Source organism: Melanotaenia boesemani, chromosome 17 (assembly GCF_017639745.1).
Source record: "Melanotaenia boesemani isolate fMelBoe1 chromosome 17, fMelBoe1.pri, whole genome shotgun sequence".
In the NCBI taxonomy this organism is placed as follows: Eukaryota; Metazoa; Chordata; class Actinopteri; order Atheriniformes; family Melanotaeniidae; genus Melanotaenia; species Melanotaenia boesemani.
The window spans coordinates 26191057-26455006 of record NC_055698.1 but is presented as its reverse complement, the minus strand read 5'-3'; the positions used below and the strand labels follow the sequence as shown (position 1 = coordinate 26455006).

At 37.0% G+C, this 263950-nt stretch overlaps 6 protein-coding genes and 1 long non-coding RNA gene across 15 annotated transcripts; 3 read left to right on the top strand and 4 right to left on the bottom strand.

Moving 5' to 3' along the window:
* The first annotated feature begins 13198 nt into the window (after positions 1-13198).
* On the top strand, positions 13199-17016 carry LOC121656701 (DEP domain-containing mTOR-interacting protein-like). Its single transcript, XM_042011826.1, has 5 exons — positions 13199-13431; positions 15151-15312; positions 16104-16174; positions 16390-16494; positions 16602-17016. Exons 1-5 carry the CDS (start codon positions 13413-13415, stop codon positions 16728-16730), a joined length of 486 nt encoding a protein of 161 aa, XP_041867760.1. The 5' UTR covers positions 13199-13412; the 3' UTR covers positions 16731-17016.
* Positions 17017-30416: 13400 nt separating this feature from the next.
* Positions 30417-257970, top strand: LOC121656678 (collagen alpha-1(XIV) chain). 7 transcript variants are annotated; one of them, XM_042011794.1, is made up of 49 exons: positions 30417-30512; positions 32243-32357; positions 39295-39411; positions 50685-50828; positions 52821-52901; positions 82990-83148; positions 83263-83382; positions 86991-87155; positions 88070-88231; positions 88417-88586; positions 91745-91871; positions 93312-93457; positions 96804-96933; positions 102391-102530; positions 102663-102789; positions 102887-103026; positions 105317-105449; positions 105706-105750; positions 106253-106398; positions 116008-116137; positions 120425-120547; positions 121344-121493; positions 125638-125754; positions 138431-138580; positions 140812-140886; positions 144698-144837; positions 147661-147784; positions 150269-150412; positions 150648-150812; positions 150923-150961; positions 151664-151802; positions 152056-152198; positions 154199-154308; positions 158468-158626; positions 160519-160596; positions 160904-160990; positions 161719-161772; positions 236590-236685; positions 236771-236824; positions 237402-237455; positions 237785-237838; positions 238396-238467; positions 246489-246524; positions 247582-247648; positions 251024-251212; positions 252133-252210; positions 252367-252522; positions 255023-255073; positions 256318-256452. In XM_042011794.1, the coding sequence occupies exons 2-48, from the start codon at positions 32276-32278 to the stop codon at positions 255040-255042; spliced, it is 5337 nt and encodes a 1778-aa protein (XP_041867728.1). In that variant the 5' UTR covers positions 30417-30512; positions 32243-32275; the 3' UTR covers positions 255043-255073; positions 256318-256452. The 7 variants fall into 7 exon arrangements, with proteins under 7 accessions (XP_041867728.1, XP_041867726.1, XP_041867727.1 ...); XM_042011792.1 differs by having other exon boundaries at positions 255725-256416; XM_042011793.1 differs by having other exon boundaries at positions 256279-256407.
* Positions 169205-174278, bottom strand: LOC121656696 (C-type lectin domain family 2 member B-like). Of its 2 annotated transcripts, none has more exons than XM_042011820.1 (6): positions 174119-174278; positions 173717-173830; positions 172049-172126; positions 170896-171038; positions 170155-170255; positions 169205-169563 (listed from the first exon to the last, which is right to left on the bottom strand). In XM_042011820.1, the coding sequence occupies exons 1-6, from the start codon at positions 174261-174263 to the stop codon at positions 169452-169454; spliced, it is 693 nt and encodes a 230-aa protein (XP_041867754.1). In that variant the 5' UTR covers positions 174264-174278; the 3' UTR covers positions 169205-169451. The 2 variants fall into 2 exon arrangements, with proteins under 2 accessions (XP_041867754.1, XP_041867755.1); XM_042011821.1 differs by having other exon boundaries at positions 173717-173821.
* LOC121656693 (C-type lectin domain family 2 member B-like) lies at positions 178098-182967 on the bottom strand. The gene is made up of 6 exons (XM_042011815.1): positions 182743-182967; positions 182513-182626; positions 181222-181299; positions 179994-180136; positions 179308-179411; positions 178098-178654 (listed from the first exon to the last, which is right to left on the bottom strand). Exons 1-6 carry the CDS (start codon positions 182900-182902, stop codon positions 178543-178545), a joined length of 711 nt encoding a protein of 236 aa, XP_041867749.1. The 5' UTR covers positions 182903-182967; the 3' UTR covers positions 178098-178542.
* Positions 196183-225236, bottom strand: LOC121656695 (CD209 antigen-like protein E). 2 transcript variants are annotated; one of them, XM_042011818.1, is made up of 6 exons: positions 224924-225236; positions 224722-224823; positions 219991-220050; positions 218023-218165; positions 216557-216651; positions 196183-196738 (listed from the first exon to the last, which is right to left on the bottom strand). In XM_042011818.1, exons 1-6 carry the CDS (start codon positions 225081-225083, stop codon positions 196600-196602), a joined length of 699 nt encoding a protein of 232 aa, XP_041867752.1. In that variant the 5' UTR covers positions 225084-225236; the 3' UTR covers positions 196183-196599. The 2 variants fall into 2 exon arrangements, with proteins under 2 accessions (XP_041867752.1, XP_041867753.1); XM_042011819.1 differs by lacking the exon at positions 196183-196738 and adding an exon at positions 215786-215959.
* LOC121656738 lies at positions 214558-230602 on the top strand. The gene is made up of 3 exons (XR_006013458.1): positions 214558-214567; positions 217842-217849; positions 230440-230602. It is a non-coding gene; the product is annotated as an uncharacterized LOC121656738 (long non-coding RNA).
* Positions 231094-234473, bottom strand: LOC121656691 (killer cell lectin-like receptor subfamily B member 1B allele A). Its single transcript, XM_042011813.1, has 6 exons — positions 234330-234473; positions 233238-233356; positions 233019-233150; positions 232821-232945; positions 232391-232515; positions 231094-231708 (listed from the first exon to the last, which is right to left on the bottom strand). The coding sequence occupies exons 1-6, from the start codon at positions 234470-234472 to the stop codon at positions 231570-231572; spliced, it is 783 nt and encodes a 260-aa protein (XP_041867747.1). The 5' UTR covers position 234473; the 3' UTR covers positions 231094-231569.
* Positions 257971-263950: the final 5980 nt, after the last annotated feature.

Genomic DNA, 263950 nt, shown 5'->3' with positions numbered 1-263950 from the left:
CATCACAATGTACCATTTAGTAACTGCAACTTTATTTATAACGCACTTAAAAAGCAACAAAGTGCTACAATGTGCACATAACATTAAATCTAAATAACAGAGGAACAACATAAAAAAATTAAATATAGTTAACTAAAATAAAACAATTAAAATAATCTAAAATCACATAAAAATAAAATCAGATCAAACCAAAATCTGATCCAGATGTCAACATGTCATTCAGTGCTAAAGGCCAAGGTGAACAGATGGGTTTTAAAAAGAAATTTAAAACGGATAATGTATAAAGGCAGCTCATTCCACAGTGTAGGTGCTGCCACTGTCCCCTCTGAGCACACACCCAGGAGGAGTTGATCAGCCGACCTGAGATCCCGAGAAGGTGTAATAGGATAGAGGAGCTCAGAAAGGTACAACGAGGCAGCACCATTCAAACACTTAAAAACAAACAAAAGCTATTTAAAATGGATCTTTAAGTGCATGGGCAGCCAGTGAAGAGAAGATGAAACTGAGGTGATGTGCTCATATTTGCTTTTGCCAGTTAAAAGATGTGCAGCTTCATTTTGTACAAACTGCAGTCGAGAAATAAAGGACGAACTCACCCCAGTAATCAGTAGCAGTAATCTATCCAGGTGGTTACAAAGGATCACTGTTTCAAAGTGTGGTGGTGCTAAAAAGTGCTTGGGTTGTCCAGCTGCCTCAGGTGAAAGAAACTTGCTCTAACAGCTGACTAAATCTGGCTTTCAAGCTTTAGATAAGAATCCATTTTAAAACCCAGATTTACTATCTCTGGCTTGCAAAATTCTTTCAAATTATCCTGATCTACAGGAGGAACACCGACAGAACTGGGTCCAAACATTATTGGAATAATTAAAATAAAGAAAGTTCAGTGCTATCCAAGATTTAATGTCTTTCAAACATGTTTGCATTGAATTCACAAAAAGCCCATCATCCGTTTTAAGTAGAAGATACATCTGGCAGTCATCTGCATAACAATGAAAGGAGATGCCATGTCTTCTGAATTGAGCCCAGGGGGAGCAAATATAAGGAAAATAGAATTGGGCCCAAAATGGATCCCTGAGGGACTCCATATGAAAGTGGAGCACAAGAGGACTCATAATCCCAGTTGATCCACGCTCCTTACCAGTTGGTACCAAAGAAGAAGAAGAAGAAGCTGCATCAAGCCCAGATGTGCTCAGAGAAAAATGACCATTCTGCGAAGATTGGCATCAGTCTTGAAAGTTTTCCTATAATCTCTTTTTATTTTTATTTATTTATTTATTTTTTTTCTTTGCTGTAGAATTATACACATTATACACGTATGTACATTTGATTAGCTGCTCCCAGTTTCTAATTTCCCTATTAGGATAGTTCATTTACACACATTGCTTCTGCATAGTGCTTAATTTTTGTTAAATTAATAACTACACAAAGTAATGTGTGTGTTGTTAATTTCATTTGAAGAATATAGCAATATACTGATCGTTTGAGTTTTTTGTTTTGTTTTGTTTTTTGTTTTTTTGTTTTGTTTTGTTTTGTTTTTTTGTTTGTTTGTTTTCTTTTTGTGGAACCAACTAATGATAATTCAGAGGAAAGAACATTTTATGTAAAAGTTCAGGACCCTCAATTGTGGTCTGTGGCAGAATTAACTAAAAAATAAATAGATTCTAAAACGTTCTTAGAACTTCAAACAAATGCACTGGCATTTTGTACCTGTCTAGTTTGCTAAAAGCCACCTGTTTCTCTCTAATCTTCTCTCCATGTTCACTTGAGCCTTATCTGTAACACAACAGCAGTCCATTCTAAGCTATCAGGAGGCTGTGTGTGTTCAAACCACCCACCTAGCCCACCCTGTTGAATGCACCCCAACACTGATAAAAATCTACAGTGTTATGTATTCATTCAGGTTCCTGATCGTCAAGATATGGCACAGCTTTGCATAATGGCTCATTACTGAAAAGTTTTACTATGAATGTGTATTATTTCTATGACTTACCATTGAGACACATATATTTTTAATTCCAGCAGAAGGGGTCAGATGTCATGTGCTGGAGGTCAGGTTTGATGTCCTAGTCAAGCAAATTTTTTTCTTTTTCATAAATTCATCAATTAAATCAATCACAAAACTGTATAAAATCACATCACAAAGAGAAAATGCCACTGTAAATGTTTATTATAATAAACTACAAACCTTTCATGAGGGGAAATGAGGGCGGGGGACTGCGTTGGCAGGCAGATGGCATATCCAGGAATTTTTTAATAGGGTGGTGAAGATAAGACATAACTTAGTGTGGGGTGGCCAATAAACAGCAATTGCTAACTGCTGATTTAAACTTTGGCTGAAATCAGTGTGTAGAAATACAAGGATTCTTGGGTGTCTGGAAACAACAGCTTTGAGCCTTGTTCAAGGCCAAAATCAAAATTTTGTTTAAGGATATGAAAAAATATTATGATATGAACTTTGAAAAAAAAAAAGATCTAACTGATATTAAAAAACACACAAAAAATCCTTTATCTCACAAAGGAAAGAAACACTTTAAACATTACTCATATTGCACAGTAAACAGACAAATGATCAACCAGTCAATACAAGTGCAGCTGTTCTTGTAGCGGCTGAAATCTACCGTTTTTAAGGATAACAGAGGGCTACCCACTAAACCCTAAAATCCCACTACCCTCCTCCCTTTCTACCCATAATTCACACACTGTTTATCCGTGTGAATAATGTTGGCTTTACTGAAAAAATACATCTCTAACATTTGTTGTCACCTTTTGTTGTTAATTCAGAAAACAGATTTATATTTTGTGATAACATCCAACTCTACCCAACTTTACTGTCTATAACACTTTATAGAAACCAAAAGCATAACCAAAGTACTTTATGGAGCAAAAACCAACATGAACACAACAATTCGATAAACTAAAGAAATAAAATAAAAAATAAAAAACAATAAAGGTTGAAAATGGATCCAGTGTCAGGGGTTAGGGTTAGGGGACACCAATCAGCAGTTGCAGCTTAGTTCTTTAATTATACACAATTCCTTTGTAAGAAAAAGTAATTGCTTAGATTGTTTTTATACAAAATATATACAGTGAAGTAGTGTAGATTTTTAAGGACATTGATCTAACAAGCTCCCACATTATGTTAATACACGGTGATGTTTTCGCAAAAACAGGTGTTCAAACAAATTAAAAAGCGGGAAAGAGATGTATTTAGCTTACACAACAATGTACATTAGAAAAAGATAGTCACACATTTTTTGTTTTTATTTCAATATCTGATACAATAACATCAGGTCCTATGTAACAGAAAAAGTTGGTGTACCACATGAGGTCAAAACCTAGTCTTGTTTTCTGTGAGATGACTAAAGATTGCAGATACCTGTAACAAGTGGAGAGCAAACAGCATGCTGTTAAATCTCTTAGAGAGACATGAATATTTTCTTTTCCCCTGCAAGTAATGAGACAAAGACATCATGCTATGAGGAAAGCTCTCTTCTTCAAAGTCTCTGCACTCTTAGTCTGTGTAAGACAAATACCACAGCAGGCACACAGATGGGTATCAGCCTTCATAAGATGCTTATCTGCTCTGTGGTTTTGAAAGGGTACCACAGAAAGCTGCAGCATTATGCTTCTTTTCACTGCACTGCTTGTAAAACACATCAGGGCTTTTGAAAACTCTGCTCTCACTGACAGCTTGCATTCTGCTGGGAACATTTTGTTCGTGGGGGGAACAAATCTCTCGGCTTTGAAAGTGATCTGTACATCCATCACCTCAGGGAAAACATCCTCATCTTACAAAGACCACACACATGCATAAACAGTCACATATGCATGGGCAGGCACACATACAGAGGCACGGCTGCATGCCAAAAACACACACACCAGGACTTCCACACACATGAATACATAATAAAAAACATTTTAAAGTATTTAAAAAAGGTTTTTCTGAGGCTTGCAAAGGTGTGGATTTGTGATGAGGACAAATATCAAAGCACAAAGGCAAAGAATACGATCCACAAGCTGGAAAACAATCTGACTGGCCAGCGTGTCCTGATCACCTGAGGCCATGCTTAGTGGAAGGAAGTCAGTCTGCAGCTTGAGTTTCAGTGCACCTGGACTCTGAGTGCATGGGGGTCAAGTTGTGAGCAAAGATTTAAAAACATACAACAGGATTAAATTTATTTTTTTGTTTGGTTATGGACACAAGTATTTTGCATGCATTTGCAGTTTTGTTAAATATTTTTGGTATATTTTAACTACAAATTCAATTTAAAATCTATGTCAGTGGCCCATGGTAGTTGAAACAGTTAATCAGCTGTCGTGTGTACGAAGTCCACATTGCATCAGTCCAGTTTGACCTCCACACACAGTCCTTTCTGCATGTTAGTGAAGGTTTTCTGTCTCTCACTCACATTAAGTAAAGCATCTGGAGAACTTTGAAAAACAAATACATCTATTGACGTGTATTTTCTTTTTGAATTAAATAATTAAACATTTTATTTGACAATTAAAATACTAAATGAGAACATAGATTAATTATGTTTAAAAATATATATGCTCACACTTAATATGTTTTCACTTTTCTTCATTTAGCTGTACTGTGTATTTTGCCAGAAGTACATAAGGGAAATATGTTGCTTTGTCTACACCAACAGGATCTTATGATAAGCTCTGAAATTCCATTTTTGGGACATGATCAATACGCTGCGATTTCTCAAAAAAGCCTACAATCTTTTTACATTTGCTAATTTTCTAATGGTAATGACGTCATTACCATTAACATGAATACATTTACATGTTAAGATAAAAAAATAAAAATAATAATTTGTCACTTATAGTGGTCACGTAACGCAATGCTGCTTTGAACAAACAATGACACATTTCATCTAGAAATGACTTAATTAAGCTTTTTGACATGTGGACACATGCTGAAAGGCTGCCTACATGCATGATGACTTCATGCCATCCTGCACCAGCGTACCAACAGAGAGAAGATCCTATTTTCATTATCTGGTGTGGGTTTCAGACAAATCTCTAATTTCTGTCTTCTGGGACAGAAAAGATTTCATACATAAAAACATGTTGACAGTAAATTTGTAGAGAACTTCAAAGGTAGAATGAGACAAGTTTGGTAACAAGATTTTTTTTTTTACTTTTTTTTTTTTTTTTTATTCTGAAACTGACTTATCAGTGGTACTTGCAAAATGACTCTTTGAAAAGAACACCCTTCATTGGTTAACACCATTAAGTAATACCATTTCATGGTATTTGGAAACTGTAACTATGTGAGGGTTTTCAAGTTTAAAAAGGCATTGAAATAAGCACAGAGTCCAGTCCGTTACTATAACCCAGGACACCTGAGTCCATCTCCTGTCCAACTCATTAATTTCTACTCTATTTCTTTTTCAGTTTCATCCTCTGGCATTAACGTGTAATAAGGATCTGGAACTGGTGTAGATGTACTGCTGAGTGTATTGGCTATTTGAGAGCAATAATTTTTAGCTCTGACTTTAAAACCTGTTCATGTATAAGAATATAAATAAAGGATCTTAAACTTTATTCAACAACATCTGGTTAAATAATGATCATAAAACAAATCTAAAATCATTAAATTGTGATGTTAATGTCACCCACTGAGCCTCTATAGGCGAAGCGACATACATGCTCCAGTACAGAGTCTGAAGTTCAGGACAGAAAACACTCAAATACATTGACTGCTAACATTTGTTCATTGCAATTCAGGAACAGTAATGTACTTTGGACAAAGTTAATATTTGCTGTACTATTATCAAACACATACACACACACATGCACACAGTCCAATGATCACATCTCATTTAACATAATAAACTTATATCACACTATATTATTTGTCCCCATTAAGCTCATCAAAGTAGTTTTTATTAACTTTTTTTATAAACTATTTTCCCTACTAAGGAAAAATAGTTTTTTTTTTCATCCAAAAGACACAAAATGAGTAAAGTTGTTTTTTGTTTTCCCAGTGAGAATGTTTAAGACAAAATGTTAAGATCAAACTTTAAAAAAAAAACACTGTAAAGGTAAAAAGTTGTCAGACTTGAGCTCGATGGCATTCTTACACAGAAATAAGTAGCAAATAGATTTTTCCAAGTGTATTCTCATGAATACACACACAGAGAAAATACAGTAAAACAGACTAAATACTTCATAACACTAATATATTTTGCAAGTATGCAATTAGAAATAATCTTTCACTACTTTGACCATGGTGCCCTCTGATGGTAACCAGTGGTGTAAAACTTTGAGCTAAAACTCACTCTTATCACTGATCTTTTCATTTCTTACCTTTAAGTTTTTTTCCATCGTTTTCTCTGTTAGTTTGTATTCATCTCACTCTGAGGTGCTGTCCTGCAAAGCTGGGTACTCTCAGAAATTCAAGATTCAAAGCGTTGACTGTCGTGTGTACAGTAAAGAATTAGGTTTTTCTGTACAAGTGAAATCTTTCTTTGGATTCCACACTATATAACACAAGAATTTAAAATGAGTAGAAAAGTACAAGTACATAAATTTAAATAAAATGGTTTACTAAATTACAACAGCCATAATGAAATCGTAATATATATAATATAAATTTTAAAATGCATATGTTCTGGAAAAAATAAACTGGTCTTGTGACTTTTTCCTAGTGTGTGTTTTTTGTTTGTTTCTTTGTCCTTCACCTTCTTCAGATATGTTAATATGCACATACTAACAATACACATGCAAACGATAACATGAAAAATTTGACTCATGTGAATGAAAGATATTAACAAAAAGTAAAAAGAGGGTTAACAAATATAATTTTTCTAGATTTAATTATTTGGTTTCTATTTCCACTTTATCTTGTTAGGGTCACAACTGGGTCTGGAATTTGATATCCCAGACACCAGGTGAGAAAGGAACACCACACCCTGTACAGGTTGCCAGTTCAACACAGAACCAAGCCCAATGAGACACACTCATGTCCAACATTAGTTTTTAGCTGCTGTTCCTGGAGAGAACCCATGCAAACATGGGGATTTATCCACTCAAAAGAGATTCCAGCCAAGATTAACCACTTTTCCTCTGTGGTGAAAGTGCAAGATTAAGTTGAATTGAGTAAAAATGCAACCGTGACTGTGGGCAAAGCTGTCCACCAGCAGAGAGCAGCATTACCTCTGAAATAAGAACTTAAAACAAAAGGTCTCCACCTTGTTTTAAGTTCTCCAGTCCTCCAGAGCAGATTCATATACACATGAACCCCTGCTTTGTGGTGACACGCTGATTCAAAATGTTTAAAAAGCCTAAAAATATAGAAATTATTTAGGTGCTTAAAAAAGTGCACAACTGTGCAATCAGCTCCAATCATATCTCAAGGTTGAAAAGACTACATCACCATTAATTACAGGTTTATGTCTTTATGTGCTAGCTCACTGTGATAAGATGTTTATATTTCATTGCACGACCTTTTCAATTGTCTGAAATTTTCTGCTTGGAATCACTGAGAAAATTGCTATTTGTATTCAAACACACAGTTAATCAATGCTGAAGCACTGTGACAAGTCTCTATAACACTCTTTATATTGATTGTGCTGTTCTCAGCCCTGAACTCTATGAGACTATTGATTCATGAAATCAATGGAGCACAGCAGCATTAGGTCATCAAGCTGCTGAGTTAATGAGGACAGTTCTGGGGAGGGAAGCATCACAGCAAGCTGTTTAAAATTAAAATTCACACCAAAAACCTACTTTAAACTCATTGTTACAACAAGCAAAGACTGAATGGTGATGCAGTGAATATCTGAAAACTTAGATTTAAGTTTTAATCTAGATATAAGCATATATGGGCTATTTTTACAGCTCAGTTTGTATTGGGAGTTAGAGTCTGCCCCTTTTGTACGATATAAAGTGCTTATCCTCCCTATGGGATAAGCTCTCTCAATGTTACATACTGCAGATAAACTTCCTTCAGTCATGTCAGAAACTGGTCTCTAATATTCTCATAATTCTTACACAATGTAAATAACACCTGACATCAGAGATATCGCTTCTATTCCCATTTTCAAATCCAGACTCAAAACTTATCTGTTCAAGATTGCCTTTTCTTCATATAACTTCATTCACTCTTCAACACTTTATTTAATTGTAGATCTTTGATTTGATTTTCTTCTTTTTTTTGTGCTTCTGCATTTCAATTTATTCTCGTTTTATATATATCTATATATATATATATATATAGATATATATGCACAAGACCATGGTTATTTAGATAATTGGTTTGGTTTAATGATAGAGGACAAACAATATTCAGTGTGAATATAGTTCTATAACACCAATAAGCAGTGATAGGCTGCACTAATTTCACATTTTTGAAAAAATGAAAATTATAGCAAATCTCCAGTAGGAAAGGTGTGAGTTCTGCAAGTAGAATATTTTCTTTATGGAAGGCAGTTATCTCAGGATGTCTGTTCTGAAGTCATATGCTACATCATAGCTGCTATTTGCAGAAATTAATTGTGTCCTAGAGGCAAGTAAACAGGTAAGTCAGCAGATACAGACATGCTCTGGGTGTGTGATCACAGGATTTTTGGAGCTCTGGGGTCACTGTGTCAAAGATCAAGAGCTTATTTTGGTTGGCTGAGTCTACAGGTTAGATAGAGGAGGAATTCTCAACTTATTGCAACACTGGATATCATGGATGCCAAGATATCCCATCAAATGATCTGATTGTCTTTGCTTTCTGAAGAGACTCTAACTGTTGTGCACAAGCTAAACTAATGAAGCTACTAATAGGAAGTGTGTAAACTAAAATGTAAATTACACAGTGAGAAGAAAACAACCTCTATGATAAAACTCAATCATTGACTTCCAGCAATAATCCAGAGCTTTAAGAAATTCCAATAAATGAGATCAGTTTTGGTGCAGAACCACTCATTTTTTTTCTAATACAGGAAAAAGAAGTAAACAAATTAAGAAGACAATATTCCAACTTGACTTTGATATTGAGTGATTACTGTCTAGCAGACAGTAGAGCTGGATCAATAAGACGAAGGGCTTTATTGAATATTTTCACTCAAACAGTATTGATTTCTTTATTATGACTTTAATACTACTACCTACATCACATTTGTTCCTTAACGGCTAAGTCTGAAGGCATTGGAGGTCAAAATGGAACATGAGCACAACTATTTTATCTTCGATGCAAAAAGACTGAACATCATAGTTTTCATGCTGTGACTGGCAGGAATCTGTCTCAGAGAGCAAATGCAGTGTGATGGATTTTCAGCCAACATGTTGGTAATGTTGGTGCTCTCCATCCTTCCAGCACTTTATTTGTCCTTACAGTAGACTCCCAGAGACATGGGAAATGTCTTGGTCTCTGGTTTTGTCTGTCCTGTCTGGTTTCCTGTTTTATTTTGTAGTTTATTCCCTTTGTGTATTTACTTCCTGTTCAATAGCACACCTGGTTTAATTCGCTTCACCTGCTCCTTGTTAGCTGTCTTTAGTGTATACATACCCCTTGGTTTCAGTTACTCTTTGCCAGGTCATCTTTGTTTCTCTGTGTTGTTTGTGTTTCTGTTTTCCAGCCTTTTTTGCTGAAGTTATCTGCATTAAAACCTTGTTTCCTTCACCCGCCTGCCTCTTGTGTCCCTGCCTGCATTGGGGACCTGCTTCCTTTTTACCCCATGACAGAAAAGAAAGACAGTGTGTGCTGAATATGTTCTCTCAGCTCATGGTGACCCAAAATTATCAAAGGACTTGTTTCCATCTGTTAAAGAAAACGTTATCAAGGGTTTGCACATGAACCATCTAGACTGCACCTCAGATATTAAAAATTGAGAAATGTTTTAGGTTTTGTGCTCATCTTTAATTTGATGCTAGAAATGATGAAATAGTTGGGGTGGGCCAACAAACGCAGAAATATGCAATGTTGTGAAAAAATGAAAAACTAAACACTAAAACCCCAGGGGGAATATCTCATAAATGATAGAGAGAAGATACATTAAAACCAGAGAATTCAATGGTGGAAATTACAGTAAAGGGCTCCAAAGCGTTTTTGGAAAGCTGTCGTTAGTGAAAATATTTCAGGTTGGATTTACAAATAAACGTTAGATTCCATTATTTAAAAAAAGGAAAATCAATAAAGACACAATCAAAAAAAACATTTTGAGAATATTGTTAAGTCTATATAGAAATCTTAGATGATGATTTCTTTGGGATGATGAGGAGATGGACCACTCAGCTCGTTATGAGCATGCAGTTCAAGCACTGGTGGTCGGTGTGGGGATTTATAGGTAACTTACGCATTGATGAAGGCAGCATTTACTCTTAATTATATACATATTTAAGCCAGTAGCTAGTATTTACTATCACTTAGAATATGGTGCAAACCATTTTTTTGCACCGCATGTTCTGGACAAGCAGTGATCATTTTGCACAAGGAAGAACACATTCTAACTGCTATGACAATGTAACAGAGACTAATTTGCCAGGTTTAGTAAATCTATCATTAACATGATCGACCATACGGACAATGTCTTTGTGAAATGAGATTTACCTTATTTCTGCAAGTGCGTCCAGGCTAATGAGTTAGATGTAAATCAAAGCTGACTTGTTACTATAATACTGAGACATTAGAAAGTTTATTCATTCTAGGAAAAAAAAAAGCCTGGAAATTTGTTCTATAATTGCCCCACCCAGCATCCCATGGATTTACACACTTTTTCTTGTTTGTTTTTGTTTTGTTGTGTCGGAGTTTGTCCTTGTATCTCTGTGTCGTTATCTTCAATTTGAGAAGCCATGTTGCTTGTTTAGCTTGTAATCAGCTAATGAAACAGCAACATTGATTGAATACAAATTTAAAGAGTGAGGAATGTTCTTGCAGACAGAAGAGAATGCGGATCTATCACAGGCATGTTTACTCTGTCTGCATGTTGTTGTTGGTGGTGACAACAGTTGCATATTTCCTCATTGCTGAAATTCTCAGCCACGTTGTCCAAATGTCTCAGCTGTAAGCTTTAGACTTGGGATCAAGGGCTTAAAAGATGTGTTTATTTACTTATAATTTCCCCTTTTTACTGAAATAAAAACAAGTTAAAGCAATGTATATGTGACCAAACACATTTACATGTGAATTTCACTTTTCAAGATTTTTTTTTTCTTTTCTTAGCAAAGTTATAAAGTTTTTCGCTTTAATCTTGAAAGATGTTTTTAATTATGGGCTGTTCTAAGATGTAACAAGCATATGTTCTAGTTTGGATCCAGATAAAGACTTTATTTCAAAATAGTTGAAAAAAATCTGTGTTTTGAGTTAAAATACATTGTTGTGAATACATTGTGAAAAGTGCAGTTGCTTTTATGACCACTAGAGGCCACTTAACCTAATACTTATTGCCTGCATGCACATGCCACATGAGCACACTTTTCAGAGCAACAAACTCAAATGTAATCATATATAAATGTTTCTTATATTATAATCATATACTGTGTGTTAGAGGTTTTAGCATATTTAGTATACATGGCAAATACTTCATGAAATTCTCTGCTTTCAAGTTGATTGAACAGTATGCACAACCAGATTTAAGGCACTGTATTGACTGATGGAAATGTCCACTGCCTTTTGCCTTGGTCCTAATCTTCCTTCATCCATCAGAGCAGAAATAATTTTCGTGTTTCCTTTCCTCTCCAGCTGTAGCCTCCCATAGTCTGCATGGCAACTGGGCTGGTTTATGTACATTCTCAATTAGCAAATTTCTTACTACCTGTACATATCAACCTGGTCACGTCATTGCTGCAGAACTGCAAAACAAAAACAACCAAAAAAAAGATTTTTGTCATACAATGTGAGATTTTATGCACAGATTTGTGATTTTCATCAATAGAAAAAGTCTGCAAAGACCTGTGGTCCAAACATTTTGACAGAAATATATTTCAGATAAGTGCATCATGTCAAGGAGAGTCAGTTCTTGTTGAGTTAAATAATTAATGTATACACCATAAAAAATCTAGCTTATTTAAAGTATAAAGTATTAGTCCCACACTCGTACTGTAATAAAACTTTACAGTATGTTGCTGTAGCAAAAGAAGTATTTCAATTACAGTATGTTGCCGTTTTTTTCCCATATTTAGCATAAACTACTGGCCGCTGGGTTTCTGGCCTATTACCAACTTACTACATGCTGTTAACCATATTACTACTGTTGCAGTGCAAACAAACAGTTATAAAAGTTGAACCAGACATTGGCCATCTTCTGTGTGGAAATTAAATGAACCCGTTGAGACTGCTGAACGCTAGCTTCCAATCAGCTCCAGTTCGTTTACAAATGACCGCAGTAAAAGAACACTGTCAAACAGATAAAGTGAATACAAATTGATATTCCTGGTAAAGTCCAGAGTTTTCTTCCACATCTCACAACATGTGTCCTTGAGAAATACACTGTTACAGCACAGAGCTTCAATCTAACAAAATTCCCATAATGCAATAGTATATTCACAGCTTTTTGTTTTTGTTTTCCTTTTATTTATCTTTGTATTTTATAGAATATTAACATCTTAATGGGAGACAGTCTGACACTGTTCAATTTTGGCTGTTATCTTGCATTATTTTGTTGCAGTGCGTGTTTGATGTCTTACTCAGCACTGGCTCCTGGGACAATACTTTTGCAAATTTTGAGTGGATTCAGAACAAAAAGCTAGAAGAGACTGTGGCTGCACACACTAACATTCATTCAAAAACTCTGAAGCTATATTTTGATCTTGGGCTCTGATCATTATTTGTTTTGTTGTCCCAGATGACACATTTTGTTTTGTTTTGGGTTTTTTTTCCTAAAGGAAACGATGCAAAAATACTTTCTTTACTTTTACTGGATTCATCATCTTATTGAAAAAGGTTAAAAGAATATCCATTCCATTAAGTAAACTCATGAAATTTCCAGACTTTATTAAAGATTAAACAAACTTAAAAGGCACTTTATGCCTGGAAAAAATATACGCATGAATTAAATTGTGTAATATAGCTCCAAATGTTGTTTTACAAAGTAAAACATATATGATGGTGTGTCATTAATGTAGTTATTTCATAAAAAATTCTACCTAAGACAGGTCTCCTCCTCCTTCCGGCTCACAGTCACTTTGTTTGTTCAAGGGTTTAATATTTAGCCCACTCTCAAGCATTTTTTCACCCAGTTGACTACCCTTGCTTTCAGATCTGTAAACACACAGAGCTTTAACTGACAGCAGAACCTGATGAGGAAAACTTTGGTAGCTGTTGTGAAGCCTGTGCAAAGAGCTGCTAGAAACTAAGGATCTATCATCACTGTTTTCAGTCTGTGCATATGAGCTGGTGAAGGTCTACCTCTTCTGGATTCCTCCTCAATAACTTAATTTCTCTGAGCAGTTGAATGATCGACTGAACAGAGATGGGACCTCGTACAACAGGTAAGAACAGTCAACTTAATAAATACTGTATATGTGGGGATTAACTGGACAATCATGACACCTTCGTTCATTTCTCATCAACTCATCAAGACAGAAGTTTGAGCATTAAGTGACCTTTTGTGTTTTAGTTTTTAATTATTTAATTTTGGTTGTGGAGTTTTTTCATCTCTGTGGTCTCACTTCTCTTTCATCATATTATTCTAACTAATGGGAGTTGCCTGTTTTGTCTGTTACTTCTGCATGTGTGAGCCGAACAGGGTTCAGCTGCAGCATATCTGACCTCTGACTCAATGAGACTGACTTGCTTGTATAAATATAATTACAGCCAGCTGGTGAGATTATTTTTTTCTTACATAAACCAATGAAAACTTAAAAAAAAAATTATTTTCACCCAAAAGTGTGTGAACAGAATTGCTTATTTGTTTTGTACTGAACTACTTTTCAAATTGGAAAGTTACAATTCTCATGTATATGCAGAACCATTGACATACAAATACTAGAGATACCCTAAAATCCAAATCACAACCATATTAATTTACTGTCATTAAAACTGAACAAATATAAAACTATTTTAAACTTTTATCAATTTTAGATAAAACAGTTATAAATATGAACAACAATACATTTCAAATTTTCACAGAACAAACAAACAAACTCACATCTATTGGAAATAATGACTCAGCCAGAGATGAGGATATTAAACAGATTATATGTACCCTATTACATTAAGTATATTAACTTAATTTACTAAGGGTTGAGTAAATTATTGTCCCAATCAGGAAGTGTTGTTCTAATGATTACACATTTCATCAAGCTTTAAACAAACAAACTTTATCATTTTATTAACATTTTACTGTCTGGCTGCATCTTGTCACGTCTGTGAATCACTGTTTCTGTCTTTTTGTGCGTCCAGTGTGCCATAAAGATTCAGGTTCAGTATGTTGTGTCTCATGTAGTCTTTAGAAATATGCAAATATTTAACTTGAAAACATAAAACAATGTAAGAGTTTCTTCATGAGTAGTCAGTTGCAAGATTTTGATGAAACTTGGGTTAACTGGGCTTACCTGATGGAACTGGAAAATGATGGGAGAGAGGTGGGAATAATATCCATATCAGTTTCAAGCTTGATTTGAACTGTGGCAACACCAAAATACACAAAATCAGAATAAAAAAAACTTCACATAGCACATTGTAAGTAGCAGAGCTGCTACAAGTTCAGTTTTTCTTCCAACATGAAACAGGGACACAGTTTTTTTCTGTCATGATGTTTTGGAGATTTTTGCTCATCTATTTGAATCCAAATGTCACCTTACATAAATCTGTAATACGTGAATTATATAGACTGAGGAAAGAAAGATTTTTTCAGTGATTAATGAAACACAGCAACTTTTAACCTCACAAGAATACACAGACCAATCAGAGGGCCAGCACCCTTCCACCCTAACGCTGAACCAGTTGCTGCCATCGCTGTTTGTCTTTCATATCTATTCCTATTCATCCTGTTCAGTCAAAATGAACTGAAACAGGGTTGCTTGAAGATGACAAAAATTAATCAGTTTTAACCGTACTGTATTTCTACTATATGTTTTATTTTTCTTCATATAAGGATATAGGAATAAAAGTAAAATAAGACTTACCAATTCATTTGTAAATCAAAACTGTTTATTCAAAATGTATGTAGAAGATATATATTTAATATCATCTCTGTCTCCAATCAGACAGTACGTCCAAGGATGAGAAAAGAGCCTCAGGTGGAAGTTGTGGTGGTCCAGCAAGACCCCGACTGAGAAGCAGCAGTGATGGAAACATATACACCAGGAGAATGTTTGGTGCCTACAGCTCCTCCTCTTCCTCCTCAGTACTCTCCAACCCCAAATCAGGTAAAATAATTCTTAACAAAAGTTTAAGTTTATTACATATAAAGCTATAGATAGATAGGTTGATACTGGGAGAAATGAATGTGATGTAAGAAGGGGACAAGCTACTTTGTGTAGTTGAAATTACACAACCACTGATTGATGCTCCTCCAGTGACACAACTAAAGTCTTATTTATACTCCCATTATAAACATAAATTAGTATATCAGTGTCAAACATTGTCAAACATCACTGTCCACATACTCCATGTGTGCTTTATGTTGGCATAATTGTTAGGAAATACATCCACTAGAGGGCAGTGCGGAGTTCAGAGTTCACCTCTGTGTTCTGACAGCAGTTACAGATAACAGCTAACATAGTGATGGTGGTGGAGATAATTAAAACACAGAAAGAGACATAAATAGAGGTGGGACTGTAAACGGCATAGTAACACGGCCCGTGCTGTTTGTGGTGGTACTGTTCTGTGCGTCATATCAAAGAGAGCATAAATTAGTTTTAAGACTGACAAATCAGACCGATTACTGTTAGTCTGACTAACTGCTGTTAGTCTGATTTGTTTGCAGTAATCATATAAAATCTAAAAATAGATCTTAGGGTCAGTTTAGATTTAAAGGTGACAGTCAAATGATGTTATCTTTCAAAAACCTTGCATGAAATCTGCAAGTTTTTAGTAAATGACAAACTGCACATTTCCTGCTTTGTTAAACTGACTTTCGTTATAAAAAAAAAAAGATTACTAAACAGAACTACTCTTTATTTTTACTCTGACATATTTACATTTGCCTTGTGTTTAGTCCTGAAGAGACCGGTGAGCACAGAGGAGCTCCAAAAACCCGGAGGCCCCTACATCAAGAAAACATTTACAGTGAGTCAGCAGTTTAACGTTGTGTAGGCAGAAACTCTTTTAGGCTGAAAATAGACAACAAAAATATTTTGAAAATGTTTCTCTTAATACATAATATGGTTATATAGGGTGATTCTTCATAAAGTTTATAAGATCTTTACGAGAAGAATCTCTGACAAAGGAGCTGTCTTCTTCTGAGCAACCTTATAAATCTTACAACATCTGTATGTGTACAGATTGTGGGTGATGCAGTGGGCTGGGGTTTTGTGGTCAGAGGAAAACAGCCATGTCATATCCAGGCTGTGGAGCCCTTCGGTCCAGCAGCTGATGCGGGGATGAAGGTTGGTACCGCGGTACATAAACAAAAACAAAACAAAAAAACAAAAAAAGAACATATATGGGAAAGTTTCAGCTCATTTTATTGCTTCTCTGTCTTCCTCGTCTACAGGTTCGTCAGTTTGTGGTTTCAGTCAATGGTCTCAACGTTCTTGATCTGGACTACCGGACTGTCAGCCACCTGATTCTAACAGGACCCAGAACTGTAGTGATGGAGGTGATGGAGGAGACTGACCACTGAGAAATGGAAGAAATGTGGGCGGCTTGAGAGTCAAATCTCAAAGTGCCATTTACAGGGTATAGCTTTTTAAGAAACAGTTACTGTTACACATCCGGTGCAGTTGAAATGATGACAAAGTGGGAAAAAAACAGTATGAGGAGTCACATAGGAGGGCTGAATTATTTCACTGCATGATAATATGTGTTGAGTGGTAGCTGCATACAATGCTCTGAAGATATTTGCAAGTCTTAATCCCTTAATGCCTGAATTTATTGACAATAAAATAAAAATAAATAAATAAATACAGGATAAAAAATTGGAATAAAAATAAAACACTATTAAATTTAAAAGTAAATTATAAATAATTAAATAAATAATATGAAAATGAAAACAGAAATAGGAGTAAATAAAAGCTATTTAAATACAATCAATTACCAGATCCAATCCACTTTATTTATAAAGCACATTTTAAAAACATAGAAATATGTCAATTTAGATAGAAAGAAATAAAATAAACAAAGGCCAGAAGTAGTTTGACGTAAATTTGCAACAACGGGCATTAAAGGGTTGAGAGCCACAGCTGTTTCTCAGAAATTCAATCCAATGGCATTATCACCTGTTAGAATAAAATATCTCCTATGAGAAGAAGAACATCAGCTTATTGGATATTTCAAACCTTGGTGAAAGCAAAAAATGTTTAGTTTAATGAAAAGAAATTGTATTTTCTACACTCTTGTCCCTTTACACAGAAAAACAGCTGACATGATGACATTTGCATACACCATTCACCACATCCTCGCTCCATTATGACGGCCATCTGTCACTTGGTGCTCCACAATGATGCCATCCATGGCCATGACAATATACAAGATGCATTAGTTCCTTATTAAAGCTAAAGAGGCTGGAAGGATTTTCTGTTTGAAAATCTGAACTTCAGTAAAACTATACCAATTTTTTAACATTTATTTATTCCATATAAGCATTCAAACTTTTCTTTTTTTTTTTTTTTCTTTTGATTTTTTTTTTTTTTTTAGATATTATAGGACACACCTCCTTTGTGTTGTCTTGGAAACTAACCCTGAAAGTAAGTGTGTTGTGAACAGCTGTTTAACATTTGCACTGAGGCTGTTTGGACTTTTAACCTTGTGCCACCTTAATTTCTCATTTACTCACAAACACAGAACTTGCAGTGATGTCACGTGCATTTCCACACACTTGCACACATGCAGACAACACACAGCCCTCCAGGTCCTCCTTCGACCTTGTTTACCTTTCCATCCACTTTGTCTGATTCCCAGAAAGGAAATGAGAAGTGTGAAGGGGTGTAGGGAAGATCAACAACTTAGCGAGGAGACAGATTGTAAATGAAGTGCTTTGTTTTTTAAGTCTTTAATTGGTGTCCTTTATTCCTTTACATTTTTATACCTTTTTATCTGTTTTTGTAATATCATTATGTGTTTCTTTGTGGGAATTTTCCTTATTAGTTTGTATAGTCTCTCAGCAGGCAGCATTTTATCCCCTACAGGGGGATTCTCAGTGAGACTCGGGCTCCTTTTGCATCTTTAATGCTGGTTTTCACAGATGCATTAAAGAATATATCACTGCAATCTGTTTGAAAAACAACAAAATATTAAATATGTTTTATTTTGCTTGAAGTGCAATACATAATTAAAAAGATAATCAGTGTATTAAGCTTATCATGAATATTTAAAACGTGAATTTTCTGTTTTATGTGTATAAACCTTTGTGTATAACCATTTAAAAAAGTTATCTCTTTCTTTTATCTTTTTCCCTGAGACTGTGTGAATTTGATTGTAAACCTACGTAAAGCTGCATTTCTACTATTAAATACATATACATTTTAACTACAGGCTCATTTGATTAATTAATGACAAACAATCTCTTCTGGTAATACAGGTAACCACCTGGATTAACAGGTATTGATGAGTTTGTGATAGATTTTGTGCTGTGAAGTCACAAGTACTTAAAATCAAGTGGGAAAAACTACAATTTTCCACAACATGGAAGAAAACAAGAAGTGCTCCAACAGAAAAAAAAGGCAATTTTCTGTTTAACCAGGTGATGGCAGCACATGTGTGTCTTTATAGCATCCTGTATATAATGACATTAATGCTGCTCCTTTTAATTTATCATGTCATTGTCTCTCCTCTATTTGAACAGTTTTATCTTCTCTTTTTCTATATCTACATGAAATTAATAAAACAAGATACACAGATCAGGAAGCAAAGAAAAATAAAGTTGCGTTATTATATAAAAAGAGCATTCAACGATTAAATACAGAATAGAAATTAAAATCGTCTCCTCACATATAAAGTTCTTATTGACCAGGCTCCATTGTGAATCAAAGATCTCATAGTTCCATATTTTCCCTGCAGAGTACCGTGCTCTCAGACTGCAGGTTTACTTGTGGTTCCCAGAGTCTCTAAGAGTACAAGGGGAGGCACAGCCTTTGGTTATCAGGGCCCTCTCTTATAAAACCAGATCCCAGTTTGGATTCAGGGGGCAAACACCCTCTCTGCCTTTAGGATTAGGCTTAAAATCTTCCTTTTTGGTAACACTTATAGTTAGAGGGGGTTAGCCATCCTTTAGTTATCACACCATAGGCTTAGACAGCGAGGGACGTCCCATGATGCATTGAGCACTTCTTTCCGTCATTAACGTATAAAACGTATTTCTCTTCTCTCAGCAGGTCTAACTGGCTAAAAGCTGCAGTACCTGTTGACCCCCCTTTCCCGTCCTTTCCACCTCCTACCAGGCGAGGCAGATGGCCGCCCTCTCTGAGCTGGGTTCTGCTGGAGATTTTTCCTTCCTTTTAAAAGTGAGTTTTTCCCGTGCATGCCCAGGATGAGGGATTGAAATGATTAGATGCAATCTGTTGGTTCCCCTTAGACTGGTATTATTTTTTATGAATTGACTTGTATGAACGCTGTCATTATAAACTGGACTAATGTGGAGTTGTTTCAATATGTTACAGATAATAATAATATCTGTAAAGTGCCCTGGGATGACTCTGTTGTGAATTGGCCCTTTGCAAACAAAGCAGGATTTTAATTAATTGAAGTCACTTCTGCTGATGTCCTCAAGACAAGTTAGAAAATTTCAAAAATTCATTTCTTTTCAATTCAAATTTTATTTAAACCTGACGCGCAATTTAGATTTGCAGTCTATTAGTTTAAAAATATATAAAAACCACAACAGCATTTAGACATCCAGGACGAATAAGTACAACAGATCAGGTCACAGGAACAGATTAAGGGACATCAGTAATAAATAAGAACAAGAAGACAACTGTGGCAATTATTGATAAAAATTAAAAAGGAGATAATAATTAGATAATAATATTGAAATAGTAACAGTGTTCAGAATCTAAAAAATCATCAAATGCTATCCACATAGTTTAAAAGCCAGATGACATAGAGAATAAAACAGTTGGAGTTTCCGTTTGTAAAAAATTCCAGGTGAGTTGTTTTGTCTCTCAATTTGTAGACATTCAATGGCCACAGAGCCCAACGGTGGAAAAGATGGGGATTTCCTGCAGATATCCAGACCCCTTCTCTGTCATAACATAGCTTGCTCACATGTTTGTGCCTCTTCACAAACTAAAAGAAAAAACTGAAGACTGTGGAAAGAAACCCAAACAATCAGTCTGCAACTGTATCTGTTAGATCAGAGCAGATTTTATTACAGAAAACTGCTGCACTCATCACCATCCACAGAATGCAAATAACCCTTTCACCAGTAACCATATCACCATTACAAGTTGATTTAACAGTCCACTCTCACAAGAGCATGTGCATTTTTCCACATGTCCAAAGTGTACTTCTGTAAGTGATGGTTTTTATTGCATTTTGTTCTGCATAAGGAAGCATCAGGCAATGCAAGACAAATGAAGAATATTTAAAAGTGCATATTTTCTCCTTTTGTTTTTCTTTCTTTTTTGTCAATGTTTTTATCCATCACTTACAAAAAATCTTACAAAATCTTGGCTGTTGCTAGCTGTTAAATTAACAGTTGTATGGTTTTCTATCAGCTCACTACACTCTAGTCCATTGTGGCTCATTTCATTGTTGCACTATTTATCTGTGGAGTAAATAAAGTTGAATTAAGTTGAGCACTAGCATAAGTTCCTAAAAGCCCACTCTTAAAAGAGCAATGAGGAGTGTGTCATATATCATAAATCTTGTGATCTTGTTGATGACATTTTTCTTTGTAACAGGAGCCTGCGGTGACTCATGGTGCTCAGTGCTGACTCATTTAGATTGGTGGAAAGCTAGCAGGTGAGTATGTTGTTGCTGTGAATTTGTTTGCCTTTGTGTCATACTTTACCAAAAATGTTGTAAAAGACAAAATACTTTCAAGGCCACCTCTCCGAATATATAGTGTAATGATTTTTCTCTTGAAAGATTTAACTTGACAGTTTTCTCCATTTTTGGTGCAAAGTAAAAAAATAGAACATTAGCAACATTAGCTTCTTTGACTATGATACTATGGAATACATTAGGCCATAGGACAGGGGTGCCCAAGTTCGGTTCTCGAGATTTACCAACGTGCAACTTTTAGATGCAACCCTTCTCCAACATGCTTGAATCAGGTCATCTGCATGTCACTCAGCTCTGCAGAGGCCTGGTAACGAGCCAGTCATTGTATTCAGGTGTGTTGGAGAAGGGTTGCATCTAAAAGTTGCAGGATAGTAGATTTCAAGGACCGGACTTGGGCACCCCTGCCATAGGATCATACTAGAGCGCTCTCTACTGGATCACAAAACACACTACTTCTATCTGTCTGATGCATCAGGCCTTTAGCGTTTTATTTTTATGTGTAAACTGGGTTTTCCACAGTATTTTCAAGGATGTTCAACCTTAAGAAAAAGGTTACAGTCCTTGTTTATGGTGTAACGTAAACGTTAATCTTCTTGGAAGATTTTGCAGTTGTCGAAAACCACATTTGTGACAATGATATAGATATGTTATGAAAAGCAATGTTTTCTGGAGCCTTGAAAATGTAGAATGCTGCGATAGACTGGTGACCTGTCCAGGCCATACACTGCCTCTCACCTGCTAAATCCCGGGTTAGGCTCCAGCTGCCCTGAGACCCTTCACTGGATGAAGCGCTATAGATAATAAATTGATGAAAAATGTAATATGTTCATCTTGATCATTTTTGAGCATGAATGACTGTTTCAGTACAAAGAATATAATTTTATGATTTTGAAAGGCAAATGTCATTATATAACAAAACTGTCGTCAAAAAACTGTTGTAATTTTACCGTTTTTAACCTGTTTCACATGTGGACCCATGTAGCTGTTTCACATTCTGCATGAGACCGCACAGGATAAATCCATTTTATATCATTTCATTCCAGCACTTTTTCTCATTTCCCTCTCTAGCTTCTTTGTGTGTATGCATGTCTTTCTCTATCTATGTTTGTGTCCTTCAGTGTAGACTCTCCTGGGCTCCTGCAGCTGGCACATCCACACTCCATTCCCTAATCAGTGTGTGCACACTTATCCATGTCTTCCTCCCAAACTCTACTGAATCATTTAGTCACCCCAGTTTTGGTACATTCTCAGTCCAACCTGTATTCCGGACTTTTGCTTTGAGGTTTTCTCGTATTGACATAAGTCTCTCACTGTGCTCCAATTCCATACTTGCCTGCATACCAAAGTGCCATGTGACAGATCCACTGTCAACACTGAACCTAGCTTTGCCTTTCTTTGCCACTCTCTATGTTAAATTCTCTCCAGTTTCCTGCAAACATCATCAACTACCTTCATTCCAGTAATTCTCACCTCAGCTTTAGTTTATTATTAAGCCTTATGAAACTTATTTTCATTGGTAAAAGAGGGTAAAACTTGCAACATGAAGCCTCAGAAAAAAGACAAAAATTAGCTATTGCATTAGTGACATCAGTCTGCAGTTTAAGCCAATGTAGTCATGGACCATTACACAAATGTAAAAGTTTAAAAGAAAATGGCACAAAAAGCTTCCTGACGACAGCACAAGCTTTTTTTTTTAAATAAAAAGGAATCTAACACTGGGAAAATATATATATAAAAACACTGTTAATAAAAATACAAACCAGTGGAAACAAATTTATCTTAAAAAATTCCTGTGATCGGCATAATGTGCTACGATGATTTGTGATGCTTTTTAATCTAATGGAAATCATGTGGGTTCTTAACATGCTTTCTAAGGTCCAGCTTTGATCTATTATTGATTTTGCTCAATAAATTCACTGTTATAATGAAGAGGAAATGCACATGAAAGGACAGTGGAAGGTGAACAGAGGGTTTTTAAGCCTTGACAAAGCTGAGACATCATCATGCAAATCAGGTGAAGAGTCATTTTGCAAGACTGCTTTCACCTGTGGTCATAAAGGTCAAAGTATGCTGTTATTTTAAACCAGATATTATAAAGAATACACCAAAGTACTAATTTTTCAAATTATTAGTTTTTTTAAAATTACAAAAAATGTAAAAGTAATGCCTTAAAGAAATAAGCATTCAAATTAAAGACAGTGAAAACGACAGCCTTTGAAGCCCATTATTCAGATCATGGCAGAAATGTTGACAGCTCATCATGACAGCAACAAAGTCCTGCATAGCACTGCAGTCACAGTTGTATAACAGCATTTCAAGAACAATTTTGGTAGCTGTGGAATCAGTGCCAAAATCAGCTCATCATGTTGTGATTGTGGTGGACGGCTGGATAAATAGAATGTAAACAAGTGGCTGCTGTGGCAAGTGTGTTGAATCCAAAAAAGCTGAGCTTCATTTGAAGCATAAGAACAAAAACCCACAGAAAACAACTCTAAGGTGAAACAAGAAGCAAGGCTGTGTTTCACCTTGTCTGCTTCTAGTTTGGTTTTTGACTAGATGTGTGCAAGCTATTAAACTGTCTGACTAATCCAAAATGCCTGCATGGTGTACAAAGCCAACTAATTTATAGATCCTGCTATGTGGTTTAACTAAACTGTTAAGACCATAGCAAAAAATTACCAACATGCCTTAAAAACTCAGTCTGAAACCAAAATGAGCTCAGAAACAGAACTAAGGATTGGATCTTAAATTGCATCCCTTAATATTTGTTATAGATATATGTGTGTAATTTAGCATGAGTAAACATTGAAACAAACCCATTTGAAATTTGCGGAATTAAACTTTGGAGGAGCTAAGAAAAGAAATGAGGTAAAACTAACAACTATTTTACTAGTTAACTCTATTCAGAGTTTGTTACTAAAATTGTGTGTGTAAATACTTCAGCTGAAGCATGTTTGGGCTACATGTACAATCAGAGAATCAAGGGGAGAGCCTGAAAGCATTCTTCATGAGATTAGAAGTATGAGATGGCATAGAAACCTGGGCTGGGCATTCATGAACACTAAAGCTGCTCTGCCAGAGATGTAGAAGATATTTTGTATGGAAAATATTTTCAGATTTTACACTAAATGATGAACCATATATTTAAAGGTACAGTGTGTAAGAATTGAAATGGATGGTGGCCTTCAGGGGCCAAAATTCTTTCAGACGTGTTTTCATCTGAGAGTGGTTCCACTTGCCTTGGGTGCAGCTATGATAGCAATACAGGTAACTTTTAACTTTGTGCCCTCTCAGGCATTATTTACACCAGATGGTGCTCTAGCACCTATCAAACAAAGCTGTTACTGCAGTTTTGTGAGGATTCTCACTTCAAGACATTTGTTTGTTCATTCAAACAACTTTGTACCAAACAAAAATGGTGGAACATGGCAGCTGAAATGTATGTGGGCCCAAAAGCAGATATAAATGGCTTCTTAAAGAGTAAAAACATTACAGTGTATTAGTGAGGTGATTAGAAACTAACAGAAACACAGTTTTTATGACGTTTTTTTGTCACTGATCTTTGATTTTGTTACACACTGTACCTTTAACTAGATAACATTTTAGACAAAACGAGTTATTCATTTAGTATCTGTTTGCTGCTTATTTGAAAGGAAAACAAACAAAAAACAAAAAAGAAAAGAAAGCTCATTGACAGTTGGCTTAGATTTTCCAGCTTTACTGTCAGTCGCTGCGTTTTTATTACAGTTTTTTTGCAAAATATTGCAATTGCTATTTGCAGGTGTTTCCGTTGAATGGTGCTTAGCGCATCAGACATTATTCTTGTAAAATCTTGTCCCGTGAAACTCCACTTTGAGGAGGATGGAAATTTTTAGTTCTTTGTAAGCTTTTGCGTTTCACTGTTGTTTGCAATCAAGGATGGCAGTTATATTTTTTTCTTTAATAATTTGTAAAAAGATTTCTTTCTCCTCAGCTGTCAACTCATACCACGCCATCTTTATTTGAAATGAACTGGTCAAATGACCCCCAACGGCATATCCAGGGACGTTTAAATTTGAAAAAAGAAATGTTTCCATTACACTTTTCAGATTTACTTCTACATCAACTGAAATCTGAAAAACCACCTTATGAGAGCGTAAAAACTTTTAAGCGATACTTGAGAGGTTTTTCCAAATGTAGCTGTTTCCATTACCAGTTTTTTATTGCGTTATTTAGCTTTTGCGCAATTGTTTGGGTAATGGAAATGCAGCTAGTGTTATACTGTTCCTTGCACTCTTTGTTGAAGGAATAAACACCATTCCAGTTGAAGATTTCCCACACTGATTCAGTGGTGAGATGATAATGGTGATGATGTTTTAAATGGTACATTTGAATGCAACACAAATGGAGGAGGACTTGTGAACAATCATTAAAATAAATCATAAGCTTTGTCTTTGTCATTAATGCATCATTTACTGCACGGAAAACGCAATAAAGAGGAAAAATAAAATAAAGCAATATTTGTCACCAGTTAATTTTTTATCTGTTTAAATAAATAAATATATTAAGAAATTTGTGGAAATCTTTCTTTCATATTGCTTACTTCAGTATTTGAACATAACGACTAAAATGACTGAACATCAACAACAAACTGCTGCTTTCATACAATAAAATAAATACAAAATAACCAAATAAACCTGGATGAAACGGTTAGAATAACTGCACTAAAAAGTGAAAAACAGTATGATTTAAAGAATGCATTACACTGATACTGCATAAAAAGTGGCTGATTGCTTCGCAGCTTTTGACATTTGTTGTGTTTTGTGATAAAAACATTTCTAATGGTCTCAGACAGCTCTCTATCACTGCTGTGAGACAGCAAACGAGAACAATCATCCTGCTGATAAATTACGGCCTGTCATTTTGTTCTGTTAGCCAGAAGATTCATAGACGCTTCCAGAAAGTAGGAGGATAAAACACATTTCATTTGCTAGATTTCCATAGCTGTTGTTGATTTGTATGTAAATGGTTTGGCAAGGCAAGCCAAGTTTATTTGTAAAGCACAATTCATCGACAGGATGATTCAAAGTGCTTTACAGAATATAAGAAGCTTAATTTAACAATAAAAACAAAAGATAATGGAATAAGACAGAACATTGGATTAAAATTATATTAAAACATGATCAAGTTTAAAAATTCAAGCTTAAGAGAAACAGAGGCAGATTTGGACTTATTTGGCCATATTTGTTCCAATTTCCATGGTGTAGTTTACAGTGGAATCACTTACAAGCTTTGCTAGCCTCCTGTTTAAATTAAACTGGATGTAGCTCTAGCTGAGATAGTGCTAAGCAACTTGGATACTGAGTTTGTCTTTGAGCATCTTTATAGTTTATTTTCAGCTCTAATGTGAACATCTTGTTCTGTAGTCTTTAAAATCACTGACTGGAAACTAAATATGACATAGTTTCCCCTCATTATCTTAAAACTAATCTAGTGTTACCACATACTATAATGATTAGCATTGCTATCTAGCTTCATGCTAACATCAGGCTAATAGCCTTACATAAACTTAGTTGTACTTGCACAAAATCATTCATGATGTGCAGGAAAATGTTAATATTTTTAAAGGATGAATAATTAGAAAACCGCTTTAAAATTAACTTCAAACTGGTGTAATGAGAGGTGATCTATGCATGTCTGGGACAACATTTCTGTCCTCCTCCAGTGACATGTGAACGTGTCAGAAGTCATACTTTGTGTTTGGCTTTTATTTTGTTATGTCTCTGTGTTTTGCTTCCTTTGTGGCTCAGGGACTTCCTGTTGGGTGTGGTGGTTGTGATAATGGGATATTCGACTCACCTGCTGCAGAGCACCTCAGTCTGCCTTCTTAAGCTCCAGTCTGCTCATTGCCACATCATTGCTTTACCAAGTGGGCACAACACCAGCCAAGCACAGTTTTTGTTCCATTTCTGAAGTATTGTTTTTGGAATCCAACATTCTCATTTTTGGGAATTTTTTTCAGAAAAATCTGTGTCTAGATTGTTGTTAACCATCTACAAGCCTATTTTTCTCTCTGGTGCACCAGCATCCACCTCTGCTTCAGTTATTATTATTTTTTTTTTACTTGGTTTCTTCATTATTTAATTCTAACTAAAATAAACATTTATTTTTCTTTATTTACCTGCTGTCTGCTCTTTCCTGGGACTGGCTTGTCTTTCCACTAGCTTTAACACTGGGGCGTCCAGCCAGATTTCAGAGGCCATCTAGAGCCTCCTGCCTAAATGTGTGTGGGAGAAATGAGTGGAACATCTTGAATCTTTTAACATGATCCCAAGTATACATCCAAGAACACAAAATGTTGTTAGAAAAAGAAAAGCTGCACTGTTTCTAACTGTTCAGCAATAAGTACTGACCTTAATGACATTGCAAGAGCTCAGGCCCGACATTGCTACAGTGAGCTTTACAAGAAACTAACAGCAGGCAGGTAAGAAAAGCTTGTAGCTGCTGATGTTTAGATTTAAGGAGGATGTCTTGTTATTTTTAGGTTTTTCATTCCACTTCATGTAAACATATCGCGCTTCAGTGAGCACTCACCATCATTATCTTACTTTCAGTCACAGTCAAAACATATTGTGCGGCTTCTATCTGTGATTTTGCAGGTGAGTAGGGTCATATTATCAGTTTCAGCAGGAACAGAAATATAATTACAGTTTATTTGTATCTTGGTTCTCCTATTTGCTGGCAGTGGAGTTGTGTTCCATTACAAAATAAAAGCCCCAGCTCTGTTGGTTGTCATTGCATATGAGGAGCATTCACTAAAATTCTTGTGCAATGCAAGTCGACTGTCAGGAATGAAAAAGTTTTTCCTGAAGCACAGTCACTCTTAAAAAAAAAAAAAGAAAAAGAAAAAGAAAAAAAAAACAGAATTTGAGATGTGTCGTGACTTAATAACAAAGCGTTATAAGGTTATTTGATTCAATATCAGCTGCTGCAAAGCATGCCAAATTGTGTTTTTTTCATTTTGTACATGTTTTAATCAAAAAATAATTTTGATTAATTAAATGAAAGAATTTTAATTTAAAATGTGGAAAAAATACATAAACAAACCCTTGCAAGGTCTATGGTCTTAAACACCACATATAAAAAAAAAAGTTTTCCTTGCTTATACACCCCAAAAACTTTAAATAATCTGTCCTTGCAGTGATGGCAGGGGGATTAAATTGACCTCTTGTCAGATCTGAGACACAACAACCCTTAAAAATATACAGTTTGGACACGATCTTCAGGTGAAAAAAAAAAAAAGCTCAGAAAGATACTATTTATTCACGCTGCAGTTTGGCGAGCCGTGAAACGCAACGTCTGAAGGGAACACTCAGGATTTTACTGTTTAATAATTATGATTATGATAATACGAGAGACTAGAGAGACCTCAATTTCTCCTGTTAAAGACTACATGCTCAGCAAACAAACTCATAATGACCAAGGCAACAGAGAGACTTAGCCCTCACCCTCTGTGGACAGAGGCCCATTATTCATTCAAGACTGTGCTATCTCAAAGATAAGGACACCTGCACATCCAGAGCTGCAGCTATGTGTGGTCGTTACTCTGTTGCTGTAAAATATCTGAAGGAATTCAGGCCCTGTAACAACTGTGAATGACAGACTATAATGAAGTGCAAGCTGGTGAACCTCACCTAAAAAAAACTTTGACCTCTACACTGTATTTTTGCTCAAGTTAATGTGTAAAAAGGAAAACTCACAAAACTATAAATTAAAAATTTGATTTGACAGCTTTAATCCACTGGCAATGTGTTTCCAGTCTGCCCCAGCCCTTTCAATTCTTTAGATGAAACTTGAAATCAAGCTAACAATTATATGTTAGTGATTCCGTTCTTCTTCTATAATCCTTAAATGTTAGATTTACAACAAGCCACCTGCTCAGAACTGACAGAAACACATTAACCAGAGTCTCAGAAGAGTCTAACAGCACATATAGCCAGGGGTCACAGGAATACACATTATGTCCCTGCAGCCGCTTAAACGCATTTTTCTGCTGCCTCGCCTTGCATTAAACAGAGGAAAAGGAATGAATAGCTGCAGGGGTGGATGGTGAATGAAGCGGGAAACACCCATCAGTCTGCTGCAAGTCTCAACTGAGAGAAGAGCGCTCAGCCCTGTTAAGCTGGCTGGAATGAGCACAAGCATAACCGGAAGTGGACGTCTTTAACTTTCAAATTTAGAGAAAGAATATTTTCAATGGTAAAAAAAATAAAATAGAGGAGACCAATAAAAAAGTTAAACATAGTGTTGAACATTAATTTAATTTAATTTGGATTTTAGAATATTAATGTTTTTGCACATGATCTCTGACGAAATTACACCTTTAAATGTTTACCATAACAACACATATTGCTATATCACCATAATAAGAGCAACCACAACCTTTTAAGCAATTGAAGGTAACTAAAATACATCCCAGCATTTAGAGATTAATAAAAACTTAATTAAATAGGAATAGGAAATACCTCATCATCTTCAAAAGTAAATATGATAAATAATTGCCAGTATTCATCCTCTAAGCAATAATTGTTACCTAATTGGGACAAATAATAAAACTTCACAGACAGACAGAAGAAATCTTCTGTTTGTCTGTGAAGTTCCATAAATAGATAAGTATTTACATATTTACCAGTAGATATTCATTTATAAATTTTTAAATAAAGAAATAAATAGATAAGATTGTATAAATTAATGAAGAGTATATATATATATATATATATATATATATATATATATATATATATATATGTATAGAAAACAATGTAGAAATGAATAAATAAGCACATAGTTCAATAATATTTTACTGAAACCCAAAAAATCTAAATAAATTAATCAATTTCAATGATAAGAATATTACATGAAAGTATAAATGTTGAAATATACACATATGTATGTAATATATCCATAAATCAATAAATAATCATATATTTCTTTTTAAATTATTTTTGTGTATGGTATGGTCATCACGAATACATCTATGTATGTATGTATCTCTCTCTCTCTCTCTCTCTCTCTCTCTCTCTCTCTCTCTCTCTCTCTCTCTCTATCTATCTATCTATCTCTCTCCTCTCTCTCTCTCTCTCTCTCTCTCTCTCTATATATATATATATATATATATATAAATTAAATACCACAAGATGCAAACTATTTTCATGAGCCTGTTCTCAGAGTTCTGCATCACTCTTTTGTTTTAAATAAGCTGGATGGAATATAATATTTTGGAGCAGAAGGAGCCACAAATGATGTAACTTTGATTTTATTTGGAAAATTTCAACCGGAACTGGTATGTTTAACTCGGTCCAACTTTCCATCTCGACCACAGGAGAGAGTTGGAGAGCGGAGGGTCGCTTTGGGACTAACAAGACTGTCATTCAGCGGTTCGGGGGAAAGCTGCAGGATCTGGAAACATATGATCTGAGAAGGTAAAGCAGCTTTTTATTTACACTGTGCATAAATCCGCAAACGCGGTCTTTAAACGCGGAAACATTTATTATTATTATCATTTATTTTTCGGTCCACCTCACAGTTCTGTTGTGCTGCTGGTGGCGCGTGCGGAAATCACCTGTGCTTCTTTCAATTAAAGAAAACTTCCGCTCTTTCCATTTACCTGAAAAAAAAACGAAAAAAGAAAAAAAAAGGTTTGATAGCGATGTAATATCTGCAACGATACATCTTAGCTTTGAGAGTCCATGATAAGAAATAATATGTTTACAATGCACCTTGTAAAGACAGTGATTGATCCGGTAGATTCAAGAACACCCCGTAAATATCGATGCTGCCCGCCTGTTGGAAGCGGGTACACAGCAGGCTGAGAATACAGTACAAGTTCAGGACATGAGTCAGTAATTCAGTTGTCATTTTCTCAGCTGAAGCAGGGCTGCTCTGGTGAGATAACCTGACTGTGTTTCCATTAACACATGCACAGCTTGTCTTAATGCTGATATGGTAAAAACAGCCAGATGTAGGATAATAGTCAGCTCATCAATTCTTGAAAATTGCCTGGCAATAAAAGTTGGCTGCAGCAGCAGCAGCTGTTAACGATGCAAAGTCCTCTGGCTGAGGTCAGGTGCTCATTTTAAAAGGAACGTCTCTCTTTTTTATTGCTATCTCGTTAGTCTGATGAATAAAAGTAAAAACAGATAATTTACACATGAAAAGTGTATTTATTGCTGCATGTTTACCCTTCTGCAGTAACCTGTTTCCTGCTTGATGGGGCTTGAAAGACTTGGTATGGCTCACACCGTGCCAACTCACCCTCACAGTTCATGTCATGGATTTTCTTAAAAGAAAATTCATTTGAAAACTTAAATTCACAGGACCCTGGAAAATCCCAAAGCTCTTTTGCTTTATCACTTTGAGGATTGGATCCCGTCCTTGGAGCAATATTTCATATTTTTTGCTTTTATGCTTTTTTTTCCCCACTTAGTTTGGTTGAAAGTTGTACAAGAAACCCAAGAAGGAATGCAGACTGAATACTTATTTTAACTATGATTTCCATAAATTGACATATCTATGCTAAACTAAACTAAACTTTGACTACTGTCATAAAAAAGGCATTTAAATTAAATACTGACAGCTAAATAGGCCACAGCTTTGATGGGCGGAGGAATTTTGAATCAACATTTACCCAAGAAGGATTATTTTAAGTGGCTTTAAACATATTAAAAAAGAAAACCTCATTATTCATGACATATTCTGTTATCATAAAGAGTTAAATATCATTACTCTACTTGTTAAGTTTTATTTTTTAAGTGCCTATTACTTTTCATACCCAGTCATTTTATTTCATGGGTAGGTATTTATGTGATATTGATGCCAAGGTTCTCTGTCTCTGAGTGATGCTGACACTCAATGTTTCCTCTTGAGTGCTTCTGTGAAATCCAATGCAACAGCTCCACCACAAATGTAACTTTTATGAAGCTTGTACTGTCATATTTTCTGTAATTTATGTATTATTTAGGTGGTATTGGGTGTTGCATTACACTGAAAAATGTCTACCCCTTATAAATTGTGTTATTTTAACATGATCTATAATAAGAAGCTTAGAGGATACCGCATGGAGAGTTAAAGTTCATCTTCACAAATCTTTTCATAACTTTTTCCCTCCTGTTTTTCTCTTTGGTCTTCTACCCTGTCCTTCTGTCCTTCCACTCAGGTCTGTTGGTCCTCCGGTCTGCTGGTGTCAGGATGCAGTTCTCAGTCAGACTGTGTCTCTGCCTGCTGGGCTTTGTTCTCATCACTGTGTTCCCTCACTCAGCACAAGGTCAAGGTAAGTATCTCAGTTGGCCTGCTCACCACTCGAGGGTCAGCAAGGCGAGGCCAAAAGGGGGTTTTACCACAAAGGACTGAATGTGGCAGAGCTGGGCTTTTAATGAAAGAACCAGTAGAAAAAAACCAAAACAAACAGAAGGCAAGCCAGAACTTCCAAACCTGGTTCTAAACTGTGAGGATGGCACAGTGTTGTAGTAGAAAGTAATTAAGTGAGGATCAGTATGGTTTTACTTTATTTGCATGGTTTTTTTGTGTTGAAACGGTTTCCACATTGAGCCCAGGGTAAAGTTCTACTACATGATTTTATTAAGGAAGGGCATCTGGGGGCCTGGACAAGGCCTAGTGCTGCAACGACGAAACGTTTTCGAGGGTTTCCAGTTATGCTTCCAACATAGATGTTGTAGGGTCTCTCATTTGTAGGATCAAACAATGTTAACCAGGGGTTTGCTTGCACGTATCAGCACTAAACACGACTTAAACAGTCCAATGACTTTTGAAAAAAATAAGTGTGCCAAGCAGGTTTAGAGACCCTTTAATTAGTAATAAGATAAAGATTTAAATGAATTAAATTCTGGCTTTCTAAACCTCAGGGCGGCCCTGCTGTGAGAGGCATGAATCATCCTCTGCATTCACCTCTTTTCGCTCTGCAGGTTACATGTCTGAATATTACTGTGACATATTTGATGTGCAGCTTTGCTCCAATGAAACAGACTTGTCTTGAAGTATTTATTCCTATTTAATTTGCCCTTTCAGTGAGCTTTATCCTCATTTTTCTATCAAAGGGAAAAGCCGTGATGCCAACGTTGTTATGAAAACATGTTTGTTAGACACAACAGTTTGCTGTGGCGCATTCTTGCACCTCTGTAATTAATCTTTACAAGTTCTAAACCTGTTGATTTATTATGAGAGAGTGTGAAAGGTGACTTCTAATTACTGATGTGTGTAACTCAGGTTTAAAATGTGAATCTTTAGTGTTTTAATAACATTATATGAGTCACCTTCAAAGCATTGGTGTGATTTGTTATCACTTCACTCTTTGCAACATAAGATAATTATGCTTTTCTCCATTTTTGCTTTAAATGTCTTTCACCTTCTTCAACTCATTTAGCTTTTTTAGCTATTACATAACCTCACTTATTATCAGATTAGGCTGACATGCGTCTCCTTAGTATCATTATCATATTGAACTATCTTAAACCTTTTCCCCTGGAATGCAAATGATGGATCGGTATTCCAGATGCATCTTTAATTAGCTATGCGTGCTTTGCCTCTTTATTCAGAACCATGGATTTCAGATAAAGTTTTGTGTGCGTTTCAGTATTAACGTAAAAAAGAAAAAACAAAAGAATTGGATTTATTCTGCACCCAAACACTTCTCATGTTTGATATCGCTCAAAGGTTGTTTGAGGGACTGAACCTGCTCAAAGCCGAAGCTGAAACGTTTCCACAACTTTGCGTTAAACACGTGTGTAAAAGCAAATCAGGGGTGTGAGAGGTTTTTTGTGGGATATAATTGGCTAGTCTGGACAACTTCTGTGCCACTAGCTGTTTTCAGACTATGAGGTTACTGCTTTGTCCGTGTCCGTCGGCTGACCCTTGTGTGCTGTGTTCTGATTGGTTGGCAGCGGGCTGCGATGCTGCTGCTGCAGTATCCTCACAGACTCAGCTTTTATAATGCAAGCTCTAATCTCATTGCATCATATTTCAAATATGGAGGAATCTTAATGGCAAAGTTGCCTGTAAAGATGACATGATCAATGGAAATTCAGAAAAAATATAACAGTTTCAGTGTTTTTTTTTTTTTTTTTTTTTTTTTTTTTTTTTGGCTCATGGATATTTTTGGACAATGCAGTTACGTTAAATGTATAACAAACATGACCTCCTTATTACTAAAAGTAGACAGTTATCTGTTTTTTTTTTATAAATTATACCAAAATTGCCTTTGATAAATTGATTGATTTTTCAATTGATCTTTCAATCTTTATCTTTGTCCATCATCAATTTATGTCCAATCAGTCCAATCAATTTAGTTTATTACATAAGACAAAAGGAAAAACTTAAATTCCTCAAAATTTAGAAGAATCTGAATCATGCTAAATTGTGTACATAAAATCAAAGCTTTAAATCAGATGTATAGAATGAAGCCTGTTCCTGTTACTCTGTTGATAAAGTCATATAGTAAGATCTAAATGAGAGCATTTTTACCACCAAATAATGTGCACTAGCCTGCACAGATTATTGGCCCAGTAAGGTTTAGCATTAGAATAAGTCTGTCACAACACAGGCAGTTGCTATACTTTGGCCTGAAAGGTGAAAGCAACCAGAGCATTCCTAACCTCGGCTACAGCGTTGACCCGGGAGGAGCAGAAGACTTATGAGCAACTTGGAGAGTTTCTACAGGAAAACTCCTCACTCCTGTGGCTCTTTGTTTTCAGAGGAGTCAGATAGGCTGCGAGGTTTTTCAGCAAAATGAAGGGAAATATAGTAAACTAAGAAAATAGAAATATGAAATAAACATCACTATTACAATCTGCAGGCATTCACTCAGTTTTTTTTTTGTGCCATAAGTGAGTAAAGGCTGTTAAGTAATTACTTAGTCTATCTTAAATCACTCAAAAACACAAGACCTGTCAGAAAATTCCTTTTTCAAAGGTGAAAGGTGAAAGAGTGATTTCAGCAGCTCAGTGCAGGCTTTGTGGAGGCTTCTCATGTTTGCCTTGCCTGTAGAAATAAGGGAGGAAGTATCTACAGCTATTGGCACCTGGAGGGGAAAACTGAAGGGAATGTGGTCAAATGTCAGCACTGTTCTGTGGCTCCTCTCCTAGTAACATTTGACTTTTTGTATCAAATATGACATTTTGATTGAAGTATCTGAAAATCCCACATAATGCTAACATGATCTTTAAATTTTCAGTCCCCCACCAAAAGAATTGCACAGTGTAGTTTGATCAGGAAGAAAGCAGAGCCCCCTATTCATCTCCCTCTTCTGTTGTGTTGTTTAGCTCTAAAAGAGACTTTTCTGTTTTCTGTGGCATCAGGTGTGCAGGGGGCAAAAACAAGGTGCAGTGAGGTAATTTCTGTGGTAGTTATTTATCTTTAAAAGACTCTGCTCTTTCTCATAACTACATAGATCTTGGAGTCATCATAGAACATGTTAGCAGTTTTCTCTCACAGATGTGTTTTCTTGTTTTCTCAGCTCAGCTCAGTATTGTCATCCTTCTTATACTGCCTCCCCACCTGCATCCATCTGCTTCGCACTTAATTTACAATGTTCTCAAAACCGTGCACTTCTGCACAGCTCTCGTTGGGTGTGACGGACACATTGGCCCCTCTATTTGCACAAGATCCTCCATGAAAAATAGATGAGAATTAAGTTCCCATCTCTGCCGGCAAGACCTTTTGTCTTTATGAGTCTATTTGCACACCATTCAATACTTGTCTTTGTGTGTGAATACAATTTCGAAGCTACCAATCTCAAAATGTGTTTGTGTGTATATGTTTGTGTGTGTGTGGTGCTGCAAAGGAACTGGCAGGTGTCTAAGATTGCAAGAAGGGGAAAAACAAAACAAAAAAAAAGTCACCAAAGATTGAGATTTTTCTTTTTTTTTTATCTGTAAACATCAGAACATGCTTGCTTCCAGCTGTGGACACACATGCATAATTTATGTACATACATGGAAATATGTATGCACTCGCACCGGGGGAAAAAAAAAAAAAAAAAGAACACTACGCAGTTCAGATGCACTACAAACAGAGAGGTGCAAAAATCTGCATCTCAAATCTTTTGGGATTTAAGCAGCTCTCTTCAGATGAGAGTGTCCTTTGTTTTCCGAGACAGAGAGCTAAACCCTGAGCCGAAATCCCATGCAGCCCTCATTCTCATCCCAAGGTTGGTGAGATAATCGGTACAGTATTCCTTATGTGTATTTGTATTGTATATAAATATATTTGCCTGCTGTTGAATGTGCCAGCTTTACGTTCTTTTCATTAAAAACAGGTTTATCCTCTCTGTGCTGAACTTGAGTTTCTTTGCATACCTACACATGAGCTTTTCTGAACCAAAAGAGGCGGTTCAGTCAAAACGCTGCAGAAGTTTGTGGTATTGGTATTATTAACTTAACGCAATCATTTGTTGTAGAGAAGGATGCAGGGAAAGTTGAAAACCTAAAAGACACCACTTACTTTTCTTCAGACTTGTGTCAGTAAAACTGTCTATGAAAGCCTTGAAAGGAAAGTGCGGGAAAACATTTTTTTATGCAAGTCCTCCAACAAAAATGGTCATATCTTAGATACAGCTCATCCCGTATGAATCCAGGTGCCTCTGCTCCTATGAGAAAAGATGTTTAAACAATTATTAGTGGCTTTGCAAATCTCTGGATTATTCCCATATGTTTGATATTTTACAAAACACTTCCTGTTAGCTAAGCTAAGCTAAGCTCAGCAGAAGCTTTGCTTCCACAGAGGAAATTCAACTCATATGTTGTTTCCAATTGGAGCGGACATCACTGTCAAATCTATTATTAAGATTCCCCAAAATCCTCATAGAGAGAAAGGACGAGTGGTTGGAAGGTGCAGTTAGATGCAGCACTTTAAACCAAAGGCCTTTGTGAGATATAAGATCAAAACGAACAAATGACATGAAACCAGCACTCTGAAAGCCATTTTGAGTTTACATAAAAACTGTATTCAGGTAGAATTAAAAAGATAGTAGTTTTGGGGTAAAATTAATTGTTTTTGCAACACAGCTGTCGTTTACATTGGCACTATTTGACTGGTTGCCATGGTTATGTTGTTACAAAAAAATAAGCAATTGTTTGGTTTTAGGCAGTAATTTCACTTTCTTATGCTTCAAACTGGATCATGATAAAGGGTAAAATACATTCTTTTTGCAATGTAATTATCATCGATTTCATTCTTCCGATTAAATGCAGTTGTTTTAATGAACACTAGAGGGCATATATTTTTTAAAGCGAATACACCTTCGGATATATGCCATATCCGTCAACATCAGCATGTTTTTTGGTAGGAGGACAATCCTGTTTCTTTTTAATTTTATCAGTTTAGAGAAAGACAAGTTAATCTGATTAATATTTCTTTCAGTAAATTAAATTAGTTATATTTTTAATCTGTTTGATCTGTTGTCCTTGGCGAGATCTCAAAAAGTTTTACCAATTAAACATCATTCAAAAGATGTAATTTTCCTTTCAAGGCTTCTGTAGCTGTCTGTTTACCTTTACAAGAGAAACCAGTTAATGTTCAAGCCTTTAGCTTTTTGTTTACATGTTCTATATGGAGAGAACATGTGCACATTTTGATCCAAACAGATACACAGCCCTCAAAAATACTTCCAAAAGGTGTATTTTACCATCCTTGTTTGGTTTTTTTGGGTGAACCATTCTTGTAAGCCTCTTGTGTGTCTCGCTCTAGAGCGTCGGAGCTACTGTGTAGGTATTTAAAGAAGCTGGCAGCAGCAGCAGACTGTTTACCTCATAATGAAGACACAAACACAGAAGCGAGTTTGTGGATTTCATATCTTATTTTCCACCACTTGGCATTTCTTTTTTTTTTTTTTTTTTTTTTTTTTCAAATGATTTTTCTTCAGAGTTAATCTGGGGAATGTGTTGCGTCTAGATACATATTTATTATGTGGGATTTGGCTCTGCTGGTGTGGAAATGATAGGGTGGTTGTTGACGCTGGAAATGTGGTTCCTGCCATTGTGGTGCTTTTACAATCGCGCCGTTCCAGAGTTTTAACCTGTTTCTTTATGAAAACTCAGCAGCACTGTGTACAAACTAATTTTTACTAGAAAAAAAATTACTTTCTGCCACAGTGTTGTTGACTTTTCAGTAGGTTTCTACTCAGGTGGAGGCCATTGTAAAGTGAATTGGTAATTGTGCTGCTCATTGGATTGCGTCACTCTGTGACGTACATTTAAGTATTCCTGCTTCGGGCAGGAGTGGAATAGCACTGGGGTGCTATTCCAGTGCCTTTCCCTTTGGTGTACGCTTTGTTCTTTTTTTCCCTAAAAGTTTAAAGGAAGTCACATTTTCTCCTTTTCTTTGTCTTCACAATTACAAATTTCAAGGCTCAGAGGCAGGAAAGAAAATAAGATCAGGACAGGGAGGGATCATATATGAAGAAAGAGACAGGGACAGGTGAGGAGATGGAGAGTGATAGAGTGTACGCCAGAGAAAACAAATGAATTTTGGGGAAAGATAGAGTGAAGAGTGGTAGGGTAGGCCTCCAGGCAGCCAATTGCTAATCAGGATGAGAAGCTGGAGTGTTGCTTTGATGCAAGCGGTAGGTTGAGCACAGACTGAGCCCTGTCGTACTCCAGAGACAAATACACTGCACACCTCTCCGTAGATTGGAAGACAAAGAAAAGGAGGAGAATGGGACTTTGGGGCTTTTTAATGTGACATCTGTGCAAGCTCAACTCTCTGTGTATCCTCCACTTGGATCAGATACAATGTTTCTCTGTTTGTTTCCCTTTCCTTACTGTTTAAAAACGGATGGAAGGACTGCCTCTATGCTACCGTAACTCTGGGGGGAGTTCAATCCAACTTTCACTGCTGTTTTCTGCTCAGTGATTGAGCGGCCCCAATGAAATAAAATCCAGAGGAGAGCAGATTCTCTGACAACACCCTGTGAGATGATGCAGTCTGATTTGTTCAGGCTCAAGACTTGTTGGAAAGTGCATGTCTTCATTCAAAATTTTAAATTAAGATGAACCACAAAACTTGAACTCCACCCACTGTTATGGTCTGATTGACTAGTTAACGACAACTGCAGTTTTTCCACCTTTAACCAGATATGGATGATGCATGATGTGTTTTTTTTTTTTTTCTTTTATTGTTTGATTGCAAATGTTTACCTATTTTGTAAACAAATGCCAATAGCGTAACGCAGGTTATTTGGCTTCTTCTCTGTCTAGTTTCGTCACCACGGAGATTTCGTACAAAAATCCTGAACCCCAACAAGCTGGATGTGTCATGGAAAGAGCCAAAAGGAGAGTTTGATAGCTACAAGGTCACTTACACCATACAGCCAGGTAAGCTCAAGCACTGATCTGGAGAGAAGTTGTGTACGTTCTATATTCTATATTTTGGAAGTGGAGCTTTCATAGTAGTTTAATCACAAATCTACTTGTGTCTTTTTCCACCATTAATACCGTCTCCTTGAAACTGAGAAAAAATGTTCTCATGCATGCTGTTTATTTTTGTTGTGAGAGTAGTTGAGTAGTACTTTAGGCTGATTAGCTCCAGCACAAAGTGCTCTCCCTGGTTCATCAGCTGAGTTTTTTTTTTTTTTTTGCAACCGTGTGATTGGAACTTATGTTGCACTATCACTCTTTTCAAGAAGTAACCATAATAAACAGATGGTGATTGCTGCACATTTATATCAATTATTTTTTTACACTTCGCTTCATATTTGTCAAGCTTGGAAAGTGTGATTGACACTGGTTTTCCTATTGGTTGAATGCATTTTACAACAGATTTGGCAAAAGTGAACATGCTCCATCATATCAAATAAAAAATCTAATCAACTTTGTTAGTAATCCTATTAAATCAAATTTATAATGTAATTCACATTAGTCCAATTTAATATAAACCAGAAACAGTGGAGAAGAAAAACTCAGTTTTAAGAGGACGTAAAATTTTCAGGAGAACCAGACTAAGGTAGGGCAGCAATCTGCCTTGACCAGAGATTTGGTCGTAATAATTTGTCATCATAAGTAAGATAAGAAAATAATAATCATCAACCCAAACATCAAAGTTAAACCTTTTCTGAAGCTTCTCTTTTCAGAGGGAAGCCTTCTAGTTTAAACTTGATTAGCTTAAGGAAATTTGACAAGGAATTCACACTCTCCTCCTGTACAGTCCTGTCTGATGTTAACACAGCTGCCCTCATTTATACCAGGTAGCTGAGCAGTGACAGGTTAGTTGTCTATTGCCTTGCTAAAGGGCCCCTCAGTTCTAGCTGGCGAACAGTATCTGTGTGCAGAATTAAGATATTGTATGCAGACAACACAGTGATGTATTCTTTCAGTTGCAATACAGATCAGTGCAACTAATCTCTCTTTTATCGAATCAGACCAAGTCATTCACAAATCAGATTATTAAGTCATCGTCTTTTTTTTCTTTTTACTGGTAGAAAAAATCCTAGTTATGCACAAAGAACGGCAACATTTTAACCTCTTTCCCTGAGGGAGAGCAAATCCACTTTTTTATGTGTGGTTTTGACTTGCATGCTGGTTCATAATTCACTTTGCAGTAAAAGAGACATGTAAGAACACAGGATCTGATACAACTGATCCTCTGGTCGCTCCTTTTTCCCACTTAGGATTTCTGTGGTTGTCTGCTCCAAGGATGTACTGATGAGTTTGTTTTCCTCTAATTAATAAAATACTTGTCAAATAGCAGCCCATTGATTGTTAGTATGAATGTATGTTTTGAATCAAAAGTGACTGGATCCAGTATAGATTACAATAAATGAGTAAAAATAGTTTTTTATTAAGTATTTTTTGATAATATAAACTGTCTCATGTTGTGGTTATCTATGTATTCATGCCAGACATGTACTAGAGGAAATGTTTTACATAACATGATAATGTAACATTGTAGAAGCTCTCAGTAAGCTCTGTAAGGCTTCGTTAGCTCTCTCTGTTAACCTTTTACCCCTATGCTTGACAGTTGGTATGAGTTCTTTGTCCCAATATGGTGTGTTTGATGCTTGATGAATGTGGGACTGTGCATCATGTGCTTTATCTGCACTTTGGGACATTATTTCATGAGATTTGTGGTTTGTTGAAATGCTGCTTTGCAAACTTTGGAAGCTTTATCCTGCAACCTATAAGACATACTTGTTCTGTCTTTTTTATTTGTAAAGTTCATGACTTAACATGACTTTACAGACTCTTGTAGAGTCAGAGATGCAGCTCCTAGGTCTTTTGGAATTTCTATGAGAGTTTTGTGGTCTGCTCTTGAAGTGAACCTACAGGGGTGTTCACTCCAGTGAAGATTGGCAACTGTTTTGAATGTATTCCACTCATGAATAGATATGATCATTTCTAACAGAGGTTAGCAAACAGTAGCATTGAAAATGGATAAAACTGATGAGTGACATGAAACAAATAGAAGGTATTTAAATCGGTTAATCTCTTAATAGTGAAGAATACTCATCTTTGTAAGTTTACCAATTTTGTTGTATCAGAAACAATTTTTCATGAGAGCCGCTGGCATGAATATTTTATTATACTATCATTACTTCATTCAGAGGCATTGCTCTAATTTATCAGTTTGTCATCAAGCTGCAGAAACCTGCTAATGATTCAATGTTTTCCCCCAAAATTCTGAGTAAAAGCTGAATTATTGATCAAGCTACAGCACAAATTGGAACATTTCATTTGGATCTTTTGCATGCTGGTTCCACCATCAGTTGTTAAACATAAACCTGCTTGGTAGAGCTGTGATGGGCTGTGAGAAGCAAAGCGGTTCTGTTTTATTTTTATCTGTTAAATCTTCCCTTTTCAAAGCTGAGCCCCTAGAAATAAATGGATTAAAAGATTACAAATGGAAGGGATAAAGTCTAAATTACTTTATATTATGTATATGTATATTAAGGACAGTCTTGTTATAACCCCAGGATGCTCTGGTTCTTATGGTGGTTAGAGAAAGCATGTAGAGTTTTTGTAAAATTGCAACACAGATCTTTTTACTATGATGAAGCTGTTCCAAACATCTTGTACTGCAACTTAATTTATCAGTTTGCCTGTCGGGAATATTTTCACTCTCCTTTATTGCTTGATTTCTTTTGTTTCTGGTTGTATGACAAGGTATCCGATGGCTGACAGACATTTTTTTTGGAAATAGGAAAAGGTGGGACTATTAAAACTGAATTATGCTTCAAAAATTTATGGTGTTGAGTTATAGCACTATTGACACGGTTCCCAAGGTAAGGGCTTCCATACCAAGCCATTACTATGATAAAGAGTTTGTATAAAACATATGAATCTATGGTCTAAAAGAAGTGGGATGTCTGTACATTCTCACCTGAAATTCTTTCCTTTTAAGTGGCAGTTTTTGTGCAGGAAAAGGTGTGATCATGGGTTTTGTGTGTAAACATCATTTATGCATGTGGTCCGTGGCCTCTCAAATCATGATTATCAGTTATCAGCTTCTTCATTCAAGCATGTCCTTGATGTTGTATGAAGTGTTATCAGTTTTAGAGTGAACTGAAGGTATTTAATGAGAAGCATTTGTGTGTGGCATGTTAAACTGCTGTTTGCTTTGTGTCACCAGTGCTGCCTCACTATGTTTGCTGAGCAGCCAATGGATCAGACACTTTCTGATTGATTTGAATCAATCTTTTTAAAAAGCCATCCTTGAATTGTTACCTAACTAATTAGGAACCAAATCATAGTCATGTTTGCTATATTTGTTATGTGTTGGCAATAGTGGTAGCTCCTTTTTAAAAGTAAGTGTGAAAGTGCCATTAATGACCTCTAAATTAAAACTTCGCACTGTGTAAATAAAAGTCCATGTGAGTGATTTTTCTTACAAAAACTAATGTTTACCAAGGTATAGCCTTTTCACAGAAATCGCACCCCTCCTTGTGTCTTATTGGTGTTATATTCTTCAACAGTGTGGCACAAATTACACTGAAAAGGAGAACAGACCATTTCTTTGAAGGCAATAAGTCCTATATGTTTCCTTGACTGCTGTTTGTTTCTGGTGTTTTTATCCCTGCTTGCTGCCACTGCCAAACCCTCAGTCTGAAACCACAGTGAAATATGAGTATGAGTTAAGCTTCCAGCAATGTGTGGTGTCTTTGCATTTTTCCTCATACCTCTCACCTGATTGATGCAAAACTGTTTCTAGACCTTTGCAGCTAACAGATCTGAACACTCTTGATTTCAGAGCTGGTTTAAATTGGAAGAAAATATCTACAATACAACCAAGTATCAAGTGTGTGGAATATCAACATGAAAATTTATGTATGAATTATTTATTACCATAGTGACATTTGCATTTCTTGAAAAAAACATGATCTTATCGTGGAGGAGCTGTAGGAGACAACTTAGTCTATTTATGCAAACTTAACGTCTGCGTATTGATGTTTGTATGTAATGGGGAAAAATCTTTATTCAAATTGCAATTAGACTCTTGAATACAGCAGTTTCACTTATATCTATTATCATATATATATATATATTTTTTCAATATACCTTTTCTCTCTATTCTTATAATTATTCTTAAAATTTTATTATTATTTCTGTTATTATTATTATTATTATTACTCTTATTATTATTATTATTATTACTATTATTATTATTATTATTATTGTGATTATTATTATTGTTACTATTATCAACTAGTTGTGTAATGACCTACTGGCTAGGATAATCTTAAATATATATGTTGTAAGTAGTATGGTTTACATGGTCTTTTGTATGATGTCGGAAGTCCCCACCTGCACTCCCCACACCCTTTCTGTCCCTCTCCCTCCCCTCCCTCTTCTCTCTCCCTTCTTTTCTCTCTCTCTCTCTCTGTCCCCTCCGGTCGAGTCCAGCATTAAGAGTTTGATTTAATAAAGTTTTTCATATCATCAAGAGGGACTTTATACATGTAGTATAAATCCCTGCTTGATAGAGTAAAATTGCCCGGCACCAGACGGCAGCCAGACATTCATTCTGTTTGCAACGATGCTGGACAAGACAGGTGAAAAAAATAAATAAATAATTGCAATTAGACGATTTTTGTAATGTTTCAAACAAAGGCACTATTTGAAACAGCCTTTTAACACTAGAGAAGTTTATGAAAAACAGGACTTGACATTTTTGATTGTTGGCATTCACTAACACCATTATGTTTTATCCTCTCAAGAAACTGGAAAGATGAAATATAAAAACCACCAGCCACATTGCTAGTACCAGGTTGAACCCAGTTTGTCTTCAGAACTGCATGAATTTCTGGTGGCATACATTCAACAAGGTGTTGGAAACATTCCTCTGGGATTTTGCTCCATATTGATATGATGGCATAACACAGGTCACAAACACTAACATATGCTATCTTGGGGGTTTTAGCTCAAAAGGTTTGGGAACCACTTTCCTGTTGGATTAAGAATTGGTGACTGTGGAGGCCACTTGAGTGCAGTGAACTCATTATCATGTTCAAGAAACCAATTTGAAATGATTTTAGCTTGGTGACATGGTACATTATCCTTCTGGAAGTAGCTATAAGATGATGGCTACACTGTGGTCATAAAGTGCAGGGATGTCAAACTCTGGTCTTCAAGGGCCACTATCCTGCAGGTTTCTGTTGTTTCAACACATCTGATCCACATCAAATGGATCCAACATCTTTTTGTCAACTTCTTCACAATGACCCTATAAGTTAAGTCAGGTGTGTTGGAACACGGAAACAACAAAAACCTGCAGGATAGTGGCCTTCAAGGACCGGAGTTTGACACCTGTGTCATAAAAGGATGGACATGGACAGCAACAATATGCAGGTAGGCTGTGGTGTTAAAACAATACTGAGTTGGTACTAAGGAGGCTAAAGTGTGCCAAGAAAATATTGCCACACTATTACACCACTGTTGGTCTGAACTGGTAATACAAGGCAGGACATGGAACCATGATTTCATGGATCAAATTCTAAATTTAACATCTGAATTTCACAGCTCAAATTAAGAATGATCAGACCAGGCACATTTTTCATTAATTTATTTTTGAATCTTAAATCTGTGTGAATTGTGGCCTCATTTTGCTGTTCTTAGCTGACAGGAGTGACACCCACTGTGGTGCTCTGTTGCTGTAGCCCATCTGCATCGAGGTTTGACGTGTTCTCTGGTTGTATGATAAGGTATCAGATTGCCGTTTATTTGGTTGTATTCTGCATACATTGATTGTAACAAATGGTCATTACTTAATGTTCAGTTTGAACTTTAGAAAGTCGTCTTAACCATGTCTGCATGCCTAAATGAAATAAGTTGCTGCCATGTGATTGGACAGTTAGCTATATGTGTTAACAAGCAATTAAACATGGGTACCTGTTAAGGTGGTCGGTGATGTATATATCAAATTTGCTTTTGATGACATGTATACATCTGGATTCAATGGATTACTTAACTCGATGTGGAAGCTACACCCAGCTTAAATATAGTGATGCTTATCCCTGACTTCCTTGTCAACCCACTGAATATGGTCAAATAGAAATACCTATGGAAAATGCTTTATTTTTTTCTTGATAAGTAATGTCCTTTCACTATTTTTCCACCTCAGTCCCTTTAGACTGTCTGATGGCAACTATACAGTCTTGCAGGATTTCTCTAGCTTTATTTTCTTTAACAGCACTGCTAGAGGTAATCTACTATAGCCTGAAGTTTTAGGGCGCATGTCAACCTCTTCTATTGGGGCGGCTGTCAGCCATCGGCGCAGTATATCTGGAGCTTCTGGTTTTTCTTGGTCGGTCTGCTTGATCACAGTAATGGAGAAAATGTCAGATAAGGTGCAGTAAGCACAGGCAGCCATCCTATGAGGCCACAGGGGAGAGTCAATGGATCGAGGAAATGACAGGAATATAAAAAGAGAGAGATACTAGAAGGCAGGATGAAGGATGAAGCTATGGAGCCATAAAAGGAGATAAAATGTACAAAAAAATAGAAGGAAAAAGGGAGAGATCTCGACATGGAAAGAAAAAAAAAATGAATAAGCACGACACCATCTCTCTGTTTAGCATAACTTAGTTATTTCTCTGGTTTTATTTCGTGGGACTAATTTAAAGGCTTGTTCCAATTTTAGACATATTGTCTTTTGTTTTGTTTCTGTTTGGAGCAAATGCTTGGAGCTCAATGTAACCACTGAGTCTTTTCTAGTTTGTCGCATGTTGCTCATCAAAGGCTGTTTGTTCAGTATAATGAGCACTGCAGCCGCATATGTGCTGAAACCTTTACTTCCTTTCTTACAATCTTATGTGTAGTCAAATAGGATTGACATCTCCTAAACAAAACGGCCTCATTTCTTAGACATGCCAGCACAGGTCACTTTGCAGCCTGTTGCCATTGGGAAGTTCTCAGTTTAGAAGAAAAGAAGGGGAAAAAAAGTCAGATTTAAAAAGTATCTGGGAAAGTGGGGCTGGCTGTACACCTCACGGGCAAAGTAAAGGAAGTGAATGACAGGGCCGATTTTCTTCTCTCTGCAGGCTGCTGGTATTAGTGCAAGTATGATAAAAGTGGAAGTGGAGACAGACCAGTGGTTTGCTTTTTTTTTAGTTTTTTATTTGTCAAATTCAACCTGACTGTTTGATTAAGCTTTTTTTTCCTGCTTAAGTGAATGTGACTGAAATTATGTCATAAATCAGAAAACAAAAGATACAGATGCATCATACAGAACATAGAGATTAAGTGTGCACTTCCAGAATATGAAGTCAAAGCAGTTGTCATTTAATCTAGTTGAAAGCATTTCAGTTTTAAGGAAATGCTGTTTTTGTCGTTCAAAAGTTGAATGAAACCTGTTCAGGTTCTGCTGTCAGTCATTTTGTTGGAGCAGCTGCTGGAAATCTGGATTAAATAATAAATTGGCTTTGGTAGCTGACAATTCAAGAAGATTTATCAATACCAACTAGGGTGTTTGTTTTGCAGCAACAGAATCAAGCAGGAGCTTAAATAAAAAAATCTAATTTTGTCACAAACACAAAAAAAAGCAGATGGAATAAGCACTTTTTCTTACTTGATCTCAAACTTCTCGGTTAATGTGTTTCGGATACAATCTTTTAAAGTCAGGCAGAAACCTCTGCTTCATTCAATTTGCAAACTGCTGACTTCTACAGGTGCCATAATAGCAAAGCACATTTAACAGGATTACATGCCGAATGCACATTTCTTTTATTTGATCTTTATTTATAGTCCCCGTTACTGTTATGCTCATAATGTTTGTACATGTTTGTGTTTTGTTCTTTGCTTCTGTGATGAGCTGTCATTCCCTCAGGTGTTAATAAAACCAACCTTTCCTCAGTGTCAGAGATCACATCACTGTCAAATTCATCCAAAGACATTTTTACATATGTGGTTTGAAAGAATTCGAGAATGCAGTTGTTAGTGGGTGTGTACACTCAACACTTTTAATGGTAGTGTGGTGTGATTGTTTGAGACAGATTCTTATCTAATTGCAGACATTAATGGCTGTTTGTACCACACCCAGCATCTTGATTAGAAAACATCTGAAGCATTTTTAGAACAATAAAACAAGGCCAACTTGCTCATACATGTGAATCAATTATTTCTCAAGGATTTAGTAAAGGACGTACACCCTTTTAATATTAGTTTGATTTAAAGTAAGCTCTTTCATTTTAAAATTCAGAGGAAATTTTCAAGAATGAGTAGCAGATTTTGAAATATTGGGGGTAACTTAAAGTATTTTCCATTCTAGCAATACTTTTTCATGTTCTTAAATACCTTTTAGTGGTTTGTTGCAGACACTTAAAGTAGACAATGATTCATGCATTTGGGCATGAATGTCTGCCCTCATTGTGAGTCAGAAGATAAACTGACTTTATGACCCAAAACAGTTCCAGGTTTTAAAAGAGACTAAAGCTGTATTCATATGACATCCATGGAACACGTCTGTAGTCATACAGGAAAGAAAAATGTTATTTTGAGGTTACTTCTTTACTATATTGTGTGCATGAAACATTTTACCTTTTTTTTTTAACCTATTTTATTTTTGTTTCAATAATTTTACTAATTGCAGTTTTTAGTAAACTTTTGCTTATTAAAAGTGGATTTTGTTACTTTGGTCTTCAAACATAATCACAGCTAGAGGGCATAGTTTTACCAGACAAGGCTTTTCCTTTGTGACAAAAACTTGCATCCTGTCTCTTCTCTGAGACCTCTCCAGCCAGTGAAATTCAATCCAACGTTGACTTTTGTTTTATTTCTTGCTCTGTCACTTTCTCGCTTTTTTTTTTCTGTCTTCCTCCAATAATGTCCCCTTGTGTTTCTTTGCTGAATCAGCCATGGTGTGTGTTCAGAACTGCCAGTGTGTTGCTGGCTTTTGGCATGGTGCTGAAAAAGCAAAAGGCAGTTGTAACATGATGCTACGGGCCAGATTAAAAAAGGTTGTGAAGTGCTGTTTCTTAGCCTTGGGACGCTGCAGGGCAGTGACTGCTTCAGAAAAGTTTATTATAAATGTCTTTATGAAATCAAAAGTCAGAAGCACAGAATTTTAAGATTAGAAAACTATGTGTTGCTTTAATAGCCCACAAGAATTTTTTGAACAACCTGCATGATGCAACCATTCTTTTGTGCTTTTGCAATCCAATTTGAGCTAAGACACATAAGACATTGGCCTTATTGTGCATGCTATGCTAACAAATCAATCACTGCTGTACTAATTCACAAACATCTGTTTTTTAGAAATGATGTTTTCATTGTGTTAGGAATGATTTTGATAGTTAAGCAAATGCAATAGTTTTTTTTTATTATATTTTTCTAATTCAACCCTATGTGCTCCTTGGCGGTCTTGATTTGGTTTACTGGTAGGGGCACATATTTTATAGATTTTACCAAAATGGGGGTGAGTAAAACACTCCTCCGAACCCCCCCCAAACAGACACTCCTCATCTATCCCCAGTCCATCAACGTCTGTGTGACTTTATTTATACTGTTCATCAAGTCGCCTTTACAGGCCAGCAAATTTCAAGTACAGGTCAGGTGTTAAAATGACTTGTGCTCAAAAAAGTCAACATTTCTCATTTTAAATGTCTTTAAGAACGATATCTCCCTTTACATAACCAAAGCACGAAACACTTGCCACGCAGTGGGTGAAGGACTCTCCTGTTGAAAGATGTACTGAGTTCAATCTGCAGCTTTAATTACTCCTTGAAGGATACAAAGTTTTACTGAAGGAGTTTAAAGTTCTTTACCAGAACACTTTAGATGATGTAACAAAAAACAGGTGTTTTCAGCTCCTGCTCTGCATTTGTCTACATAATTACATGGAGATTAACTGAAACTGAGAGATTTATGTGAAAGGGTGTCTGACAATAAACTGTTCTGAAATGCCCATTGTAATAGGAAGGCGATATATGAATGTCTTTTAATGGAATTACTCTCAAATATTTCAAGCTGCCGATGCACAAACTTTAAATCTTGTCAGAGACTTTTGCTTTTGAGTGATGATGTATTGATATCCTCCACCCATTCCTTTCATTGAAACTTTCCTAAAGTTGCAGAATTCAGTTTGTTTTGTTGTCAAAAGACCAGGTCATGTTGGGATTTTAGAACCTGGAAACCGGAATATGGATCTTCATGAATATTGTTGGCATGAAATACTACATCTAGTTAAAAAAAGAACTAATGTATGTTGTTTTTGTCAAATTTTGACATTAGACAGAGAAAATAGATTTAAAGGGTCTCCATATATAGTAATCTCGACATTATTCATTCACCTTTCAATTTCTATACTGCTTAGTCCAAGTCGGGTCGTGGAGAAGCTCACCAGTCCATCGGAGGGCCAACACAGCGAGACAACCAAACACTTAAGCTCACACTCATCACTAGGCAGAATTTAGAGTGACCAATTAACCTAACATGTATGTCTTTGGATTGTGGGAGGGAGTCGGAGTATCTGGAAAGAACCCATACATACACAGGGAGAACATGCAAACTCCACAAAGAAAGGCCATTGTTCAAACCTCCCACCAGCCAAGGCTCGAACCAGCGACATTCTTGTGAGGCTGTGGTGCTGGCCACCACACCACTGTGCATGACTTGTCGACTAATGGATTAGTCAAAATAGGCAAAGTGGACAGCTTTTTTAAGAGTCAACGTTTTGTTTGGAGGAATTATGTTTCAGTTGTGCAGACATATTGCTGTTAACTGCCTGTTTAGTGTTGAATGTTTTGCTACAAGCTTTAGCAATAAATGCCTCACAGCTCTGCTAGTTCTAACAGAGGGCCATGTTTGCTTCACCACTGCTGGGTAAAGTGTGGGGTGCTAAGCCTGAAGCTAGCTTCTACTTTTCCTCTGCCTCCCGACATTGGTGTGGAGGCGGAAAGTTTAGCAAAAACTATAAGTTTATATATATATATAGCTTGCTTAATAAAACAAATATAAAATGGACTGTAATTTCTAATTTTATGTATTTGGTACTTCTAAGTTGCCAAAAACTTAGCTTCCACTTAGCTGTGGTGGCCACAGAAATGGCTAAATAATTAAAAGAAGCCTCTAAAAGGTTCCTGCATGGAGCCAGGAATCAAGCCAGCAGCAGTTTTTCCTCTCTGATCATTAATATTTGTGCCTTTCTTGCCCTGGAACAGGTGGAAGACAGAAAGTGGTTCAGCTCACAAAGCAGGAGACAAAGCTGCTCATCAAAGATTTTGACTCCTCTAAAGAGTACAGCTTTAAGATCACTGCAGTAAAAGGTGGACAGGAGAGCAAACCTCTTCAGGGTAAATTTGAAGGTAAGAGACTTCAACAGTGTTTAGTGATTCTTCAGACTATCAATGCTCAGGCTGATTTTAAAGACGATGTCAGCAATACATTACAGTTAAAATTGGGTGTTGGCAAACTGTAAAATAGACCTAAATGATTGAGTGGTTGTCGTTTCTAGTTGATCATTGTGTGACACCAAATTGCTCTTCTGGCTCCAATCATTAGTGTCACAGCTGGTGTTTCCCATCAACTATGATTGGTACAGTACCTGCAGTCTGACTGAAGTATGGCCACAAAGGTTGTATTCTTGAAAGTTTGAAGCTATACAGGGTTCCTATGCAGTCTCGCAAATATTTATTTTATTTTGAGTATTTTCCAGGGGGGAAAAAAAATGTGTTTTGAAGTATGTTGGTACATCCAACTATTTTGTTTTCTAAAAGAAGAACATCCACATATAAAGATGAATTGATCATATTAGGGTTGTTTTGATAGATACAAAAAAAAAATCCACAAAACAAAACAATAAAACAATTATTGAATCTCTGTGTATTTATAGTTTTATTCCATTCGTAGGGCTGCGTTTAAAAAAAATTAACAATTTGAATTGATGCAAATTAAATAGATTCAATATCAATTCATAAAATCTGAAGATTGATTTTTTTTTTATATGTCCTCTTTTCCAGCAATGACCCTATTTTTGCATGACTTGCAAGGACTCAGAGAGATCTTAGCATGTATACATACAGCTGTTTACCTGTGATGCCTCTGTCCAAATTCAGGTTCTCTTGCCCAGATAATGTCAAATTCAGATGTTTTCATTCACCAGCGTGAATTACATTCACCTGTGAAGTATTTTGCAGTGTGCACGCTAACACTAAAACCGCAGGCTTTCAAATTAGCAGCCAATGCTAAGACTGCCGGTGCTGCGACAAGAAGTGATGTTACCATCTACGTATGTACTTAGAAATAAATACAACACTCATACAGCTGTATGAACACTATGGAGAGCTGTCAGAGATAAAAGAAAAGGTTGCCCATGAATTTCAACCTGCACCCAAGCACTTTAGTCTGCAGCCTCTCTGTATGCTCACCTATCCTTGGCCCAATGGCTGTTCCTTAAAGTAATTAGGAAGACAGTAACCTATTAAGTGAGATGTAGTATAATTCCTTGAGAGAATACAGTTTGCCTTTTTTTTTAAGCATCACCCTCTGTTGGCCATTAAAACAGTTGCAGGTTAAAAGTACTTTAATATGAGAAAACAATAGGTAGCACCAGCTAATTTACTCACTCTCTGCAGAAAGATTTTGCTTTTCGGTGTAAACCCATTTCATGTCATTTAGGTCTGAACAAACTGCTTTACTTCAGACTAGTGGTAATAGATTTGGTAAAAGTGGTAAATAGTGGTAATGATGCAGATAAACTTTTTAACAGGTTTTCAATGCAAAAAAATTGCAAGTGTTTCCTGTATAAATGAATGTCAGGACAGAAAAAAATATGACTTGACACTGTGAATATAATGTTTTGTGTAGTCCTGTTTTTTTATTTTTATTGCTGATTGAACACTGCATGCCAAATATATCTTACAACCAGTTGTACCATGGTGTAATATAGACTTGTAAACGTTTTCTTCTTCAACAAGCATTCAGATGTTAACAAGGAAATATTAAAGTTCGGAATTGTAAGATTCAACTTGCTCTGAAATATTTTTTAACTTAAATTTACATCACATTTAGAGGAGCTGTCAAAATTCCAGATTTTAATATATAATAAAGTTTTAATTTTTATAAGCTGAGATCAAATCATGATGTTAGACGTGTAAGATCAACACAATATTGATATTTTATGTTTTTATTATGATAAAAACCTAAGGTTTTACTGTCAATTATTACCAGTTACTGGTATAACAACCCAAATCATGATGGGCTAAAAAAAAGTAATATTACTTAAAAGTTTTTAAAGGATTTAAAGGATCCATTATATTGATGTAGATTTTTGTTTTTGCATGATGTATTTCTTCCAGCTCAGCGATCAGGTGTTGAAATGGTTCAATCCCAAAGCAGACAGAACGGCGACATCAGACAGGAGAATGAGATTTCAGAAGGTAAGACCTTCAGCAGAGAAACGGGGGGCAAATCCCATGAAAGGCCACACTGAAACGAAAAAAAGATTGAAACATCAGTCTGTTGGAAGTCTCCGATCATTTGAATCCAAGACATTCCCTGTGAAATAAGCAAAGCGGAAGGTTTGAAATGTCACCTCTGAAAGACAAGCTGCCATTCCAAAGGAATAAATAGTAAAAGAAAGTTAAAGAACAACTGAAGCGTGAAGACATTTTGTCTCTTACAGCTTATGTTTCAAAATAAGTGCACAATCTTTTTGCTTTTTTTTTTATTTAACTTCCTTTACTTTTATGACAAGGCCTAAGTAGGAAAGTGGAAGATGAAGAGGCCAGTAATTTTTGCCATTAATGTGCTCTCTGTTGGTGGGTAATGATTTCAGTTCACCCTGTGAATCCCCTGTTCTGTCTGCACTTTTTTGAAAACAGCCATTTCGTGGTAGCTTACCATTACGGTTCTCACACATTTGAACACAAAAAGCCTCTGAATACAGTGTTCCTGCACATGCAGTTATTGTCACTGAGCTTCATTCTCAAGAAAATGGAGGGAAAGGAAATGTAATGATGTAGAAAAAAGAATTTAAGCGACAGGCTTCAGTTATCAGGAAACGGAGATGAGCGTAAACAAGCCAATTATGGTTTTGAAAGTGATTGTAAGGGCTTCATGCTGGGCGGAACAATCTGATGGCAAAAGCAGACAGCAGGGAACAAAGAAATAACCTGGAGAGCCTGAATTTCAAAACTGTGTGCCATAGTACAAACTACAATAGAAATGGGTTGTATAATCCATTGTGTCCTTGTTCTTATTCAAATTCGTGCCTTAACAACCTGCTGGGCATTATACATTTTTGTAAAGCTCATTAAGTTTGTGAATTTTGCTTTTGAGTTTGCATGATTTCCATGTTTTTTTTTACACTCATTTGAATGTATATAACTGCATAAAATAATCATGGTTATTCAATAAATATTTCATTAAAAAAAAAAAAACAACAATCCAGCAGCATAAATGCAGGATGTTTGTCTCGCCGTGTTTTGTTGACAGAAATGTGATGTTTTGCCGTGTTCCTTTGCAGCTTTGTTTGTGTGAGTGGTTGCGTTTGAAGCCTTGAAACGCCAGAGTTGTGTTGGTGAAGGTGCAGAAAGTCTGGCAGACTGCGAGTCACTAACTTAAACCAAAATTACAGCCTGTGCTTTGAAAATTGTCACAATGGGATAAATATATGACATTTCACATTTTTGTGTCTTTGTAACTCTAAGTGCAGCTCAGGCAGCTTAACGCTTTTGGTTGTTTTAATGTAGAAATAGTTTATATACTTCATCACCTTCCACTTTATAAAACCTTCAAAATTTTATATTTTTTATTTATTCTTTATTTTCTACTTTTAGTTTTAGGCATACCCATCATATTTTCCATTGATCTCTCAGGGTCAATTTAATCCTGTTTTAGGTCAAATTAAATTATATATTAGTTGACACAGTAACCAGCGTTTCAATGAGCGCCTCTCACAAGAACTTAATTACTCTCATGGGGAATTTATGTGTCTGCAAAGACAACTTGGTGACTCAAAGTGCAAGAGTAATCTTCTCTTGGTTTGACATTTGGTGCATGAAGATTTGACAGAGTCTGACATGAGTTGCCACAGAATAAAATGCACTGTGTTATTAATGTTTTATGAATAAAGCTGGTTTTATTAGTTGTGCCTGTGTTCTTAAGGATTTTAATCTATTGGCTTCACTTGATGGATTTAGTTGTCCTTTAGAACAGAACCAATTCAGTAGCGTTTGTTTTTTCCAGAGCCTGTTTTCTGTGATCATGAAAGAATATCCTAATTAAACATCCTTCTTCTTCTGCGACTTGTACAGAGAGAGGAAAATGTTTTAACTAGCGTAACACTTTGAAGGAAGAACAATTAAACGAACAGAGAACAGCTGCAGCTGAACATCATTGGCTGGCTGTTTTACAACTTGTTACATGAATATGGTTGACATCGGATCTGCCTTTTTGCTTTGAGATCATTTATAACGTGACAGATGTTACAGATGTTTTAAAATAGGTGCAGAATATTTGAAATTGTGCAGCACAAGACAAGTTAAAGCAAAATGATGGCAAACTGATGGGAGGGAAGGAAGAAGCGAGGAGAGACTCCAGAGGGACCTGATCCAAAATGCTGAGTAATTACAGCTTGGACTCCCCATAAATGTTCTTTTTCTGTCTCACTACTTCCTCTTGGGCACTGCAAGATTACAAATCTGTGTCAGTCCTCTTTGGTTTCTTCTCCTGCATCTGTCACTTTGCAAGTCTAGCAGTTGTGATACTTTTATATATATACAAATGTTTATTAACACTAAAATAAGCCCATGCAACATTTAAATTACACACTTTATATAAATTATATATAAAAACTAGAAAATTTATCATTTGTTGTTTTATTGTAGAAGTCATGTTCTTATAATTTTATAGAGAGGACAAAAATAAAAAACAGTAATCATCTGTGGACAAATACTGAGGAAAAGTTGATGTTGATGCAAGTCTTACATGTAAATCCAGCAGTAAATTAGTTTTACTGATTTCAGCCTTGACAAGAATATAGCCTAACTATTCTGTATGTACTGTGTTTGCATAAACTAGTGACAAATTTGTTACTCATAACTAGTGTAGAGTGACACGAGTTATGTAGCTTACATGAAATGTTTGATTAAACACAATGTTGTCATAATTTTTAATTAGGAAAATAGAAGTGAAATTAAAGAGAAATTAAAAAGAGAAAAATTACTTTAATAACCATTAATGGGAATTAGATTTTATTTATATATATATATAAATTGTCTAGATAATACTATTTATTATTTATAACAATGTAAACATCCAGATTTTGTGATCTTCCAAAATATCCCGCTAGTCAGACATGAAAGTTGAGTATATCTGAAGGCTAATTTCCGGCTGTGCTTTTTTTCTTTCGTCATGGATGATTAAACTTTGATCCTGAAAGTGGAGAATCACAAGATTCTCTACTTCTCCTGTGATTTCGTGATCTTGTGGATCCAGCTAGGCGAACTGCACTCATGGTCGCTCTGCATCTCCCGGTGTAAACTGACCCACCGCAGAGGTCGGAACGAATTCACAGCGCAGCCAGAACGTGGTGCACACACACCCAGTGGAAATTGGTGGTTAGTGTTATTACACCAACTGTTTCTGTCCTGTGGACAATTATGTAGAATACCTTTCCTGACAGATGACGCCACTACACTACAGCTCTGGTAATAAAATGTGGGCATTTCATCCAGTATCATCTCTTCATACCTTAAAATGTTTTCCTTGGTATGTTAAAGACATATAACAGGGCAATTTAGTTTCATTCTCTTTCTCAACCCACTTCTCTGCCATTTGCCTAAGGCCAAAACCTGTCTCTCAATTTTGTTCAAATATTGTTGCCTGAAAGTGTTAACCTGTCTTGTCAAACAGCTAGATTCTCATGGATTTGGATGATAATTAATCTTGCCAAACACAAATGTATGTTTTTGTGGCACAGTTATGCACAGGCTAGGAAACAACAAGTGATGTAGGTAGGTCAACAATGGTGACTTCCAATGAAAGTTAATGAGTTACCACTGAAACACAACTGTCATAAAGCAGAAAGTTGAGTGGTTGGTGAATATACTTTTCTGTCCTTTTCTAACCAGCTTTTATCTGATTTAAGCGTTTTCATTCACTCACCTGCCAGGTATTTTTTGGAAGCTCTTTTCCAGTGGCATCATCTGGCACATAAAGTTAACTAAGCTTCCCTACAACATCCATTGGCATGTTTTGATATTGTAGTCATTTATTTACATGTTTAAAGTGTAGACCGAACATTGGCCTTTGACTTGAAAAATTAATAAGAAATGTAGTAACATTTTCGGATGTTTATTTCACTCCGACTAAGTAATTCTTTTTAAAGTAATCTCCTCCAGATCCAGCAGCAGAATCTCTTACTGGAGGAGGTCATTAGTGGAAATGTGAGATCGTAACTGGGACCAACATATTGACAGCTGAAGGTGTTTGTCAAAGGTGTGGTGTGTTGTTTGGCATGGTTTTTTTGCCTCAGCTGTAGCAAGAGAAGTAGTGATTTGTCCAGCATGTCATAGATTGTCTGAAATATTTAAGAGGATATTTAGGGGGAAAGAAAGTAAAAGAAAGTCTGAAACTGGCATGTCATAGTGCAAAAGAGTAAACTGAGGATCAATTTTTATAAAGGCTGTATTATAGGAAATGAAACAGGCACATTTACATTTTGGGATGGGTAGCAAAATATGAAGAATAACAAAAATACAGAGAATCCAGACAGATTAAAAAGACCAATTAAAGAACCCAGATAGATCACATACAATTTTCCAGTCACACATCTCTTGCATTCTCATTTATTTCCTTAAATTTGCTTCAGATGGTTGCACCAGTTGTTTTTTTTTTTCACGGAGTAAATTGATGTCTTTGAAGCACTAATCCAACATTGCTGGTTTATTCGTTCATGTGAGGATGTTGTTACCTGACATCTGCACCCATACAACAGACTTAAACTAATCCCGATGCTCTGTGGTGGAAATGAAACATTAGTGAATTTTGTTTAATCCAGGAAATTGGGTAACAGAGATTATGTTAAACATGTTGGCTTTTTATGACTTAGTTGAGATGATTACATATTTACTGAAATCCTGAGAAGGAATTTAAATAATGCTCATATGTGTGCTGGTGGAAAGCCGTTTGTTTAACCTAGAAATGAGTTCTAGCATGACTGAAATCTGCCCTTAAGTCACCTCCAGCACTGTGTAAAGACTACAGACTTTATCTTTTCTAGTATTTGTGAAATTTCCAGCATTATTAATGAATGAAAATAATTATGATGACCATCTTCATTTTGGTACACTTCACTGCTCTCGTGTCATGTAAAGGTAGTTAAGTGACACAACTTTAACACTGTATTGCTGATATTTTGAATATGATCTCTGCTCTTCCTGTTAGGACACGAGTCTGTGTCAGTTGAGGTATTTGTTTTGTATGGCATGTAGTTTTATACTCACTATTATTTTTAGCCGCCCGTCTTCTCGTTGTAATGACATTGGCTTGCTGCATGAGATCTTTGTTTGTGGAAGTTCCTCCGGTGCTGCAGGGTTGGATTACTAACATGTACACAAATAACATAACTCTTTTACAATAAATAATTTGAAATTACAGTACATGACAAAACCTGGAACCCATTTATATAATTGCAAGTGTTCTTGCTTGGTATTTTTTCAGGCCCTGCTTTTAGATGCTGCTTCTTTGATGCTCTGTCTTCAGGTTTGCCTTTAATGAGTGATAAACAAGCTTTAGAGATAAAAAGTTGAGGTCAGCTGACTGCCTTGGCCATTGAATAACATCAGTTTTCTTTGCCTGACAGCATCAAAAACAAAGTATTATGTCATTGTTTGTAGCTGCCACCCTCATAGGGAAAGCATTTAAAACAAAGCAAAGAGATTGTTTAGCCATATTTTTTTTAAGTTGCAGGCAATATTTGTATAGATGAGCAAACTCGATATAAGTACAGAAATAATAATATATTTTTTTCATATCAGCCAGATCTGTCTTTGTTGTATCAGAATTGTTGAGCAAATAAAGAAAATGTTTGGCTGAATTATTAAAAAGTACAATAAATGTAAATGTAAAAAGAAATCATCCACAGGTGTGTTTGAATTCAATGTCATTTCATGTAATTGTGTCCACCTTTAAGTCATTTTTAAGGATTAACTGAACACCATAATACCTGAACATCCATTCATTTCGCTGAAGTAACCATGCGTATGTGCCTGAGGTTTAGTGTGTGTGCATTAGTGTGTGAGTCATCTTGTATTTCTCCAAACTGGCCTAACCGGCTGCAGGCTGGAGAGGGCAGATGTGGGGGGTCAGAGGAGGCCTTGCTTTTTGTATGACTTCACATCCCCCCTTTACCAAGCTCACAAAGACACACACTCTTCCACATCAACAGCCCCCCAGAATTTCCTCCAGCTCTCCATTTTCATCAACTACCTGGTCTTCTTTCTTCCATTTTTTTTCTTTTTTCGTTTTTTTTTTTTTCTTTTGTCCAACAGTTTTTTCTGTGTATCATGTTACTCTTTGAACACTATCTGAGCTCATTCTACCAACCCATTTTTTAAATTTGATGTGTTTCTTTCTTTTTATTTTGCTTTGTATTCTAAATGAAACACGTGTTAAGTTTCATATTTAGAAATTGATTTTAAAGGGAAACACTGTTGTTCTTTTTCAGGCTGTTTCGTCCAGATCTTGTGCTGAACAGTTTGGGAGACTTGTTTCTTGTCTTCTACTTCCTAACAATACCGTACATGTTGTTAGCTTTAACTGCTGATCACATTCAGTAAATGTTTTGACTTTGTTTCAATTACAGCATAAAATCCAAAATCATACTAAAATGGATTTTCTTTTTTCCTCTTCGGTTTTTCCTTCCAACTTCTATTTGCACTGTTTAGTACTTTCCATCCTCTCCGTCTGTTCCTACACTTTAACCTGTTTCTCTCTCCTCTCTATTTTTTCATGCTCAAAACTGACAGTTTGTCCTTTGCCCACACTTGCTGAATACCACAGCTACAGCCGTACAGGCCTGTTCTTGGGCTGCTGCCCTCCTGCTGATCAGACTTTTGACAGCTGCCTGGATGAGAGGCTGTCACTCAAAAGAAGTGGCTGCTATAGTGTTTCTCTATAGGCCTGATTTTCTTCACACTTCGGGACAATAGATGCTCACAGGACACACTTACTCTGCAAAAATGCCTTTTTTTTTTTTCTTTCAGTTTACAGTATGGCCTGGCATAACACCCCAATTTTAAATGTAATACTTAGAATGCAGCCTTAGACAGTGCAGAGCTTGTTTCTTGAAGGTGGCAGATGGCAATTGTAATTAACCTCACAGCAGTTACACTGGATCCAACTAGTGGCTCACACTTGTGCTGTTACAAAATATTTCCTGGACTTGTCTGTAGGCCACCCATACACCTCCTATCACTTTGAATAATGATATAAGGTGAGCAACTACTAAACTTGGTATAAACATGTGGAACATAAACATCAGGTAAGATGAAAAACAAAAACCTGCTGGCAAATGCCAAACTGAAACCTTTTAATTTTATTGTTAATCTACATTCAGTAGATTTTCTTCTGTTTGGCTTTACATTCCTCAGTAAATATTCAGATTGAATGAGCAGTGTATCTGTTATGTTTTCTGACTTTATTTGCATCCTAATTTGTCTGTTCTGCATCTTTTTCTGATAATCCAATTAGACCTTAGGCACCTCTGTGAACAGACACTCTGAGCTGAATTGATTCCTAATGAGTTGTGTAAAGTCTACCTAATAGGTTCTCCCCAGTATCTTAGCTGTTCCAGATAGAGTTATCTGTCGTAGCCACTTTTCCGGCAAGGGAATCACAGCCTCAAGTGCTCCAATGTTGCCTTAACTTCTTAAATCTGTTCTCTTCTTTTTGTCCTTGGTATTTTTTGTGAGTCTCTTGTTCCTTGTTCTTGCTGTTGCTTGGATTTTTTTCTACATATATTGCTACTGCCTTTTGTTGTTTGTCAGTGTCTGGTTAGTTAGCAATCTTTAGTATCAGTCTGGATGTTAAAATCTCACAGGATCTTGTGCCACGTCTATAATCTCCACCTTCTGCATTTCAAACCTTGGGCTGTCTCAGAGGCCTCTTTGCACAGCCTGCACCTGGTGTCCCATCGTGGTGGACTGTGGCCTTTATTGCTCATGTGCTGCCATGATTAATGCCTCTGTGCTGTCTTTCAGATCAGTCTTTCAGAGGCAATACACTAAAATCTGTGGAGTTTCTACATCTTTGAGAGGTCTTAATGGACATTATGTTCTTTACTAATAGTTTTAGAGCATAAAATACTAGTAGAATGTACAAATTTTGCTGGTTTTGCGACATGACCTGCTAACCCTTTTGGCATGCTAAGCTCAAATCGAACGTGGGCTAATGCAGCTTATTAAGTAGCTCAATGAGGTTCTTGCACCTTCAAGTCTTAGCCTTCATCTCTCAAACTATTTGTGTGTTGAATTATCTTGGTGGCTGTCCTCTGTAGTGTGATGGATTAGGATTGTAAACTGACACGAGAGCACTATAACTCATTAATCTGTCTCTTTGCAATTGGAGCACCCATGTGGAATCTGCAGGTGTCCCTGTGGGTCGGCACATAGAGTACACCTGTCTGCTCACTTATCTGGTCTTCTCTTAATTGTTTGGATTTTAGCATTGATAAATAAACCATAACTTTAAAATCTGAACATATCTATCCATTCATATCCAAACTGTTGATTTATACTGTGTATTTCTGAACCCCTTAGCCACTAGCTGCTTTTGTGGACGTGAAGTTCTGCTTGCTGTGTAACTGTTAAGTCCATCTTGGACTAAACCAGTGGTTCTTATTCTTGTTGGAGATACTGAACCCCACCAGTTTCATATGCACATTAACCAAACCCTTCTTTATTGAAAAATAAAATATGATTTTTTTCAGGTATTTATTCTTAAGTATATGTTTTACAGGTGCACAAAATGTAGTGTGATTACCTGCAGCCAATGATGGCCAAGCGGGGCGTGTCATCACGAATCATACAGTATGAGTCAGGTGTGTGTCTTGACCTTCGCCGAACCCCTGAGACTGACTTACTGAACCCCTGGGGTTTGATTGAACCCAAGTTAAGAACCACTGGACCAAACATAAGCACTGACAAGCACTAAGTCCCCATATCTCTTTTACAGGAAAAGAATATTGTGAAGGAAAATAAAAACCAAACCAAAAATCAACATTTTTTTTTTTTGGCTAATCAAAGCTAATAGAGTACAAATTACAGCCTCATAATAAGTGATATTATTGAGCCTCACGTCCATTTTGCTGATAGTAACTATGTCTGACTTCTTAATGCTGAATATAAAGTGCTTGGCAACCTTTAAAAAATGTTCTTGGTGATATTTTGACAAATAGACTTGGTGAGGGGGACTAAGGGGAGGACGATGCACATTAACTTCTTTTTTTTCTTGCTGTAAAAGGGAAAAGCCTTTTGCTCATAGATGTAAGCTTTGAAGAGCACATTCCCTTTTATTTTATCTCTGAACTGAATTGATTTCATCCATTAATGTGGCTATTTTCAGAAGTGGATGAAATCTCAAAGTGACATGATCTATATTAGAAATATGCTGTAGCAGACTTTATTAAACAAATATCTTCATTCGTAGCATTTAATTTGTGGCTGCAGAAAGACTGTAGAATGTAAAGTTTTTGTTTCACTTAAGTAGTTATAGCTCCATGCTCATAGTCTGGCATGCGTTACTTCCGGTTATTTCACAGTGTAATCGCATGTGCAACAAGTTCACATGTTTGCTATGCAGATGAGCGTTAATGTTAATAAAGGAGAGGTCACAGTGTCACATCAGACAATTTAAATAATAAAATGACCGCTGCTATGCCATGTGCATAAATTTGCAGACACCATCCAAGCTCTATCTAGTGACACTGTCCAACTAAATTAGACTGATTATTTACCTGTGAGGCAAGTAATTATGCCTTCTTTCTGAAGATCTTTCTTATTCAACAGCAGTTTCCATCTTGGAAAACACTAAACCACAGTCTTTTGACCATCCCAAAATTGTTTTAACTCTTAATGGCTATTTTTAAAAGCATGATTGTTGTACTACTGTTTATGGGGCAGATATGATCGTCCATTTCTTAAAGCTGTATTCTCAAACTTCTACCTGAACAGCTTCCCCAACCACCATATTTTTTCCACTCTTAATTCTTTTTCACATTGTTTTTTTTTTTTTTTTTTTTTTGGTCATTTCATGAAAATGTGTAGCTTTTAAACTGATTTAGAGGAGAAAACATCCACTTCACTTACAGCTGGAGGGTGGAGGTTTTGTGCACTCCCCTACACACACAATGGCTATTTAACTGTCACCAGTCCACCAGCATAGTAGTTGTTTCTGTCAGAGCCCTCCTTTTGACTCTTCAGGCTGTGTTTTAGCTGTTAAATACCTGTAATGGGTTGTTCTGATGACACACCACACCTCAAAGTCACCTGTAAGAGTTTTGTGTTGAGGAGCTCGGGTTACTGTGCGACAGTTAAAATTCTCCTTTCATCTGGCTTTGGCATTCTGTTGAATGAGGCAGCACTCACAGCATTCAGTACAATGCTTCTTAAACGTACATTTAATATCCTTTCTTACAGTAAAGACTTTCCATTTGTGAGCTTTGGCCTTCATTGCACTGGGATTTGAGCGCTAGTTTAGTATACAGTTTTATACTTACCAAGCACTTTTATTTTGCTGAAATTCATCTTTACAGAAACCCAACAAGTATCCATATTAATGTTGTTGCAGTAATTTAAAAATGTATTTTTCTGCATAAAGCTAAATAGCAACTTGACACACACCTAATAATTTATATTAGAGTGGAAAAATTCATTTAGTGTCAAGCTAGTTTTCATGGTAGCATACAGTATGTTGTTTTGAACAACTAAGAGTTGGATGATGGTTGTTTGAGTTTGACTAAAGCTGAGTCATTCAACACTATCAGATAGAGTCACATAAACGCTTTTATGCTTTGATTTATGGGCGATATCTTTTGTTAATCTCCTAACTGCTTGATGTGAAACTGTGCTTTTAGATATTTGGAGGACATGCTTGGGCTTGCTTGCATTACAGATGCCTGAAAATGTATTGAACTTATAACTCAACTGGAATCCAAAATATTCCATGTTTCAATGATCCATGACAATGAGTGTTCACTGTTTGTATCAGTCTTAAGAATGTCAGTCTAAGTTACATCACTGTCTTGTTTTAGTCGGCTCATCTGTGTGCAGACCAGACTGGAAGGTGTGTGTGTGTTTGTGTTCATACATTCCTGAACCTGGTGTATAAGAAGCACATCTGCTTATTAGGATAGAAAAAATCAGGTGAGCTAAAGGTGAAGCCAATCATTTGTTATTTTTTCACTCAGAAACTATAAATCACATACTTGCCAGAAAGCTATGGAACCTTCAGAAGGGTGTTTTTGTGTGCGTAACCATAGCTTAGTAAACCTGCCCATTAATTTATGTTTCTGTAAATATGATTTTAGAACCGTTTTTTTGTGTATATAAGTTTAGTTGTGTGAAGCTGTACATGTTATGTGTTTAACCATGGTTTTGTAAACTTTATGCACTTAAGTTTCAATTCATTAGTTCAGTTTTTTGGACTTGCATGTTTTAAGTACAATGTCAAAAGACTTTATTGGTTATTATAAGATAGGTATTGGTATTTAGATATTCAGTAACAACACCACAAACACTTGAAAACACTGCTTAGGAGAACCCCATTTTCCTGAAACACATATAATATGTTCAACATGGTTTTGGGTATATGCTCATTTGTTTTGACTCTCCAGTGTTGGTTTTGTATGTTTAACACACATACAGCTTAATAAACATGATCTAAATATCCACAGCTTAAAAATCAGCACTGCTGAATCATGTCTTCATGAACTCTGAAGCTGTAACAGGTAGCCTACCGGTTGTCTGTTTGATACAGTTTCTCCTTATGTGATGATGTAGCTGTTTGACACTATTGGTGTCTTAAATAATTTTATAAGTAAGGAGGTATATTATAATGTACAATACTAGTTTGCTGACTCTTTTGCTAGAAAAAATGTTTGAGACCAAGTCATCTACAGTATTTATATTTCATTGTATTAATTTATTTATTTATTTTTTTTATATCTTCGGGATGGTTCCAATGGCACATGGAAACTTCCATCTAAGGATTAAGAGACTTCACTGCCATGAAATGCAAGAAATTACCAAATTAACATAACTTAATGTGTAACGAGAATCTGTTCTCTTCATCATCAGGCTAAACACTCAAGCTGATACCTGCAGACAACTTTTGTTTTGCTTTAAGGATTGTTGATGCCAGTGTATTGTGTGAGCTTCTCTGATTGGTAATAAATATAGAGATCAGGGGGCCAACTGATATTAGTCTTTTAAAACAGGCATGCGGTTAGCTGTAAGTGTTAGCCATGTGGTTTAGTTTGTATTTTACCACAGTTTTGCAAACCAGTCTTGCATGTTAAACTTATTGTTTGAATTTATCTTTGAAAGTTCACTTTGGCAGAAAGATTTGGGTCAAAGATGAAGCAGACTTGAACAAGCCACTGACAGGCCTTATAGTTTAGCTAATGTCTGTTGCTCCAGCCTCACCATTTTGTGCACCTGTGCAGATAATTTAATGTGTCTTTTCTGTTTCTCTTTACAGAAGAGGGGGTTTATACTGTGTCTTTAAATAGATACTTGCATTACTATACCTGTATAAAGACCAAATGATGCCACAATACATGAAACACCAATAATCTAGTGCTGTTAGCTAGTTAGGGTTAGCATATGACTAGGCTGCACTAGGCTGAAACTTGTGTTGCACTGTAGATGTATTTCGAAAGATAATTCACTTATTGTCACAAAATGGAAAGGAGGACAGTGGAGCATGCAACTACTAGGTTATTTTTTAAGAAGGTTTGTTTTAAATATTTAAAAAATAATAATTACATGCCTTTTTCTATAAAGGGGCTACAAGGTCAAAGCTGATCATGTTTCCAAAATAAGGTGAAAGGAAGTAAAATCCTATGCCTGTTTTTGTCCTCTGACTGAACATTGAATGCCAATGTTAAATGTTTTTCAGAGCTCAAGCTTGTGACATTTCAATTACTATACATATAAACTCATTTTTAGTTCAGGACTGTTGCATGTACCCAACATGACCCATATACTGAGATCTGACTCCTGGTCCATTCATTCAGGCTACAGTAATTAGGCCATGTCTGGAGAAGACAGGCAGGAATAATGAAATCCCAGCATGGGCCACATCTTTCACTCATCAGGGGTGTGTGTTGGGAAAGGGACTAAATAAACTGTGTGACATAAAAGTCAAACAGCTGATTTAGGTTTTCCCATAAGTATCTGGGGAATGAGCAGAGTGCTAACCCACATTTATCCTGCAGTAGTTTGCTGAGGACTAAATGTCCACCGTTCAATCAGGATAATCCATTCTTGACTTGACAAAAGACCTGCAGAATATGAAAGATTTTTCTAGTCCATTTGAATAATGTGGCTTCAAGTATAAAAATGTTTCTAAAAATTTCATAAAAGAGACACTGATCCTGAATTACTGCACAAAATCCCTCTTTACAGTTATTCTACTAATACATATATATATATATATATATATATATATATATTAAAAAAAACTAATTTGGATAAAAGTGATAACAAAAAATATTGATAAATTGTGTTGGGCTTGAAACGTAAAGGTATGAAGACATTACTGGTCACATTTCTCTGGGGGGCATTTTTCTGTTTCTTTTTTCTTTCTTTTTCTTCTTTTCATTGCTTTATGTTATGATATTTGAGGGTCAACCTAAATCCAAACATTACTAGTCATTTATTGCAAATAAAAGACTGTATCATAAGAGGAAAGGTGTTTACACACTGCAGTCTGATCAATATTAAAGGAATGAGTCAGGAATCTTCTCAGGTATTTGTCAAAGACTCAATCCTTTATTTTTAGATGTTATGGATATGTTTGTGATTTTGAGGGTAAAATGTTATACCAGACAAGAAAAAATACAGCTCTATATGAAAACTTTTAAGGGGTTTTATAATTTAATGTGCATTTTCAAAGTGGGGTGTTTTCAAGTAAACAGTTGAGACATGTTTTCATTATGATTGAGAAATAAAAAAATACCACGTCATGGCAAGTTCTTAGATTATACACTCGCTCTTTTTTCTTTTTAATTGAACAGTTGACTGCAGAAGATGAATGAAGCCTGACAAATGTGGATGTGCAAGGACGCTTTAATTGTTGCTTGTGTGAGCTTGTCAGCATGAGCAGTGCATCAGCTGGGCCATGAGCCCAGTCTACATACTGTTTTGCACTACTGCATATGGAAATACTCGGGCCATATGGATGATTTGTTGCTTTACGTTTTTATGTGCACCATAATTTGCAATATATATGATAGAATGATATGAAACGCATTTGCTTTCTTGTTATCCTGTTAATTGTTGTGATGCTGGGTGAAAAGACATTTGTTTTGTGGGAATTGCATTTTTATGAGGATAGTGTTATGTGCAATTGTGTGCTCTGCTTATAGTTTAATAATTGATTGTCTTTAATATACCTTTAATATTCTTTAATATACCACCATATACTGTACAATTATCTGAATATGAAGCAGGAGGGTTTTTAATGTCAACTTTCTTTTTCAATTAAAGGTCTCCTTTGGGAGAATTTTCTGAACTGAATCAAATATATGTATATATATATGTATATATATATATATATATATATATATATATATATATGCCAAATTTATGTGATTGGTTATGTATTATACTGACTTGAACTAAATATGATAAAATACACAAGCTGCAACTTAGGGCTTTCCAGTTAATTAGGCCACAGGGGTAAAGTAATAATGAATGCACAGACATAGACACGGCTGGAAATGACTGGAAACATGGAGCCATGCTTCTTTTCAACAGGCCACACATGAGGAAGATAAACTCAGCAGAATTTACCAACAGCAGCTTGAAGAAATGTGTATCTGCTTTGCCACAAATAAAGATGGATGATGAAGCAGTAAATCATCTGTGCAGGGTGCTTGGAAGGCCAAATAGGAGACGAGATGTTGATTTAGTGAAACTGGAAAGAGAAAGAGGCAGAATGGGTGGGGGGTGGCAATAATGCTGGCAAGGCAAAGAGGCTCCAGTGAAGCTCCATCACCTTCTATTTGACACTGTGACAACCTCATTTAGATCTGAAAGAGAAATTGAGAAGCACAGATGGGAGGAATGGGGAAATAGACCAGGGTGGTGTGATATCTGTTGCATGATACTCAATGTGTGGTTTGACATCTGGTTGTCTGATTGGAAATGGGGAACATTTCTGTATGACCTTTCTGTGAGAATTGTTGATGCTAGTGTGTATTTGTGGTATGGAACACCAGTCATTTTAATCAGCTGTTAGTAAGCTCAGAGACACTGAAGAGATTTGTTTAATATGTGGCCACAGGGAAATAAAATCAACGTGAACGTGCATGTGTAAATATGTAAAAGGCTTGTATGGTGGCTGCTGTATATGCAAAGCTGAATTTGACCTGCTCCACTTGTTTTCAATAAAATAGATGCACTTTTCATTTTTATATTCAGAAGCTCTGTTTTACTGGGCAAAAAATTGGACGAAGGAGTGCAGATAAAAAAATAAACATGTTTTCAATATCCCAGTATATATGCTAATAAGATGCTAAAACCTTGCAGAGAAATTTCCCAAGGTTTGCAATCATGCTCCTAAAATTTGCCTTCACCAACATTTTTACTTGTTTTTCTTCCTAGGAATAAAAAAGTAATTGGGTAAACTGGCACACATATCTTGTTAGTTGTAGCTGTAAATGTTTTTTTTGTAAATGTAAATTTTAAATGTTTGCCAGTGATTTCCTTCCCTACAATCTGCACAACCAGTCATTTATTTTTCCAGATAAGCCATAAATCCCAGTTAACAATACAATAATTATTTTCTTTTTTTTTTTTTTTTACTTTTTTGTACTAAATTCCATTTAATACATTTTGTCAGAATATTCTTCTACATTATTTGCCTACACTATTAAACTTTAATGAATAAGCAACAAGTTAGTTAGTTATTTATTTATTTCTCACATGGCTATGCACAAGCAACACAGAATTTTACGAAAACAAATCAAAAACACATCTTAAGGCACAACCATGCTTGAAAAGGAGCAGGAAGAAGAAAACTTATAATGCCTGCCCCTTTTTAAAACACAATACACCAGTAAATAATTTATCAGTTACCTATCAGCCCTCAATGGAATTACTCATATATGTTACATAATAGCTGTCATTCAGCAGATTCATACTCTCCAATTATGTTTATAATATACACATATATATTCACACACATACACACATATATACATATACTTATATGTACATACTCATATACACATGTATATACACATGTATATATTTATAAATATACACAGATACATACATGCATAGGCATGCACGTACATATACATACACATACTAGCACTCAGGCATACATACATCAAAATGCTTCTGTCCTATATTTATGTAGTATATGATTTTTCAAAGTACTTTTAAGTTTATTAAGAGTTTGACATGATTTCATTTCATCACTTAAAGTGTTCCATAGCTTAACTCCTTTAGTTGTAATACAATGATATTTTGTTTTTCGTTCGTACCATAAATGTTTTTAGCATACTTGTACCTCGTAGAGCATATGTACTTTCCCTTATCTGAAACAACCCCTGGATACTTTGTGGAACTTTTTGATGAATTACTAAATACATAAATTGTATTATTTTAAAGTCAACTAGATCTCTGAATTTGAGCGCTTTCAGATTGACAAAGAGTTGGTTTGTGGGTTGTCTGTATGGAGCATTACAAACGATTCTTATTGCTTTTTTCTGAATAATATATATGAGTTCTGTATTTGTTTTGTAGGTGTTACCCCAAAGTTCCACACAATAAGTCAGGTATGGGAGTATGAAGGAGCAGTACAAAGTATATAGCGAATTTGAATTTATGAGATTTTTGGCTCCAAGTAATATTGCAATTGATTTGGATATCTTTGACTTGATGTAGCTTATATGTGATTTCCAATTTAATTTATCATCAATTATTACTCCAAGAAACTTGATAGCTGTTACTCTTTCTATTTCTATTTTGTTTATTCTTAGTTTCTTGTTTGAGTTAATTTGATGATTTCCAAAAATGACATATTTTGTTTTATTTAAATTCAATGTCAATTTATTGTTGTCAAACCATCTCTTCAATATTGAGACTTCTCTTTCCACTGTATCCAGGAGCAGTTGCAGATTCTCCCCGCTACAAAATTAATTTGTGTCGTCTGCAAATAATATTGGTTTCAGGTTTTTACAGGATTCTTTTAGATTATTTATATACAAAATAAACAGAAAAGGGCCCAGTACTGACCCCTGGGGGACCCCACAGGTAAGATTCTGTATTTCAGACTTGACTTCTTGTAGTTGTACATATTGTTTTCTGCCCTGTAAATAACTTCTAATCCAGTTTTGTGCTGTCCCTCTAATTCCATATTTTTGTAATTTTTTAAGTAGTAGTTCATGGTCAACAGTATCGAAAGCTTTTTTCAAATCTAAAAATACCCCTATTGCATATTCCTTCTTTTCTATAGCTGCGGCTATCTTCTCTGTAAAGTCTACAAGTGCATGTGTAGTTGTCCTGTCTGCTCTGAATCCATATTGCTGATCACACAGTATGTTGTGCTTTGTAATAAAGTTCTCCAGTGTAGTGAGGAATATTTTCTCCAGTATTTTTGACAGTTGTGGCAACAATGAAATGGGCCTGTAATTTGATAGTTCTCCAACTAAAACAACCACATGTATCTATGTTTATCTATAGATGGAACCTTTTAGCTACTGCCCCTAAAGACAGCAGAGGGAAAATACAAATCATGTGTCCACATAAGAGTAAATAGAATTCTCTGGTCTTCATTTATCATGGCAGAAAGTCATCAAAGGTCGGAGGTGGGTGGTGTAATTATATGCAGTATGTTGGAATGCAAGTTTGATACCGAAACATTACTAAGACGGGACTTTGGTTGCTTCCTGTTTAGGTTTAGGAAAAAAAAAGCATCCCTCTCTTGGTTAAAATCCAAACTGCTTAGTTCAGAAACTTTATTAAATGAAATTCATTTACAGAGCACATTGAAAAACAACTGCTTTGGCCAAGGTGCTGTACATAAAAAGTAACCACATAACAAGAATAAAAGTAACGTTAGTAAAACCAATAAAACCTTTAAGCTACTGACCCCTACAGACAGCAGAAGGAAAATAGGAATCATGTGTCCACCTAAGTCAGTGGTTCCCAACCGTTTTTCTCAGCGACCCCCTTCATGCATATACTTACCACAAATAATGTGTTCTGTCCTGTTCTTTGATAAAGCCAAAGTTAAATGACCTTACTTTTATTAATTAAAATAGGGACAATTTGTGGACATTAATTAGCTCTAATGTTCAATGCCTCAGGGACCCCCTGTGCTCTTCGGACCCCAGGTTGGGAACCGCTGACCCAGTCATGTAAGTCATGGTAACGCTAAAATACATTCTTTTTACTTGTGTATTGTCATGTTGCTATTCAGACACTTTCATTCTAACTTACAAACACCAGGGGAAGATAATTTGAAGGTCATTATAATGATTATTTGCTTGACCATTTTATGAGGAGGAGCACGATCTCGTGGAACAGCTTGGGTTTGTGTTTCAGGTTTTTTTTTTATTTTAATACTTGCACTTTAGTTGCTATTCCTCAAAGCTTTGACTGTCAGTTTGTTCTTCAGCAGAGTTCTCTCGTTGCTTCCACTTTTGAGTATTTCCCACTTTGTTTTCATCCCTTTTTAATTTTCCCTTTTACCTCCTTTTCTCCTCTTTTCCCCCTTCTGATGATCACATCTTGCTGCACTCATATCTTATTGTCTCTGGCATTAATCGTTCAGTTCCTTTTATCCTTTGCCACCTATTATTTTCTTCTGTTCTTTCTTTCACTTATCCTTACTTCTCTTCCCTCTAATTTCCCTCTCATTCCATCTTTTCTTGATCTTTTTTAACTGACTATTCCTATCCTTTTTAAACAAACCTCTTGTCTTTTTTCTTGTCAGTTCACTTTCTACCTTGTTTAACAGGCAGATGAATCATATTTGAATGATAACACATTATCTTTGCCAAAATTCCACATTTACTTGCTTTCCATCGTGTTTTCTCTTCCTGTAACAAGGCACTCAATTCTGTTCTTTTGCTTGTGCTAAGGACACCATCAACAATACTTAACTGGTACTTATTAAAGTAGATGTAATAAGATTATTAAGTGTTAACTGTCTCCATGGCACTGTAGGCAGAAAGCTCTTTTGCTGCTAAGGTGAACATAAAAACATTAACACATAACATCATCGTGTTTCTGTACCATGCAGCTGTACTGCAGTGACTCAAAGGAAATATTGGTTTAGACAATAGAATGCAATAGATTTTTTTCCTTTAAAAACTACCATGTGATAAAAAAACAAATACAAAATGACTACGTTTCTGTGTCTGGTAGATATAGTTATAAATTAGACTCAAGTAATTACTGCACAGAGTTTATTTGAACCTAATTAAAAGATGGAAAGCTCTCACTGCTTTACAATCAAAATCCTGACTTGAAGTCTAAATTCGGACCCTGTTCCTGTGCCCTTCATCAGATTTAATGGTAACACATGAAAGAGTCCTGTTTGATGTATAAACATTTAGCACTTTGGTTTTCTATGTTTCTTATTTTTTAATTTAAGAAAGTTCCTAATCCTGTGGAAACTTATTTGAGAATGCATATCTCATGATTTGGAGCTATATTTATATCAAAAGTCTTCAAGTGAAGAACAATAAGATTATCTCTGCTTTGTAGAGACATTTATTTTTAATTCAATCATAAGGACATTTGTGTAAATTGTGCCTTCAGTATTTCTCCAGACGAGATTGAATGACGAAGTAAAGAAACCCTTTATGGAGCTAAACAAAAAGTTTCCATCAGTGTTTCCATCTATTGTATTTACAATATATGTGTTTTTTTTCATGGCATTAAAATTACTTGATTGTTTTTGCTTTTTGTCTAAATTTAGAGCTTTTTATTTAGTACAGTTAATGTCACAGTGACTTAAGACTGTTTTCCTCCTGACTTTTTCCTTCCTTGTTTTGGTATCACAAACACACATCATGCATATATACAAGTGTCACTGTAGTTTTTAGCTTTGTTCTCTGCTGCTACTGGGTGTGTAACATTTGTGTGTGTGTGTGTGTGTAAACCCAAAAGGATTCCCAGTGGCTTAGTTTTTTTCAGTCCTGCGAGAGTGCTCATTAAAGAATGTCAAAATCTTCTTTTCTTTTTTCTTCTCTTTGATCACTTACACACACATACACCATTTTTAATCTGCACCTCTTTGCAGTTTTGTGTGAAGAACGCTGTAAATTTATTCCCCAGAGGTTCTTATATTCCCTAAAGATCATCTTAAGACCTTGCAGGAAACACGTTGGTGACAGACTTGTAATCAAATGCATGGCTGACTTAGCGAGGACTAATAATACTGTCTGACAAATCACACTTCAGCAATACTGTACTCAATGTAATTAATCTGGATCGACTCAGAAGGACTCAAAGTAGGTCGAAACTCAGCACAAACTGCAGGATGGACAAGTTGAGTACCTAAGCATTACCTCCGAATTTTCTTTATGGTATACCTTTTATGAAAAGGGGGATTTTATAAGTTTGAGTATTTCCTCTCATTATCCATTCATCTGAAGTTCAAAGGTCATCTTCCGTAGTTTGGAATCAGCCTTGTGCAATGTCTGCTAAAGCATCAGCCTTGACATGTTGGTACCAGAAATGCTTATAGATGGTCTTGGTCATAATTCTGTTAAGAGAGGAGTACATTTGTTGCAGAAGGTCTTATTGAGTCTTGGCAAGTGCTGAAAATCATAGGAAGATAATGATCTCAAACATCTGTCCAAAGTGGTCAAGAAAGCCAAAGAACAATAGTAATCTAACGGATTGTGTTAGATTTGAAGCCTTTTAGTCTCTGAAGAGAACTAAAGACCAGACCTGTAAATAACCTCAAGAGGAGTTTGTACAAAAGTCAAATGCCGACATGCAGAAAATATCTTTGTCTGATGTTTTATGTCATTTGTCACTTGTTTAACTCATTTCCAGCCAAAGAAAAACTACCAGTCATTTGAACCTTTACTGTAAAACAGTTATCATGCTTATATTAGATAAAAGAGTGAGGGGACACATTTGTGACAGCCAATCAGAGCTTTTAGACTTTTTGATTTATTTTATACTGGTTCCTCTTTTAGAGTTGGGTCTTGCTGGAGCTTTCTTCCTGTTAAAAGGCAGAATTCCTCTGCAGTGCTGCTTTGAGCATGCTTTAGGATGGGGGACTGAAAAGAAAAATGTTTGCAAGTTTACTTGTAGGCTTCTTTTTAAAGAACTGGCCCTGTATAAACAACATTTGACTAGTTATAATGAATTTGATTTAATTGTGGTAAACTTGTATTGCATTTAATCAGATTTAATTGTACTGCATTTTTAAATTCATTAAGATGCCTTTTGTTTTTTAATTAGAACTACACAAATTCACTGAGTTGAATCGATTTTACTTCACAGAATCAGTTCTGTGAAGTTTGAAAGAAATCTTTTTCACAGAGGAGATTTTGTGGTAGCAATATACCTATCAATAAAAAAATAAAATGGAAACATAAATATATGGAGTTATGTTAACACTTTAAATCACACGACTGTGATTTTAAATAAATTAAATACCAGAACATGCATCCTTTCATGGTATAATGACCTGCTATTTTTATTTCTCCTCAGCTGGAGCCAATTTTCCCAGCTGCACAGGTCAGATTTTTATCTTTAGACGTGTCACAACCACTGCTCATCCGATTGGTCGTAACCCTGCTGTTCAGGCATCATTTTCACTGCTTAATTGGAGCAATCGCATAGCTTTGATGTCAAGCTGAGCCATTTTTGTGTCATTATGGATTAAGTTATAGCATCTTTTTGTTTAAAAAATAGTCTGTGGATAATTGTTTCATTGGAGCAGAGAGATGTCCTAATTTGATTTCTTATACACACTGATTACTTCAACTGCCCATGAGTGTGTGATATATCGTTTGGAGGCTGGAGCACAAGCTGCACTGAATTTTGACCAACTGAGGTACTGAGCTCTGCACTCTCCAGAAGACACATTACACCTTTCTCGTAACAGCTTCTAAAAGTCATAGCTATTTAAAGTTACACAGAGTTAGATTTGCAAGGTGAAAAATGGCATCTTTGAAGAAAATTGCATCAAATTGGCGTGCAGTTACCCCAGACATTGGATTATAGCTTACTGGATGCAACCAGGTGTCCTGCTTTTCAGGCATTTACATAAGAAATATTTACTTCCATGTAAGTTTCTGCAGACTGTAACTTAAAAGCAAACTTTTCCAATTACTTTCCCTGGTCTGAGGCTTGATGGAAATAAGTGGGAAATAGAAGTGGGGATGCAAGACTGTTGAAACTATGTCACTGAGACATGATGTAAACATGAAGCACAAATTAGACTTCAAAGGAATATGGCACTAAACAGCTTTTACACTGGATGCAGACTCAATTTTTCTTAATCTTGAAGTGCTTCCACTACCAAGACAGGGCTAAAAGGAGCCTCAATTTATGAGGTATATTTTACATGTTCAGATATATTTTGTACCATGCTAAGATGCATTAATATGATTTTACCTGTGAGCTTGTCCTGTAGGTCCATCTAGTTTGGTATTTCCTCCATACTGCAATTGCAGCTACTCAACATCCTGAAAGACTGAATTTACTAAACAAAGAAACAAACAATGCATGATTCATTGTACCACATCAAATTTTCTATGTTTTTTGGAAATACATTCACCAATCACTTCATTAGGTACACATGCTCAATTGTTGTTAACACAAATGGCTAATCAGCCAATCATATAGCAGCAACTCAATGCATTTAGACATGCAGACATGGTCAAGAGGACTTGCTCAAGTTCAGACCGATCATCAGAATGGGGAAGATAGGGGATTTAACCCTTTGGTATCAGATGTCCTGCGGGGTGGGGCGTGACATATAAATATGTATTTTACTCCATTTCCCTTCCAAGTACTTGCACATGTTACACATCATTGGAAAGTTAAGACTGTTGAGATTGGAATGTATTTATAACATTCCAGGCTACAATCATGACTAGGATTCAGTAAACACTTATTTTGGACTGATGGCCAATGTAGTGTCTCTTTAAAGCCATATCATACTCCAGTAGCAGGTCCTGTTACATCAGCAAGGGTTCAGTAAAAGTAGTCCAGTGAAATAGCTGGTCTACAACAATTCTTTTACCCATTAAAAAACCTGTTTCACATTAAAATTGCAGAATTTTAAGGGGTTAAGTGACTTTGAATTTGGCATGGTTGTTGGTACAAGATGGGCTGGTCTGAATATTTCAGTATCTGCTGATCTAGTGGGATTTTCAATATTTCTGGGGTTTAAAGAGAATGGTCTGAGAGAAAATATACAGAGAGTAGAAGTTGTCTGGACCAAAATGTCTTGTTGATGTCAGAGGAGAATGCACAGACTGGTTGGAGATGATAGTTACTCAAGAGTTACTGAAATAACCGCTGGTTACAAGCAGAGTATGCAGAACACCTTCTCTGAACCCACAATGCATCCATTCTTGAAGCAGATGTGCTACAGCAGCAGAAGACCGCATCTGGTGCCACTTCTGTCAGCTGACAACAGTAAACCAGGGCTGCAATTCACACAGACTCAACAAAATTGGACAATAGATGATGGGAAATGTGTTAATAGAATTAAGAACAAATCAGAATTTTCTCAAACCTGTCTTTTATATGAAAATAATAATTAGGTAAGGTAAATAATTAATTAATGCAAATATAAAGTGAAACAAGCAAGACTTTGAAGTACCTTAAAATCACTAGATTTTTAATATTTCACCTGAAGACATTTGGACTGGTGGCACTTAATCGTACAGCTACTATAGAAATGTAGCTTAGTGAAATAAGATTATTTTTTCTACCCGAGAGGCACTTTTCAGACATTCTGTACCTGTTTTAATCTCACTGCAATACGCTATGCTAATTGTGCTATTATACACTATCAACATAGTGTATTACAATGAGAATAGTTACATTTGTAATGTCGAGACCAAGTTAAATTATTTAATTGAAATAGTCTAAATCCTTAATTATATTGACAGATGATCCTATAAACTTTATTTATGGTTTTCTGATTTGTGATGTTTTGACTATGGCAGGTTTTCTGGGAAATATATATAAATTTTAATTATGTTTAATGTATTTAAAGGTGAAACTAAAAAAGAAAAATATCATGCAATACTTAATTTATTTCAGCAATGGTTAATTAAATAATTAATTAAAAAGCTAAACTAATTCATAGACTTATTATATGCAAAGTGAGATATTTCAAGCTTTTTTCGTTATAATTTTGATGATTATGGCTTAAAGCACTTAAAGCTTATGAAAACCCCAAAATTAAAATCTATATTTTCATTTTTGGGTTTAAAAATTAAATTTCTCAATAGTGTGAAAAGGTTCAATGTTGTAGCCTCTACTTTGACCAAAACAATCTTAAAGCATTTTAAAGACACAATCCTTATCAGTCCAAGTATAATCTAATTCGATCCAATCCACTGTAATTTCTTATAATCCAGTTAATCCAGTCAAGTCAAATGTTATGATTTAGTCATATATTGAGCAACAAATTGTTATATTTCCAAAGTATATTGGGTTTTACAGGTGAATAACTTCAAATACACTCTTTTAAACCTAAATAATTTATTTATTTCACTTAGACAGCGTATGAATATGTTTGGGTTCAGTCCAAATATTTTAGGCTGTTATTTTAGGATTTCAAAAACACTTGACTTTCTTCACAATTTTCTAAAACATAAAAGATGATGTGACATTGAAAATGATACTTGCGGTCTTTTTCTCCACATCAATGACTGAGTGGAATTCATATGAGCTGGAGATTAACAAATTTTCCACAAGCTTTTGTGCCACAGTTGGAAGATGGAATCAGAGGGACCTGACCTCTGACTTCATGCCATGAAAATTAGTATGAGTGTTCATAGATATATTGCAAACAGCCCTAAGGTGGTATAGTTCACCTTTGACTTGGCAGTTATTGGCTCTGCAGTTGCAGCTCTTCTCTTGTCGCCTTAAGCTTTTGGCTTGGAACCATATATTTCCCTTTAAGCACAAAACTGCTTAAAGTTTAAACCCGTGACATAAGCTTTTGGGATCATGGCTTTTATGCATAAATAGTAGCAGCTATGACATACAGTTATAAATGGAAAATAAAGGGTAATGAAGCATGAACACTGAGGAAAGAATCTGACGTCTCTGTAAATTGTTTTCTTCATGTCCAGTGGAGGTAATTGAACTCTTAACCCTAACATGTTTAATTGCTTTTGGAGTTTCAGTATCCCGGCTGAGGCTGTACCTACCTGTTAGCCCTGCACACAGCCATGAATATGAATGAGAAAACCTGCAAAAAGAAAAGACTGATTATAATATTGTTTGCTCTTATTCAACGTAGGTCACGCTCTCTGCTTCATACCTCTGACATTCACTGGCTGAGGATGTGACTTAGACTTGTGCCACTTTGACTCTTAAACCTGCATAGAAGCAGCCCGCGGAACCATTTTGCTAATGGCTATGCAGTTGAAGAATCTGTCTTGAACTGCATAACTTTTAGTTTTTCCTTCCTTCATCTGTCCACATTTCCCTGATTTCTGCAAAACCAATTCTTTTCCAAAGGGCTTTTTTGTCTTTGCCAATTTAGAGAAGTTATCTCCTTATTTTTAATTACCAGAGAGGCAGACTTTTCGGTCTGTGCTTTCCTCATGTTCATGTCAGACAGTTTCTAAAATGGATTTAACAATGACAGAAACGTGACTGCAAGTGGCATTATATTGCAAATCTACCAACAAATGGCTCCTATTAAGAAATAAAGCTTTCCTCTTCACTTCAGGTTTAAGCTGCTAAAAAATGTGACAGATTATCTACAGCTTGACTGTATGCAGATTTATTGACTAAAGACCTAATAAACAAAAATGACAATGCTGTCAAACTTTGACAGTGTCATTTGTAAGAAAACTGAGTGAAAAAAAATGCAATAGTTCAAAGTTACTGTTTGACTTTTAGATTAATCTTTACTGTTTATTCTTTTTACAAATTCTGTAAAAAAGATATATGTCTTTCTCCCTCGAAGGACGGTTTTTGTTTTTGAATCATACATCATTTATAATGCTTCATAATTGTCTCAAATTGTGAATTTAATCATAATTCTGTGTCACAAATTCCTGCTTGTACTGCGATAGCTCCCCTGCTTGTGAGTCAGTTATGTCATTAAATACATGGACTGAATGTTGAAAAGAAGTTATGAATTTATATGTCTTTAAATTTTTTTAATTTTTTTTTATGTTTTCAGTCAATATGTAATAGATTTTAAGGACAAAGGTCGAGGGTTATGTCATAGGTTATCATGACAGTAGAAACAGTTTAGGTGGATCTGAATGAATTCAAGGCATTCCCAGCCAGTCAAAAGACATAATGTCTGCAGGATACACTGCACCACCTTCAGGTGTTCCTTCCTGCCTGAAACACTTTACCTCAGCGATACTGGAAGGCATCATAGCTGGAAGCCTTGATCAACTCCATTCTTAATGCGGAGGAGCAGTAACTCGACTGTCCTTCCTTGAACAATAATCCCAGACAGCCTAGAGGGTCACAATTTGGTGTAAACAACATGAAAGCATAGATGCAATTTGCTCTGTATCAATGGTTCAGGTTGGTGGTGGTGTTGTAATTGTCTGGAGAGTTCCTTTCTACACTTTCAGTCCTTTAGTATCACCTGAGCATCATTTTAACACCACAGCCTCCCTGAGTATTGTTGCTGGCCTTGTCCTTCCCTACAGCACATCCATCTTTTGATGGCAAGGATTTGCTGCATTTCTCTATTTTACATTACAGATAAATTATTCTTTTTTTAATTTGAGTTCACTGCTGGATGTTTCTGAAATGTCACTCTAGCCTGTTACAGAGAGACTCATTCTATTCCAATTTCTATAGTGCCCAGAGATTTTCAATTTGATCTTATAGTTGTTGCTGGCTGAATTTGGAGGTGTTTTGCTTGATAGAAATGTGGTAAAGGAAAGGAAGAAGAAAGAGGCCTACTTGCTAAAGGATCCAATTTTACTTGAGTCTGGTCTGATTTTTTTTTTGACGTATTTTTGTCAGTTGCTATGTCATTGTTTTGTTGCAGTTATATAATAAAAACACACGGCTGCATTGCTTTTATTCTTGTGTTCATTCTCTGCTGAGAAGACTACAGAATGTATACAGAAATATGTAAACTAGCACACAGTAAAATGACATTTTTCTGAATGAAGTTGATCCTGAAATAGGTTTAATTTTCTGCATTACTCACCATACAAAGCAACAAATCTTCAATGTCAAGCATTAGGTCCCATTCTTTGTAGCTGAGTGGAATATTTACATACCTCATGTTTAACTTCTTTCACCTGCACACTCAAGTTGTGTTTGAAAGCAGTTCACAAGTTTGTCATATACACTGAGGACGGTTCAAATTCCAACACTGTATAGACTTGTAAGAAGTGATACCCCACTTAGTTCTTGTCAATGATGAATGAAATGACTGCCGAAGAATGGCCTTGCCACCCCGCCAAACACTCACTCACATGAAAACACACAAGGCACTGAAATGTTTAAACATGCTGCAGCCTGAAAAAAATCCTCTCTTATATATGTAGGATAAAAAATTGTGCAAGTAACTGCAGTAAACACAGAAAAAGGCTCATATATACAACTTATAGTAGCAGCTTTGTCAAGTATTTGTCAAATTAACAGTTTATTTGTGAGGGAAACATAACCCTCATACACATAAGTGGCTTTTAGTTTAGGTAAAAGTGTTGTAGGCACAATCACCAAGGTTGGTGGTAACATTTAGATGAACATTTTCTTAATGTATTTACTGCCTTGCTACATTTTTTGTGTTTTTGTAAGCATTATGTATTCAAGGGAAACTATTAGGTGCACAGGGTTTAGTGCTATGACACCACAGTGGTGGTTTACACATTGGTAACAGGAAAAATTGTAATAACTGTTTAGCACAGCTGATGGAAGTAAAGATTATTGTATACGTTATTGTTTTCTGCCATTTCAGAAGGAACATTGTGAATAGAAGGTGCACTGGCTGTCAAGTCTGGACACACCTTCCTTTTCGTTTTCAATGACTTTATGTGTCTGGACTTCCTTAAATGGGACATTTAGTCATAGTGCTGAACAATATGGCCTAAGGATAATATTGTGCTTTTTTATCCCCAGTAAACACAATTGTTTTGAATTTTTTTCTTGTTGTTTGTTTGTTTACAAAAGTAAAGAAATAAATGATAAACAAGTAGAGAAAAAGATGTTTTTTGTTTTTCATTACACTCTACTAAGTATGAATGAACTTTTTTTTAATATGTATAGTTGTGAGGTAAGAATTAATAGAATTTCATTTTACTTACCACAAAAGGAAAAAAGAAAGAAAAAAAACAACAGAATTGATTTTTGTAATCAGTTTATCACTCTTGAAAGCTTTCCAACATATGGCTAACATTTTGAAATGGCTGAACTCAAGCTAGTTCTGTTCCCCATACAAGAACTAAAACTAAACTAAATCTAAGATAATGTACTGTCTTCAGCAATAACTAGTAACTGGATTTGGTTTGTGAGTAAGAGAAATAATTCTGGAACAACTTCTGGCTCAAATATGTGATGCTGCCTGGTTTTTATCTTGCAACTGGTCACAACGGAACCCGGCAACTCTGTTTCTACCCAGACATTAAGAGTGTATTCTCCAATCTCAGCTGTAGCACGCTTGAAATTTTGAATGAGAAACTGTGCAGTTTTGTGTGGCCCTTCCTGCCAGCACGGTGTGGTTACTGCCGCTCAGTTTTAGTTGCAAACAACACACACTTCACAAACAGACATTAGCGGGAAAGGTGAGGGCAATGGGGACCTCTCACACCCCTGTTTTCTAGGCGCCACCAGGGGCGGCTAGAGGGAGGTGGTTGCCTCAGGGGCTGGGATCCAGGCTGGCTACGCTGATGGGGGTGCTGCTGACCCTGGTGGGGTGCCCAGTCTGCTGCATCTGGGTGGGGTGTTTTGAGGGGTGGCCGGATTCGGTTATTTTTATTTATTTATTCATTTTTTTAGGAACTCCTGATGATTGTCAGCTTAGTTTAGCTGTAAAAGCTGTAAGTTTCTCTGTTGTATTTCTGTACAGGTGTAGCTGTTGGTTGTCTGGTGTTAGGTTGGATTGAACTTTCACTTCTACTTTCCTTTTACTTTCTTCATTATTCTTCTTTTTTGTCTGTCCCCTCTGGTCAGGTCCAGCAAGATTCCATAAATTTAATAATTAAAAAAAAAAAAAATAAAATAAACAAGATAAAAAATAATAAATAAATAAATCATAATTAGATTATCAAGAGGAGCCTTATACCTATAAAGCTCCTTATGGCAAAGCAAACTTGTTTGGAACAACACAGCAGTCAGACCATCATTCTGCTGCCACAATGCTGGACAGTTTAAAAAACAAAACTAAGCAGTTAAACATGTTTTCACATGGGTTACTGAATCAGTGCTTTTTGGTTATATTAATAGTTTAGTATCGGAGGGACTACTACGATTAAAGATGAACTGCCCTAAAGACTGCAGTGTTTTGTTCTGTGGCCCAAGTATAGAGAGTTTCCTGTGCTGCGTATGAACGATAATTGGCTGGTGGAAATATGGCCACTTCCTAATTTGGCTGGCCTTTGGCTCACTGTGAGCTGGACTTGCTTTTGTAAATGAACTTCTGTTTCCTCATTAGAGTCTGCTCTGTTTTATCACCCAGTAAACTGTAGAGACAAACACAGTAGTGTGTTATTTTTCATCTGCTAAAAGTTAGTGCCTTGCTCCTCTAGGGTTTAATTATACTGTGTTGAACAGAATTAGAATTAATGAAACACTTTGTAATACTTTTGGACAGAAGCTGCACACCCAATGTCCTACTTTTACCTCTGCAGATTTATCACATGTGCGCTGTGGGCTGCTATCTGCAAGTTTTATATCTTTTCCAGCCTGATTCATGAACTTTCAGATATTCTTTTTCCCCTTTTGGATATTCATTACTAATTATCCTTTTATTCTTGTTCTTGAAAATATAAGTTGTGCTAAAACCATCTAGGCAGGAGGCATTGTTTTTATTTTATTAAAACTAAATGTTTTCTTGTATTTTTTTCCATTATATTTAAAGGTGAAGAGGGATTCCTGTGTAAGACTCCAGCTGTAGCAGACATTGTGATTCTGGTGGACGGCTCCTGGAGTATCGGTCGCATCAACTTCAGGCTGGTTCGGACCTTTCTGGAAAACCTTGTCAAGGCCTTCTCTGTGGAGTTTGACAAGACGCGGATTGGTGAGGATATTTTGGAGCAAATTGTGCAATGTTTCTAGATGAAATTGAATGAAATAACTTTATTAAAAATTCCTGTGAAGTAGTAGCTAAGCGTGCTTTCATTTATGCTCCCAGGCCTGGCTCAGTACAGTGGAGACCCCAGGATCGAGTGGCATCTGAATACTCACACCACAAAAGAGGCTGTGATAGATGCTGTGAAAAACCTGCCGTATAAAGGAGGAAACACATTGACAGGTAGGCCGTCTAACAAAATCCCAAACCCCTTTCTATTTATTGTAGTTCAGACATATCAGATGTAGAATTATGCAAGTAGATTTTATTTCTATTTTCGAGTTGCAGATGCATCCGTTTTGATTTAGCCACGTTATTTTTCCAGACTTTTGATAATGCTAATGCATTACCAGTTTAATTTGTAAATCATAACACAATTTAAACAGGAAATCATTTGCATATAACATTTTTGAAACATCAAAAATTTAGTAATTAGACTTTTTATTCTTTTACATTAATAGTATTGAACCAGAGTAGCTATTATATTACTTTTTTGACACTTGGCTGATTTGTCACAATTTCTTTTTAATGTACTTATTTATTTTGTTTTTTTTTTTAAGCAAAATTTGTAAAATTCATTGGTCAGAAAGCTGCAGAGTATTTATTTATTCATTTTTACTTTAAGTAACCAGTGTGAGCTTTTCAGTTTAATGAATTAAGATTTTACAAATAAGCTAAAAGCTACTCAGAAAGGAGAACAGCAAATTTTTCACCAGCTAAAACATTTAAAACATTAAAGATCACAGCAGTTTAAATGAGAACTTTGTGGTGGATTTTTACACTTGATCTCTGTTGCATCAGTCAGTTAACTTTTGTGTAGAACATCCTTATGGTGTGAATCCAGTCTGTGTAACCGACTCATGTAAGAGTGACACACTTGTGACACACACACATGTTTGATGTTTGAGTTGTTTAAGGTACTAAAATCTTCATTCTTCTTAGCTTTTTCTCACCTTTGGAAACCTGATTCTCCAAACTTGAGACAGCTGCCTACTGCAGACGAGACTCTGGCTATTCCCATAATAACAAACACAACCCAGCTTAGAAATCCAAGTATGATAATCTTCCTTTAGGCAGTTTCTGTCTGTCGGTTGGAAAATCCCTGCTGTGATTACTGGGTACAGCTTAATTCAGCTGCTAATTACATGATCAAACTCTGGAGACAAAAACTTGCTCCTATTATGGTCAAGTCATTGTGACACTTGAGGAGCTGTCTTAGCTCTACTTTTTTTTCTGCTCTCGCTGCACCTCAGAAAGGGACTGCGAGGTCCAATCAAACTGTCATCCAGGATTTTACTTACCTGTACAGCATTTCTCCAGAAATTACTAAGTGGTTCTAACTTTTTCTCCGTAATTGTAGATGTCACTTTGTTGAGCCGAAAGACAAAAAATGTGTTTTCTTCTGGCCACTGGGTTGATTTAAAGTAATTGCTTAGTTTTTTCTTTTTTTTTTTATCATAGCTTAGGTCTGCTTCCCATCAGAAGTGTTGTTGGGATCTTTTAACACTTTTGTTTTAGACCAGCACAAGAATCGTCACCGTTAAGTTCACCAATTTTGAGGTATTTTAGTGTAAAATTTATTTAGAGTTCAGTTTTCCAGTCAGGTCTATTAGTTGATTTTCAAAGCATTAAAATAAAATGAATCAAAATTTACTTGCTTACTTTTGCATTATTGTGGTTTAATTCAGCTTCAGAAGTAAAAAGATGGGACAAAATTATATTTATACATTGATGAAGAAGTCATTGACCTGACTGATTACAGCTAACATGTTTCTTGATTTACCGTCCCTCAGCTCTCAAACTTTCTGACATGATTTTAAAACGTGTCACACTGTTAACTTTGTTCATTATACGTCCAATGCCATCCTCTTCTTCACCTCTCCAACTCTTCTGTCATCAGAATATACCATTCTTTTCTTCTTTACTCATCCTGTTTACTCATAAAAAGAATGTCATCTTACACTAACCAAATATTCATTTATTGATAATTTGATAATTGAAAATCAAAAAACAACACATAAAATCTACTAACGATTTCAGCAACTTCACGTGTTTACTTACAACTGATCTTTGTTTAGATTTTTAAGCCTACAACTTTAGTCATAGACTAAAAGAATTGGCAATTGTTTATATAATTATATATATAAAAAAAAATATATATAATTTGTCCCCTCGCCCTCCGTGGGCGGTCTCTCATCCATCCAAGCTCGGGTCCTCTACCAGAGGCCTGGGAGCTTGAGGGTTCTCTGCAGTATCTTTGCTGTTCCTAGGACTGCACTCTTCTGGACCAAAATGTCTGAGCTTTGTCTTGGGATCTGCTGTAGCCACTCTTCCAGTTGGGGTGTTACTGCCCTGAGTGCTCAGATGACCACGGGCACCACTGCTGCTTCTCAAGTTCTTCTTTCAGGCCTTGGTAATTCTCCAGTTGCTCATGTTCCCCATTGCCCTCACCTTTCCCGCTACTGTTTCCTGATGTCGCTTGGTATTGCGATGTCAACCACAACGGCTTTCCTCTGCTGTTTGTCCATCACCACAATGTCCGGCTGGTTTGCCATTACCATTTTGTCAGTCTGGATCTGGAAGTCCCACAGGATCTTAGCTCGGTTATTCTCTACCACCTTCGGAGGTGTTTCACACCTTGACCTCGGGGCTTCCAGTCTATACTCCGCACAGATGTTCCTGTACACTATATCAGCCACTTGGTTATGACGCTCCTTGTAAGCTTTCCCTGCCAGCATCTTACACCCTGCAGTTATGTGCTGAATTGTCTCAGGGGCCTCTTTGCACAGTCTGCACCTGGGGTCTTGTCTTGTATGGTAGATCTGGGCCTCTAGTGCTCTGGTGCTCAAGGCCTGCTCCTGTGCAGCTATAATCAGTGACTCTGTGCTGTCTTTCAGTCCAGCCCTCTCTTGCCATTGGTAGGATTTTTGATATCAGCCACTTCAGTGTGTGTGTATATATATATATATATATATATATATATATATATATATATATATATATATATATATATATATATAAAATGGCAAATTGAGGGTGTACTAGGAGATGCAACAAACTTTTCACCTGGTGACAAAACATACCCACAAGCTAGTCTAGTGCAGCAAGACTCCCGTGTCCTGACACATCTGCTGCCAGTGTTGCTACTGTAACAGAAAAGGACTCCTCAGCTTTAGCCTCAGCTTCACCTTGTATCCATATTCTTCCTTTTTATCTCAGGTAAAAGCTAATTATATTTTTGATTTTTTTAGCTACATTCAACACATCCAAAATCATATACTATAAACTTTACATGTGTTTTTTTACATTGTTTAAATGTTTAAATTGTCTTACCCTTTTTTTTCATTATCCAAATCCACCCCTTACTGCTTTCTTTTCTTGTACTTAGTCTACCTTTTCTACACCACTCAACCACTGCCTCATTTTTATTTCTCCTTTATTTCATCACCTTCTTTCAAATTTCACTCCTCATTCAGCTGCACTTTTTTCAGGCATTACACAAACCACACCATACATGCTAAAGTAAACATTCAACCAATGGGTGTATGATGACATTGAATAGTGTTGAGGGGAAATGTAGTGAAATATATATATATATATATATATATATATATATATATATATATATATATATATATATATATATATATAGATAGATATATATATATATATATATATAGATAGATATATATATGTATATATATATATATATATATATATATATGTATATAAACAAAAAATAAAAAATTGAAATAAAGTTACCCATACCTCACTGTATCCTATTTTTCCAGGTTTGGCTCTGACCTTCATCATGGAGAACAGCTTCAAAGTAGAGTCTGGCTCCAGGCCTGGTGTTCCAAAGATAGGAATCCTCATCACAGATGGGAAGTCCCAGGATGACGTGATCCCCCCTGCACAGAGCCTGAAGGATGCTGGGATAGAACTGTTTGCAATTGGTATGACTTACCGCTATTAACAGTAATTGTGAAGTGGAAAGACACAAAAAGTAATATTAACTAGTGGTGTAAAGAAGATGCACAGATATTGGTTCAAAACGTTTTCAGAACTCTTCCATACTTAAAAAGCCAGACCCCTGTATTTTATTTATTTAGAATCATCCTAAGGACATCACAAACTGATTCAAGAGGAACATTAAAATAAGAAAACATCTTTCTTTATGTTTAGAGAATTTAAGTTTTTGTTTTTTTTATTTACTAGTCATTTGACAGAAAATGTTAACAGCTTTAATTATTGATGATCAATTCACATCTTCATAGAGCAAAAGTACCAAAGGTCTCAGGATATGTAGATTTGTTGCTATTTTTCTGCTTTTACATTATTGTGAGCTGAATACATTTTGATTTGGGAGATTTGATAACTTAAAAGGTGAGAGCCTGGTCCCTGGGAAGATGTAATAGAAAAGCTTTCTCTTTAATGAAATCTCAGTTGGCTTTGAAAATATGGATTTACATATTATAAGTTACAATCTCAAACAGGAATTTAAAAAAATATTTTTTGTGTTGGATTGATCGAGTTAATTTAGGTGAGTGGAAATGAAATGAATTATCTGAAAGGAAACTAAATACTGTACAACTTTGTGTTATGCAACCGATGTGTTGAATTATGGTTTTATAAGCTTTGTTTTTAAGCAGACCATGCTATCTGGACAAAGAAATAATAAAAAAAAGGTTGGGTTTTATGCAAATGTTGGTTCTTCAATCAGAAATATGACAAATATGTCTGCCTTTTAGCTAAGTTAAAAACTGCCTGTATTTGTCTGTGTTGCATCATGAGAGACACCTTTCATGCTTCCTCTCCCTGCAGTCTGATCACTGCGTTCTCTCCTCTTCGTCTCTTCGTCACTCCTCAGGTGTTAAAAACGCCGATGAGAACGAGCTGAAGGTCATCGCTTCTCCTCCTGAGGAAACTCACGTTTACAACGTGGCAGACTTCAGTGTGATGAGTGACATTGTGGAAAGTCTGACTAAAATCATCTGTGATCGCGTGGATCAGCTTGACAAACAGATCAAAGGTTGGAAATTGGATCTCAAGTGTTATCTGCAAAATGACAAACCTATGAGCTTTTGGTAAAATCTGTAAAGATCAATGCCCTTTAAGATTTGAGATAAAGATGTAAAGTCTACACATTGAGCTGTTTTTCCTCATTTATATTCACAGTGATAGAGGGAATACTTTTGTCTGATTAATCACCTGCAGGTGGTGGAGATCCAGCCCCTATTCCCACCTCTGTGGCTCCACCTCGTGACCTTGTGACATCTGAGATAACGGCTCGCAGCTTCCGAGTGACTTGGACCCATGCGCCAGGCCAGGTGGAGAAATACCGTGTGGTTTACTATCCCGCCAGCGGAGGACAACCAGAAGAAAAAGTATCTGGGATTTTCTTCCATTTAAATTTTAAATGCAAATTTTACTTTACTCCTCTTCTGTCTTCTCACTGGTTGCTCAGAACAGTTTTGAAGCTTCCTTTTAATTATTCTGCCACAGTGAGGAATGATGCTCTATTTTGGGCCTCTAGTTCAGCTAGAATCCAAGCTTTTATGAAAGTTTTCTAACGAAGTGTAAATGAATCCAGCTGAATGATTATTTAGGTGGCTCATCCGGTTCTTTTGCTTCTTATCAATGACCGAGTATTTAATTTTTCACCTTAATTGGTGGAATTTTGCTGCTAAATTCCAAGCACAGTGTAAACGAAATGCTGAGGTACTGATGTAATGGTAGCGTTTTAATTAAGGCTGCTGGGCTAATCCTTTTAGGGTCACCTCACCAAGTTCATTTCTCAAAGTGATCTGCATGATTAATGGGAACCATTCTGCAGAATTTGCTGTTTGGATCATAAAACCAAGAACACACCATTGTACTGTGGAGTTATATGGAATACCTAAAACATGAACATAAATTTTCTCTACTTTGCAAAAAGTCTTGAGCTCACCCTGTTTTCTTTGTAGGTTTCTATGTACAATCTAGAATCATTGCCATGAATTTGTTATTGAAACATTTAAACAGAAATGTATATATATATATATATATATATATGAAAAAATATATATATGAAAAAAAAGGTTTGCTGGGTTTAGGTATTCTAAATTCTAAAGTCAGTATTTGGTAAATTCCAAAACATTTTTTTGGATGCTGCTGTTTGTTTGTTTATTGTCAATATGATCCCACACTGCTTCACTAATGTTGAGGTCTGGGCTCTGGGGACGATTCATCACTCCATCACACCTATTTCTTTTACAGCTCTGAAAAAAAAAGAAAGCACTGCTAGTGGTATTCATTCTTATATCAGCATCTTTAAATAACTACCAAAAAATAAATTTCTACACAATCACACCTCATTCTGCTTTGTTAGGACAACAAAGCTCCAGTCTGCCAAAAGGGGAAAAACAGCTTTGAACTGAAAGGGATGACCACAGTGGAAACAGCCTCCTACAGGCAGGACCGGAGTCATATAAAACTCACCTTAATCTGTGAGAACCAAAGATCTCTGGCCTGAGGTTTAAAAAGACCACAACAACTGGACAGTAGAAGACGGGAGTAAGGTCATCTTGTCTGAGCCCAGTTTTCACGTTTGCCCAACACCTAGTTTTATGGTTAGATGGAGACCTGGAGAGACCTACAAGCTAGTTTCTCACACTAACTGTTAAATATAGTGGAGGATTTGATTATCAGGGGGTGCTTCAGCAAGGCTGGAATTGTGTCTTGTGTGTCAGATGTGTCTTGGTGAAGGATTCGTTAATAAAGACACATTCTAAAAAAAAAACATTTACTTCCTTATGCTAACACTGTGCTCCCCATCTTACCACATCAAGAGCCTGTCATGGCCAGCTCGGTCTCCAGATCTGAACCCTGTTTAAAACCTCAGGAATGACATCAAAAGGAAAACGGATGGTCATAAACCATCAAGCAAAACTGAGCAGTTAGATTATTTTGTAGACAGAGTGGTAGAAAGTTAGCCAGCAGCAGTTTTAGCAGGCTCTCATTTGTTTCCAACGCTGTCTTTTGTCATCACTTAAGTCTTTCGTCTTCTTTAAAAACACATTCTTAACAGTGAATCTTCCATAAACACTATTTCTGATGAAGCTTCTGCAAACGTTAATGGACGAACTAGAGGTCCAGGTCCATTTCTCTCAGGTTCTGTGTCAAGTCTTTGCTGGATTTTCTTCTGTTTTCTAAATGACATCATTTTTTAGATACTGCACATCCCTTTTATGCATGTCAGACTGTGTTATTATGGCATTTTTTTGTAAATACATTATGGGAACTGATGACTATATGTCTTTGCAACAGGTTGGTAACAAAGGGCCTAAGATACTATTTCATATGTGATCTTTGTCAGTTGTGTAGACACAACACTGGTTTGTCTCTTGAGTAATGTGTCTTTGTCGTGCGTGAAAGACTCAGGTCAGTGTCGAATGACCTAACCAAAGAAAAAAGAGAAATAAATTGTCAGGTATGACAACTGGACTGAAAGTGCTCAACATTTTGCATTTGAGCAAGGAGTTTGGAAAAATTGGAGATCAAATAACCAATTGACTGAAGAACAAACACCCTTAGGTGAAAATATACTTGCTTTTAGTTACACATATGTTATTTTCTCATGGCTGCTCTGCATATTTTCCATTTGTTTGAAGCACTTTTTGTTAAAATCCCCAGAAATGAATTATACATGTTTAAAAGCTACAACATGTGAAGAAGCGGCACGACCAGTTTGACCAAAATTAACCAAACGCTAACCTTCTCTGTTGTCACCATGTTCATTGTTTTTTTTACCCTCTACAGATTCTAGAAATCTATCCTAAGTTTTTTAACGTGCCTCCTGGTGGAATCCTCTGGTAACAAGTTTAGTACATAAACAAGTATGTGAGCAACATTTACGCTCTCAACGGAGCTGGTTGCAGTGATTCCCCCAGGTTCACTAATAATAATTAGTCTGTTTGGACTCTTCGGTTTCATATGTGTAGTTTGCATACAGGTCTAATAATCAGAATGTAAATCTCAGCAACATTTAAAACTCTAGCTGCAACAGGTAACCTGTTCGTTACAGAGTGAATATGACACTTGTGATAATAATATATGCAAACTATATGCATACAGAAGCTTAAAAAGCTATTTCATTCTCAACCTAACTTGTGAGCCACCCTAAAGTTTATCAAATCCTTAAATATGCAAAACGACGCTTTTGCATATTTAAATGTCTTTTCAACAATCATAAAGAATAAATCAAGAACCAATTAAAAATGTATTTAACCAAGACTTTTGTAGAATTTAATAGTTAATCTACAAATCAAGGTACCGTCTTATGTTATTACATAGGATCTGTTCTGTAGTGAGGACATGTTTTAGATGGTGATTGTCTCTGAACACCACCCTAGTCCCGATGAGCTCATCAGTGTGTGACTGTAAAAAAAAAAAATGGGTTGAATGGGATAAATGTGACAAACGATGCTGAGCAACAACATGAAATATTCTGTTTGAGTGTAAAACCACATCACAAAGCTAACATTCAGTGGAATCTGTCTCTCAGATGGTCCAGGGGACAGAAAACACTGTGGAGCTGAACTACCTAAACTCTCTGACCGAGTACCAGGTGGCTGTTTTCGCCGTCTACCGCAGCTCCGCCAGCGAGGCCCTGAGAGGAAGTGCCACCACATGTAAGATTCTATTTTTACTATGTTTTGTTTAAGGCTTTGAATGCAAATGGTGTTTGAAGAACAAATGAAGTTTAGATTTGTTCTTAAAAATTATGATAGGAAAAGGGGGAGTGCCCTTATCACCCGTTAGCTGCAAAATACTAAGAACAAGCCCCTCCCTCATAAATTACTGCAGCAATTGTCATTGGCTGAGAACTATCAGCTTTCCTCTTCTTACTTTCTATCAGTCAGTGGTGGACGGGGGCATAATGCGTGGGGAATTATTCCCAATCAGCCAAGTTTCTAGATGATGCATTTATCAGAGGATCTTGAGAAACTCATTAGTGCAAGTACAGAACATTACAAAATGAACCATATACACATATTTTTAACTTGTCTAGCCTCTTTTTGGGTAAATTATCACCTCATCTGAGCTCTTGAGCAGAATGAATAAATAACAGAGCACATAGGAGCATTAGTGGTGGTGTGATTTAAATATAAATAGATTATTGATCCAATAAAAGTTGTTGCATTCTTTTAGGGATCAGCTGTAAACAACAAATTCACAAAAACTACACAGAAATAGAAATATAGAAATGTGTTGTTTTTTTTTATTCCAGCTGGTCTCCTAAACGTCTTTTGTTTAAATTTCCCTTTCCCTGAAGAAGGTGAGAGGATTAAAAAGAACAATATATCTAGCTGTGTTTCTCAAGAGGAGAGCCGCATGCTCTGTTCATTACTGTGGAACTCCAGCATCAGTTACAGAAACGATGGTTGACGGTTGATACAACGGCAGAAGACATTAAATTTAGGCCACTAGAGCTGTGCAGGTATCCATTAGGTATTCATCCCAGATCCTACACCTCTGGCAGTATTCCTGTGCTGGGCTCTAATTCTGGATGTGTTGCCTGAGGCCCTGTCCTGATGTTCGTTGACTAAGCCAGAGCCCAGCAGGATCTTCTGTCTTTTTTTAGCTCGCTGCTCACTGATGAATGTTGGGGAACTCCTCCCCAATGGTCCAGGATAAACATCAAGTCACAAGGTGACCTTGTAGCAAAGTTAATGGAGTTTGTCTGTAGATACAAGCTGCCACCACTGCTGTTGCTGGCAGAAAATAAAATGGGATGTTAAGTGCTGATTGATTTTTGGCTGTGTGTCTAACAGTTACCGGGCAGAGGAGGAAAATATTTGAGCTGGGAGCTTTGCTAATATTTCTAAAGAAGATTCACATTCACACCTGCAAAGATTGGTGTGTGATTATAAAAAGGCTGTAAAAGAGTCATCATTTGGATTTGCTAAAGCCTGAATGAAATTTAAGCTTCATGTATTGATAAATTCTAACTTCAGTCTAAAAATATTATTGTAAATGTCCCAAAATCATATTAAGATTGAACTTGATGTTTATTTTCTAATATGTTAGGAATAATTTTACATCTAAAGAAATGTGTATGTGTCCTGCAGTGGTTCTGCCCACAGTCAACAACCTGGAGTTGTTTGATATCACTCACAGTACCATGAGGGTCCGCTGGAGGGCCGCCGCCGGTGCTTCGGGGTACATGATCCTGTACGCCCCGCTGACAGAGGAGAACCTCGCTGATGAGAAGGAGGTGAGGCGACTGTGTTGAAGTAAGGAGAATAAAGCTTTAGGAATTTATGGAAAGATTAAGGAAAGCATCATTACAAGGGCAGAGTTGTTCCCTGCTAAGACGCTGCAGCTTGTTTTTGTTTTTATAATAATCTGTCCACATTATATATGCATGTCCGAGTCATTTATGTCCATACAAGTCAGGGTCTGCAAAACATCCTACTTTAGTTTAACAGATCCTAACTGGACAAAATGATCTAGATGTTGTGTTTCGGGAGATTTTTTGTCCTCTTTGGTAATATATGTTGTATACAAATATTTTATATAAAGAAAAATGTGAATGTGTCATTTTCTCATCGACTTTCTTATGATGTCATGGTCCTGTGAACTTGTGTACACCATCTGGTTTCTTCTGCTTATACAAGGTCAGGTCATGGAGGCAACATGTTTTTAAAGAAATATTGCTTACTGTATATAACATTGTGTAAACCTGTATAAAACCAGATCATTGTTGTAAATGAGAACTGGTTCCTACCTGGTAAAATAAAGGTTAAAAACAAAAAAACAGGTCCAGGAGTGACACACTCCAGCTCCTATGGGGCTTCCTTAAACAATCCCAGGCCAGAGGGGATAAATAATCCCACCATTGTGGTCTTGGTCTGCAGTCGGAATGTAGGCAACTGGGAGGCATCCTTACCAGATCAGATACCACCTCAGCTGACTCCTATGTATGGAAGGAAGAACTGGAATAACTGCTCCCCCTCCCCCCAGATGCAGGACTTCCTCCCACAATCTGTAAATGGAGCTCAGCTACTCTCACATCCATAATTTAATTCTTTTACTCATTAACCAAATCTCATGGCCAAAGGTGAAGGTTGGAACAAAAATGGACCTGTAAACCCAGTAGAGGTTAATAAAAAGTACAATTTTATAACAAAATATGTCCGTAGAAATGATGGATTTACTACTTCTACGTCCTGAATAAAAAAGAATAAGAATGACATGAATTATAATATTGTTTCTGCAGCAAAGCAGAACTGAAGCCTTGAACATTACTGGATCTGGTTTTTTTCCTGCTACTAAAAATTTGTTACAAAAAATTAATTGCTTCAAATTTAAGAATCTGCCTCAATATCACGTACTGAAGCATTAATCCACTGAACCCCAACTAAGAAGACTGACACAGAGATAAGAACGTGTAATGAAATGGAGGAAAAAAATCCAATCTTATGGTCAGTTTTAGCTAGAAGAACAAATTTATTTATTTTAACCAGAAAATCATATGGCTCAGAAGTCTCCATGCCCTCACAGCTTTCCGGCTTTTATTTATAAATTTGTGACAGATTACAGCAAAAAATATTAATAAAAAAATAAACTTATTAATATCAAATAGGATTGTTAGGACAAACAAAATAAATTTGTGGACAATCATACATTAAGGCAAGTATCAGGCAGTCTGTACTGAAAACCAAACTGCACAGTGATAAAAACATGGAGACCCTCGCCAGTCCTGGAAGATCAGACTACACAGACGTGGAGGAGAGGTGTAAAAAGCCTGGCCAGTCTACTATATCCTCTCCCATTAGACCTCATTACACCTGCTTTCATGTTACCCTGCAGGTAGAAGGCAATAAAAACAATTGAGTGAGGCATTCACATTCAGAGTGGATGTTTTCTAGTGGTGAGGATAATCTTGGCTCTGAGGCGGTGCTGTCGTAGCCAGAGCTTGGCTGGCTTCTGTTTGTGTGGCTTCCACACAGACCATTTGGGGAGCTGAAAACTTGATGAGCTTCAGTTTGATTTGAAAAATTCTTTCATCCAGAGCAAAAATGGAATCCAGTGCCGACTGAGCCTAAAAGAAAATACAAGATTTTATGTTAGGGTTAGACTAGGAAGACATCTGATGGCCATAAAACTGATTTTCATGCCATCTAAAAGAGGAAAAAAAAAAAAAAGGAAAAAACTTTGTGTTGCAGGAAGATTTTTCTGTCAATCAGTCCTGATGGTTCTTTTTTTCCACAGAAAAGGCACGTTAAATTACTTTTTCCGTCATGCTATCAGTGCAGTTGATGACATTTTGACTGACTTATACCACACATTTCCCCCAAAATAAACTCTTGGTCGATCTATAAATAGACAAAGATATGGGCATGTAGTGTACCAATAACTCACACATAAAGAAAAGATGGTTTTCTTTAAAGTTTTTAAGGAAACTTAAACATGTAGTAAAACATGTTCTCACACAAATGCATGAATTGACTTCTATAAATGTGTATTGCATAGTGCTTTGACATGAATTTATGTGCCAGCATAGCAAAACCAATGTCAGCGGAAGGTTACTGAGCTGCTTTGCTAAGGTGGATGCACAGATTTCCAATTTGTGGTCCCCAAATGACTTTCTTTCTCATGCTGGAGCACAAAAATTAAGGTTGTACTTTGAAAAAAAGGAATCTTTTTTTGCATGTTAGCTTTAGGTATGTAGTCTTTACTTTATGGTTAAGCCTCAGTTTTGAAAAAAAAAAATGTGATTTACTTAGAAATAAAAGAAGAAAAAAAAACTATGTTGAACATTAATGATAATGCCATGTGTTTATCTGTCAGCATGATTTTTTAAAACTATCTGATGAGTTGAGTATTAAACAACCTTGGTGGGTTTTCATCTTGTGCAGTAAAATAATGAAAAAAATAAGGCTGAATGTTATAATTCACTTAATGTAGGATTAATCAACCGTAAAGTAGATGTTGAACTTGAATGAGTGACTTTTAATTAGTGCTGACCTCTGTCTGAATTCGTCCGTTTGTTGTGAAGTGTGTCTTGTGTCTTGGCCGTACATCTTAACTCTGATGTGCCAAAATGAAAGCAATTTATTTTTGGGAGAGGCAGAAAAGAGCAGATGGACAAACATTTGTCATCCGCTCAGGGCTTGTAGCCACCGTGTGAAAGCAGCCTCTGACAAACAGAGAAGCCTCTGTCGTACCTAACAGTGTAGTCATCTGATGGAAATTGCACTAAACTGATGATGGAAGTTTGCCATCTACCTGGAGCTTTCTAAGCTCCTTCACCTGTCCGAACTTAGCTACGCGTCGCAGATCAGAATATAAAATGCTTAGATTACAGTAGACTGTTTTATCCCAACTGCTGAAATCCATGGCTTCCTTCAGAAATGATCTTACACAATCAAATCAAAGGCGGATTCTCTGCTTGTCTGGGCAAGACTGTTGGTGATAGATATAGAGATATGATACAAGACAGATGGATAAGATATGGCAACAAGATGGTGTAAGGAGATATAAAGAGATGTAAGATGTTGTATTTATTTCTAGTAAAGTTACATATCTTCCCTGCTTGTATGTATGTTTGTTTACAGGTGAAAGTGGCAGCCTCCGTGAATGAGGTGGAGCTTGAGGGATTGACTCCCGCCACCGAGTACACAGTGACAGTTTATGCCATGTACGGCGAGGAGGCCAGTGACCCCATGACCGGCCAGCAGACTACATGTGAGCCTTAACTCTGCAGCAACCTACAGCTCTAAATGGCTTTTACAAACTAAAGGCCCTTTAGTCACCCTCCCTTTCTCTGAGTTATCAGCAGGCTTGTAGATGTTTAATAGCTGCTGTCTTATTGGTGCCCTTTTTAAATGTTATGAAAAATTGGGCTGATTTTCAGTACATGGATTTATTTCAGATTAATCTTGTTACAGTAACAGTGTCAACAACTTTTAGCAAGACTTTTGAACATAAAAACAGAGCAAATGTTATATAGAAATTCATTGTAGGAGATGACACATCATGCTACCAAGATGATTTAATGATGGCATACTTTCTATCCAGGTCATTAGAAATCACAGAGCTGAAAATGCAGAGAACACGAGATATAGTGCTATATTAACTGTAATGTAGTTTTAAAGTGCAGTCGACTCATATCATTGTTTTTGTATTTTTGCTGCTGTCGTGTTAAGAAAAATTTAAATCAAAAGACCACAAATGGCAACTGTTGATTGAAGTTTTCATAGATTTTATAAACCTCTGACCGTTTAAATTTGCACTCGGATACCTTCTGCTCAGTTGGAAGAATCTCCCTAAAGACATGCCACTCTGTAAGAATATTTGCTTTAGGATTTTTTTAAGCTGCTTGTAAACATCTGGAAGGTAGGACACAAACACTAAAGAAGCGAATTTCTCTGATTAACTTTTACGCTGCTTGAAATATTTGTGATCAGTAGCATCAGCTGCTGCAGTTCTGTTTGCTTTTCATTTGCAGTGCTTGATTTTAGTTCAGTGGCCTCTCTGCGACAGCTGTGGCAGGTTGAAGTCACGTCTTGGCACGTTTTCTGCTCACAACAAAACTAGCTGCATGGCGCCAGCTTCCAATTTCTTCTCTTCCAGCTATTTTCTGCAACTCACTTTCATTTTTGAGAGTTTTTTAAACCTTGATGCAAGTACCTCCCAGCTCAGCCGCCACGAAATCCCTACCGTGCTCACTAATTAACGTTTTATGAAGTCTCCTTTAAGGATTGAGGCCTGCGGCTTTAAGTCAGGGCATGTTTATGTCTTTACGATGTGTGTTAAGCTTTAAATGCAGGTTGGATAAGGACGCAAGCAAATTCTGGAAGGAGACAGTGGTAGTTTTTGGGAGGCAATGAATAGAGAACTCACTCAAATGAGGGTTCCTCTGATACAGAGATGGCTTTGCTTTCATTTCTGAATTCTTTCATTACTTGTGCATATACAAAGTGTACCATTCGCATGCTTATCCAGGTAATCATTTCTGTTAGTTTCTTATTCATGCATTAAATGCAAGGTCGCATCCATGCAAACTCCCTCTAATAAAACCACATTTTATTCATGCTAATGTCTATCATGCAGTGAATTTATCTAGAGCTAATATAAGGTATATGGTGTTTCAGTCTATTTGTATTATATCTTATTGTATCTTATTTGTAAGATATTTCATCAGAGTGATCAAAACCAGTTTTTCTATCAGCAGCTACATCACATGATGCTTTTGGACGAAGCAGGAAGTGGATTTAGCGTGTTTTTCCCTCACGCCTGTTTTGATTCATTCAGCTTCCATCTCTCTGATCTCACAAGCCTCTCATCCCTCATTTCATTAAGTCATTTCACTGTTACTTCTTCCATTGTTAAGACAAAATGTGCTTTGATGTGAAGAGAGGCCACTGCAGATGCAAATGGCCTTGATGAAAAATGCAGCATGATGGAGATTAAAGAAAATGGCACTTTTTTTTTTTTTACCAAGATGAGACTTCATGTTGACAGTGATAAATATAAGAGGTTTATGGATCTTTGCATTTTGAGATTTAGAGTTAAATTACCATCTTAAAGACACACTGAATGCATATTGTTACTTTTGTTTTAAATATATTGAATATGTTTTTGGTTATCAAGTTAAATCGATCATTTCGTGTCTCCAGTATCATTTACTTTGTTTGTCTAGTTTACAACTTGGACAATTCATAGAAGCAGTTAACAAACAGTAATTTAATTTAATTTAATTTAATTTTTTTGTGTGTTATTTAAATAAGAAAACATTCAGTCCTTTTTGAAGGAGTGCCTTTACATGAAAGTGTTGCACTTAATAAAACTATTTTTTCCAAACTTTTATACAGACATTAACAGATTTTAAAGGTAACTGAGCTCCGAAACTTCACTCTAATCCCAGATTAGTTGAGTTTATCAGAAATTTGTGTGGAAACTCGTTGCCTTAAACCACTTTAGTTTTTACAAATGCTGAAACTAAACATGTTTTACCCCCTAGTTGTCTGAAGTCTCTTAAGTCAGATTTATGCAAATTGTTTAGTTCTTTCAAATAAATACTAAATCACACTGACTCAGTTTCATGGAAAGTCAACTTAAAAAACTTCACTTTTTCCAAATTAAATGTCTGATTAATCTAAAATTTACTTAGAATTTTATTGAAATTTTGTCATACACATATTAATTATATTAATTTCTAGGTGCATCTTAGCATATATTTGCAACAGATTAGAAGTACAGAACTGCAATCTCCAGAACTGAGAAGACAATAAAAGGTTATGTTACTAACCATCATCATTTTATCCCGATGCAACATATTAAGGTTGCAGTGATGATGGGTTTCCTTTCCTGTAGTGTACGTCTCACTCATGGTACCGACTTTAAAATTCAAACAGGGCAGAACTTTAAGGAACTTTAGTTAATATGGAATATATATTTTTATTCTAGTGATGATATGACTAGTGTTATATAAACAACTACATCAGTATGTAGTGCTTGTTTACTGACAACACATCCTTTGCATTGCACCTCTGTGCTTGTTAGTTGTGTAGAAAATGCAGAAAAGCTGAATTTTCTCTTACAGCCCTCGTAAATATAACCCTGATTTTTCTATTTTTAGTCCAAATGACTTTGCAAAATTGATATTTCATATGTTCATATTTCAGTGATGATCAGTTGTAGCCTTTGTTTCTTGGGATCTTTTTTTAAACATGCAAATGAGGGATAGTAGACATTAACTGATAATTACTTAATTCTTATTTGTATCTAACCTGAAATTCCTAAATTTTACTTTATATTATTAGAAGATGTTACAGTAGAGATGTACGCTATAAATGACATTTGTTTGTTAGTTTGGTTGTTAATTTCATGTTTGGATCAGGAACATTAATTAATAAGCATTTCATCCACCAATTTTTCTTTTTCTGGCATTAAGAATCAACAAAGTTCTTACAAATGGCTTTATTTTCATTCTAAAGTCCAAGTAAAACCAATTCAGAGGTTAACATTGACATATGAAATATATAATAAATTATAATAATTGTCAGGTTTCTATGGTGCATGCCATTAGTATTTAAAGGAAAGAAAAGCCAACCTTACTTGTAATACCCTAAAGTTACAAATAAGTCTGTTACAATTCGCCAGACTCTAGGTGGCCTACCAGAACATCTACACATGTCTGAGAGCTAGCTAGCTAAGTATTCTGAAATGCACCTTCCCTAAATACCACAACTTGGACTTCCTACTTAAACATTTAAGAATTAAAGAGATGAAGTTGTATTGGATGAATTTAGTGAATAGTGGAGATTAGACAGATTAGCTGCAGCCAGCTCAGAGTATCAGACTTGCATGTGGTGGATTGATGGGACAGTTAAGTTTCACACAGCTGAAGTTACAGACTGTTTTCACTTAGGGAGTAAAATTAATAAAGTAATTTTGTGAAGAGTCAACACCTCACTGCAGAGGTTAGAGGGCTACTTGAGTAAGTGGATGCTCGGGGGGATTAATTTTGTGCAGAGTCACGGTGATAGAAAGCTGAGGATTACTGCCGACAGCCGCCTCATTTGTCAACTGGTCACTTTCACTGGAAACAGATGGCATGATATAATAAGATGAAAAGCTGTATCGACTCACTCCGTCTCTCGCTGCTGTCAGCTCAGCTTCATCGCTGGCAGAAGAGGCCAACTCATGAAAGTTCAAGCTGAATGCCGTTGGTCAGTGTTGCACTTTTCTGAAAGTTTGGAAGTCTGGAAGATGAGTGGGATATTTCACATTTTCGGGGAGTGGTGGTCTAGTGGTTACAGAGGTGGACTTGCATGCGGAGGACCTGGGTTTGAGGCCCTGGAGTGTCAACAAGGGTGAACCCCTGTGGGCCCCTGAGCAAGGCCCTTAACCTCCCCAGCTGATCCTTTGGCACTAAAACAGGGCAACTTCCTGCTTTCTGGTCAGTCTCCTAGAGATGGTCGAATGCAGAGCCAAATTTCCTGATCAGGATTAGTAAAATATTATTATTTATTATTATTATTATTATTATCAGTGATAATGTATAATGTCACATATAAGGTGTTTGGTTCATACAAAATCCACTCCAAATTTATTTTATTTATGATTATTTTTAATCATCCACATTTGGCTTATTGGCTAATGACATATTTTGCAACATGATAAGCTTATAACTGTCATTTATTCCTGCTCTTTTCTGACTTCAAAGACATTCGGATTAAAAAGAAGGTAACACTGAATGCTTTTAAATCACAAAAAAAGTAGTGTGTTTCAGGGATTTGAAAACATTGATGAAAGAACAATAACAAATGGTTTCTTAGAAACAATTTTGTGGGGAAACTGCCAGCAGCAGTGGCGTTTAAAGCAACCATATTGTCTTGCAGCTTAATGAATTGAGTCAATTAATGAAGTACGTATCTTTATAAAGACGTATGTTGAGGAAATTTGGAGACTTTTCTCTCCCTAAACTCGTTAATATCCTTTCCCGCTGATTTCCTCACTGATCTTGGCTAAACCTACACTGAAAGCAGCCATATTTCTTCTCCTTCTCTTCAGAGCTTTCTCTTTCTTTTGACCCTTGGTGTAATTGAGGTGAAGAAACGACTGGTACAATCAGGACTCTTTTTTTTTTTTTTTTTCCTTTTTTCTTAAGAAGAAAACATATTTGGTATTCTAAGCAAAAAAAAGACTGAGTACCAGGATAAATCAGATTCCTTGACTGAATTTTAAAACAGTGAGGGTGAGAGGGAATTTTAGACCTTTGTAGTACCTATGAGACAGCCTGCAGGAATTAAAGCAAGAGAAGTACTTGAGGCAGAGTCTAAGGGAACGAGAATGATGTAATGAGGTTCTGTCTACTTGATAATTAAGATAGTAGAGTCCAATAACTCTTGTTCAAATCCCCAAGAGTGTGTATGTATGTGTGGAAGACAGAGTGGGAATTTATGAGCCCTGATAACATCAAACATGTTTCAGTAAGTTATGAACTTGATTTGGGCAACATTATACTGTACACAATTACATGACATCAACATGCTTTAACAAAGAGGTTTTTGTTTTTTTAACTTTTTTTAGTTGCTCACATGCTGTTTTTAGTGGTAGAAATATTGATTTAATGTTTTCTTGTATCAAAACTATGCAGATAAAATGACAATATTTGATTTTCCTTCACTCTCTCAGTACCGCTGCTCCCTGCAAAGAACCTCCGTTTCTCAGATGTGGACCACAGTTCAGCCCGGATCACGTGGGACACCCCCTCCAGGTTGGTCAAAGGCTACCGCGTCATGTATGTGAAGACCAACGGAGTCCAAACCACTGAGGTAAGCAGAACCTGCAGGTTACAGCCACATAGTGGCAGAAGTCACAAAATGTGTTAATGCATTTAGCATGTAAACCGAACCACTGAGGAGTGATCTGAAATCTGAAATGGGTGTTTGGTTCTGTGTGTACAGGTGGATGTTGGCATGGTGACATCCTACATGCTTAAAAACCTGACTTCCCTGACTGAGTACACAGTTGGTGTCTTTGCTCTTTACAATGAAGGACAAGCTGAAGCCGTGACGGAGAGCTTTGCAACAAGTAGGACCAAACACCTGTCATTTCTGTAATATAGACTTAGTAAAGGGTTCAGTTCAGTGTCTTCTGACCTTAACGATAACTGTTGGTGGGTTTTCAGAGACAGTCCCGGACCCGCTGAATCTGAAGAGCAGCAACGTCTCCACAAACAGCTTCAGGGTGTCATGGCAACACCCGGCCTCTGATGTGGTGATGTATCGGATCATCTGGATGCCGACAGATGGAGTAGACAGCGAGGAGGTTTGTCCACATGCTGATATTTTTCCATTTTTACAAGGCACATTCTGGTTAATGCCTTGAGGTTTTGGATAAGAATTTAAAAAATCACAGGGAAAATTTGTCATTAGATAAACTTTAATGCTGTAATAGCTCAAATATGATAAAAGTGTCAACGTTCTGATATGTATGTAGTTTTGAGCTTTTCATTAACCAACTATCTTGAAAAATAAGTGAAGTATTTTGTGTTTAATTGAAATATTCTGAGGTCAAAGGGGGTGGTATGTAGTCTTTACTCTGCAGAGATTGTGCAAATTTGCACAGTACAAAATATCATCACATTTACTGGGTTATCAAAAATCTATGTGTGGAAAAAGCACAACAAACCACCACCATCAGTGCTTTTGTGTCTCGTGGGATTGCTATAAATAAAATAATTCTTAAAAGAGTGCATTTAAAAGAACAGCTGACTTCTGCATTCTACTTTAAACAGTGTACCTCACACACATATTCTACAATGAGACCAGCAAGCAGGTGCTGGATCCTGAATCAGACAATATGCAAAGATGCTCATTTGCAAACTGAAGTACAGAGTTGGGAAAATGTCAAACGGGTAGCCAACGATATTTTCCACAACAGATGAATCAGTCTCGTGACAAAGTGCATGCTTATTTATGCACGCATGTGTGCACCCATTTACTCTGCATATCATCATGCTTCAAGAGGGAATTAAGTTCTGTTTATCAATGATGACACAAAGACACAAAGCGAGCTCAAGGTGGTTGTTTATTTTTAGATTTTAATGACAGGAAAAGTTTGATTATTATTTTAAAGCAGAGCTACTAAACCTTTGGCAGATTTTGCACTTTGGCACCTCCTAGTGACGGCTAATTCGGCATCCGTCTTGCATCCTGTCTCATTTCTGAGCTTTCTCCAGCCAGTAAAACCCAGTCAGAAGTTAACTTTCATATGTCTTGCTCTCTCACTTTGTTTTTCTTTTCTTTGCTCCTACCAATAATGTCCTCAAGTTTCTTTGCTCAATCAGCCATGGTGCAGGTTCAAAACACCCAGTGCTGATATCCAGTTGCAGAAATGTGCATCATACAGGCCACTGTGCCATCAAACTGGTCCGGAACGTGGAGTTTTAAGGTCTGAAAAGTTACATGTGCAAGCCAGTTCTGGCTTGTAGTGATGAAGGGGCTTCTATGTATATGTACAGTAAATATAGTCTATGTGATTATATAAAAAATGGAAACAAATTTAATTTACAGAATGTATAATAGATTTATATAAGCATTTTTGAACATCCCAAGCCGGAGAGAGAATATTAAAGCTGTAATGTTAATGGATTCATGAAGCCTTGACCACTTCAGCTCTCCACTCTGAGTCCATCAGTGTAAAGGGAAACTGCAACTTTGCTTACATTCATGCTTACCATTTCTTATTATAAACACAACTGTATGTAGATTCTAAGTTTTGAGCTCATGCTTATTTCACTCATGTACATAAAGTTGCTGCTACTAGAAAGTGGTCACATTGCTTAGAAATGGGCCTCAGTTTAACTGGGGCTCCAAAAGAGAGAAGTTTCATAGAACTCAGTGTTTTGTCACTCAGCTGTTAAATCCGATTACTTTTACTGTCCAGGCTGCTTTGGGACATGGCTTCTCTCACCCAAACACAATTTTTTAGACAGTCAGTGCTAGTTGTCTTACCTCTTCAGTCTCAGAGAAAGACGACTTGAAGCTTTGTGATGTTAAATGTATGAAATATTCAGTTTCACCATCACCTCATTAGAAATCCTTATATTTAGCTACTGATAGTTTCCTTATTTGTGTCATCTTCCGTCACTAATAAAGCAACAGCAGAAATACAGAAGAGAAAATACTCAGCCGAAGCTGTAAATGTCCTCACAACTATATGAATACAAACATGTGTGCTGCCTGTCTCGCCCAATTTTTCTTCTAGTTGATTAAAACACACTCAGTTTTATCTCGGACGATTCCATTAAGATATAAAACGAAACAGAGTTGAGGACGAGATAAAAAGTCAACTCTCTCTTATCTTACTTGCCATGTCTTACTAATGAGTCTCTCTCTGGGAGATAATCAGGAAGATGGTAATCTGTGTTTCCAGTGTTTTCATCAGTTGATCCTTAATTCTCTGAACTCTCTTTTCTCTCAATCTAAAATTTATCTTCACTGCAAATAGATAAATCTTACAATTGGTTGCTTTCTCAGGATCCAGCTCACCTGTGACATTTCCCTTCTAACTTCCTTGCATCAGATGTGTAACACGGCTTATTCCTCTGCTTCAGGTCCTGGTGAACGGGAATGTCAACACCTACCTGATAAAAGGACTAAATCCCAACTCAGAGTATGAAGTCCTCCTGGCCGCCATCTACCCGAATGAGTTTGAAAGTGATGAAGTGGTCCTTGTTGAAACTACTGGTGAGTAAAATCTTCCCTCGTTTTGAGAATTTCTGCTGTTCCAGTTGTTTCTTAAAGTGGACAATAAAGACTTTGACTTATTTCGTGTTCATTATTGAGCCAAATATGATTCACATTTGATATTACAGTATGTCTTTAAACTATTTAGAAGAAGCCAATTTTCTCAAAATTTGAATATATATATATATATATTAATTACATTTAATTCACTGCTTTACTGGGCAGATCAAGTAAATCTTTTTTATTGAACTTGCAGCAAAGAGAACAACTACTGTCGCTACAACAACCACAACAACCGCAAGTAAGTATTTCCGCTGTTGCTGCTTTCATCTTCTCCTGACGTTTGGATTGCAGATAATATCTGAATAATTTTGATAGTAATAAAAAAAAAATCTGTTTTGGAAGTTAATGTATTTCCATCTCATGTTGGAAATGCAAATTGAAATCTAATCTGATGGCATAGAAAACATTTTTGACAAATGTGTTTGCAAGAATTTCTCACTTATCAGACAGAAAATATCTGATTACAAGTTCTTACGTGTGGTTTCACCAATTTGGTTTCTACATCTTTTCCCACGTTATCAAACAGGAACTCTATCTTCCACCATATATTCTCCAGGGAAAGGTTTTAAAATTGACAAAAGATTGATATGAATATGTAGACCTGAATACTTGAAATATCAGAATGATGACATTTTCACATATCATTTTTCTTTTTGGTACATCTTTATATTTCAAAGAGTTGTTTGACTCACTGATGCACACAGATTTTATTTATTTTTTCTCCTTTTCTGATCCTCCAGCTCCTCGTTACATGGTGAAGAATATGAGGATCGATGAAGAAACCACTTTTAGTATGCGGGTGTCCTGGCAGGCTGTCGACTCCAGAAACATCAGACATTATCGACTGAACTATGTCAGTGCCAGGGGGGACCGTGCAGAGGAGACGGTAGGACAGCCAGCTTTTACTTCATGTAGCTCCTGACTTTATAAGAATCAGCTATAAATTTGCAATTTGTAGAAAGTTTGTTTTAGAGGAACATGTTGCTGGTGTTTCTATGAAATGATTCTGAAACGATGAGATGCAGAGTGTATAAGTGATTGCAGTGGTTCATGCACTCTGAAATATATACATATATATATATATATATATATATATACAAACAGCAGAGGAAAGCCGTTGTGTTTGACATCGCAATACCAAATGACTGCAACATCAGGAAAAAGGAACATGAGAAACTGGAGAAATACCAAGGCCCGTGGTCATCGGAGCACTCGGGGCAGTAACCCACAAACTGGAAGAGTGGCTACAGCAGATCCCAGGACAAAGCTCAGACATCTCAGTCCAGAAGAGTGCAGTCCTAGGTACAGCCAAGATACTGCGCAGAACCCTCAAGCTCCCAGGCCTCTGGTAGAGGACCCGAGCTTGGATGGATGAGACTGCCCATGGAGGGCTAGGGGATATATATATATATATATATATATATGGAAAGAGAGAGAGAGAGAGATAAATATAGATATATATATATACAGAAGCGCCTTGGCTGGGGGGCGGTGGCCTTTCTGTGTGGAGTTGCATATTCTCTCTCTGTATGTGTGTGTGAATGGTTGTTTGTCTCTATCTGTGTTGACCTTGCAATGGACTGGTGATCTGTCCAGGGTGTACCCTGCCTCTCCATGACCATTCCACAGTGTCTTGACCTCCGCGTAGCTACAAGCAGTTCTTTTGTTTTTATTACGTTGAGCTGCAGATGGTTCTGCTTGCACCATGTGACAAAGTTGGCCACCATAGTTCTGTACCCCTTCTCATCATCTTCTGCGATGCAACCGCAACCACTGCAGAGTCATCAGAAAATGTCTGAAGGTGGCAGGTCACTGAGCTGTAGTTGTAGCTGTAGCTGTAGTCACTGGTGTAGAGGGTGAAGAGGAAGTGAGAGAGGACCATCCCCAGTGGAGCTCTGGTGTTGCTGACCACTGTCTGACACACAGTGCTGCAGGCGTGCAGGCAGACAGAAAGATGGACAGACTGACAGCCAGCCAGACATGCATAAAAAAAAATTAAAATTAAAATTAAACGTCTCTCCAGCTTCCATAGGCAAAATTACCCAAACCATCTCATTTAGAGTTGTTTTAGCATCATCTTCATCTTTTGTTTCCCAAATATTACAAATTTAACCTATGGCATATGAAATAAAATATTAATTATTAAAATAATTATGTGTGATATTTTTTAATCACCAAAAGAGAAATTAATCCTTTTCAATTCAATTCAGCTTTATTTCTATTGCGCCAGTTCACAACATCATCAATTTGATCCAATCCATTGCCATTAAATCAGTAGTCATACAAGCCAATTCATAATAATAATAACCTAATTAAGAAACTAAACAAACTGCACTGAAACTAAACTCTGATTCAGTCCCTCATGCTGAGCATGCATGTTGCGACGGTGGAAAAAATCTCCCTTTTAACAGGAAAGAAAAACCTCCAGCAGAACCTGGCTCAGGGAGGACGGCCATCTGCCTCGACCAGTTGGGGTGCTTTGTTGGGAATATATGGCTCTATGAAGCCTTTGATATACAATGGAGGTCTTTATATGTGTGAAAAAGAATTATACATTCTAGTTTAGCTTTAACAGGAAGCCAGTGAAGAGAAACTAAAACAGGAGAAACATGATGTCTCCTGCTTGTTCTCATCACAACCCTCACTGCAGCATTTTTTCTAAGCTGGACATTTTCAGGCCATATTTGGGACAGAACAATAAAGAATTGCAGTAGCCCAATCTGAAAGTAACAAAAGTATGGGGTAGTTTTTCTGCATCACTCTGAGAGAGGATGTCCCTAGTTTTTGCAACATTATGTACATAGTGGAATGAGGTTCTAGAAACCAGTTTCTAGTGGGACCCAAAGGACAAATCCTGGTAAAAAAAATACTTATAGGTTCCTCACTGTAGTACAGTAAGCAAAAATGCCATCCAGATTAATGACATAGACAATTTTGACCTGAGTTTTTCAGATCCAAAGACAACAACCTCAGTCTTCTCTGAATTTTGAAGAAAATTCAGTCATCCAGGTCTTAAAGTCTTTAAGATATATTTATAATCTAACAAGCTTTTTGGTTTCATCAGGCTTCATGAATAAGTGAATATGAGTAGTGAAAGTTCATACCAAGCTGTCTAATGGTATTGCCCAAGGGAAGCATGAAAATGAAAAGTATTGGTCCAAGTACAGAACCCTGAGGAACTCCATCACTTACTCTGGTGTGTGAGGAAGACTCAACATTTACATTAACAAACTGAAATCTATCAGATAAATATGACTTAAACCAGCCTAATGCTGTTCCTTTAATCCAAATAATATGTTTAAGTCTCTGTAGCAGAATGTTTTGATCAATGGTGTCAAATGCAGCACTGAGATGAGCACATGAGCAACAAGATGAGTACATACAGGAGTTCTTTACCTGAGGCTATTAAAAGATCATTGTCAACTTTCACCAGTGCTGTCTGGTGAACTACTACATTGTTATTGTAATTATTTTGATAAAATTACCAAATGTGACCTCTAGCATGTTTAATATTTGAAAAAAATAGATGTCACTAGACTTTTAAATGGGCTGAAGTCTGACTCCCCGATGATCGACATAACTGCTCCACATCAACTCTTTTACCAAACAAACATGTTTCCTTCTAGTTAAGCTTAATGATTCTTGTTATCTCACACTGTAATACTCACAGCAGGTCTTACATACTGCTGTAATTATTTCTTTATTTCTGGTCTTTGGAACAATGACTGAGCATCTGGTGAGTACATGAATCAAGTGAAGAGCTACATTAAGCAGAGGTTACAGCTGTAGTCTGTGGAACATTTAGAGTTTGACATTGACTGTTACTGTACACCTGTCATCTGAGCAGTAAAAGGTGTTCAAGGTGCTTGGTGGCTGATGAAATAGATAAAAATTGTCAACCTCCAACAGAGGGAGGGAGGCTATTGATGAAGACGATGGCAGGCTTCAGATTAAGCCCTTCTTGGAGAGAAAGAAGCAGGGGAGACAGAGTTACTAAAGCTGATGGCAGGCCTTGTGACAGGGAAGAAAAGAGATGGAGAAGAGGATAATAATGATGATGAAAACTTTGTTAGATCTTCAAAGACTTTGTTTCTTGAGATGGAGAAAGAGAGAGAGAATGACAGGTTTCACACTAATGAGCCTCAACAGAAAGAGAGAGTGTGCAGACTGACATAAAAACAAACCTCAATCCCAAAACAAAGTTCCTGCCTGGTGGATGTTTTCTCTATACTTGTTTTTTTGTTTTTGTTTTTCTCTGAGTGAGAGCATGTTTAAGAAGCATTAAAATGCCAAAGAAAATGTTAATAACAAGTAAACATCAGAAATCCAGTATCAGTTTCCATGTTTGTGGAATTTATTGAGCTAAAATTACTCTAAGTCTTTAACAAGGATAATAAAATCTTGTCGTGTCACAGTCCTTAAAACATTACACTGTAAAAAGTCAAATGAAAAGACAGACGTGGTTCCAAATGAATGATTTAATTTATCCAAAAGTAACTTCATATTACAGTTGATAATATAGGGTATTTTTCTCATTTTATTTTAGTTTGTAAAATAGTTGTATACTACTGCAACGAGAAGTACTGAGACAAAATATCAACTATAGATGTTCTTCAACAGCTTTATTTCTGCTGCTAGAATAACACAAGCATCACCTTTAGGTGGTGGGTTTCTTTCCGTGTACTGTCCTTCACACACATGGTGCCAACTTTAAAGATGCACTACTTAACTTTTGCCATTTTCTCAGTGACGTGCCCCCTATCGACAGCTAATTCTACATCCATCTTGCATCCTACCTGCACTGTGAGCTCTTTCCAAACAGTAAAAGGCAGTTTTATGTTGACTCTTGTCTTATCTCTTGATCTTTCTCCGGCTCTTTTTTGTTTTCTCTCTTCCTCCTATAATGTCTTCTAATGTTCTATGCTGAATCAGCCACGGGTTGTTTACATCTGCTTGCTAACGTCTGACATGTGCACAAAGCAGAACTCAGCTGCAGCATCCCAGATGAAAAAGATGCATAGTGATTTTAAGTTAATTTAACCAGTAAAGTATTACTAACCAAAATAATTAAGCGAGATTCATATCATAAAGTACTCTAGATCAGCTACAGCTCAAATACTCTTTTAGTTTATCTGAATTCTTTTTGTTTTTACAGTTTTTTTTGTAAGCCAACATGTTTCCATGATAAATAAATTGTTACACCGTGTCTGGCATGTGTACATTATATCAGGTTAACATCTTTTCAATGTTTCATAAACCCCCTATATTTTAGTAACTGAGTTGTCAGTTGTGTATCTTTGCATGTTAATTAGCAGCATCACCCCACCAGAGGCTCCCCGTCTTTCTTTGGTTGACTCCGGACGCGGGTACCACCTCCACCTTTTCATCCTCACAATAAAGAGCTGCCAGCTGCTCGCACCAGCAGCTTGTTAAATGAGATCTCTTATCAAAGTGCGAACAGCTGTGAGCTCTGTTTGGCAGTACGGTCAGGTTATGAATCACCAAGTGGTGTACTCAATAGCTACCTTCTAAATAGGACAGGAATAAAAGAAAATGGCATCCTTCCTCTGGTTCTCTGCAAGTTTAACTCCTTGGTTCTATGGCTAGCTACCATAAACTAAATAAAAGTCTGTGTATAGACTGTCAAAATCTGCTTCAGCAAACAGTTCAGCATCTTTAAGAAAATTTTAAATGAGTTGAAGCAAAACTAGAAGATGTAAAAAAAAAGAGAGAAACATCTTTGACTATTAAGCAGGAGAAAACTTCATGATTACAGTAATTGGTTTATATTCTTGATCTGGGTATTTTGGGTTTTATAAGGCTCTAAATCATTCAAAGTATTCTCTTCTATTGGTTAAAATTTTAATTCACATTGGCTCCAAGTTTCCTGTTATTAAAAAAAAAATCAAAGTACTTTTGTCTCAGTTTTAAGTCTTTCTGACTGCTTGTCTGAGCCGTCTCTATAATGATTATTTTCATTGGTAGTGTCAACTTTGAAGCAGTAGTTGTTAATTTTTTTGTCTTCCTGCTGATTTTATGCATTAAAACTGCCTCATTTGTGTCATCTACATGCTTAAATTACAATTACCTGAAAAACTGACTAAAAAATTATTGAAAATGGTTTGACCAAATTTATTTTTCTACACAGTCTGAACTCTCTTAGTTACATTTTATTGTAATTTATTTAAAAAGTCTTCAGGAAAAGTTCTTCAGGCTTTTTAAAAACCTTTCTAAAACTTTTCTTTAGATGTTGGCTTCCTTTTGTTCTGATCTCTGTTAAGATGATCCCACAATGCTTCAGTGATTTTGAGGTCCAGGCTCTGGGGAGGATTCATCCCTCCATACGACCTGTTGCTTGTCAGTTCTTGTGTCGTTTGGCATAGCTCAGCCTTTTCTCTCTGTTTCCCCTCCATAGGAATGTCTTCTTGACAGCCACCCTTCCATGGAGACCATTTTTCATTAGGTTTCAGCCAACAGTAGATGGTTGAGCTGAAGGTCCAAATTCATCTCTCAGGTCCTGTTTCATGTCTTTGCTGGATTTCTTTTTTCATTTTTTAAGGACATCGCCTTTACATTTCATTCATCTGCTGTAGATAGTTTTTCTAGGCCTGACACTTACTTTGTCTTCCACTGGTCCAGTTTTCTCCCACTTTTAAAGGCACTTTCTACATCACAGTGATAGTTTATGGCACTTTTTGAATTAGCTAAAGAAATGTAAACTAAAAATGTCTCATCGTGACAGGTGGTATTTAACAAAGCAACTAAATATGTTATTTAAAATAGTTTTTACTAAGCTGTCTGTAATTTGTCAACACAACACTGGTTCATTTCCGAGTTAAGAGTCTGTTTGAGTTTGAGTGATATAACAGTCAGAGTCGTGTAACTTAACAAACAAAAATCAAATTTATTTTAAAATTATTGAAGTGAAAAAGCAGCCAGTGTCCAAAGAAAAACTTTGAGACTTTTACAGGGCCTGGAGAAGCCTGGAGCTTGTAAAACTGGAAACTTGGAGGCTGAAGAACCATTGCTCAACACTGGTTTAAACCAGTATTACTAAACTTTGGCAGATTTCCCACTCTGGTTCCCCCTAATGAAGGCTAACTCGACATCTGTCATGCATCCTGTCTCTTCTCTGAGCTCTCTTCAGGCAGTAAAAGTCAGTCTAATGTTGACATTTTCTCTGTCTCTCTTTCTATTACTTGCTTCTTCCGATAATGTCCCTATGTGTCTCTTTGCTGAATCAGCCACAACATGTATCTTAAACAGCGAGTGTGTTGATATCCATTTGCTGGTATGTAATAAAGCAAAACGCAGCTGTCACATGATGCCCCCCCCCCCCCCCCCCCCAAAAAAAAAAAAAAAACTGTTTCTCAGGCCTACTGGGCAATGGCTACTCCTGGAATCTATATAATGAATGTCAGAAGCACAGAGTTTTAAAGTTGAAAACTTATGCAGACCATAGACTACAAAAGACTACAAAAAAGTCTGGATGTTTGGAAGCAAATTGTCAAGAAATAAGAGATGGTTCAAAATCTTCTCACATCACTGTCTATGATTTTTTTTTCAAAGCTCACATCTAAAGCACATTTCTGCTGGTTTTGAGAAACAAGATCAGATTTCTACTGATGTGGTTTGGTGCTTTTTGTTCTGGCCGATTCGATGCTGAGCAGAATCTTGGTGACATAGGGCTGTGCAGAGCTGCAGTCTGATAGATATTAAAATAACTACTGCTAGGCTATTGTTACCTGGATGGGTCTTTTCTCTCCAGGCAAATCTGTAAGTACTATTGCAAAGCTACCAGTGAACCTATTTATGCAGATATTTTAAAAATTTATACCAACAAATCTTACAGGATGATATTCACATAGCACTGTGAATACTGTCCTTAAGATCAGATTTTAGAAAGAAACCTGATTATCCTCTGTAAACACATTGACAGCCCATAGTTTTCATTGCGTACTTGTAGTTATATGTAAGTAACTGTGAAGAAAATCAAAAGTTCAAAGACTCTAATAAATTATTTAGGATTTAATAAAGACTATACCAGAGACTGCATTATTCAGGTGGATGAAAACGCTCCCAAGTGGCATTTTTATGATACAGTGTGTCTTCTTGATGTGTTCATAGATTGTCTTTATAACATCTCTAGACTGTCAGAAGCTCATTCTACCACCCGACTTGTTACCACATTTGCTAAAGTACTTATTATTCCACTCAAACTACATTTTGTCAAGACTGTTTTGTGAATAGTGAGCGCTCAGAGCTCTTTGCAAGCTTATAAATATCAAACTTAATGATTATGTCCATTCAGATGGCTCTGCCACTGTTTTACCAGATGTCAGTGTCTGCAGAGTAGCCATGGGGTAACCCAAGTCTGCAGCCATCTGTCCACAGGCAGCTGTGATCCTGAACTCACTGAAGCTTCATTATCTCCCTGTGCTGCCTCATTAAGAGTCCAATAAACCAAAGCTGCCGGGCATCAAACGCAATTGCACTGTGTGTAAACAAAGTTCTGGTTATTACTGCTCAGCAACCAAATTAAGTTTCAGGAGGAAAACAACTAAGTCAAGGTAGAACTTTGGAGTATTATTTTACATGTTTATATAAATACTTTTGGAGAACCCAACTCAGAGTCCATCCAGAAGGAATGACCACAGAGTCTGAGCTTTACAATCCCTAAGTTGTTTTTAGTTGTCACAAATTGACTTCATCTCTTCGTGGTTCACTTTGAAATGTTCCTGAGGGTAAAAAGCTGCTTTCCTTTTAGAATTGAGTTTTGTTGGGCCACGATTCGCTGCAGTCTAACAGATATATTGCCTTTCTGTAATCATATACTCCTATGAAATTGATTTCTATCACCTATGTGACGACAATGCTCCCTGCCACTTGCCTTCAAGCCTGCAGCGCAAGCAAAAAAAAAAAAGTGAATGAATCCTGTCATTCTGAGTCTGTCTGAGTCTCAGTCTTTTTTTCAAAACAGCATTGGGTTTTATGAATTCTGAAAGTTCTTGATAAAATATATTTGCATTTACAAGTCTGAGTGAAAAGCAGGGGTGCAGCTGAAGGTATTTTATTCAAACTTTGTGACTCTTTGAAAGTTTTAGACTCACTGACTTTTTCATCAGAGCAGGCTGAAATTGATTTGTCAGAGCCCACAGTGTCTGACATGTCAGAGAGAGTTTTCAGTAGAAAGTATAAAGGTTTGTGGATGGAACCAGGCTAGACTGTGCATGCTCAGAATGCAAACTGGCCCGATGGAGAGACAGAGCCAGAGTAACGATGTTGTTGTCGTGGGATGCTATTACTGGATTCTGAAAACTGATTCTTATCTACTTGCAGAACTCAGTCTTTATTTGACATAGACTTAACTATACTAACCAAAAGTTAATGTAATTTATTTGGTTGTATGCAAACTACTTTGTGATGGGAACTGTTGTGATAGTACAGAATGGATATTGCTGATATGCCATGTAAAGACAAAAAGAGAAGATAAAAGCAAATAGAGAGAAGTCCTGTGGGTTTTGGTCAAAAGAGGGAAAGGAAAATATAATAAATACCCTAAAGCAATAGTAATTAATGATGAAGAGATGTGGAAAGAGAATCAAAGACAAACAAATAGTGGTAGAAGAAGCATTAGAGGAGCAGAAGAAAAAAAGAAGCAGATATGACGAGGGAAAAGGAGCCTTCAGGGTACAAAAACGCATTAGCATGTCTGCAGCATGTGATGCTTCACTGAGACGGATGACTCATTTATGGATCAGTTTTAACAAAAGGCCGACTTTGCTGACATCTGAGACAGAAACTTGGACACAATTAACCTCTGCAGCGCCTGAAAGCTCAAACTCATCTGCAGAAACTCGCACTACCTCACCTCCATTAAAAGGCTAATGCAGTTTTGTTTGTTTGTTCAGCACAAAGTTCTGAAAATAACTTAATTGCCCCTTTTTTTTATTTCATTCTTGAATTCATCCCTATAAAGAATTCCTGTCATATAACTAGGAGGGTTGGAAATTCCAAGCCATCTTTTCATTGTGTGTTTGGAATGTTAGCCTTAAAACTTACAAAGGTCTTCTCTGAATGAAGCCGAGGTTCTGCTGAAACTATCGGCATGTGTTCCCCTATACCAAGTCCTGCTTTGTCTGCTATCAGCACATCTTTTCTGATGTCTTATAATACTGTAGGAAATGAACCCATATAATCTGACAGTAATAATATAACTAATGGGAAACAATAATTAGTTTCAGGAAATGAGGGAATGTCAGAACTAATTGAAAACTTTTACATGAATTAATGCTATGTGATTATGTAAATATAAAAAAGAATGGTATCACAGCCTTTTCAGTTTTTTGATTGGCAGGTGAACTTTGGGAAATGAAATATCACATCAATGCAGAGAGACTGAAGACAGAGAAATGTCCACATTTTTAAGACTTTGAAGAACATCAGTAGCTTTATTTGCCCTTTAAACCTGTTTTAATATTTATTTTTCTCACAGAGGACTGTTCCCACTGGTCAGAACAGTCTGGTTCTGCAGCCTCTTCTGTCAGATACTGAGTACAAAATCACCATCACTCCAGTTTATACTGAAGGAGACGGGCCGACAGCCTCAGAAACGGGACGGACACGTAAGTTACGTTGTTATACTGCCTACTTTAAATGTGCTTACTCCGACCAAGTATTCTTTGTTCATATTTTTTACATCTTGATCTAAACAGTGAAAACAGGTACATAAAAGTATAGAAAATACACACTGGAACAACCATCTACATAGAGCCTTACTCTGCTGTTCAACTCATTGCAGTTGTACTACACTTGTATATATTTTTCTTTGCCAGGGGTGCTTTGTAGCAATACCCTGAGGAGAGTAATTCAGACATGTTATTTATTTTAATAATAATAATAATAATAATAATAATAATAATAATAATAATACGTTTTATTTAAAAGCACCTTTCATAAAACCAAAGGACACTATACAAAAAATACATATAGCAATAATGGATAAAATCAGAGGACGGCATAGCTGGGCTTAAAATGAGTAGGGAATCTTAAACAGATGAGCTTATGGGGTCTTCAGTTAAAACATTCTGTTTAAAAGCAACCATGGCATTTTTTTTCTTAGAAAGTCTCATGTTCTTCAAACACTGTGTAATTGTATCATTTTAATAGAAGATATACTCTTAAGAGCATTAGTTTGAATTGGAAAGTAAAAGTATAATCGTCAACAATCACACTGATAGTTCCTCATCTCCCTCTTTGGGTTGCAGCTGCCTGAGACATTCACTTAGCAGTTCATCACCAGAGGCCATCTTCCTGTTGTTTTCCTAGATCTTGGTTGTTTTTGCCTGGACAGTGGCTCTGTTGCTCATTAGCCCCCGTTAGTCTCAGCATGCTGGACTTATACAGTACACTAGTAAAGCACTCAGTGGCCTCTATCTCCTCCATTGTAGGGGTTATTATTCTAGCAGGGTATTTAATAATAAGTAAAAATGTGTTGATGGCTTAGATTTTGTTCTTCCCATTCAGCTGAATCTTCAGGACCTACCTGACTTTTGTATGCCCTTGCTTGTGTGGTTGACTTTGTTCATTCCCTTCAGTTGTGATCATCTTGCCTCTCTTTGATACAATTCATTTGCATTTATAGTGTCCAAATGGAATAGAAAAGACAATGACTTTTGCTAAATAAAGCAAATGTAGGTCAAAATTATAGAAAAAGTTCAGGACCATTACATTTAAATTCCCCCTACATAAGTAGTTCCTTACTCTCAAGAAAATTTGAGGGAATGAAAAAGAAATTACAATCTGTCTCAGTCGCTCTGTGCACAACTGTAACTTTTATTTTAACCATGTAGCTAAACACACAATTGTGTGAATAATAGTTTTTTTTTCTCTTTAGATGTAACTGGATGCCATAAATGCTAAAGAAGGAACTAATTATTTTCTGGGCTGCCAATGGATTACAGCAATATTCTTGACATTCAGCAAGAGAGAGACTTAAAATTTAAGTCATTTATCTTTCTACTCCCCTCTGCGTCATGTCTCCCTGCATGTGCAGAACATTACACACATTAGTAGGCGCTAACGATGCTCCCTGCTTTTTAAACGACGGGTCTTCAACACCTGGTGATGATGAATTGATCCTGTTGGCAAGTGAGGGATGAGATGATCACCCAGGGAAAAATGACAAGGAATGCAGAAGAAGGTGGGGGGTGGGTGTCTGAGCTTTTTAAGAGTGAAGATGGATGGTGTGACGACGGGAGCTGGTGTAATCTGGAGGTTTGGACCTGTGAAAGATGGGAAGATCACTGAGGGAGGCATGACAGGGAATGCAGAGGGGGTGATTGAGTTTTTCTGCCCCAAACTGAAGACAGATAATATGAGAGAAGAGGCAGACTAATCGGAGGGTCTGATCCACTGAGGGATGGGGTGATTAGTAAAAGATGTGTGGAAGGAATATAGAGAGGGTGACAAGCTTTTTAGTAGTCCAAGAAAGAGAAAGAATACATATAAAATACATAAAGTGACAGAACGTTGTGGGCAAACTAGACAGTTGAACTAAAACACGATGAGTCGATCATTAATAATGCATGTCTGCAGGGTCGCTCGTAGTCTTTAAATAATTCTACTAGGGCTGCGTCACATTTGAAGAAAAGGAGCATTCTTCTTATTTTGTGTAAAGCTTAGTACTTCAAGCAAATCAGAGGCATCCAGTTTTGCTTTCTGCCCTTTGAAAACTCTTTTAATTAATTGAATTCTGGATAGAAAATAAGTTAAAACAGATTCAGCAACCAAAGGCTCATTCCCTGCCTCAAGTGTTTTCAAAAACTCATGTTGGTGTTTTGTTCAGTGTGTTACAAGAGAGATTTTCTAGGTGAGCTGCCATGTTGGCAAGGTCTGCAGTTCAGGACCAGACAGGCTAATAGTGAGTGTTCGCACAGTCAAGTGCAGCTTGCACTGATTTTCCTGTCGTACTGATGGAGAGCACCTGTCAATCACCAGTAAGTCAGTAAGTCAGTAACACTGACTGGAGGTACAGTACACCCATCAAATGTTAAATACTCTGAAGTGAGTTTCTCAAGTCCCACAATGTTCCCTTATACTCTACCAAAGAGAGGTGTGATGGAAATTGCAAATAAAGCTGCCAAGAGAAAAATGAAAGAGTGTCATGGTAATCATCATTTAACCCTAGTTTATTTTGTCTAACAAGATTTGTTTTATTTTATTTAGGATGTTGGTTGAGCGTTTTCAATCTTAACATCCAGTGTATGATCTTTAAAATTCTGTCTTTCATTGTCACAGGCATGAATGGGAGAAAAAGCTGATAAAAATTTAGACATGAAATGGGATCAAAGAAAACTGATTACAGAAAAAAAAAACAAAAGCAATGTTTAAAAAATAATAAGAAACTAAAAAATAGACCACCTTGGAATACTAAATTATTCATAGAATAGAAAAATCAAGTTGCCTTCCTGACTGTGGCTTGTCATATCATTTGGTTGACTGCACCATGCATGTAATGAAACCTTAAAAATCAAGCCATGACTTTTTTTTCTTTTGTTTGTTTTACCATAAGAATTGGACGACTTGGTGACATTCAAAGAAGCATTAGGTAACAGTTGCATGCACCAAAACTGAGTCTTCTTGCAGAAATATTACCCATGCTTTGAGGGAAAAAAAAAAAAAAAAAATGGTCGTTGACCTATGAAAAAGCATTTGTGCCCGAAAGTTTAATTAAATCTCCACTTTCTCAAACTGGGTGAACACATCACAGGAAGGATGGCAGGGAGAGCACCGACGATGATGGGCCTTTTCTCAGGTGCAGAAAGGGTTAAGGTGGATAATACAACAGAGTAGGAGGTTATGACATGGGGAGTTTAACACAGCAGCCAGTGATGGCGGAGTACAGCGCAGAAAGTATGATTGGTTTTTTAATGGCGAACGACCACGGAGGGTGAAGAGGGAAAATGAGGCAGAAGAGCCGGTGTAATTTAAAGGTTTCAGCTCATGAGAAGCCCTGATACTCGGCTCAGGGAGGAATGATGGAACATGGAGAGAATAATGGGAGGTTTTCAGCACTTTAAATGCACATCTGAACAGCCAGTAGAATCATATGGGGATTTAGACCTGAGAAGTCTTTCCATTAACCAAAAGGATCTACTGCAGATCGGAATCTATCAGAAAGAGCAGCAGAGAGATTACAAATGGACAGAATGTGAATGTACCGGTTGCTTGAAAATTACATGTTCCTTAAAGAATGAAAGCACTTAATATTAAAATATTGTATTAATAGACAGCTCTGCTTCTAAAATCTCTGTCCCACTTGTCATCTAGTAATAAATCCTCTGGTTTAATTTGTTTCTGATATATTCATTTAATTGTGCACAATGTAAAAGTTGAGGGACTTCAAACTTTTAACTGAGAAAAAAATTAAACCATTATTAGGTTTTTATCAAACTTTTTATTTCTTTGTTTCTTGCCATCTTTGTTCTTGTATTTTTAGTTTCTTCCTGTACTTTCCTCTTCTGCTGCATGAAGACATTGTCTGTTATTAAAGCAATTTTTAATTAATCAGCCTTGTTGAGGATTATATTTATATAAATTATTAGCAGATTTAGTTTTAATGAAGTAGATTTTTTTCAACTTTTCTGTAAAGATTGTCTTCCCCCCCTCCAACAAACTCCTTTAATTGTTTTAATTAAAATTTTATTTATCACCTTTTCTCTGAACATGTAAACAGATGAATGTGCAGAATGATGCTCAAAGCTGAAAATACCCAAATGAATGATCTCTGCACATTTACAGTAGGCCTGCTGTACGGAGAATTATATTAATCATGTATTATTTGACCACATTTGCAGCATTTCATGAGAAAACAAATAATCTTTCCTTTCTTTCTTCTCCTGCTTCATCAGTTCCTCTTACAGCACCGAAGAACCTGCGAGTGTCAGAGGAATGGTACAACCGCTTCAGGATCAGCTGGGACGTACCACCTTCACCCACCATGGGGTACCGAGTCGTCTACCAACCTCTTTCGGGTAATTTACACACAATAATAAACTACTCAACACATTCAACAAACAAAAAGAAGTTATTACTTCCAAATTCGGCTATTTACAAATCACAGTATTAAAAACGTTGAACCCTTTACAGAAACTGAACTAACTATAATTCAGCTGTTAAGATCATTATGTTCAGAAAAAAGCTAGAAGTATCTGTTAGATGGAACACTGATGTTGTGGATTTTCTTGCTCTCCTTGAGTGAACAGAAAATATCTGTGCAGAGTTTCAGACACTAATTTCCTCTGGGAACCGTACATTTATACACATAGTTTATTCAGTAAATTATTCTGTAAATACTTGGGGAGTATTTTTATCTTTATTTATTCATCAGGTAATGATCCTTGCATGTCTGTCTGCAGCAGACATAAACATTATGTAACAATAATATAATATTAAGTCTTTTGTAAGACACTTATCCAGACATCTAAAGCCTTAAGCTACTAGCTTGTAGCATCTCTGCCTACGGCTAATGGTTCAAGGCTATGTTAACATATTCCAGTAACAGATACACTCAAAATAAATATTGAAAATTAAATAAAATTTTATTACACTCATTTAAAGTCTCTTTCAAGAATCCATTTGAACTCTGCTGGCTTTTTTAAGGAAGAATGATCAGGTGCATGTACTGCAGATGATATGGTTTCATCCTCTCCTCCTTGAGAGATATGAACCTAATGATTACCTCTGAATCTGCTGCTCTCTGCTCCGTCCCTTCACGGGTCATCTGTTCTTCCTTGACTTGCTTTCCTCAATTGTTCGGCCTCTTTGCAGCTCCTGGACAAGCTCTGGAGACTTTTGTCGGGGAGGATGTGAACACCATGCTGATCGTCAACCTGCTGAGTGGGACAGAGTACAGTGTCAAGGTTATAGCATCCTATACCACTGGATCCAGCGAGGCCCTGTCAGGAAAGGCAAAGACCCGTAAGTCCATCGCCCTTTCCTTTAAATCGAAGCAACAGCTTTAGACTGTTGAGTTAAAAGTTTAATCTGCAGACAGTTGAAATATTTGTTTTAATCAGACTTTGGATAGTTGAGTAATTGTACAAGTCAACTGTACTTACAAGTTATAAATGGCACAGCTACATATAAAATAAACCAAAGATTTAATTAAATTTAAATAAAATAAAATACAGTAAATCCATTTGATAAAAAAATGTGTTACTGTCATCTTTAAACATTTAAGTAACTTTGTGCAGTTTGTCTTGAGTTGTAAAGTAATAAAGGTAAAAAAAATATATATTCCCCACTTGAAAATAAACTTTCATCTAAAAAAATAAATTTTCCCCTGGGATGAGGAATAAAAAAAATAAGGGACACAAGTTTGTGATAGAAATCAGAATAGTGACATAGAATTGCAATTTTTTTACATCAAGGGTTTTTCATCCTTTATTAAAAAGCTTTCACATTGAAACCAGTATTTCTCCATGTTCAGACAGCTCTTTCTGTTCCAGTTACTCAAGTGTTTCATCATTTATATGTGTTCTTTGTCCATGCCACCTTTCTGAATGTTATGGAATACAACATTATCCTTTCATCTAATTAGAGGAGCAGAGAGTCACGCACAGATATCACCATCCTGATATACAACTAACACTTGTAATGGCACATCCACAGCCTTGGAATGACCTGCAGAATTATTGGATTATTTACTGGCTGAAGTTATCTCACTGGTGACATGAAGCCTTCTTTTGAGTGCCTGGCCTCATTCTCAAGTTAAATCCTAGATTTCCCTCTCCTGCATAATAATTAACTCTCTAACAGGAGGCTGAACCACTGGTGAAATCATCCTTTTTGAACCTAAAAAGTTGTCAGTTTGATCTTCATGACAGTTCAAAAGCAGCCAACAAAAAGCATTCCTCTTTAAAGTGTCCTTGAATTGGGTTGGCAAACCCCCACCCTATCATCCATTTTCATTCCGCTGTGGGTGGGGATTCTAAATACAAGTGTCAGCTAAATACACAAACATGTACCTTTTAAATGGAGAATGTCACTTTGCACTGAAGGCTGCTCTCACCACCTGCATGACAATTAAACATGTCTTGGTTGAATTAAAGGGCAAGTTTGAAAAGACAAAGAGGACAGAAGAAGGGAACAAACTGAATAAAAAGATGGTGAGAATGGTCTATTTGAAAAAAGGGACAAGACGATAAGGCCAGTGTGATCCCAGGAGGGGAATGGAGTGTCTGTCATGTTATGCGACAGCATGTTAATGAAGCCGCTGGACCAGAAGTGATGAGTGGGCTGATATGTCAATGTCAGCCACCGGTATAAGTAGCACACTTGTTGAAAACAAGAAGAAAAGTGGCATTTAAGGGTTTCCTTTTAAACCTGTTAACTGCAGATATGTTAGTGGTGGTGTTTAAAAAGCTATAGTTTAATCTGATGAACTGATAATTTGCGAGGCTTTATAAATTCTACACGATCAACAGCACAGGGTTTAGTGTTGAGAAAAACAAGCACACATCTTAGAAAGTAAGTAATACAAAACAGTAACCATATTTTGGAACTGAAAGCTACCTTCAAGTGATGGAAAGTGATGTAAAGGCAAGCGAAATACTTTTACAGTAGCAACTAATATCAGCACCCATCACTTGATGTGAAAACTGGTGATTTATATGCTCGATTTACACATATTCAAATGTTTTCCAGATTATAAGGCTAGTCTTTTTAAGTGTATAATAAGTTTTAAGTATAATAAGTATCATAAATGTTGGGAAGAAAATTGTGTTGAGCATAAAAAAAAGTATCCTTTCACTTTGTAGGGCAAATGACCTTTAATCTATTCTGCACTGTCTAGTTGCACAAACAACAACTCAAACATAAAAGAAAGCCATTTTTACAAATCAAAATAAGATCTCAATGCCTAATTATCACTGTTAAACTGAATGTATATATTCTCAAATCATGAGCTCCTTGATAACAAAAGACCGACTACCTTCTAAAGGGAACAATCCACCTAAAATAAGACATGATTAGGTTTAGAAAAGCTAACTGGTAAAGCATAACTGCTGATGGAGATCTGACTAGGTTAAGCTGTTTGGCTAATCTTAAAAGGAAATAGAAGTCACTTCCGTCTTGTGTCTTTCTTTAAAATGTAAAACTCTTGAAAGGCTCAAAGAGTAAATTAGGAGTTACAATAAAAGCTATATTAGTTCTGGGCCGGGAATGAGATCCTGCCCCAAATGGAGGATTTCAAGTATCTCGGGGTCATGTTCACAAGTGTGGGGAGAATGGAGCATTAGATCGATATGCAGGTAACTGCGGCATGCATAGTGATGCAGGCTCTGCATAGTGAAGAAGGAGCTGAGTAAAATGGTGAAGCTCTTGTTTTACAGGTTGATTTTTATTTCTACTCTCATCTTTGGTCATGAGCTGTGGCTAGTGACCTAAAGAACAAGATCATATCATGAAAGAGCAGAAATAAGTTTCCTCCGCAGTGTCTGGGCTCTCCCTTTAGAGATGGTGTGAAAAGCTTGGTCATCCAAGAGGGGCACAAAGTAGATCTACTGCTACCTTGCATCAAGAAGAGCCACATGAGATGACTCGGGCATCTGGTTAGTACAGTACCTCCTAGATGCCTTCCTGGTGAGCTTGTCCCACCAGGGGAGACCCTGGGGAAGACCCAGGACACACTGGAGGCTCTACGTAAGTCTCTCAGCTTGCCTGGGAGGATTGGAAGAAGTGGCAGAGGAGAGGAAAATCTGGGCTTTCCTGCTTAAACTGTTGCCCCTTCAACCAAACCTCAGATATAAGCTGTGGAAAATTGATGGTTGGATGGATGGAAGTGGTCATGTCCAGCCTCCACATGCTAATGCCCAGTCAAATAAATATCTATAGGGTTACGTATAGCTACCTATTATAAGGACAGTGTCTTCTATGTGCCCACTAACCTTAATTTTGTCCTTTTTATTGCACCACATGTTCTTCTCCTAGTCATAACTGCTAAAAGTCTCACCAAGCATCTCTTTGAGATGACAGAGAAACAACTGATTACACCTTACAGCCCAAATTATCAGCTGTAGCAGCATCTGTCAGGGACTCTGATGGTCCATACACATTTTGAGATTTATTAGCCAAAGATGAAGTGAAATATGAGATTGAGACTGCGTTAAAAAGATGCATTTCTCATTTAAGTTAGAGGGTTTTCACCTGGAAGTGTCACATTATCAAGTGTGTTTATTCAACACAATAACTGGAAAGCTACTCTCTACCTGTTGAATCAGGTGTTTTTATGCAAATTTCTAGAGTAGGTGGACCAATGATTTATTTTAAATATAAGCACAAACATGAACAGCAGATCCATGCCTTAGTGATGTTTTGTCTCCTGTTGTCTGCACAAAATTAGAAAGATATTGCATATGCAGAGATAAATTATGCATTTTTATGGAGGTCAAAATCATGTATATTATGTACTTAGCTCAACTTGAAAACACTGTTTTGTTGGAGGCGAGTCAAGGCCATTACCAGCTCACAGAAACATGCATCCTAATGTCTTTCAAACAAGTGATGCTTAGAAAAGCCAGACACCAAAAGTGCATATGTTCCATTTGCATAAATAGACTGTGTGGGTTTGTTTGGGAATACATGCATAAGCTAAACTTCTTTAGCAAAGACTATAGCAGCTATATTTCTCCCTATGTCTGTAAATAACTTTATGGAAATGTGCTTTGGTGTCCTTGAAACCAACCAGCCATCTGCTTTTAGGACTATAATCTGGAAACATGATTGTATGTGGTTTCTCTGATGAGAGCTGAATGTAGTTATATGTGGAAGTGTGGCGAGAGGAATGCTTACAGCTCTATAATGCACATTTTTAAAGTTCCAGAAAAGTTTTTTTTAAAATGTCACGATGCTAATTCTGTTAACACTCCAGTGGCACGATGTAAAAAGAAAATGGGAAGTTTAGCTAAATCTGCCACATGTGACTCCTATGGAACAAGTTATGTTGACGAATGAGCATAAATAAAAAGTTCCTCTGTAACATGTAAATCTTTTTAATCATCCATTAATTGCAAAACTAACTGAAAAGCTGAAACAGTCACAATTTCTTTCTCTCTTTTTATAGTGTATCTCGGGGTGACCAACCTGAATGCATATCAGGTGAGGATGACCAGTGTGTGTACCCAGTGGCAGCCTCACCGACACGCCAGCTCCTACAGACTGGCTCTTCACTCGCTGGTTGGTGAGTACAGCCACAGCTGCACGGTCCATAACAGCTTAAATTGTCCTTTTCATTAGTTTTGCTGGCACCCTTAACACTATTCTGCACTTGAACTGTAGATGAGAAATGGCAGGATAATTAGCATTTCATCACACTTTTAATGCTAGCTGGATTTCACTTAAGGATATTTATTGCCCCAAGCAGTTGTAATGCATCTTCTTCCAAAATGCTGTACCTACTAACCTGTGAGATTTTCCAGATGAGAAAATCCTCAGAACAAGATGTAACATCAGTTTCAGTGAGGATCACAGAGTACTTGAAGCGTGCATGACATGAGCCTGCAAAGCCGGAGTGACATATCACAAGCTTTGATTTTATTTCCTTACCACTCGCATGTATGCATATTTGCAAGTTCATGGTTTAGTTTTGCAGCTTCTATTCATATTTTTGCTTTGATATTCAAATGACACAATGATTTCTTGTCCAGTACATAAATGCAGAACTTACTGTCTGAGCAACTCCATCTCTGTAAGTCATTCCTGCCAGGGAGACTTCACAAAGCTAGATGAAGTTGAATAAGTTAAGAGGAATCCCTTATGACATGCAGGCAGCAGGAGGGTGAGTGTATCTAACACAGGATAATCAGTCAAACGTTTGGGGTTTGAATAATATAAAAATGATCTGTCATGTTATGTTTAAGAAACATAATTATTTTTGGTTTAAAATTGGCCATTTTAAAGCTAGTATTTGTCTGAGAAGGGCTTTTAGGACAACTTCTCCCATGTGCATGTTGCTCTGTTTTGCTGGCATGATTCAGAAAACAGTGAATGGAGCAGAATAAACATTTGGCATTGCAATGCTTTAGAGTAACAGTAACACGTGCATCTTAGCCAGTGATTCTTTTTTTTAAACAGAAATCCTTCCTTTTATCCAGCTCGTTCACCCCAAGTAAACAGTTAAACAACAAATTTATTTAGTTTAGGGTTTCTGCTTTATTTTTCTGTTTAAACCAACTATAGTTTCTAAAAAGCTGTCCAGTATGAGCAGCAGGAGAAGCAGCATGTTGATGTGACATCAACATGCTCTCCATCAGTTTCTCTGTTTGGATCCCTGGATGGTCTCTTTACTTTGGTTTTGAGACTAAGCAAAGCGCAGCAGAGACCCCAGGTTTTTAAGCAGACCAGAGTTAGTTTCTTCGGTCTGCACTAGAGTGCAAATGTTTGTTCTACTATTGGTGGAAGTGGTTTGTACTTTTTTAAAGTGGACCAAACCGAACCGGTGTAAATTTATTTAAGGAAAAGACATCACACATAAGCTTATTTCCCAGGAATTTTTAGGTTTCCTCTTAGAATTGACAATTGTTGTGTTTTTCCCTTAGTTTATTTGTTATTAATTTTTTTGCAACAGTCTGAGCTACAGGACATTTTTATCCCTATAGGGAAGTAAAAAAAAAACATTATCAGACCTTAAAGAGGAGGGAGAATTCTTTTCTATTCCACCACCATATTGCTCTCTGGTTTATCTAGTGTGTTATAAAACAAGGCTCACATTTATTTACCATGACTGCCCATAACTGCATCTACATAACAGTGTAAGTAAAGCTCTAGTTCTCCTCAGCTTTCCATGTAGCTCCTACACTGCATATCTGAGCCCGTGGGGAAGAGATTCATTCAAACTTGCATACTTTCATGAGGAGGAGTTGAATTCCCATGCAGCTAGAGACCACAAAGATTTAGTTGTATCCCATTAGAGGTGCTGACAGTCTTAAAGGTTTAGCTGTACAATCGAACACTGAGCCTTTCTGTGGAAACAGAACTGCTTATGAATCACAGCTATGGTGACATTTACATTTGCTGCGTGAGGTAAAATACAGGAGAATAAAGACAAAAAGGTTGGTATTATAGCTATAAAGAGATTAAATCTTCTTGTTTCAAGTAATTGCATTTATTTCAGCTGGTGCTTGGAGGTAAACGTGAAGAGAAAAACATAATCAAACTCTTTTCATAAGAGCTTCTCTGGGGTTTTTGATTGCACCTGCAGCCTGTTCACCGATACTAAGATGGAAACAATAAAAACCAAACAACTGCTTCAATTTGAAATTCTCTGTGGGGTTGAGGAAAAGAGGAGAAAGCTGCTGCTTACTAAAGTCACAACAGACTCACAACAATTAAGCCCAAACATCATGGTACACTGAAATCCTTTCTTTTAAACTTATTTTTCCCTTTTTTTTAGTAAACAAATGAAAAATCTCCTTTAAAGAATTTGTATTTCTACTCGTTCTCTTCATACACTTCATAAACTGTAATGTAATCATAAAGCTAGCTGTCAAAAATAAAAACAAGTCACCTCTTTTAAGCAACTTTGGTATTATTAAAATGATTGTCTTGCTTCTGATTCTGTAAGCGCCAGCATACATAATTGTGTATTTTCCCGTATGTCTAAAAGGGATAGAACACTCCACCACACCAAAATAACATCAAACAGCAGATGGTGTGTCCCTGATTCAATTTCACAGGTATACTATTCAGTCACCATCTCAAAGGTAAGATCGACTTTTAATACAAGCGTCAACCAGCAAATAGGAGAGTAATGGCTGTTATTCATCACCTTTAGGCCTCAAGCAATAACACTGCCATCATTAACGTCACATAAAAAAGCACATTTTCCCCAGTGTTTCCTCAGGGAGTGCCCATGCAGTGGTTCCCTCAACACACAATACAGATAAATGAGGATTTATGTCAGCACAGCTGGTATTTAATTACCCTGGAGATATGTCCGCTACAGGAGAAAGAGGGGAATGATGTGAGGTTATCCTGCTGTTTTTGGTATGGGATGTTATAAAATAAAGGGGATTTGAGGGAGGCTAAATTGAGAGTAATAGAGACTGTCTAAATCTTTTAAAGGAGAGATGGGTATTATTGAATTAATATATGCAGAAATAAGCCAGTTTTTCTCTCAGATAATTCACTTCTCTTTACTTTATTCATGTTTAAATGTAATAAAACATACTGTGAGAATATATTGCATTACAATTCAGTTATATGATTGGCAGCAATCGAGAAAAATAGCACTTAGGCCATAAAGGTTGCCTAAGTCACCATATCCTCACAACTTGAGCTTCAACCATGCGATTAAATCATTTTGAAATGTCTGAAAATATCAGATTATCTTGTCCTCAAAGAGCTTTTCATGACTCATAGACTCAAGCATGGAAAATCAATAACTTGGTAAGCTTTTTTTTCTTAAAGAGATGCTAAGAAATTGCTGTTAGGGATAATAGGATTTGCACAGATCTTTTAATACATTCATTTAAATCTGCACCAAATATGCATTTGCTCACTCACGCATATACAATGTTGAAGTTGGTTTTCATATATTTATGCTGAGTTTTATCAAAGCTTCCACTACAGCGTTTTGTTTGTTTTCAGCGCTGTAGCTTTTTACCTCATTAAAATGTTCCACATGTACAGTGAGACAGTTGCACAAGTGAATGTCAAGTGTTTTATAGATGAAAAGCTTTTTTCTTAGAAAATTATTTGTCACTTTGCTAGTAGACTCTACCCATCAGCTGTGGGTGAACAGACAAGACAAACAGTAATTAGATTTGGTCTGTCGGTTATTCTTGATTATTAGGTTTTATTTAGTTTACTTATATGTGGATGGGGATATAGATGATTTAAAATAAAAGTGAAACCAAATAAGTTTTGCAGCAAAAATGTGTAAACAACCAACAGGAATTTAATGAATATTTTAATTTTTAAAGCTGACAGTTTTTGCCTCCTCTCTTAGAGTATACAGAAAGAAATTTAAACAGCTTTCTCTCACCAGTCCTTTTTCTCAGGACAGAACTGTGTGAATGGCTCATAGTTGCTAGTTCAAAGCAAGCATTTGACACATAATGCAGCATGGACCTGACCGAGAAAAGTGTGAAGAATTTACAAGGTTAAGCAATATATCGTAAAAATCATTCACAGTTACTGGGTTGCAATATTCAATTTAAAATCAGTGAGTGGCACAGCAAATCTCTTTCTATCAAACAATTCTATAAGGTGAAGCTGATGATACAGTAAACACAAACAACATACCATACAGTCAAACAGCCCAGTGATGCAACACTTCTTTGGTTTGTTATGTTACTGTCGTATTTCTTTAAACAAACACTGGTTGGTTGGTGGGTTTAGTTGTTTCTAACACATATACAGTATATATGTATATATAATATACACAGTATAAATTGTGACCAGTAACCTTGAAAAACACAATATTTTTAGTAGTAAATTAATGATTACTCATTGTCAAATTTCCAAAACACAATTTTTTTTTTTTTTGTCATGGACAATTAAACGGACCTTTCTCATTAAATTATGCCTTTATGGAAGCAGCCGTATCCACCAATAATTAAGCATCTTTAAACATCCGTTAATTACCTATTGTTTTTGTATTTGCACAAATAATAGAAAACATGGGTTCTCAAGAAGAGAAGATTTGGTTAAAAATGTGTCTATTTATAGTTTATTAAACTATTTACAATATAACAACCCACTACTACATGCTATAGTAGGTTGTTTTTCTTTTGTTCCACTTGGGTTGTGATTGTGCCACTTTTGTCTTTTAACCTTTTCCATCAAAGAATCCTTTCACACATGATCACATGTAAAAAATGGGGTAATATGGATTTACATGCATGAAGACATGGGAGTTTTGGGGAGAAATCTATGTGTGTAAATCGAATTTCTCATAATCTAAAAATGGAAGTTATCTGATAATGGATATTAGATTTTGCTGTTTACGTGATAACATAAATTATCTAATATAACTCTAGGAATCACGTAATGATCAGATTTTTGGTGTGCATGTAAATGGTTTCAATGACTTCAGTTCTTTATTTTACTTAAAATTCTGGCACATCCAAGTACTGATTTTACTGAGGCCCACATTAAACTTTGCATGGGACCAGAGTCCCTGTGGAGGTAGTAATATAGCTGAGTGTTGTCAGCTATGATATAATATTTGGTTTGTTTCTATGATAAAAGCTAGTGGAAGCATACAGATGCTGAACATTTGGAGCCCAAAATGGCACCTTAGGGAACTCAACTTGTGGTTACCAATTGACACAAGGATTCAAACCAATTCAAAACTGGATGAGACTCTCAGTATTAGAGTATTGTCAGTTTGGAAAAGTTGGGAGGATGTGTGAGAGGTCACCCATGCAAAACAGGGACAGGAGAAAAGAGAATTTATTAATTGAATCAGCTCCAAGCACACGCTATATTGTTCATTTTAAAATGGTTTAAGCGTGTTGACAAATATTCTTAAATCTGATTGAAAAGCTTCTGGTTTGAGATTTAAACAAATTATGAGGCGTATGAAACCCCCAAATTAAACAAATTATACAGAAACCATACGGAAAGTACAGAAGTTTGAAAAGATCAGTGTTTTAAAAACAAGCAGTTTAAGTGGTCAGTTCACTGAGACCCCTTATGATTCCCTCACTGAATGTACTGCAGCAATGTAAAAATGTTAGAAAGTTATGAATTATTGAAGATTTTATTCTAACATCAACAACATAAAATGTCCATCAAACATGTAAAAGTTTACACCACCCCTCTCAGTTTAATCTGATGATGATTCACTGAAGCATTTTAATCTGACTGAAAACTTAATCTGATTAAAAGTGGTCCTTTTTAACACAGGTATTGATGCCTTGACACAGATATAATACAATATGATGTCTAAATTAACTTACACGTGACATCAACTTCACATTCTCTACTGCAGGTGGACTGACAGCAAATTAAAATGAGTTGGTCCATAAATTCAGTCGACCAGTTAGCATATTACTATTATCATTTCATTATCATTATCATTTGTGTTCACCAGTAAAATCTATTCAACTTCTGTTCAACTAAATGGGGAAAGCCATTTACAAATATGTAATTCATATCACAAGAGGGCAGAAAGTTTCTATTTTTACCACGTGTCAAAAGAAAACAGTGCATCTCAAATCAATGGCTGTCTGGAAATTAAAGTTTCTCAGACCCTGGTCCTCTGTCACATCTTTTAAGAGACCATGCTGAATCATGTTAAAATATTATGTTTTATTTATTTTAGAAAAAAATCTAATTGCTGTATGTACAACTGTAACTATAGGCAACATGAGACAGTGTTTCAGACCAGAGTCAGTCCAAGTGGTTTTATAAAGAAACTTAACACACACACATAAACATCCACATCCATCCCAGGATGTACAGGTGAAGCTAAATAAAATTAGAACCTCAGGCAAAACCTAATTTGTTTTAGCAATTCAACTTAAAAGGGAAAACTAACATGTTATATAGACTTATTACATGCAAAGTGAGATATTTCAAGCATTTATTCATTAAAATTTTGATGATTATGACTTATGACTTCATTATGTCCTAATTAAGTAGATAAAATAGATTTGAATTGATCATTTTCAATTCGATGTAATGTTACATGCATTCAGAAGGGCACTGCAGGGAATTGAACCCCATCTCATTTCTGAGAGTACCATTACCAGTGCCTTTTGCTTTTTTTCTTGTTTCTTTTTTATGGGGGTGGGGTGTGGGGTAGGGGGGTCGTTTTTTTTGGGGGGGGGGTTGTTAAGGGTTTTTTTCGTTTTTTTTTTTTTTTTTTTTTTTTTCGTTTGGTTTTTTTTTTGTTTTTATTTTTATTTCTTTTTTATTTGTTTGTTTTTGTCTCTTTTGGGCTAAAACACTAGCTTAAATACCCTGTCACAGGCATGTTAGCATCAGCAAAGAAGGTACGGTCAGTTTTAGAACACTGACATCAAAGAAAGTTCTAGAATCGTCTTTCATTCTAATTTTTAGACACCTTGTTTTGTGATAGACTTGTATCTTCAAAATGAATACTTGTAAAATACTGAAAATATTTCAATATTTCATTAGATTTTGCCTCAGTTCTCTTCAGATGACAGGTATAAATAAATGTATTCTCATTTTTTAACTTATTAACCAATTACTATAGAGGTTGTTTTTTAGTTAATACTTATTAACTACTCTTTTATCAAAAAGATGCATTACTTAAAATAGTTTTGTGTATTGTTAACAGCTAATGCTTAATAGAAGCTTGATCGTAGCATTATAATTTATTTAATTATATTTAATTTTATATTGGTATTTTGCATTGCATTTTTGTTATTGTTATTACCTACTTCTTATTATAGTTTCCTTTTGCATTTTTACTATAACTTGCAGTTATTTTTCAAGATAGCGCAACTCAGAGAAGGAGGAGAGATTCTACCAAGAAACACTCATTTTAGATGTAGCAACCAATCCCTGTATAGCTTAGAGGTGGTTTATAAACTGGGTTCAGGAAGTTAGCGGAGTTCTGATCTGGACGCAGACAGCAGAATTCCTTTCTCTGTAACCAGGGAAAGGGTTTATCTTAGCCTGAAACACAGCTCTGTTCGCACATTTCCAAGTATATAAATATATAAATATATAAGTATCTCAACTTGAGAGAAGTTGTTTGCCATCCATGGGCCAAATCAACGAGCATTAGAAGAAAACTTTGAAGGATAAAAGATGTAATTGTGTGTGGGAATAGCACTTGCAACATATTACAAGGCTTTTTCTCCTTCTCCTATTTGATATTAGAACATTCCCGGTCCTGAAGGAATGCAAAAGTTGTCCAGAGTCTATTTTCTTTGATAAAAATAAATGCCAATTAGAGCCGATGCAGACAGTGCTAACACACATTTTGCACCGGACCACCATCTTGTCTGAGATGTACCATCATCTAAAGGCTTCACGGCATTTCTGCATCAGCAATCTGCAGTTTAGATTTGCAAGTATTTTCCTGCAGAGTCCTGTATTTTTCTCTTTGACACTGATCATTGTATAATGCCAGCTCTTCTTCCTTTTCATCAAGTTGTTTCTTTGAATCTTTTTTCATCTTGGCTATATCGCAGTTTGCTTTATTAAGCCCAGTAGCAAGATTCTGTTTTTCCATAAGCATTAACTTGTTATGGGTCTTATGAATTTCAGTGTTATTTTTAAACAAATTCATTTGTTCTGCAGTTGCTCTAATCATTCTTGGTGTACGAAGGTTCAGTTCTGTCACGATTTTCCGATTTTCTGTTAATTTATTTAATCGTGACAATAGGTCTTTGTTTTGGGAGTTAAGTTCTGCTATCTTTTCTGTTTTCTCTATTTCACACTTTTGTAGCAGATCCTTGTATAATGCCAGCTGTTCTTCCTTTTCGTCAAGTTGTTTCTTTAAATCTTTATTTGATTGTTGTACACTGTCCCTGACGGAATTCAGCCCATTTATCGTCGTGTTCAAAGAAAGAACTTTCTCTTCTCTTTCTAAAATCTTTTCTGCTGCGTCTTTCAGTTCATGCTCTTGCTGTTTCATAACTTTTTTCATCTCGATCATATCGCAGTTTGCTTCATTAAGCTCAGTAGCAAGATTTTGTTTTTCCGTAAGCTTTAACTTGTCATTGGTTTTTTGAAGTTCTATGTTTTTTTTACACAAATTCCTCATTTCTTCACTAGCTTTCATCAGTGTTGATGTAGTAAGCTTCAGTTCTGTCACGTTTTTCACATTTTCTGTTAATTTATTTAATCGTGACAATAGGTCTTTGTTTTGTGAGTTAAGTTCTGCTATCTTTTCTTTGTCTTCGTTCTCTTTTATATTGTGATTTTGAGGATTTTGTAGTTCCATCTGAATTTCAGAAAGAATTTTCCTCAACTCGTAACTTTCTTCTTCTCCTTCATGGTATAATTTTTTAAGTTGAGCTATCGCAGTAGATAACTTTTCCCGTGCCAGTGTTTCCTCATTTTTGTGAAACTTCTGCACTGTTTCTGTTTGATTGCTGTTCTCTGCCATTTCTGCTACTTTTCAGTTTTAACCAAGAAAATACTTTGGGAAGCTGTATCCTTAAATAGATATGCACAAGTGCAACTGAGACTTTACACTGACAGAATTCTATTAATATTCTCTGGGTAAACTTATGATGCAAAAATGGGTGTGTCTTGTTTTATTACATCACAAATGGGCGGGGCTTATGATTTTAATACTTCAGAATGGGCATGTCATTTTTTTGTTTAATTGTTTAATATTCCCATTAGGGGCGTGGCTTCATCAACCTCTCAGAAACTCTGATACTTGAGCTGATGGGGTGGTTAGGTTTGGTTGTGTTTAAGGTAGCCTCCACAATGGTTTACCTGTTACCATGTGCTGACTTTAACATGAATGACAACACCTCACAATATTACCCGAATATATAATAAGAATGACTAACTGAAACTGTATTGTGTGTTTACAAAACGAACTAAAACTAACTAAAATTAAAGCAAAAATGTTATTCGTTTTCGTTTTTTGTAAATTTATTTCATACATAAGGCTTTGGGATTGATATGAAATCTATTTACTTCGCTCTGCCGGATTTACGCCACGTGTCTGCGTCGTACGGCCGTGACGTCACGTGTCAACAGCGTGTCCGCCCGCGCCGGCTAGAGTGATGCTACGGAGAAAGTTAGGAGAAAGCGAGGAGAGTCCTATTTGGGATTTCTTTCGTTATGACCATGTCAAAGATGAAGTGTCTTGTAGAAGAAGCAGGTGGTACAATATGTGGAAGGAAAAACCACGAATCTGAAAATCCATTTGAAAAGCTGCACATGAAGGTTAACCAGGAGCACCTGGACCAGGTAGCCTTTCTGCCTCCCTCCACGGATTGATAAGCTTCAGCCAGGCCAAGCAGCATGGGGAGGGAACGTGAGTTACAGACACACTCTCAGTTACACACACACAGAGTCTCGCACATGCACACACATACGCAAACAGACCTACACATACAGTCACACACAAAATCTTGAAAAGCTGAATTTGAGAGGCTTAAATTAGTTTTTGTTTACAGTGTTGGACAGTAGGTTATGTATGTTTAGCATAGAAGGAAAGGCAGTTTATTTGTACAGCACATTTCATATACAGGACAATTCAAAGTGCTTTACATAAAACAAAAGCATTAAAGATATTAAGAAATAGTAAAAGGCAGCAGCACATAGCAAGAATCACAATAAAATGATAAATTACATTAAAATGATTAAAAGCAAGATAAGTTAAAAAGCTAACATGCAGATTTCATGCATAGGTGCATGAGAAAAGAAATGTTTTTAACCTGGATTTAAAAATGTCTACATTTGGTGAAAGTTTAATCTCCACTGGCAGTTTGTTCCATTTGTTTGCAGCATAACAGTTAAATGCTGCTTCTCCATGTTTAGTCTGGACTCTGGTCTGGACTCTGGTCTGAACTAGTTGACCAGAGTCTTTGGATCTAAGAGCTCTGCTAGGTTTATATTCTCTGAACATATCACAGATGTATTCTGGGCCTAAACCATTCTGGGATTTGTAAACAATCAGAAGGGTTTTAAAATCTATTCTGTGACTGACTGGAAGCCAGTGTAAAGATTTCAAAACTGGTGTGATGTGTTCAGATCTCTTAGTCCTGGTTAAAACTCTAGCAGCAGCGTTTTGGATGAGCTGCAGATGTTTAATGCTCTTTTTAGGAAGTCCTGCTAAAAGAACATTACAGTAATCCAGCCTACTGGAGATGGATTCATGGATGATTTTCTCCTGGTCTTTCTGGGAAACTAAACTTTTAATTCTGAAAAGAAAAGAAAAGCACATCAGCATCCAGCTTAGATACATCAGTATCTTAACCAGATGCTGGTTACGTTCACTTTCAGTGTGTAAAATATTCACTGCTTTATCATGTCCAGTATAACATGTGAGGTCCTACTGTTAAACAGATGCAGTGATTTGTACTAAAGTTGCTGCAGCTCTAGTTCAATTCTTTATGTAGTTAATTGTGAATTGTTTCATCTGAATGAATTAAAGCTCTGGTCTAGAGTTTGTTTGATTGTTGAGGTTGTTCATGATTAGTCAGATTTATCTCCTTTAGACTCCTGGCTGCCAAGGACTGTGAATTGTCTCTTGAATAGATTCATGTTATGTTGATGTGTGTCTTTAGTATGTTGGTTATGTTGATTTTTTAGCACACTATCTCAGAAGCAGCATTGCACACATTTTTTTATTTTTTTTTTTACTTAAGGCTACTGTCTTATGATTGTCTTGTCTTTGATTTGTCGTTGGCTGTTCATGTTTCCTCCTGATACAGTTTTTAAAAAGTGTATCTTAAGTTTTTATTTTACAGTGCTTATTCTGATTATTTTGAATTTTGCACCTGGCAAATACTCTAATTTAGAAAAAATAAAATAAAATAAAAACTAAACTAAAACTAAGCATTTTTAAAAAACGAAAACTAATAAAAACTAGAAAATATGTTCTAAAAACTAATTAAAACTAACTGAATTTGAAAATAAAAAGTCAAAACTAAATAAAAACTAAAACTAATAAAAAATCCAAAACTATTATAACCTTGATTGTAACATGTGAAATATGTGCACCACCTTGTGCAAAACCAGCAAGGCTATGTGAATTTTTGGTTTTGCTTGTGATTTTTCTGTAAGTGCATCAGTGCTTCTTGCTGTGAATTTCCACAGAAAAAAGAAAAAAAATGCTAATGACAAAAATCAGAACTATGATACATTATCCTATAAAAACCTATAAAGTTTGATAAGTTGTATGAATTTAATGATTCCTTCACACTTATTGTGTTGTGTTAACAGTTTGGGTTCACAGAAGTCAGTCAACAGTGACACATTTTGTGTCGTTATAGAAACAACCAATACAAAATTGAAGATTAAAAATTGAATCACTGTAATTTATTGAAGAAATACTGTATAAGTTATTGAGTTTTGATAATTTTATGAAGACTTCATATAAAAGTGTTTTTAAATGCATCAATGGCTTTGATTACAACTTTTTTGTCAATTTTGAAATTGAAGTGTAACAATGAACAAAAATAGGAAATACAAATACTTAAAAAAATGAATATTAACCAGTTTTGTTTGTTTGTTTTTCTACATGTATATTATTTGTATGTGTTTTTGTCCTTTCCAATGTATGTATGTATTTCAGACTAACCAGGGTGGAGGACTGCAAACTAGCCATGGCTAGAAGTCCTACATACGTGACTAAAAGTCCTACATACGTTGCTAGAAGTCCTAGATACATGGCTAGAAGTCCTACATACATAACTAGAAGTCCTACATACATGGCTAGAAGTCCTACATACATAGTAACAGTTAGATATTTTGGTAACATTGTTTTCATTTATTCTCTAATAATTTTGAAATCCTGTTGAGAACTGCATATTCATGGTGGTGTGGTGGTTAAGACCATTAACTCGCAGCAAAAAGGTTCCTGGTTTGAGCCTCAGCAGAGTGGAAGAGGTTTGAGATGGTAGCCTGGCTCCCTCCCAACCTTCAAAAACATGTCAGGGCAATTGGTCACTCTTAAATTCTCCCTGGCAATAGCATTAGTGGTTGTTTCTATGTTTTGGCCCTGTGATGGACTGTGACCTGTCCAGGGTATACCTGGCCTCTCGCCTCGTATTTACCGGGATGGGCTCAAGCCCTCTCCTGCGACCCTGCATTACAATAAGTTGGTATAGAAAATGGATGGATCTGCAATTAATATGCACATGCAATGTTTCAGTGCTTTGATTTGTTCAAAATAACATCCTTTTCCACAAAAAGATGACATTTTCAGAAGTACTAACAAGGTGATCTTTGTATTTTTAATGCAGGTAGTCAGAAACAGGAGACCAAGCTTAGCGGAGGATCAAGCAGACATTGTTTCAATAATCTGAAGCCCAACACAGAGTACAAGATCAGTGTGTACGCTCAGCTGCAGGATGGGACCGAAGGACCTCCAGTCACTGCAACTGTGAAGACGTGTAAGGACACAGACACAGAAATTCACATTCAACATCTCAGACACAACAAAAGTCTTTTTATTTCAATATCTAAATATAAAATATAACATTTTTCTGAGGATCTTTGATGATTTAGAAATGATTTGCTTTAATAAAGCTAATACAGCTTTTTTTTTTTTATTAACATTTTAGCATAAACCTATTCATGCACACCCAATGGTACATTTGTAGATACATTACCTCATCCATAAAAAACTCCCATGTAATTACACACCTACGTGTCATAACAACAGAGCACAAACACAGTCGCTTCCACACACACACACACACACACCCACACACACACACACACACACACACACACCCACACACACACAGACACACACACACACACACACACAGACACACTGCTGTCAGCTGTCATTGTTTTAAAAAAGTCCAATTCAGGCTGGGAGGACGATCACGTCAATTTCAACATAACATGTCTTTTATCCCTGTGGGAGTGACAAGAGCTGAATCCTCATCCTTCTTTCAGAGTGAGCCTTTTGTTCTGCAGCAGCTCCAAACACTAATCAAGACCCACTGTCTGGAAACCAGGCGGGAGGGGGAGGGGTGGTAGGATGGGTGGGCTGCTTTATTTTATAGTCAAGAGCGCCATATGCAGTAAATTCATAGTTTTTTCAGTTTAGTTTTGTCGTCACTTTAAAGTTGCAAATTAGCCAAGTTTCACTGGAGGATTTCAGTTAGCATCCTTGTTCCTGAATACTTTAGTCAGTTAGATTAATTATGGTATGAGATTTCCTTTTAGTAAAAAAAAAAAAAAAGAAAAATATTTTAAAACAATTACAATACAAACAAAAGATAAATGGGTGGCAAATCACCAGTCATGAAATGTCACTTTGCATTATTAACAGAAGCCATAAAAGTATGTACTGTTAGGGAAATCCCCGGACAAAACTTAATGGTTAAAAAAAGGAGATAAAATGTTAAAATATTTTGGGATATTCAATCATACTTTGTGCATAAAAACTGCACAAATGCACAATACCCTAGTTATTCCCTTTAGGCAGATATTGGGCAGGTAAAATCATGTTTTTTTCTTGTTTTAATCACATTTTTATATATAAATAATGCATGACTTACAGTACAAAGACCTTGTTTTAATGATTTAGAAAGTTTCTGAGCAGAATGCATTCTGGAGTATTATATTATCATTCTGAATTTATTAGTATGTTGTGCAAATTTATTTGCAAATTTGTAAGCTGATTATACGCAGCCACAATTTAGGTCAAGTTAAAGTTGTACTGTTGTATGTGAATATGATTTGTATAGAAATATGACAAAAATCTTTCCAGACGTATTGTTTCTGGAGATGACTTAACTGTCATCACATAAATTCAGAGCCTTTTTCAGTTCATGTCTGTGGAGTGCTAAAACTCCTGAAGTGAGAGGAGTAGCTGAAGGGAAGAAGCTGGATTGCAGAAAATAAAAGAAGACAGAAAGAAATTGGTCTTTCTGGAGACATACAGTGAAGACAAGAGGTTGAAGAGATGTTGAGCTGAAGAAGTTGAAGTAAGACTAAGAAAAATCCGCAGGGACACAAGAAAGGAAGGCATAAAGATAGAAACTTCTATCCCTAAAGCAGATGTGTTTGCTTGAAGTTGCTCCCTGCTGTACTGTAGCTCTACAGAGACTCTCTTGGATGATTTATGGCTTTGTTTTGATGCAAATGAAAGCCAGAGCCTTTTCTCCAAATGACTATCCCCATCGCTGCAGGCAACCACTACCGAACGCTCCCTACCTGCCATCACTAGTAATTCCCAGCCTCAGGTAGCTGATTTACTGCCTAAACACCACTGAATGCATAAAATCTATACATGTTCGTGTCTTTTGGAGAGTGTGAGCACCAAACACACACACACACACAGAATCCAGTCAAGAGGTTGAAAGCAGTGACAGCAGGCATTTGGTTTTAACTTCAACTGACACTGTGATCCATCTAGCAAATTATACTGGAGCTGAAATCACACAGCTGCATGTAGCCGATTTACACATTGTGTGTGATGGATGTAGGTGTGGGCTGTCTCTGGTTTGGCCCTCTCCTCAGTTGTCTGTGTGGTTTCCTTTAGAGGAAGAATTTATTTATGGGGTCAATTAGTCTATGGCGTTTGCTTTGTGATGATTGTGGTCATAATTGTGGGTTTTCATGGGTTTGTGTGTCTGTGGTTGTTTTGTTTATTCTTTCCATGCAGTACCAGTCCCAACACCAGCACCGACCAAGCCTCCCACCACCACCCCACTACCCACAATCCCTGCTGCCAAAGAAGGTTAGAAAAATGACTTCTTATTTTATCTATTATTTTTATCTCTGACTGTGCCCTTATTATATTCCTGTTGTATGTATGTTTTGCTTTCTGCATCTTTCTCTGCTCATTTGAGGATATGTGGGAGGTGTTCAGTCTGTGCAGAGACTTGCTTTATGAGGACACTTTGTTTCACTCTTGTTGTCATATGTCAGGAATAAAATGGAATCACAGCCACTGACAGAAGACACTGAAGTGTATTTACTCAGCACTAAACCTACAGTTTGATGCCTGAACTGATGCTTTACGCTGTTTAAACTTTCTAAACGTTTTTAAGGGAACCATCAGAAAGCTTTATGTACAAATGACCTTGTTTACTTTACCATACCTTGTTTTAAATTCAGGACTTTCACTTGTAATGAAACGATTTTTTGGGCTGCACAGCACAAGTTTTAAAGTATTAGATTTTCATAAGAATGAATGGTCGGGGAGGGACTTTTGGGTCAGATGTTTTAATACCATACATTATTACAGCTTTTCTGCTGTTTTTAATACTGAACAAGCATATAAGTGCACAAATTGCTATTTATACTAACTTCTAAACGACCCTCCAACCCATTCCATCTTCATTGTGATGCTGCAGATGTTTTACAGGAATTTCATGTGACATAGTGAAAATATATCTCTATATGTTGTTATTAATCACTAATCAATAGGTTAAGTTCATGGCTATTTCACATTTTAAAGTGAAACAGGGTTAAAAATGTGAGGTTTTAACTCATTAAGACCTGATATAACCCATGCATAGTGTAGTTCTCGTACGTTTAGGGTTTCCAAAGGTCTAAATGTGCTGATTGGGCAGGTTCTCATAATTCTGGGGAATTTAAGCAACGCTGCAGAAAAGACTTCTGTGTATTTGCAACACAAAATGCAGCAGTCTGCTCGTTGATGCCTCTCGATACTGCTTACTGTTGTCACCCAACTGTCTATCACTTAAAAACAACTGGTTTACCCAGGAGTATGTGTTTATTTTTAGTTGATGCACATATCGTTATGAAGCATATAAATCAAAATGCAATGATTACTTTTGACATAAAATGTTGGAGATTTTTGGACGAGTGAGGAACGTTTAATGATAAAACTCAAAAGTCAAATGCACAGTTGCCTCTGACAGATAAATACAGGTTCATGCATTTATGTATGTAGGGCATAGAAAGAAGTCATAATTTTCAGTTGGAGTAATTGCACACATGCTTCATGTAACACATAAATGCAACACAAGATAAAAACCCCAAATGCTATGAAGGTTGGATCAGTTACAGGTTATTGCTTTAAATATGTTATTAAAATTCTTCACATTATTATAAAATTAACAGTTTGGTTATAAGTACAAGCTGTTTTTACCAGTTGTATCTGTGCAGAAGACTCCATGTTCAGCTTCTTACTTGCATGTTAATGATGCATCCTACTTGCCTTTAGAAAAAGAAAAAAAACAATCTGTCACTCAGAGGAGTATCTTTTTACTTATTTTTCTGAGGAAATCAGCAGTTTTATGAATGAGGACAAAGGTTTCAATTAAACGGCCCCCAAGAGAGGCACTGCTCCCGCACTTATATGAATTAATTCAAGCTACTTACATATTAACTGTAAAGCTTGAGGAAGTGGTTATAAAAATAGAAACAGTGCAAATGAAGTCTCTAAAAATTAATTTTATGGATTCATTTAATGAGGCTTTTGATTTCAAAATGAGTATCTACACACAAAATTTTGACTGACATTTTGTTGTGCAGCTGTTCAAGTTTTTATTACTAAAACTTCGGAGTGATGACCGGATGCTCTCTGAACGGTGCAAGTTGCTGAAATGAATACTTAGAAACTTAACTGTATTTTTGTTCAGCATCTCCTCATTAATCACAAATGACACCTACGCCAGCTTTTATACATTTTTATACATTAAGGTGCTTATAAGACATTCCCAAATGAAGGCAGCCAGCCTAAGGTGAAACCTAATTGCAGACCCTGTTGTTATACAACAGTGTACTCTTAATGCAACATAAATCCACAAAAACCTTCCTGAACCAGAGCTCCTTGATTAATTTTCACAAGAGTGAGATGCCGTCCGAAGGGAATCCAAGCACAACCAGACCTGACCTGAATAAACCAGATTAATTAGTCCCCATCCAAAATGCATCGACTCTGAGAGGAACACAAACACTGGCGGCTGCATGAGCTATCAATTAATTCAATCAATTATTAAGCAGCCATGGTGAGAAAGAGCAGCAACTGAACAATAATGAGTCAATATAAAGTCACAGGAAGGTGTTTTTTTATGTTTCAGGGACACATTTATGACTTACAAATGTCTACTTCCACCTCCTGCAGCAACAACGAATGCTGATGAAGTTATTCCAGTGAACATGTTAACACACAAACCTGTAAAATTACAACTAATTTCACCTGATTATGTGAAAAGAATGAGAGACCTAATCTCTGATAGGAGGCCTGATTCATCAAAACTAATGAGACCCTAAATTTTCTAATAAGTGGATGGTGCAGAAAACAAGAATTAATTACTTTTTCAGCATAATAAAGAAAAAAAAAACAAGACTGTATAGCTGGTAAACCTTTCCATTTAGTGTTCATTCATAAATACTTTTTTCTTATTAGAGTCAGACATAAGCAATTCAAGTGTCTATAAAATCACTGTTTGCAGGATTGTACACACACATTTTTAGCTGTTGCCTAAACTAAGTTTGCATCTGAAGAAAAGCTTTTTGAATTATTTTAGCATTGCAGATGAGGAGAGGTAGGAAGTACCTGCTCGGGCCAGAGGCCATAATTTTGATGTTCGTTTTGTATTAAAACAACTAAATAGACAGCAGTACATTAAAATTTGCTTTGATGCTATGTAGGTCTTGTGTCTTTAAGATATGTTTCAGGTGGTTTAACAGCAGCTTTTACATGTTAAAGGACCCCATCACCACCAATATGACCAAAATCTGATTATTATCTGATTTTGGGAGTTATCATATTAGTCAAGTGATCATGTAGACAGCATGGATTTTGCTGAAATTTTCAGCAAATTTCAGAAATGGAAAGACAAACAAGTGATTAGATTTTGGAGGTGATCCGTATCACCACCCGGATCCAGGAATTTTTTAAAGGATTCTTTACTATGGGGAGATAGGGATAAATTTGCTGTTAGAGCCTCCAACTCAAAAATTATACCCACAATCACTGGCAAAATCACTACTTTGATTTGGTGGAGGTCTGCACTCTCTGAGTGCTTCTAGTTTCTAAATTGTACTCTGCTTTTAGTAGTACTATTTCTGTTCTAATTTAAAAAGTGTGATAATCCTTTCTGGCTGAAGTAAACAGTACATATCCACAATTTAGTCTTCTTTTACAATTCTAAAATGAATCTATCTGAATCCCTGTCCCCTTACGAAAGTGGATTTATGATATTTGTAGGCTGCTGTCTGTGTGCTTTATTCAGTAAATGAAGCTGTCTGCTGATCAATGCAGCACCGACTGACCCATGAATGTGATTTCATGGGAGGAAAGGAAGTCAGTGGAATGACTGACGAGCAACGAGGGGTACTCTGTGTTCTGCATTTAATGAGTTTAACACAGTTTCAAGAAGTCGGGACTTCTTTGAGAGTAATCAATCAAATAATCTTTCACTCCCGAACTCATCCATCACAATGAAATCAGAAGATTTTTTTAAACATCAACAATGAGCCAAAGAAATCAGAGGCATGAGAACAATAGTAAGAAAGAAAATAATGTTTTGTTTCTGAATATATTTCCCTTTTCTGTTGTCATAACTGCCCAGTTTGCAAGGCGGCCAAAGCAGACCTGGTCTTCCTGGTTGATGGGTCCTGGAGTATCGGTGATGACAACTTCCTGAAGATCATCCGTTTCTTGTATAGTACCATTGGAGCTCTAGACCGGATCGGACCAGATGGTACACAGGTAACATGGAAGGGAACACATCATTACTCAGCATTAATTTAACAAAGAGGTGTATGTTTTTAATGAAGACTGAATCTGTTACTTTAAACTTTGTGTCTCATTATCTGGTCTTAAGCTGCACTGCTGAAGAGTTAACACATAAACTCGCTCTGTATTGTACTGGTGGAACTGTTAAAGACTCTTTCACTCTTTTCAAAGTGTCACAGCATGTTTGACATGAAAAAACAGGATTAGTTTGGTTTCTGTTAATGTTTATTTAAGGAAATATACACATACTGAACATGTTCAGAGAAAGGATTTATACAGAAGGCACCAAAACTATTAAATGAAACATTTTAGGTTATTCGAAAAAGAAGTGGACAAAGTCACATATACTTCAGCCCTTTAATGCTTAATGTATCATATTTGATTCAAAATGTTTCTGAGTGAAAAGTTAAACACTTTATGGTAAAAAGTTTGCTCAAAACTCTGTTGCATACATCAGGTTTTTGTCTTCTGCCCTCTAGTGGATAGCTTTTGCTCTACAATAATTCTGACATATCACACAGTAATGAATAGCACATTTTTATTTTTTGTTAAAGGACCAAATAAAGCATGAGAAATATTTTCATTCTGATCCAGCAGCTGATGTAACTTGGTACAGTTTCTTAGCATTTCAATTTCTTCTGTCTTAGCCCTTAAAACTCCTCTAGATCACTGGCACCCATGAGCGCCATTGCTTATTGTCAGCAATGTGATGGATAGCTTATTGTTAAAAGTGATCTATGGAAGTTTTACAGGTATTAATATCCAAGAGGTTTACAATCCAGCTGCAAACTGTAGTGTTTATTCAGAGACTCTATGGTGAATGCACAATGGGTCATCCATGATAAATTTGTATGAATTTTTGTAATAAATCAGAATATTGCCATGTTGCTAAGAGACCTCTATTTTTACCCAGAAATTATGATGAGGCCACTTCCTGTCAAAATTTTGACGTATTAGATAGCTTAGATCAATGTCTGTCTGAAAATATCAAAAAAGGGACTTACAGTCTGGAATAAGGCCAAGAAGATGTTTTGATGCAAAGTGGCAGCAAAAACAAGCTGAGTCAGAGTTGGTTTTGTGGGGATATTAGGGAAATAGCAATGTGAAAACTGTAGATGGCACAAAACACCTGGAGGAAAATGTGTAAATATATAAATATGTTGTTGTGTGTTTGTTGCCAATATTTTTTTCATCCAGAAGCTAAGACTGCAAATAATGATATGTAGATGAGAAAAGGCTTGGCCACTGTTGATCTGTGTGTTTTATATAGAAAGTACTGGTAGTAATAAATTCAGTTCGGTTGTTTTGGTTGGCCTTTATGGTGCTACATGTATTATATATATATATATATATATATATATATATATATATATATATATATATGCGTGTGTGTGTGTGTGTAAGGGATAATGACCGACCAGGTGGCCATTATCATAAATTAATGGACGACGCGGAGGCGTGAATCACCTTGGAGGGCATTATCCCGCTTATACCATGGTCGATTAAGAAAGAAAAAAATTTAAAATAAATTATTAATGCGTTAATGTTGTTTTTTACCAGTAAAATGGTAAGTTTTTCACAAGAAGCGGCTGAGTGGACAATTTCGTTGTGACGCGTTGTCAAGGTAACAGGCTCTGACACAGAACCTGCAGCTCGGTGGGTAGTTATGTTACACAAACATTTCAGAGGGCGGGTACAGCTCTTACAGCTTGTGTGTGTCCAGAGGATGATGCGACATGTTATTTCAAACAGTCAAAGTCCACAGATAGTTTCCTACATCGTTAAATAAGTCTGCAGGCTGCTTTAACAGCGACGCCCCGTCACAGACGTGATCTGGCATGTCTCCAGCGGCGACTCTTAACCGGCTCTGACACAGAACCTGCAGCTCGGTCGGCCGCAGCTGTTATATTAGATCAGAACAGTGGAGAGAAGGGAGGTGATTACTTAATGTTATGTTATGTGACACAAAAGTGTCATTTCAGAGGGCGGGTGCAGCTCTTACAGCTTGTGTGTGTCCAGAGGATGATGCAACATTTTGTTTCAAACGGTCAACTTCCTCAGATAGTTTCCTACATCGTTCAATAAGTCTGCAGGCTGCTCTGATCTGGTGTCTGCTGCCTGGCATCTGAGTTTCTGTTGCCATGGTTACCAACTACCGTTTAGTCAGCGCAATAATTTACAACAATAAGTCTATTTGACTGGAACTTCTTTCATAGGGGTCCATTATCACTTTTTAATGGACACCTTTCAGCCAATCAGAATCGAGTATTCACCCAGACCATGGTATAAATATATATATATACATATATATATATATATATATATATATATATATATATATTTACATTATCCAGGATAAATTTGTATCCACTACAACATTTGCTCGAAATAACAATCATTGAACACAGAATTATAGTGCCTAATTAAATCATTTAGGTTATTATTTATGTTCCCAAACTGTAGAATCATCTTCCTCAAACCTTTATCTGTCCAACTCGCTCGTCACTCCTCCCTTTGTTAACAAAGTTGTATTCCACAGCTGTGTTTTCTACCCTGATGGTTTTTATTCAAAGCTCCAGCGAAATATACCTTCTCAATTTTTAAAGATATTTATTGTAATGATAAGTGATCTATGGTGAAATAATAAAAGGATAAAGTTGTGATTTTTTAATCAGGTTTTTATCAAGTAAAAACATTAGCTTTGGATTTAATAGACTTTAGCTGAACTTAAGTGTTTTCAAGCTTCATAATTCTCTGAATATTTCCATTAAAGAGATGATGTTTCTGTCCTAACAGGTGGCTATTGCTCAGTTCAGTGATGATGCCCGGACTGAGTTCAAACTGAACTCATACACTGACAAGCAGCGTCTGCTGGACGGCATCAACAAGATTTCCTACAAGGGAGGAAACACCAAGACCGGTGAGTGCTGTGCACACATCATGGGAAGGCTGCCGAGACAGTGTGTAACTATACGGTCAACAACATAAGTTAAACATGTAAAACCTATTTGACTACAGCAGATAAAACCCAACTTTTCCAAATTAAATCTGCTTACAAGTGTTTTTTTTTATCGCCGTGTGCCTCTAAGTCTCAAGTAAATATCTTCTCACCGTTTTGTGTGAACGTGTCTTCATGTATGAGGTGATGCAGACCACAGCCATAAGAAAAGCTGTGCACATGTATGTTACAAGAAGATACTCTGTATTGTTTAAAAGTTTACAGTGATAGGCAGTCTGTGGAGAAGCAGTGTGTGGTCGTCATTAATCAGTGTTTACAAAGCAGACAGTTTTTCTACAGGGATGAGATAGCAGACAGAAGATTTGTTGGAGCATCTTTGCTGTGGAGAAATTCTCCCACTGCTCATGTCACACTATAAAACGCTAATGCTCCGTTTCTACCAGGATACATCACATTACAGTGTTATAAAGCACTCAGACACCATACATGCTGCAGAGTTTTAGTTTCCATGTATTCTCAGAGGCAGGGAGAATATTTGATGACTGCGTTATTTGACAGCATGATGCTACCTTGGAGGGATTTTTCAAGGAAAATCATCAGGTCATTATATAATATTGTGTTTTAAAAAGAGACACTAACTGTTCTAAGTTAACAGTAAGTGTTCCGGTAGTTTCTTGCTGCACATGTGTGTGTATAGCAGAATATTAAAGGGAAATAAAGAAAGTAATATATGCTTTAATAAACCTTTGATACCAAAGTAGTTTCAGTATTTGTTCAGATTTTCCAGCAAACTGATGGCATAGCCTAATTTAGAATTAGTTTTTTCTAGTTTTGGCCACACAAGCGCCGGCTTTAGCACGGAAAACAAACCTTTTCTGGTACAGAGCAAAAAAGACGGTCCAGCCGGCTAAAGGTTTAGACCACTAAAGCCAGCATATTTTGTTCTGTCTAATTCAAGAGAGAACAATAAAAAAACTGAGCCACAGCAGTGATGTGAAGTCAAAGCTGCAAAGAAAGAACATGAGCTCAGTGTTCCTCTCATTTTTCTGCCTTTCAGTGTTTACATAACCAGTCACAATCTCTCTGTGCAGCTGAATTTTGAACAGTGTTTGCAGCCATGTTTATTTATGTTGTTGGGTAATTATATTAAGACATATAAGCTTCTTTAAATCAGGTTTGTATTCACAAATACAGAATTCTAAGCACTGAGTTTTAAAAACTGTTTTAGAACTATATTTTATACGTTAAGACACCAATTTGCCCGAAAAAATCTGAGAAACAAATCTTTTATATTTGTGAAGATAAACTGTCTCCCTGCAATGTGGCCATTTAGAGAAATTCAGGATATCCTGGTGGGAGGAACAAAAGTGTATTGGACATGTACAATGGCATAATGATGTAGCTGTGGAAAAGCAAACCAGTTTTTAGCTGAAATCCACTTAGAATTGGCTCCAGCACCGGCCCTGAACCAGAAATGGAAAAAAAAACACCCAAAACAACCACTTAACACCCAGAGATCTTGATTTATTAAATTCTATATGATTTTTTTTTGTCTCAGCATTAGAGGCATTAAGTGCAAAGCTAAAAGATATCTATCTCACCTGGTCTCATAAGTCCAGCTGCTGCTTGTGGATTCCTTGCTGGGCTGCTCTGATGTTCATTCACATGAACATTCACTCAATCAAAGTTATCTGTCATCACCTTAAATGTGATATTATCTGGGAGAAAACTCCTAATTATTCTGCCACTTGTGTCTTTGCTCTAATGTAAACTTATGCAGTGGCTCTGATCTCATGGCATCTTCCTGTTAAAGGGAAACTCAGAAACAGAAAAGGGAAAATGTAAAGTTTAGCTGCTGATTAGAGAGTTGCTGCCACAAAAACCAAGACATAGCAATTTAACTGGCGCCAAACTGAAGTCCTGCAGCCTCAGAGAAATGTTGGAATATAAGGAAGGCTTTTTTTTTCTCTGGTAGGAACTGAATAGGACTTAACTCTTTAAGGCAGAAGCAGTTTTTTCAGCAGCACATGTAAACATGTCCTCTTAAACATGGTAAAATCTTTAATCACATTCACCAAATTAATCTAAATTTGTTGTGAAGATTTTGTTTTCTAATTTAAAATTTCTTTACATTTGTATTATTTAGATTATTTCAAAAAGCTTTCTTTAAAACTTCTTCAGCCATTTAGAATTTGATTTTATACCAAAACACATAAATGCGGCTCTTCTATTTAAACCCTATGAAGTACTTTTTTTTTCTCCTCTAAACCCTTTACATAAATTTTGTTTATCTATATGTCACTGTAAAGTTGCTCTTTTTCTCCTACATTAATTTCAAGGACCTTGTGATTACATAAATAATCATTATAAAAACCGAGGAAAAGATATTGTAGGATCTAAATCAAAATATGAATTGTTTCTGGTTTGGTTGATGTGTCTTATCAGGTCGAGCCATCCAGCATGTGAAGGAGAACATCTTCACCGCTGAGGGAGGAGTCAGGAGGGGGATCCCTAACGTCCTTGTGGTTCTCACCGATGGTCGATCCCAGGATGACGTCAACAAGGTTTCCAAAGAGATGCAGATGGAAGGTCTGGGCTGTGGTGTTTGTGGTTTTACGAGTTTTATTTTATTTTTACATTTTTTTTAACTAACCTAGAAATTCAGTTTGGTCCTAAAAAGTTTGGAATAATTCATTTGGTTCATTCACTCTGATTTCATCTTATTTTAGGTTATTATATTTGAAGCAACAGCTATAAACATAGTTTTTTGCAAGGAAAACAATACCTTAAAACATTTTTATTTCATCTGTATCCTCCTGTAAAGGTTACATCGTATTTGCTATTGGTTTTGCTGACGCTGATTACGGGGAGTTGGTGAGCATCGCCAGCAAACCCAGCGACAGGCATGTCTTCTTCGTGGACGACCTGGATGCCTTCCAGAAGATCGAAGAGAAGCTGGTGACCTTTGTGTGCGAGGCCGCCACCGCCAGTGAGTAACTATTAAAATATCATTTCAACTCTTCAATAATAAAGACAGATGTAATACGTCATATGACTTGACTTAGATGCACTATTGAAACATGCATTTGTCTTCACCAGCCTGTCCATCTGTACCGATGAGTGGCAGCACAACACCAGGTAAAAGTGAAGCTTCTAGTTTTCCTCCAGCCAGTGTCCCAGGCTTTTAAAAATTAATGCATACAAAATAAATCCTGAGCATGAATCTAAATAAGGAGTAAAGTCTATATAACTATAAGAAATAATTTGAAAATGTACATTCTCCATCCCGTTTTCAGCTTTTTGTCCTAATTTTCAAAACCTTTTAGGTTTACAGAATCCTGTTTTGCACATAATAGAGAAATGAAATAACCTTTGATAATATAGAGAAGCACAATGCAACAGCTCTGAATAACATTAGTTGGCTCTTCTCTTTTCCTTTGATGTGTGGCATCACAAACAGGACTGAATATTAGTGTTAATAATGCAAACTGTGCAGTCAGGTGGAAAAACACTAACATGAGGCTCTGCTTCAAAACTGCCCTTTTAAGATACAACGCACCTCTCTGGGACATTTTGTTTTCTATAATTGGTTCTGAGGTAAATTCTATGTTTAGAGCAGAGCTGTCATGCTCACGTGGACTCATGGCAGGGTTGGAGTTATCGCAGCCAGACTTCCCTCAGAGAAATAATGTCAGAAAGATGGTCATTTGCATTTTGGCTGAATTTTGATTTTATATTGTGGTAATCTGTCTGCTACAGAATACCATTACATTACCACATGGTTCCAGATAGGATTTTATATTTTACTAACATTGTGTCACTGATACCGTTTGTGTTCAGGTTTCCGGATGATGGAGCTTTTTGGGCTTGTTGAGGAACGGTACAACAGCCTCTCTGGTGTTTCCATGGTTCCTGGCACCTTTAATGCTTTTCCCTGTTTCCACCTGCACAATAATGCATTGCTGGCACAGCCAACCAGGTATGCAACTTACACACACACACACACACATATATATATATATATATATATATATATATATATATATATATATATATATGCTCCTTGGACCTCTCAGGTGAGATACTGTAGTATTTTTTGAGATGATGTTATCTGGATTTCTTTAGCAGAGGTTTGACTTTATCCAGGAACTGTATTCCATATTGTTTGACATATGAAGATCTTACTACCGAAGTGGCTTACCCAGGTCTGGTGTTTCCATGCTGACTTGCAGGTACATCCATCCTGAAGGACTTCCTTCTGACTACACCATCACCCTGCTGTTCAGACTGCTGCCCGATACTCCAGAGGAGCCCTTTGCCCTCTGGGAGATCCTCAACAAGAACAATGAGCCACTGGCTGGAGTCATCCTGGACAGTGAGAAATCCCTGATTTATTTATCAAGTTGCTTGTTTTTCTTTCTTTTTTTTCTTTCTCAAGTTTGTCTGTGAAGTTCTAAATGAAAACTAGTAGAAACTCAGTGGTTTTATGGCAACCTGAAGACCTATGGGGCAGCGAAATTCATTTTTAGCTTTATTGGCACGAATATCAGCACAATTTGTGTTGTGGGACTTTCACTCTGTTGGCAGTACAAGCTTATATAGGAGCCACAACAGAGAAAACACTGTCTGGTTGAGGAAAAATTAGACTTCAGAAAAACAATCTCATTTTTGGTCCTCCATGAGCTGACAACATGATCTACCTCATCTGGGGACAGTTAGGAATATATTAAAGGTTCAATATCAATGAAAGCGATCACCTATGACAAGTTCACTAGAGAAAACCATAAGACAGAACACAGTCTTAACAAATCTTTTTTAAAGTTTAAAGCTGTCAGAAAACTCAACATATTACAACAGTGCTTTTCTGTGGAGTCTATAGGTATCTTATAAACTTGTTAAACTTTGAGTGTGTCTCAAACCGCGCACTTACATGAGTGCACTGGAAGGTAGTGCGTAGTGCGCACTAAGCACTACCTTCTGTAGTGCACACTATCGTGGGTAAGTCCTGATCCAAATTGAGCACTAACGTTTTGCACTTACCGGTAGTGACGTACCAGCTTAGCAGCGCCGCTCTGTTAATATACTTTTTTTTTCTTCCAAAATCCAAAATCACGTCAACATACCTGTTTGCATGTCATACTTTTATGCTAAAACAGCTTTTAAATAAGCAAAGATATCTTAACTTAATTAAAGTACTTTACATTATACATTTGTTTTTATTGGTGTTTACACTGATACGTTCACGTCTGGCAACAGGAAACCGATTTTACTAGAAATCATCATTTAAAATATGAAATGCAGTAATGAAGACGCTAAAACAGGGATGCAGAAAACATTTTATTTAAAATTTTTATTAAAACATTTCTCTCTTGCCACCTCCTCTTCTCCACAGCAGCGTCCTAGCCCGCAGGTGGTAAATGCCTCAGTGCCACTGCTGGCTCGGTAGTTTGATGCCACAGTGACCTACGGTGAACACAGAATGGAAGTTTATATAAAAGCAAACATTATTATGTACTTTATGGGTACTTTGTACATCACTTTAGATAAGCGTCTGCAATCGGCGACGGCTTCGTCAGCGGTACCATGGAAACGGGCCGGTTCTCTAACCAGCTGTGTTTCCTAATCAGTTTTCAGATCAAAGACCATTTCGTTTACGCCAGAGACCCCGCAGTGCTTAATTTGGAGGTTCAGCAATCATGAATAAACATACAGAACCTATAGCATTAATAATTTTTAACACTTATAGCCCATCTAGATCCGCGAAATCGGCTTTAAAACTGCTAACATTTACGTTGCTAACTCTACTGCAGCCTCCAACAAATGATCAGATCCATAACTGTCATCAGGGATAGAAGAGATAAGAAGCATGCTGCAGTTTATATTAGAATTATGATCAAATAACTTCATACTTACAACAGTAGAAAACAGCCTCCGCCTGCATCGGTACCGCTGAGTCGGTGGCTGCCAGCTCTGAAAAACTGGTTGAAAGTCCCTCCCCTTCCGCTACGTCAGCAAGATGGCGTCCGTTTAGTGCGTGTAGTGTCCATCGTTTCGCACTAGATTTTTGGCTGAGTTTAGGGCAGCATCCGGGTACTTTCAGTGCACCGAGTTTTTACTGAAATTTCTGTGTCAGCGCACTAAGCACTTAAATGTAGTGTTCGAAGTATAGAAGTGCGCGGTTTGGGACACACCCGTTGTGTTATGCGAGTTAGTGCTGCTTTTTTCCTTCACCATTTCTACAGTTTAACCCTGTTATATTTTAAATCTGCACTCTTCTTAACTTTGAGAACTATTTGCTATAACAAATGTATTTAATTATTGCATATACTTCTTTTTATTGACCTTTTTACATTAGGTTTGCATGTCTTTCTGCAGATGGAGGAAAAACTCTAACGTTCTTCAACAACGACTACAGAGGAGAGTTTCAGACTGTCACTTTCGAAGGGCCAGAAGTCAAAAAGCTCTTCTACGGCAGTTTCCATAAGGTATTAAAGCTGCACTGACTGGTTCCCCATGGACTGGCTGATTCATACTCTGTCAGACTCCTGGATTCATATAATTTTGGACTTTAAAATCAATGACCTTTACCTGGATACCTGGAAGTTTTTGAAGCAAGCAGCTCTTGCAGCTCTGTTTCCTGTTTTTGTTCTCTACAATCATAAAAGCTACACCTGTGATTAAGTGTGAGGTTGTTCACTTATGAAAGTGTGTCCAGTGTAAATGGGGGGGATGATGTCATTCTGAGTTCTTTAGTCTTAGTAAAAGCTTCTCCAAGGTAGTTGTTAGGATGATAATTACGGTACATGCCGCAGCAGTTAAACACAGTATTTACAGAACTTGCTGTAGTTTGAGAACAACTTTTTCCTGTCAACACACAAACATAACACTTCTTGACAATGACTAACAGACATGGCATGTTTTATATGACTTAACAAGTGGTTGGTTGATTAACTAATATGAGAAAAAAATTACTTATTATCTCACTGATGTTTAAATTGATTGTTGTTGTTTTAGCCCAGTACTTTCCTTAGTTAAGTTGCTTTTTCTTCTTAAGTCTTCTTTACTTGCACCCTCTCCCCTGTTGTCAAAAACCTTGTCGGGCAGAGAGACAGTGGTCTGAGTGCTGACAGGCTGATTGTAGCTGGGTTGTACCCGAAACCTGAACCTGCTCGCCGTCGTGTTGCGTTATTGTCAGTGGTTAAGTGCTGACTGATCTGCTGTTGCTTCTGTCTGCTCACTGCCAGCAGACCATATCCTGCTTACCTTTTGTACCTTTTGATCCACTAGGTGTGTGTATATGTGTGTGTCTTTCACTGAATACACAGTGGATTATATAATCTTAAAGGACCAGCTCCTCTTGTGCTTTCCTGATAAGTCTGTGTGACATCTGTGCAGGTCCATACAATTCAGGATGAGAAGACATAATGTCATAGTCAGCTAATTCTGACAGGCGTCCTGTCCTAACTCATTTTGAAGATGAACCATACTCCTTCAAGTTTCAGAAGTTCACTTCAGCTTTTCAAACTCTTATCAGATCTAACAGATATGATTGTATTTCAGTTCCTGAAAAGGTGACATTTTGAAATACTTTGAGAGCTAGGAACTATCGCCTACAGCAAGCTGTATGCTCTGATAAGTTAGTTTTGCTTCACACTTCACACTCTTAGCAGGATTTAATGTAGGGCAGAGACTTTTTCACTGTCTATGTGTGTGTATATAAATATGGATTTACGTACATGTGCACCCACAAGTGAGCATGCAGCAGAGCAGGTTTGAAGCACAGATTTGCATTTTATGTTAAAAAGAAAGGCTTTTAATATAATAACATGTAAATATGACTTTTAAAGTTTATCAAGCAGGTTGCAAATGCAGCATTCAAGCTTGGCCACATCCCATCGGCAAAACAGAATTTGCACTTTTCTCCACAACAGTTAGCTTTTAAACACTTCCACAACTGGTGGGAAGATTCTACATCTTCAGACCACCCTTGTGCTAGCGTTACCTTGATGCTGCACGCCCTCCGTTTACAGGATTCATACATGCTCAAAAATAAGATCAAATGAGGCAAATGCAGCAGCTGAGTGTTTTGTATAGAAAAACACCACCACACACTTTTAATGGGTCAGAAGCCTGATTGAGAGGCATTTATGATTCTAGGTTTGTTTGTTTTGGAAATTTTTTGCTTAAAAATGAACTTTAACTTTTTAATCCTTGTAGTTTTTGCTCACTTTTAACACTATACAGGAAAACCTAAAAGTACACATATGTTCCATCTGATCGTAATGGGTAACAACCCTGCATACCTAAACATTTAAACTCTGTTGAACACCAACAGTTTATTAATAGCATTTAATAGTTCTTAGATTATCTCAGTATACATTGCAGCTTGCCTTTAAAATAAGTTTAAATCACTAAGTGTGCCAGCATTAGTTTGTTTGCCTGCTGAGTACATTGATCTGAGTTTGCCGGAGAATTGGCTCTGACATTTATAGCTAATTTCACAGCAGCAGCACACTCAAATTAACGGGGCGAAAGAATAAATGAATAAATAAATAAACACACAATCCATCCCGCAGTAAATAACAAGTCCCTTCATAAAAGCTGTTCCCGTTTTATCTGCTGCTTCTCGGCTCTTATGCTGCATATTACCGCCACAACTTCACTACTAATCCTGCTCAAACTGTTGGTCTACATACGGTTTGAATGGGATAACAAGCTCTGTGTTGTCACCATATTGTCATAAGTGTTGCCTGGTAACTGTTTATTTTGGAGACAGTAAAGTGAATACGTTGTCTTAGATTTGAGGTAAATAATTCCCTCTGCTCTTACACGGGCTATAAAGGCTCCTAAAAAAGTTAAAATTTCCTTTTTTCTAGAAGAAAATACATACATTTCTATTGCAACTTAAATCAACATTTATTTACAACTTCACCATCAAAATTACAGCCATCTTTTCATTAGAAACTTAAGATTTTAATTTATAGAGAAACAGACAGCAAATTAAAGTTCAAACATGAACTCACACAGTTTTATTTCCCCTTTATTTGTACGTAAATATATAAATTCTACTAATATTCTGCAGCATTTAATCTTTGTCAAAATCCTCTCCGTTTTATAATGTGGCCGAGTGCAGGACGTAGAAGAGGGTCAAAAGTTTAAATGTGTGTGTGACACCAGTATGCAGTCGCTGGCAGCAGCTCAGTGGTGTGTCACATTTATACAAGAGGAGGGTTAATGGTTTGCAGGAACCACTCAGCTCTGACAGGCAGTTTTTCATCTGCTTCACAGTTTAGCACTCGACTGTCCGTGATGCTGACAGTAATACCTGGACTTGTAATTATAAATAGTAGTGCCACTCATGGGGATAATTTTAGTTTTAGTGCCTTGTGCTTCCCTGATTTATGTCCCAGCTCCAGATCCAGTGTCATACTGGAGATATAAATGAGCTGTGTTATAAATCTTAAAGTATATATATAAATTGTAGTATGTAGGCATCATCTCCTACACACTGCTTTTTTATAAATAAGGTCTGAATTATTTTACATAAATAGAAGTTATACTTTAAAATGTCTTTTGTTGCAATCATTTCCCCGTCACTGTGTGGTTAAGACAGGAATTACTTTTGAAGAGTTACTGTACAAAATTATTTAAACCAAAAAATTTAAATTTAAAGTTTAACCCAGTAAGACCTGATACATCATATGAGTATGCCTGGACTCATGTTTAAAAGACCTTTTGGGACTTGATGAGATGTTTAAAAATTCTAACTGCAAGAAACAGATGAGATTAAAATATTAGTGGATACGTGGAATGTTTCTCTTTAGATTTGTGTTCCTCTTTATTGACTTCACTGTCATTCTGGATTAGAGGACACTGGATTTGGTTTTCAGAATCTCTGTAGCACCTCAAAAATAGAAACTTGTTTTTCCCGCCTTAACATGGATATGAAGAATGTGCAGAAATTTCTGAATAAATGCAGAAGAAATGTACTTTTAAGTGGTTCAGACCAGATCTGAGTGTGTCCATATAGCTTATCAACTTGCACAGTTTTGCATCTGCACTTCATAAACATCTATTATCTTTATTATGTTGACACATTTTATAACCACTCACTTAGTTGTGAAACTTCATTGTGTCTCACAGACGTTTCCTGTGAATTACCCTCCCTCTGCTTATATCTCAATCTGATCAATGTGCAGTTTAGCATCCACCGACTCAGGGACTACAAAAACTCCCCCCTGAGAAAGGCTGAGACATTAAAATAATCTTGAATATGATCTAAATGGAGCTATAATTCTTCTTCTCTGACTGTGAACCTCTGGCAAGTTGTCAGATATGAAGGAAAATGAGTTGACTGCTTCACACAGGCAGAGGGAGCTGTTCTCCCACATATGGAGCTGAAACCCTGCAGAGATTCCAACTATGTCATACCTAACACTACCCCATAGCTTCATACTCATTATAACTTGCATTGTGTCTAGCTGTTGCTGAAAAATATGAAACAAACTCATTTCTAAAGTGAATACATCTAATCTGTTACCTGCTATTAAATCAACAGGATAATTAGTAATGACTTAACACTAAAATCAAATGCATGAAAAGCAGCTTTAAAGACTTTTTAAAGACTTTTTTACCTTCTTCCAGCTTCACATTGCAATCAGCAAAACGAGTGCCAAAGTGTTTATCGACTGCAAAATGGTGACAGAGAAAATCATCAATGCAGCAGGAAACATCACAACTAATGGCATGGAAGTTCTGGGAAGGATGGTGCGCTCCAGAGAGAACAAGGACAGCTCGGCATCGGTGAGGAAAACACACACACACACACACACACACACACACACAGGCTTCCGTGCACGCCACCTGTGGTATCAAACATTCACCTACAGACCATCTCTGATGCAGAAAGTCTAATTAAGTGCTGAAAAAGCTTCCTTAATTTAAACAAAAACTATCATTGGATATTAAAATTGCATTGCTAGAGTTCAGAAAACCAGAAATTTTTTTTAAATTTTAAAGAGTAAGTGATTGGCAAGGCAACTAAATGTTCATTTGTGAATTCAAGCAGCACACGAGCAAAGTCCATGACTTGGCTCCCTGCAGGCAGGTCTTCTTCACCATCACCAGCACTGCTTCTGAGTGGTTTGATCACATTAATATTCTCCATATTCTCTGTCTTACATGAATTATAGTTTCCAATTATGTGTCACTGCTGTGGTCTCATATATTAATTTCTAATCAAAACTGAGCAATTTCTTTAATCGGTTTTATTAATCCAGATAAATCAGATTGTAAAAAGATTTAATGATATTAATATTGTTTGGCAGGAGGTACAAAAAACTATTTACACAAAAAGGGTTCAACGGGTTAAAAGGTCCTTTTTTTATTATGCATATTTCATTGTTTTCTGTGTTAAGAAAAAATAAATTGAAGCTGCTCTCAGTTTTCGCCCAGAGGTTACATCAAGGATCTCTAAACGCTGTTTCTCGAGGCCCACTGTCAATTCAGTTCAATCCAGCTTTATTTGTCTTTATTTCTAAAGCACCATTTCACAACAGTCATCTCAGACAGTTCATTGTGATACAATCCATGTTCTTACAAGCAAAAATTCACAAAAAAATTAAAAGCCTACTAAGAAAAAAAAAACAACGTATTGCATCTAATCTACAGCATTCTTTGATTCAGTCCACCATCCTGAGCCTGCACGGGGAACAGGTGACAGTGGATGACAGTGGTTGTCTTTGAATGAGAAGAACTCGTCTAGCTATGTAATTAATCAGGCTGGCATCAACTTGGCTTCCAGTACTACAGCGATAACCTTGGAGTTATTTCTGACCAGGATGTATTTCTTGTATAAAACAAGTTTCTAGGACCTCCTTCTTTCACCTATGTAATATAGATTAAATAAGGGGCATCCTACACAGAAAAAAACAAACAAAAACTAGTCTATGCTTATGCTACCTCCTGATTGGACTACTGCAATTCCTTATTATTGGGCAGTCCTAAATATGTCCTGTAAAGTCCACAGCTCATCCAAAATGCTGCATCGAGGGTTCTGATAAAAACTACCAGCAGATATTATATTTTTCCAGTTTCCTTTGGCTCCTTTTTAAATCTAGAAATTTTTTTTTAATTTTCTCCTCACATATAAAGCTCTCCATGACCAAGCTCCATTGTATATCAAAGATCTAATTTTCCAACTCTCCTTAAGGTTTGAGATGTTTCCCTGCTGCAACACATCTGATTCACATGAAATGGATCTTCTTTAACAGGCTCTGCACATGCCTGTTAATGACTCATTCATTAGAGTAAAGTGTTTTGTAGCAGGGAGACAGCTAAAACCTGCAGGACAGTGGTCCTCGAGAACTGGGATTGGTGATCCCTGGGTTACATTCATTTCCTTAACATCGGTATCAACCAAGAATCTCACAATCAGTGCATCCTTACTGCTGATTATTAGCAGGTATTTAACTGCTGGAAGGAAAAATGAAACAACACTTGTTATGATGTTCGCCCACATCTTGTCTTTAATTATGGAAATATTTTAAATACTTTAATGATTAAAACCAAGGCTTTTTATTCCTGCTGAAACTGAATCTTTATTTTTAAATATTAGTTGTTTCAGTATTTTAAATTTATTTTATTTTTTTTTACTTTTTATAAAAACTTTATTCCATTTCTTATTCTTCTTACAGTTCCAGCTGCAGAACTTTGACATTGTCTGCAGCACTTCATGGGCCAACAGGGACAAGTGCTGTGAGCTTCCTGGTCTGGTGAGGTCCCAGTTCATTCCCTGCCTGCATACAGAATCCGTTTTTACAGAATAAGAACTGTCCAGAGCAGGAGAGTTAATTTACATGGTGATGCCTTAAACCATGTTTGCTTCAAAGCTTCTTGCAAAATCTGTTTATAGAACAAAACAAAATCTCAGGATTTTGTTAGCTTTTGTTTTTCTCCATAATTAATGGACTGTTACGTCACATTTTCACTTTGTTTCCTTCACTGTATCACATTTTATGCCATTTCATTCCCACATCATGCTTCTTTATTCGTCATCTGCACCATGCTGGGGTCATCCAGAGGAAGGAGGTCGACTGCCCAGCCTTGCCCAAAGCCTGCACCTGCACACAGGACAGCAAGGGCCTGCCTGGCCCTCCTGGACAACCAGTGAGCCACACACACACAAAAACACACACATAGTCACTAGCCCTGTTTAGAATTTGGATTAAAAACCTGTCAAGAATAAAAATGCTTCATATAAACACAACGTTCACCCTAATTAGAATGACTATTTAATTCTGACTGAGAAGGGCGGGTTATGCTGATCTTTGTTCCGATCAGCGTGCATGAAAACACATATTCCAAATATCAGGAAGAAAATGTCCTTACTGCGTGTGCCCGTTACATCTCCCGTACAGTTTGTATTGCCAGTGACACAAGTAGCTGAAGACATAAGATCATAGCACATCTCATGTTGTACAGTTTGACTAACTTTTGTTCAGTCAAATAATTTATTTTTTCATGTTTGCCATTATTTATTTATTTATTTTGGCAAATGAAGATCCATTGTTACCATAAGTGTTGAAGTACTTACCCAATACTGTATCTGGTACTGGAGGATTTAACAAGGAAGCAGTGAAGACAGAAACCATAAGTAATGTCAGTGCTTGATTGTTGTTGTGATCACAGCACAAAAGGAAGCAGCTGCATGTTTTTGTATGTGCACAACCAAAGCTCCTGATAAACCCAGTGAATATACTGTTAAAAGCAAGCATAGAATCTTAATTCATGTTTCATAGTTTATCAGTCAGTTTTCTGGGTTGTAAGGTCATCTGGCTATAGTAGTACTACTTGTTGATGTTGTGTTTCTAATTACTGTTTTGTATTTTGAACAGGGAGGCCCTGGAATCCGAGGAGCCAGAGGTGATCGTGGCGAGCCGGGCCCAGTAGTAAGTTGTGTTAATTTACACTTTAAAAAGTCACTGCTGGTAAAACAGGATTCATCTATATCTTTCTGGATACTTTCCAAAGCTGATGAAGCTGTTGGATATTTTGCCTTCTGAGCCTGTGGCCCCATCTTCCACAAATATTGTGTTTGTGTTTGAGAATTTTTTCTAGTTTTATGTGTTATTGTTCATGATGATTGTTTCCAGTTTATTCATTCAGGTAAGTTCTGCTGGCAGCCTTCTTTAGGCATGTCTTGTTCACACCGACTACACATCCACATCTTTAAAAAAACAAAGTTATTTTTGGCCTTTTTTGTGAATATTAGTAATTCTCCTGCATATATTGCAGCCCAGCTACTGGCACTCACACTTTAAAATTCAATACACTTACATATATATAAAATTAAGGGCAATAAAGGGATTCTGCCATAGATCTAATATTTTACATATTAATTTCTTATGGTTTGTGAGAAGACCAACAACGTATTTACCATCAAACACATGCTCAGTGTCACAGTAAAACTAGCACAGAAAACGGTGCAGAGTTGCGTAAAATATTCAGGAAACTAAACAAAACACTTAACCAGAAAAACAAAAATAAAAAATACAAACTTAAAAAGAAGCACTTGTAGAAAACTTGTTCTAAGAAACACCTCTAACGGGATGATGAGACAGTGTAAGACAAACACACCGCTGGAGTAACAGAAACAGAACAAATATCACAGAATTTATACACAACCAACAAACAGAGATTAAAGCAACAAAAACCCAGACTTTGTATAAACTACACAGCTTTTCTTTCTCTTCAGTTCTTTTCACAGCAACTAAACAGACACTAAAAACCTGCGTTTTTACTCAAACATACTCACTGTAAAGTTGACTATTAATTATTCTGTGTGAAAGGCAGAAACCCCCCCACATGGGATATCCCCCTTACATCCCTCATCAACACAGCTGAACAAATGAATGTTTCCTCACTTGCTTCTCATTCAAGCTTCCACGTCATACAGGACCAGACAGAAGGTAAACGTACCAGTACAAAATACCATCCTCTGCAAGGAGGATGTATCATGATGTAATGTTCCTGGTGTTGGATACTTTTACTCTCCTAAAAAAGTGGTTTAACGATACTGGTCTTCCTCAGAAACCACAACCTTTTTTTACAGGAGTCTTTGTTTCATTAACATTCTTTTTTCAGTCATAATTAACAAAGCTTGATGTGACGATCTTTTAATCTTCATGAAGATTTTTCATTCAGTCATAATTTGACCCAGAGAAAGATCTTTGCTCAGAATAACAATCCTTCTTCTGAAACTGTGAGCCAGTTCGGTTTCCATGTTTGTGAAAATGCTCCCTAAACAATGATCTGCTTATAAAGCTTGAGGCACAGTGCTAATCATAGCATATAAACAGCTGTAACATGTTGAATGATTTTAATTTAAACATAAAAATGTGCTGCATTAATTGAGGCTTCCTGAGTGTCACCTGAATGTTGTTTTAATGAAAGGTCACAACTTGAGGAAATCTAACCCCTTGTACAAAGGTGCTCACGTCTTCAGCTCATTTTCTTTATGTTCATATTTTTTCTCTTCTTTAGCTTAAGATCTGTAATGTGAATTTAATGCTTTTTCCACACTGTCATGACAATATAATATAAGATGATCTCTGTATATCACTTCCTATGATGAATGATGCAGCTCCGGCTGCTACTGAGAGGACATTTTCCAGCTAAAGTTAAAGCTCCATTTTCACCACAAGCAGTGTTTTCATAGTGGAGCAACCAAACGGTCTCATATTTGCATGGCTGTGTTTTTAAAACAAACAATATTTTTAATTAAGACGCTTTTTGTTTGGTCTCCTTCTGCAGAAGCAGTTTTGATTGTTTTGTATCTGGTGATGTTGCTGGGTGCAGAATTACTGTTTCTTTATATATTGCCAGGAAAACAGGTGATTATTGGATATTGAAAGTAAGTGTTCGGTATAAGCATATTTTTTAACATGGCCTGAACTTTCTTAGACAGTCTTCATGTATTTCTAGTAGTTTTTGGGGATACTTTTCAAGACTCTGTACAAAGTTTGTAAAACAATCCCCAAAGAAAAGAAGTGTAAAATTAGTCCAAACCTCTTTCCTTCCTTTTGTTCCAGGGGTAATTTGTCACTCCTTTATTAATGTTTTCACTTCTTTTCAGTCCAGTTCTAGTGTCATTTGGCATACCTCAGCCTTTTCTAGCCATATCCTTTCTTTATGGCTTCTTCACATGGCCAGGTTTAAGGACTTTACTGGAAATGTGTGAAAGAGCGTCCCATGTCCAAAAGGAAAACATTGATCCTTTAGGACCCAGCTGCATATGTTTTTTAGTTGGATGTCGATATAAAATATGCAAGTAAGTTCCTTCTGTTTTGAAATGTTGATATCCCCCCCCCTTTAAATGGAACAATCCCCAACACATTTCTGGCTCGAGGAAAGGCTTTCTGAATGGCTTCTAAATAAATGTTGTGTTCCTTAGTTCTTCCAAAGTAAAAGGTGCATGAGTGGCTTTGTCTCTGTGTTTAGTGAGTCTGGAGAAACTGTGATTTTGGTGCATGATGATGAAATTTTAAGCTGCTGTATAAATTCCAGCTCCTGGAGGGAAAGTATGAGAAGAATGAAGCAGAATGAGGGCAGTTTTGGGAACAGTGTAGATGTATTTGGCAGGTTCAGCTCATTAAAAAGTTTGTGTGAGAAGAAAACATCGTAAAAATAAAAGTTCTGTCTCATTGACGTACTGAGCTCCTTTTCTCTTAGCTCCACAGGAACATAAAACTAGAATTTTTATTTACTTATGGCAGTATTAATTACATCATGGTCCTACAGAGTGATCAACGGCAGGAGCAGAAAGAGAAATGTAAAACCATTTTAGGTAAATACTGTTAAATGAAATGACATTTGTTTTGGGATTAGATACATTTATGCTGCCCTCCCACTTCTTTTGAATGAGGAAATTTTGTCATGTTGATTTTTTTTTGTTTTATTTCCTTTTTGTTTATATATTTTTTCTGCTATGTTTAAAGTATGCTTCTTAATAATGAAAATCTTGTCATTAATTTTATTTTAATAATATGGGAATGTGCGATAATAAAACAAGTAGAAATGTTAATGTACTTGGTGGTATGAAATAATTGAGTTGGCGAAACAGTTTGGTGTTCCTTCATGCTCATTCATAGTATTAATAAGGTATTTTATGTTTCTTTTTTTTCACCTTAAATGATTAAGTTATTTTCTCGTTTTAATGGTAAATGGTCTGTACTTATATAGCGCTTTTATCCAAAGCGCTTTACATGTACGTCACATTCACCCATTCACACACACATTCACACACTGATGGCAGAAGCTACCATGCAAGGCGCTCAACCATGACCCATCAGGAGCAATTAAGGGTTTGTTGTCTTGCTCAGGGACACCTCGTCATGAGCTCTCCGGGCCGGGCTCAAACCGGCAACTCTTGGGCTGCAGGACGACCACTCTACCCACTGAGCCATGCCTCTTGGCAATGGGAAGAACAAAATACTATCAATGTAATTAGAGAACAGATATTTTTTTACCCTTTGAGCTTTGCACACATTGCATAAGGAAACATGATGCAGGTAATGTTATCTTCTTTTTAAAAAATAAAACCTCTTAAATTATTATCAGTGGGGATCCATCCACTCATTCTCATCATGGTTCCCATCATGTTGAACTAAGTCTTTAGTTTAGACCACTTCAAGACTCCCTGCTTATTCTAGTATCTGGCAGTTTTTTGAAAATGTAACTAAAAAAAAGATTTTTTTCTCTCCCCATTGATCACTATTTTGCATCATTAGTTTTAGTTATGCAAAAGGTTAAGCATAACAAGATGAAAACAGATGCTTATATACAGTTTGTTCCGGCTGGCAGAGAAAAAGAAAAAAGAAATAATCCACCATCTGGTCTAAATGAGTAAATATGTAACAGTCTCTTAGTAGAAAAAGTTGTTTTTAGGAATATAATAACAGTTCAGCCTTTAACTAATGTAGTGCCTAGCATGTTTGAAGACGAAGTCTGTAAGAGTGGAAAAAAAAAGGATAAAAGAAGATTTTAAACTACCTTTTTTTCCCCATTTCATCTGTTATTTAAAAACCTTTTTTATTGCTTGGAACATTCACCTGCTAATTTGTGGCAATGTACTTTGTTAAGCAGTGTTTATTATTATTTATTTAGTTTTTTACATGTTTGTTTTTGCTGTTCCCATGATTTAAATTTAATTAAATAAGGGGAGCTCAGCTCCTCTAAAAAGCATATGAATTCTCCTGAAAACTGAAAACCCACACAAGCCGGTGAAGAGAAACTTTAAAAATAATCCACTTTCAGGTTATTTTTTATTTCCCACAAGGCATCTGATGTTTCTTAAACTGAGAGAATGAATTTGTCAGTGTTGTGTCAGGGCTTAATGATAAATTAATAAATTAATTAATAATCATTATTCATCATTAATTATGCATGTTTTTACTGTATTATAGCAACAGAAAGAGCAAGCCAGTGTTTACAGATATTTAGTGCTAACTGACTTTTATTTGTTTTTATACATTAGATGATCACTTTGGTTGTAATAATCTGTTCAATATTAAATAACATCAAGACCTTAAACAAAAATCTCATATGTGCCCCCCTTTTCCAGGTCAGAGCCCCCCAGCAAAACTTTTCTGCACCTGCCCCTGCATATCTGAAGTATAAATCCTTTCTTCCACCTGTCAGCTACTTTCTTAGAGAATAGTTCTGTTCTTATTTCAGAACATGTTCATAATTTTTCTCACCACATTCATGGTCCCTAAATGATCAGCCCTGAGTCTCCATCATCTGCACAGCACCAATGATCTAGAGAAGACACCCCCTTGCTTCCTTTTGATGTTTCACCCTCATATCTAAATCTGATCTGTCTTCATAGATGTGCACAGCTGTCTGATGACTAATAGATTTAAATCTGTTTCACTAGCAAACCTCATTAATACTGAAAAGTGAACCCTGTTTTATTTTCAAAACGAGAACTAATCAACACGAGAGCGCATGGAGGCAGAACAACAGAGAGACAGAGGAACGTGGTGCTGGTAGCCGACTGATGGACTCGGAAAAAAGAGTAAACGGGGGAGCAGAAAGAAAACTTATAAAAAAAAAAAAAAAAAAAGAAGGTGCTTGAAGAAGTGCCGGGAAATGCCGGAAATTTTCTGATATTTTCAGATCCTCTACCGGCAGTGGTGTCCAATAACCTGTGACATCATGTAAGTTAACCGTTTAATAAATGACAGATGCGGGGGGCGTGTTGTTTGTTGACAAACTTTTATTTGAAGATAACATGATGATCGCTGGTTGAGATTCCCCATGGGCCCTTTTATGTAGATGTAATAATAAGCTGGTAGCTACTAGCTCCTATCTAAACTTCATTCTCTTGGAATGTTGCACTGGTTTGTTGTTTTATTATTAAACCACATCAGCCCAAACACAGAACTACAAATGGACATGCTGTTTATAAACACTAGCTCATATTTGGGGTTTCCTGATATAATCTGGATAAAATAAAATAATTTGTTAATTATTTCTGTTGTATTAAACTGACAGGCGGATATTTTAATTCTCTGGCTATTTGACTATAACAGTCTGTCCACAGATACTGTCCACATCTGTCCCTATCCAACACACAAGTAGTTGCACAGCTGTGAGAGTGAAGAACGTTTCATTAGTCCAGGTTAAATGCTGATAAGGGGACTTTTGATTTAATCAGTTTATTAGTGTGTTTATCTGGTTTTACTATAAATGATTTATCATTGCTGTTGGATGACTGAGGTTTATACTCACAAATCCATGTGAATTATGTGTGTGTGTCTGCTGCAAACCTAGATATAATGCAGGTGCTTCAGAGGGAGGAGACTCCACTAGTAGTAAAGAGGAACTGGCAGCAGGTACAGAGCAACAGCAGGGCCAGTAGTTGTTACAAGAATGAGTAATGAATGTGTAAGATTTACAGTAACCTAAACAGTTAAACATGAACAAAACACAAATATTTGGTGGTGCTGAACCATACGATTACTTACCCATATGTGGGTGCATGGATTGTGCACACATAAGTGTGAGCATATGTGTGCAGTATATGAGTAGGTGTGGCCTGAGTGAGTGAAAGTCTCCCTGTCTGACTTTTTGTCCCAGTCCTGCCCTGATTGTCTTTTTTTTGCCAGCTCATTCTTACCTATGAAAGTTAATTTAAGTCTGCCATATTTCTACTAAGAGTCTAAATCACAAGTTTGATTAGAATAAACCTGATTTTCAATTGACAATGGTAAAATGTTTGCTGATATAAAAAAATATGCCACAATACTGGAAATTTGATGGCTGCTGCATTCTGATTTACTGTATGTTTTCTTTAAAATCGACATAATATAAAACTTTGTCTGTGTTTGGTTAACATCAAAAACACACAACAAGGCAGGTTAATTTGTGAAGAACATTTCAAGTACAAGACAAGTGTTAGGATAATATTCTCTTATAAGATTCAACAACACATCCTCATTAGCTCAGAGCATGTTAACTGTTTACATCACAGAATTAGAAACTCAATACTTGTATTTGAACTTCATGTTAGAAATGGATATTATGGTTGACAGAAACACAATGAAGTTATTTTCCTACATTGTGTTGTCTCATGCAAACTAGTCATGGATGTAAATTTTTATATTTTTTATTTACACGTTTTTGTTTTTGTCAAGGTTATAGTGCTGTTTCCATTATTTAAATTTGAGGAAACTAAGGGGAGCTCAGCTTCATTAAAATGCATAAGAATCACCCTGAAAACTCACCCAAGCCACTATGGGGGAACTTTAAAAATAATCCACTTTCAGGTTATTTTTTTTTTTTATTTTCCATAAGGACTCTGGTGTTTCTTAAACTGAGAAAATTGCATTAATTTGTCAGTTTTGTATTTAAATTAAGGATGTCAAATGATTAATAGTTTTAATCAGATTAATCACAGCTGATGTGAGATGCACCTTGTCAGATGAAAGGCATAAAATGTAAACTTATGGATCAGATTCACAAGTTGGCACATAGGAAGTAATTCATTCACTGGTTCAGCTGTTAGTTTACTAATCAGTAGAAGTGTGATTGTAAGTTTATTTATTGTCAGCTCATTCTCACCTCTGGAATTTAAATAATTTATATCTGATGTATTTCTATTAGAGGTCTAAATCACAAGTTATGATAAATCTGGTTTTAAATTGACAAAGGTTAAATGTTTGCTGATATAACAAATTATGCCACAATAATAGAAATTTGATGACTGTTGCATTCAGATGTATTTCTTATATCAACATAAAATGAAGCTTTTTCTGTGTTTGGTTAACATCAAGAACTGATGGATGGAAACACTGATGAACAATCCTGTTCGAGGCAAGGCAGGTTTATTTGTAGAGCACATTTCAACTACAAGACACGTGTTAGGGTAATAGTAAATGGTCTGTACTTATATAGGGCTTTTATCCAAAGCGCTGATCAGTCTTCATCTGATCAGGCTGCAGTTTGACTTGTTTTAGTCAGTTTGTGGAACCAGTTGTTGCCAGATGTATTTCTAATAGTAAAAATAGATTTGACAGTTGAATCATGGCACAACATGAACTTTATATTAATAAAAGCAGGAATCTTATTTCTCACAGATCCAGTTCCTGCCATAATTGGAATATATTGCTCCCCATTCCCCTTTATCATCACAGCACACTGCACATTCACCATGTTGTGGCTCCTTTCCCCAGAACCTGCAGGACAAATAAAATGTCACATTCAACTTGACTGATAATCAGGATTATTCCCAAACTTCCTCTGCATAAGTTTCACATGTATTCTTTGTTATTTTCATTTACAGGTTGAATTTACACACATCTGATAACACGAGTGATTGTTGATAAAATATATATTTTTAACCTCTTGATCAAGTCTAACAAACATTTCCTCTTGCTGATCTGCTTCCTGGTTTTAAGCTAGTTAGTGTCTTTTTCTATTCACTCTCCTCTCCTGCTGGAAGCCTCACGGTAAACCATCACATATATTAGAAGAACTTTTTCAGCTGCTTAATGTTCATGTTTTATTAATTAATACAAATTAAAAGAGCTTCTGCTTTTAAATGATAAAAACAGCAGTTATACAGACATCAGTTTTAAGAAAAATACTTGTTTTGTTGCAGTTTTTCAGTTGGTCTGCAGGAAAAGTTTGCAGTAAAATTCCTTTTTTAACTCATCCAACACAAGAATTATGGTAACGTAAACTTGGGACATAATTTACACAATATTTTATATTCTATAGTTCCAAACAATGATGTTTACAAGACTGTAAAGGAAAGAATTTCTTACTTTGTCAGTGTTGATCCATCCACCCATTTCCATTCACTGCCCTCCGTCTTTCCAAGACCAATCCAGAAAAACTCCTTCATAGTGAGTTTCTTGAGAAATTCCTAGTTAATCAGACAAAAATATTTATTTTAGTTACTGTTTCGTGTATCTGTTGTAGTAATATAACTTTGTGAGCATGTCTGAAAGAAAAACTTTTTAATTCTTCCATCAACAAAAATCAGAAAAACAAAATGAATGAAAACCTTTAAGTCTTTGTTAGAACACGGTTTAATTGTCATTAAATGTTTTAAATTAGCATCCTGTGTTTCCTTTCATGAGAATATTGTTTTCATTCACTTTATTGTTTAAAATAACTTTCAGTCTGAATTTTTTATTCAGTATTAATTATTTTTATTACACATACTAACCTCAAATTTGTTCCAGCAAATCAAAAGTTTTTCTACATTTCAAACAAAGTTACGGAAACGGAAACAAAGCTATAGAGAACTGAAATGTGGGCAATTATTTTTATTACTTTTATTTACTTATTTATTTATTTTTTTTAACATGAATGGGAGTTTATGAGCTAAATCAAGTAAATGGCTCTAATTCATCGGGTCCATGATTTTAGGATCTGAAAAGCATTTAAACTGAAATCCATCAGGATCATTACAGGAGGCAGCTCACTGACAGCAGATCAAACACACAAGTAACAGATCAGTTACACCAAAGATCACACAAGCATTAAATAAACACACCCACCTGTTCATCTTTGCTGTTTATGATCACCAGATCAGCTCCTCTTTCCTGACAGTCTTTCCTGCTTTCTGACCAGGTTTTCCTCTCGGTGGATTTAAAGTAACAACTGCTTTCAAATCTTTTCCATCCATCAGGACACATTTTCTCTGTAATGCAAAACAAATGTTTCAAAATAGACTTTTTTATATATAATTATCTTTCAACTTGATAAGACATTGAGGATTTTTTCTCATTTTTTGTCTCATTTATACAAACTGTATCTGTTCCTGGCAGAAATATTCACACAGGAAAAAATAAGTGTGAGAAAAAGTAAAAACAAAGTTAGGTTCTAGTTTATGATAAATTTCAATCTATATTCAGCTTAAATCTTGTACTTTTGCTGCTTCACTTTATTCTTTAACTGCTTGTGATTTTACTCAGTGTTTTCATCACCGCTTATTAGTTGAATTTGTGTCCGCTAGACTCATGCAACATTATTCTTGGCCTGAGTTTGTTTTCATATTGCACGTACTCCAATGAACCAAACCTTTTAAATAAAGTATTCCTGTCCTCACCAGAAGCAGTGATGCATCAATAATTATTGATCTATTAGTTAATGCAGGACAACTTGTGTTTCCACCACATAAGAACAAAATACGGAGCTCCATCAAATCCTAGTGATCATGGTTTGACCATATTTTTATTAGAACTTTCTCCAGCCTTAGTCACCTACTGTCCTACAAGCACATATGTTTTGGTAGTGTTTACCCACAATGCTCTTTGCATTGTAGTGTGCTGCATGTATTTGGTTCACTTGAAACAAACCCGGACCTACATTTTAGTCGGGCCAAAGTTTGCTTCTTTGATCCACATCATAGTTTGCTTTCACATTCACACCACCTCAAAAGTACCACTTTCCAAGTAAACAAATTAGGATTCAAATCAGAAGGGCTGGCGTAAATGTGCCTTAAGTCTAATTTTTACCAACTCACACAGTAGCATGAACTGTATGAAGATAGGTGAAGAAAATAAAGCAGCTATTGGGCTGGCATTACTGTCAATTGGCCTGATTTGTCTGTGATATTTGGTATAGCTAAGCAATCCTAGATGGAAGTATCATCAGTGCCTATGCAGCAGTTCCTCCAATCTGTCACCAGTTACATGGAAACTTGCTTACCTGTAGGGGGGGGCAAACCTACAGGTTTGGTCTCCAGCTGACTGTAACAGCTGTTCAGTTCGTTCATCTTCAAGGTTACTAAAAGAACAACAAAACAGAACCAGTTTGGTTTAATGAACTTAAATAAATATTATCAGAAGTTGCTATTTCACTTAACTTTGTCTTCCTATATTTTTAGCTCTTTCATTAACAGCTGTTTTTACAAGTCATGTGAAACGCAAATAAAGGTGTTAAAATAAAGCTGTCCCCATCAGACGTTTACAGTTAAACTATTTAAGAATACTTGTTATTAATGAAGAAGTGTGTTGTTCATTATAGTTGACAGTAAACATGAGTGTTTCACACCTTTAAATTAAGCTGTGAGAAGAACACAGTTGTGGTGTTTCTGTACTGAGCCGTGATGAAATGTGTGAATTACTCTTTAAAATGGATGTCTCACATTCAGCTTCTATCTCTTGCCGCTCGTAAACTAGCCGCTAGCTAGCTAGCTGCATACTCCAGCATACTTCTCCATCCATGCCACCTAACTCTCTCCTGAAACAACAAATCTCATGCGCACAGGAGAGTTTGCTAGATGGGCGGGGGAGTGAGCTATCTGCTGAGACTGAGAGAAGCTAAACTGTGAAGAAAATCACATGTAGAAGCTTAAAACGCCGCTGTCACAGTTTGAACTTGATGTTCGCAATCCATTTATTGTGACATTTGTATCTCCTAACCATTTAAACATGTTGAACATTTACCATGTATTTTACACATCTAATAATAACTAAATATATTAATTTTACCCAAACCTCACAGTTTCCATCTCTGTGTCCAACCATTCAGGAGTAAATGTAAAGTAGAAAAGTGGAATGAAGGTAGAAAATATTGAGGTGGTCCTAGTGGCCCCTAACATGGGAGTCAGTGGACTAACACCTCTTTTCACACTTGTCCTTTCTTCTATTTATTTTTTGTTCCAACTCAATACTGTCAAAGATTTCCATTGTCCCTTGCAACATGTGACACATTCATATCACATGGTGATTTGAAGCCTTTTTTGTGTGACTGCAAAGTTCTGTGCTTTGTATGTTTAACACATTGTGCTGTGAACATGGAAGTTTGAGCTGCTAAAGATCAAGCTGCACTATTATTGAGGCCATTTAAACAAAATGACTTGAGTTGATCATTGACTACATTATTACTAATGTATTTATGTCTATTGTGTAAAGTTGTTTTTTATGAGAAAGGCCTTTTTTAATCTAAATGTTTAACTGTTCTCCAAAATTATTGCAATGTCTAGTTTTTGATCCTCACTGAATGACGCAGCACTGTGGAAATATGAAAGTCTTTTTTTTTATCTTCTGCAGGAATAAATTTCACCATCACACATGTAAACTTGTCTTTACATGCTGTACTTTTAACATCTGGTTGTCTAGAAGTGTGCTCCATTATTTAACTAAAACTTGAGAACAGGAACTAAACAAAAGCACAATGAAAACATAAATATACATAAATATACTGTAGTTTTTGTAACTGCGTTGTGCATGGGTCATTCACCTACATGGATGATTCACTGTCCAACCATATGAGATCAGACACTCCCATTGGCTGTAGTGATTGGCTCAGAGAGGCAATCCTAAATGACTCTATAAATCTATACATTTAAAACATAAAAATATAAGTCCTCACAGCGTATTATGACTGTAGCCAGGGCCAGAAGGTACATCACTCCCAGGGACACCTTGAAAACTGTAAAATCGCTTCTCCTCACAAGGTTCTTCTGGTTGTTTCTGTCTGCAAAGTCTAAAAAATAAACAGAGAAAACATCACCAATAACTTTTTTAAGGGATTGTTTTTTATTTTAAACAAATTATTAAATACAGAACATCAAATGATACCAACTTTCATCATGAAGTTATCTGATAAAAAACAGTTGACCTTTTTTGAGCTGAAGTTACAGGAAATAAAATGGCTGTTAAATTAAGATATTTCAAATAAAGGAGTTGATCTTAAAAGGCGAGTTGCTTAAAGTCGAAACCATGAAACATATTGTTTAACTTTGTTCGGCCATTCTAAATATTTCCTGCTTACCAGTTTTTTGTAAGCCATCATCAGCATTCTGCTCTCCATCGTCTAACATCTTCACCTTGCTTTGTTCTCTGCCTCCTCCATCTTCATGGATCCTTGTCCTGTAATTTATTGTCAGATCTGGCTCAGCTTTAATTCCTGCAAACATCTTGCAATGCAAACACAAATGATCAAACTTAAGTGTGTCCGTTTCTTTCTGTTGGGCAAGTGAGCAGATCAAGAAAGCAGAAGTAAAAACCACAATGTGATTCTTAAAATAGTCATGTATGAACTGTCACAGTAAATGCATGTGTATGTCCTCACTGGAACCTTATAAATACAAAGAACCAACAAAGTTGGTTTTAATTTGATATATTAGTGGTTGGTGCAATGCAAAATTTAGACATTAATTAACAGCATAAAATGCACATAAGATGTGTTTATTAGATTAGATTAGATTTATTAGATTTAACAAATTATTTTTAAACAGGAAACACTGTAGGCGAGCTGCTGAAACATTTTTTTTGTATAGTGGTTAACAGGAACATCTAAAGTCAAAGTCAGCTTTATTATCAGTTCTGCAGCATGTACAGGACAAACAGAAATGTGATATTACGTTTCTCTCAAACTGTGGTGAGATTAATATAAGAATGTACGCCAGTAAACAAAAGAAACAAAACAAGTACTATCACTAAGTAAATAAAACACAATGATAAATAGACGTGGCAAATTACAGTCAGTGCCATATATGTTTATGGTTATAGTGCATATAGATTATAGATTATAGACTGAGTTAGCTTATAGCCTGGTTAAAGTGGTAAAAGTGGCTGTGTGCTTGTTGCTGAGGGTGTCAACTTGAGGGTGTAAAAAGTTCAAGTGTTGATGGGTGGTGTCAGGTGTTGTGTTGCCAGGGTGTGTGTGTGTGTGTGTGTGTGTGTGTGTGTGTGTGTGTGTAAGGGGGGCAGAGCAAGGAGACAGTTCAGCATCCTGACAGCCTGGTGGACGAAGCTGTCCCTCAGTCTGCTGGTCCTGGCTCGCAGGCTCCGCTGTCTCCTTCCTGATGATAGAAGGCTGAAGAAGCTGTGTGACCAGTGGGTGGGGTCTCTCGTGATGCACAGGGCTTTATGGGTGAAGTGAGAGGTGTAGATGTTTTGCAGGGAGAGGAGAGGCGAACCGACGACCTTCTCAGCTACTCTCATGATGCGTTGGAGGTTCTTCCTGCAGGACGTGGAGCAGACGCTGTACCACATGCTCGTCAGGACGCTGTTGATGGTGCCTCTGTAGAAGGTGCACATGATGGCCACCGGGGCTCTGCCTTTCCTCAGTTTGTGGAGGTAGTAGATGTGCTGATTGGCCCACTTGACCAATAAAGTGGTAGTGATGGTCCAGGAGAGGTCCTGTGTGACTTGCACACTGTTGAGCTGTTAGGGGAAGATTGTGTTGAATTCCTGAACTGAAGTCTATGAACAGCATTCTGATGTAAGAGTCTTTTGTGTCCAGATGTGTGAGTGCTGTGTGGAGGGATGTGGAGATGGTATCGTTGATTGAGCGTTTGGACTGATTTGCAAACTGGAAGGGGTCCAGGGAGGGTGGGAGAACAGACTGCTATTCGAAGCACTTGAAAGTCATGGTGGTTTTGAGGCACGTAGGGACAACGGCCTGGCTAAGTGAGATGTTGAAGATGTCTGAGAAGACATCTGAGAGCTCCCTGGTCCCTCAGCACATGACCTGGTATGTTATCAGGACCAGAAGCTTTGCGAGAATTAATCCTGCTGAGTGTCGTCCTCACACTGTCACACAGGAGTGGGTGGAGAATTCTGTGCAGGTGTGCTGTTGTGTGCCTCAAAACGAGTGAAGACATCATTTAGCTAATTTAGCAGAGAGGTGGAGCTGTATCAGGTCTGCAGTGGGGCCTTGTAGTCCGTGATGGTCTGTATTCTTCGCCACAGGCTCTGTGTGTCTGCTGTCGCTGAAGTGATGAGCTATCCTCCTGGAGTACTGCTTCTTTGCCTCTTTGATGCCGCATGACAGGATGGCACTCGCTGTCCTCAGGCCCTCCTCATCTCCTGCTCTGAAGGCAGAGTTCTGAGCCTTCAGCAGCCTGTGGACCTTCCCTGTCAGCCATGGCTTTTGATTGGCCTGAACAGTAATGGTCTTGAGTACTGTTACAACATCAGTGGTCTTGGTTATGTAGACAGTGTCACTGTGAATTTGCAGTGTTAAAGCAGTCCTAAAGTACCTCCAGGGACCCTTCTGGCCACACACGTACCTCTTTGAGAACCATTTTGGTGATTTTAACCAGTGATTTGTATGCTGACATTAGCATGACAGTGATGTGGTCAGAGACACCGAGGTGTGGGAGGGGAAGGGCCTTGAAAGCTTATTTCTGGGTTGTATAAACCTCATCCAGTGTGTTGTTTCCACATGTTGTGATTTGCACCTAACATGTGAAGAGCAGGGGTGCCCAAGTCCAGTCCTCAAGAGCTAATATAATGCAACTTTTAATGTCTCCCTTCTCCAACATACCTAAATCAAAAGGCTGATTTCCCTCATCTGGATGTTATTGAGCTCAGCAGAGGCCTGGTAACAAGCCATTCATTTAATTCAGGTGTTTTGGAGAAGGGATGCATCTAAGACAGGGCTACTCAATTCGGTTCTACGAGGGCCGCAATGCAGCAGGTTTTCCATGTATCCCTGTACCAACACACCTGAGCCAAATTAATGTGTCATTTTGCAGAACCTGATTGGCTGTTAGATCCACCTATTTTGACTCAGGTGTGTTGGTGCAGGGATACATAGAAAACCTGCCAGATTGCAGCCCTCTTCAGACCAAATTGAGTCCTCCTCTCGAGGACTGGACTTGGATGACCCTGATCTGAAGTTTAGTTGTGAAGCTGAAATGTTGAGAGTCATTGTCACAGTTTTCTGGTATCTAAATAAGTAATGAAATTAGTAAAAATGATCTCATTACAAATGCACTCCAGAAAACTGTGGCAAATGTTATATTAGTAAAAACCAGTTTCTGAGGTTTGTGGCTGTCTGTGTTAATAAAATATTTTTATTTACATGATTTTGTTTGTTTTTGTTTTTGTCAAGATTAGAGTGCTGTTTCCATTATTTACATTTGAGGAAACTAAGGGGAGCTCAGCTTCATTAAAAAGCATAAGAATTACCCTGAAAACTCACCTAAGCCACTATGGGGGAACTTTAAAAATAATCCACTTTCAGGTTATTTTTTTTATTTTCCATAAGGACTCGGATGTTTCTTAAACTGAGAGGATTGCATTAATTTGTCAGTTTTGTATTTAAATTAAGGACATCAAATGATTAATAGTTTTAATCAGATTAATCACAGCTGATGTGAGATGCACCTTGTCAGATGAAAGGCATAAAATGTAAACTTATGGATCAGATTCACAAGTTGGCACATAGGAAGTAATTCATTCACTGGTTCAGCTGTTAGTTTACTAATCAGTAGAAGTGTGATTGTAAGTCTGTTTTTTGTCAGCTCATTCTCACCTCTGGAATTTAAATAATTTATATCTGATGTATTTCTACTAGAGGTCTAAATCACAAGTTTCATTACGATAAATGTTGCATTCAATTGACAAAGTTTAAAGGTTTGCTGATATAACAAATTATGCCACAATAATAGAAATTTGATGACTGTTGCATTCAGAATTATTTCTTATATCAACATAAAATGAAGCTTTTTCTGTGTTTGGTTAACATCAAGAACAAACATTGATGAACAATCCTGTTCGAGGCAAGGCAGGTTTATTTGTAAAGCACATTTCAAGTACATGACAAGTGTTAGGGTAATAGTAAATGGTCTGTACTTATATAGGACTTTTATCCAAAGCGCTTTACATGTACATCACATTCACCCATTCACACACACATTCACACACTTATGGCAGAAGCTGCCATGCAAGGCGCTCAACCATGACCCATGAGGAGCAATTAGGGGTTCGGTGTCTTGCTCAGGGACACCTCGACATGAGCTTTCCGGGCCGGGATCATACCGGCAATCTTGGGCTACAGGATGACCACGCCGTCATGCCGCCCCACATAATATTCTCTTATAAGATTCAACAACACATCCTCATTAGCTCAGAGCAAGGCATGTTTACTGTTTACATCACAGAATTAGAAACTTAATACTTGCATTTGAACTTCATGTTAGAAATGGATATTATGGTTGACAGAAACACAATGAAGTTATTTTCCTACATTGTGTTGTCTCATGCAAACTAGTCATGGATGCAAATTTCTATTTAAATGAAGCAGAATGAGAAAAGCTATCCTAAAATAATCAGTCTTCATCTTCATCAGGCTGCAGTTTGACTTGTTTTAGTCAGTTTGTGGAACCAGTTGTTGCCAGATGTATTTCTAATAGTAAAAATAGATTTAACAACATGTACTTTATATTAATAAAAGCAGGAATTTTATTTCTCACAGATCCATTTCCTGCCATTATTGGAATATGCTAATGACCATTCCCCTTTATCATCGCAGCACAATGCACATTCACCAAGTTCTGGCTCCTTTTCCCAGAACCTGCAGGACAAATAAAATGTCACATTCAACTTGACTGATAATCAGGATTATTCCCAAACTTCCTCTGCATAAGTTTCACATGTATTCTTTGTTATTTTCCATTTACATGTTAAATTTACACACATCTGATAACACGAGTGATTGTGGACTGATTAATATATTTTATGAACTCTTGATCAAGTCTAACATAGTTTCCATTAATTCATTAAATCCAGTAAAATCTGTTCAGTCTGCAAGTTTCCCAGAAACATTTCCTCTTGCTGATCTGCTTCCTGGTTTTAAGCTAGTTAGTGTCTTTTTCTATTCACTCTCCTCTCCTGCTGGAAGCCTCACGGTAAACCATCACATATATTAGAAGAACTTTTTCAGCTGCTTAATGTTCATGTTTTATTAATAAATAAAAATTAAATGAGCTTCTGCTTTTAAATGATAAAAACAGCAGTTATACAGACATCAGTTTTAAGTAAAATACTTGTTTTGTTGCAGTTTTTCAGTTGGTCTGCAGGAAAAATTTGCAGTAAAATTCCTTTTTTTAACTCATCCAACACAAGAATTATGGTAACGTAAACTTGGGACATAATTTACACAATTTTTTATATTCTATAGTTCCAAACAATGATGTTGACAAGACTGTAAAGGAAAGAATTTCTTACTTTATTGTCAGTGTTGATCCATCCACCCATTTCCATTCACTGCCCTCCGTCTTTCCAAGACCAATCCAGAAAAACTCCTTCATAGTGAGATTCTTGAGAAATTCCTAGTTAATCAGACAAAAGTAGTTATTTTAGTTACTGTTTCGTGTATCTGTTGTAGTAATATAACTTTGGGAGCATGTCTGAAAGAAAAACTTTTTAATTCTTCCATCAGCAAAAAGCAGAAAAACTTTTAAAATTAAAATTCCATGTTTCCTTTAATGAGAATATTCTTTTCATTTACTTTGTTGTTGTTCAAAATAATTTTCAGTCTGTTGAAAGTTCTCATTCAGTACTAAATGTTTTATCACACATACTAACCTCAAATTTGTTCCAGTAAATCAGTTTTTCTACATTTCAAACAAAGTTATTTTATTCACCACCAAAACTATCATAACTAAAATGAAACAAAGCTATAGAGAACTAAACTATGCAAATAATAAAATTTTGAGACAAATGGGAGTTTATGAGCTAAATCAAGTAAATGGCTCTAATTCCTCGGGTCCATGATTTTAGGATCTGAAAACCATTTAAACTGAAATCCATCAGGATCATTACAGGAGGCAGCTCACTGACAGCAGATCAAACACACAAGTAACAGATCAGTTACACCAAAGATCACACAAGCACTAAATAAACACACCCACCTGTTCCTCTTTGCTGTTTATGATCACCAGATCAGCTCCTCTTTCCTGACAGTCTTTCCTGCTTTCTGACCAGCTTTTCTTCTCGGTAGATTTAAAGTAACAGCTGCTTCCAAATCTTTTCCATCCATCAGGACACATTTTCTCTGAACAGAAAAACAAATGTTTCAAAATTGATGTTTTTATAATTATCTTTTAACTTGATAAGACATTCAGGACTTTTTCTCATTTTCTGTCTTATTTGTACAAACTGTATCTGTTCCTGGCAGAAATATTCATGCAGGAAAAAATAAAATGTGAGAAAAAGTAAAAGCCTTTTAAATAAAGTATTCCTGTCCTCACCAGAAGCAGTGATGCATCAATAATTACTGATCTATTAGTTAATGCAGGACAACTTGTGTTTCCACTACATAAGAACAAAATACGGAGCTCCATCAAATCCTAGCGGTCATGGGTTGACCATATTTTTATTAGAACTTTCTCCAGCCTTATTCACCTACTGTCCTACAAGCACATATGTTTTGGTAGTGTTTACCCACAATGCTCTTTGTGTTGTAGTGTGCTGCATGTATTTGGTTCACTTGAAACAAACCCGGACCTACATTTTAGTTGGGCCAAAGTTTGCTTCTTTGATCCACATCATAGTTTGCTTTCATAGTCACACCACCTCAAAAGTACCACTTTCCAAGCAAACAAATTAGGATTCAAATCAGAAGGGCTGGTGTAAATGTGCCTTAAGTCTAATTTTTACCAACTTACACAGTAGCATGAGCTGTATGAAGATAGGTGAAGAAAATAAAGCAGCTATTGGGCTGGCTTTACTGTCAATTGGCCTGATTTGTCTGTGATATTTGGTATAGCTAAGCAATCCTAGATGGAAGTATCATCAGTGCCTATGCAGCAGTTCCTCCAGTCTGTCACCTAATTACATAAAAACTCGCTTTGATGTGTTTTTATCTTGTGGTATGTAAACAGGGTGATGAACCCTATAAAATAAATACTTCTAAAGGTAAAGACAGACCCCGATCACATGTTCAGCACTGTTTTTGTTTTCAATCTTCTCTCATCTTCCAACTTGTTCTTCAACCTCTGCATTTCATCTTGTAACTGGTAATGATTTCATGACTGTTCTATTGCTCGTGTCTTTAGAACAACCGTTGATAGAACAGAGAAACTAGCAAAAAGCATGAAAATATTTAGATAAACAAAGTTTGGTGAAGGCATTTCTTACCTGTAGGGGGGCCCAAACCTACAGCTTTGGGCTCCAGCTGATTGTAACAGCTGTTCAGTTCGTTCATCTTCAAGGTTACTAAAAGAACAACAAAACACAATCAGTTTGGTTTAATGAGCTTAAATAAATATTGTCAGAAGTCGCTATTTCACTTAACTTTGTCTTCCTATATTTTTAGCTCTTTTAATTAACAGCTGTTTTTACAAGTCATGTAAAACGCAAATAAAGGTGTTAAAATAAAGCTGTCCCCATCAGACGTTTACAGTTAAACTATTTAAGAATACTTGGTATTAATGAAGAAGTACGTTGTTCTATTATAGTTGACAGTAAACACGATTGTTTCACACCTTTAAATTAAGGCGTGAGAAGAACACAGTTGTGGTGTTTCTGTACTGAGCCGTGATGAAATGTGTGAGGGTTGATTTTCCACTATGATACTCAGACCACATTGGTGGGTCAGCTTGTTCATGTAGTTCTTCCTCTTTGTTCTGTTTTTTGTCTGGGCGTACCACAACCTTAACAGAAAAGTACAAGACTTGCTACAAGGTGGGAAATCAGCCTTGTTTTTAAGGGTGGATGAAAATTTGATAGAATTATTTTAGCTTAGTCGTCCTTTGCTAGGATTCAACATATATCATTTAACAATATATTTAACATGAAGGAGCGAAATAAAAATCCACAAAACCGACAATGAGGCACAGATAATTAAAAAAGGCAAACACAAACAAGGAAACCAACATATCAAGACTGGAAAATAATTCAAAGAAATAAAGATAAAAAACAAAGAAAGTTGTGATGTTTACATATTTTTGCACAGTGAAGTGGCATAAAGAGATACTGCACATGATAATGAATCTTGAAATATTCCATGTGGAGGTTTTAAAATGTTTCAGTCAGGGAGTGTATAGTTCGAGCTTTTATGCACAATGCAAAGCAGTTAAACTAACTCATCTTTAAAAACAGAGCTCCTTTGCTTTGTGGTGGAAAACTACATGTTCTAAATATGTTTGTGTTGCAGACACACAAAACAGAACAAACAGCAAGTTGCAAACAGCCCAAAACACCCGAAACCAAACCCAGCCTGCTGAGGTGTCGTACAGAAACGAGGATATAACTGTGTAATATGAAGACACATGACAAACATCCTGAAGCTGAACTTTTGAAGCACGTGTCTTCTGAACTATTCCACATGTTTGTAAGTAAAAACTATAACAGTTATACAGCCGCTCTTTAAGCTTGTGTCCAAAATGTATCATGTCCACCGATTTTGAGTTGTTGTAGTTTAACTTACTGTATATGGACAGCATGATGATTCCAGCTAACATCAAACAGCACAGCAGTTGGTACAACATCACGTCTCCAACGTGTCCTTTCTTGACTGTAGGATTCTTCTGGGTCTGTGGTTCTACAAAAACAAACATCACAGATTAAAGCAAACAAGAGGTTCACACAGTCGCCCATCATGGCTGGATGTAATTTTCTGTCATACTAAACTGTCACAATATCACACCATTTATTTACCTCTTTCCTGTGACTGAACGTTAGCTCGATTATCCAAAAAATCTCCACTTTCATAGATGCTCACCACCCTCTCGTTCCATTCATCTCTGCCTTCTTGCACCTTTCTGTTGTATCTCACTTTTTTTGACAAATCTGGTTTGGCGTAGATATCTGAGGACATCCTGAAATAACCAAGACAACTTAACTGGTGTTTCGCTTACTGTGTGCTCTGAACGGAAGCTCTTATCTCCCCTTCTACAATATGCAGCACTAACTAACACGTTCGGCCGACTATAGTCTGCAGATACAAGGAAGTGATAAACAGTAGGGCTGATGCTGGCAGTGTTTCTTGTTCGTATGGTAATACAACGAAACAATATGTAGAATTATTGAGGAAGAAGCTAAATTTAAACTAACCTGCACACACACACACACATATATAAATATATATATATATATATATATATATATATATTTAGCAGAACAAATAATGTTTCTGAATGAATCAAAAACGGACTGAAAAATTATTTCCAAAAACAACTAAATCAGTAAAAACTGAAGAACTTGTTCAGGCACAACACTGGATGTGGGTGTGTGAAAGTTAGTGGGTATGGCACAGGGGAGGCTGTGAATGAGGGGTGACATGGTGGATAGATGGAGTAACAGGAACAGGTGGGTGGAGGGAGTGGGTGGACGTGTAGAGGAGGGAGGGTGAGGAGGATAGGGTGGTGTGAGGGAACTGATCCTCCCGGGCTCCTGGTGCCTCTGGGCCCTGCGTTCTGGCCCTCGATGGTCGGTAGCTTGCGGGGTCGGCAGCTCCCAAATTTGGCCCCTGTGTCCTGTGACTGCGGGATCTCTGGCTGGAGCCATCCTCTGCCATCCTCGGGGTGGGTCCAGGGACGTCTTCACGGTGGAGTGGTTTGGGTTTGTGCTCCAGGATTGCTGCTGATCGCCCGGGTCTCTGTGCCACCTTAGTCTGCCTCTAGTTGCATTTGCACGATCACATTTATCTGTGACGACTCCTCATTCCTCATAATCTGCACGCTGACACAGTCACTGAGTTGCCCAGTGAGTTTATACACTAAGAGCTACTTTTGTTTAGGTTTGTGTGTGTGTGTGTGTTTCTGGTACTTTGGTTGTTGTAATACATGTTGGTGCCGTCTTGTTTTTTTTTTGTTTGTTTGTTTGTTTGTTTTTAGAAACTCCTGATGATTGTCAGCTTAGTTCACCTGTAGAAGCTGTAGGAAATTTTCTGTTGTGTTTCTGTACATTTGTAGCAGTTGGTGGTCTGGTGATAGGTTTGACTGAAGGGTTGTCTTCAATCTACTGTATTCTTTTCATCTTCCTTTTTTATACTTTCCTTTTTACTTCTCTTCATTATTCTCTTTTTTTCTATCCCGTCCGGTCAGGTAGAGCAAGATTACATAAATTCCATAATTCAAAAATAAAAAAATAAAAAAATAAAAAAAAAATCAGAATGCCAAGAGGAGCCTTATACCCATAAAGCTTCGCCTGGAGTTATTTTGGCACCGTGCCAGTGCAGTATTAACAAAACAATAATAAAGGTGGCATCTACAGAGGCCATTTTTTCCCCCTTTATTTATTTATTTTTATAATTCGAATGTAGACAAATCTTCAAAAATAATTAATTGATTAGCATGTGGGATTACTTTGGGCCGATATTTTAAGTAGAATATGTCAAATACTAGCTTACAACAATATTCACTTATCAGCAAACATATAATAAAATTAAATAATCTTTAAATGTATTCATTTTTTAAAGTGTATTTTTGAGTCAGTCATTTGAGGGGGAACAGTTGGGGAAAATAAACTTGAAATAATGATAAAGTAACAAAACCGAGAGTATGATGTCAGCTGATACTGATTTATTTTATCACACGTCGACAGATCAATAATGAACACACACTGTCTGTCTGTATGTTAGCAATACAACTCAAAAAAGTTATGGACAGAGTTTTAGTAAATTTTCAGGAGTGTCAGAAATGGAATGAAGAAGCGAGTGGTTACATTTTGAAGGGGAATCCTTATCACTGTCTGGATCCAGGTATTTTTTCGATGATTCTTTACCAATTGGGTGATAGGATAATTTTGCCATACAACTTCTAACTCATCAGATAATGCCCAGAATCATTGGCAAAATAAAAAAAAAAATACAAGATGACGTGGTAATCTGACATTATTTGACCCGAATCATGTTGAGATTCTGGATCTAGTCGGATATAGGGAGTACTGGGTGGACTGTTGGATCTTTTGGGGTTTTTCTCAGGTGAGTGACCCTATGGCTTGGCTGAGGTCTAGGCTCTCTGAGTCAGTTCATTCAAACTGGACACCCCCACCTTAACTGTGGGCTTATTCTGAGTTCATTTGTTAGGATATTGAAATTTATTTTGCACATTTCCAGTACTGCTAAGGAGTATTCTGGTCTAAAACCATAGTTCACAATTTTGATTTCTCTCTACATTACAAATTACTGTCAATCCTTTGTGTTAAGAGGTGGATGACCCAGATAAGAGGGACAGAGATGAAGAAAACCAAAACTTGGTTTTGAGCTGGATAAACTAAAAGCAGAACTTGATTCTAGAAAAGCTGCACATGGAAGAAATTTTACTGATGGACAGACTGACTGACAACAATGTAAAGCAAGGCAAAGCAAATTTATTTTTATAGCACATTTCATGTACAAGACAATTCAAAGTGCTTTACATAAAATATTCAAATATTTACATCAGTGTGCAGGAAGCACTGAAAAACAAACTTTAAAAGAAATAAAAGAAATTAAATAAAACCAGAAAGAAAAAGCTAAAATAAAATAGAAGAAATGCAAGAAATAAAGTTCCAGTTTGGGGGGGCGGGGGTGGGGGGGGGGGGGGGGGGGGGGGGGGCAGTATTAAAACATGATCAAGTTTAAAGATTCCAGCTCAAAAGAACCAGTTGCAGATCTGGACTTCTAAATAAAAACTAGTGCAGCAGAGAACAGGTGGGTATTTAACTTGGATTTAAATAAACTGAGTGTTTCAGCTGATCTGAGGCTTTCTGGGAGTTTGTTCCAGACATGTGGAGCATAGAAGCTGAATGCAGCTTCTCCATGTCTGGTTCTGACTCTGGGAACTGATAAGAAACTGGATCCAGATGACCTGAGGGTTCTGGTAGGTTCATAGTGGGTCAAGAGGTCACTGATGTATTTTGGTCCTAAACCATTCAGAGCTTCATAGACCAGCAGCAGAACTTTAAAGTCTATTTTCTGACGAACAGGCAGCCAGTGTAAAGACCTCAGAGCTGGACTGATGTGGTCCACTTTCTTGGTCTTAGTGAGGACTCGAGCTGCAGGTGTCTTTTTGGAGGTGTAGTTTGCCTGAATAGACCTACCCAAATTAAATCAACAATAACTCTGTAATTTGCAAGTCAATATACATAACCTTGGTCTCAATGGATAGGTAAGACCCTATGGAATCCAGTGTCAGAAACATTGTGAATATTAATATGCCTGTGCAAATTGTGATAAACCATAGGTAAAAATAAAAAGAATATCCTCACCTAATTGTGATAGAAATCATTCTGTGCATAAAGATACCACTGCATGGATTCAGCAACTCCTTGACTACAACTGTACAAAGTTTCATGAGAATAGAACAAAGCTCATAGCTTTTATGTAGGTTTTAGTGTGGATAGTACCAGGCGGACTTTCCATTTGGCCACTTGGATACCCAAACTGTGCCAAATTGTGTTGTGTCTTTATTTCCTCCAGAGCTTCTAACACAGTGTTTTTGGTTTTTTGTAATTTCTTGGACATGTTTATGGCTTTTATCCTTTGTTCTAAATTAATAAAAAGTCAAAATGAAGCAAAGAAATGAAAGCTGTTCGATATTCGCTCTTTCCGGTGTGCCCACGTGCGTAACTGCAGCAAAATGGCAGCAAAATGGCGATGATGCTCCTTTGCAAGCATTTATACCTGACAGACATCGTTGGAAAGCTTGTAAGATGTAGAATTTGACCAAACTTTATTTATACTGCCAAGATCCACAACAAGACAACAAAATGGCTGTGAATGGGAGCATATGACATGTTAGCACATGACGCAGTTTCACCATTATGGATTACTACGCTGTGAGTTTTGGTCGAAGAACAGTGTGGATAGACTGAAAATGACCACAAAAAGGTAAGGAAATAAAAATTATTGCTGTTTGTGAGAATAGCTTTGGGATTTGGTGTTGTATTTGGTGATAAACATGCTATCTGATACGGCTAGCTGTGATATGTGAAGGTTAGCTTTGTGTTTGTTTTGAGACTGACGTGAGGTGCTTGGCGAATATCTTTTTATGCTTGATATCATATGAAAGTGCAGCTTTTCTAGTTTCATTTGATACCCAATATGTTGGGGAACAATGAACGGATCACGCGTTTGTTGCATTTTGTTTCGGGTGTTACTCGTTATGGTGGCGCTGTTGTTTGTGGCGTACATATTTTAAAGTTGTTATTAAACAAATACTTTGTTGACTAAATGCACTTGGAGAGTTTATTTAGTGGTATTTAGGTATTATTCTTTGAGACACATTATAAATAAAATATCCTTATATCACTAAAGTAACATTTTTACTTACATGAACTTGTGTTTACACCTGTTGGACACACCAGTGGGTCCATCAGGCTTAAGGGGATAATAACCAGATCCTTTACCAGATTGAAAGCTTTAGCCGAGACTTTCCCATCAACAGGGATGCAATGCTGCCGTGCTATACTTTACTGCTGTTGGGCAGAAACTTTTTTCATGAATTGATGCCCTACTTCATACAAAAATGTCACACAAAAAATAGCAGATCTATAAGTTCAAGATAAAGCAACATTGTGAGCATGTGGTTATGATTATTTTCATCAATAATTACTGCATGTCAGGTGGTGGGCGTAGCCATGGTGCAGCAGAATTTCTGACTGACAGATTGCGCTCAAAATAGGCAGAAATGTGATGCATTTTTAATGTTGGACAATCAGCCCTTAAACATTTTCATCTAGTCTTGTCACTAAGAGACAGAAGAATTTTTCTCACAGAACCAAATCACCATACTATATGAATATATTGCTTCCCATTTCCCCCAATTATTAGAGCATGCGTGGTACACACTACTGTAACTGTCCTGCCCTCCAACTTCCCAGAACCTGTTGGACAAATAAAACATCACATTCAACTGGACTGAAATTCAGGATTATTTCCACATTCAGATAAATTTCCTCTTTATAGGTTTCAGATGTTTTCTGTATTTCTTTTCTCATCATCTTATAGAACGTACACACATGTGACAACACACAGGATTGTGGGTCTGGACTGATTATAGATCATTACTGAACTCTTGATAAAGTCCAACATTGTCTCTATTTATTCATTAAATTCAGTAAAAGGTGCTCAATCCTCCAGAAATGTTTCCTCTGCTGATCTGCTTCCTGGTTTTAAGCTTGTTAGTGGTTTTATTTCTGATCAGTCTGTCCTCCTCCATGACTTTTCACTGTGAACCATCAGACACTAGAAAAACCTTTTCAGCCATTAAATGTAGTAAAATACTTTGTCAGTTGTAAACATGTTTTGTTGTAGTTTTTCAGTCGGCTTGCAAGAAGTTTTTACCTCTAAATTTTTCATATTTATCAGGAGAAAATTGTAAGATTCTAAATTTTAGATTTTACGTCTCTAAACAGTGATATTAATTAACATTGTAAAGAATTTCTTACGTTACTGTCAGTGGAGATCCGTCCACCCATTTCCATCCATGTTTTGTCCATTCAAGACCGATCCAGAAATATGAACTCAGTTTACTGACAAATTCCTGGACAGACAAGAAAGGTAGATTCAGAAAAAAATATTATTCTGTTCGTCTGTTGCAGTAACATAACTGTAACAATATCTGAAAGAAAAACAAACTTTTTAATTCTTCCATTCTGCAAAAACCAAAAGCAACAAAATGTTAATGAATGATTTTCAGTCTTTGTTAAAACAAATGTTGAAATTTCATTAAAACTACTGACTTTAGTTCCCTGTAGTTTCCTTTGATCAGAAAACAGTTTTCACTGATTTTGTTGTTATTGAAAATAATTTTTAATGTTTATGATTCATTCAGCAACATTTTTTCACTCATACTGATCTGGTCTTTGTTCTGGTAAATAAATCACATTTTTACTACATGTTTAACAATTATTCTTTTTTTAACAAATGTAGCAGAACTGAGTCAAAACAAAACCATAAAGTTCTGAAATATGAAAATATTTACATTTTGAAATGAGTTCATGAAGTAAATCAAGTAAATGGATCTAATTGATCAGCTGATCCTGATTTTAGGACTTGAAAACCATTTAAAGTGAAATCCATCAGGACAGGAAGCAGACTGACAAAAGATCAAGACTAAAGTACCAGATCAGTTACATCAAACATCACACAGACATAAAAAATCAAACACACACCCACCTGTTCCTCTTTGCTGTTTATGATCACCAGATCAGCTCCTCTTTCCTGACAGTCGTTCCTGCTTTCTGTCCAGTTTCCCTTCTCAGTGGATATAAAGTAACAGCTGCGTCCAAATCTTATCCAGCCATCAGGACAGCAGATCTCTGAATATCAAAAAAGTTTTTCAAAATCAGATTTCATGTTATTTAATGTCAAATCAATTACACTTAGGATCTTTACTCCATAAACACCTCAGGTTTCTAATATATATCTTATATCCCATCTATATTAGTCCTTTATAGAAATATGCATACAGGAAAAGCATGAGGAAAAATGAAATCAGATGTTAGTTTGAAGTTGTATATTACTGATGTTTTCAATTTCAATTAAATGTTATCATCAACTTTAATCTTGTTCTCTATCTGTCTGTGATTTTACTCAGTATTTAAGAGCTGACCTGTAGTTAAATGCTGTTGAATGCCATGTTGTTCTCTCTGTTATTAACATGAAGAACATTGTAGTGCCATTAGTACATGTCTGATATGCTAACAGAAGTATTGCAGCACAAAATGTGTGTCTTACATCTGTGTCAAAAAGGGTTTGGCCAGATTTGATTTCAAACAAGGTAAAGTTCACAATTCTTAATGCTGGTACACACATAAAGATTTTTCTAAATCTTATTTTTAAATAAGATATTTTTTGTCTGTTAGAGACTTTACACATGAAGATTAAAAATCAGACATTTAACAGTTTTGATCATACTGTGTGTGTTGTGCGCCAATAAACTCAGCACAGAACAACACACATAATGATTGTGTCCAACAACCGATCCAGAATCTAGTCCTCTGAGCCAGAAATCTTGCGTGATAAAACGTGATCTTAGAAAAATGTAGAAGAAGAATCAGCAACTGGAAAAACGAAGAAGATGAACCATGTCAGCAACTTGAAAACACAAGACCCAGCCTGGCAGAGGACATACATGATGAAGTAATGATGGTGGTCTTGTTAACAGGCAAATCCTGGAGACAGCATGGACACGGACTTTATATCCTTCCTTGTTCCCCAGTCATTTTGCTCTCTGGATTGGCTACATTTCGTTCCACATCACAACCCACATTCGCAACTCAGGAGCTGTTGGCTTTCCTCACACATGAAGATTTTTGTTTGTAAAGACTGAACATGTTTAATACGTCTGAATGTCAGCTAGGGCTGCAATGATTAGTCAATGTTGTTCGACAATGAAAATAGTCAACAAATTTACTCATCGACTATTGTCGGCAAAAAAACAAACAAAAAAACAAAACAAAAAAAAAAAAAAAAACCTACAGAGTGATACATTGTCTTCTAACCTATCTCTGGTGAAAGCTGCACATGCAAAAATCCGCTAGGGAAAAAATATGGCGGCCAACTGGGGAAGAAAACGGCGGCATAGGACGTCAAAAGTCTGGAATAACAGTCTTGTTCTACAGCATCTTTATTTCATCCATTAACTGACTCTAACTTAAACTCAGGATTTTATAACTGCTCTGTAGCTGACTGAGGGATGTCATGTCTGTAGAACAACCATTGATACAACAGTAAATATGAACAATTTTAATAATAGCTTGATAAATACAAAATAAAATAAATAAATAAATAAATACCTGTACACTTGACCTGCAGCTGACTATTCCTGTTGTTCAGCTCATTTATTTTCAAGCTTACTGAAAGACACAAAAATTCCTTTAATAAACAGCAAAAGGTAAATAATAGGAACAGATAGTTATCTCCATGTTTCAATGATCAGTAAGCATGTTTCTCCATCACTGACACTGATACAATAGTCATTTCAATACACAATTAATGATGAATTAAAGGTACGCAAAGTAAAAATGTAAATTTTAGATGCAACTACTTATTGAAAGACCTCATTTCATCTTTAGGCTGATATTTCTTCAAAGTGACTAAAATGTCTTGTTTTTCTTAATAAATTTAAAAACAATCTCAGCAAAAATATCAAGTGGTCATTCTCTTTTTACTAATCTGTGATTACATTTTAATCTTGTGCAGGAATAAAATATCGCTATCATACATCTAGACTAAATGTCCTTACTGTCTTTTTAACATCTGGTGGTCGCCTGTTGCTTTGTTCATGACTGGTGAGAGGAAGTGACGTGCGGTGAGGTTCATGGCAGGTGAGGCACTGACTTCTTTGGAGTCAGATTTGTACACACACCAACACAAATACAAACATATATGGCCTAAAAAGAACTCGTATAGCAGCAAGAGACGATGATTAGAGGAAATTTGCTTCTTCATGTGTTATAAACATTTTATATTCATGATATTTATTTTTATTCTCATCTTTCAAAAAGAAAACACCAATTTGTAGTTTCACCTTTTTATTTAAATGAAGTCCACGCACCTATCCTGCTCCACAAAAAGATCTGTCTAAAGAGATAACAACCAAATAAATTCTTTATTGGTCCATTTTATTCCACCTGTATGTTTGTTTTCAGTGTTTTCATTTTAGTTTAGATATATAATCTTTCATCTGGGGAGTCAGATCAAACAAACTGCTGCACCACATGACCTGCTGACTTTAGCTAACACTTTAGCATGGTAGCATTAAGCACCTGCCAGCTCATCAAGTTCTGTCTGCCTTAATTTATTACTTTTCAACACAGTTTATTGTGCGATCAGAGAATAGTTATTTCACACATTTATATAAAAAACATAACCCAGACTGTAGAAAGTCATGTTTAATAATAAATATTTTTGTTAACTTTACATTGGCAAGATGCAGAGAAACTGAAACAGACCATACAACCCAGTGTGTATGTGGTCGATTATTCACAGGCTCGGTTCACCGCTGCCTCATCTCAGGTTTCTGCTCTATATTTGATCGGGAAATTCAGTGATTTTATTTATTATGATGTTAAAAATGATTGACATCATACAGAAAATATATAACACAGATCACTGGAAAAATATTAAAATTATATTGTAATAAATATTAGTTTTGTCTGCCTCACCAGTCTCCTCTAACCGCAGGTCACTGCTCAGAGGTCATTCTAAGTAACTCCATCTACACATTCAAAGTATAAAAATACAAGTCCTCACAGCGTATTATGACTCCAGCCAGAATCAGAAGATACATCACTCCCAGGAAGATCTCGAAAACTGTAACATGGCTTCTATTCACAGCTTGAAGGTTCTTCTGGTTGTTGTTTTCTACAGAATCCAAACACACAAAGAAACTATTATCTCTTTTTAAGGAATTTTTCTGAAACCATGTTTTCTCTACACTGAACTGAATAATGAATATTTGAACTCAGGTGAAACCAACATTTATCATGAAATTATGATGATTCATGCATATTCGCCTTGTTTGGGCTGAAATTACAGGAACTAAAAGAGATGGTAAATTAAGGAGTTAATCTGATAATTTAAGTGTTTAAAGTAACAAACGTGTACCACATTGTTTTTTAACTTCATGTTGAGCCATTTTCAATATTTCCTGCTTACCAGGTCTTTGTAAGCCGAGATCAGAGTGCTGCTCTCCATCGTCTAACATCTCCACCTTGCTTTGCTCTCTGCCTCCTTCATCTTCATGGGTCCTTGTCCTGTATTTCACTCTCAGATCTGGCTCAGGGTGAAGTTCTGCAGACATCTTGCTGACAAATAACTGATCCGACTTCAATCTCTGTTCTTCTCTTTTGGTGTTGTGCAGCTTTCAGCTTTTAATATCGAGGAAGTGACAGTACAGTCCATGATGTCATTTTTAAAAATACTTATGCATCAGTATTCACAGAGAAAATATTGGTTTGTCAAAACTCCTAACTATGACTCTATAAATATAAAATCTTGCTTTTAAATTTCAGATTTTGTGATTGTAGCAATGCACAAATAAAATTTTACTCAGCAGAAACACAATGCATCTAAAAATCTTTGTTAGTGGCTGATTTATAGCTTTAATAGTTAAAGGAAGACAGCTTCTGACACAGGAAATGGTTTGGATGATCTGATTTCCCCTTCTTGAGGCCCAGACAGGGCAAGGCAACTGTATTTGTGTTGCACATATGAATGCAGTTCAGTGTGCTTCAGAGAATAGAAAAAAATTAACAATGCAGAAACATTTAAAATCATGTTGAGACACAATTAAAATAACCTGATGAAATATAAAAAATATATTTAAATTAAAAAAATTAAAAGTAAGCAACAGTCTAGAACAGTTAAAAAGATACAGAGCAGATTTCATGCATAGGGACATAAGAACATGTTTTTAACCTGGATTTAAGACAACATCTAGGGTCCAGTTGTGCGCTTGTGAAGGTAAATTCACTTGCTGCAGTTTTTATTTTATGTAAAACTTTCCTTGGAAGAAGGTGGTCCTGAACTGTATCAGTTTGAGCCGTCCGGTAGGTCTGCTGTCTGTCAACAATAGAGATGTGACGTTCATGAATGAACCGAATCTTTTGAACGGCTCGTTTAAATGAACAACGGGAACCGAATCACAGCTGTGAGCCGTTCATTTGTGAGCCATTCTTTTTATGTAGAAATTTTCCATACTGTCTTCATCACATTTGTGACATCATAGAAGTCTGATGTCCAACACGCTCCATTCATGTGGAGCATCTATGGGTGGAGAGTATTGTTTGGAAACAAATACCATGAGTTCTATCCAAAACATTTACTAGAATTTGCGCTGACTGCTCAGGTTTATCCTTTTTTAATCAATATTTTTCATAGATAGTAGATTTTATATAGGTACATATTTTGATTGTCATTCTTATATATTGTGAAATTTTGTAAGATATTGTAAGAACGAGCCAGTCTTTTGAAAGGCTCTTTGAAAGGAACGGCTCCTCAAGATCCGGCTCCCTTCGAAGAACCATAAATCCTTTCTTTAGTCGGCAGATGAGGATCAGCAGGTAAAGATTAAAGTCCATTGTTACTCTTACACCTCTCAAAAGCACAAATCCATCCCATTGCTGCAATATTTTCCTAAAAGCTCTGTAAAAGTCTAAAACTAGTGAATCTACGTCAGCTAATTAGTTCACATCTGCACACATGGGTCGGTGGGCGTGGTTTCTATGTCTGCAAGATGAGGACCTGCCTTTATTGTATATGGATGAAGGGGCCTATGAGTTGTTTATTTTTCTTGTGACAAATCAAATCAAACTTTATGTATAAAGCACTGTTCATGCCAAAGGCAACATAAAGTGCTTTACACGATTAAGAAATTTAAGCATATCTTACGAACAAAACAAGCCTTACACATCAACACAGAATTACATAACAATGGAAACACTCATTAAGATCTTGCACACAGTCGCACGCACACACATGTATATACTTACACAAAGCAAATAAATTAAGATCAAATAAAATTTAATTAAAAGCTAAACTAAAAAGATAGGTCTTAAGCCTCTTTTTAAAAACGTCAACGGTCTCTGCAGCCCTGAGGCCCTCTTGCAGACTGTTCTACTACACAAGGACAAGGTATGGTTCTACATCACGTTACAGTGTGAAAAACAAAAACTGGTTTTGTCCTGTAGGTGGCGTTTTGAGTCAGTTTCACCCACAAAATCCCAAAATTTTAGCAACAGTATAGGTGGTTTCCATCACAATAATGTAATACTATGTTGTTTAAAGCTCAAAAAAACAAGTTTTAGGCTGCATTACCATTAGAAGTCTCAGCATCCCGCTAATCCACACATTGCAGAAAACATGAAAGACGTTGATTTAGCTTAAAGCTAAGTTGTGCCGCAAGAGCAACCACACAATAAAGGTAGATGAAGGGTTAAAAAGTGAAAGGAAATCTTTACAAGTAAAAAGCCTGACGTATTTAAACCTCATGATGCACAACACTAGATATCACACAGCAGGAAGTGATTCAGTCCGTCCATGTCCCCGTTACCTTGCCTGTTACTAGCAGTGTGATTGTTAGTGTGTAGTTTGTCGGCTCATTCTCACCTCTGGAACTCCTACCATGTATTTTCATCCTGGAGAAGTATTTCCAGAAGCCATCTGTGAGTGGCCAAGATGATGGGTAAAAGAGTCTAACCCGGGGAACTCAAACGTCTGTCCTCAAGGGCCACCGTCCTGCAGGTTTTAGATGTTTCCCTGCTCCAACACACAAGTTCATGAGGTCGGGTTTTGTGCTGCTTTGTCAGCATCTTTGGTTTTGTGTATTAAAGCTCCCTGCACCTTCATCTGGCTTCCACCTGTCTGCTCTGTCCTGCATTTGTTTCCTCCCCAAAACAAGAATTGTAATAATGACTTTGCTTCATAAATGGGACTGTACGGATAAAAGCAAACCAAGTATTTTTTGTTTTAGTTTAACAGCAGTGAATATTTACACTGTGAAAAAAATAATCAGAGGCTTCTTTTATGCTTCTTTAAAAGAATAATCAGCAATGTTTGAGCTGCGTGCTGTCGTATTCAGGAACATCTGAAGTGCAGTTTAAAAATTTCAAGGAAAAAAGATAAAAGCTTGATTTATGTATTTTTAATTAATCAAACATCTTTGTAATATTACTAAAATGTTTTCTCACTGAAACATAATCATGGCCTTGGATAATTAACCAGTACAATAAAATCTGTCTAACAACATAAAGTAGAAACTGATTAAAAATTAAACAAGCCTTTACATGGGGCGGCGTGGCTCAGCAAGGTAGAGCGGTCGTCTTGTAACCCGAGGGTTGCCGGTTCGATCCTCGGCCAAGTCGTGTTCATGTCGAGGTGTCCTTGGGCAAGACACCGAACCCCTAGTTGCTCCTGATGGGTCGTGGTCGAGCTCCTTGCATGGCAGCTTCCGCCATCAGTGTGTGAATGTGTGTGTGAATGGGTGAATGTGCTGTATACTGTAAAGCGCTTTGGGTATCCTGGTACAGAAAAGCGCTATATAAATACGGACCATTTACCATTTACCATACATACATCAAAGTAGAATAAGATAATAAAAACACTCATTACATCCTGCTGTTTGCAAAAGAAACATAACACATTTCTGTTTACATTTATCAGAAGGAGGAAAGTTCTCCTTCATTGATCAGTCTGCAGTTATTCACACAATCCAGATTAAAACAACTAAGATTGAGGATTTTTCTTCTTGTTAAAATCTTCAGCTGCTACCTTCATGTGTGCCAGATAAATTAAAGATGATACTGACTGTAGATTTAGCAAGAAAAACATCATAAATCAAGCAAGTAAACAAAGTAAAGAGAGGCTGCAGTTTTCCTTGTTTTACAATAAATGAGTGGAACAAAGTTTATATGTTGTTGTTGTTGTATGGATGACTTCCACCTTCACTACTCTGTCTATATATTAGATTACAGAGGGACGATATATGTAGATTATGAGTGACACAAATTTACAACAAAGAAAACCTTTTTGTAATATTTTTTGGGATCACATTTGACAGTTTAATCACTGCACACCCACTTATATCACAGAATGATGGAAGATGTTTTCTCACAGATCCAAATCACTATATTACCTGAATTTATTGCTACCCATTTCCCCCGATTATTACAGTACACATGGTTAAAAGTGTTGTTACTGTCCAGCCCTCCAACTTCCCAGAACCTGTTGGACAAATAAAACATCACATTAAACTGGACTGAAATTCAGGATTATTTCCACATTCAGATAAATTTCCTCTTTTTAAGTTTCAGATGTTTTCTGTGTTTCTTTTCTCATCTTCTTATAGAACGTACACACATGTGACAACACACAGGATTATGGGTCTGGACTGATTACAGATCATTTATGGACTCTTGATAAAGTCCAACATTGTCTCTATTTATTCATTATGTAGTTTTTCAGTCGGCTTGCAGGAAGTTTTTAGTGAACAAAGTTCAAGTTGTTCATTCAGCAGAAGAGGCAGAAGATGGATGGATGGAAAATTATACGATTCTATAATTCTGATTTTACGGCTCTGAACAGTGATATTAATTAACATTGTAAAGAATTTCTTACGTTTCTGTCAGTGGAGATCCGTCCACCCATTTCCATCCATATTCTGTCCATTCCAGACCAATCCAGAACGATGTTCTCAGTTTATTGACAAATTCCTGGACAGACAAAGAAAATGTAGAATAAAAAAACATTATTCTGCTCGTCTGTTGTAGTAACATAACTGTAACAATATCTGAAAGAAAAACAAACTTTTTAATTCTTCTATTCTGCAAAAACGAAAAGCAACAAAATGTTAATGAATAATTTTCAGTCTTTGTTAAAACAAATGTTGAAATTTCATTAAAACTACTGACTTTAGTTTCCTGTAGTTTCCTTTGATCAGAAAACAGTTTTCACTGATTTTGTTTTTTTAATTTTTAATGTTTATGATTCATTCAGCAACATTTTTTCACTCATACTGATCTGGTCTTTGTTCTGGTAAATAAATCACATTTTTACTACATGTTTAACAATTATTCTTTTTTTAAACCATAAAGTACTGAAATATGAAAATATTTACATTTTGAAATGAGTTCATGAAGTAAATCAAGTAAATGGATCTAATTGATCAGCTGATCCTGATTTTAGGACTTGAAAACCATTTAAAGTGAAATCCATCAGGACAGGAAGCAGACTGACAAAAGATCAAGACTAAAGTACCAGATCAGTTACATCAAAGATCACACAGACATAAAAAATCAAACACACACCCACCTGTTCCTCTTTGCTGTTTATGATCACCAGATCAGCTCCTCTTTCCTGACAGTATTTCCTGCTTTCTGACCAGGTTTTCAACACAGTGGATTTAAAGTAACAACTGCGTCCAAATCTTATCCATCCAACAGGGCAGCATTTCTCTGAATATCAAACAAGTATTTCAAAATCAGATTTTATGTTATTTAATGTCAAATCAATAATACTTTCAGGATGTTTACTCCATAAATATCTCAAGTTTCTAAGATATATCTTATATCCTATCTATATTAGTCCTAATAGAAACATTCATACAGGAAAAGCGTGAGGAAAAAATTAAATCAGATGTTAGTTTTAAGTTGTATATTACTGATGTTTTCAATTTTAGTTTAATTCCACCGTCAACTTTAATCTTGTTCGCTACCTGTCTGTGATTTTTACTCAGTATTTTAGAACTGACCTGTAGTTAAATGCTGTTGAATGCCGTGTTGTTCTCTCTGTTATTAACATGTAGAACATCGTAGTGCCATTAGTAGATGTCTGACATGCTAACAGAAGTATTGCAGCACAAAATGTGTGTCTTACATCTGTGTCAAAAATGGTTTGGCCAGATTTGATTTCAAATAAGGTAAAGTTCACAATTTTAATGCTGGTACACACATAAAGATTTTTCTACATCTTATTTCTAAATAAGAGATTTTTTTTATCTGTTAGAGACTTTACACATTACAAACATTTAACAGTTTTTTTATTTTAACTGAAGAATATTTTTATTAAAATTTCGCAAGTGAGTAAATAATACTATGTTGACAGGGAAATGTGTTAAGTATACAAACAGTTCAAATCAAAAACAGTAATCCTGTCTGTGTACAGTAGGGAAAATAAATAATAATAATAAAAAACTCATCTCACCCCACCCCAACCACCCGTCTTTACTGAGCCGATCTTGTACATGAAGAAGTTAATGAAGTAATCAAATATACTTAATTCCTGGAGCTATATAAGCATCTTGAAGTCAGATTTTAATCTAGGGAGGTATACACACAAAAACTAAAATAATACATATGTCCATATATTCACACATATGTCTTATAGCATATGGATCCACACCCAGCCACAAAGCACTAAACAAGGGGCATTTTTATTTATTTATTTGTTTATTTATTTTTTTGCTTGGCACTGCTGATATAAAGACAAAAAATATAATTAAGGGCTCCAATCCCTAACTAGTTTGGTATTGATGAAAGTAATCCAGAAATGGTCTCCATACTTTTTTAAACTTTTCTTTGGAACTGCAAATTGAATAATGTATTTTTTCTAAGTCTAGACTAGACGTGATATCATTCAGCCACAGTACGTGTGGGCGGGGCAGCTTCACGCCACTTTATTAGTGTTGCTCGTCTGTCCAAGAGGGAGGCAAAAGACATAGTTCGGCATTCAGATAAAGTCAGATGCATATCAAGATCCTCAGAAGTACCGAAAAGGGCAATCAGAGGGTTGGGTTCCATATCTATACCAACAATTAAGGATAAAGTTCGAAAGACTTCCCTCCAGTATTTCTCCAAACTAGGACATGTCCAGAAAATGTGAATAAGTGTAGCCTCCTCTCTCTTACATTTGTCGCAAAGGGGATCCACGTCTGGGTAGAAACGGGCCAATTTTGATTTGTATATATGGGTCCTGTGTACAACTTTGAATTGCAACAAGTTGTGTCGGCACAAAGAGAAGTTGAATTGACCAATTTATTTAAAAATTGTGTTCCATGTGTCCTCAGACAGGGTGAGATTTAAATCCTGCTCCCATGCCCTTTTATTTTGTTAAGTGGGGCCTGTCTAATACCTAGCAGTTTATTGTAAACAATTAGGCCCTTGCGTGATGGTTGTAAATTAAGAAGTATATTAACAATACTCTTATCAGGCCTCTGAGGAAGGTTTGGTATCTGACAGCGGAGAAAATGCCTTTCCTGTTAATATCTGAAAAAGTAATACTTTGGGAGACCAAACTTTTCAGACAACTGTTCAAATGAAGCTGGACTAGTATCACTGAAACGCTCAATACCCAGCCTTCCCCATTCTTGAAATGTTGAATCCAATAAGGAAGATTAAAAGAGAAGGTTGGCAGAGATGGGACTAGACAGGCAAAAATCAAGGAGGCCGAAATGTCTCCTAAATTGAACCCACACTCTCAACATATGCTTGACAACAGGATTATCAATAGATTTATTTGGCGGAAGAGGGAGTGAAGATCCAAGAAGTGCTGGGATGGAGAAGTTTTTAGTAGAGCCCAGCTCCATTGCCACTAAAGGTGGGCGGTCAGGTCAATTATTAAAATATGACCAAACAAATAAAACTGTGGATATTGGCTGCCCAATAATAGAAACGAAAATTAAGTAGTGCCATGCCCCCTTCTCCTCTATACTTCTGGCGATGGGGCTTGCTAAGCCGAGGGTGCTTGCCTTTCTATATATAAGATGATATAACCGAATCTAATGTATCAAAAAAGGATTTAGCTTTTGTATTCGCCAGAATTTTAGCATCAGCATTTAATAAAGAGATTAGCCTGAATGAGGAACACTTGGACTTACTTGTCTTTTTTTGCAATAAGAATTATACATACCTAAATCATAAAATGATTTTGGGAGCTTGCCCGGCTCAAATGAGTCAGATAACACTGTACTTAGCTGAGGAGAAAGTAGTGAGGAAAATGTCTTAAAGAATTCAACATGGAACCCGTTGGGTCCCGGGGACTTCCCAGACTGTAATGAGGAAATGGCAGCATCTATCTCCTCTTTCGTTATGGGTTCGTTTAGTCTTGTTTTACTGTTAAGGGAAAGAGTGGGAATTTTAAGCTGGTTAAAAAAAAAATAATCCATCAGTATAGTGCTTTTAGAGAGTTCAGAAGTGTAAAGTTGAGACTAGTAAGTCCTGAATGTATCATTAATCTTTACACTATCTGAAGTAACACTACCATCCTCCATTTTTATATTTACAATATGTCCTTTTGCTTTAAGTCCTCTCAGCTGGTTGGCTAATAACTTCCCTGATTTTCCGCCATGGATATAGACCAGACTCTTGTTTCTCAAGAGTTGTCTCTGGATAGGATGGGTTGAGGCCAAGTCATATTTGGTTTGAAGCTCCACTCGAGTTTTATACAGGTCGGGGTTTTTAGTTTGAGCGTATTGTATATCTATTTCCTTGATTTGGTTGGCCGATTCCAATTTTTCTCTAATCCTACTGGACTGGAAATATCCGGAGATATGTTTGTCTGAAAGGATATATGTTCTTTCATAAATGTCACAAAATCCTCGTCTGACAGAAGAGATTAAATTAAAGTGGTTTTTTTTTTTCATTTGAGGGAGTCTGGATAACATCAAAGATAATATAATAGGGACGTGGTCTGATATTACTATTCACTGATAAACACAGGATCGGGCCAGGGGTAGTAATTCATTGGCAATAAGAAAATAATCAGTCCTAGTGAAGGTATAATGGAAATGTGAAAAAAGGAATTTTCTCTCTTATGCGGGTGAAGGAAGCACCACACATCGGGGACACCAGAATGACATAAAAAGGACTGGATGAGTAAAGATGATCTACTACCGGAACCTGGATTAAAAGAAGATCGATCTAAAACGGGATCCAACCAGCAAATAAAATCTCCCCCGAGTATAAGAGTGTATAAACTCAGGTCTAGGAGGAAGGAAAAAAAATGTTTAAGAAACACTTGTATCGTCTACATTTGGGGCGTAAATATTAGCCAGCGCTATCATTGTATTATATAACTTCCCTGAGACAATAATGAAGCAGCCATTGATATCTGATATGATGTTATGATGCACAAAGGGGATACTTTGATCAACAAGGATAGCAATTAACAGTTTTGATCATACTCTGTGTGTTGTGCTCCAATAATCTCAGCACAGAACAACAGACATAAGGATTCTGTCCCACGGCCGATCTAGAGTATAGTCCTCCCAGCTAGAAATCCTGCATGATCACACATGATCTAACAAAGACAAAGAAGAATCAGCAACAACCTGAAAAACGAAGAAGGTGAACCATGTTTGACCTGGTGTTAAAGGCAAAGCGGCAAATTCATTTGATACTGTCACTAAACACAATACATTCTGTTTTGTCCTCATTTGGGTGTTGAAAAGTTTGGGCTAACCACTGCTTGATATCAGCAATGCAGTCGCATAAAGTGCTCTGTGCGTTACTGGGCTTCAATGGCAAATAGATTTGCGAATCATCTGTGTAACACTGAAAAGATACTTTGCGCCTGGTTATGATTGACCCAAGTGGTAACATGTACAAAGAAAAAAGAAATTAGTGCCAAAAATAGAACCTGCAGAACCCCACAGTAAAGCAAAGCACAAGAAGAAGGGAAATCACAAATCATTACAGGAAAAAGTTCTATTGGATAAATATGACATGAAGCACTAAGTGCCTTGCCATGGATGCACAGTCTTCTAGGCATGACAGGACTGTATGGTCCACCGTGTCAAAGCCTGCTGTAAGATCCAACAACACCAAGGCAACAGGACACTTGGCATCAACAGACATCAGGGGTGACAATGCTTCCCTTTCCTTTTTCTTCTTTTCCTTTCTCCCCATGTCAGTGGTGTTCCTGGTTTAAGTTTTAATAAAGGTCCAGTCCAGGTAGCAACAATCCGTAAGTGTTAACACCCTAAGGGATGTTTTTAGGCTAAGTTGGGGGTCAGTGGGAGGCAGGTAATTGACGCGGATGCTGTAAGTGACATATTTCCATTGAGATGGCAGATTCAAACCAGGCACTCGTTCGTTCGTTCGTTCGTTTTTTCATTCATTCATTCATCTGTATTTTCGCCAGTCTGATCAAAATATTCTTGAAAGTAAGTAGGAAAATAGTGTCTTTTAAGGTGCACTCTGGGGCACAGCAGGGAGGATTTTATAAATTTTATAAATCTGTTCTACAACAGAATCGCTATGGGGAAGCCAAACCAAACATGAACTCCCTCTACCTCATCCAACCCAAGAGACAGCAAAACAAGGATTCATCTGGAGCTATTTCACCACCTGGGAATAGATGTTCTTATCTCTATAGATAAGAAACTAAGTAGCTTTGACGTGCGTTTGTGTCTGGTGAAAATTCTTCACAAAGAGTTTCAGATGTTACATGAATCAGTGGTACTCCGCCAAAAGCAGGTGGAAACCCTGGCTGCACAGAACGCCAGCCTTAGAGAGTCAGTAAAATCCCTCACCAAGGGGTTGAATAATTCTAGGAGGAAAATAAGATAATTGAAATGGTAATTGATCTGCAGGGGCAGAGCATGGGAGAGAATCTGGTATTTACAGGGATTCCAGAGCAAACGTTGGAGGACCCTGAGACCACCTGGAGCTCCTGGAGGAAACTGGGAAAAACATCTTCTTTCATAGAGTCCATCATCTGGGTGGGAGGAGGGGAACACTTATGTTAGCAATGGCCTGTTTTGTGAAGCAGTGGCTCGTACTTATTGCTCCTTCAAAGACATGTACAGACAATCTGTCTGTGCAGAGTCTTGTTCAGGTCTAATTTTACTAACCCGCAGCCACCCGAACCTGTTAGCATAATTACCAAACCAGACCCATGGATATATTCCAGTGAGATCTGGGCCTGACCCGACAGTGTAAGATATAATCCTCAACCTGATTCAACCTGCACATTAACACATTGTAACTGTAAATACACCCTGGCCCTTCCCTTTATTTGATTACTTTGCTTAATTCCTTAATATATTTGAAGTGGTGGTGTTGTTTTTAATTTATATAAAAAAGGAACAAAAGAGTAAATATTGTGAAACAGCAGAGTGTGTCAGTAGTGTCCCAACAAGTCTTAAGGTCCATTCCTGGTCTGTGGTTTGGTCAGGTCTGTGACAGCTAACTCCATCACTGGTGTTTCTTTCCTTTCTTTGGGGCTTCTGTCTTGGTGTTGTCTGCCTGGGACTGAAGAGTTCTGATTACTCCTTTTCAAAGTAATGGGGGTTCTTCTGTCCTCCATTATGTGGACAGTACAGTTCAGGAAAGGCAGCTGGGTTTCACATCTCATGTGTAATGTTGGGGATATTACTTTTCGAAAGGAATAAATTATAGTTACTAGTTATTTCTCGCAGTAATGGAATGCATGGAAACTTGTTTTGAGGCGTATATAAACAGGGTGATAAGCTAGGAACAGAACGTAAAGCTAGATATGGTCAGTCCTGATGTTATGTGTTTACAATATTTTGTCTCCTTCAGTCTTATTCTACAGCTTCTTTGTTTTATCCATTAACTGACTCTAACTTATACTCAGGATTTTATAACTGCTCTGTAGCTGACTGAGGGATGCCATGTCTGTAGAACAACGATTGAAAATTTTGCGTAAAAACTTGGTAATTGGTAATAGCGTGATAAGCACAGAAATAAAAAGGAAAAAATACCTGTACATTTGACCTGCAGCTGACTGTTCCTGTTGTTCAGCTCATTTATTTTCAAGCTTACTGAAAGACAACACAAAATTATTTTCTTTAATAAACATCAATAAATAAATTAATAGGAACAACTATCTCCATGTTTCAATGAACAGTAAGTATGTCTCCATCACTGACACTGATACAATAGTCATTTCAATGCCCAACTAATGATGCATTATATTAAAGATACACAAAAAAAAAATGTAAAGCTTAGATGCAAATACTTATTCAAAGACCTCATTTCATCTTCCTGCTGATATTTCTCCAAAGTGACTAAAATGTCTAGTTTTTCTTAATAAATGTTAAAAAAAAGAAAGAAAAAACTCAAAGTGGTCATTCTGTTTTTACTAATCTATGATTACATTTTAATCCTGTGCAGGAATAAAAAATCACTACCATACATCTAGAATAAATGTCCTTACTGTCTTTTTAACATCTGGTGGTCGCCTGTTGCTTTGTACACGACTAGTTAGAGACCCGGGGGAAGTGATGTGCGGTGAGGTTCATGGCTGGTGAGGTACTGACTTCTTTGGAGTCAGATTTGTAATTGTAAGAACTCAATATCTGTTCAAACTGGGAACAAATTGACCACTGACAATGTTTTATATCTCATTAGCATTCCTCTCACTCACTCACACACAACACAAATACAACCATATATGGCCTAGAAAGAACTTGTATTGCAGCAAGAGACGATAAATAGAGGAAATTTGCTTCCTTCATGTGTTCTAAACATTTTGTATTCATGATGAACAAAGTATAGAAATGTGGACACAAATTTAACTTTGGTCCTAAGTTAAGTTCTTAGTTGTTTTCAAGTTTTGAAACTTAAATTTTAATAATTTTTAATAATTTTTAATACAGGCTGCTCATCAACAGGATAACAAGAAAAAGTAGAATATTTCACTTAGGATCAAGAAAACATCAATTTGTAGTTTCACCTTCTTATATGTATGAAGTCCATGAACCTATTCTGCTCCACAAAAAGATCTCTCTAAAAAGACGACCAAATAAATTCTTTATTTATCTGTTTTATTCCACCTGTATGTTTGTTTTCAGTCTTTTCATTTTAGTTTAGTATATAATCCTTCAGCTGGGGAGTCAGACGTAGCAGAGCATAAAAGAAAAAACTGCTGCACCACATGACCTGCTGACTTTAGCTAACACTTTAGCATAGTAGCATTAAGCACCTGCCAGCTCATCAAGTTCTGTCTGCCTCACTTTATTACTTTTCAGCACAGTTTATTGTGTGATCAGAGAATAGTTTTTTCACACATTTACATAAAAAAACATAACCCAGAATATAGAAAGTCATGTTTAATAATAAATATTTTTGTTAACTTTATATTGGCAACATGCAGAGAAACTGAAACAGACCATACAACCCAGTGTGTATGTGATCGATTATTCACAGGCTCAGTTCACCGCTGCCTCATCTCAGGTTTCTGCCCTATATTTGATCGGGAAATTCAGTGATTTTATTTGATATAATACTAAAAATGATTGAACTCATACGGAAAACATACAACACAGATCACTGGAAAAATATTAAAATTATATTGTAATAAATATTAGTTTTGTCTGACTCGCCAGTCTCCTCTAACCGCAGGTCACTGCTCAGAGGTCATTCTAAGTAACTCCATCTACACATTCAAAGTATAAAAATACAAGTCCTCACAGCGTATTATGACTCCGGCCAGAATCAGAAGATACATCACTCCCAGGAACACCTTGAAAACTGTAACATGGCTTCTATTCACAGCTTGAAGGTTCTTCTGGTTCTTGTTTTCTACAGAATCCAAACACACAGAAAAACTATTATCTCTTTTTTAAGGAATTTTTCTGAGACTGTGTTTTTTCTACACTGAACTGAATAATGAATATTTGAACTCAGGTGAAACCAACATTTATGATGAAATTATGATGATTTATACAAGTACGCCTTTTTGGACAGAAATTACAGGCACCAAAACCGATGATAAATTAAAGAGTTGATCTGATAAGTTTAAATAATTAAAGTCACAAACATGTACCACATTGTTTTTTAACTTCATGTTGAGCTATTTTCAATATTTCCTGCTTACCAGATCTTTGTAAGCCGAGATCAGAGTGCTGCTCTCCATCGTCTAACATCTCCACCTTGCTTTGCTCTCTGCCTCCTTCATCTTCATGGATCCTTGTCCTGTATTTCACTCTCAGATCCGGCTCAGGGTGAAGTTCTGCAGACATCTTGCTGACAAATAACTGATCCGACTTCAATCTCTGTTCTTCTCTTTTGGTGTTGTGCAGCTTTCAGCTTTTAATATCGAGGAAGTGGCAGTACAGTCCATGATGTCATTTTTAAAAATACTTATGCATCAGTACTCACAGAGAAAGAATTGGTTTGTCAAAACTCCTAACTATGACTGTATAAATATAAAATCTTGCTTTTAAATTTCAGATTTTGTGAATGGAGCAATGCAGAAATAAAATTTTCCTCAGCAGCAACACAATGCATCTAAAAATCTTTGTTAGTGGCTGATTTATAGCTTTAATAGTTAAAGGAAGACAGCTTCTGACACAGGAAATGGTTTGGATGATCTGATTTCCCCTTCTTGAGGCCCAGACAGAGCAAGGCAACTGTATTTGTGTTGCACATATGAATGCAGTTCAGTGTGCTTCAGAGAATAGAAAAAAATTAACAATGCAGAAACATTTAAAATCATGTTGAGACACAATTGAAATAACATGATGAAATATAAAAAATATATTTAAAATAAAAAAATTAAAAGTAAGCAACAGTCTAGAAAAGTTAAAAAGATACAGAGCAGATTTCATGCATAGGGACATAAGAACATGTTTTGAAACGGGATTTAAGTGTGTACATTTGGTGAGAGTTTAATCTCCACTGGCAGTTTGCTCCACTTTTCTGTTATTGAAAGACCATTAATGACAACATCTAAAGTCCAGTTGTGTGCTTGTGAAGGTAAATTCACTTGCTGCAGTTTTTATTTTATGTAAAACTTTCCTTGGAAGATGGTGGTCCTGAACCGTATTAGTTTGAGCCGTCCGGTAGGTCTGCTGTCTGTCACCAATAGAGATGTAAAGTTCATTAATGAACAGATTCTTTTGAACGGCTCTTTTAAATGGAACCGAGTCACAGTTGTGAGCCATTAATTTGTGAGCCATTCTTTTTATGTAGAAAATTGTCCATACTGTCTTCATCACATTTGTGACATCATAGAAGTCTGATGTCCAACACGCTCCATTCATGTGAAGCATCTATGGGCGGAGAGTATTTTTCGGAAACAAACACTGTGAGTTCTATCCAAAACATTTACTAGAATTTGCACTGCTCAGGTTTTACCTTTTTTAATCAATATTTTTCATATAATTGTTTAAATCTTGTATAGTAGATTTTATATAGGTACATATTTTGATTGTCATTCTTATATATTGTGAAATTCTGTAAGACATTTTAAGAACAAGCCAGTCTTTTGAATGACTCTTTGAAAGGAGCCGGCTCTCTTCGAAGAACCATAAATCCTTTCTTTAGTCGGCAGATGAGGATCAGCAGGTAAAGATTAAAGTCCAGTGTTACACTGACACCTCTCAAAAGCACAAATCCATCCCATTGCTGCAATATTTTCCTAAAAGCTCTGTAAAAGTCTACACCTAGTGAAACTAGTGAATCTACATCAGCTTAATTAGTTCACATGTGCACATATGAGTCGGTGGCCGTGGTTTCTATGTCTGCAAGATGAGGACCTGCCTTTTTTGTATATGGATGGAGGGGCCTGAGTTGTCTATTTTTCATGTAACATATAGGAGTACAAAGTACGGTTCTACATCATGTTTGAGTGTGAAAAAGAAAGACTGGTTTTACCTTGTGGGGGGCATTTTGAGTTAGTTTTAACCCACAAAACCATCAAAATGCATGGTAGAAGGTCCAGAGGTTAACTACTGAATGTAGTTTGTCAGTTCATTCTCACCTCTGGAACTCCTACCATGCATTTTCATCCTGGAGAAGTATTTCCAGAAGCCATGTGATTTGTGTAGTGGAAACCCCCAACACTCAGATTTATAACCATTAAAAACTTCCTTTCTTCCTAAACAGATGGTCAGAATATTTATTAAAACTATTTCCCCCCGCCTGTCACTTTCAGCTGCAAATGAGACCTTGAGGAGTCAAACCTTCAAATTGGATTAAGTCCAGTAGGTGCAATTCTTCACTTAGGATACTCAAAAGTTTGAAATACAAACAGACCTCTTGAATTCCAAAGGGTTCTTCACCCTTGTTTGTACATATGTAAATCACTTGACTCTACCGTCACCCTGATCTGACCTCAACCACAGAGATAACAACTACCTCAAGAACCAGGCTAAATTTTTTCAAGTGTCAGTAAAAAACTTCTCTAAAAAGTGGTTTTGATACTGAATGCTTAACTGTATTAAATGTTGTGATTTCCTCCTAGTAATTGGTTAAAATGGTCCCATTTACCAGGAAAACACCGGTAGTAATTTTAGTCAGGATTCTAGGACAATTTACCAGCAAGTTGTCAATAAGTAAGTTCTGACATGATGTTAGAACACCACCTAGTGAGCGTTCTTCAAGAATGTTTGGTTTTATAAGTATACTTAATCTGCAGATGGATTTAAGGGAAATGTACATTCTCCTGAGATCAAGAAATATCCTAACCACGACCCAAGCTGTTAACCATGTGGTTTGTTTTATCTACAGCTAAAGTCAAAAGTTGTTTATCCTTTCTATAAGTATATGTGAGTTATATAATATTTTCGAAGGGTGAAAGTAGGGCTGGGCAATATATCGAGATTTTCAAAAATATCTAGACTTTATCAGACACAATATAGAAGGAGGGAATATTGTTTATATCGAGATAGCTTGTTTTGAGTTAAAATGCATCTTTCTTTTGCATTTTGCACAGCTCTAATTTTGTTATGGTCATTGAAAAGTACTTTTAATTTATTTTGTTTAAGGAACATTTAATTTAATATAAAGGTACTTTAATTTCAGTCAGCTGTTTTAATGCGCATGTGCTGCTGAACCTTAATAAAAGTACATTTAGCACTAAAGGCTGTAAATTAGAACTGTCTCTTTGGTTACTTGACCAAAGATATATATATTTATATATCGAGATATATATTGTATATCGTGATTCAGGTAAAAGATATTGAGATATAGGATTTGGTTCATATCGCCCAGCCCTAGTTGGAACAATGGAAAAGTTTGGTATTAGCACTTTCAGATAGCATTCAGATAGACGTAAATCTGTCTTAAATGTATGGCCCACCTCCATGCCAAAATCCTTGCGCTTTGATTGGACAACACTAAAAAGTCCACCCTGAACCCAGAAGTATACTAGCAGAAAGTTAGAGTTACAAAGAGAGAAGAAAGAACGAAAGAAAACCATGAAGAAGTAACATTGTAACGTTTGAACTAAAGAAACTAAGTTTTTGTCAGTTTGTCGGCACCTTCGTCTTTGTTATATTCGTCTTGGTCTTCATGGAGTAAGTTTTTACTTTGCTCACCGTGGTAAACCAGGAAGTGTTGCCAAAGCAACGACTACAAACTTTTCCTTTATCAGTGCAAAATCTCCTGTTTTGACTTTTTACTATATTTCCAGTTTCCTAAGTTTGTCCAAAAGAGTCAGTGCAGTCAGAAGTGTTTGACCAGCAACGCCTAAACTACACTGCTCAAAAAAATAAACACTTAAACAACACAATGTAACTCCAAGTCAATCACACTTCTGTGAAATCAAACTGTCCACTTAGAAAGCAACACTGACTGACAATCAATGTCAAATGCTGTTGTGCAAATAGAATAGACAACAGGTGGAAATTATAGACAATTAGCAAGACACCCCCAATAAAGGAGTGGTTCTGCAGGTGGTGACCACAGATCATATCTCAGGACAGGACAGTACATCAGGATACATGGAGGAGGCAGCAGGGCCACTACCTCCGCCTTTGTGCAAGGAGGAACAGGAGGAGCACTGCCAGAGCCCTGCAAAATGACCTCCGGCAGGCCACAAATGTGCATGTGTCTCCTCAAACGGTCAGAAACAGACTCCATGAGGGTGGTATGAGGGCCACAGGTAGGGGTTGTGCTTACAACCCAACACCATGCAGGACATTTGGCATTTGCCAGAGAACATCAAGATTGGCAACTTCGCCACTGGCGCCCTGTGCTCTTCACAGATGAAAACAGGTTCACAGTGAGCACATGTGACAGACGTGGCAGAGTCTGGAGACGCCGTGGAGAACGTTCTGCTGCCTGCAAGGTCCTCCAGCAAGACCAGTGGGTCAGTAATGATGTGGGGTGGCGTTTCTTTGGGAGGCCGCACAGCCCTCCATATGCTCGCCAGAGGTATCCTGACTGCCATTAGGTACCAAGATGAGCTCCTCGGACCCCTTGTGAGACCATATGCTGGTGCGGTTGGCCCTGGGTTCTTCCTAATGCAAAACAATGCTAGACCTCATGTGGCTGGAGTGTGTCAGCAGTTCCTGCGAGACGAAGGCATTGATGCTATGGACTGGCCCACCCGTTCCCCAGACCTGAATCCAATTGAGCACATCTGAGACATCATGTCTTTCTCCATCCACCAACACCACATTGCACCACAGACTGTGGTGCAACTATGATATTTTTGTTTATTTTACAAGTGGCAGTTTGGATGAACTACCAATGTGATGTTTTTTTTACCCTTGAATATACTAGAAACCAGCTTTCAAATATATTTCCACTGCAATGACCACATGAAAAGGTTGAAAGGTCAGCAAGGACCCATGAGTTCAGGAAGAGTAATATTTTTAAAACATTTTTAAGAAAGAGAATAAAGAAAGAGAATTTTTTAAAAAAAGAAATATCTTTAATATACAGAAAAAACTGTTTACAAGTGGAGCAGAAACAAAACAAATAGAAATCATAATAATAATAGTAACCATAAATCTCCCAACAAACAAGTATAAAATAGAATAAAATATCAATCTTTAAAATAGGTATAAAATAGGATTTAAAAATAAAACTCTTTGCCACATGACAATAATAAATTAAACTGAACTGAACTGCAAATTAACTAAACAAAAAACAGATTTGCAGCGTACTGTGTACTCAAACTGCAGTACTAAGTGTTATTTGTGGCTGAGTGTTTCTCATTTTCTGCTTTATTATTTTTTACTTTAGCCATACTCGCATTTCTCAAGTAAAGCCCTCCACTCCTCATAGGACTGAGTCTCAGTCTCTTCACTGTACCAGTTACTGAAGTATTGCTGATGTGTCGGTGGCTTCCTGTCCTTTTGGCACTTGCTGCAAACTATTATGTCTGTCTTTTTTGAGTATTTTCTTTTTGAAATGCCTGCCTGCCCTGCCTCCATTTTTCTGCATCTGTACCGCTGAGCGGTGTAAGGAACAACTTGCAGTGTTGACTGTGTGGGAGATGATGGTGGCATGGATATATAAATGGGTGTGTTTGCAATATTTGACGGTTTAGGCATTGTTGGAAGCCGGGGTACCATAATGGCCAGAGGAGCAGGCTGAATAAACACAAATTGCTGTGGAGGTGCCTGATGTTGTGGCCTCCCTTTTAGCTGGCCTGTCCAGCAGTGTTCGGTGGCAGAACAAAAAGGTGAGGCTGAGCCAAAGTGCCAAATGCAACAGTTTGTCCTTTCTGCAGGGCAGCCGGAAGTTTTGCCGGTGCTGCTATTGGTGCTTGTTGAGCTGGAATATCCTGTATAAGAATGTCTCGCTCCTGTGCCTTGCACCGCCTGCAGTACCTACGAAAACACAAAATAATTTATATGAAAACCAAAGTTTTCACATAGTATAATGCACAAAAACATGATTCCCAATGAAACTCCTGTAGTAAAAAATTATATGTGCAAAAAGAGTGATGTGTGACAATATCTTTGACTTTTTACATTATCCTGATATTGTGTTTTCTTAGTTTAACTCACCTTTTGGTGCCCTCCACACCTGGAGGCACGATCTTCTTTGTGGCCCGGAATCATCCCTTACTCAGACTAGTTTGGTGTTGTGATGGTTACACCGTTTTCCTTAAATCGTAATCTCCCAACACCTGCCACAGAGCGATGATCTGACTGCACTCCTCTTGAGTCAATGCAAGACGGTGGTCTCTTAATCCAACTATGAAATAGGCCAAATCCTGCACTGCTCCATAACCTTCAACATTGTCAGGGCCAACCGAATCCTACAAACAAAAAAAAGGGAAAAAAGAACCACTGATGAGACAAGAGAGCAATGCATAACAAGCAAGCCAAATTGTTTTAACATTTCTTTATTAGGTAAATGACTTCTTACATCACATGAAGAGGAATGTGCAGGTGGATCTGTTTCTGCTGATGCTTTATTAAAAAAAAAAAACGAGAGGTATTTAGAGTAAAACATATCTTGACACATTTGTAGCAATCAGCAAAGTTCTGTAAAACTCACTAAACTCTTCAGCAGCAGAAACTGCTGCTGTGGAATGGGAGAGCAGGGGAGTCGCAGCAGGTGAAGGAGTTGCAAACGCTGATGTTGAGGTAATGAATGACTGAGTCATAGGTAACGGGGGGAAAATGGTCATGGGGGAAATGGGAGGCACAGAGGCAGTAGTCTGAGGAGCTGGGCCTGCTGAGGAACCAAGAGCAGCTGCAGATGCTTGTGAGGCGAGAGCAAGTGTTTGCTCTGCCTGTAATGTGGGCACTGTCAAGTCCTGAAATTCTCCAGGTTCTGTGAAGCCTTCACCTACCTCAACTTCAGCGGCCTCAGACTCTTCAATTGCTGTTTTGTAGTCCTGCAGCACTTTTCCCGTTTGCTGGTAGAGGTACTCCACACCAATAGGCTCGTCTTCAAAATAATAATAAAAAAAAGCAAAACAAAGAAAATACACAAAACAGCATAAATATTCAGATGAACGTAGAAATCTTTACAAATAAAAAGCCTGACATATTTAAACCTCTTGATGAACTACACTAGATATCACACAGCAGGAAGTGATTCAGTCCGTCCATGTCCCCGTTACCTTGCCTGTTACTAGCAGTGTGATTGTTAGTGTGTAGTTTGTCGGCTCATTCTCACCTCTGAAACTCCTACCATGTATTTTTATCCTGGAGAAGTATTTCAAGAAGCCATCTGTGAGTGGTCAGGATGATGGGTAAAAGTGTCTAACCCAGGGATCTCAAACTTCGGTCCTCAAGGGCCACTGTCCTGTAGGTTTTAGATGTTTCCCTGCTCCAACACACCTGACTCAAATTAAATGGATCCAACATCTTGGCAAGTTCTACACAATGAGCCATTAGTTTAAGTCGGCTGTGTTGAAGCAGGGAAACATCTAAAACCTGCAGGACAGTGGCCCTCAAGGACCAGAACTTTAGATCCTGGTCTAACAGCTTTCAAAGTTTGGACATAAACACTAAACCTCTCTTTGACTGCAGAATTCCTTCAGCGCAGTTTCAGAAAGTCTCTACCACTAGAACTTTCTACTTCAAAAGCCTGAAACATTGAATCAGGGGTGGAGTTAATCAGGACACTTCATATAGCTTCACTTTCATCCTGAATATCTGGATTTATAAACACATTTTTCTACTGATTATTGTGTGTATGTGTGCTGTCTGTTTGCTGCTGGCTTAGTTGTGTTCTTTAGTCCCAGTTTGTAGGGCTGATGTTCTACTTATGGTATCAAGTTGTTTGTAGTGAATCAGAGCTGGTTGTAATATTGAGGTTTAAATTTGCCAGGGTCAGGTTTTGACTGGCACCCCTCACTGTTTACCAGCAGACAATAAAAATAATGTGTTTGAATTATGGAAAATGATCAGTTTTGTTAATTAGAGAGATTTTAACACAGAATAAATTGTCACATGTTTTGAAAAGTCAGAGCATCAGATCTTTGGAGAAGTTCATGAGGTCGGGTTTTGTGCTGCTTTGTCAGCATCTTTGGTTTTGTGTATTAAAGCTTCCTGCACCTTCATCTGGCTTCCACCTGTCTGCTCTGTCCTGCATTTGTTTCCTCCCCAAAACATGAATTGTAATAATGACTTTGCGTCATTAATGCGACTGTAAGGATAAAAAAAAAAACAAAATGTTTAGTTTTTACCTGAACAGCAATGGATATATACATTGTGAAATAATGAACAGAGGCTTCTTTCACATTTCAGTTTATTTTGATTAGAATTTTACACGAGAAGCATGAAACAGTTTTCCTGACAAAAAAAACATGATGTTCACACTTGTGTCTTCACTTCTTTAAAAGAAAAATCAGCAATGTTTGAGCTGCTTGGTGTCGCATTCAGGAACATCTGAAGTGCAGTTAAACGGTTTCAAGGAAAAAAAATATATTTTTTTTTTATGTATTTCTAATTAATCAAACATCTTTGTAATTTAATTAAAATGTTTCCTCACTGAAACATAATCATGGCCTTGGATAATTAACCAGTACAATAAAATCTGTCTAACAACATAAAGAAGAAACTGACACACACGTTGAAAAAATGAGTTTCATTTGACTGAAAATGATAAAAAAAATCACGAAAACAGACATTTATTTGAAAGATGTTCAGATCTCAGTGCAAGTTTCACCAGTCATGCCTTCAGTCCACATTTCACAGGGTTCATGAAAACAGTGAATCCCACTGACGTTCTGATAGAAGCTAAACAAGCACTGCAAGGTCTGTGAGGTTGCAGAAGTAGAGGCTCAAGATATAGGATTTAATTTCAGGTTTAGCAATGCAACATACACAACATGTCTAGAATGAGTAAAAAGGATCAAATACTGATAAGAAATAAAAACATTTAACAAAAAGTAAGATTGTTTTGTAACTGGGGGACTTTTAGAAATGTCCACATATTAGTACCTGGATGACAAGTTGAACTTTTTTTTCTATATCATCCAACATAATATGTTGTTTTTCAGTGTTTAGTTAAATTTGTAGAACACAAATTCTCATTTGTCCAGAGCTCAGTATCTTTACTTTTTACATCTCAGTATAAAAACACAAGCCTTACAATTGTACTACATGTAAAGAGTAGACATTAGTTGTGGCCCATAGAAGCATCCACTAACGTCATTCTCCAGTACATCCTGCTGTTTGCAAAAGAAACGTAACACACTTCTGTTTACATTTATCAGAAGGAGGCAAGTTCTCCTCCATTGATCAGTCTGCAGTTATTCACACAATCCAGATTAAAACAACTAAGATTGAGGATTTTTCTTCTTGTTAAAATCTTCAGCTGCTACCTTCATGTGTGCCAGATAAATTAAAGATGATACTGACTGTAGATTTAGCAAGAAAAACATCATAAATCAAGCAAGTAAACAAAGTAAAGAGAGGCTGCAGTTTTCCTTGTTTTACAATAAATGAGTGGAACAAAGTTTATATGTTGTTGTTGTTGTATGGATGACTTCCACCTTCACTACTCTGTCTATATATTAGACTACAGAGGGACGATATATGTAGATTATGAGTGACACACGACATTTGAAATTTACAACAAAGAAAACTTTAATTAATACTTTTGGGGGTCAAATTTGACAGTTTAATAACTGCAAACACATTTATATCACTGAGAGACTGAAGTTTTTTTCTCACAGATCCAACAAGAGATATAACTGGAATATGCTGTTTCCCATTTCCCTTGATAATTGTAGCACACTGTGTAACTGCCGTATCTGTTCTGCCCTCCAACTTTCCAGAACCTGTTGGAGAAATAAAACATCACATTCAGCTGGACTGAAATTCAGGATTATTTCCACATTCAGATAAACTTCCTCTTTATAAGTTTCAGATGTTTTCTGTGTTTCTTTTCTCATCATCTTATAGAACGTACACACATGTGACAACACACAGGATTATGGGTCTGGACTGATTATAGATCATTTATGGACTCTTGATAAAGTCCAACATTGTCTCTATTTATTCATTAAATTCTGTAAAAGCTGCTCAATCCTCCAGAAATGTTTCCTCTGCTGATCTGCTTCCTGGTTTTAAGCTTGTTAGTGGTTTTATTTCTGATCAGTCTGTCCTCCTCCATGACTTTTCACTGTGAACCATCAGACACTAGAAAAACCTTTTCAGCCATTAAATGTAGTAAAATACTTTGTCAGTTGTAAACATGTTTTGTTGTAGTTTTTCAGTCGGCTTGCAGGAAGTTTTTAGTGAACAAAGTTCAAGTTGTTCATTCAAAGAGATACTTGTTGAAACAAATTAAAATTATCTCCTGATTTTTCATATTTATCAGGAGAAAATTGTTAGATTCTCATTTTAGATTTTAGAGAGATTTTAGATTTTCTCACGTTTCTGTCAGTGGAGATCCGTCCAACCATTTCCATCCACGTCCTGTCCATTCAAGACCGATCCAGAACCATGAACTCAGTTTGCTAAGAAATTCCTTGACAGACAAGAAAAGGTAGAATAACACAAAGGCATCATTATTCTACTCGTCTGTTGTAACTGTAAAAATATCTAAAGAAAAACAAACTTTTTAATTCTTCCATTCTGCAAAAACCAAAAGCAACAAAATGTTAATGAATAATTTTCAGTATTTGTTAAAGCAAATGTTAAAATTTCATTAAAACTACTGACTTTAGTTTCCTGTAGTTTCCTTTGATCAGAAAACAGTTTTCACTGATTTCTTGAAAATAATTTTTAATGTTTATGATTCATTCAGCAACATTTTTTCACTAGACTGAAGGTCTAGAAGTGATGCAACGCTAATAAAACACACAAAAGGTGGATTTCCTTTTATTTATTTATTCTTACACAAAGCTTTTTTTTTTACTTGTTGTCCCGATTTCTGTCCAGATGGTCTTCATTTCCTTGGCCACATTGTTAATAGCGGTAATCGTGTCCGACCTCCTCGGAGAACACGGCTGCACTTTTCTTCAAAATGATTTACTGTGGACTGTAGCGTCTTGCCTAAGGCCCCAAGTGGAAGGTGTTACTGTTCACTCCTGTGGGATTCAAACTTTGATGTCTCGCATGGCAGGCGGTTGCTCTACCGACTGAGATATCCAGCCACACATCCGATAACTCAGGTGTGTCTTCTGACACTTGGATGACAGCGTCTGCCACCTGCTGCCACTATTCTGCCTTTCTGACACTAGCATTGCCTACACCGTGCCCACCAGTTAAACATTTTTAAGTTTGTCAACATGGTCCTTCAGGATCTCTGTCTCACACGCCGAAAAAATACCCTTCTTCCCTCTTTTTCCCTCCACCATGCAAACGATGTGATGGATATGTATCCTAGGCGTTCACCTGACCATTTATAGCCACCATGTGGGCGTTGGAAGGTGTTCCCTCACGTGTGCCCGCTTTCGTGTTGATTCTGGTTTATAAACGGAAACAGGTGTAGAAGTGCACCGCATTTCCTTTTTGCACCGCAGACACCACCTGTAGTTTGCTTTGTTACGCACAGCTTAATAAATGATGCCCCTGGTCTTTGTTCTGGTAAATAAATCACATTTTTACATGTTTCTAAATTATTCTCTTTTTTTATTTTTAACAACTGTAGCAGAACTGAGTCAAAACAAAATCATAAAGTTCTGAAATATGAAAATATTTACATTTTGAAATGAGTTCATGAAGTAAATCAAGTAAATGGATCTAATTGATCAGCTGATCCTGATTTTAGGACTTGAAAACCATTTAAAGTGAAATCCATCAGGACAGGAAGCAGACTGACAAAAGATCAAGACTAAAGTACCAGATCAGTTACATCAAAGATCACACAGACATAAAAAATCAAACACACACCCACCTGTTCCTCTTTGCTGTTTATGATCACCAGATCAGCTCCTCTTTCCTGACAGTAGTTCCTGCTTTCTGTCCAGGTTTTCCTCTCAGTAGATATAAAGTAACAGCTGTGTCCAAATCTTATCCATCCATCAGAACAGCAGCTCTCTGAATATCAAACAAGTATTTCAAAAGGAGATTTTATGTTATTTAATGTCAAATCAATAATACTTTTAGGTTTAATCCATAAATACCTCAAGTTCCTCATTTATATGTATTGCTTCTTGTTAAAGAAAACCTTTAAAAATGCTACACAATATTAATTAAGCAAGTACTGAATGTTCCCACTTTCCTAATTAACCAGGCACTGTGCCACACTAATTTCTTATACTTTAGGTTTTCTTCCACATGTGTTCTTTGACCCAGATCACAGATGACAGGCAACTTCTCTCAAGGTTACAAAGTTCATTATTTCCAGTCGATATGGGGAATGTACATGGGTTCTTCCAAGTTTTCCTTATCACTGGTTACAGAGAAGGGTGTTCTGCTGTTCAGAACCCAGATCCGAACCCCTGCTAAACTCCTGGACCCAGTTTTAAGCCTTTTCTAAAGCTAGACATTGATTGGATACTATGGGTAACATAGTCAGCTGTGATTGGCAGGTATCATCTTTGCCTCTGCTCCATCTGGTATTGGTTTCCTGTTTTTTGCAACTTCTGCAAATCAGAGACACATACAGAGATGCAAAGTGCAGACTTTCTGTTTCAAGTCTGTTCATTTTTAGAAATCCGCAAGCGTTGTTCAAAACCCCAAGTCACTCTCACTTCTCTTTAATCTTGTGACCGTTTGATGCACTGTACAAGTAGACCAGAACAATGCTGCAATTAGGTGTTTAAGGTCATACACATGTTATTCATTCCAAGACAAATTAAAATAATATCTAACATTATTTACAGAAATATTCATACAGGAAAAATTAAATCAGATGTTAGTTTTAAGTTGCTGCCAACGATACATCACAGTAAATTCACATGAATTCAAAAACTAACCAGCAAATGTGAAAACGTGACTCGTATTGTAGTTCAGTGTGTTTTTATCCACTTTGTCTCAGTGAAATGTGATTTAATGCAGTGTAATGTAATGCAAATGAAGACGATGCTCTACATTTTAACATGCTCCATTAAGTTTAATTTTCAATCTTAAGTTCTTCTTAAAATGACTCCAGAAACCCACTGAAGTATGATCTGTTTCCCTGTTTCTCCTTTTCAGGAAGTATTGCCGTAGTATTCAGTCATCGTATCCAACGTAGGTTGGGTCAAGTCAGCTGGACTTGGTTTAGTTTCATGAAAACATTTTGCTCTCATCCAGAAGAGCTTCTTCAGTTCTGATGGAGAAAGTTTTACTGAAGTAGTGAGTCTACAAGCTGAGGTGTCATTAATAGCAACTATTGTCAGGAGTTTCACTTGAGGCTAAGTGGGGGTCAGTCTCTTCATTGTCTTTGGTATGGCTGAAGAGATGCTGCTGTAGGTGGGGGAGAGCTGATGTCTCAGTCCTCCTCCTCTGTTTACTGAAGCTTTTTCTACTTTGACATAGATGGCCTCTTTCACTTGCTGCTCAAACCACTCGTCTTCTCTGTCCAAGATTTTATCACTGAGGTCCTCAAAAGTCTGTATTTTAAAATGAATGAAGGAGAAAATCTGAGTCCTGATCTGATGAGTTTCTCTCCTGTGTTGAGCATCCATCTGTTGAGTGATTGTTTTCCTCAATATAGAGCTCATTGCAGTCCTCACTGCACTGACCTGCAACACCAGGTTTCTTTTTTAAGAGTGTGGAGTCGGGTCTTTAGGATGAGTCAGTTTCTGTGTGACGGGGTGGCTGGGTTTGACAAACATGGCTATTTGCTGTTTTAAAAATGTAAAACATGACAATATTGAGGTAAATATCATAAAGTGTAATACTGGTGTTTGTTTATTCAGATAAAAATCTTTCTTACCTGCAAGTTTGGCCTTCAGCTGACTGTTACTGTTGCTTAGTTCACCTATTTTCAAAGATACTGATAAACAAACAACACAAAAAAGTTTAATTTAATTAACAGAAGAAAGTTAATTAATGAACATCGTTAGTAGACATGTATTCCTCCATCACTGAGACTGATGTAATAGACATCATAATGCATGTTTATACCCTGTATCCTAAATCGTTGGAACTGTTGGTTTGTTTGTAATAAAAATGAATTCCCAAGAGGAGGAATCTACATATATTTGGTCACAAAATGTCACATTATTGAAAATAGACAGCTCATATTAAGAAACAAAACACAGGATCATAATGGACTTCAGTCAAATATGGTTGGACACACATGGATACATGGTCCATACATGGCCGACGTTCTATAAAACGTAGTAGATTGGTGTCCCAACTGACACTGGGCCAGGCTACTTAAATTTTTAAACACCACCCGTTTCACAGTGTATGGAAGTGTAGAGCTGTCACCCAAATAGAAGAAAAAATAAAACATTAGGACCGTTAAAACGTTAAAAATAGTTTATTGTAAAAATGTGAAACACATCACATAACAATTGTTACGTTTTTACAATAAAACATGTTATAACTATGGCTGTCAAATTATTTAAATTTTTAGTCAGATTAATCACGGCTTTCAAATGAATTAATTATGATTAATTACAGCTTTCAAATTGATCATGATTAATCACAACATACAAATTAATCATGGTTAATTACTATTCGTAAGTTTATATATGCCTGACATTTTCCTGTTTTTACTCATATTGTATAAACAGAAAGAGTCAATGCTTACTAATATTTAATGTTAACTGACCTTCCCTTAGGTAAACGTCAGATGTACAATGGTCAGCAAATGCAGCATGTAAATTTATTTCATAGAACTACCAGATGTGATGAATGAAGTTAAACAGCCAACACTGATGAAAAAACTCTAAATAAACGTGATGATCTGGCTTTTATCATTGAAGTGTGTGTGTTTGTGCAGTAGTGATAAAGGTCAAACAGCAGCATCACCCAAAGTAAACAACTGTTGATAAAAAAGATCATTGGCTGTTTGCTTTACAAGTTTCTCTTCACTTTTTTTTTACATTAGACAATCACTTTAGTTGTATTTCATCATTTCAATATTTCATAAAATCTAGACTTAAAAAAAAGGTAATTTGTGCCCCTTTTACCTGGTCAGTGCTCCTGCCTGGCCCCCCATCAGAGCTTTTATAGACCCACCACTGCATAGCTGATAAATGTTGCCTACTATTTCTAGTCCACCCAAAAACAATACTTTTGGTTAAACATGTGCCTGTGTAAACCACGATCCACTAGTTTCTCCTTCTCAGCTGAACGATAAACAAACGCAACAAGAGAGACATACTAGCAACAAAAAAAAAAGAAAACGATCAGCTGATCACTGACAGCATCACGATTCACTGCTGTTATTCACTGTTGCTATCAAAGATGATAACACAACCAATTTTTTAACACCTCAAATGAAGGCAAGCAGCTAAGTGGGAGAAATGCTGGATTCTACAAGCTGTGCAAGACAGCAACCATCCACAAACTCTCATTAATAGACAACCTACATCAGGGTAATCCTTTTTTTCTGTTTTGTATGATAAAACCATCACTGTTGCCCCCATCCTCAAGACACCAGACAACAGTGACCACAGCAATTCCTGACCCATTGCCCTAATGTCTGTAATGATGCAATGCTTCTAGAGGCTGGACCAGCAGCATATCAGGTCTGCCTCCCACCAACATTTGAACCCCCCCCCCAGTTCACCTACTGAAGCAAACCTTGCACTGAGGACACCATTACTATCACTTTTCACACCTTGCTGAGCCACCTTGAACACCATGGTAACTATGTAAGAGTACTCTTCATAGATTATGGCTCAACCTTCAACACCATCACACCAGACATCTTAGTACAGAAACTGTGGTACCTGGACCTCCCACCTTCCACCTGGTCCTGGATTAGAGACTTCTTTCAAACAAACTACAGGATGTGGAGCTCAGCCCCCACCTCTCCTTCCTCCTCACACTAATCATGGGCTGAGCCCACTCCTGTATGCCCTGTCACCCAAGTGTTCCCTTTATATTTTTGAGCAGTGTATTTGGTGGCTTTTTTTTAGCTTTGTCTTGCTTCTGGTTATCTGTCTCACTTCTCCATTTAGTTCCTTCAACCACATCCTTGCTCTTGATTGTTGTGGTAAATATTTAGGGTTTGTTTCAACCGACTTCAAGGTTGACTAAGTAACTGTTCTTTCTGCCATCTACATAGAAGTTCCCAGATTAACCACAGCTGTCCCTACTGGGACACACCTGTCTGTACATAAACAACTGCTGTGTACAGATGCTAAGATGCTAAGATCCCCAGACCTGGAGTATCTAACTGTAAAGTGTTGCCCTTTCTATCTACTGAGAGAATACACAGCTGTTCTAATTTCCAGTGTTTATGTAACCCCTCAGACTAACACTGTCATAGCTTTGGGCTATTTGCTAATAGCTATTTGGAAGTAATGGAGTGTTTCCAAACATAGTGTTTATAATAGCTGGTGATTTCTACCAACCTAATTTCTACCCAACCTTAAAGGATAGATTGTGATAGGGCTGCTCGATTATGGGAAAAATGATAATCACAATTGTTTTGATTGAAATTGAGATCTCAGTTATTTAACACGATTATAGAAAGAGAGATTGGGGGGGGGGGGCAGGCAGCCAGCCAACGTGACATTTGAAGCGTGGTCTGTGGTAATACAGTATATAAGTATATTTTCTTACCACCCAGGTTCCACTATTGTTTTTCTCAGATCAGCAGCTATGTTCTGCCTGGTGTAATGTGGAAAAAATGAGTCTGGAGACATTTTGTTTTTACGTTGAAATCCACGTCATATACGGCTCTATGGTGCGGCTTGACCACAGGTCCGTGGCGGTGGCGAGACATTGGACTGTAGCCATGTCCTTCACAACACTCTCATCACACTCATCATACAGGGTAGAGAGAGACACTCTACTAAAATGGTGTTGAGATGGCAGTGATACCGTTTGTCCAAAGTGTTGATGAGTTTCTTAAATCCCGGATTGTTCACTGTGTTGAGAGCACTGGTCTTTGGCGAGAAAAAAAAGTTATTTTTGTTTATAACTTTTGTTATTTCTCTGTCTCTGGGAGCTGCTGGATTATTTAGTCGCGACTCACAAAAATTTAAAATATTTCTATTTTCTGGTGTCGTGTGGCAAGCACCCGTGTGCATGTCTACGTGAACAAACAACGTTTCACATGCACGAATGTCGCCTGACGCTTGGCTGGAGGAGGGCAGCGATTTTCACCTCATTGCGAAAGTTCCTTAGAAAATTAATGGAGAAGGAACGATGTTGCCTCCAGTGTGTCCATTCCATGACTTGAGAGGTGTTTGCAGCTCCAGCTGAATAAAACCATAGCGGCTTGGATTGTGGGAGGAGTCTGCAGCAGAGCTCTGCAAGTGTCACTCGATTTGAAACACTCGAACTGAAAACAGCACAAGCGTAAACTGAGATGGAGCAAATAATCGGATCATTTAATTTTTATGATCATTGAAAACCCAGATCATAATTGTGATTAAAATTTGATTAATCGCCCAGCCCTAGGTTGTGACAACCTTCAACTTCCTGTGCACACAATTCTTAGGGGACTTCACATGGACGCACAACACAATGTTTGATTACAAAGGCCAGGCAGCATCTATTCTACCTGTTATACTTGCTCAGTAAAATAAACTTGCAACAACACCTGCTGTTGTCCTTTTATCACTGCTCTGTTGAGAGTGTGTTATCTTATAGCATACTAGTGTAGTAGAACAGCAGCTCCACAGCAGACAACAAGCCCAGAGTGATCAAAACAACACAAAGGATAACAAAGGAACAAAATATAAAATAAATAAAATATTTACCTCCTACTGCCTCCAGCAAAGAGAAACTACACTACAGAGCTCATCTCACCCAGACCTCAGGTCTGCGTAACTGGGCAGTCAAAACCAAAAACACCATACTGTTGAACAGTTTCTATTCCAAAGCTAACAACACACTGAACACAGACCTGAAATTACAATGACAAAGACTGACTTAACAACAATTACTGTTGTTTAAATTTAACACTATCATAATTATTACGGTGAAATACTGACTGGTGTCATGGTGTCAATAACTTGTATGCAGTTTTATTACTGACACCTATGGGCATTTTTTCATTGTGTGGGTGTGAAAGTGTGATGTGGTGTGAATGTGTGTGGATGTGTGCAGTTTGTAGTGTGTAATTAAAAAGTTTTATTTGTTAGTAAATGGACATATTTATCCTTTTATTTCTTTTTATCTTTATTGATGGTAATGCACTAACACAGAGCATAGAATTTTATTGCCTTTAAAGACAGTTTGCGGAGGCAAAACATGTTGCCAGGAAAAAAATATCATTGCAACCAGCCCAAAATACTCAGAACCCAGACTGCTGAAGTGTGATACTAACTGACTAAATGTGTAAATGTCATGTGGGTGTAGTGTGCATGAAGACAAATGACAAACTCTGTCCCTGACACTTCATATTCGAAGCGAGTGGCATCTGAACCATCCCAGGTTGTTAGTAGGAATTATAATGGTTATACAGCCGTTCTTTCTGTGTGTGACAAAAAAACGATTCTGTTAACTGGTTTTGAGGTGTTGCATTTTATCTTACTGTATATGGACAGAGTCATGATCCCAGCTAACATCACCAAACACAGCACGGCACCTCCCACAAGCCCTCTCTGGACTGTAGGATGCTTTGGAGTCTGTGGTGCTACATGAAACAAAAATCACAGATTAAAGCAAACAATGGGTTCATACTTTCCTCCACCATGTTTGAATTAAATTTTTTTAACATCATGTCATTTATTTACCTCCATCCTGTGCTTGAAAATTAGTCCGATTATCCACAACATCACCTGCAGTCTCATAGATGTTCACTTTCTCTTCCCATTCTTCTCCGCCTTCTCGCTCCTTTCTGGTGTATCTCACCTTTTTTGACAAATCTGGTTTGGCATAAATATGTGAGGACATTGTGGAACAACTGAGACAGCTGAGCAGATGCTGCACTTGCTGTGTGCTTCGTGTTGATGCTCTTATTTGTTCTTCTACCACACGCAACACTGACTGGCAGATACGCCCTGTAAATTTAAGGAAGTTAACACCAATACTATTACTGCAGCCATTGTTTCCTGTACCCACTTCAGTCTGATATTAGTAGACGAACTCTGAGGAAGTGGTTAAAACTTAAGCAGCAGGCTTGTGTGTGTGTGTTTGTTTTGGTTTTGGCCCCTCATATACTTAGTTTTTGTTTTCTTTCTTTTTTTTTCGTTTGTTTTGTTTGTTTTTTTTTTGTTTTTTTTTGTTTTTTAAAAAGATCTTTGTGAGACCATTTACAAATAAACACATCATTGTTTGTTGGGGGGGGCATCAGATTTTGCCAGTGGAAGATTTTTTTCATGCTTAGAAGTGGCACACACAAACACACCAGCACATATATATAAACCAGTGTAGCTGGTTAGAGATGTTTAATAAAATTATTAATTTTAATAATTTCTTGAAATTGTTATTAATTTCCTCATGCGGCACCACCACATAGATAGCTTTATTCTAATCTAATGGCTGTGTGGACACCATTAGAGAACTAAATTAATTAATTTAATAAATTAATTAATTCAAGCTAGAAAGCAATCAGTTATCAATCAATCAGTCTCAGGACACTACTAACGTGAATTCTTACGTCGAAGGGACCCATAACATGGTTCAAAGGAGAAGTTCACAATAACCAGACCAGTTTAGGATAAATATGGAATATTTATTACTAAACTAATAATGCATAAATGAAAAGGAAAAATTTACAAAGGACTTTGCATGGAAAATTAATCAAACATTGTAAAATGCAGAATATGGAGTTCAAACCAAAATCTTATTTCAATGTGTCAGAATGAATTAAATGTATGCAAGAAATGAACAAAAGTTAATTAACCTGCGGTGTTAATTAAGCTAAGGTTCAGGACTGAAAAAGATCTCTAAATCCTAAAAGAAAAAGGAAAACTGAATCTCATCTGTTAAAGCTGGAAGTTTAACTAAGAAAAAAACTTCCAGAAGGCCAGAAGATGCGTCACGTGGTGGTCCGAAGGTTTGGATCAGGCAGCTCTGCGATGCGGACTCTCCCGCGGCTCGGCTGGTGGTATCGATGATGGACAGTGAATGACTGGCGGTGATATGGCAAAAGATAAAAAATGTCCAGCTTTAGGTCAGTCCAAAAAAAGAAACTCTGTAGGATCTATTTAGGATCTATATTAAAAGTCCAAAAGATAAAAACATAGCTAAAGAAAAGCGAAGTATTAGCTGGAAGAAGGAATGAACTACGGAGTCCAAAAAGAGCCAAAAATTGTCAATCATGCATCGGGTATGCAGGCACAAACTTTAGTATCGGTAGAGATGTTCTTCACATCACTGCAAACTTAATTCTCTGGCAGCATCTCTCTCTCTCTCTCTCTTGCGTTCAGACGAAGTCCTAACTCTGAAAAAGAGCCATGTCTGGAGAGGATGGGTTGACTTGAAGTCAACTTGAAGCTGCGAGGGCCAAAAGAGGAAGAGCCCAACCAAAAGGAAGAGAGAACAAAAAGGAAGAGCGAACTAAACGCTTTGTTCTGAGTTCAAAAAGTGTTAGTTTGAAGACCCACCCCATGAAAGGATGGGGCCATTATCTTGACCAATAACAGTCTTGTGGGCTGGTTTTGGGTCAGATCGCAGATCCAGAGGGGCTGGTCTGATCATTTTGTAAAGACTTATCAAATTAAACATTTTGTGAATATATCTGTATATCCAAGTTATTAAAGCCTTAAATGAGACATCATTAAAATCCAGTGAATCATCGAAAAGACGATACAATAGTAAAAAGGTTATATCTCACACAAACACAGTAATAAAGTTTCAGGTCACCAATTAATCAAGCTTGTTGATTAAACCTTGTACAAAATGATAATGATCATATGCATGCGCATGGTATCAAGATAAAACACACATATATATATATATATATATCTATTTAAATGAAGATTTTAGACTAGTAAAGTATCACTTTTTACTCTTCACACAAAGTCTTTCTCTTCTCTGTGCTGGGACACAGAGAAACATTAAAACACTTTATTACCCTCTGGAATGTTAAGATAAACATTCCTTGGTGTGTCCAGGTGTTCTGTTTCTTTATCAGTTGAAGCAAAACATAAGTTTAGGAAGAGACAGTTTCAAAGTGGAGATCTTGGATGAAGAGTTGCATCTGGGATCCTTTGTTATTAACTAAAAAGCAAATTTTTGTTGCAGAAGATTAAAGTTCAGAAATTTCCCAGATCTCGTAAATAACTTAATGAAGCCCTTTCCAGTCCATGTTGGGGAGAGTCGACCTTTGTTGACCTGTGGAGCTGGAAACCAAGTCATGAATTTGAGTCAGACCCCCACTTTGGGAGTGAAACTGTTAGTCTGTAAGGAGAGAAAATCCTCAAAGATTGTTTAATTCAGTCACAATTAAACAAAAGTTCCAATCTTTATTTTGAAGACGCTGGAATCCGCTACACCAGATTAGCAACTTGCACAAATTGGGAAATTTCACTTTGTCTCATTCTTTTTTTTTCTATCACTTAAAAAACTGAAAGCATTAACCTCAAAAACTATTTGGTTCTGTGCTCTTTCATTTGCACACTGATTTAGCATTTTGCACATTTCTGGACCTGAAACACTAAAGTCTGAAAAAACACATTTCACAAGTTTACTTTTCCAACCCTGACATACATTTTAGATATGCATCAAATTTCCACAGCCATCAGTTAGCCATCTTTGAACCATTTAAAACAAACATGCAGGCAAATATTCCCCCACTTAAAGATTTTTTAGTTTTGCAAATTTCACACCAAAATTTTAAACTTGCAACCTTTCAAAGCATCATCTGCTAACTCGTGCAATAGATGCCGCTGGATATATAAAATGCTCATTTTGTCTGATATGTATGGTTTTCACACATGTGCCACATTGACAAGATATGAAGTGGTTTTAGTACATTTTTACCACCGTATTATAACTTTCCAAGCAAAATTTTACCCTTATGATCGGCTTTATTAGATGGTTTTCATTAAGAACAGAAATAATTGACCATTTAAATAATAAGAAACAAAAAGTAGTTGGCAAAAATTCAGATCCAAAATTTATACTTAAACGGTACATGTTGGGCTACATGTTCATAAGAAACCTAATATAGCTTCCTCTCACAGATCCAGTGTTTTGAGCCATTTGTGACGTAATTCCATTTTCCATGTGGTTCAGTGTAAACTTTGGAAATCTCGTCAGGGTTCACATTAACGTCTACTTTCCAGACCCTGTTAAATGAAAATCATAACGTAAGAAGTAAAGCCACAAAACAGTTTATGCCTCTTCCAGTTGGTTTAGTTGAATAATTAAGTTACTTTTTGTTTGTTTGTTTGTTTTGTCATTTCAGATTTGATTAATAGAAAAATTAATACAAAATTGTAGGCGTCCCCTTGAATTGTCACAAGAGACTTAATTACAAATTAATTTGAATTAAGATTCTTTTATCAAATATTAGACAAACTTCAGTTCATGTTGTCTGTAAATGATTACAGTTTCATCTGATTTAGATGTTTTAGCCAGAGGTATTGATGATGAATATTCAAACAGTACCAGTCAAAAGTTTGGACATGAATTCCCATTAAATCTAAATGTGTTCACGGTTTTACCTGAAAGTGTATTTTTATACATGTGTCTGAACTTAATGTAACATCAAAATAAAAATATCTTCTTACATATATGTAAGATCTGATCCGTCCACCCATTGCCATTTCTTCCTCCAATCCTTTGTTTCTACTCTTTCCAGACCAATCCAGGAATCTTCATTATCTCCACGTTTAATCAGATTAGTTAAAAGTTCCTTTGAATTTTTTTTTAGAAAAACAGATAATCTTTAAAGTCATGCATTGATTTTCTGTAGTTTTCTGTTCTTATTTTCACAAATGAAATCACTTTTAATGTTTAAACACTTATGTTAGCAAAATTGTAATAATTAGAAAAACAGATTATCTTTAAAATTATAATTTTAATACTTACTTATTTTTATTAATCAAATCACATTTAGTGTTTGAACCTTAATGTTAGCAATGCTGTTATAATAATTCTAACATTAATTACCAAAGTGAATCATTTACACTCACATGAATATATGTAAAAATAAAAAAATAAAAGTAATATTATTCTTCTATAAATTTATGGATCCTCAGTAATTCAAATATTCACTCATGATATTCAGCAAACTGCAGGTTGTGTTGAAACATCTGTCTGAATAACACTGAAGGAAAAAAAAGACTGGTTAAATAAGAAATAAGAACCAATAAAATTTTGTGAGACAAACTGTAAAATTTAACATGTAGAAAGTTTTTGATCTTTATCATTATTTTTTTAACATCAAATATACCTTGCAAAAACAAATATTTTATCTCTAAATCTAAAATATTTAAAATAATATTTAATATTAACTCTGAAATCTTTCAGATTTACCTCCACAATGTGTTGAAGAATCAGTCTGACCACCTGAGAAATTGACGGCGTTCTCGTAAATATCGACCATTCTCTCCTTTCTCTCCTCATCATCATTCCGGACTCTTTCGCTGTGTCGCATGTTCATGGCAAAATCTGGATCGTCACAAATGTTTGCAGACATCTTCACGCTTACAAGTACTGAGACATGAGTGTTGCACTGTTACTGCATGGGCTGCTCAGGCTTAAACAGGAAGTCGTGGCAGGAAGACAAACGCTGCCAAATTTTTTTCACTGATCAGTAAAGGCCACAGGAACCTCCGGTTCCTTTTGATGGAAGTACCAAAGAGCATTGCTCTTATTGTGAAACCAGGGGAAATAGAAATGGTAGATGACAGTTTAACAAACAAAAGGAAAATACTCTAACTGGAGGCAAAACCGCACTCAAACAGTACAACCAACAAGATCAAGTCAAACAAATACCACTGTTCACAAACCCCACAGGGCAACATAGTTCTCCACAAGGCACTCACAGGTGCTGTCACTACACAAGAGAATCCTGTGGCAAGCTGTGCTATGTTCACACACAACCGCCCAACTGAAGGCAGCTCCAGCCTTTATATAGAGCACTGATACTCATTCCGGTCCTACGAGGGCCACAATCCAGCAGGTTTTCCATGTATCCCTGCACCAACACACCTGAGTCAAATTAGGTGGCTCTAACAGCCAATCAGGTTCTACACAATGACTCATTAATTTGACTCAGGTGTGTTGGTGCAGGGATACATGGAAAACCTGCTGGATTGCGGCCCTCGTAGGACTGGAATGAGTATCAGTGATATAGAGGGAGAGTCTCTGGAGGGCGGGGCCGAGGAAGAGCGGAGCCGTAGCCGTCCAATCCCAGTGGAGAGGAGAGGAGTAGCAGCTGAAGATATCTTGGCCAATCACCTGCAAGCAACCGCACACTCAAATTTACATACTCAGACACAGGCTGACAAGCCTGGGCCGTAACACTGCTAAACTGTTTGATCGAGTTAGGTTTTTACTTTTTGGGCCCAGGGAAACTTTATTAAAACAAACTTTTAAATTGTTTAATTGTATTTTGATGTTCTTGGTTTCCACTTTAAATATTATTGTTGTTTTTAGCGACACTAGTGGAATCAGAGTTGTTTACTATCTGCAACTGTCAGATTTTACGTGGATAGACGAGACTACAGAGGAGTAAATATTACTTTAAATCACTAAACTCTGAATTACAGCCAAGTTATATGATGTCATAAAAACAATAAAAATTCACAGACATGATTGCATAAAAACTAAAAATGCATTTAAATCTCTAATGTGTAAAAATGAACTGGTTTACTCCATTAATCTTTAACTGATCTTTATCGTAAGTGTAATGTGCTGAGCTCTTATCGCTGCAGATATTGTTCACCGGCATCATTTTCCGATACGTTGACAGGACATGAAACAGGAAGCTTCATAGATCAGTAAGAATGATTTTATTTGCTAGTTATGCAAGAGCGTCCATTCCTTTTAATATTTACTAGCACAAAATTAAATCCCACTGCAACATCAACCAAAGGCAACAACTTCACTAGCCATGTAAATAAGTACCTCATGTAAAGGTTTTAGCTTTGTTTAGATCATTTTTACCCTTTCAGAGCAAATTCTGCCAACTTGTGCAATACATGGCACTGGATATATAAAATGAATCAAATATACAGTAAGATTTATTTCCTTATAAACACATTGTATAATTTTTCCTGTACATTTCACCTCAGGACATTCTGTCATTTTAGCTTCCACTGCTCTGAGAAGCATAAATGCCGAAAGCCATAGTGTGCTTTTACACTAATTAATGGCAGTATTAAATTCTTTCTTTTTCTTAGGACTAGAAATAATAATAATATTAAAGCATTAAGAAGCACCTGCAAAGATTCATATCCAGAAATTGGACTTAGATAATACATGCTAGGCTACAACTTCAAATAGCTTCCTCTCACAGATCCAGTATTTTGAACCATTTGTTCTGTAGTTCCATTTTCCATGTGGGTCAGTGTAAACTTTGGAGTCCTCCTCAGGGTTCACGTTTATATCAGCCTCCCAGACCCTGTTGAACAAGCAAAATACTGTTAGATAGTAGATACTCAATTTCAAGAACTTTATTTGTCTTCCAGCTGGTTTAGTTGAAGAACCCTTGTATCCATAGTGCCCACTGGACTCATATATATATATATATATATTCTAATATATACATCCATGTTTGAGGATTTTTTTGGATATGAGTGAGTCATCCAATAACCAGTAATCCAACATATCTGAAATAACTGCTCTCACACACACACACACACACACACATATATATATATGTATATATATATATATATGTGAGCTGTTGATATACGATAGACCAAGTGATAAGCAGGGGACAAAAAAGATAAATCTATATTTTGATAAGTGAAAAAAAAATGTATGAAACAAAAAGTAAAATATGATTAAGAAATAAAGCATCCCTGTACACGTCTGACATATTGTATGCCAAAAACATGTAGCATTGTTTTTAAAAGAAATTAAATCATGTAATGATTAAGTTATATTTTCTTATTTTATACATATATATCAGCTGTGATCCATCCACCCATTGCCATTTCTTTCTCCAATTAGTTGTTTCTACACTCTCCAGACCAATCCAGGATTTATTCACAGGAATGTGTTCACAGTTTTACCTGAAAGTGTATTTTCATACATGTGTCTGACCTTTAGGTAACAGTAAAAGAAAAATATCTTCTTACGTATATTTCGGCTCTGATCCGTCCACCCATTGCCATTTCTTCCTCCACTCCTTTGTTGCTACTCTTTCCAGACCAATCCAGGAATCTTCATTATCTCCACGTTTAATCAGATTAGTTAAAAGTTCCTTTGTAATTTTTCAGAGAAACAGATAATCTTTAAAGTCATGCATTGATTTAGGTATTTTTCTGTTCTTATTTTCACAAATTAAATCACATTTAATGTTTAAACACTTATGTTAGCAGAATTGTAATAATTATAACATTTTTTAACATTACATTATTATATTATTAAAAATCTTCACAAACTAAAAAAAAACTCATTTACAGGAACAGATTTACATTACAACACAAACACATTCTTTTTCTAATGTTTTGGGGCTTTTTTCTTCATTTCTGAATCACTTAGAAATGATTCAGTTATTATACATACGTGTTTAAGTTTGCTGTTTATTATCAGCAGGGTTGCTCCTCTTCTCTCGCAGTCTTTCTGGCTCTCAGTCCAGTTTTTCTTCTCAGTAGACATGTAGTAACAACGACATCCAATCCTGTGCCATTCTTCAAACAGACGTGTTTGTCAATCAGGTTTTGTTGAGTCATGTTTTAATAAGATTTCTTCAGTATTTCTCACCTGCTTTCTCCCACTCTGCCTGGTTCTCTGTCTTGAATCTGCAGAAACTGCTGCTCAGGTTATCAGAACTGTGTCTTATCGACTCTTCAAACTCAGTTATTGGTTGTTTTATTTTCAAAACAGCTGCAACATCTGAATAAAACCCACAAAATAAACAGTTGAAAAAAGATCCATCATCAAAGCTGTGTTACTCATAACACACAGAGGCGAGGTCCTTACAGAGTTTGAACAGGACACTGATCCCCACTAACAGCAGCAGACACAGGAGACCCAGAATTACTGGAGCAGGTCTGAAAGGGGTTTTCTGGTAGCTGGAAGATGGTTGTGAGTGTTTGTCCCTGCCAAGACAAAGAAGAGAACACAAATCGGGTTGTTGTTCTGGATCTTGGAAGACAAAATGATAGCCGTGTAAAACACAGTTTCACATGGGAAGACAGAGACGCCATATTTGTTAGTTAACCTGCCAGAAGGGGGACTTTGATACTGCTGGAACAGGACATGGGATCTAAAGCTGTCCACCTTGTTTAATTACAAGTTACTCTAAGGGAACTGGAGATAACCTCCCTGAATTATTCTTGGTTTTTGTATTTAACCAGATTACACTTTTGTATAAACTCTAATTCATAGACTGTATAATTAGAATTATTTGTAACTTTTTTTTTCCTTCTTTCATTTGTTTAATTTTCTCTCGTAAATGACCCTGTGTGTCTCAAGCTCACTACCTGTATGAATAAAGGTTAAATACATTTTTAAAAATTACAGGAAACTAAATAAATTGCTGCCTAAAATCCAAAGTTTTAGTTTAAAAAAAATACACTGAATGAAATAATCCAAAATAACTGTAAACATTAGTCATTAAAAACAAAAGAAAACTCAGGAGAAGCCGAATCGTTGTGCACAGAGGCCAGCGAGAAACTAAGGAAACTGTGAAGTATGTCATATAGTTTTTTTTTTTTTTTTTTTTTTTTTTTAACCTGTCTTGTCCAGCATCGTTGCATGTATGTCATATAGTAAAAGAAAGATCATCAGCTAATTTAACAAACGTGGCACAAAATCCAGATTATTTTAACTAAAGTAAAAACTTGTTTTGTGATTTAGTTTCAGAGAAAAGTACTTGCATGCATCAACAAGTCCACAATTTATTTCCATCTGTAGAAATAATATTTCTCTTGTTTCCTTGTATGTTTGTATGTTTGTAAATTTGTAGACAAAATCCTTAAATGTCATTGTGCTGTTGAAAATGTTGGATCCTCAATATTTACCAGATTAAACATGTTAAATATTCACTGGTGAACTCCAGCATAGATTTACCTCCATGGTGGACCAGCCTGACCACCAGTGAACGTGACAGCATCCCCGGAAACATCACCTCCCTCCACTTTTATCCCGTCATCTTCCCAAACTCCGTTGTTGTATCGCACAGTTGCAGTAAAATCTGGCTTCTTGAAAGGCATCTTCAGGCCAACAAGAACCAAGACTTCCGTGTGTGTTTCTGTTTTGTGCTACACTGGTTTCAACATGAAGTACAGAGGAAGTTGTGGCAGGAAGAGATAAACACACACAACCTAAGTTTCATCTCTGAACAGCAATACCTAAAAATAAGTATTTTCTCAGTCATCAGTTGGGCCTAAAAAGCTTTTTTTCCCCTGGAATAAAAACTTGATTTAAAGTATTTAATTGCATTTTGATGTTTGGTTTCCACCTGACATATTATTTCTTTTATGTTCTGTTAATAGATCAAACTGCAGAGGAGTAAATATTAGTCGACATTACTAAACTGTTTGAATTACAGACAAGTTAAATGACAATAAAAACAATCTGTAGGTTTTTCTTAACTAGACTATTAATTATTATGATGTGGCTTACACAAATACAGATTAGATGACAATGAATTGGCTCAATTTGATTGCATGTAAAGTGATCTGAGCAGGAACGAAGTTTTGATTTCAAAGGTGAGGGGGGGCAGAAGTATTTATTTATTTTATATAAAACTAATCTTTCAGCTCACTGTGTTTTCTAGAAGTTCTTCAAGTTTTCTGTTGCTAATTTTAAGCTTAATGTTTCCTTTTTTGGTTTGACTGGTTGTAAAGCATGTAGTAAAACATTATCACCCATTTCTATGTTTCACCTTGTTAGTCAACTTCAGTACCACCAATTTTACACGTATTTATGGAATATCATCATTTACATAGCACCACCTAATGGTGGGCAGGTCAAACTGCCATCACAGGTGGGAAGAAATTTTATAAAATGTCCATTATTCAGTGTAAGTAGTCAAGTCTTAAATTTTATTTTAAATAAGTGTAACACAGAACCAAAGTTTCCAAACACATGTTGTCTGCGATCATTAGCAGAGATAAATTCCTGGCAGAGTTTCTTCCTGTTCAAGGCATCAACTCTTTCTTCATGTATGTGAGAAAATGTGACAAACTGCCACATTGTTAAGGCGTTTCTGCCTCATGCAGTTGCAAAGCCAGGTCTTTAACCTCCTAAGTGGCCTGAAACTCCGCTCAGCTTCAGCATGATGATGATGGAACAATCAACAACAGCCTCACAAGGACGTCCACCTGGTCAAAAAGATCTCTGACTTCAGGATGTCTGGTGTTTGAACTTTGAAAGCTCTGATCCAGATTACTCTCCCTCCTCCAGCCTCTTCTCCTGCATCTCCTTCAGCTTCTCCTACTCTCCAACGGGACAGCGGGAACAGCCAATCAAACAAGAAATGGCAGCGCCAGTGGAGGAGCTTGTGGGCGGTCTAAACTAAGGGAAATAGTCTTCAGCTTGAGCGGCTGTTTTCCGCTTGGTCCTAGTGCTTGACGAGTCTCTGTTTACTATAGTGAAACATTATTTTTGGGCAGTAAAAAGTGCAGGCGACCAAAACGACCTTTTGAAAAAGTGCAGGGGACATGTCCCTTGTGTCCCCCCTAAAATTACGTCCATGGATCTGAGATTGAATTGAATTGAAACAGTAAATACTTACAAAAGAATGAACTGCACAACTTTTAGATGTCTAGTTAAAATGTGTAATAATGTTCGACTTTAGTCTAGTTTTTGTTCTTGTCTGATATTTATCACAAATGTGTCATGCTGAGCACTTATCAATACAGATATGTTTTCACTTCCTTCATTTGCTGATACCAAATTTTTCAGGAAATGAAACCTTCAGAGTTTCACTGATCAATAAGACAGATTTAATCTGCTAGTTACACCAAAGCTTTTCATTAACTTGCAAAGAAAGGAAAGTTATTCTTCTTGCTTCTAATATTTTCATGTAGTCGGATTTGTACATTTTAAATAAACGTGAATCAAACTGAAATAAAAATAGATTTGACCTAAGGTAGAAGTTTTAATATAAATCAGTTTTTATGTTATGACTCATCCAGCATCTGGACTGTTTCTGGTTTGACTCTGACTGTTAAACCTTTCTAACATCAGCTGACGGTTGTCAGGTTAACCCATCATCACTGCAGCTTTTAGGAAACTGGACCACATGACCAGTCTCAGCTAACATCAGGCTGCTGAAGTTAATGTAGATCTTTTTCTTTTCCTCTTTGTCTCTATTTCTCTTCAGGGACCAGCTGGTCCTGTTGGAGATACAGGTGTACCTGGACCTCAGGGACCCCCTGGACCACAAGGACCCAGTGGGCGCTCCATTATTGGACCTCCGGTAGGACACAAGACCTTCTGTCTTCATCTTCTCAGTCTCAGTGTTCAGGCTTCAGCTCCAACTTTATATGTTACTTTATGTGCAGGGCGCTCAAGGAGAGAGTGGACAGAAAGGTGATCCTGGACAGCAAGGACCACAGGTACCAGCTGTCTACACAAAAGCACCCAATTTAATCTGGGATTATAGACATATCACCACAACACTGAAAGAATTCTTCATGTTTAACATGTAATTCATGTTTTTCCAAACATATTTAATAATTATTAACGCCCACAATCACTTATTGTTGTTCAGGATGCTCCCAAACATAAATAATATTTACATTTTCAGCTTGCTTATGTTTTGTTTTGACATTTTCATTCTTCTTTTTTTCAGTCTTTTAGCCAGAAAATGCCAGTATACCTGTATTTTTTGTTTGTTTGTTTGTTTGTTTGTTAGTTTTTGCTAAAAAAAAAAAAAAAAATTAAAAGTAGATTTTATTCTCTGCTGTAAGATATAAGGTCTTACTCAGATTTCTTTTTGTTTTGTTTTGTTTACATTGTCAAAGCATGACTTCTGTGTCCTAGTTAGTCACACAGCTCCAGTAAGGAGGGGAGAAAATATTAGTCTGCTGTATTTTTATTTTAAAGCCACTAAGTGCAGAAAAAGTGAAAATTATTCAAACTTGTGAACTTGTAGAGATCTGGAGTTGAGTTTAACCTCTGCTCGTATTTCAGGGAGTCCCTGGAAGAGGAGGAGCTCAAGGGAGAGAAGGACCTCCAGGACCCAGAGTGAGTCTCGACTGAAACTCTAAACACTAAAAGTACCGAAAATGTAGAAGCAACAAATTTCTCATGTAGATGAATTATCAGCAATACAATCTTATGAAATCTACCACCAATATTCTTAATGTTACCTTTTATTCATTCAGTGGTTCTAGATTTTAGAAGCAACGTTTAAAATTTATTTACTAAATGTTTTAAGGCTAAATTTAAAGTAAGTCAAACATAGTAAAACAATCAAATAACTGGAGAAATGCACAAAGATCTACATGCAACATGTGGAGAAAAACAACTGAAACACAGAAAATGTGTTTCACTGTCCACTTTCAACTTAACAGGGTCTTGAAGGTAAAGATGGCCCACCAGGCAGACAGGGCCCCCCAGGACCTATGGTAAGTCACTATGAAATTCTTTATCATGTGAATCTTTTTTTTTTTTTTTAAGGAAACGAGGAAACAGAAACCTGGAGGCTGTCAAGTTTAAGATGTGTTTAAAAAATAATATAAATTATTTAAAAAATAAATTGCAAAACTATGCAGGAGGCGGCCATGTTCTGAACAAGACAAAATAAAAAAAGAATATTTATGGTTGGTTGAGCAGCTGGCTCATATACAGAAGCTACAGCTCCTTAGTGCAGCTGATCTAGGTTTGAATCCCGGCCCAGGAACCTCTTCTTCCGGCTCTCGACGAAGGCAGACGCTTTTCTTCTCCCTTCCTCCTCCCCACTCTGCCCTGCTACTTGTCCTGTCATCTCTGAGTCTCTCTCTGCATTTCTTTCCGAAACTCAAATCTTGAACCATGGATTTGATCAGTTGGTCCCTAAATGCAATCGGCTGGATATGTGATGGATTCCTGGGGAGTGTGGAAAGTCATGTGCCTCATTATTCTCATATAAACAGGTTTTATTGTGTCTGCAGTTCATTAATATTGTTACGCTTCATCCATTCAGGGAACTCCAGGAGCTCCAGGTTCCCCAGGAAATGCAGGACCTTCAGGAAAACAGGGGTCACTGGGACCACCGGTGAGTCAGGAAATAACACAGTAAAGCTGTCTCTCCTCATTAACCTTTTTATTTGTCTCCCAGACTGTTTTTTATTTTACCTGTTATAGAGGAGACCTCATGTTTCTTATCACCTTTCTAACAACCACTGCTGGAAAAAATGTAACTCTGTAAATATCCAGGAGGCAGCAGGAAGTAGTGTCAGACAGGCTTAACAGAGTCTGTCAGCTGATCACAGAGAGCTCAGGGAGGTGACCAGTCCAGTCTGACGGTCGATGGGCTTGTCTGATGCACGCTTAAATGTGAGGCGGAGTGAAGTGTATTTATGTTGACACCTGAAAGACAGCATTTCAGGCCACTTTGTGAAAAAGAAAAACTCTTTTTTTCTGAGCCTCAGTCTTAAGGCCCATTCATGCTCTACACAGAGGACGGATACTTCTGCGTCATTTACGTGCAGAATTTAATCAGTTTTCAGAGCCGTACTATGATGGAGCAAACAGTGTAGTACCACTGGAAACCATGGGGGCAGTGTTGAGCAGTATAGGTGATATGAGGCCCTGGAAAAAGCAAAGAAGAAGCCGTGATGTATTTAAGGGCTGCATAGACCCCCTCCATCACTGTGCTGCCTCCTATATGTCTCTCACTGGGAATGTACATTATCATGATCTCCTCCATCGTCACCATGTTTACTATTGACTAAAACTGATGTTGAAACTCAGAGGTGAACTCTAAATTCCACACTGCCCTCTGGTGGACGTACCACCTAACAACCATGCCAACACAAAGGACACTTGGAAGTATGCCAGCAGGACGTACCTGTTTACACATGTAAAGGGAGTATAAATGGTTTTAGACAGTTTAACCATTCTGTACTGCTTAAATAAGATATTTCACTTTGGTTTTCCTTTTCTCAACTGTTTCTCATCCCTGGATCAATAAGTTCCCAAGAGAGGAATTTAAGCCTTTTCAGTTTTTTCCCTTATTTTTTTTATACATTTGAAAAAATGAACTAAATCTCATATTGGGATGTTTAAATGAGACTTGTAGCATTTAATATTTTTAGAATGTTCAAAACTAAACTTAGAAAAGAAAGACCTGGACATTCAGAGGTAGAACATGGGGGAATTTAACATCTGTGTCACTTTAAAAACAAAGAAATCTTTGCTCGGCTTATCTTTTAAAAGCTTTGGTTATTATTTCACTTTGATCTCGTCCTCTCTGCACATTGCTTTGTTTTTTTTAAGAAACTGAACAATAAAGTGCATCTGATAAACAGATTGAAGTGCAGCTCTGCTTCCATTACTGTGTGTGAGACTGCAAGAATTTTATTGACTCTAGTGTAGAAATAATTAAGTTCCATCTGTTTCCAATATTGTTTTCCACCTTAGCAGATCTTGTGTTTGAGACATTTTCCCTCAGCGTGTGATCAGTCTTTGCTTTTGCATTTTGTCCTGCTTTATTGAAATAAATTCCATTTCTATTGTGTCTCCAGTGAAGAGACGAGACTCTGTGGGAGGTGATACGAGCAGCTGATAAATGGCTTTGCGTCACTCTGATAAAACGTTGTGAAGTCTGTAATTCCAGGTCTGACAGCACTTATCAGCTCATTAACACTATTGTCAGTTTCAGGTGCTAATGAGGACCTACCGGAGGAAAATAAACCGTTTATAAGTTTTCAGTAATGGCTGTCTTTATAAAAGGTTGTTAATTAACAACGGGAGTTCTTGTCACAACAAAAGATTAAATTGTGAATCTTTTTACCATCTGTTACGACCCCAACTCAGCCTAGGGGTAGTCGGGTCGGTAACAAATCAAAATGAAACAAAACTTAAAGTATGCACCATAATTTATTACAACACAAACGGGTTCAAGTTTTACATAACACCCACGGTAAGTAACGAGATCATAAATAACATAAGGTGTCCTCATTCGAGGTTAGAATTAATTAAACACAAGCTATTCTTAACCAAACGTATCACAAACTATATATATATATATATATATATATATATAGATAGATATACATACACCAAAACAAGTATATTCAACAAACAAACAAAAGGTGTCCGCTAAACCAAGGAATACAAAAGAGGGCGCAGAATCTCAAACAATAACCTATTCCGGTGTCTAAATAAATAACTAAAGGGAAGATTAAAGCTCCTACAACCAACAAGGTTCTCAGTCCAGCTACTATGTCAAGCACAATCCCAGCACTGGCAAGCTGTGGGCCAAAGAAACACAGCTGCCATGATCAGCGTTGCCGCCTCCTTCTTATACGCCAGGCGTCGTGCTGGTTGGCTGAAGAGGAGGAAGTGCGTGGAAGGAATCATCCAGTAAGGCGTCGGAGGCTTGTCTCCTCCGAAGGAAGGTGGAGCCGACGACGACCAATCCCCAGGAAGGAGGAAGAAGGAGGAGGTCTCTGAGGCGAGGTGCAGGGTGCAGGCTTTGCAGCATCTCACTAGCACGTACCCAGGCCAGAGGCCAGGGGACGTGACACTCCCACCCTTAAAATGCAGGTTCATCACAAACATTCTTTTCTAAATACAGGAACACAAAAGAAAGTTACTACATACATGCATTTCATTCTCCAACCTATTCCCAATTGTCCCTCAAGCGTTACTTTTTTTTTTTTTTTTTTTTCATGTCAAAACATTGTCACAATTCAGTCCCCATCATCCCCGTCCAGCTCCAGACGGGACAGTGCATCTGCACAGACATTTTCACACCCCTTTTTATGACGAATTTCCAGGGCGTATTCTTGGACTATGAGAGCCCATTGCATAAGTCTCTGATTTTGGTTGTACATGCGGGATAGGAATGTTAGTGGGTTGTGATCCGTGTATACTGTGGTTGGCACAGACGAGGAGCCCACGTACACCGCAAAATGCTGTAGAGCTAGCAACAGCGACAGCGTCTCTTTCTCAATTGTGGAATAATGCATCTGGGCCCGGTTGAACTTCCGCGAGTAAAACCCAACGGGGTGATCAATTCCGTTGTGGTCAGTTTGCAGAAGAACAGCTCCCGCTCCCACAGCACTCGCATCTATCTCAAGTTGAAACGGTCTTGTTTGGTCGGGGGCGGCGAGCACTGGTGCATGTCTGAGAAGAGCCTTGGCACTGGCGAATGCATGCTGGCATTCGTCGGTCCATTTAAATGGTTGTTTTGGGCTCACCAACGCAGTTAACGGTGCGACAACCGTAGCAAAATTTCTACAAAAGTTCCTGTAGTACCCCGTCATTCCCAAGAAACGGCGGAGTGATTTCCTATCTTCGGGGCGAGGGAACTTATCAATGACCTCTATTTTAGCTTCGAAAGGGCGAACATGTCCTTGTCCAACTTGTCTCCCAAGATAAGAGACGGTTGCTTTGCCAAACTCGCATTTAGCAAGGTTTAATGTTAAGGTTGCTTTCTCCAACCGCGAAAATATCTCTTCTAATGCTGACAGATGCTCCCCCCAAGCATCCGAAAACACTACCACATCGTCCAGATAGGCAGTACAATAGGTAAGATCGGAAAACAGGGTGTTGACTAAACGTTGGAACGTTGCCGGAGCATTGCACATTCCAAAGGCCATCACCGTGTATTGCAGAAATCTGTCTGGGGTTACAAACGCAGAGATCTCTGAAGCACGATCTGTCAACGGGACCTGCCAATAGCCTTTTAACAGATCTAGCTTTGTCACAAACTGAGCCGATCCAACCGCATCCACACAATCATCCACTCTCGGCATTGGGTACGCATCTACTACTGTCAGAGCATTTACTTTTCTATAATCCGTTATAAATCGAGGCGATCCATCCGGTTTCCTCTCAACTAAACATGGTGAACTCCATGGGCTTTTACTTTGTCGGGCGAAGCCGTGCTGAACCAAATAATCAGTTTCCTGATTCATCATCTGCCGCTTTGGTACACTACAACGGTAGGGATGCTGCTTGACAGGGCGGTTACTCCCTACATCAATATCGTGTGAAATAACATTGGTACGGCTAGGGATATCCTGAAATATCTGAGGGAACTTGCGGACTAACGCGAGTAACTCAGATCTTTGGTCATTGGAGAGATGGTCTAATGTAACCGGTAGTTTCTGCAACATTTCGGAGTTACATAACCGCGGGGTGAGTTTTGCAGTAAGATCATCTGACCACTGCCGTTCCACGGGAGCAACTTCCGGATCCCCTATCACAATACCGCACTGAACCTCAGGGACAGCTGTATTTGACAACTTAGGTTCAGCGTTAGCTAGAACCTCACGGGATACATACGCCTTTAACATGTTGACATGACACGTCCTAGTTTTTCGTCTTCTTTCGGGCGTCGAGATTACATAATTTGTATCTGATAGTCGTTTCTTAACCTTGTACGGTCCTGAAAATCGTGCCTCTAACGCATTTCCTGCGAGCGGAAGAAGGGCTAATACCAAGTCACCTTCAGTAAATTGACGCACTACAGCCTTTCTGTCATAATGCCGCTTCATTTTTATCTGAGCAACCTTTAGTGCTTCCGACGCAAAGCTACGAGCTTTCTTTAGCCTAGCTTGGAATGAATTCACGTACTGGCATACGTTCTTGTCGGCCGAGAGGTTGCTGTCTAAAAGGGTTTCCTTTAAAACCTTTAGTGGTCCTCGCAGCAAATATCCAAATATGAGTTCTGCTGGGCTGTATCCTAATGACTCATGGGGAGCCTCCCGTGCCGCAAATACCACAAATGGGATGCCTTCATCCCAGTTTCTTGTTTCCTCTAAACAATACTTTCGTAGCATGGATTTTAAAGTCTGGTGCCATCTTTCCAGTGCGCCCTGGCTTTCGGGATGGTATGCCGTGCTAGTAACATGTTTAATCTGCAGTTTAGATAAGACCTGCTTAAACAGCTTTGATGTGAAATTGCTACCTTGGTCGGTCTGTACTATTCTTGGCAGTCCAAATGTGGAAAAGAACTTTAACAGAGCCCTTGTTACAGCTTGGGCAGTTATTCGACGCAATGGTACAGCTTCCGGATATCTCGTGGTAGCGCACATTAGTGTTAACAGAAAACAGTTACCGGATTTTGTCCGTGGTAAAGGACCTACACAATCTATAATTAACCGTTCGAATGGTTCACTAACCACCGGTATGGGATGTAACGGGGCACACGGAATCCTCTGGTTGGGCTTTCCGGTGATTTGACACACATGACAGCTGTTAATATAGCGAACTACATCTCGCTTTACTCCAGGCCAAAAGAAATGCCTCAGTACTCGCCTGTAGGTTTTGTTCACCCCCAGATGCCCTGACCAATGATCGTCATGAGCCAGACGCAATACGTGCTGCCGGAGCGGCGCTGGTACCACAATTTGCTCATTCCCACTCCAGTCCTCCCCCGGAACTGCAACCGGGCACCAACGTCGCATAAGCACTTCATGCCTAATAAAGTAACCCCTGTCGGCTGCCGCCATCGCCCCTTTAGCACTTACTTTAGCCAAACACTGCTGTAGCGTGGGATCATTCTTCTGCGCCGCACACAGACCTGAACGGGACAGGGGTAACGGAGAAGCAGTCGGATGCAGCTGAACCCCCTGAGCTTTTACGTCAGGGGTGTTTTCTGTCTCCCCTGCCTCTCCCATCTGCCTCCCACCATCTGAAAAAGATTCAGCAAGAAAACTATCAGATAAATCCACATCAGTGTCATTATCACCCAGAGTGTTATTTTTACGGGATTGAGCACGGGTTACCACACAGCTGGAAGCGCTGCCCACAGGGACATCCAGCACTTCCAAGGCAGGTAGTACTCTGCCTCCCGCAATGTCATTCCCTAAAAGAACAGAGACATTAGCAATAGGCAACTCATCACAAACAGCCATTGGAAAAACGCCGGTGGCTACATCTGTTTTTAAATGCACCAAATGCACAGGTCGGGGCACATAACCCATTTCCACTCCACGCAGCATGACCATGTACCCTGCATAAGACTTTTCAGAAAAGGGCAAGGCATCTGCTCTAATGAGCGTTTGGGAAGCACCCGTATCCCGCAACATTTTCACAGATACATGATCCGATCCATTCTCTGACAGAGCCACAACACCATCCGTGATAAACGGGGCGAAACAGGGGTCCGGAGCTGCATCAGCTTCCGTCCCAGTCTGTCTGTTTTTTACAAATGCCACTCCTTTTTTCGGAGGAGATTGTCCTTTTTGCCTGTTTCTAAGCTTCAGGCAGTTGCTCACCAAATGTCCTGCTTTATTGCAATAATAACACAAACGTTCTTCAAGAACGCGGGGTCTAACTGATTTCATTACCTTTTCAGGAGTTTTTTCATTAACGGGTTTGAACACCGTCTTGTGGGTCAGCACATATTCATCAGCGATGACAGCTGCCGCAGACAATGTATGAACGCGCTGCTCATTTATATACACCACTACACTCTCCGGTAGCTGCTTCTTAAACTCTTCTAGAAGAATTAACTCCCGAAACGTCTCCAAACTGCTCACACCAGCAGAAGAGCACCAACGGTCTAAGAGATTGCTCTTTTCTCGAGCAAACTCTACAAATGTCTGGGATTGCTTTTTCTGGTAATTTCTAAATTGTTGGCGGTAGGCTTCAGGTACTAATTCATATGCTTTTAAGACCGCCGCCTTCACCTTGTCATAGCGCTGGCTGTCCAACAGAGGGAGCGCTGCTACTACCTCCTGAGCCTTCCCTTTCAATCTGCACTGCACAAGCAGGGCCCACCATTCTTGTGGCCACCTTAAGGTTATGGCAATCCTTTCAAACGCTGCAAAATAGCAGTCAACATCACTGTCCCCAAAAACAGGAACAAAAGGAATAAATTTGGAGATGTCAAAGGGGTGAGAGGGGTGAGAGCCACCGGATGAGCCACTAGGGACATCAGGGGCAGTTAGTGTGGACTGGGTCTGAGCTTCCAGCTCTAGACGGCGCATTCGCACTTGCTTATCCGCCTCAATTTCCATCCGGCGGATTTCAAGTTGCAGGCTGTGCTGGTGCTCCAGCCGTAGTCTTTCCAGTTTTACCTTCAACCGGGCATCCAGCCGGGAGGAACCTGAGCTATCCTCTGAGAGGAGGAGTGGGTCAAACCTGGGGAGAGTGATAGGCGGAGACTTCCTATCCTCACTCCCTGGAATTGACTCCTCATCACCAGCTGCACTCAACTGGCAATCAAGCTCAGCATTGCTGGGCCCCGCCACCTCAGACGGACCAGCCATCACAGGCAAGACAGCAGAGTCAGTCACAGCCCCATGCAGAACGCCTCTTTCAAGTAATCCAGCCACGATTAATTCCCTCATCTCACGCTTCAACATCTTTTTATTTATCGGGATGTCATAACAATCAGCAATTACTGTCAAATCATCCTTTCTACACCGATTCACACGATCTAGGGTCGGATTTCCCTTAAAATCCTCAGCGTTGCCGCCTCCTCCTTATACGCCAGGCGTCGTGCTGGTTGGCTGAAGAGGAGGAAGTGCGTGGAAGGAATCATCCAGTAAGGCGTCGGAGGCTTGTCTCCTCCGAAGGAAGGTGGAGCCGACGACGACCAATCCCCAGGAAGGAGGAAGAAGGAGGAGGTCTCTGAGGCGAGGTGCAGGGTGCAGGCTTTGCAGCATCTCACTAGCACGTACCCAGGCCAGAGGCCAGGGGACGTGACACCATCAGTTGTAATTTATATGTTTAGATTGTGCCTGAATGTGGTAGAAATTTTTATGTATTTGAACTGCAGATAGTTACTATTGTCATTGTATGTGTCACACCTGTTTTAATGTCTGTTTTTACTTTTTTTTTTTTTTTTTAATACAAGCTTAGTAAAATATGCCAAAATCCAAAATTAAAATATGCATTTCCCTCATTACAGAGGGAACAATAAAGTCCTGAAGTTATGGTTAATGTGAAAGGGAAAATCGGAAAGAGAAAGAATTGAACGTTTTTGAAGGATTTGGGATCTTCGATGTTTATAAAGTGAGGAATGTGTCATGGTAATGAGCTCTGATAAACGTGTTTCTCTTTAAGTTAAATCTGACACTTTTTTTCCTTTTTCCATCAACTTTTCTTGTGCAGGGTCCTCCTGGAAACAAGGGGGATAAGGGTGAACGGGTGAGTCGCCTCATATTTACCACAATTACAAGCTCAAAAATGATTAAGTACACCTTTTGTGCTACATGGAAATGTTTCCGACATTTTCTTTCCCAAATCATAAGTGACCAACAATTTTCATCATTTGAAACTATAAGGTAGTTATGACTTTACAGCTGAATGAAACAAAACACAATTCCTGCATCTTTATGTTACACTTTTATGCTTGGACATGTAGTCAAAAGTAACTAACATTTTCTAAAGAGGCTCCAGCAGCAATAATTATAACAATCTATTGACCGTTAAGTAGTTATTTACTTGATGAAAAATAAGATTCATGGAGCTTTTATTACTTTAGATGAGCATATTTTATCCAAAAACTCAGCATGTAACTATTTTTGTCCTTCTGTTATGTTTTTGCTACAGTAGATAAAAAGAGACAAACCAAACACTCCTCTTAATTTATCCACCACTTTGGGTTTAAGGGTTTTTTTTTCATTCATACTTGAAGGTGTAAGAGATATTCATCTTCTTTCAGTTTGTAATCTTGAATTTGATGTCACAACATCCTCCTCATGGAATTTTTAATCTGCGTTCAGCATCTTCTCTAAGAAAAAAAATCCATTCATTCATTCGTTTAGCTTAGTTTGTTAATTTTTTAATGAGGGATCCTGGAAAAACTTCATTCCTCACTCTGAGATTTCATTAAAGGTTCCGAAGTAACACAGGAAAAAACAAAATGAGTATTTAAGTGTGCCAATGTAACACAATTAGATGATCAGAAGTTTTGACAATGTGCATTTAAATCACCTGCCAGCAAAAGGTTGGTTTTTATTCAGAGAGAAACATTAACATTTTCCTTTGGGGAGAAATATTTGCATTTATGTGCAAATAATTCCTGCATGATAGTGGAAGAAAATAAAACAGCATGTTTGTGTTCACATTATCAGCCATGTAGTAATAATCATAAGCTGCAGAAATCTGATATTTTCGCAGCATCTTAGGAAAAAATACACAAAACATTTCATAAAATAAGAATCCCACATGACAATAAATAAACAGTTCTTTGGTTTTCCAGGGTGACCTTCAGTCCACAGCATCGGTTCAGGCCATCGCCAGGCAGGTTTGTGAGCAGCTGATCCAAAGTGAGTAACAACACTTTCTGTGTGTCTTTAACTATGATCCATTGTTACGAACCCTGAAACGCCAGGAGTAAATAGGGTCAGTAACAAAGCGGGCCGGATTTAACCCTAAATGGTATAAAGTATAATATTTATTCACAATAAATAAAAAGAAATCATCTCCAACGGGTTCAGTTTTAACAAACAAAAGGTGTATATATACCCTGTTCAGCAATGATTAAATAAAGTAAAGAAAGCTGTAACAAAAGGTGTCCTTATTCAGGTAACAAATAATAAACAGTAAACAACAAACAAAACAAACACAACACAAAGCGTTTTTTAAACCAAAACTAAAAAACCAAATTACCACACTCAAAACGTCTCTAAATGAAAATTTATACCACTCTGGTAATAACAACAAAAAGCGTCTCCAACTGAGAGTGTCTTTAAACAGAGCACACAACTAGCTTCTCGTAACCGAGAGCGTCTCTTCACAATTGTCCAAACTTTTCTCAGGGAAAGCTTGTTATGTCTTCACCAACACAACCTCAAGGGGTTATCCACAGCCAATCTCTCAAACACGAGCCCAGCAGGCAAACTGTGCGCACATGGAGCACAGCTGCCCAGAGTGGTCGTAGTCCTCCTCATTTAAAGGCCAGGTGCTCCACTGATTGGTTCTAACATGTGGCGAGGGGAACGAAGGCGACATCATCTAAATAAGCTGTGCAATACGGCAAGCTAGAAAACAGTGTGTTTACCAAACACTGAAACAAAGCAGGTGCGTTGCACATACCAAATGCCATTACAGTGTATAGGCGAATCTTTGTTTACATCTTTTTGCGCATGCGCGTGTGGTTGGGTGGCAAGAAGACCTGTTGAGATGGCGGAACCTGCTAGCATAAACAAGAAAGTAAGCGGGCGAAATCCAAATTATATAAGTACGCTAAGCTCCGAAGACCAGAGGAGTTTTAGAGAGAAACTAAAAATTTGTGTTGCAGACAAAATCGAACAAATACAAAGCCCATATGAAGTCTGGGATGACGAAAAATACTGGTCTGACTCACCTGCATCTTGGCCACAGATGTGCTGGGGAGATATTTATTCTTATTTAGTTGAAAGCCCTGGACCCTTCACCCACGAGAAGTTAAAAGCTTTTAAAAGCCTCGAAGCTTATAACTATTTTGTTTCAAGAAAGGTTGGGCCAATCTTTTCGGTGAAACAAAAATCAGTGGTCGTGCTCAAAGCGGAGGTCAGACCCGGCCAAGCAGAGTCACAGCGTGATTCGCATCTTCCGTGGGTGATCGCCCAAGAAAACGGTGAAATAATCACATGTCACTGCGACTGCAAAGCCGGGTAAGGCTTTATTTATCAGTGCCTTTGAATTTTTCATTTTAAATCTAATGACTGTTTTTCAATTTTATTGGTCCTATTAACTATAATTTAAATGGCGTTTGGTCTATCGTGAAAAACGATCATAACATCTTACAAAATTTTTCTTTCAAATCCAGTCTAGGAGAAACATGCAGTCATGTAGCAGCTTTAATGTTTAAAGTAGAAACAGCGGTCAGGATAGCACTCACAACAGCTGCGTGTACCAGTGAGGCTTGCAGGTATGCAGCTTCTTGCCACCCAATACCGTGATGCAATGCGGCAAAAGGTAAACACTGACGTCACGAAAGATTCGCCTATAGCAAAAAGCGATCGGGTGTTACAAAAGCCGAGATGTTCGTAAGGGGGACTTGCCAATATCCTTTTAATAAATCCAGTTTAAACACATAACGTGTGGATCCTACAGTATCCACACAATCCTCGATATGGGGCAAATGATACGCAGCTACTCGAGTCACTGCGTTTACTTTCCAGTAGTCTGTGATGAACCTTAGAGATCCGCCCGGCTTAGTCTCCACCAAACAGGGAGAACTCCAAGGACTATTACTGCTTTTAAAATCTGTTTCCTGTTGCATTAACTTTCTCTTACATGAGTTACATCGGTAGGGATGTTGCTTTATGGGTCTATTATTATCAACATTTATGTCATGGGTTATGACGTTAGCACGTGAGAGAACATCATTAAAAAGATTACAGTGTTTTGTGATCAGAGATAAAAATTCTAATCTCTGACTATCTGCGAGTTACAATTACATGATTTGTGTCAGACGAGCGCCGTTTTATCTCATACGACCCTGAAAATCGGACGTCTGGACTGGACCGGCAGAGGGGAGTAAGGCTAACATCGTAACATCCACTGAGCTTCAGGATGTTTTTAAGGAGAAGGACTGGGATAAAATCAGCTTGTTATTGGGAATATTGCAGCTGCAGAAGTAAACTTTACATGCCTCACCTCAGAGTCTACTTTCAGTCGATACTGAGCAACATGGAGCTTTGAGGTTCATCACAACTTGTAGATCACTTACTCATTGTTTTTTCTATAAACATGTTGGATGGTCCTCTTTAGCCATATGAAGGCGAAGACGCTGAAATATTCTTATTTACAAGGCGGTTGTTGGTCTGCTTCCTTCCTACCTCTCAACTCTCCTCCAGCTGAAACATTCAGGACCGTACAGTCTTCGTTCACAGGAGATTTTAATGTTTTCAGTCCCAAAGGTGTGAACTGAGATGGGAACTGCAAAAAGACTTAAAACTTCATGACGTGGGCATATTGGATGCTTTTTTTTCTTTTTTTTTTTTTTTCCTTTCAATGAATGATTTGGAGGCAATTACATTTGTTTTTTGTGTGTTTTTTTTATTTGTTTTTTGCTTGGTTTGGGATTTTAAATTGTTTTATTTATTTATATTTCATTACTTTGTTTTAAAAGCTTAGCCAGTTTGAATCTAAGTAATCTAAGGATACTGTTAAAAAACTATTTAAATCAGAATGAGGCTTCTGGCTAAATAGAAGTTAAATAGAAAAATAAATGAAGAACAATAATGTCACAGTTCTTTGATTTTCATCAAGTTGTCAAATACATATGATAGTTTACATTTATTCAGAATTTATAAATACCCATTATTATTTAATAACAACAAAACATTCTTTGGATCTTTAATCAGATTTTCATCATCCTGATGTTTTATAGCCTTGTAGTATGATCCATAACTTCATGATCACCACTGTCCCCAATGCTTGAACCAGACCTGAAGTGTTAAAGCATCCCTGCACCATCAGGGTGTCCAGGTCTTGCTTGTTTGTCCCTCATCCAACACACAGCCCAGATTTCATGATTTTAAAGTATGTGTGTTTTATCTTGTTACTTAGAGTGGCCGACATGTTTGTCTTGATTTTCCTTCAGTCTTCTGATTATGTTTAATTAGAGATTTGATCCCTTGATCTCTTGTAGAGGGCAGTGGTTCTTTCATTTTGACCCAAACTATGAAATTCCTGCATTTTTCTGTTTTTAGGCCACATGGCACGCTACAACTCCATCCTGAACCACGTTCCCAGTCCTCCGGTGTCCATCCGAACAGTACCTGGACCCCCAGGGGAGCCTGGTCGACAGGGAGCCCCAGGACCCCAAGGAGAACAGGGACCACCAGGGAGACCAGGCTTCCCAGGACAGAACGGGCAGAACGGAAACCCAGGAGAAAGAGGTAAATCCATCAAATAGACTTTTACAGGAGGAACGTGGTCTGTGGTGAACGTGGTCATAAAAAGCTGTGAGCTGTGTGGAACCAGAAAACCGCCGTGTATCACATCCGCACAGTGGGAAAGAATTAAATACCCACTCATTGACATTTTAAGCTAGGTACAGTGTGTAATCTTGGTGCAGTAGATTAATTCATTTATATATTCAGGTTCTGGCATCATGCAAATACAGTTCAGGAGCAGTTTCTTCTGGGAAAATAGCTCCCCTTGTTGAGGAATTAAAGCTTTGTAGCTCTGCACACCTTTAAGCTAAATAACACATCAGAGAGCCAGAAATTCATAATACCACCTTTTTAAGATGAAAAACTGTTAACTACAGACTTAAAAGTTATTAGGGGATAATAGGTACTTGGAAGAATCTCATGTGTAAGTTTGATTTGTCATTTATAAGGGAGTGACTTTCACACCCACACCTCAATGTGTTTTCATGCCTTAGCACAGAAATGTTTAAAAAGAACACAACATGTCTGTCAGGGTTTCTGCAGAGCAAGAAGCATAAAAAATGCTTGTACATATTAATAGAGAAGTTGGAATTAACCCTTTCATGCGTAATTAAAAAACAGTGCTACATGTTTTTCATATTAAATATTTTACTTCTACAGGCATACACAGTGATGCCTTTTTATTTCCTAAACATATTTTACTTTGATCTATTTATGTCTACAGAGTGGATCATTTGCAAATTTACCACCTTCACCCGTCTATATACTAGAAAACAGATTTTAAATATGTGACCACTGTTGTGGACATTATGAAAGAGTTAAGATGTAGAATTTGTTGTATCAACTGGCAGAGAGTAAATATTTTCTGGGAATGTTATTATCAGAAATGAGAGCATTTCTCAGCACTTTTTGTCTGCGTCCAGGTCAACCAGGAGAGAAGGGGGAGAAGGGATCTGCAGGGGTTGGTGTCCAAGGCCCCAGAGGACCCCCAGGACCTCCTGGTAAATAAATCCAAACCAACATTTCTCGGTCTACATTATTTATTTATTTAATTTGCATATTTATAACAATGAACATGCATCATACTGCCTGCATAAGAAACATTTGTTTAGATTGGTGCGTTTGTCCACTGAAATCTTTATCATTTTCTTTTCCAGGTGCCCAAGGACAAGGCCGACCTGGCAGCCAGGGTCCATCAGGACGACCTGGAACTCCTGGATCTCCTGGTCGGCCTGGAGTTCCTGGACCAGTTGGCCCTCCAGGGCCTCCAGGATACTGCGACCAGAACTCCTGTGTTGGTTACAACGTTGGAGGTATGTAGCTTCCAAGTAGTAAGTATGATGCATCAGCTAAAAACCTTGATTCTAAAGTTTGTCGGAGTTCATCTCCTTCACTGTGGTAGTTCGGTAATTACAGCCACACACTGGAGGCTTTAGTATCAGATACTTAGAACCTTAAAGTAGGGATGAAGCAGATATTCAACATTTGCTTGTTCTGTATGTGACTGTGAAAATTATCATGTGCATTTAAATGTGTTGATAATGTACAGAGCATGAAAGCATGTCCATACTGCTTGTGTCTGTTTGATTGAGGATCATCAGATAAACTGTTTAATTCACTCGGTGACTTTTCATGTTGTAAAGATGCCAGTGAGTTAAACAAACCACCTGCCATTGAAATTATTTCATCCACTCTTGGTGTATTTGAAGGAGTAACTTATAAACCTTTGAAATACACTCACAGTTAAGATACAGAATTCTGCTTTATTATCAACCTGCATGTGTGTGTTTCAGTTGCATCTCTGAAACACACAAGATATTTGTCTTTAAAATGTGTGGTTTTTACATTTTGAGCAATTTTAAGCTTCACATGACACACTTGGCTTGTTTAGGATGGGACACGATAGTAAACATCCAGACAACAAGCTGCCGCAGAATAAAGCATCAACTCTGAGGAAAACCACATTTTTCAGTCTTAGTTGTATGATGGTCGGTCATTTCACCCAAAATGTTAGACATTTGTTCGAATGGTTTCTTTTATATATCCACTATTTTTATTTATTTATTTATTTATTTATTTGTGAACAAGATGAGTTCCTGTTAATAATTAAAGATAAAAAAATAGATTTTCTGGAAAATATCTGATGTTAAATACAAATAAAACTAATATCTGTAAAACAATCATGGAAGAAACTCCAGCTTTCCCTTAGTATCAGAGTATCACATCTGTGACCATCTCCGGTGGCTTCCTGTGTTTCAGTATTTATTTTAACAATTGTTACTTTCTCCACAAAAGCTGATGAGCTTTTGCCCATGTAAGAGCAAAAACTAAGAGTGGAGAAAATAAAACTAAAAGGCCATGTTTCAAGCTTTTAAATAGTTTGAGCACGGCCTCCATTTGGCGTCCTAGAGCTAAAACAGGTAATCACACATTTGTAGCGGCTGATGAGAACTACGCAGAGATGAGCCCCTAATGCTCCTCTTTCAAACAGGGAAACATCAGTTTTACTCTCATGTTCTAAAAAACATGATATAAAAAGTTAATTTGCTATTTTGTGGTTTTGGACAAAGCCAGTCTAACTGTTTCCACCTGTTTAGTGTCCTTAGCTAAGCTAAACTAAGCTAAGCTAATCTGAAATAAACAGAGCTAAACTAAACTTCAACTAACTGCTCTTCTATATTTATTTTAAGACATTCCCTTTTTTCTAACTTTTTAAAGTAAAGTTAATGTTTTACAAAATGACACACTTTTAATATTAAATTAGTTCGCATTATGAAATATGATTAAAATAAATTTTTATAGAATTAGTCAAGAGTCAGGAGCATTGCTTTTATCCAAACTAAATTAGAAGGATGAGCAGGATATCATTTTAGTTCAGTTTTAAACCGTATCAGTTAGAATAAATAATTAAAACAACTTGTCACTACTGCACATACAAAACACAAGCTTTTTCTATCACTCCAATATTTCCCTCTACAGAACTGTCAAAAGTGTTTTTAAACCACCAATTATAGAATGAGTCATAAACAAGAAATCAACATGTTTGATGCTAAAGTCACTGAGTGACAAACACTGAGCAAATTACATTCTGTGTTGTGTTAATATTAAAGGAACAGAAATCAGTATTTATGTGTCTGAAAATGAATCAGATCACATCAGTAGAAAATGTCTAATGAATTGGGTGGAAATACTTTTATAGTTTAGTTTTGTCATTCTTGAGTACCTTACTGCTGTATGTGTGTCACTGCATGGTTTGCTCCACACATCAGCAAACTGTGACCACACGGTAAACACATGACCACTGAAATCTGCATCTTAACATGATTTGTTTGAGCTGTGGTGGTAAATTACTCTGGCGTGGTGAGTGTGGGTTTATTCAGATACTAAAAAATGCTCCATGGGGGATTTTCTGATGTATACAACTCTAATGAAATATATACACAACCTAACAATTTTTTTAACAATTTCACACTTAGTAAGTAGACACCACTGCAGGCTTCCAGGACATTCAGAGTATTAGTAGAGACCACTGAGTTGATTCTCACCACATGTAGATATCAGCGAACATTACACTACAGAAAACCCTGCAGGAGTTATAATTAGCCACTAAATGCATGATTATGTTCATGTTTAATGTGTGTTGAGGTTAAAGGTATCGCAGCAGCCTAAAAGGCGCTGTGCAGCTTGCAGCCTGAGGGGGCATTCTGTGAGTAACGTCTGCATGTTGTAATCATTTTTCTGTCTGCGTTTTTTTTTCTCTTTATCTGTGTGTCCCCACCATCCCCTGGTCTTATGATTTTTGCTCTTAACCAGCACATCTTAGTGACTACTGACCAACGTTCACAAACACACAAAGCAATAACAGTAAGGAGTCATAGCTTTAACTGCTGCAGAGGATGCAAAATATTATAGATGATGGAGATGGTGTCAGTGCATTAGTTAATAATTCCTCTACACATAAATATGGTGTTATATCATATTCATGTGTACACACAGAGCTGCTGTGATTAATTCTAATTAATATTGGCCACTTGCCATAGTTATACATGTTAGAAAACTGAATTTCTTGAGATTCTGGGCTGTTTATGAGATAACTGCGAAAAAACACAGAATTGTCAATGATCTTTGGCCTTTTTTGGCACTTTTTATTATTATTAAACCATCCACTTAAATGATTTTACAAAATGCTCTTTCATTTACAATAACCATTATGTCCATTATCAACAACTCCCTCAAAAAGACAACAGAGCATGTCTTAATGTATCTCATAAAAGATGTAGACGTTTACTTAGTCTGCATCTGTAACTCATGTTATCTGTATATTTAGTTTTATAGTCATAGCAATTATTAGTGATTGTTTTACGATAAAAGGGTTGATTTATTGTCACTATAATAGAAAAAAAAAAACACTTTTGAAAATAAAAGTTTATTTTTTATTTGGCTGAACCGTATCTTCCCCAGATGTAAAATGAACCTGCACTGACACAATCATCCTTTCCTGACTTTTTCTTCTAGATTATGATCACCCGGTGCCTCTTTTTTAATCCACAGGCTTCACAGACTTTATACTGTAAACTCCTATAACACCATGCACCTTTGTAGAGCAACTAAAACCTCCAAAACTGTATTTATATTATGCACGTTTTAATGTAAGTTAGCATCAAGAAACCTTTGATAATAATAATAATAATAATACTTGAAAACATTAAATTTATTTTAATTGTGACAAATTGAATGTCAGCTAATAGGTAACAGATCTAATACTTGCTGTGTTAAACCCAAACATTGTTGCTTATTCTAACTTTTAACATAAAGCTGACTGTCTGGAACTTTCTTCTAACTGCTTTTAAATTTAGTCACTTTATAACCATTGCTTGGTAACCTTTGGTAACCCTTGGTAATCCTTGTCCATCTATGTCTCTTGCTCCTTCCCTCTTCCCGCTAACCTAATAAAAACCCAACAAAATGCTCCAAAACACTGTTTCTATGGTGGCGGCCATCTTTGTTTTGGGCATTCCCTGATTCTCCGTCTGTCTGACTGGCTGGGTGCTGGTTGGCTGGAAATGCAGAAGGTGAAGATAACACTGACGGCGGCGCTGTCCCCTCAGTCCAACTTCCGCCCAACGTCTTCCAAAACTACGGTGAGGTTGAGGAGGATGACCCATACCGCTACTACCAACCCAGCTATCCGGCCCCACAACCCGTGTCACCCGATGACCCCACACTTGATGACATCGAGCTGAGGTCCCCTGGGGTGTACCGAAGCACCAGGAGCGTAGGGAAGGAGGGAGAGAAAGCTGGGTCGAAGAAGAGGCTAAGGAGAGGAGGGAAGACCTTGTCTGGACTAACTAACTGAGAGGAGGTGATTGGAGGACAGCGGGCCGCTTGCTGTTTCTAATTGGCCAGCTTGGAGCCGTTATGAACTACTCAACAAGTGCCTGATGTAGAGGATTTCTTACGGACATTGTAGAGGAAATGGGATGGGGTATGAGCTTGGGACTATTTTAACTTACCTATGCTATTGAATTAACTTCAAGAAAACAGATTTATGTAGTTTTATTAATTTTGTTTCAGTTTTTTTATGTTGTTTTTTTCATCCCTCTTGGTTGCTTAAGTGCCTCTTAATAGTCTAACAAGAACCTTTTTTCCCACATTTATTTCTGGAAAAATCTTGTCCTCGAAGGTGTCATGGTGAACTGCTGAGCATTACCATCCTTGGCGTTATCCTTTCATTTCTGTTAATGTTGAAATATTTTACTTTACCTTAAATTTTTTCTGATTAACAAGTAAAAAGATTAAAGGGATTTGATATGAAACCATCTGCTAAGATACATTTTCCTTTAAATCAATGTAATTTGGTATGTTCATGTTTCTATCAATCACCTCCATTTTTGTATTGAAGGCTCCGAAACTTCACAACCATTTTTACAGTTTTAGAGCAATTATTTATGTTTTGCATGTTGTTTTTTTTCCACTTGCTATTTGTATTATTTTCAGATCTCATAGAGCCACAGAAATATTTTACAGTTGCATATATTTTGTTTGTATGAGCAGTTATTACAGTATTAAGCTCTATCTGATGATGCTCAGTGTTTCAGAAGGCTGATAAAAGTCTATGTAACAACCACACAATGATAGTTTACTTCAGGAGAGAGAGATTATGTGTGTGTGTAAATGTTTTCTGCTTCTGTTAAGTTGTGTCAACAGAATCTGTCGAGTTTGGTGCAAAGAATTAGTTTCAGTCAGTGAAGTAGAAAGCTAACTGAACAAATATTTGAGCAAAGAAGTTGTTTTTATACCTGTCTCTCACCGTGTGATTTTTAAAAGTAGTTCATTTTTCTGTTCTTGAACTTTTTCTTCAGCACATCCTGTCTCAGTGTGTAACATTTATTATTAACCTAAATAAGACAAAACTCTGGATCTCCTTGCAGGAACTTGAGACTGACTTGATGAAAGAAACTCAACAGCTCACATAGTTTGAAGATGGAATGACTTTGGATTAATTTATGTTTCTGAATCATTAGATTAGTTTAACTGCTGGATATGCATTATAAACTCCAGTTATTTGGAATTGTTTTTCTCTGTAAGAGTGAATAAATTGAGCCAGAAGTTTAAGCACATTTTAACATTTTTCTAACATCATCTCAGTTGAGTTAGTTTCCTGGGCCTTCAGTCTGCGAGGACAGCCTCTGACCAGGATGTTTTAAAATAAATTCAAGGAATTAATTTATTTTTTACTTGGTGTTTTTTTTTTTTTTTTTCTTCTTCAGAACAATAAAACTGAAGTACAAGCACTGGTGTTGTCTGTGTCTGCGTATGTATGTGTGTGTGTTTGTAGGGATTGGAAACCATGTTGCTGTCTCTCAGCAGGAGATGTGACTGAGCTGTGAGGTCTAATTAAAGATGAACTGAGAAGGTAGCTTTAAGGCGAGATGTGAAACCTTTTGGAGCTCCAAGCTGCAGACGTTTTACAATTACCTTTCTAAATACAATTTTATTAATTTATGTTTAAAATTACTTAGATTAACCAGTGACATAAGCTGATGTGGAAGCCTGTGCCACTCCACCACGGCTCTGTACATCACTGTTCTCCTCAATGCGCTGGTTTTTGGCAAAGGTACTGTGAACCTGTTTTTCACTGTTTGTCTTGACTTGTGGTCATGTCTGTTAATAGTTGGGACTCATTGTTTATTGTTGTATGCAGTTTATACAGTAGTAGCGGTTTAAAAGTTCCCCTGTTTCCATGACTGGTCCTTGACTGATCCTTGGCCGATCCTTCACAGGTCTGTGGGGGTAATGTAATCCCCCGCAATGATGTCGTCAGCGAGGCTCTGCCCCTAAGTAGCCCAAGTAAAAAAACAGCTGCAATCCCTCTTTTGTCCACGGGGAGGAGCAGTGATTTGATCTTGCTGCTCTCTAAACAGTTTATAATGAGCTGTGTTGCTCATTTGTTGCATTTTTGCCAACATTTAAAAAATGATTTGATTTGAAAATGGCGTCAAATAAATGTATCAAAAAAGCCGACATGTGTAGCTAATGGTGTTATGAGGCAAAGCACAACCTCCTCAAGTCGGCTAAGTGGTGAATGTCACTAGCAGCGAGCTTTCTAAACATCCCGAGGAGCGCTGCCAGCGGTCATTTGACTGCAACGTAAGTTATTCACAGTGGGGGTTGATACAGCTGCTGCATAACTGAATATTGACAAAATCATAACGTAATATCGGCAGGTAAAAATAACATAATACTGATAATGTGTAAAGCAGGGATCACAAAAGTCCGGACCCAGCCCAACCTATATTCTGAATTAGGCCTCAAAGTGCTATTATCCTAAGTAGATAAGTAAATAAATGGTTTATACTGTGAAATGAAGTGTCCCTGGATTTTATTCATAGCGATCTAGTGATAAAACGTGATAAAACGTCATACAGCTGTGTCTCAGCGGTGGGACAGCTGCCTGCCTGCTGTCTGAAGCAGGCACATGCGCAAAGGCTGGTAGGAATGACAGGAACCAGCAGCCTATCATCACACAGGGTTTGTGATCTTACAGCCAATCAGAAGCAGAGTAGGGCGGCCATTTATTACAACTCCATAGCCGTGATATACGACAGTTTGGCTGAGAAAGAGTCTCCCTGAGCGGCTCTGTGGAAGTTTAGACGTGCTAAACTGCTCGTAAATATTGATGTGTTTACTTTTCCAAACAAGTAAGCAGGTAAAACTATAGACAACAACTATATAATAAAAGTCCTAAAATACCAGGTTCAGCCCTTTAGTTTTTAATACACTATAAGCATGGTAGCGTGACTGGCGGTCATCAAAAGACCGCTGGCGACGCTTCCAGTGTTTAACACTAGAAAACCCAGAGATTTCTTATCCCTCTACCATGCCCAGAGTACAACCAAAAGGCTGCCCGGTTTGAAATTAACAATTCAATGGCCAACAATTAGCACCTTTACATTTGTAAACACAGCCATTACCTGCCGTTAGCTGTTCAAGCATACTCCTTGGGGGGAGGAGTGTGCTTGAAAAGAGCCTTGTGGACTGTGCTGTATAGTTTCACTCACCACAAACGGTATTTGTGCTTTTGACCATTTCTCACATTTTCATGTACCCTTTATTGAGCATTGGTCATGTGAGTTTTCATCGACCTTCACACTATTGTACGCCCAGCTTGCTTTCAAGTGAGAGATTATCACGTTTCTGTTTCCACAAAGGCAAGAAGGAAAGCATAATCAAGTATTTCAAATGAGAGATAATTACATTCCTTTTGACCTGGGAACAGAAAAGCAAAATCAATTTAATGTTCCTCACTTCCTAATATGGTGCAACAAGGTTCACAGTCCTCAATGTTTTTAGTAAAAAAATAAAAAATAAAAAACACCTTACTAACAGGGTGGAATGGAACATAACAGAGTGGAACAGAATATAACAGGGTGGAAAATATTTGTTCCCAATTCCAAATAAAAACGCTTCAATGGCCAGATGATCAGCAATGAATAAAGATATTTCTACAGTGATCCAGATTTTTTGTTTGTTGTTTTTTTTGTTTTACATTTTAGATTTTGTAAGAGATGGGTGTGTTTTAACAACAGCAGTTTTATCCGTGACTTTAATCGATAATTATTATCATTATCCAGTGTATAAAAATGTTGGTGTAAAAACGCCAAAGATAGATAAGCATGATGCTGAACTTCGTGGTCTTAGCTCCTGGTTTGGTGTGTCTTGTTCTGTTTATTATCATTCTGAAAGGTATACCAAGTTGTGGGCTGCATATATGCAGCCCACAACTTGAACAAAGGCTAAATTCCTCAACATTCGCACTTGCTCCATAAAATTACCATCTCCAAGGCTCCTCCACCACCACTTTGACTATGGATTGATAAGTAAATGAGCCGCAGTTTTGTAATTGTTGCATTGTCAAAACAGTTCTGTTAGTGTTGTCACACAAAATTCAGTAGACTAGTTGGTTCCTATGCAGTGAATTTACATGTTATTACAAAAATACACAATAATAAAATAGGCAAGTGGCAAGATTAGAATAATGTTATAAGTTCTGCGCAAAGACTCCTTTTTCATTTTCCAAAACAAAACTGACATAAACAATCTTGAAAAAAATGTGCACGTAGGCTATGAGGAAAGAATGAATGCAATGAAGTAGGGACTGGTTGAATAAACACGGTTTAACTGGACGCCTAAGCGAGCGCGTTGCAGGATGGCTCCAGATTTTATTGTCAAATGGTTCCAGGTCAACCAAGTCCGAACTGCACGGTTCCGTTTTGCTACGCATACCTGCTCTAACTCGTTAGAATGACTCCCGAACCCGACTCGTCACCAATGTATTTATTCCATTTAAATCCGAACCAGACTGATGTTTAACCCGCGACCCGAGCCATTAACGCATCATTGCCATGCTGCACCGTTTCTTTTCCATTATTATAGCCTATTGTTGTTTTATCATTGTGTTAATCTAAAACACATAGATAGCCTATGAATGTTTATTTTAAGCTTGCTCAACATTTTTAAAACAGCTTTATATTCCTCTGACTGAACCATTTCAGAGTGAAGACTAAACCAGACCAGTGTGTTTTATTTTGCCACTGAGAGGGTATTTATAATAGGCTACTCGGAGATTGCTGTGCTTTAACAAAATGTAATCCACCTTTCCTGGCAGCAGCTGTGTTCTCCGTTCCTGGACTACAAATCCGGCCGCAGAAAACTCTGCTGCGCAAATACCAGCGTAAAATAAACTTTCATATATTTTCTCTGTGTTGTTGTAGTATATTCAGATGATAAAACAACAATATAATAAAAAAGAAGACTTGGAAGGAGGAACAGCGGTGCAGTAGGCTATGGCACACGTTAACGTTAAAAAGCACACTGCTTGTTGTAAATACTTGGTTTATGCTTTAAGAGGTAAATATTTTGGTTAACATGTTGAAGAAATATCGTTGTTTCTTTTTTCATCTCTTGCTATGCTATTGAATTTGGCAACATTAACATGGAAATTCACTGCATTAGGACCGACTAGCCATACTGAATTTCTGGTAGCATGACAACACAAACTGGACTCGTTTGACCACTCTTACCCAATGTGCAACAATCACAAAACTGGGTCACTTGTTCAGCTGCCTCATTGCGGCTCATTTACGTATCAATCCACAGTCAAAGTGGTGGTGGAGGAGCCTAAGAGATGGTAATTTTCTGGAGCAAGTGCGAATGTTGAAGAAGGCGCATGTTCAAGTTGGGGGCTGCATACAGTACCTTTTGGAATGGTAATCAGAGCGTGTCGGGGAATAGCCCACCTGGAGGGGTGACGTAATCGGGATTCCCGGCGAGCAGGAAGTCGCAGCACAGCGAGTGTTGGATGTCCCCCCGCGATTAGACACATTGAAGTGGAAGAAATTATCTCCGATCCTGCGTGGGGCTTTTATCTGTCGCCCTGTCTTCTTATGGAGGTGAAATAAATAATATGAGAATAAAATAACCCTTCCTAGCTACCTCAAACAGATTCTGTGTTGCTTGATCCAAATCTGATTTGTCTATGTTAATAATGCTAATATTAAAAGATTAATCAGTATGATAAATACATCCTATTGAGAATAGAGCTAGGGGCTGTGATCCAGTATTTGAAAGGTTTTATTAACCTACTAGCATTCATTTCTGAATAAAACAATTGCCAGCGCACAAGCATGTTACAATTTCACATTCCACGTCAAACGATGATTATGTATTAAGTTTTATGCATTTTTATGAATTGTGACTGGCCATCAGAGGTGCTTTGAGTGGCGCCTCTGCCGGTCAGTGTAAATTCAGATAAAATCTGACAGACTACGGGCGATGAGAAGTCTGTGAGAGAAGCGCCATCTTCTGGGTCTACCCTATATTACAAGGAATGGGTGGAGCTTGATTAAAACATCGACACTCCCAGGAGAAGGAGGGGGCCTCTCTGGCGGCTGGAAGTTGGAAGGCAGCTGGCTGGAACTGGAATGGAACTGGGCTGGAAGCCGGCAGGTATTCGGCTGGCTTTCAGCTTGGATGGGAACTTTTAAACCGCTACTACTGTATATTCTTAAAAAACAGAATCAGACTGTATGTCAACCTTTTTCTTATCATTACCTGCGTATTTCTGACACATTCTCCTTTTTGGAGCACGGAAGTAAAAGGTAAGCGGATCTATTTTAAGTTAACCGGAGTTTTGTCATGTTTAATGTGATGTGCAAGACCAGACTGTCGGACAAAAGTCCAGATGTGCGGCATTATCATTTTTAATGATGATTCCTTTAAGAGACTAGCACTTCTTCTGATAATGGAAATACCCCAATTCATCTTCATGACTATGTTTGCAACATGAGACGTCCATGAGAGTGTTTCATCAATAGTAACACAAAGCAGTTTAGCCTCTTTAACCTGTTCAATAAAAATTTCATTTAGTGAGAGATAACTTATGATCTGACCTTGGGGCATATTTAGAACGTAGACATTTGGTTTTGGAAAGATTCAATTTGTTTCCATTTACTCATTTAAGTTTCTTTAACCTGCTTAGAGTTTGAAGCAGAGGCAAATGTAGTTGTTTCATCAGCATAAATTACCATTCCTGCATTCTCCATCATATGAGGCATATCATACACATAAACAGCAACTACCACATTCAAGTGTAACTGAACTAGATATTGAGCTATTAAAAATGACCCTAACCCTGTGGTCTATAATGTCAAATGGAGAACTAAAATCCCAAAACACTGCACCCACCACTGTCCTGCTTATGCTATGTGTGCTAGAAGTTGGTATTTAATCCACACTTATTGAAATGCTGCTCATAGATAATACCTTCAAATAGATAGATAGATAGATAGATAGATAGATAGATAGATAGATAGATAGATAGATAGATAGATAGATAGATAGATAGATATAGATATTATTTATTGTTATGATAGATTATTTATGTAAAGATGTTTTATTTCTCATATATCTAGTGTTGCCACAGTTATCATAGCAGTATGCAAATGTGTGTGTGTACAGAAGAGGAACACAATAATTCCTTTTCTTAATGCAAGAGTAGACAAAATCAAATATAAAGAATAAGAGGGGCCTTATACCCATAAAGCTCCTCTTAGCAAAGCAAATTTGTTCGTCACAATACAGCAGCCAAGCCACCATTCTGCTTGCTATGATGCTGGTCAGGACATCTTAAACAAAATAAAATCTAGTAAAAAGTATGTGCAGCTTTTAAGGTTCATCACA

What these genes read in the sequence shown, in the direction of transcription:
- LOC121656701 (XM_042011826.1), top strand. An exon ending in ACATCAAGAAAACATTTACA is followed by an intron (nt 16,175 to 16,389) that starts GTGAGTCAGCAG and finishes GTATGTGTACAG; the next exon opens with ATTGTGGGTGATGCAGTGGG. An exon ending in CAGCTGATGCGGGGATGAAG is followed by an intron (nt 16,495 to 16,601) that starts GTTGGTACCGCG and finishes CCTCGTCTACAG; the next exon opens with GTTCGTCAGTTTGTGGTTTC.
- LOC121656691 (XM_042011813.1), bottom strand. Translation starts at nt 234,472, where the DNA reads ATGCCTTTCAAGAAGCCAGATTTTACTGCAACTGTGCGATACAACAAC. An exon ending in CAGGCTGGTCCACCATGGAG is followed by an intron (nt 233,357 to 234,329) that starts GTAAATCTATGC and finishes TTGTCTTGGCAG; the next exon opens with GGACAAACACTCACAACCAT. An exon ending in TAAACAGCAAACTTAAACAC is followed by an intron (nt 232,516 to 232,820) that starts GTATGTATAATA and finishes AAAATTACAAAG; the next exon opens with GAACTTTTAACTAATCTGAT.
- LOC121656696 (XM_042011820.1), bottom strand. Translation starts at nt 174,263, where the DNA reads ATGTTTGCAGGAATTAAAGCTGAGCCAGATCTGACAATAAATTACAGG. An exon ending in TAAACAGCAAAGATGAACAG is followed by an intron (nt 170,256 to 170,895) that starts GTGGGTGTGTTT and finishes CTGATTAACTAG; the next exon opens with GAATTTCTCAAGAAACTCAC. An exon ending in GATGGATCAACACTGACAAA is followed by an intron (nt 169,564 to 170,154) that starts GTAAGAAATTCT and finishes TTTGTCCTGCAG; the next exon opens with GTTCTGGGGAAAGGAGCCAC.
- LOC121656695 (XM_042011818.1), bottom strand. Translation starts at nt 225,083, where the DNA reads ATGTCCTCACATATTTATGCCAAACCAGATTTGTCAAAAAAGGTGAGA. An exon ending in CATGACTCTGTCCATATACA is followed by an intron (nt 220,051 to 224,721) that starts GTAAGATAAAAT and finishes TTTGTTTATCAG; the next exon opens with TATCTTTGAAAATAGGTGAA. An exon ending in GGATCTCCACTGACAGAAAC is followed by an intron (nt 196,739 to 216,556) that starts GTGAGAAAATCT and finishes TTTGTCCAACAG; the next exon opens with GTTCTGGGAAGTTGGAGGGC.
- LOC121656693 (XM_042011815.1), bottom strand. Translation starts at nt 182,902, where the DNA reads ATGTCCTCAGATATCTACGCCAAACCAGATTTGTCAAAAAAAGTGAGA. An exon ending in CATCATGCTGTCCATATACA is followed by an intron (nt 181,300 to 182,512) that starts GTAAGTTAAACT and finishes TTGTTCTTTTAG; the next exon opens with TAACCTTGAAGATGAACGAA. An exon ending in TAAACAGCAAAGAGGAACAG is followed by an intron (nt 179,412 to 179,993) that starts GTGGGTGTGTTT and finishes CTGATTAACTAG; the next exon opens with GAATTTCTCAAGAATCTCAC.
- LOC121656678 (XM_042011787.1), top strand. Translation starts at nt 32,276, where the DNA reads ATGCAGTTCTCAGTCAGACTGTGTCTCTGCCTGCTGGGCTTTGTTCTC. An exon ending in GGAGAATGAGATTTCAGAAG is followed by an intron (nt 52,902 to 82,989) that starts GTAAGACCTTCA and finishes TTATATTTAAAG; the next exon opens with GTGAAGAGGGATTCCTGTGT. An exon ending in GGGACCGTGCAGAGGAGACG is followed by an intron (nt 106,399 to 116,007) that starts GTAGGACAGCCA and finishes TTTTTCTCACAG; the next exon opens with AGGACTGTTCCCACTGGTCA.